The 288,358-nt window shown below is 35.2% G+C and overlaps 1 long non-coding RNA gene across 9 annotated transcripts; it reads right to left on the minus strand.

Moving 5' to 3' along the window:
- Positions 1 to 63,646: 63,646 nt before the first annotated feature.
- On the minus strand, positions 63,647 to 234,720 carry LOC141423210 (uncharacterized). 9 transcript variants are annotated; one of them, XR_012447889.1, is made up of 10 exons: positions 234,260 to 234,720; positions 233,620 to 233,690; positions 131,324 to 131,414; positions 129,238 to 129,317; positions 92,018 to 92,207; positions 82,101 to 82,224; positions 81,700 to 81,800; positions 71,187 to 71,238; positions 69,374 to 69,507; positions 63,647 to 67,879 (listed from the first exon to the last, which is right to left on the minus strand). It is a non-coding gene; the product is annotated as an uncharacterized lncRNA (long non-coding RNA). The 9 variants fall into 9 exon arrangements; XR_012447884.1 differs by lacking the exon at positions 233,620 to 233,690 and having other exon boundaries at positions 131,307 to 131,414; XR_012447886.1 differs by lacking the exon at positions 92,018 to 92,207.
- Between the last annotated feature and the right edge of the window lie 53,638 nt (positions 234,721 to 288,358).

A 288,358-nucleotide genomic window follows, 5' to 3' on the forward strand; every position in this document is an offset into this window, starting at 1 on the left:
TGGGTGGCCAAATAAGTCATTAAAATAAAATTATCCTTCAGTATATTTGTAAAAAATAAACAAAATGGGAAGCACTTGAACATAAGTATCCTACACAAAAAGTTACAGGAGAAAAAAACAACTAATACTGCATAAGCTTTAGATTAAAATAGTGACAAGTTCACTATTTTATTAGATTAAATTATAGACTTTTGCCAAATATTGATAATAATATTTTAATGTCATCTAAATGACTTATAACATCACATGAATATGCCACGCACACAATTTTCCAATGGCTTCTGAAATCAGAATGACATATATTTTCTAATGTGTTGTCTTCATATATTTTGATTTTCCTATAATCTGAATAAAGGAATTTCATTCTTAAGATTTTACAGTAAATCAATTTCATATAGTCTAAGAAACTTTGTTTAAGAAAATTAAAATCTAACTCTGGGAAAAAAGAGCATCTGACATAATTTCATAAAGCAAAACATTGTGTACTACTGCTCTTAATGATCCCCCCCATTTACTGTGACAAAGGTTTTGGAAGGAAAGATGAATTTTCCTGACAAAATGAGCACTCATCTCTGATTGCTACTGACAGAGGAACAATAAAATGATCACAAAAATCATATCTGACCCCTGTTCACAGGGTCTCCCATCAGAGACATGTACATGTCAGTTCATTTACAATTATGCAAACTCCACATTTTAGCCAGATTGTGGGAATTACCCAACTGGGTAAATGCTCTATTAAGAAAATGGACAAGTGACTTTTAGGAAATCTTCATATATGCTACTGACTTCTTAAGGAATGCATTATAAATATTCAAATAGTTTTCTCCTCACCTATAAGCAATACTAAGAGAATATAACTGAATATAATGTTAAGAGAAAATAACTGAATTTTTCTTCTATAATAATGTAGTTCTTTCCTTCTTTGGGGTGATGGTATTTTTCCCTTATGGCAAATAACAGATTCCTAAGGATCTCTTATCTAGCACATGAGAGTCAAATGGCTTTTAGCAAAAGGGGTGAGCTGGATAATAATTAATGCTGTGTTTCAGTTCAGAGTACTTTTCTCATGTCTTTCGCAATATCTTTGTGAAAGTTCCATTTGGGAATCCTTTCTGTGTAAAGTGGATGTGCTTTTTCAGTGCCAGGGATGACAAAGGTTAAACCCATGCACCCAGCTGTTTCCCACATGCTGGGTTCACAGAGGACAGTGTCCAGCTTCCTTTCCCTGATGGTACCTCCCCTATGTTCTTATCTGTCTTCCCCTGAACCCTCCCTCACAGTGAAAGCCCTGGCTGTGACTCCGGGACCTGGGAGAACTGCCCTAAAGCAGGTTTGATAAGACACAGGATGTGCAAGTTTCCTCTGAAATGAAATTGGATTAAAAATGCACATTCTCTTCCCACACTCCAGGCTGAAAGGTAGATGCAAACATATTACTATCTCATCTATTTAACAATTACTTGATTAGGTAACTATAGCAAGAAAAAATGAAACAAGACTTTGAAATTCAAAGTGAAGAAAATTCTCATCATTAAATTTCCAGTTGGAGTCACAATGGTGAATAGTTGGTTGGTATGGGAAACAATTTTGAAGGTTTTTCTGACCCAAATCTTTTATTCTTTCTAATTCTTGATGCAAAAGATGAGAGAGAAAGAGACAGAGACAGAGAGAGAAACAGAGAGACAGAGAGACAGAGAGAGAGAGAGAGAGTTGAACATAACATAGATAAAAAAACCATCCATGCTCAAATCCCTTGAACCTGTGAATAGCTCATGGCAAAATGGGACTTTACAAATGTAATTTTAGATTATAGACCTTAAAGTAGGGAAATTATATAGAATTATCTGAGTGAGCCATTATTATCAATTATCATATGAGCCCTTACAACAAGGAAATTCAACCTGACTGATATTAGGGGGCTATGTTAGAAGAGGAAGGCAGACGGGAAAGTCAGCTCCCAAATGTGATGATCCAGTTTCAACATGCTTTCGATGGTTCTAAATTGTAGATAGCTGAAAGTGAGACCTGAGAAGACATGGCCAGAACTTACTGAGAACTGAAGTCAGACCCATGCTTGAAAGGACTGAATTTGGCTAAAATCCTGATTCTTTTCATTTTTAATGGCAGTACTAGGATTTGAACTCAGGGCCTCATGCTTGCTATGGAAGGTGCTCTACCACTTGAGCCATGCCCCTAGCCTTCTCTGCTTTAGTTATTTTTTGGATAGGGCTCCACATTTTTGCCTGGGATCAGTCTTGGATCACAAGATTACCTATATCTTCTGCATAGCTGGAAATACAGAGATGCACAGCATACCCTGCTAATTTGTTGAGATGAGGGCTCATTAGCTTTTTACCAGACCAGCCTCAGACAGCAATCTTCCTGATCTGTGCCACCTGAGTAACCAGGATTATAGTATGTGCATGAGCCTTGTAGTATTTACAGACACACTTAGCATTCTGGGTCCTCCATTTCACTTCACTCATAATCTTTCAAGTACATCAGAAGTGGGTATTCAGCAAAACAAAACTATTGTACAATTTCTCCTCTCTTTTGTTTTTAATGATTTTCTTAAGAGGCAGAAAATACAAAGAACTTGATAGGTACTTTGAAAACCATGACAGTGAGCATCATTCTTCTTTGAAATTATTAAACAGTGTCATGATGTGAAATTATCTACATACATTTGGGTCTTTCCTCCCTGAACAAACATCTCCCCCTAATCTAGCTGAATCTGGGATCATGGCACAGGCAAGGAGATTTTCATCTGGACAACAGGAGTGCCGGAAATGTGCAATGGGAAAGAAAGCATCTTGGAAATGCTTTGATTTTAAGGTTCTGATAGAGAGTTTTGCCAACCACTTTCATTGATGTTAAGATGGCTGAATTAAGTGAAGACATTTTGGTAGGAAGTCAACACAACAAGGGTGTTATTGGGTCCTATCTGAGGTTTCACTGCCTCAACATGACATGAATCCTGAATCAGACCCAAAACATGTGCCACGCTGTTCCTGCAACAGCTCACCAGCTGACCACATCTGGAATTTGTAGGCTGGCAGAAAATAGGGAGGAGAGAGCACGCACTGTGCTGTTTTGTAGCCTGGAGGATGTCTGCAAATGCCAAGGGAAATGGCAAGGCAAACACTTTGCTACTGACATTGTGGATCCAGCTTTCTTGCCATAATTCAGCCAAATAAGTCTGGTAAATTTCAGAAAGTACTACTGAGAATAAATAAGGCATGGGGGATTTCGTTTATAAGTGAGATTAAAAGAATTTTACATGTGTTACTTTGCTGTGCAGTCATGAAATGGAAATATGAAAAACATCCACAAATGCCTGAAAGGGCTGAATTAATGGAAGGGAAGTGAACACTTTGCATAATAAACAAAACATGGCAATGGGGCCCCCAACATCCAACTGAAGTTATGAGAAATTTGAGAATAAAGCTAACATAAAAAGATAAAGGCATGAGCACTTTATTCCCATATTAAGGAAAATCTTAGAAGATATAATCAGACTCATGTAAGTCTTAATCAGCACCTCTGAGGTGGCTAGAAGGATGTAAACACACTGCTGTTTTGGGGTCTGACACACTCAGTGTGGCCACTTGTATGTGTACACTCAGCACTACATCACGGGGTAAGCCAGAATGTATTTTGAGGTAAGGCTGATTCATTATGCCCATAAAACACTCATAGAATATTCTCTTGTTATTTTCAGACAAGTGCAAAGCTGACCCTGTCATTGACATCAACAACTTTAGTGAGTTACTGCTGAGAAAGAAGTCACATGTCCCTCAAAAGTGTATGCTCACCATTTCTTTCCAAACCAGATGGCAAAACAAATTCATTCCTTTCTTTCTCACTTGCGCTAATGCAAATCTCCTCACCCTTATTGGGAGAGTAGAAGATCTGCTGGTATTTTTTAAATGTTGGTTTTTTTCCTGACTTTCCTACAATTTCCTCAGTGTGTAACACAAAAGACATAGTAAGGCTGGACAGTTAAACTGTGTAGAGATTCCCCACCACAAACCAAAATTCCATGAGTAGAAGTCTGCAAATAGTTTTTACCTCTTTCTCTTACTCCCAAGAGGACAATTCCTTTGGTTACATCATAAGACACTAGGGAACACAGTTGTTGTTTTCTTGGATAATCTTTTTTCAAAAATTTATTGAATGGCTCTCAGATTAGCATGTCACACATTACTCAAAAGCCAAAAAAAAAAAAAATTCTTTAACTTCCAAGTAAGTTTTTAAAATTTCAGTTAAGAGAAATAAGTTCAGGAGGGGTATTATACAATATGACAATATGACCTGAAAATGACTAAAAGTATATATTTTAAGTGCTGTCATCATCAAAAATAATGATAGGTACATGAAATAATGGAATACACTAAATAGGATGTCTACCAGTTCCACAATATCTACCTATATCAAAGCATCTTGTTGTACACCAGATATACATAATTTTTATCTGTCAATGATAACTAAATAATAAAATGATTTAAAGTAGATAAACATTTATATGTTATCAAATATTTGACCCGGAGTAACTTTAGCACTGGTTTATAGATTTGACATCTAAGCACGTGATGTTAATTTCAGAGTACTGCTATTCTGAGGGGAAAAGAAAGAGGAATATGCAATCAATTAAAAATATGGACGACTCCAAGCAGTGAAGACATGAGTGAGCCATCAAATGTTGTGTTTACTTAAAACCTAAAATGACCAATGAATTGGTTTAGACATGAAAATTAGTTTTGCTAAATGGAAATTGACCTGAATAACCCTTCAAGTTAGGTTTTATCTATGCTATAAAGTTGCTTTTCTGTTTACATCAACAGAGGAGAGTAAAAGAAAAGGAGAACAGTTTAGCACTTCAGAAAGTAAAGCTTGACAGTCAACTCTCTTCACAAAGACAAATGGCAAAACCCTCAAGAGGACTATCCAGCCTGGTTTTGAGGGATTATTAATCTTTCACATTATTGACATAGTAGAGAAATGACTTCACACTTCGCAAATTAATTTCCACTTTAGCTATAATCACCACCCCTAAAAGTTACTTTTTCTCATTAAATAGTCACCAAAAAACAAATATATTAGAATTTTTAAGTATTTTAATGTTTCAAGTATTTAAATGAAAGCTAGGTATGGTGGTCACACCTGCAACCCCCACCCCTCTGGAGATTGAGGCAGGGGGATTAAGAGTTTGAGAACTGTCTGTGCTACATCATAAGACTTTGTTTCAAAAAACAAAACAAGAATATTTAAATGAATACACCAGACTTTATTTATTTAGATGTGTGGCTCACTACAGGTCTTCATGAGCTTCAATCTCTTGTGTTCAGTTTACCTTATATTTATGTTTTTCTCCCCATCTGCTTCTTCATAGTTTTCTTGTTGTTATGCATCAGTTGTTTGAAAACTACTTGGAGTCCTTTCCAAAGTCAGTTTATTACTGTGTTTCAACACTAGAAACACATAATGGCAAAAGCTGAGAATTGCATTATTATGTTAAAGTGTTCTTATCTTGAGACAGAATAAATTGGAATTCATTACATAATTTTCGTTTACTTTGAAATATGAGCTTTAATTTATTAGTGCTCTATTTCTCTTTTACTCCACAAAGTTATTAATCTTGTAGGCAGTAAAAATAACTCAGTTTACCCCAAATTGCACCTGGCCCAGACTTTGTTAATTGCTTCATTTTAAAAGATTTGAAAATTACCACGTAATTCCTGAAATATACGTTTTTACAATTTAAATTTACTTTTTTCAATTAGATTTAAAATAGTAAACTGAAAACAAATACTTCCACTAATTATTTTTCATGTTCTTTTCTAATTTCTTTTCTGTTTGTGTCTTAAAATTAATTTGTTGCTAGTTGGTGCATATGTGTTTTCATTTCACAACATAAATATTTCACTGTATGGCTTAAATGCATGTGTCTCTACTGCCTTCAGAAATTTTTGAATGTTATGTAATTATACATGTGAGTCATCACAATTATGATGCTTTAACATATAAGGTATAATTAATCAAACTGAAGCTCTTCAAATAAAAAATATACCGTTCATATTAGAACTAATTTCCTTCATATAGTAAAATTTCTAGAAAAAGGAAAAGTGAAGCATATCAACATTCCAACAAGCTTTCCCCTTTCTCTAAAGCTTGTTCTTAGAAGACTGCCAATGATCCTTTAGATCAAATTTCAACAAATGTTTTTGAGGACTGGGTCAGTTTATGAAACATGGAGAGCACTGACTTTCAGCATGGTTGCTGGGCCCTAGTAAACCACTTAACCAATTTGGGTATCCATTTCCTCTTTCATGTAATCTGGGTCTCCTGATTCTTTCTCAAGTCCTATTATTCAGCAATAAATGAATGGGCACACCATTATTAAAGCAGGGCCATTACTCTTAATGTACTTTGTCTTTGGAAAGTGGCTGGTATTAATCCCAGGGTGAAATATGACATTTAAAATCATTAACCATAACAATTATTTAATTATAAAATAATACTGAGATTGAATAAAATTCAATACATTCATTTTGTTGTTGTTGTTTTGAGGCAAGACCTCATTATATAGCATAGGCTGACCTGGAACTTATTATGTAGCCCATGGCCTCAAACTCATGATCCTCCTGCCTCAGCCTACCAAGTGCTGGAATTATAAGCACGTACCACCTTGCTTGACTTGATATATCCCTAAAAGCAAGCACACTGCTAAATGTAAAATTCTACCTAAAGCAAAGAGAATTCCAAATAAGATCGTAGACATCAAAAGCTTATTGGAATATGCATGAATATGCATTTAATAATGAAACACCTAAATATATAAAGCAAACATTAACAGAACTAACATGAAAAATAGTAATGTATTAAGAGAGGAGTCTGTGTAAAAACCCAGTCTTATAAAGACAGTGAAAACACCTTCTAGAAAGAACTATCACTCTAGAGGGATTGGAATGATAATTTAAGGGTCCTAGGGTTTGGGGTTTGTTTGGATTTTTTTTTTTTTTTTGCATGAATCAGACTTGGAGTAATATTGCCATATTTTCCAAATAAATAACCTTGGAACAGGTGATTGCAAGTTTTCCAGTGAAGTAGTATGCAGTTTAGTCTCCTTCTTTCACAAGTTATAGAAAATCCAACTCAAACCACCTGAAGAAAATAAAACCTCAGAAGTAAAAGTTAGAATTCACCAGGATAGTTGGTTCAGCGAGTCATTCAACCCTTTCAAACTTTAATTTCAATCTTTGTCTTGGATCTTCAGTGGGTACCATTTCCAGTTTCTCTACTTCCCTTCACACTTTCAAATTCTGGTAACAAGATACCTGCAAGATATTTTAGAAATGCATCCCATCTCTACAAAATGTTTTAGCAAAAAGGACAATTTTTTCCAACTGTTCTCTAAAGGTCAGCAATTGGATCCCATCCCATTGCGTTGGGTATCTTGCCCTTCCAGCAATTCTGTAACCAACAGTTCTGTGACCAAGGGGAGGTGAATATGATGATGTCTTTATCAGGGTTACATTATCTCAAGTGAACTCTGTAGAGCCAACAGCATCCAAACCATGTGGACATACACTGTAGTCATAAGAAGGATTAACTAAACAGAGTGAGTACTACATATCCTTCCTCTGTAGATGAAATTGGAACAAAGAATATAATGACACTAAACTTCCTTGTGAGGAGCCCCAGGGAATCAAGCCGATAAGGAAAAGAATGAGACAGTAAGGCATTGTTGATGATAAATTCCATTATTTATAATTCTTTAAAATGGAGTTAACTATTTTAAGTCAGGTTCACAAGTATATCTTTTGTTTAGTTTTAGTTTTCTGCTTCCTGGAGTATGATTTATCCAAGATGTTTTTAATTGAACAAAACTCTAAACAGTCAAATTTTCTTTATCAAACATGTCTTAATCTTCATTTCAAAAATTTAATTTATGAGGTATCACACTTGAGCTCCTGGATACTAAATATAAAAAACAGTTAAAACATACTTAGTGTGAACCAATTTTTTTAAATTGGATTTCCACCAATGCCATTTTAATCAAATTGTGTTTTCACAAATATATGTCTCTTTATTCCATGAATATTTTATTTATATTATACTTAACCACATAAATAAAGGTGTTTGGGATTTAATGTTCTAAATTAAAAATAAGTATTATGATAACTTAGTATATATACTGTTTATAATGTGACATCCATTTTTAATATTCTACTTTCTACTTTTAGAGCCAAAAGTAAGTCAAAACTATTGTTCTCTGAAAATCCAGGTACAGTTAATGTTAATGGAAAAGTAGAGTCAGAGGGTAACTATTTACCAACTTTGCATATAAAACATATATTAATGTATATAATTTCTTCTCACACTTATTTTTCTTCAGTGGAATGACTAGCAATCTTGCTACTTCCATATCAAACCTAAGAAGATGGAAGATAGTTGCTCCCTGACTAAAGAAAGATGGCTGGGGAAAACAGCCATATTACATATGGAGTTAGATGTATATAATTACACATTCCATTAACTGGTGTAATCATTCCATCCTATTGACCAAGAGTGTTTTAATTGCATGTTCAATCAGCATCTACTTAAAGGCCTTATTTACAACTATAGTGTGGGTTTGTGTGTCTGTGATAAGAAAAATGCACAGCATAATTCAGTGGATTTCCCTGTGTGTTTGAAAAAATATTGCAAATTAAAAAACCTAATAAGTCATAAATTCATAGAAATGTAGTGCCCAGAAATTATAAGTGATGAGTATGGATTGTTTATGGAGGAGGGGATGATCATTAATTTTGATCAGTAGGATAGTACTGGACAATTAAAATATGCAGAAACCATATCAATTGAGATGTTGTCAAGGGAAGTGAAAATATATATTCTGGATACTAAGAATGTTTTTCTCCATCTTCAATGAATAACTAATGATTTGTGGAAGTAAGAACTAGCGAAGTTGCTAGTTATTCCACTGAAGAAATATAAGTGTGAGACTAAATTATATAATTTAATATGTACTTTATATGCAAAGTTGCTAAATAGTTACCCCTCTGAATCCACTTTTCCATTAATATTAACTCTACCTGGATTTGCAGAGAACAACAGTTTTGACTTCTGGGAATAACAGAAGTTCAGATAATAATATAAGTAAGAACTTTCCAGTAACTATCCCAGTTGAACAACAGAACAGGCTAATTTGTATGTGAATGTGCCTCCCAGAACTGGAAGAAATGAATAAAGAAATTTACATTTACTAAGTAACTATAATGGAAATGTTTTGCATGCTTCCTTACGTAATCCCCACAACACATGAAGTGGTTAATATTATCCACATATAGATGTGGAAAACAAGCTTAAATGGTTTCCCCAGACCCCAAAGCTGAGGAATGCAGCTCATGTGTAAAGTCAAGTCTATTTGAGTCCAAAGACTGTAACAAGCAGAGATGAAGTGAGCACCTACTAAAAACATCATAAAGAATATTTCCCTGGTTTATGATAAGTAGAATAGATGAGTGCCAAAGTCTTTTCAAGGCCAGAAATAGTATGACTCAGTAAGGGGTAAAGGTTTAAGCATAATTTCAGGCCAACATACAATTTTTTAAAGCCTACCCTACCTCTTTAACTACTTCTAGAAATGGATCATAGTACCACTAGTTACTGCATATAAAATACATACTGGCTATAATATTTCCAATATTATATATCAAACCTAATGGTGTCTGCATTGTAGATGGGTAAATAGATAGATATAGATATTGATGATATAGATATTGTGTGTGTGTGTGTGTGTGTGGTTAATATCACCAGTATACTCCTTCCTGGTGTGGGTGTCTTTGATAGGGGTAAGAATTCTTCCAAGGAAACCTTCAATGTATATGTTAGTTTGCTTTACTTTGCTGGCATCGTGTTCTGCAGCTTTGTCATCCATGTGTATAATGACCCTTCAGAAGAAGGAAGGCTCAGAATTGCTGGGCCATTCTTTGTCTGGGAATGAACAGAGGGGCACAGCATGCACCCACAGTAATTAGGGATATAAACTCAGCATTCTTAGGGGGATTGGCAAGTCTCCAAGTGAGCTGGTGGTGGTAGGTTGTTTATTTGATCTAAAGACAGAAACTTCTCACATTTAAAATTGTATCAGTGTTTAAAATAATGTACTTACTTTTACATATGAATGTGTAAAATTATTTTTCATACAGCCATTGAAATACCATTACTTTGTTAGAGTTTGAAATCTCATTGAAGTAGTTTTTTCTGAAACAATTTACTCGAAGTCAAAGCATGCTTTGAGTAACTTTTTTATGGGATTAATTTATCAACAAGGCAGGCGGGTGAAATTCTGAATGCTGTGAGGAACCTTGAATACAAGGAAATGAAATGTACAAAGAAGACAACAGTATGGTAAATGTTTTAATAATGGTCTTATTAATTGTTCAAAATTTGAAACATAACCTGGTCACTTTTTGCACCATTTTCTCAACTTACACAAAGGTAGTTGTTAGTGTAGAGAAACAAAGAGGATATGTAAAAATGGAATAAACAGGATTACCTCCATTTGGCTAAAAGATAGAGGGGGAAAAATCACAGAAACAGGAAGTGGGAACCTCAGGAAGAAGAAAATGAGCAAAGAAGGGAGGCAAAGGATGACTCACACAAAAGGGAATGGAACTTTTAAAATCTTGTGCTATTCTCTTAAGTACCTTTCCAAATGCATGAAATAAGGCAACCTATTTTCTCAATGACGTGGCGACATCCATTTCAATTTGTGATGTAATCTTTGCTTATTTTTCAACTGCATTTATAGTAGTTAGAGTTAAAGTACACTCAGTTGTCTAACTTTTGTTCACATTCTCTGGCTCAGTAAATACACCACAAAATGGATATAGTGGTGTGTGTATCTTTCAGGAATATGCATCTCCTTCCCTCTTTGTCTCCTACATGCAGAATCACAAGCTTCCTTTGCCAGGGAACAATCATACCCTGGACTGACTCAGAACATCTGGATCCTGATCTCATGGCCCTTGGAAGATAAGCAGAAAATAAAATTGTTCTGAATTCCCAACGTCTTCACTAATAGACATTTTATAAAAGAGTAACAGTCTCTTGGGGGAATAGAAAAATGGTTGAAATGATCACATTTAACACTAGAATAAAGCTATAATTTTGAGCCATCTGAGAAAGGAGGGAGCAGGATTGCAGACTATTCGGGGTCCTGACATTCGTGCTCTAACTGAAGGAGTGACAGCAAAAATCAGTCACAGAAAGACTGAAACTCTTGGCAGTCAGAAAAATATTTATCTTGGAAAATTAGCAAATTTTAGTCAAATTACTTGAACAAGTCTATTTGGAAAACATGAAATTCTGGGTTACAAAATTTCAGCAGAACTATTTTACATGCAAACAAAAAAACATCTGCTTTGTAGAAATGCCTAACCTGTATCTTTGAGTTTAGAAAACATCACAACACAGTTATTTTATGTTTAGAAGAAAAGTACTAAATTGTGGTAGTAAGTAGACAATTTAAATATCAAAGCTAACCTACTGTATTGAATAAAATCAGCACACAGCACAGTTTTCTTCTGCAGTGTCAGGCAGTGACATTTTGGGAGAAAAGCTACATGATAGAAAAAGATCATGGACATGTCCTTACTGTTAGATTTTTCCACACTAGCATATTTCCCTTTCAAATACAATATTTAGACACCATTACAATGAAAAGCAATGAGTTTTATACATGTGAGTAGACATCTATTTCCACTTAGGTTACTATTTCCATTCTTTCATGTTGATCTTAAAAATTTTAAATTTGGTATAAGACTTGCAAGAGCAGTACAAAAAATCTCCATCTCCTGCGGGTATAATCTACAAATTTCCAACATTTTACCATCTTTGCTACACTAGTAACTTTTTATGTCTCTATCTCTTTCTTCTGTCCCTGTCTCTCCCTTACACACACATTCACACACACACAGGGTGGATCTTTTAAAATATGGCCACAAATGATCTGACATTGATCCTAATGAGATATGCAGTCTTTTATTCTGAATGGGATTGTGAACAACTGAGTGTATGAAACTGACAATGGGATAAGTCAATACAGAACCTATTATATTGTGACACCCTAGAATGGGTCATAGAAACCCTTGGTACTCGTGATGCTAATTTAGCTGATCTTGAATTGTGTTTCCCAGAATTTTCTATTCTGTGTGTTTCCCCTACTCAGTGTGGACCACAAAGGAGATTGTGGGAATATCAGGAATAGGCAAGAAAACAGAATTGGGATTGTTGCTCCTGGGCTGATTTGTTGACTCACCCCACTAGCATGAAGAAACTTCTCTACCTTCCTTTAGGTTTGTCTTTTGCTTCCCAGCTGACCCCAGGTCAAAAGGTCAAGACCGTACCTGAAATGTAGCTGAGGCACAGAATTATTGGGGACATGATTCAAGTGACAGAGCACTTGCTTAGCAACCACAATGCCCCAAACAAAAACAAAATAAAACAAAAAAAATCTTGATTAAATAAATATGTTATGATTTTTCTTTGTTAACCTGACTTTTGTTATAAGAATGTTGACAGTACCCTTAGAATGGATAAGAAAAGGCATCACCCATTTCTGTCCCCATATAATAAAAAAAGAAATAGGTTGGGCGTAGTACTGGGGATTGAACTCAGGTCCTTGAGTTCATTATACCAGGCATTTTTTTTGAGATTGGGTGTCACTTTTTCTTTGGCTGTTCTCAAACCTCGATCTTCATCTCTGCCTGCAAAGCATCTGGGACTGCAGAATGAAAAATATTTTTAATACTCATAGAAAACCAAGATTAAAATAAGTTGTCTTCCAAGAAAATGAGTTTTCATACTTTGGCTAAACGATCACTTGAGAAAGGCACTCACTCCAAGCATCAGATTGTTAATGAACCTATATAACTTTTAATCCTCATATATCATTGACTCTGTGGCTGGAAGTCTGTAAGGCAGAGAATTTATGCCTTGTAACAGCACCACAAAGAATGAGTGCATAAAACATATGTTGACATTGACTCAAATGTATTATTGCAGAGCTCACATAATAAAGTTATAAACATTATATAGAAATTATAACATATCAGAAAAAATTGTATAGGTATTATTTTATCTTTCATACATGTACACGATCCAAAACTTCCATACATGCAGAATAGGTTTCTAAATAAACCTCTCCTACTCATCTTATTTGCACTTATCACAAGCACTGTCAAATATACTAGTTATCTAATATCAACCATCTGATCCTAAATTTTAAAGCTGAAAACAAACAACATTTTCTTTTGGCAATACTTGGGATTTAACTCAGGGCCTTACACTTGGTAGGTAGGTTCTCTACCACTTGAGCCAATCCACCAGCCCTTCTTGTATTGCTAATTTTTGAGATAGGATCTCTATGCATGGGAAGGCCTGGGCCTAATTCTTCCAATCGATCTCCTTCTTCCAACATGTAAGCTTGAGCCACTGCACCAGGCCAATTTATTGTTTCTTATCAATAGCTAAAATAGGTCAGCTGATCTGACCCAGCTCAGCTACTCACAACTGAGATTGCCTAAGTGTCTGTGGTCAGGTGGTGAGCTGTCTGAAAATGGGTTTTCTGGAAGAATTGAAACCATTAGGCTCTGTCCTAATGGTCAGAAAAACTAGTCTGGGCTTTTTCTCAGGTCTTGTCAGAGTCCTAAGAGATTTGGTAGAGACATGAGGCACTTCCTGACGTCTTGGCTTGGAGATGGCATACTGTCACTCCCTGGGATTCTAAGGACCAAAGCAAGTCATATGGCCAATACAGTAAATGTATTCAGCCTCTTAATGGAAGTTAAATCACCTGAGGCATGAACACCAAGAGATTTGAAAAAATGAAAAATTAAGAGTCAATCTATCACAGTATAGAAGTACATGTTTTGGCAGTCCTACATGTGTGTGGCAAGAGTTGAACTGATACTCATTATTACTAAAATAAGAGGTTCAACTGACTTATTGTATAATGCTTTACTTTTATATTATTTTATTATTAAATGTGTATGCTGATGTTTTTATTGGAAAACTCAGTAATACAACTACATTAGTTTACATTTGCAGTGTAACATTATTTCAAATTTAGCAGATTAAAAGAAAGTGCATATTTTGTCTCAGAATTTCCATCGATCAAGAATCTAACTGAATATACTATTGAAGGTCTGACAAGGATGAAGTCAAGTGTTAACTAGGCCTGGAGTCATATTAACAGTTCAAGATACTCTTCCATTCTCCTGCAGAACAGTCATTGGCAAACTTAATTTCCTATAGTTATATATCTCATGGTGGTTTTTCTCTTCAAGACCAGCAGGAAAGAGAGTCTCTGACATCCATACCCATGTTGAAAGGGCTTGCTTAATGAGGGATAGAAGCATTATCTCCTTTTGATTACCTCAAACCAATCAACTTGAGACCACAATTTTATGCACATAAACCAATCACTTTCATTACATTAAATAATCTAATCTAAATCTAATCTAATCATGACATCCATAATATTCATAGGTCCTTTCTCTTATTAAGAGGAGGAAAGTGACAGGGTATTACAAAAGGGAATTGTATACTTGGAGGCCATTCTAGAATTGTTCATATCACGCATTCCAGTTTCTTTAAAAACAATTCATGACATCTTCACTGATATTTTCTGCCTATACAGTACAGAACAAAGTTGGTGAACTTTTCAATAAGCTCACTACAGAGTCTTCTATTATTGATAGACTATATGACTTTACAACTATTAAAATTAGGGTCTTTGTTCAGTAAATTTCACCAAAACTTTAAGCTTAAGCATTAATCTTTTTTGGTCACATTTAAATGTATTGGTGATATTGTCAAACCTATCTAATTTCAAAACTAATAGAATAACACAAGCCAAATTAATACACCTTTGTTTAGTCTATTACAATTGAGAATCAGAAAATTGTATACTGATATAAGCTTTAAGAACAGGTATCTGTGTAAAGTGATACATGCCACTCAAAGTGGACTGGGCAACAAGAAGGACGGGTAAAATGTGTCCAGGATAAGATGCAATAGTCAAGAGTAAATACATTTTTGAAGTATCAATACATATCCAATGCAACTCAGCATGATATATTCAAAGGGAGAAATAATATAAGAAACTGAAGGCTGAAACTCATTTAGGAAAATTCATATTTTCTTAAATTCAAGGGCTTTTTTTTGTCTGTTCATGCTTCCATTTCTGTATATTTTTTCCCACTCACAAGGATCCCTAAAGTGCCTGGGATAGAGTACTTTGCAGGTGAGACATTTAAGACATTGAGAGGTCAAAACTTGCAGACAGAACTCTTGGTGACCCACTAACATTTTTGTTTTGTTTTGTTTTGTTTTTGGTTTACCAAAAGTTCTAAGAAAACTGAATTGCTTAAAAAAAGAAAAGAGAAACCTGGCACATGATTTCAAGCATCACATTCCCTATTGCCTTCTCTCACATTACCACTTATAAACATCACGTCATTTATTTAGGTTTCCTTTAGGTGGAGAAAAACTTCCAAGTTTGGTATTCTTGCCTTATGGCACTAACAGTAATGGGTAGATAAGTTTCAGGTGAATCATTTTTAATGAGTACTTTTTTATTACACTTTTTATAACATACATTAATAGTACATGGAAGTTCCATTGTGATAGTTCCATACGTGTCTACAGTGTACTTTGAACAAGTTCATCCTCTCCATCATATTCCCCTGACCTCTCTCCCTCCTCCCCCGTGTTTTCAAACAGTGTTCGGTGGGCTCCATTTTGCATCTTCATGTATAATGTGTTTTGATGTCTTCACACCCCAGAACCCTTTCCTTTCCCCTTTCCCTCTTCCACTGAAATTAATAGTACTTAATGCATACTTTTTAAGGTCTCGCTCATGAAAAAAAATTATTATATAAATGATACATTAGATAGAAGAAGATAAGTCTTATTTTATACATCTTATATAGGCAATAATTAACATTTTGTAATTAACTTCAATTTACTGTTCTTTTTCTCTTCTTGTCATTGAGATGAGCTTAAAAATTATATTCTAGCAGACAGTTTCCACATATAATGCTAAGAAGCACCTCATTTTCCTCAGACTCTGATCTTACATCCAAATATTTCTTTTTGATTACAACTTCAATTTCTGATTTCATGGGAGACATAGTGCAATTGTCATACTTAAGATGGGCATAACCATTGTTAAACCAGTTAGTCCTTCACTGAAGAATGGGTATTGTCAGCCTTCTGACTGTTCACAGAATTCCAGGGCCTGAACTCACTGTTAGAAGGTGTGTGGAGCCAGGTGAGTACCCTTGCTTGGCACCATCAATCCCTTTCACAATCCCTTTCTTAGCTACCTTCCTGGAAAAGGTTAAGTTTTTTGAACAGGGCTTCCTTTCATTCTCTTGTGGCTACTTTGACAAAGCCCTTTCTCCTACTGTTTTGCTTCCCTTCCCCTCCTCATCTTCTACTTCCATCTTTTTCTGATTATCCTCAACCAGGATGACTCCAAATAAAATTTTTATGACCAGGGCACAGGGAATCACGTAATAAAAACAGAGGTGGGGGAACAGTTGCTGAACAAAAATGTACCTGATAACACACCCAGCCTGCAAAGATAAGAGGAAGGCACGTTTGTGTATTTGGCACCTCTAAATGTGCCTATGGACTGACAGGCCATTTTGCAGCTGTAATTGTTTTCCTTTTTAAACATCTACCACATCCATCAGCACTTGTGTGACATGTCTACCTCTCAGCTCTGCCCTGATTCACGGGATGCTACCATGCTGCTCCTTGATTTTCAACATTCCTGAAATGTGAGGTCCACTTTTCTCTCTCTCTTTCCAGTTTCTACCCAGTTATATTTTATACTTAACCTTTCCATGTATATTTTTTCTTTTTAAAATAAATATGTTAAACAAATCCTTGTAGCGTTACTGACTGACAGATTTTATTTTCATTAGATATGTTTGTTTTCTAAGTGAGTGTGAAGAATTCATTTTATTAGTATGATTGATTGCTGATACTTTTAAGTAAAGAACATACCATTACAGAAGCTACTTAAGGAACTATAAGATTTTTGATCTTTTAAAAATAATGTTAATGCCTTTCTCCTCTTCCTATGTACATGTTTTCATATCTTTGATGACAAAATAGAAAATACTTATTTGCCTTTAAACTTTTTTATAAACTTTGTTTCTAAAATATCATTCTTTTCTAGAATCTGGTTGTTGGATATAGGGTTGGATTTGGACATTAATTAACCTCCACATCAACTTTTACCCAAGCCAGTCTTCTTCCCAAAGTGTGAATGCCACTGGTATTTGTGTTGGAGAGAACCCCAGGCAGGGTGTGTGCGTTTGCGTAGGCCAAGCGTATGAGGGTGGGTAATAAAAACAAAACCTCAGCATAGCATACCTTGAGAAAAAGGTGGATCAAGAGAGATAATGTGTGGTATAAATTTAAAATGACCTCAGGTGGAAATTTATGGATATTATAAAAACATAAAAACAATCGATCTGTCAGCAGAGGGTCCATTATTATGATGACCTGTCATCCTTTACATCTTAAAGTGACAACTTCCTATAGTTCCAGAACACAGCTCACATTTGTGACACTCCTTATGTATTTTCTATGGAACCATGGGTGTCATAAGGAGAATGGTATTAATCATAGTCTTTGCCAATTTTATAACACAGGCAACCATTTATGGATTAAAACCATCAAACTGCCAAATTTTTTGAGACCAGTTCTATAACATTTCAGGTTAGTAATAAAACTGTTAAAAGGAAATTATATACACTGTCTTAATTGATTGAAATCATGTATACTTAATTTGTGTATTTGGGAACACAGAGGTAGCTACACAATCCTATAGGAAGCCGTGTGGAGCAGTGGCAATGAGAGATGTTGTGAGACCAGACAACTCTGGTCTGGAAGCTTGTTTCTGATACAAGCAACTGGACAACTCAAGCAAATTGCTTAAACAGTTCAAGTCTCAGTTTCATTAATTATAAAATAATGTAATGAGATCTATATCAATGGTTTGTTGGTATAAAGGCAAATATAACCCTTTGGTTATTATAAGTCAATAAATGATAGATTGTTATTGTTAGCACTATTAATTTTCTGGAAATTTTATATTATCAATTTGTTTATTCTGCTTAAACCATTATAGAAAATACAAATAGATTTACATGAATAAGGGTTACCTACATTGCAATTCATCTATAATGTCTTAAATAGTCACAGTAAAATCATGTCCGTTTTAGTATAAAGGCAGAGATCCTCCATGTGAACTCTGGGACCAGTTTTGGTTCTTATTCTTCAAGCTGTCATTCTTAAAGTCATTACTGCTCCTTAGAAGGTTTCCATTTCATTGTTCCTACTGTAGTCATACTCTGGAATTTTAATTCATTTTATGTGGCCATGACCTTCCTGCAAATCTGCCCTCTTCTTTTAATTGAGACACTGTCTTCTCATTTTGCTGACAACAGAATTTACCTCTTTGTGCAAAGATAGTGTTGTGAGCATTAAATGCAAAAGTCTTTTCACAATCCCTGGCTCAGAATAGTTATTCTATCATAGTAATCATCGTTGTTAATTTCCTCATTAGCTTTTCTCATTGATCTGCAATGGACTCTCGAGGATTAGCTCTTGGTCTTTCAGTCTTTATTCAGTTTTTCTTAAGAAAATCACCCCCTCACATAAGTTTAGCTATCATGTATCCATGCTATTCAGTAACTCTAGCCCCAACTACTTACTCAGGTTTTAGTTTTGCATTTCCATCTTCTTCCAAGATTACTCAAATGGAATACCCTATCATCATCTCAGAGTATATGTACACTGGCCTACATTTGCTTGTACATTGTTCCATTTGTTTATTGTTTTACCACCCTTCACTAACCTAGCCATTGTCAGCTTATTCTTTTCCTTTTTCTCCCAAGAGACCCAAGACTGCTTTTCATGGATTTTTTTTTCATCTTTTCTGTGGATATTCTTCTTTTCCATACATTCACAATCTGACAGATAAATCAAAATATCTCCTTTATAGTTGCCTCCCAGTGGCACCTCCATCTCTTATTAGATCCAGCTCCAATTCTACACAAACATTGCTGTAGGAGTGATTTGGAATATCTTTTATGTTTGTTTGTTTCAGAGTCTACTAAGTTCCCTTACCACCATCCATAAGTCTATGTATATAGTTTTCATGTTAGTAATGTCTAAACTGTGTACCTTCACCTTTTCTCCACACCTACTGCCTATGAACACTTAGTTTCAATCAGTCTAGGTTCTACTGTACTACCTGCAAACCAGGGTGGACAACTGCTAATTTGAGAACACTGAGTCATGTTTTGATTTCCTGCTGTGGAATTCTTCCACATATTTTCTTGACTGTCCATTATTTGGGTTTCCTTCTTTCTTTTTATACTTTATTTTTGTTATTGTTGTATGGGGAATACATTGTAACACTTACAAAGTTTCTTATATTTGAATTTACTCCCTCCATCATTCTTTACTCTCCCAGCCCCCCATTCCTGGAATGGTTTCAACAGGTCTCATTTTCCATTTACATACACGTGTACAGAATATTTCCACCATATTCACCCTCCAACCCTCTTTCTTTATATCTTCCCCTCTCTCACTAGTAACCACACCCTAGACAGGATAATTTTTGCCTTCCTGCTCTCTGTTTCTCTAGGAAAAAAATGGCATTTTTGTTTGTTTAAGATAGCTATATAGGGTGTTTCATTATTTCATCCCCATGTATATGTGCATTATAACTCAAATTGGTACATTTTAATTTTTCTCCTGTTTACCTTAGTGCTCTTCTTATGGTGATTTCAACAGATTTAAAAGTTATATTCATGTTTCCTTCTTGACTCAGCTAAATTTTCATGGTTTTATGCAGATTTTCCCTGGTAGTATGGCTAATTTTACTTCTCTGTTTTCTCATTATTATACCATTTTGTCTGCCACATGGTATCATGATACACTAGTCCTATTATGGCAGCATCTGACCTAAACAACTTATGTGACTTTTTAAAACATAGTTTTTATTACCCTCAAATATTATCAAAATAACTTCTTTCTTTATAAATCTCTTTACTAAAATCGAGGCAACCAAATTTAGGTCTGTTTGGCCCTTTCAAGGATCCATCACCTCTGGCCTGCTTTATAGGCAGTGCCTGAGCTCTCTCTCCAGCACATCCTGAACGTAACTGCTAAATGTATCTTTCCAAGTCTAAACCAATGCCATTCTTGAAACATTTCCAGTGCCACACTACCAATGATGGTGACCTCTTACCTGCTTGTTAAATGTCCCCTTTATTAACTCCAGATCTTTATTGTCCTCCAAATGCCTAAAATAACTTTCCAAAATCTATCTAACTCCTGAAATTCCATTTTCTAAAATTGTCTGTTAGCAGCCTTTTTAATATTTGTTATATTTAAATCCTTTGACATTCTCTACTTTTCTGGGATTTGGTCCTTTATTGTTCCTTAGTCACATTCCTTGCTTAGGTACTCAGACTCTTTAACCAAGATTAATGCTGTGTCCTCATAAGGATGACTTGGTTTCCTATAATCCCACCTCAGTTCCTACTGAATGCTATTATAATAGTAATTATGACAAATTAAACCTGTGTGATTCTCTTAGGATATTTTCCATTCTGCTCTGGTTATAGTTATTTGCTTATCTGTCTTTTACTTCCTACTTAATCACAAACAACCCAGAATCTATGTATTCATTATCTCTGTCTCCACAGAAGATGGAGATATATTGTCCAAATTATAAGAACTAAATGATAATTTTCATTCAAATGAATTATATTAGTTTAAATTTTAATTGGTACATGATATTATGAATATTTATGGAGTATATGAATTTTTAATACTTCTGTCAGCTAAAATTTTACAGTTTTATCACTAGAATCCAACAATGTCTTTGTGCCAGGCATGGTGTCTCACACCCAAAGTCCCAATTACAGAGGATCTTGGTTCAAGGCTCCCTGCACAAAAATTTAGCAAGACCCCATAGCAAACAACAAGCCCATTGAGTTGTTGCCTACCTATGGTTCCAGCTATGTGCGAGGCCACAAATAGGAGGTCTCGGTCTAAGAACAGGGTGGCCAAAAATGTGAGTCCCTACCTGAAAAATTACTAAGCAAAAAATGGGCCAGGTGTGTAATTTAATTGTCAGACCACCTGCCTAGCAAGTGCAGAGGTCCCAAGTTCAAACCTTAGTACTGCTAGAAAATAACAACAACAACTTCTCCATCTGTTGAAGAGTTTAACGTACAGTGAGGATGACAGACATACTGTCAGGTGATAATGTCAAGAATATATTAACATAATAAAGTAGAATTAAAGGTCATAGATAAAGAAGACAACAGAGAGGCATATGTTAAATATTGCTATGACTAGAACAGTGAAGGATGAGCTCTTCCTTGTAACTACTACATGGGTGATCCCAGATGATTTTTAAAAGCCCCCTACATATCAGTTTTGTGTTTTCTTTTTGCTTATACAAATGTCTCTGTTCCACTAGCCTTCAACCTCATGCACATATGAAGACATAGCTTTAACTCTCTGCATTTTGATTAGATTTGTTTTTCTGAAACATACAATAGTCTTCATTTTCTTATCCCTTTCATAAGTTCCTTCATCAGCTTCTGAAATCTAAAGCATCTGTAATTATAAGGTTACTTTGTGGCTTCATCAGCAAGGATTGGCATTTTTTAAGAAAACAAAAACCTGCTTGGATAAATACGAACCCTAGAATTCCATCTCTAAATTATAGGCTGCCTACAAATCCCTGTGCACTTGTTTGTCTCTCTTCCTAACTAATACTTTTCATTAGGGCATTTTTTTCCTTCTGACTTTGAAGGAGACAGAAGGAATGTATGAGTTCACTGAATGAAATTGGATCTCTAAAGTGTATATTTTGTGGATCTGGACTACCCACATATTCCAGGTGATGGCATATGATCTCAGATACTTTTGTGAATGGGGAAATATGTACTAGTGGGAAATTCTGCAAGAAGGGACACAGGAGCCCACTGTCCTTAATTTGAATCCTGACTTTACTTCTTACCAACTGTGCAATTTTTTGCAAAATAGTTAGCCTGTCTGTATTATATATGGTATGCTTATCTAATAGGCTTTTGTGATCAAATGTGTTAAAGCCAACTGTGTCCTGCCTCATAATAATCAGTTAATTTATTTAAACTATACTGCTGTGCTCCTATATCAAGTTCTTGTTCACTAGACTTATTAACTACATTTTTTCTTCATCAGTAGATACATATTTTAAGCTACAAGTATTATAACTGGGCTTTTGTATTAGCATATATTAGAGGTACAAAATAATGAGTTTCATTATAACATCTCTATATATGTATATAATGTCCTTTAATTATATCTACCCCCCATTAACCTTTCTTAACCCCTTTACCCCTGTCCCATTTCCCCTTTTAATCACCAGTAGTCACCCTTTTATTTTCAAGTCTTTCATGTCCTTTTTCCCCCCTAAAATCCACATATGAAAGAAAACATGTGATACCTGTTTTGTAAGACTGGGTTAAGTTTGCTAAAAATGGGATTTTCTTAGTTTTTTCTTTCTGAGAACATAACTGACACATTGGTGCAATGACTGGATATTCCACAATTCCCAATGTAATATTAGTGTTTTCTTACCTTTCACAATCTATCTTATGATCATTTTCCCATTATTCTTTAAGTAAAATGTTAAGTTCTGCTTAAAATGCATTTACTCATCTATATCAGTAGTTACTGTTATTTATACAGGACCCTATATTTATCTCCCCTTCTTTGAGTGTCTTTTACCCAGCTGAATGAATTGTCTGAATGGGTGTGTGTTGTCTTCTCTTCATGCTTCATGTAGATCATAATAAACTTTGAATACATTTAGAAGCCAAAAGGAAGTTACACTTAGTGTTGCATAGCAAAAAGACTAATCATGGTTCTGAAGGTGAGAAATCCTTTGGCGTAAACTAGAAAATTTACCAAAATAATAAAGTTTCATGTATTCCTTCGTTAGATCACAGAATGCATACTCCAGAATACTGAATTTCTGTTGTCATACAATCTCTGACATACATCAAAAATTTATAGTACACTTGAAACAATCTAATTTGTGAACATTTATGAGGTTATTTAAAGTTTTTCTTTTTTTGTTACTGCAGTTCACTAAAATACACCTATCTTGTTTTGCCAAGAAAAATATTTTCATCATGAAAAGTTTAACAAAAATGCTGGAGTATGGCACCATTTTCGTGTAATGTGCCAGTTCCGTGCCTGTTTTGTAAGCTCAAATGTTTGCAGTGTGGCAAGAATGTTCAACCACAACTCATAAAATGAAAGAGCTAACGGAAAATCTCACTTGCATTTCTGAAATATGCCAACTGTTTGCACTTACATCTCTGAATTCCTAAGTCATGACCTGGCATCACATAGTCCTGTGCATTGCACATAGCTGCAGTGGGAAAATCAAAACATCTTCCTTCATGGACTTTATTCAGAATTAAAAACAAAGCATAGCATGCAATTTTTCACTAGAAATATAATAAGATCATCCTATACCTGAATCTTTTTATAAAATAGCTATATACTTACTATCTTTAAAAGGGCAGCAAAAGGCATCTGGAATATTTATCCCTAATCTAATGTTAGGCAAGAGTCATGTTGTTAAATGTAGAGAAAAAATAAACCTGAAAGATTATAAATCAATACATCAATGGTGCTTTCTCTAAGAAATAAGACCATGGGATTTTACCTTACAGATTATACGTTTCAGTATTTTTAAAATGCTTTTTACCTTGAACACATGTTATTTTAGAAATTACGATAAGAAGGAAGCAATAACAATCTTTTTAAACTTTATTTTACTTTCTCATATTGTCTTAGGTTATGAATATTTGGGGACAGAAACTTACATTTAAGAGATCTTACCTTCCATTCAAGGAATGAAAAACAATTTAACAACAAAGAGATTTCAGTCAAGACAGAGATACTCCAAGACAAACTATCTGATAAAGAATACTAAAAATGTGTCCAAATTTTTAAAAAAATGAAATAAGTTTGTTATCTTCCTTTCTGGACATACACTATTGAAGTCTTTCAAGGAAATTTATTTTCAGGCAAATTTTCCAAAGTTTTGATTCAATTTCAATTCCTTTCTTATCAGAATATCACAAACAATTTTTAACTTTCTCTATCAAACATCAGGTCAACTATTACCTCAGGTAGCTATTAATACAGTAAATGTATACACATGTGAGTTAATGTAAAAACAATCAATAAATAAATAATAAAAATAAAATAAATTAATAAAATGGAATCTGCTTGATATATAAGAATATATGCTTTCATCTATATGATGAAAAAAATCCTTGATATTAATTTCTTTTTCCCATATTAGTAGATAAACTCAAAATAACACTCCTCTTTGCTTTCTGTGTTCTGAAACTAGAGGACAAGTTGCTTTTTGGAATAACCATTTGAGGGTGCTTGGAAGCTACCAAAAGTGTAAGCCAAACCAAGTAAGATGTGTCTTAAGGCCTGGGGCAGAACTGATGCAATATATTGCAAAGGAAGAAAAAACAGGACTGAGACTAAGAATATAGGCCAAGGAAAAATGCTAAAATGCCTGATTTTAATGTTAAAACATTTCAAATTCATTTTTTGAGTAATAAGAGCTTTATGAGTTGCCTTATACTGTTTAACTGTCACAAAATATAGTGACTGAAAACAACAAATATCTGACACCATAACAAAATAATAAAATATCCAATGGATTAAAACACCATCGTATTTATTTAGTGAATCTGTGGATCAACAGTTGGGTCTGGGTTCAAGGAGGCAATTCCGGTCTCTCTGAGCCTTCACTCATCTTCAGTATTACTGGGTAGGCTGGAGAGTGGTTTGATTCCAGGTTGCTTGGCATCTCTTCCTGCAGTGGATTATTCTAGGTATGCTCACGTATGGACAGAAGAGGTTCCAGGAGAGAAGATGGGATTGTGTGAGGTCTCTTGAGGTCTAGATTTGAAACCTGGTCATTAACAGTTTTTTGCTGCATTACACTGGTGAAAGCCAAGATCTACCCAGAGGCAACAGACTCAACTTCATGAGGTGATGAACTTCAGAGTCACGTTGCAGTAGGAATAGAAAGTGAAAGGAGTAAAAGGTTGTGCCCATTTTGGGAATTTATTGGAAAAGAATTTTGAATACTCTTTAGATACAATGACATTGAATTTCACCTGGTCACCACAGGTGACTCGGTTTGTGATAATCATTTTACAATACATCACCTCACATAGTTTTTTGTTTGCTTGTCTGTTTTGAACAAGCTCCTGGGACAGAATAAAACTTTATCTACTTAAGCTGATTTCTTCATTATCTCCAAACCCTTAGTATCTCTGTTTTCAGGAGTTTTCCTTCTCTCTTCCTTCTCCTCCTTTCTTGTCACATCCATAAGCCCTACATATGTACCAGTTGTGTAGAGCAAAGCTGCACTTTTTTATCATTCCACTCACATGAGCTACATTTTCGTTTTTGTGATATATAAAACCAGAAAAATGTTTTGAATACAGAATCTGTGACTCAGCAAGTAATTGCAGTGAGGCAAGTGTTCTCACACATGGAGAACACCAGTGAATTCACCTGGTGCTTCCCATTCTACTTTCAAGTCCAGCCAGTCCCTTCCCAAGAGCTGCATCAGGGATTTGACATTTTGCCCTTGCAGTTTTGTTGTTTTAAGACCTGCTTCTCACCTTTAAGCAAATATTTCAACATCCTGCTGAAGGGAGATGCACCTTTGAAGATGATAACCTGAAATAGTTATTTTGTGTCATCAGTCTTGGTGTTTGATACATCAATTAGGATAGTAAATTTTAGGCTATGCTAGCAAGAAATGTTATTAAATGTAATGATCACTGCTAGCTTTGTGTGAATTCTTAAATATAAATTCTTTAGATTGATTAGTTCTTAGATGTATTTTTAAATAATTTCATTATTAATGAGTATATTAGATAACATAATTATTAAGTTCTAAAGGTGCTGTATTAAATTATATATCAGTCAAAGAAGGAGAAAAACACAAACATGCGTAAGGTATACCACTAACTTTCAAACTAAATTTTTCACTTAAAATTAATTTTTTTACTTTCTGAGTTTATAAAAATCACCCCATAGCTCCTAAGGGACAGAACATTGATTTGAAGTTGGAGGTCTGTGGTCCCAAATGTGTGCTTTTCCCACTAAACCCTGTTTCCTTCTTACTTTTGAGGATAGAGTTTTAACAAAAAGCTATTACTAAAAATGGAACTTTAAAATTTAATTTTTTATCTCTCCAGTATTTAATCCATCTCCAGCATATTGAAGGAATATTTCTCTTCTGAAACACTCTAAATAGTTCACTGTGTTAATTCGAGGAAAAGGAAAGGAGGAATCAAGTGTACTTGTACCATTAATTGACTGTGCTTTGGGGGAAAACATTTACTTGGCTCACAACTCCATTTGATTACCACTGAAGAAAGGAAATAATTAAATTAATGTAATTCAAGGTTTAAATGATATTTTATTATATATAAGTATTTTGTTATTCATATTTTGGTTCAGGTCTTAAAGTACCAGAGAAAGTATTTTGCTTTACTGAAAAACATTGATCTTCATGCAAAGAAAATAATAAAATGCGAATCTTCTCTAGGGATCAACAAAAACGAGAATTTGAGGATAAGGATGTGGGTGTGATCTTTATTCTAGCTCGTTAGAAATGCTAAATTGAGCAGACAGTAGATAACAAGTTTTGATGAAAGTTGATCAGAGCCTTGGTCTTAGTAGAATGGAAACTTTCCTATAAACTAAATAGGATGGAAACCTTTAATTTCAAACATAAAAGAATTACTTGGCTTACAAAAAATGGCAACCTAGGTGTGGGGGCTCATGCCTCTAATCCCAGTTGGTAGAGATCAGGAAGATTGTGGTTAAAGGCCAGTCCAGGCAAAAAGCAATATCCCATTTCAACCAGAAAAATTAAGTGTGGTCACACATATCTATCACCCCAGCTCTGGAGAAAATGTAAGTAGGAGCATTGCAGACCAGACCTGCCCAGGCAAAATGGCAAAACCCTATCTCAAAACTACTAAAGCAAACAGAGTTGGGTACATGATTTAAGTGGTAGAGCAACTACCTTGCAAGCACGATGCCATGGGTTCTAAACCTCAGTACCAACACCAAAAAAAAAAAAAAGAAGAAAAGAAAGTACAACCTAGCCTACTTCATCACTATATGAGTAAGCCTCTCATACTCACATTTACTCCCAGACACGTACTTTACTTTTCTTAATGTCTTTGTGGATACATCTCAGAAGTATCCATGGAGTTGTCCATTTCTTTACCCTAAACAGTTCTTCTCAAAGCTACTTACTCACCTGTTACCCAATTTTGTACAGTCAAAAGGATACCTTGATTGTCTTTTTTGACCCACGTTGAGATTTTTCTGGTCCTTTCATATGCAGAATAATTTTGGATCCTATTCTAGACAATTGTCATTCAAATGACATCAGATTCCTCATGATGAAATATGGAAGCCAATAAGAAATTGAACATCATTTTTTCCCATCATTGCTGAAATACATTTGGTAATCAAGATTATTCAGAAAAACTTTGTACATGATGCTTTGATGTACTTGCACATTGCAACATGATTAGTGTGTTAATATCATGCTAACTAACATATCTATTACCTTACACACTTGCCTTATTTTTAGAACTTTTTTAAAGTGCTGAACAGAAAGAATGTCAACATAGAATTTTATATCTGGCTAAAATATCCTCATAGAATGAAAACTAAATAAAAACAAAATCACATGGAGAAAATTTAAGAAAATTAACTCCCCAATCTCCACTAAAATAATTGTTAAAGAACCGTCATTCGACAGAGTACAGGAAGGAAACTTAGAATATTAGTAACGAAAGCAGAGCAACAGAAATGGCAATTATTGAGAAAATAGAGATTATTTTCCTCTTGAGTTTTTAAAGGTGTTTGATAATTGAAGGAAAATGATAACATTATTGATGGGATTTTTTTAGGCATATGTAATACATAAGACAGCGTAACATAAAAGTAGGTCCCTAAATATCTGGCAAGTCTTCTGTTTTCCACTTTAAGTGCTAAAATGTTGAATTTAATTGGGCATCAAAGGTTTAATTACATACATTGCTATCCCTACAGCAATCACTAAAATAATTGCAAAGCACAATCATTAAAAACACAATTAGTAAATTAAAATTGAATGAAAATAAAGTCTAAATGATACACAAGAAGAGAGAGTACAGGAATGAAAACTTTTTACAATGTTGATTTTACCAATCCATGAGCGTGGAAGGTCTTTACGTCTTCTGATGTCTTCTTCAATTCTCTTTTCAGTGGTTTATAGTTTTCATTAAAAAAGTCTTTGGTTTGTTTTGTTAAATTTTTTCAAGGTACTTTATTGCTTCTGAGGCTATCATAAATGGGATTGTTTCCCTGATTTCTTTATCACTCTGTATGTTGTTGGTAGATAGAAAAGCTACTGATTTATGTATGTTAATTTTGTATCCTGCTACTGTGCCAAAATAGTTTATGACTTCTAGTAGCTTTTTGGTAGATGTTTTGGGGTCTCTTAAGTACAGGGTCATCTCATCTGCAAATAGGGATAGTTTGACTTCTTCCTTCTCTATTTGAATCCCTTTTTTGTTTGCTGTTGTCTTATTGCCCTAAGTAGGAATTCCGAACTATATTGAATAGGAGTGGAGAAAGCAGACAGCCCTGTCTCATTCCTGACTTTAAGGGAAGCAGTTTGTCGCTCTTCATTTAGTATGATGTCTGCTCTGGATTTGTCATATATAGACTTTATTGTGTTGAAGAACATTCTTTCTATTCCTAGTATCTTCAGAGCTTTTATCTGAAAGGGTATTGGATTTTGTCAGAGGCTTTATTGTGTCTGTTGAGAGGATCATATGGTTTTTGTCTTTGATTCTGTTTATGTACTGTATTATGTTTATGGATTTATGTATGTTGAACCATCCTTGCAAGGTGTATGATCTTTTTGTTGTATTGTTGAATTCTGTTTGCCAGTATTTTGTTGAGAATCATTGCATCTATATTCATTAAATATAATTCTCTTTTCTGGTTACACCTTTAATTGAGTTTTGGAATGAGTATGTAATGCTGGCTTCATAGGATGAGTTTGGTAGTGTTTCTTTCATTTCTGTTTCCTGGAAAAGTTTGAGGAGTATTGGTGTTAGTTCTTCTTTAAAGTTTGGTAAAATTCAGCAGTGAATCCATCAGGTCCTGAACTCTTCTTTGTAGAGAGCCTCTTTATTATTGCTTCAATTTCATTGCATGTAATGGGACTATTTAGGTGGTTAATGTTTTCTTTGTTCAATTTTTGGTTGGTTATATGTGTCTAGGAATTCATCCATTCCATCTAGATTTTTCCAGTTTACCTGAATGTAAGTTTTCAAAGTACTTTCTAATGATTCTCTGGATTTCATCGGTATTTATGACAAAATATCTGATTTTATTAATTTGTGTCTTCTCTCTTCTCCATTTTGTCTTGTTGACTAAGGGTTTGTTGATAATAATCTTTTGAAGAAACAACTTTTTGTTTCATTGATTCTTTGTATAGTTTGTTTGGTTTCTTTCTCATTGATCTCAGCCCTGATCTTTATTACTTCTCTATATCTGCTGGTTTTGGTTTGGTTTGTTCATGTTTTTCTAGGAGTTTAAGGAGCATCATTAGACTGTTTATTTGAGAGGTCTCTGGGTTTTTTAACGTAGACCCTTATAGCTATGAACTTTCCCCTTAGTGCAGCCTTTGCTGTGTTGCACAGATTCTGGTAGGTTGTATTTTCCTTTTCATTGGATTCTAGGAACTTTTTTATTTCTTCCCTTGTTACTTCAGTCACCCATTGGTTTTTCAGCAGTGTGCTGTTCAATTTCCATGTATTTGAATGTTTTCTGGAGTTTTTTTGTTGTTGAGGTGTAGTTTAGTCCATTATGATCTGATACTATGCAGGGGATTATTTCAATTCTCTTGAATATATTGAGACTTGCTTTGTGTCCTAAAATACGATGTATTTTAGAAAAAGTTCCATGAGCTGCAGAAAAGAATGTGTATTGCCTGGTGTTGGGAGAAATACTCTGTAGATATCAACTATGTCTATTTGGTCTAATGTGTGAAGTAGCTCTAAAGTTTCTTTGCTGATTTTGGTCTGGATGACCTATCTATTGGTGACAGTGGCCTACCCAGGTATCTCACTATCACTATGTTCACATTTATCTGTGCTCTTAGGGCTATTAGAGTTTTTTTTTTTTTAATGTAGATGCGTGCCCCTGTGTTTGATGCATATATGTTAAGTACTGATCTTTCTTCTTGATGAATTGTTCCTTTCAATAATATGAAGTGACCTTCATTGTCTCTTCTGATTGACTTTAGCCTGAAATCCACTTTGTCAGATATGATTATACTTATGACTGCTTGTTTGTGGGGTGCATTTGCTTGGAAAATTTTTTCCACTCTTCAACTCTAAGCCACTGTTTACTTTTTTCAGTTATATAAGTCTCTTATAAGCAACATACAGATGGGTCTATTTTTTAATCCAGTTTGGTATTCTATGTCTCTTAATTGGGGCATTGAGGCCATTTACATTCAGTGTCAATACTGATAGGTGCCTTGTTGCCAGTCTTTTTTGTTTCCCTGTTGTTTAGTTTTACCTATTCCTTGTTTACTGGCCTGCTTGATCAATAGGGTTTATTCTTTCTTCAGTTATCTGTCTCACTCTAGTTTTTTGCTTTTATATGTAAAAGTTCCTCAAGTATTTTTTTGTAAAGCTGGTTTGGTGGTTACAGTTTCTTTAGTTTTTCCTTGTTAGGAAGGTTTTAATTTTTTCTTCAATTAGGAAGGATAATTTTGCTTGGTAAACTAGTCTAGATTGACAATTGCTTTCTTTCCAGGCCTGGATGATGACTTCCATGACCTTCTTTCACTTAGAGTTTGAGTTGAGCACTATACTGTTATTCTAATGGGTTTGCCTTTATATGTGATTTGTCTTTTCCTCTTTTGCAGCTTTCAGAATTCTTTTTTTGTTCTGTGTGTTGAGTGATAATGTGTCTGGGGGTGTTTATGTTTTGGTCCTAATGGTTTGATGTTCTTTAAACTTCCTGTCCTTGGGTGATTCTCTCTTCCTTAAGGTTAGGGAAGTTTTCAGGAATTGTTCTATTGAGTAAGTTGTCAGTGCCTTTACTTTGTGTCTCCTCTCCTTCTTCTACACCTGTGATTATAGATTTGGTCTTTTCATTGGTGTCCCTAATATCTTGCATGATCGTTTTGTATTATCTTAGCATTCTTTCATCTAATTCCTCTACTTGTCTTCTGTTTTTGACAGTCTATTTTCAACATACTCCACCCTGTTCACCAAGCTTTTGATTGTGATATTTATTTGGGACATTGAGTTGTTTATTTTGGATTGATTATTTTTCAGCATTTCCATGTCTTTATTGATTACCTCTTTCATATTGTGGATAGTCTTCTTAATTTTATTCATCTGTTTGTTTGTATTTTCTTAGAGCTCATTTAATTGCTTATCTATGTCCTCTTTGAGGTCAAATACTAACTTTTGTGTTTTTTCTTTCAGGTTCTTAATCATTTTTATTATTGTTTTTTGGACTCATCATTTGATAGTTCTTCCTCTACATAGGTATATGGATACTTGGGAATTGGCTTTTGATGGAGAGTGGTTGTCTTGCTATTTCATTCTGTGTTGAGATTTATGCATCCAGAGTTGTTTTTCACTATGGTTTTAGTCTCTTGTGCCCCTGTAGTTGATGTTTTGAATTTTTTCTCCTGGTGTTCCATCAATGTTCCTCAGAGAGGGGTATGCTTGTTATGTTACCCCTTGCAGGATTCTTGTTGTGGTGCTGATTACCTCTTTTCTCTCCTCAGTGAGGGGGCTAGAGTTCCTGTTTTATGATGGGGGCACAGAGGCTTTCTTGCAGTCATGGGGGGAGAGCAGGGTCTTGGTACACTGTGTGGGGTAGGCTTCCTGGCACCGGCAGAGAAGTGGATTGCCACTCAGTGGAAGGGGTAGGATTCCAGCTCTTGGATAGGAGAGACATGACTCTCCTGCAGGGATGCACAGGGTGAAGTCCTGGGCTTCTGTGTATCTTGGGAAAAGCAGAGATTCTAGTGCCACCTGTATAGGTTATAGCTTTCTTCCCCTCAGTGAGGAATTTGGCTTTCTTGCTCTTTGATGTTGGAGTGAGGGCTCTCTTGCTGTCAGGACAGTGGGGAATGCTGGGCCTCCATGCTCTGTGGGGAGCGAAACCTCCTGGCACCAGCAGAATAGCAAAGCCTGGAGCCTGGGGTTCACTTAGGTGTGTGGTGGCAGGCCCTTAGTACTGTGGGAAGTTGAAGGTACCATGGGGCAGCAAGGCCAGTGGGCCAGTGGAGCCCTGGGTCTACTTGCTTTGGGGTATGGGCTTCCAGGAGCTACAGCAGCTGCTGCAGGGGTGGGAGAATAAAACCTGTGGGCAGCAAAAGTTTGGAGGCCTGATTACTACTTCCAGCTCAGTAGAACAGAGCCTATGGGCAGTGGGAGTTCCCAGGCCTGATTTCCTGCTCAGACCTCAGGGGACACAGTTCTGTGGTGATGCTGCTCACTCATGAGAGCAAAGCTTATGGGCAGGGGGAGTTCTGGGGCCTAATTTCCCACATGTGCTTCAGGGAGCACAGTCCTGTGGTGCTGCTGCCAGGGGAACTGATCCTGCTTGCTTGCACCATCTGTTACCCATGGGGCAGTGGGAGCCATGGATCTTGATACACAAGGGCACAGGTTTCCCTGGCAGTTAAAAGTGAAGTTAGCAGGTCATGTACTGGGGGGAGCATGTAACTCCGAGTTCCTGTGTGAGCTGGGAAGGAGGACTTACCACCAAGTAAGTAGCCTGGAGGCACGCAACAACTTCAGGGGCAGGAAATCAGGAGTGTTGAGTTGCAAGTCATTCTTCCTGTGGGTAGTTGTTCATCGATTTGCAAATTCAGAGAGGGCTTGCTTCTCGCTGGTTATGGGTCCCTGTGGGTGCCTTTTGGGGTCCTCTGCTCTTCCTTTTCTGGGGTAGTTGGTTGCCACTGGGCTTTGGGAACATTAACAATCCACCATCTTGCCCCCCCACACACACAATTTTATTTTTATTAACATTAACAAGTAGATTATTTTCTTCAAAGGATTCAAAAATATACCAAAATAGATATTTTTCATTATTAAACCAAAGTAAGCCTATGTTTTCTGTACTTTTCTGAAATGTATGTTTATCATTCAACCATGTTGTGGAAATGTCTTCAGTTCAACTGCTGCAGCTTTCATAGATGTTCTTTAAATTCTTTTTTTTTTGAGACAGAGTCTTGCTCTGCTCTCTAGGCTAGCCTTAAACTGAGAGTTCTTCTGCCTCAGGCTCATTAGAACTGTGATTATAGGCAAGGATCATCACACCCAACAATTAATGATTCTAAAATTATTTTATGTTCTGCATGCACTATAATTTGCTCAACTTTACTTTTATAAATTATAAAGCATTTATTTTATTTCTTTGTCCCAATGAACAATGCTTCAATAAATATTCTCACACATTTACCCTCTCACAGTTACTTTTATTTTGATAATATAGAGTCTGAGGAATAGCATTTATATAATATAAACTTAATTTAAAACATTTTTAATCTTTCATATAAGGTCATACTAGATTTCTTTAACACGTTTGCTTATTATGCTTAAGTTTTTGGAGCTTCTATTAGATGGTAAAACCAAGGGACATTGTGATGACTTGATGTCAACATTTCTCAAATTGTCAAGTCCAACATTATCATTAATTTATGTATTCAAAAATAATATGCAAATCTAAGCAACAATGAAAAGATGTAAATAATACAAAAGACCAACCAAAAATATAGGCAGCAAAAGCAAAAACAAATGCAATTACATCAAATTAAAAAGCATCTGCACAGCCAGAAAACAGAGTGAAGAGACAACTTACAAAATGGGATTCAATATTATAAACCATACATCTGAGAAGGGGCTAGTATCTCGAATACAAGAGAGCATCACAATAGGAAAAAATGAATAGAAAAAGTAAAAATATGGCTAAAAACCTGAATAAGTATTTCTCAAAAGAAGACATACAAATAGCCAACAGCTATGTGAAAAAATTTTCAACATTACTAATTATTTAGACAAATGCAAATTAATAATGAGATATTACCTCACACCTATCAGTATAGTCAATTATCAAAATGATGAAAGAGAACAAGGTTTGGTGAGGATGTTGGGAAAAGGGAACCCTGCTTATAAGAATGTAAATTACTATGGTCTTCATGAAAAACAATATAGGGTTTCCTTTATCAAAAAATAAAAATACATAGAATCCAGCAGTCTCCCTCCTGGGTATATGTATGAAAGAAAAATAATCAAGATGTTGAAAAGATATTTACACTCCATGGAAGGATGAATGGAAAAAGATATATACACACAGTGGAATTCTATTCAGTTTTAAAAATAAGAACATCTTGTCAATTGCAACACTATTGATAAACCCAAAGGACATTATTTAAGTGAATAAACCAGGCCTAGTTTATACATTAAATCTGAATAAGCTGAATGAAAGATATAAAGACTAGAATGGTTATCACTAGGGGCTGAGGCTGGTTGAGGCTTTGAGATGCTGGTCTAAGGATCAAAATGTAAGCTAGATAAAAGGAATGCATTCAAGAGATCTATTACACAGCATGGTAATTTCATTGAATAACAATATATTATATCCTGAAAATGGCTATGAGAGTAGATAAATATTCTCACCACAAAATAAATGCTAAGTATGTGAAGTGATGAATAGATATCCATTAGTTTGACTTAACCATTCCACCTGGCATAAATAGTTCAAAACAACATGTTGTATAAAATAAATATTTACAGTTCGTACTGGTCAATTAAAGTTAATTAGTTTTTTTTTTCTTTTATTCATATGTGCATACAATGTTTGGGTCATTTCTCCCCCATTCCCTCCGCCCCCTTCCCTTACCTCCCCCTTCCCCTCCCTCTCCCCTCCCACCCCCTCACTACCAGGCAGAAACTATTTTGCCCTTATCTCTACTTTTTTTGAAGGGAGAGTATAAGCAGTAATAGGAAGGAACAAGGGTTTTTGCTAGTTGAGATAAGGATAGCTATACAGGAAGTTGACTCACATTGCTTTCCTGTACATGTGTGTTACTTCCTAAATTAAAAGTTAATTAGTTTTAAGACAGTCTTAAAAACAAGACCAAATCATGTCAAGTGTTATTTCAGACTCAAATAATCCTTGTGTAATGTTTCCCCACGAGGACAAAATACATAAAAATGCATTTCTCATGTAATGCTGAATCAACTGTACCTTTTTTATTTTGTTTATTATTTTTAGTAGTGTAGATATGCTAAAGGGTCACAAAATTTCCCCCATAAGCTGAAGGACAATCAAGGTTAGGACACATTTATGAAAAAATTATTTTGGTCAATTGCTTTCTCCTGGTTATTATGTTTCTCCTTTATGGGAAAAAAAGGGAAAGATGTTTATTTAATTTTGACAAGTCAGATCAAAAAGTGGTTAGGGAGAGAAGACAAATCAGGTCTAAATTTCAGAGAGCTTTAACTGAGGATGTGTAGCCCTAAAATAACTCTTTTATCTTTTATCTTTTCTTTCTTTTTTTTCTCTTTCTTTTTCTTCCTTCCTTCCTTCCTTCCTTCCTTCCTTCCTTCCTTCCTTCCTTTCTCTATTCTTCTCTTCCTTTCTTTTTCTTTCTTTCTTTCTTTCCTTCTTTCTTTTTTGTGTGTGTATGGGTATGTGGTACTGGGGATTGAACCCAAGACCTCATGCTTTCTGTATAAGCTCTCTACCACTTGAGCTAAAATTCTAGACCAAGAGTGACTTGGCAAACAGAATGAAAAGTTTGACACCCTATGAATTTGCAGAATTAACCCCACTCCCTTCCCTAAGTTTGAAATGTCACAGCTGTTTAGGGAGATAGGTATCTTGCATTCAGTATTCCTTAAATAAATCATGTTATTCTTTCAGTCTTCATGACTTCCAGAAAACAATTGTGATTCCATGCCAAATTTATCCACACTAAGATACACTACAGAAGAGAATATTTTTCAGTGGTAATAATAGCTTGCTCATATGAAGGGAGAAAGATAAATGGCCACATATGCATTTTAACTTAAACTAATAATATAGTCAAGTCCTTTTATATTTTGTCTGTCATCATGACTTCCTTATCCATCATCACTGTGAACACACATGAAATTAGAATTGACTAATCTTCCAAAAGACAACTCCCTAAAATTGTGTGAAAACTGAATTTATTCTTATCCGTGTACTTTAAGTTCTGTGATTGAACAAACAACACCTGAAATATCCCCCCTAATGTTTGCACTGGTGTCCATAAGAACTAATATTTTCTTTAAGGACCATATTATAGAGGAGGAAAATGAACATTATTGGCAAAAAAATGTGACTTCATTTCTCTGAGTTTCCCAAGTGTCATACTATTCATGTGAGTATCAAATATCATAATAGAGTTAAAAGCCCTACATCAATCTGCTAGGGTTGTCATAAAAACAATTAACTACAGGCTGTGTTACTAAGCAACACACATTTTTTTTCATATTTCTGGAAACTGGAAGTCCAAGATGAAGGTACCATTACGATTGGAGTCAAGTGAGGCCTCTGTTCCTAGTCTCACCAAAAGCTTCTTCCAGAGTCTAAATATTTGAACAATGCCTTTTACTCCTTCCTTGTTAAAAGAGCACAGGAGTGGGGTCAGGAAATCATGTTGTTAACTGACATTCTCCCTCTTCCCATTGTCTTTTCATCACATTCGCCTTCCCGTAATATCTGTGTCCATAAGTTTAATTGATCAACTATGTGATATAGATAAACCCTCCTTTGTATACAAACAGGATGTTAAACTGGAAGTTTCAGTTGCAGTATCGGTTGTGAGAGATAATTGAAAAAACATAAATTATGATCTACTTTACTGCAATTAAGTTTTTAATGATGATGTCTGAGACTTAATTTCATAATACTGGGGCTCCTCATCCAGAGACTTCTTACTCAGATTAAAGATAACATAAGGTCTAAGCAGGGAGGTGACTTAAAGGCCACAAAAGTGGAGATTTTTCTGAGGAAGGTTATTGTGCTACTCCTTTCCTCGAAGGAAATGGGTGGCCCAGTCTGGAGAGGAGGATTTAACTGGTCCACACAGCAAGTTGACCTGTGTTCCCCCCAGTGGCAGTCATTGAGCTGACTCGTTGGCAGCAGAATGGGAAATGGCAGCTGCAAAGTCATTCTGCTTCCAGCTGGGAACAAGCAGGTCAAACTGCATGGATCCCAGGGACTGGGTGTGATACATGCAAAAACACTTGAGCTTAGGGTCATTCAAATGATCTCCACCAAGAACATGGCTCCCAACACAGGAACATTTTATTAGTAGATGGCTCCTGGTGGCAAAAACTAAAGAGCCACCTCTCGTAACATGGAAACTATAGTCTAAGGAAACCAACAAACAACCTTCAAGCAACTCACAAAATACCCTACAAGAGCAACCACAGTTCTACCCACCTGCTAGACACAGGTGTGCATGCTGGCTGCAACAGTACCAGTCTGGGGGAGATCTGTACTTCATTTTGTATTTTTCTCCTTTCATACCAGCTTGAACGAGTTGCAACAGCATGGAGTAGTGGGATTGGAATTGAGTGATAAGAAGTGTGAAGCCACACTAATTCTTTTCTCTGATAGCCAGAAACATATGTAATGCTTCTAAGACCAGCTTCTAGTTGGCAGAGTAATAGGAAGTCTCATTCATTATCTTGAACAGAAATTAAAATATCAATTACCCTCTGTGAATGGACCTGGTAAGATTGTGTTTGCAGTTTAAAGTAACTATAGATTTTGTTATTTATTTAAAGCATGGGTCACCCTGTGCTTTCATCCAATGACAGAGGAAAAAAAATTCTTTGTTGTACAGCTTTAAAGAGTTAGTAAGAGACAAACATAAACTCTTTATTAAATCTAATGAGTTCTTATTTGATAAGTACTTGTCTTCACTATGATGTGAGAAATCAATGAGTTTTGAAAAAATAACACATAGAGGCTTTGTCCCCAGAGTGAGACTACTGGAAGGTGATGAAACTTTAAGATGTGGGGTTTCCTGGGAGAATTTTAAGTCATGAAGTCATGGCCAAAGAGGGAATGGGACCCCAGCCTCTTACTCATTCTCCCTTTTGTTCCCTGGCCATGAGGGACTGGCTTTGCTCTGTTGCTCCCACAATCATGTCACATGCCCTACTGATATCAGGTGACCTGGAACCTCCAAATCTGTGAGCCAAAATAAACCTTGTCTCTACATAAGTTGATTATCTCAGGTATTTGTTATAGTAATCAAAGCTAACACCCATATATATATATGTAGGTGAAGATAGATATATAAATGTAGCATATGTACATAAAATACATGATCAGCAGGGGAAATATGTAAACATTCAAATCAGTAAGCATTGAATGCACAGAGCTTGTTCGTATGTCTCCCATCAGCAGGCCCTTCTTCTGAGCATGGATATAAGTACACCTAATCCTTCGAATAATCACATTTAAAAAAAAATTCACTTATCCTACTTTATTGGTTGCATGAAGTATAGTTTGGAAACTTATCAAAATCTCCAAACTCTTAATATTCCACTGCCTTCTTTCCACCCCTGGTTTGTCATTCTCACTGATTCATTTTTTCATGCCCAAGCCTGGATGTAATTATCAGTCATTTTATTTCCACTCTATTCTGGGACCTAATTTCTTTCCATCTTATTCCAGAGCCATGCTTGCCTTGTTAAACCTTGAAACTCTGACCAGTCCCTCCATTTGTTTTCTATGTATCAATTCCCCTGATGCCAAACACTGCTCAGGAATATTTCATTAGCTTTCTGATTGGCATGAATTCAAGTTATTATTCAATGTCAGTTGCTCCCTCAATATTCCTTGGCAAGTTGATTTTGCAAAACCTTAATGGCATCTTTTATCAAACCCTAAAGTCTAATAACATCAAACCACCCTCACATTTAATAGACATTCATCTTTTACCTCTCTCTCTATTGCCTTCTCTCTATTGCCTTCCCATAGTCATATTATTTGGAGTTTTACTTATTTATTTTTATAATTTTATTTTATTTCATTCTCACTTCCATTGCTTTCTTTCATTAAAGAAGAGGTTGTTTGTTGTAAGAGGAGAAATTTGCTCTCCCTCCAAAAGACATTTGCCAATGTGCAGAAATACTTTGATTATTACAACTGGAGAGTTAGTGCTACTGGCAGCTAGGGGGAAGGAGCCAGAAATGCCAGCAAAATTGTAGAAGGCAATTCCAGCTGACTCTCCTGCCTTGTAATTAATTCATTAAGAGTATCCCTGTGTTTGGTCAAATTTAATTGGGACTACATAATAAATGCTAGGTAAATATTTGCTTAGAAAGGTGAAATAGTTGTAAGCAGACAAGCATATACACAAAGTAAAATTCTTAGCAAAACTTTAGTTTATGACACCTTATTAATAGCCTAAATTACAAAAAGAATGTTTGAGAAATGGAGATTTTCTTCCTTTTTGTCCTTGTTTCCCACTGTGCCTTCCATGTCACCCTTCCCAAGTTGCAGGATAGTTTGGCACTGTTAAAGCACAATCAGTTGAGAAAAACAAGAACACATTTTCTATCTCAAGTTTGACTTTTCCAGGATCTGCTCTTACCACATCCCTTCTTGTTTGAGTTAATCACAAGGGTGGGAACGCAGACAATTCCCGACTTCGACAATTACTCCCTCTGCCTCACGCCCATTAAACAAGTCTTTGTAGATAAAGTAACAGTCTGCAGCATGTTGGAAGTGCTTCTCTGACCAACTTTGGGAGAAGAAAATGACAAGGGGCAAAAATACTTGGAATCACTTGTTTTTTAGGATGTCTTAATAAGTAAATATGCATCCATTTTTCAAATACTGTTAAGAAAAAGTACTCTGGCTTAGTTTTCATTTTGAAAATTATTGTGGAAATAAGGAGAAAGATTCCTCTTGATTCAAAAATGTTGTTTATTATTGTTGCTATTCAAGAAAAGCCCTCCAAGACTTTGATGCATCATGGTCTTTCTGGGAAAGAGCTGGCCATTTTTCAAGCTGTTTGGTTAAAAGCACAGGTTATTATACCAACTACCTATTCAGTTCAGGAACATTTTGAGTACATTATTGTCTCTCTGATTGATTCTGAATATTGCCTTGAAGATGCCTTTTCTAAACTTCTGAATTATGAAAGCGAGTGGATTTAGCCAGTCTTTGAGCTCAAGCACATTTCCAACATAAGTATTCGAGGGAACTGAAGTCAGATGGCTAAATCTATCATTTTGCTTTGGCTGTGCTTCTCATCTTATATTTTTCTTCATTGTCTTCCCTCTGGATATTGTTCTGTTTATTGTGAGTATCCAACACTATCTTTTTATTTGGCATTTCATATTCAGGTATAGTTGATTTTTTTTCAAATTTATGTTTCAGCAAGTTTTAAGTTCCCATGAAAATTTCTTGTGGTTGAAAAATGGGTAAATGGAAGCAAAATTGTGGGTTACTTTACATGTGGATTAGACAAAACAACCTTTTTGCCAATAAATTGTTCTCTCAGTTTACATTTAACTCCTGGACTAGAAGCCATCTGAATGTTTAAGTTTCCTTCATAAATATAGCTCATGTTTGTATCAATAAAACAAACTAACCGTACTGTGATTGCAAATTTACATCCACAGTAGCAATTGTTTTAAAACACAAGGCAGAAGGACATATATTGGAACATAACTGGTTACAGAAAGAAATAATAAGGTAGATACTATGATCCAACCCATAAAAATTAGTAATGCCAAAGGCTAAATCATTTATTTAAACCATGAAGGATATTAATGATACTCCTTTCAGGGAGGAGCAAGAAGTCTCTTTACTTCATTCTATCCACCATCACCACCACCCTCTGCATTTCCATATTGCTATTCCAGTCCTGCTATTTTGACTGTTTTGGAGTAAGGTGGGAAAACTGGAAATATAATTTAAATTGCCAATTGTCATAACATTAAATCCCAAATAATTTTCAATTTACAGAGCTACAATCTTAGTAAATAATTCATGAGTAAGTTTGGAGATCGAATTCTGTGGAGAATTTGTCATGCTAAGAAAATTTAAATTGTGCTTAGAGCATAAAAAATATTAAATGCCAAGTAGTTTCACCATCTACCTAAGGAATGAAAACTTTAGTATCGTCTGCATTTGCCTTTAATTGAACACTAAACCCATTCACAAAACACGTTAATCAGAAGTTTGTTTTTTTTTTCTCCAAAAAGTGCTAAGGCAACTTCCTACCCACTATTCACACCTTTTAATTGACTATTAAAATTTCAGTGAAAAATGGTGTTCAGTGAAATCATGCAGCTCTTTACATAATGGTTCCAGCCTCTGTATCTAATACCTGCAGCTAGCATTTTTCATTAATGAACTAATATACTTTTAAATATTTTGGAAAATATATCCCTATATTGTTTTATTAATTATGGCTTTAAGGTAAATCATGCATCTCTTCCCTGAGAAACTTACAGAGATGTTTCTGAAATTGTGTCAGTCTGAGCTAAGCATTCCTCACAAAAATAAAATCTGTGATAATCTGTAATACAGCATTTATGTCTCTGCCTCTCTGTTCTGTGTGTGTGTTTACTTACATGTTTCTACAAACATACACACAAAAAGCTCCTGAATAGAGAGGTCTGTATCAGTCAAATTTCAACTGGAGCCAGAAACAGCCAGAAGCTGTAGGTTAAATAATTAATTGCAATAAATTGGTATCTTCTGTGATTATAGAGGATGGCTTGGCAAGTCTAAAGACCATAGGGCACACCATACCCCCAATTCAAGGGAGACTGAAACTTTAGGGCAAGAGCTCTCCCATTAGTCCTCAGGCAGAATTGCTTCTTCTGTAGGAAAGTCACAGTTCTTTATGAAAACTTTTAACTGATTTGATGAGTCCCATCTACATTACTAAGTGAAGAGACTTCATATAAGGTTGACTGACTACAGACTTTAATTATGTCTATAAAATATTGTCATAGCAAGTTATAAATAAAATGGTAGTAGGACTTAGCCAAATTAACATAAAATTGGTCACCACATCTTTCCCCCCCTAACAGTTTATAGTTTAAAATCTTCAAACATTCAAAGGAATAAAAGTAAAGTTATTAGAAATAGCAACATATTTCCACCTAGATTTGAAATGTACTAACATTATGGACACTTAGCAAGTTTGCTTAGAATGTTTGTGGATGCATGTACTTTTGAAAGGATTTGAAAATATACTGCAGTCCTCACACTATTTCTCTAAGACCTTAAATGTTTAACTCCTAGAAAAAAGATAGCTTTCTACACAGTCACAATTACATTATACCTCTCCAAATAAATTAACAATGATCCCATAAAATTATCTGAAATAAATTCACATGCAAAATTTCATAATTTTTTTAAACAATGGAGAAAGGAAAAGCTTAAAGAAAGGAGGAATGAAGAGAGCAATACACAAAGAAGGATTCTTGAGGATTCCTTCCAAGATTTAAAGTCAGATAAAGGAAGCAGGTTTCAATAACATACACAAGGTTACACTGTCTGGGAATCTAAGTCTACTGATAGGTAAATTGGATGTTGAGTAGAGTCAATGAAGAAATAGATTGATTTCTTCAGTCACTATTTGAACTTCTGAATTTTTCATAGGTTGTAAGGTAGTAAGGTAATTGCTATATTACATACCCAAGATATGTAGTTTAATATTTTGTGCTTTTGAAGTTCTGTATTTATTTAAAACTGATCCATTTGCTAGGAAACAGTTATTAATCTTTTGCTAGGAATCAGTTCTTAATACATTATTATATACCACTGTAAGGTAATGAGTGGGAAAAATAGATTATATGTTTATCTAACTTATTTTCTATACCAATCAATGCTACAAATATTAATAATTTGCTTTCATATTATGTACTTTAAAATAACATTGCTTGATGAAACTGGGCCTTTTAAGTAGATTGTATTATTTAAAATAATATATAGGATTCTTCAAATGAAATTTGAAAGGGTGATAATTTTTAGATTATTATTATTATGATATGAATGTCATGTGTAACACTAGAAGTGATTTTTTTATTTAATTTACAATTACATTTATTCTTTATTTCAAAAATCATTGTCAATAAAGTTGTTTAATTGAATTTAAAATTAAGTGAAGACCTCGTCCTTGTGATAAAACAAACAAGACAAGTGTTACATACTGTGAAATGGAAGAATGGAATAAAAAAGATCATACAAAATGGGGTGAGTAAAGAGTAGACATCTGTGTCACTGAACTTCTTCAGCTTCTTCTACACTTAAAACTCAGAAATCCTCATCAACTTCCCAGGCATAAGTCAGGAATGACTTGGTTTGACAGTCCTTCATCTCAATGTCCCAGAATTTTGAAGAGGAATTCCATTTAGGCATTCCTTTAAAGATAACAGTGTTATGCCTGACAAAATTCATTTTTCTCTACATCCATTTAATTCCACAAGATGTTTAATCACATACCCATTGTGTAAATCCAGTTTCAAAGAGGATTTGAAGAAGGATTACTTCAAAGAATGTTTTCTGAGATGTTTAAAAATGGTAATTGATGATATATTTGCTTAGCTAGGTTAGTTCTTTAGCATTGGAGAACATTCTGTTCCTAGGAGGTAGATTCACTATATAACAAGTACTTAAGAAAACAGGAAAAAAAATAAACATTCAGAAAATTACAAACCTTGTCTGACTTCAAGTCAACCTCAGAATTTTGTGGCAGGATTCTATGAGTCAAATAAACTCAGTTTTGTTTACCTCCTTCATAATTTGAGATGTTTGTAAATTTTTTTTAGAAGTTCACGCTGTGGCAAAAGAGATGCCACCCTGAGTTCCTGCCTGGCTTTTCCACTGTAAATTATGTCCTGAAACCTGGCCATTAGTGTCATCAATATAGTGTAGAGAATTTTCCAAAAGCTATAAATGCCGAGCCATGGTATCCCTGCCACAAAATTGTACTACCTCATAGCCTTCTGCATTTAGTGAGTCGTCATTTTGTCAGAAGATGAGGAAAGCTTAAGAACCACAGATACGGCTAAGAAAGGGGGAAAAAAGACTTTCTTGGTGAGAGAGACCCATAAAACAGTTACTTTTTATTTGAAATATATTGTACTATATTACATGCTATACCTGTGGAGCAAAACGTGAGTCCCAAAGATTCTGAATTCAGATCCTGGAGTGATGTTTAAGAAATTGCATGCACGTTGACAAATTTTGACTTATATTTCCTTACTCTTCTGCCATTTCATACTCCTCTTGAACAAAGAACACTGTAGCTGAATCTGTTCAATACAAATATGCCCTGAACACAACTTGAAATTCTCAGTTTTGAAATAAGCAAAGTCCTAATAAGATTTTGTGCCTCTACAATAGAGCTACAGTCTAATTCACCAGTTGATTGTTTTCACATTCTAACTAATAAAAATAATTTTGATACATCCTGCCAAGTCCCTTTGGTCAACAGTTCAGTTTCCTCTCCTTTTCATGTATCTGTTTTCTCTCTACTTTTGAATGGAATGCATATTACCTTTTTTCTACTCTAATAGATCCAAAATATGAAGAATATTCTATCTCAGTTTCTTAATGTGTGGAAAATGGGGAAATTTAACTTTCTCACTGGATTAATGTGTAAATCAAATCAGGTAATAAATACAAAAACAATGCTGAGTAGCAAAATTTCTGCAAAATTGAAAATAATAGTATTCTCATGACACATGCCTGGATAACATCAGCGATTACAAGAAGTCTTTCACTACTGACTATTTTATGGTAAATTTTGAACTGTAGAAACTCTATGAGTCCATCATCTCTTAATAACTTATCAAACCTGTATGTATATTACTACATGAGATATTTTTGTTATTCTTGCAGTCAGCTTATCCAAGCAAATGCTTAATATCACCACTCAAATGCTAGTCTTTGAAGATTCAGTCAAGATATTCTAAGAAGCATGGTCTCATGAAAAATAAGAAAGACACAATCTTGTTCCCGTTTCCTCAAACACATCTTCGCTATCAACTTCACACAGGTCAGTGCTCAATAATGGAGACAGCTACTGCTACTGTAGTTCAACTCTATCACCTTCATTTCACAAATAGATAAATAAACACAAACAAAAATAATAATGATGTTATCATCAATGATAGACTCCAGTGGATTGTTTTATATAATGAAATCTACACAACTAAACCATCAGCTTTTTCCAAATGTCTCCCATTCTAGCATAGATTGAATAGCTCTAAGACAGTTGGGATTAGTTACTATTGAAATTCCAAGAATGTTAAACAGTTAAACACATAAGCCTGGAGGTTGTTAAGCTGAAAGAAGCTGAAAAAATGAGCTTTTATTATCAAAAATGCAATCACGTTTAATTGTATTAAATAAGTTTAAGGCATAAGTATAAAATATAAATAGATGCTCACTAATAGAATATAATATAGATTATATAAATTTAATAGATTATATTACTAATACAGTAAAGCGTAACAGATGTTCACACTAAGCTTTGTGACCATTAATGATCTCAAAGATATTTTACTTAATAGTGTCTGTGTATAAGGCAAAACATTAACTTATAAAGCCCTGCCTGCTACACACCACACACACACACATCCACAAGCACACAGACAGAGTTTTGTAAGCAGGTGAGGTAACTTTGGTTTATATTATAATCTTAGAAATGAAGTGCCAAAATCTTTCTTGCTTTCTTCTTTACTTAGGTTTCCAACATTACACTAAAGTGACTCTGAATAATGTACTTCCTGCCATTTAATTTTTTATCTTCCATCCAAGTCAATTTAAAATTTTAAAAAATGAAAACAAGTTGTCGCCATTCTACAGCTGAGCTTCTGAATATGTGACAAGTATGAGTCAGTGAGGACACTTGGCAAAGCAGCATTTTGAGCACATATTGTGTGCTGACCCTGCACCCTTTCAATTCTATTTCTGCTACTTTCCATTCCTATTTGAAAGAACTGCAAATCCTGCAGCTGTGACAGGTTTATTTTGGTGGTCAGCAATCAAATGGAATAAATGAAATAACGAAAATAAAAAGTGAGTTCTGTTCTATTCTTCAGACTTGCAAAACTTTATTATATTTTTCTTTGAACAGCCTTGAATATTTTTGTTTGTGTTTCATTTTGACAAGCAGGAAAAAAAAGGAAAACACCAAACATTAGTAAAGTTTTTATTCAATACTAAAGTTTAGAGATTGAACATGCTATGGAATATCTGAGAAGGAAAAAAAATACCCAATGGAAAACTTATTTCTATATTGTAGTAGATCTGTTATAGAAAGCACTCCTAATTATTTCCTTTCTGGCATTCATACTATTATAATGTAACTTTTCAAAATTCTCCCCTAGTGGTAGAATCTATTTACCCATCCCTGGAAAATACTTTTGCCTTACGACATACTGTGCTGTATACACTACAGCAGATGTGATGATGTGGCAGTTTCAAGTTGAGTCCCCAAGATATCTCATATAATTCTGCTCATTTTTTAAAAAACATTACCATACTATGTGAAAAAGTCTAGATTTGCATGCAAAAGAATAAGAGACCTAGAAATAGTCAACCTTACTGTTCTAACCAATGTCATTCAAACTTGCCTGCAGCCAGCCAACCTCCAGGCAGGTGGTACAAACCAACCAAGAGCAGCAGAGCTGTTTCCCAAACTCACAACTGATGACAGATCATGATCACAGCTAACATCAGAAATTTTCAAGTGACAAAGACCCAGGAATAATAATTAATGATGTTGGATTCTTTTGATTTGGGTAGCTCTGTGGTGTCTGGATATAAATTATTTGTTTAAAAACATGTCTAAGGGAAGCAAATTATAGTTTCTCTATAGTATGTTGTCTCTGTGTAATGCACAGCCAGTCAGAACTATTATGAGATATAGTTCTGGAAATCAATTTGAGTGAAGAATAGCTACCTAATTTCTATATTAAGAAACATAATTCATGAATCTCTGACATGAATTAGATATTCAATAAATACCTGCCATTTTATTAGTTAAGAAGTCCAAAGTAACTCAAAGTTTATTTAAAAAACTGACATTAGCCAGATATTTTGTTTCTTCTATAGAAGAAAGGGAAAAGTTCTTTTTATTTGTTAGCTGAGTAGCCTGGTAACAGAAAGAACCATTTCTTTTAGACCACAAAAGGTGATCTCAAGTGTCTAAAAGCAAAGAAAGTCAGAACCCAGTATAAAACTGATCTGTAAACCTCAGAAGGCACATAGCAATATTGGAAGCAATAACACAAAGTGCCAAAATTCCAAAAGTAGGTACAGAAAAAACTGGAGAAAATGGGAGAATATATGGGAATGAGCCAAGAGGTAAGATTCTTCTGAAGTCTTTTCGAAATGTTATTTTATGAATGCACCTTTCTTCAGGGCCCAAGTATCACGTGCATCAGTTCTTGGATTCATTACAGAACAAGCACCAAAGCAAACCGTTACAGATTTCCTCCTTTAGAACTGGGGAGCTTAATCTCTCATGTCCTGGAGTTTCACTGCAGATATCCCAAAGTTGAGATCTTTCCCAGGGCTGCTGTCAGTCACACAGAGATGCTTGCTTCCCTCATCTTGAAGAAAGCACCTATCCACGGAGTGGTCATTGTTAGACCCAAAGACCCAGCACCTTTCCTCAATTAATAAGGCTTGTGTTGCAACTGTATTACAGGTCAAGTCTGAAGAATCCTACTTCTTCTACTTCCCTCCAGTTATAGGATGCATAATGAGACAAAAACATGAAAATCTCCATCTTTCCATCTGATTCTAGATTACAGGAAGACAAACTTCTAGTAGACTAAAATCTACTTAAAGTCTACTTTAGTAGACTAAAGGAGTATATTAAATGGGAATTTTTTTGCCTGTATTATTTGTCAGGTGTTAATAGATGGAGCTTGGATTGATCTAAGTAAAAATTACTAGTGCAATTGCTAAACTTTCCTTGGTGTGAGGGAGTTGCACTAGTGAGTCCAATATGTAAGAGTTCCTGCAAAGGGATAACTATAAGGTGATGGAATTAATTGTCTTTTGCTGGGAGCTCTCAATAATTTAGAAAATGAAAATGAAAGCCACATGTAGTAGTGAGGAAAATAACTTAGGGAAGAAAGTTTTATTTTTGATTCAGCGGTTTCAGTCCATGGTGGGCAGGCACCATTGTGTTTAGGCTTGTGGAAGGCAGAAATATAATGGCTGTCTCATGGCATCCCAAAGTGTACTCTTCTAGGACATGCCCCAGTGACCTGCCTCCTCCAACTAGGCCTCACCTTCTCTTTTCCATTACCTGCTAACAATGCCATGAAATCATGGATCCATCAGTGGACTAATCCACTGATGAAGTAACAGCCTTCAGGATCTATTTACTTCACCTAAGCCTGTCAGCTCCCAATGAAGACTTTAACACATAAGCCTCCAGGGCATATTTCAGATTCAAACCATAGCTTGCCTGGTACCATGGGTCACAAAAGATCCATTGGGTAAAAGAACCCCCTTAGCAGTCACTCTCTTGAACTAGAAGGTATAATTGAAATGATCGTATTGGTAGTCATTAATTTAAAACTAAGTTTGAAAGTCAGAGTACATATTAACAACACCTAAAGATATATTCATTTTCTAGATCCATACAGCAAAAAAAGTTGAGGATCACGTCCAGAACTGCACTATACAAATAGCGGGGCTAGCCTGACACAGTGGCTTACCCCTGCAATCCCAGCTGTGTGGGAGGCAGAGATTGTGAAGAGGCCAGCCCAGGCAAAAAGTTGGTGAGACCCCCATCTCAATAAGAAGTCTGTCATAGGGTCAATGCCTGTAATCCAAGCTATGAATGAATCATAGACAGAAGTGACAAATAGCAAATGTTCAATTTTCAAAATAAGCAAGTTTGTGAAGTCATGTCAGTATCAGTATTCAAGGAGAATGAGATCCCACAACTTGATATGAGCAGGTGTGGCTTAACGGCTTGAAAATAATTTATTCCCTAGGTCATTCTGAATCCTCTGAACCTGTAGAAATGTAATCCCCTTCCCAGATGATGTGTAGCTAAGCTTACATGGGAGCAACGGAGCTGAGAACTTTATATGCAGAAGCTGTGTGATGCTCAGGCCAAATATATTTGCTGTCTGACCCATTGCAAAAAACTCGGCCAATTCCTGATCTAGAGGGCTTTTCAATTGATTCCAGAGGGCTGATTTTTATCAGACCTCCCATTCCAAGAGAAATGGTTGGATATTAGCTAATGTATGGGTCACAAAATATCCATTGGGTAAAAGAACCCCCTTAGCAGTCACTTTCTTGAACTAGAAGGTATAATTGAAATGATAGTATTGGTAGTTGTCAAAATCTAACAATGTTTTTTCCTGTAGAGTCAGACCTATCATAAGGACCCTCAAGTAAATGATAGGTTGTAAAAATATGCCAATATCTCAGTATGACTAGAGTTGATGAAAAGCAATGTTACATCTTGGGGGGAGCAGTAGCCATTCATATCCATCTTAGAGAAGTCCATGGTACCAGGCAGCGCTATGGTTTGAATCTGAAATATGCCCTGGAGGCTTATGTGTTAAAGTCTTCATTGGGAGCTGACAGGCTTAGGTGAAGTAAATAGATCCTGAAGGCTGTTACTTCATCAGTGGATTAGTCCACTGATGGATCCATGATTTCATGGCATTATTAGCAGGTAATGGAAAAGAGAAGGTGAGGCCTAGTTGGAGGAGGCAGGTCACTGGGGCATGTCCTAGAAGAGTACACTTTGGGATGCCATGAGACAGCCATTATATTTCTGCCTTCCACAAGCCTAAACACAATGGTGCCTGCCCACCATGGACTGAAACCTCTGAATCAAAATTAAAACTTTCTTCCCTAAGTTATTTTCCTCAGGTATTTTTTCACAGTAATGGGAGACTAATTAACACAGGTGTCTTTCCTCAATACATTCATGTCACCAATCTGTCTTCTATAAAACCTAGAAACATCCTGAAAATGTGAGTGACCTGAGGGGTCATGGTCATAACAGTCTCCATTGAAGCTCCTGTGCTGGATCTGTTTCCTGATCCAGAGAAAATCTATGTTAGCTCAGGCACATTGATACTCACAAAACATACTGGATTTGTTCTTATGATTCCTACCAAAAGGAAAGGGAAGACAAAGTTAAATTCATATAGGATGGACTGAAATTTATATTTGTAATTTTTCCTCTTAGGTCTCAGTTTGAATCCTCTATCATAATTGAATGTGAAAGTATTTAAATTTGGGGACACTTTGCAGAGTATCATATTGGTTATTGGTGTTATCATTTGAGTAGAGTAGGTAGGTAAGAAGTGGCAAGTTTATGGAAACCATTGATAAAACATATACTCCAGAGAGTAAAAGAAATACTGTGTAATGACAAAGGGTGCCACCATGCCAGTGAATACTAAAGGTACTAAGAATGTGGGCACATAAAGCTATATTGATCTGTTAACCATCACATATTTTAACTTTTGCAATTAAGCAGGAGACACAATACCTGGTAGACCTCTTTGGACTCTGGAGCCAGCATAGTCCATACTTTGGAAAGTAATCCGAGCCAATTATTGAATAACATGCAAGTTTCTAAGCTTTGAATGGGGCCTAGTATAGGAAATGAAAACACGTAAGACTCAGGTTATGATGAAAGAAGTCCTGGCACTGAGCCACATGACCTAAAGATTATGCATTAGAGACATCGGGAGTGAGGTTGAGGGACCTTGCTGTTTTGTATCCCCCAGATATGAGTGAGATATTGTTGAGTTGAGTGCAATTAAAAAGCAGTTTGTGCAGGAATGCTCCCTGCCCTTCTTTTGTTTGCCTAAGTGTAGGATATACAGTTATAATATACAGTTATAAAGACAAATCATGTAATGCTTCTCTGCTACCAAAGAGAATAAATGGTAACTACCGAAGAAAAATGCAGGTCTTTAGTGGCCTGGGGGTGGCATCAGAGGAGTCTATGCTAATGAGCTTTACTAATAAACCTTTATCTGCCATGTGTTTGCCTTCTCACGAGTTGCTACTTCTAGAGTCTCACAGTCTTCCTTTCCGTCTTGTCCTTTTCTAAGAATTTACTGTTCCTTATTGTATTCTATACAAGCTTGAATTCATCACCTTATTGAAAAATACTCATATCCTGTGTATTTCACATGTGTTTTTGAAATATGCATGTTAATAAACTTCAGCTCGATTTTCTCTTGTTAATCTGTCTTTTATTACAGGGGTCCATTCCAACTAAGAATTTATGAGGGTTATAGAAAATAATTAACTTTTCTTCCTATACAGTGACAAAACACTTTTGTCACAAGCTCTAGCCTCAAAATTACAAAATTTTGTAATAGAACAAAATAGAACCTTGGGATTCTAAATCTAAGTCACACCATCTGTATCTGCAGGCAAAAGTTAGCTCCCAGCATATAACTGGACTCTGGTAGAGACAAAGTAAGTGACCATGACACATCAAGTTACCATGTAGCCTAACTGCCTATCTTGTGGTGAGTATATGTTATATTTACAAAGCTACAGGGTCACAATGGGTTAGAAATAATGTGCTTTAAGAAGGAAACAAGGGCTGAAGGTATTACTCAAGTGGTAGAGTGCCTTTCTAGCAAGCTCCAAGCCCTGAGTTCCAACCCCAGTAGCACCAAAATAAAATGAAACAAAACAAAAGAAATAATGAAGGAAACAATATATTGGGAAACAGTATGTCAGAGTCAGGAATGATCAATTTCAGGGGTCAAAATTAACCTATGTAGCAGGCGACTCAGACCATCATTTCTTCCCTCACTATTACACCAGCACCTCTTTCTTGGCTCAAACTTATGCTCATAGAAAAGATCTCTTGTGACCTTCTGACAAAGGAGGAAAAAGGGTGAGCCTGCTTCCCAGAAATACCAGTTTAGTGTGTTCAAAGTGAACATCAACTGTTCTTTACAACAGCTCCACTCAGAGATAGCCTACAAAGACTGATGATTATAAATGTACCCGATGGCAGATCTTTGGCTTACCTTCCATTCACTTTCCATGGAAATGAAAATGGTCCATGGTAGGAGTATATATTGCAGTAGTTAATGGCTTAGTTGGTTGGCTAGAAACACTGAAGGAAAAAATAATTGAAAGATCTAGAACAAAGTGACTGGGGAAAGACAATGGATAAACATACAGTCATAGGAAAAAAATTGGAGGATATTTTTATAGCATTTAAATGATCATCAGACAGTATTCAGCAAGGAGATGCATTATGCAATGTAAATTTATTAGTGATATAACATTGTGCAATATCTGTGCTCAGCCAGCTTTTTGCTTTTACCTTTGGCTCCAGAATAAAGTAGCCTTAGTGTCGGAAATCAGCCTGGTATCATACTCAAAAGTTTGATCTAAATATTTCTCTAGTTAAATGTCCAAATTTCCAGCAACTGAAACCAATTGTGAGTGTTTAATATGGTAGTTAAAGGTAACTGACTAGATGGTTTGCAGAAAGTTCCTATTCTTTGAGTTCTGCTCTGGAAAGGACATCATTTGTCTTAACTCTGACTCCTATTCTTGACTTTAAGATGTCAGTTACATTACCAAAGGGCTTACAAAGTGTTTACTTGATCAACACAGAATTCTGATTAGATTATCGTTGAATAAAGAGAACTATTTTATGCAAATTGAGAAAAATGAGCAGGAACACACCATGGAATTCATTGGTTTCCATTGCTTTCAGTGGTCTTATCATGGCGGCTCATAGATCAATGAAAGAGCCCTTCATTTTTTCTCAGCTTTATTGAGGTATAATTGACAGAGTAAATTATATACATTCGAAGCGTGCAATGAGTACCTCAGTAGTTTTAATTAAACCATTTTATTTCAGCTAGAATTACATAGTTGAAATAAGTAAACATTTTCAGATAGTACACTATAATGATATATTCTATATATAAAAATAAACCTTGAATCACAACTTGTGCCACCTATGGAAACCAACTGTAAAACATTTATAAGAAAAAACCTAGGAGTAAAAAAACAACAGATAAATCTTACAACCTTTGGTTGGTTCTAGATTAAACATCCAGCAACAAGAATCATGAAAGAAAAATTTTGGTCTCCAGCAAAATTTACAAAAATAAATAAAACAAGCACAGAGACAAAAAAAATTTAATAAAAACTTCTGCTATTTGAAATATACTGCTAAGAAAATTGAAAGAAAAGCAACAGACTGGAAGAAAATATTTCTAAATATACATGTATTAAAAGACTTATATCCAAAATATATAAAAAACTTTTACAACTCAAGATTACCAACTGGACAAAATATTAGAATAAAAGAAATATGGATACACATTCATATAGGAAATGATTTATAACATTATTATTAAGTAGGGAAAATGCAAGTTAAAACCCCAATGAGGTATCGCTAAATACCCATTGAGTTCTAGAGAACATGCCAACAAATTAGAACTCCCTATGATGCTGGAGGTCATACAAAATAACACAGCTACATTGGGAAACATTTTTAGTTCCTTTTTAAAATATTTTATTAGAATATATTCATTATATGGGGAAAATTCTTAGTGACAATTCTGATTAGACATATTGTACATTATTTACATTTTCCCCATCATCTCTCTCCCTCAGCCTTCTCCCCATCCCACTTAAAACAATGGCAAGAGGTTTCTTAGTTCTGTTTCATAAAGGCTATATGAAGTCCATCAACGATATACCATTACCTTAATCTCTTTCCTTCACCCTGTCTCCACCCACTAATATACTCCCCACCCACACACTGTGCCTATTTTATAGTCCTGGTTTTCTTATTAATATTAAAGTTGACTTTCAGAGGGATGTCTCAATGTATGCCCATTGTGGGTGTGCTTTACTTTGGTCTGTTCAATCATTTCACTTGCTCCCCCTTACCCTTTTCCTTCTACCCCCCCATTTTTCAACAGCTTTCAATACACATCCTGATATCTTCTACCTTCATATCTTAAGTTATGTGATATTACTGATGCTCTATCATTCTTTTTTCCTTTCCCTCTTTCCCTGAGTTCCATAGAGTACTTCCATTGTTACAAACATGTTCTACATCTGAACTTATATATTATATGATCATGCTTACTTTTGTGTTTATGTTTATCTTTGGATCTATCATCCTCATATGAGAGAAAACATGAGGCATTTGCATTTCTCATCTTGGCTAACTTTACTCAACATTATGTCCTCCAATTCTATTCATTTACCTTCAAACTACATGTCATTATTTCCTGTGGCTGAGTAATATTCCACTATATATGTATATTTCTTGATCCATTCATAGTTGTAGGGCATCCAAGTGGTTGCCAGAGCTTGGCTATTGTGAATAGTGCTGGGATGAACATTGGTTAACAGGTGTCTCTATCATATCCTTTTTTTCATTCCTTTGGGTAGATGCCCAGGAATGGAATCACTGGATCACTGGTAGTTCTATCTCTAGTTTTTTGAGGAATCTCCATACTGCTTTCCATAGTGGTTGGACTAATTTGCATTCCCACCACCAGTGTATAATGGTTCCTTTTTCTCCACATCCTCCCCAGCATTTGTTGCTGTCATTGTTGGGTCCCTGGCATTCTTGGGGTGGGCGGAAGTTCCTGAGGCTAGCACTGAAACCAGACCTCCTGATTTATGACTGTTTGTTTCTCTCCTGCCTGTTTTCCCACATGTTTCTCTGCTTGAAAAACACCTCAGGAACTTCCAGTTACACACCTAGCCAGGCATGTCGACCTGTTCCATCTGGTGACCACAGATAATTGACCAGAAACTCTCTCCCTCCCCCATGGCTTGGATCCACTACTCATTTCAGCCAAGCTGCTGCTCCCTGATCTGGCGGGGGGGGGGGCAGCCTTTGCTTTCTGGATTCTAATAAATCTTTCTTTTCCACATGTGGTGGGGTCTTTATTCGGCAGTATCTTATAGTTATTACTCTTGAGTATGGCCATTCTAACAGGGGTGAAATGAAATTTGAGGGTTGTTTTGATTTGCCATTTCTTTTACAACCAAGGATTTTGAATACTTCTTCACATATTTACTGGCCGTTTGTACCTCTTTCTTTGAGAATTCCCTGTTTAATTCATATGCCTTTTTCTTCATTGGAGTGTTGTTTCTTGGGGTGGGGGACTGAGTTTTTTGAGTTCCTTGTAGATTCCGGAATTAGTCCCTTATTGGATGAGTAGGTGGCAAAGATTTTCTACCATTCAGTGGGCAGTCTCTTGAGTCTGCTGACTGTTTCCTTTGCTGTGCAGAAGCTCTGTAGTTTGATGCAGTCCCATTTGTTCATTTTTTCTCTTAGATGCTGAGCCTTTTGAGTTCTGTTTAGGAAGTCATTCCCTATACCTATCTGTTCCTTTATATTTCCTACTGCTATTTGGAGTTTTATCAATGTTTCAGGCCTTACATTAAGGTCTTTGATCCACTTTGAGTTGATTTTGGTATGGGTGAAAGACAGGGATCTAGTTTCAGTCTTTTACATGTGGATATCCAGTTTTCCCAGCAACATTTGTTAAAGAGGGTCTTAGTTCACTCTTTGAGTTGTCACACACCTACACAATGAAACCTGCTGCATTATCTTAAACTTCTCTATAGGAAGCTATTTCTGTGAGGAATCTTTTTCTTTTCTCAAGATTGTGTTTTGGGCTCTTTTGTCAAAGATTGGTTGGCTATTGATGTATGGGTTTATGTCTGGGTCTTCTATCTGATCCATTGATCTTCTTGTCTGCTATTGAGCCAATACCATCCTGTTTTTATTATTATGTATATTTAGAATAGATTGAAGTTGGGTATTGTGATGCCTCCAGCATGGAACTTTTTGCTAAGAATTACTTTGGCTATTCGAGGTTTTTTGTGTTAATGTATGTATTTCACAAGTTTTTTTTTTCTATTTCTGTGCGGAATGTCATTGGAATTTTGATATGAATTGTGTTGTACATGTAGATTGCTTTTGGTGGTATGGCCATTTCCACAATATTGATTCTACCAACCCACAAACATGGAAGGCCTTTTCATCTTCTGATATCTTCTTCAATTTCTCTCTTCAGTGATTTATAGTTTTCATTAAAAAGGTCTTGGGTTTCTTTCACTGAATTTATTCCAAGGTACTTTTTGGTTTTGAGTCTATTGTAAATTGGATTATTTTCCTGACTTCTTTCTCATTCTGTGTGTTGTTGGTATATAGAAAAGTTTCTGATTTCTGTATGCTCATTTTGTATCCTGCTACTTTGCTGAAAGAATTCATGATTTGTGATAGTTTTTTTCATAGAATTTTTGGTGTCTCTTACATATAGGATCATGTCATCTGCAAATAGGGATAGTTTGACTTCTTCCTTCTCTTTTTGAATCCCTTTTATTTCTTGCTCTTGTCTTATTGCTCTGTCTAGGAATTCCAAAACTATATTGAATCATGGTGGAGAAGGCAGACAACCCTGTCTCATTCCTGACTTTAAGGGGAACAGTTTCAGGTTTCAGATGTTCTCCATTTATATGATGTTGACTCTAGGTTTGTCATATATAGCCTTTATTATGTTGAGGAACATTCCTTCTATTCTCAATTTCATCAAAGTTTTTGTCATGAAAAGGTGTTGGATTTTGTCAAAGGCTTTTTCTGCATCTTTTGAGAGGATCATGTGGTTTTGTCTTTGCTTCTATTTATGTGCTGTATTACGTTTATGGATTTCTGTATGTTGAACTATCCTTGTATGACTAAACTGAAACTGTCTGGATCATAATGTGTAATCATTTTTGCATGTTGTTGAATCCTGTTTGCAAACATTTTGTTGAGAATCTTTGCATTGATGATATTGGTTTATAATTCTCTATTCTGTTTATACTTTATTGGGTTTCAGAATGAGTTTTATGCTGCCTTCATAGAATGTGTTTGGTAGTGTTCCTTCCCTTTCTATTTCTTGGAAAAGTTTGAGGACTATTGGTGTTACTTGTTCTTTAAAGGTTTGGTAAAATGTGGCCATGAATCCATCAGGTCCTGGGCTTTTCTAGGTAGGGAGACTTTTTATTACTGCTTCAATTTCATTGCATGTAATAGGACTATTTAGGCGGTTAATATCTTCTGGTTCAATTTTGGCTAGTTGTATGCATCTAGGAATTTATCCGTTTCATCTAGATTTTCTATGTTACTTGAATATAAGTTTTCAAGGTACTCTCTAATGATTCTGTGGATTTCATTGGTATTTATGATTATGTCCCCTTTTTCATCTCTGGTTTTGTTAATTTGGGTCTTCTCCCTTCTGCAGTTTGGTCGTGTTGGCTAAGGGTTTATAGTTCTTGTTAATCCTTTTAAGGCACCAACTTTTTGTTTCATAGATACAGTTTTTTTGGTTTTGATCTCATTGATTTAACCCTTGATCTTTATTATTTCTCTCCATCTGCTGGTTTTGGGTTTAGTTTTTTCTTGTTTTTCTAGGAGGTTAAGGTACATAATTAGATTGTTTATTTGAGCAGGCTCTGTTTTTTTTTTAATGTAAGCATATATAGCTATTAACTTTCCAATTAGCATGGCCTTTGCTGTGTTCAACAGATTCTGGAGGGTTGTTTTTTCATTTTCATTAGATTCTAGGCACTTTGTGAGTTATTCACTTATTACTTCAGTCACCCATTGGTTTTTCTGCAGTGTGTTGTTCAATCTCCATGTGTTTGAATATTTTCTAGGGTTTCTTCTATTGTTAAGGTCTAGTTTTATTCCACTGTTATCTGATATGGTGCAGAGAGTTATTTTGATTTTCTTGAATTTGTTGAGACTTCCATTGGGTCCTAAAATATCCATTTTGGAAAAAGTTCTATGAGATGCAGAAAAGAATGTGTATTGCCTGGTTGTTGGGTGAATTACTACGTAGATATCAATCATGTCTATTTGGTCTAATGTGTGGAGTAGCTCTGAAGTTTCTTTGTTGATATTTTTTCTGGATGAGCTACTATTGGTGACAGTGGGGTATTCAGGTCTCTTCCCACTACCACTGTGTTAGCAACTATCTGTGCTCTTAGAGCCATTAGAGTTTTTTTTTAATACAGATGGGGTGCCATGGTGTATGGTGCATATGTGTTAAGGTTTGATAGTTCCTCTTGATGAATTGTTCTTTCAATAATATGAAGTGACCTTCATTGACTCTTATGATTGATTTTTGTCTGAAGTCTACTTTGTCAATATGAGTATAGTTACTCCTGACTGATTATGGGGTCCATTTGTTTGGATAACTTTTTTCTACCCTTTGACTCTAAGCCAGTGTTTATTTTTTTCAGTGAGATGAGTCTCTTGTAAGCAACATATAGTTGGGTCTTGCTTTTTAACCCAATTTGCTATTCTATGTCTTTTGATTGGGGTATTGAGGCCATTTACATTCAGTGTTATATTGATAGGTGCCTGTTGTTTGTAGTCATTTTTATTCCCCTGCTGTTCAGTTTTTCTATTCTTTGTTTACTGTTCTGCTTGCTCAAAAGGGTTTATTCTTACTTGAGTCTTCCTGTCTCACTCTAGTTTCTTATTCTAAATGTAAAAGTCCTTTAAGTATTTTCAGTAGTACAGTCTTGGTGGTCACAAATTCCTTTAGTTTTCCCTTGATGTGGTAGGTTTTAATTTCCCCTCAATTGGGAAGGATACTTTTGCTAAGTAAACAAGTCTAGGTTGGCAGTTGCTTTCTTTCAGGGCCTGAATTTTGTCTTTCCATAAACTTCTTGCATTTAGAGTTTGAGTTGAGAAATCTGATGCTATTCTAATGGGTTTGCCTTTATATGTGACTTGGCTTTTCTCTTTTCCAGCTTTCAGAATTCTTTGTTTGTTCAGTGTGCTAAGTGTTTTGATGATGATGTGTCTGGGATGCTTCTCTTTTGGTCCTGATTGATGGTTTGGTGTTCTGTAAGCTTCCGGCACCTAGGTGATTCTCTCTTTCTTGAGGTTAGGGAAGTTTTCAGCTATTATTCTATTGAATAGGTCATCAGTGCCTTTAGTTTGTATCTCCTCTTCTTCTGCACCCATGATTTGTAGAGGAGAAATGGCCCCACGTGTATCTGGCTCATGTGCAAGACCACTAGTGATCTAGGCAAACCTAGATCACATAGCCCTGCTTGCAGGCTTGCAGGGTGTGGTCACTGATGACAAGAAGGCACTGGGTGCCTGTCTCTTCCTGTTTACCTGGATCACTGGGCCAGGTGGCCTCCCCTGAATGGTCCACATAGCTGCTGATCCCTGATTAGCCCATATGCTTGGTTTGTGGAAATAAAATCAGATTTGGCTCTCTGAAGCAGTCTCCGGAGTGTTTTTCTCTCCATGCTGTCAGCCTCCCCACCACTCAGCAGGCCAGATGGTTGATCTGTTCCCTTCAAACCCCTGACCTTGCTGGCAGGTGGCACCCAACGTGGGGCAATCAAAGGCTGGTGAGATATTCGGCTGATGGAGCCTAACTCCAGTAAGTACTGGGGTTAGGAACATGGGGAACTTCCCCAGCTCAGTAAGGAAACCAAAGATTGAGCTTTTAGAGGCACTGCTTAAATCTCAGGGTCTCAAGATCAGAGCTAGTGAGGTGGAACAATTTTGGAAGCTAGTGCTCTATTTTGCCCCATGGATGACAGCGGCACATATTTTTGGCCCTGATGTTTGCCATAGGATGGCTACCTTCACCAGGAAAGCTGAGCTCCAAGGCAAGAAGGAGCCACCCCTAACCTTTCATCTTATTCTCTCTGCCATCCTCCAGTGTCTCGGCAGACCAGGAGACATGGTGCATGTAATGACAGCTGCTGTGGAGGAAAAGAAAGACTCCACAGTGGCGGGTAACTTGGTGGAAAAAAGTGAAACCAAACTAAAACATAATGGCACCAACAGCAAGGAGGACAAAGGAGAACCCCTGCCTGAGTGTTGTAAACCAGAAGGGAAGGAGATAAAGGAAGGACCACCGGTGCCATCTTTGGGTACACAACAGGAAGCGAGGGAAGCAGGGATGGAACCACTGGCACCATCTTTGGGTATGGCTACCTGATCATTGTGGCCATCCCTGGTCACTAGGGGGCCCCAGAAACTTTGCCCTGATCTGGCAAGCTTACATGAAGCTCTGCCATCTGAACATGAGGAACCACCTCCCACTTATTCTACATGGCTGCGGACTGATCAAAACTGGTCTGAGACAAATCCCTTTGCAGCTCTCTGCCAACAAAGAGACCATTGGTGGATGGAGGGTCACCCAGGGTGGAATACTTTTGAGGCATTTCCATTAAATGTAAACCCAGCTCCTGCTGACTTTCTGCCCTGGTGTCCTCACCCCCTAAAAACATTAAGGGAGTTAAAACAGGCAGTTAAGGAGGATGGGGCCCAAGGTCTGTTTGTCCTCCAGATGCTGGAATTGTTGAGTCTACAGCTCAACACCCCAGAGGATTATAAAGACATTTGTAGGGCAGTGCTTATCTCTGGAATGTTTTTAACTTGGAAAACCATGTACTATGATGAGGCTGAACAACAGGCTGTTGTAACCAACAAGCAAATGTGCTGCTTATGGCAGAAATGTTACAAGTGGAGGGGGAATATGCCTCACCCACTGTACAAGCCCAAGGACCTCCCCAATATTTTGACCAGGTGAGGCTCTGTTTTCAATGGGCATGGGCTCACGTTCCATTGCAAGGGAGTCATCAACAGTTTAGAGAGCTGATACAAGGGGCCAAGTGAACCTATTGCAGATTTTATTGCCAAGGTACAAAAAGCTATACAGGCTAAGGTTAGTCATGCAGGAGCCGTGGAAGCGCTTGCTGGGAGTATCATTTGGGAAGGCTTAAACAAAGAGTTGAGACAAACTGTGGCCCCTGTCTGCAATGGCCCTTAGAAGTCTGGATAATAGCATGTAGGGATTTAGGCTCTCTGGCCTATATGGCCAGTCTGATGGCTCAAGCTTTTGCTATGGCCATAAAAGGAAATGGACAGCAAGGGGACACTGCCTGTTGGAATTGTGGCCTTTAAGGACACAATAAATGCTCCTGTCCACAGGGGACTAAAAAAAACATAAAAGACACTAAAGCTCTACCTAAAACACGGTGTCCATGATGCCATAAAGGGTACCATTGGGCTCGGGACTGTAAATCAAAATATGACAAAGATGGGAAGACTTTAAACTCCAAGGGGGCAAGCCCCAGCCTGACAACAAAGGGAGCACTCATGTAATCAGCTGGGAATAACTCAGCCAGGGGTATGGTGAACCATCCCTTTGAAGGGTCTTGGCAAACCCAGAAAGACTCTATGCATAAATGGAAAAGTCTTCAAGGGCATGATTGATACTGGGGCTGATGTTAGCTGACTCAGGAAAGAGAAAGTCCCACAAGACTCGCCATTGAGCATAACCTGTTCTAGGAGTGGCAGGCTACACCCCCAGTAGCCAAGTAAGACACCCCATAACTTGGGAGGATTGTGATGGAGAAAAGGGACATTTTGCCCTCTAGTGTTGGGTTACCTAACAATCTTTTTGGATGGGACTACTTGGGCTCTGTTGGGGCGGTGATTACTACTGATAATAAGGCCTTTTATGAGGACATGATAGAAGACCAAAATACTTTAGGAAGCACACATCAAGGATTTGAGGAAGGATGGCCACGCTCCCAATTCTAGAGGCCACTGTTCTGATGCTTTTCCCCATACTGCTAGAATGGCATAATAATGAACCAGTGTGGGTGGAACAGTGGCCCCTAACTAACGAAGAGCTAACTTGGTTAAAGATATTAGTTAAAGAACAGTTTGACAAGGGCCATCTTGAGTATTCAACGAGTGCATGGAATACTCCTGTTTTTGTCATTCAAAAGTGGGCTGCAGGCCACTGGAGGTTGTTACAGGACCGCTGAGAAATCAGCTGCACCATGAAAAATATGGGGACCACACAGCCAGGTCTCCCATGGATAAATTTTGTCCCAGCTGATTATGCTATTAGGATTTTGGATCTCAAGGATTATTTCTTTACCATACCCTTACATCCAAAAGATCAGGAAAGATTTGTCTTTTCAGTGCCTACCAATAATAATGCAACACCCTGTGCCCAATATCAGTGGACAGTTTTGCCACAGGTCATGAAAAACAGTCCCACCTTGTGCCAAATATATGTTTCACAAGCCTTACAGCCCTTTTTAGGCCTCCCGCCCCTCTCTATAATTCATTATATGGATGACATTTTACTTAGCCACCCCGATGCTACACAATTAACTCATCTGTTCCCTCAAGTAATTAACAGACTAAACAAATTCCGGCTACAAGTGGCCAATGATAAAATTCAAAGTCAATATCCTTTCCAATTTCTTGGAGGTACGTTGTTACCTGGAGGCCTCACTATGCGACCTCCCAAACTTACAATTAAAGATAAAATGACCCTCAATGAACTTCATAAACTTCTGGGAGCCATAAATTGGCTTAGACAAGGCTTAGGGATCCCCTCTGCTCAATTACAACCCCTGTTTGATTTGCTTCGTGGAAGCACTGAACTCAATTCACTACAAGTAGTAACTCCTCAAGCCTGTTACTCCTTTAATCTTGTACAAAAGACCATGCAAGATATTCTCTTGAAACAATATGACCCTAAGCTGGCCTTATGGGGTATTATATTTCCAACTCCAAGATTACCCACTGGGGTTCTGTGGCAACCCCATAATGGGATATTAGAACGGGTCCATTTACAACCCTCTCGGCAGCAAAAACACACCCAGTGCCTACTTTGGTGGCAGAGGCTGTAATAAAAACACGCAGGGCTACTATACAGGCTGTGAGACAGGAACCAGATCAACTGGTGATTCCACGTCCAAAGGAAACTTTAAGTAAAATGTTAGAATTCAGTACTGAAGTGCAAGTAGCCTTGGGGGAATATCCTGGTACTATAACTCACCAACTACCTACTGGTCCTTCTTTACAGGCTTTAGTCTTGCTTCCTCTCCATCCACCTTCAGTGGTGGTGTCACAACCTATCCCCCAGGCTATGCTGGTGTTCACAGATGCTAGTGCTCGAAGTGGAATGGGCATAGTGGCCTATGCTCCTGACAGCAATAAGCCACAAACACAAGTCCACATCTTGGACCCTGCATCACCTCAGTTACTAGAACAGCATTAGAAATGGTCCTTAAACCCAAGCCCATTAATGTCTTAACAGATAGTGTATATTGTGCTCAAATATTACCCAAATTGCCTGGCACCTATTTATTTATTTATTTATTTATTTTTCATTTTTCTTTTATTATTCATATGTGCATACAAGGCTTGGTTCATTTCTCCCCCCTGCCCCCACCCCCTCCTTTACCACCCACTCCACCCCCTCCCTCTCCACCCCCCTCAATACCCAGCAGAAACTATTTTGCCCTTATTTCTAATTTTGTTGTAGAGAGAGTATAAGCAATAATAGGAAGGAACAAGGGGTTTTGCTGGTTGAGATAAGGATAGCTATACAGGGCATTGACTCACATTGATTTCTTGTGCATGGGTGTTACCTTCTAGGTTAATTCTTTTTGATCTAACCTTTTCTCTAGTTCCTGTTCCCCTTTTCCTATTGGCCTCAGTTGCTTTAAGGTATCTGCTTTAGTTTCTCTGCATTAAGGGCAACACATGCTAGCTAGTTTTTTAGTTGTCTTACCTATCCTCACCCCTCCCTTGTGTGCCCTCGCTTTTATCATGTGCTCATAGTCCAATCCCCTTGTTGTGTTTGCCCTTGATCTAATGTCCACATATAAGGGAGAACATATGATTTTTGGTCTTTTGGGCCAAGCTAACCTCACTCAGAATGATGTTCTCCAATTCCATCCATTTACCAGCAAATGATAACATTTCGTTCTTCTTCATGGCTGCATAGAATTCCATCCGGCACCTATTTAAAGGTGAATTTAACTCTAGCCTTAGATAGAAAATTAGGTTCTATACAAACACTCCTTGAACACCAAAAACATCTTGTGTTTATACAGGGCCCATACTGGCTACCTGGACCCCTCGCTGCAGGAAATGCCCTAGCAGATAGACTGACTCAGATACAAGTTGCTTCACCTCTTCACCAAGCACAGAGACTCCACAATGTTTTTCATCAATCATCAAAAAATCTTCAAACTCTCTTCCCTTGCTTAATACATGCCCAATATAAAGCCATAATTAGAGACTGCCATAAGAGTGCCCCTTTGGCACACATTGGACCTCTACAAGGAATGGGAGTAAACCCTAGGGGTGTCAAGGCCAATGCCTTATGGCAAATGGATGTCACCCATTACAGTCCTTTTGGCAAACAAAAATACCTAGGTGTTACTATAGCTAAATACTCTAAATATATCATGATTACCCCTTTGCCTGGGGAAAAAACAAAACATACTATTCAACATTGCCTCAACTGCTTCTTGGTTATGGGAGTCCCACACAAAATAAAAACAGACAATGGGCCAGCTTACACTAGCCATCAATGCAAGGACTTTTGTGCCAAATACTCCTTTAAACATATTACTGGTATTCCATATAATCCTCAAGGACAGGGAATAAAAGAAAGGGCTCATCAAGAATTAAAAGGCTTACTACGAAAACAGAGGGAGGAATAAACACCCCCAACACCCACAGTACAAATAAGTAAGCCTTAATCACTTTAAATTTCTTAACTTTCACAACATTACAGGGTGAAGAGGGGCCCACTTCTCCTGTGGTGTGCCATTGGGGAACTTTGGCCCCACAGACACCTCATCCTTTTGTCCAATGGAAGGACCCCTTACCGGACAGGTGAGGGACCCTGACCCTTTGGTAATGAATGGTCGAGGTTATGCTTGTGTCTTTCCAGAAAATGAACCCCAGCCGATTTGGATCCCCAGCCATCTCATCAGACCCTGTACACCCCAAGGAACCTCGGATTCGAGAAAGGCTCCAACATATCAGTCCACCAAGGAAGCGACAGCATTGGAGAGGGAATAACAAGGCCCCAGACATAACATGGGGATCTGTAAAACACCTATGTCAAAGGATGGCTGAGCAGGCCACTCAAGCAGGCCATGAGACAAACCCCTCAGCATCTGTGATTGCCATTTTCATGTTTGCTATCATCACTGCACAATCTGGGGGAGAACCATACCATGGATCTGAGTCCCAGTAGCTTCAACCAGTAACATCTTATGAAGGAATCCTGGGATGTCAAATTTAGAGCTACACTATATAATCCAACACAACAAGTTATAAAAATTAATTCAACTTGCTTTAATCTTAAAGATGCTGTAAGGGTACAGAGATTTTTTTCAGGGCTTTATTAATCATGTCTCATCACTATGGTCCAAATTAGTTAACCCCTACAACTTGATTCCTTTAACTATGTTTATCCTGATGTTTAGATTGCTCCATTTTATCTCCACTAGGCTTACTTCTCGGCTACATCAGGTGGAGACCAAAATGGCCCTACTGGCGGAGGTTTCTTTGGCACAGTTAGAGGGGAAAACTGTAGAAGAGAAATGGCCCCATGTGTTTCTGGCTCATGTGCGAGACCACTAGTGATCTAGGCAAACCTAGATCACATAGCCCTGCTTGCAGGCTTGCAGGATGTGGTTGCTGATGACAAGATGGCACTGGGTGCCTGTCTCTTCCGGTTTATCTGGATCACTGAGCTTTGTGACCTCCCCTGAATGGTCCACGTAGCTGATCCCTGATTAGCCCATACAGCACATATATATGCTTGCTTTGCAGAAATAAAATCAGACTTGGCTCTGAAGCAATCCCCGGAGTGTTTTTCTCTCTGCACCGTCAGCCTCCCCACCACTCACCAGACAGAGGGTCGGTCAGTTCCCTTCGAACCCCTGACCTTGCTGGCAATGATTTGTAGGTTTGGTTTTTTTCATAGTGTCACAGATATCTTGTATGTTCCATTTGTATTTTCTTAGCATTCTTTCATGGTCTTTTACTGTTTGGTCTAATTACTCTCCTTTTCTTCCATTCCTGGTACTCTATTTTCATTTCTCTCCACTGTTCACCAAACTTTCGATTGAAATATTTATTTGGGATATTGAGTTGTTTATTTTTTTAATTTTATTTTTCAGTGTTTCCATATCTTTATTGATTTCCTCTTTCATATCCCAGATAGTCTTCTTAATTTCATTTATCTGTTTTTTTTTTTTTTGTATTCTCTTTGAGATCATTTAATTGTTTATTCATGTCCTCTTGGAGATCAAATACTAGCTTTTGTGTTTCTTCTTTGAGGCTGCTAATCATTTTTACTATTGTTTTTTGGTTTTGGTTAATGTTTTAATTCCTTATGCCCCTGTAGTTGGGATGTTGAGTTTTTTTCTCCTTGAGCTCCAGCAGTTTTCCTCAGAGAGGAAATGTTACCTTTTGCAAGGTTCTTTTTGTGGTGCAGATTACCTGTTTTCTCAAGGGGACCTGAAGTTCCCACTCCTTGATGGTGGTGGGGACTCTCCTGCAGTCACAGTGGGGAGTGCTGCCTCTCTGTGCACTGTGGGGGACAGGCCTCCTAGCACCAACAGAGTAGCAGATTGCCACTCAGTGGAGGAGCAGAAATTCCAGCTCTTGGATAGGAGTGACTCTCCTGCAGGGAGGGACAGTGTGAAATGCTGGGTTTTTGTGTACCTTGGAGAAAACAGGGTTTCTGATGCCACCTGCAGAGTAGCAGGTTATAGCTTTCCTCCCCTCAGTGGGGAATCTGGCATTCTCACTCTTAGATGGGGGAGTGAGGGCTCTCTTGCTGTCAGGACAGTGTAGAGGGCTGGGTCTCCATGCTCTGTAAGGAGGGAAGCCTGCTGGCACCAGCAGAATAGCAAAGCCTGGAGCCTGGGGTTCACTTAGGTGTGTGGTGGCTGGCTCTATGCACTGAGTAGCAAGTTGAGGGTACCCATGTGGCAGCAAAGCCAGTGGGTTTGAATCCTCTGGTGCTCACAAGGCAGCAGAGGCCCTGGGGTCTACTTGCATTGTGCTGTGGACTTCCAGGCAGCTGCTGCAGGCATGGGGGATCCAAGTCTGCAGGCAGCAATAGCGCAGAGGCCTGCTTGCTGGCACCAGGCAACAGGAGCCACGGTAGCTTCTGCAGGCATGTGGAATGAAGCCTGTGGGCCGCTTAGAAAGTGCAATACAGTGACACTACTGCTGGCTTGGGAAGAGCCGAGCCTGCAGGCAGTGGGAGCCCTCAGGCCTACTTTCTGGTGCCAACTACCAGGAGCCACAGCAACTGCTGCTGGCTTGGGAGAACCAGTTTTACAGGGAGTAGGAGTTCTGGGGCCTCATTCCTGGCTGGGAGCCCAGTTCAGTGACACTGTTGCCTTCCTGGGAGAACCAAGCCTCCTGTTACCCATGGAGCAGCAGGAGCCATGGGTCTCCTGGCATTTTAGGGTGAAGTTAGCAGGTCCTGTAGTAGGGGGGAGCACAGAGCTCCATGTTCCTGTGTGTACTGGGAAGCAGGACTTAACCGCAGAGTGCATGGAGACTTCGGGGTGGGGAATCAGGAGTATGTGCTTTGAGTTGTTCTCCCATTCTTCCTGTGGTTAGTTGCTTCTTTATTTGCAGATCTTGAGTTTCTTATAAAACTAAACATCCATTCACCTCAAAACCTTCCTAGGTAGATATGAAAGAAAAATAAAGACACATGTTTGTATGAATATGTATACATAGATATTGATGCCAGTTGTATTCATAATTACCCAAAATTAAACCTAAATGTTGATCAATAAGGAATGATTTATAAATTATGGCACTTGCATAAAAGAGAATTTAAAAAATCAATAACTGCATTCCCGAAACACAAATATACTAATTGAAATAAACTAGACTAATGGCTCCATAGAAAAATTCTTCCATTATATGATATTCTGAAAAAGACAAAACTATGTGGACAGAAAATAGAGCATTGTTAAGGCTTGAATAAGTCACAAAAGGATAAACCACAATGTGATGTAGGGGAATTGTTTATTTTTTAAGTGATGGAAATGTTCTGTGTCTTAATTATGGTAACATATATATTTCTAAAATATATTAAAATGTCTGTGCATTCACTTACTCATTGAATATTTATTGATCACTTACAATGTGCACATGCTGTGCTGTGCACTAGCAATCTATTAGTTTAAAAAATATCAATGATAATCTTTACTTTTAAGTAATCTATGCATTATATTATTGAAGCATGTTACAATGGTAAGGTCAAAACATTTTTAAAGAAAACCAAACAGAAACAAATTGACACATATAACATTTTCCTTGCCATATGATCAATGGTCAATAGACAGCAAGTTGAGCTTATCTGAAACACTATTACATGTAGTTAAAGTTAGAAACATCTAATAAAAACATTTCATTGGAAGAAATAATATAAAACTACATTTGAGTAAGGGATGTTTCAATTGCTATTGCTGCATAACACATCATCTCCAATCTAGTTTTGTTGAAAGATAAAAAAGAAAAGGGATAAAATACTATAGTCTACTTAGAAGTCTAATCTATTTAAATTAGACTCGAATTTACTCAGTGTAGTTAGAAGAAATCTAGTCTAAAATACTGGAGCCAAATTAAAAGCCTAATTTGTACTTCTGCCCAGCATGATGACTGACAGCAAACATCTCAAGAGATCAAGGTGTGAAAATGTCAAACAAGTTTATGACCAAAACTGAAAAAGTTTATGGTATCTTTTCAGCTATATTTTATTGCTTTTATGTCACATGGTCTACCTTCCTGTAATGGGTAAGGGTAGAGAGAGCACCAGGTCACCATATCAGCACATGCAGTGGAAGAAATATAAAGGTTACATTAGCAAGAGCATGACAGGCCATTCTATGCAATCTGTCACAAAAGTGAGTAAGCGTATGGTATTACATGAATGCTGATGTAATTAAAAATTGATAATTCTCCTTTCGAAAATACAATTAATTGGCATCAGAGCTGAGTATCACATATTTGGTCTCAAATATTTAAGTTCCCAGTCCTAGAAGGAGACTCATTCCCATTAATATTCATGACAGAGAAGCAAAGTAGTTATTTATTGATAGCCAAAAATGTAGATTTTGTTCACACACCACACAAGATTCTCTCAGTCCCAACAGCTCTTCTACTCACCTTTTCAGCAGACTTTGGGCTCCGTTCAGTTTTCTGTGGTATAGACTTAATTATAGCTCATGGAAATCCCAAGTCCAGACATCTCCTATTTTCACTTCCACACTAGAAGTTGGGCATTGCCATGCTCTGACTGGCTGGTAAGGAAATTTGGTGTATGTTTACATGGTCAGGCTAGACACCACATGGAAGAACCCATAGCTGTTCTGTATGGTTGTCAAGAAAGGCCAAATTACAAAGTTTAAAATTTTGGACAACTTAGTGCTCCAGGGGACACACTTTCTCCAGTGACAAATAGGATATGGGATTTTCTTCAACACAATCTTAGCAATGCAAATACGAAAAGCTGCCTATGGTTCATTGTAAAACTCCCACATTCTCTTGTATATATATTTTTTAATTTGGAAAAATGCTACTAACATGCAAAATCACTTTCTCAGTGATCAAAGCAAGTGTAACATAAGAAATAAGCACTTTTGAGATAGAAATAATATGAGTAGCTTAAAGCTTAAAGCAGGTGCAGTTTTCTATAGCTTTGGTAAATATTTGGCTTCTGCTTTCATGTTACAATTGTAACCCTGAAATCACATTTTCATTTTACCCTAAAAGGTTTAAAAACAAGTCATAGGCTACACAAGGTATATAAAAAAGCTATTTTATGCCAACCAAATATATTAACAATTTTAAAAATTAAATTAAAACTTTTGGATTGCACAAAAAATAAAGCACTATAACTTACTCAAGTAAAGCACAACTGAATGATGGTCAGTAAAACTTCATGTGTATTTGTGTACCTTCAATTCGACTAGACATTTAACTGATAAATCCTCACAAAAATATGCCCTATACCTCAGGTTAAGTTATCTATTTAGCTGCTTGTTTTTCACTCTGAAACCGACTGTAAACATTTTGTTAGAAATTGTAATTGACATTGTTTATATTTTTTTAAAACATTAACATTATATGAAGTATCTGTTAAGTGCCAGAAAGAATCTCTCTCTCTCTTTCCTTCTCTCTCTCTGTCCTTCTCTTAGTCAGATTTAACTTAACTTTCTTACAGAGCTTCTTATATTTAATAGTTTCTCTCAAATAAAAAGGACCAGTGTCTATCTACATTATCACACCATTCCACAGAGACATATAAAAACATGACTGCTTGGACAGGAATCATAGGATAGGAATTCCCTGATTAAGAGATTCCTTTGAAAACATACAATAATTGACCAACAAGTGGATGATATATTTTTGCATAAAAAATAAATATCCCAGTGGAAAGTGCTATCTTATTTTACCCTCCTAACCAAAGTCCTAATTGAAAATGACAAGTTTTCTCTTTTTGTCCTCATTTTAAAGTTCTCTTTATTTTAAAAATTATAGTTGTAGACCCTACCCTAAATCTGTAAGATATCCTAAGGATTTGACATTTCATCCATTAACTCTTTAGCATTTTTCCTAGTTCATATTATTAAAGATCTTTTAAAAAATTGAGATACTACACAAAGAAGACTGTACTTAGAAACATCATATACTCGTTCTGAAATATAACTAACTTTTAAGATGTTTTTATCATGTAACATAAGCTTTCATGGGAAAAGGATCACTTGAGGATAAAGAACTTTGGATTGCTGCAGAGTCATAAATTACAAATTCCAACCAGTTGACAAACTTAGCATAAAAAATAACAAAAAGAAAATGCAAACTCAAAAGCTAAAAATGTAAATATGTTGCCCAAAGCCACTTAGAAATCGGTTTGCATGATACTCTTAATGCTATTTTCCAGAATGACTATTTGCTAAGCAAAGACAGTATTGCTTACCCTTTGAAGCTGTTTCCCAGAAAGAAGGATTTTCCTTTTCTTTCTGTATTCACTACAAAAATTAAAAGACCAAAAAAGGATTTAGTTCACCCTTAGGGTTGTCACACACCTACACAATGAATCCTGCTGCATTATCTTAAACTTTTCTATAGGAAGCTATTGTTGTGAGGAATCTTTTTCTTTTCTCAAGATCTTTATGACTGGTGATCAAACTTTGTAGAAGCATTCCTCTCTTAAATATGGGACTTAGTAGATAAGTCAAGAAGATCTGGGGTCAAAAGATTTGGAATTTTTCTGGCAGTGAGATAATCAATGGGGCTCTATGAGCTGCTGGGTATGAAATCATCTTGAAAATATTTTTCATGTCTTTATTAAGGAGTAATTTGATAATCTGATTTGGGGACAAATCACCACATTGTGCTTTCACTCATGAAATGATGCATGGTTTAGTGATAGAGCCCTTATCATTTACCCCCACTTTCAGGCTAGAGGGAGTCTGTGTTGGGTGAAGAGAGAAGACTGAGCTCCATCACGGGACATGAAGGGACCTGCAATTCCATAAAGATGAAAGCACATACCTTCGATTACAAAGGCATTATCAGAAGTGCTATGATCTCAAGGCTCATGTCTGTTCCTCTCCCTCTACATGATTGTCTTTTTTTCTCTCATCTTTCAAAATTCAGTTACAGTGTCAGGACTGGGTGATATGTTCCTGAAAAACGCATCACTGTTTGAACAGCAACCTGTTCTCTTGGAAGTTTCTGTGTAATCTGCACACAGTGTAACCCTGACTCAACTTTCCTTGAACTTAAAATGTATGAAATCTATTTTCTTATTTTTCATCTTACCTACTTTAGATTTTATGATCAAATCTTTTAATTACTTTTGGACCGGTATTTGATCCATCTGAATTTTTTGCTTCCCAAAAGTCTGGAGAAAACAGTTCAGACACAAGTAATCACTTTTGTTTTGTCAGTACCTATAAAAGTAAGCATTTCTTTTTGGCATAAGAGTAAAGCTACCTGTTCCAACTCAGCAGGAGCTATGCAGGCTGACATACGATATTGTTTTTCTGCTTGGTAATATAGAGCCTCCTCAAATTCATCTTGCCCCAAAATAACACTCTCACTAAAAAAGCTTTTCTCCTGTGTTTCTCATCTCCTGTGTTTGTCAACTATATCTGTCTAGTTACCTATGCCAGAAATCTAGAAGTCATTTCCTTACTTGGTAATTCTAATTATAAAGTTGAACCAGTACTCATCTCTTCTTTTCTTTTTTATCTTTTCTCTTATCTTTTGTTGTTTTTTGTTTTTGTTTATGTTGCTGTAGTGCTGAGGATTGAACTCAGGGCCTCACAATGGCTAGTCGAGTGCTCTAACTCTTGAGTCACTCCCTTAGTTTGTTTTCAGATAGGGTCTTTGTGTGGCCTGGCCTTGAAGTGCTATCTTGTCTCCACCTTCAGAATAACTAGGGTAGCAGACATGTACCACCAACCCAGCCCTACATTATCTGCTTTTCTACAGCCCCATTGTTATATCTTGATCAGACTACTATCATCTTTGTACAGACCATTGCAACAGACTTTCAAATTACCTCCTTCCTTCCAGTTGTGCTTTTGGTCACTGCATTCTATATGGTGAAGCCAAAATGACTATGGATAAATGCAAATCTAATTACTTTCTTTTACCTAGAATGCTACAATAGCTACATATTCCATTTAGGAACATGTCAGATGTTTTTGTGACTTATGGGCACTCCATAAGTTGAGGATGTATACTTATCCAGTATCATTTCATATTGCTTTCTGTCCTTTTTGTAATCTACATGTGGTAATACTGAATTAATTTTTCCCCTTATTTAACTTTTTAGTCTGTACTTCAATATCTCTTGTTTCTGAAATTTTTCTTCGGCTTTCTGTTTGACTAGAAACTCTTTCCTTTTTCTCTATGTTTAATTAAATTCTGTTTTACATTTTGTTTTATAAAGGATTTCTTGAAGCATATTGTCTTCTTATGATTATACCAAACATACTGGATTCTACATCCATACTTAATAGCCACACTCCCCACTAGACTATAGAGTTTGTGAAGATAGAGAGTACATACAATCTGATTTCTAGCATTTATTTGGCATTTACAAGATGTTCAGTAAATACGGTATGAGAATAAATAGTGAACAAAGCTCCAGCCTGAGAGAGTTACACTGCCGAATTCTATCTAACACCAAAGAAATAAAACTCAAATTTATACATATTTCTAAGTTAACAAAGAATAAGAATTTATATACAACTTGTTTTATAAATAAGGTCAGCCTAATACTAATATCAAAACTTGAAAATACTTTGCAGGAAAATCAAATCACAGAGATCACTGCTGTGAGTTGAATTTCTTTTATTATTGTTGTACTGGGGGTACAGTGTGACATTTACAAAAGTTATTACAATATATCATAGTTGCATTCACCCCCTCCATCATCACCTCTATCCCTCCATTCCTCATTACTGGAGTAGTTTCAACAGATCTCATTTTTCTATTTACATACCAGTATGCATAATATTTTCACCATGTTAACCCTCTTACAACTTTTTCTTATATCCTTCTCCCCACACTGGTACCAACCCCCCAGACAGGACCTGTTTTGCCTTCCTGTTCTCTGTCGTTGTAAAAAAAAAAAAAGAAGACATTTTTGCTTGTTTAGTATAGCTATACAGGGAATATCCTTATGATATTTCCATGTATGTATGTATTATAATCCAAATTAGCACATCTCTATTTCCCTCCTTTCTACTTTATTCCCCCTTATTATGGAGATTTCAAAAGGTTTAATAACAAACTATAGAAATGATCCCTGAAGTTAGATCAAAAAGAATTAACCTAGAAGGTAACACACACGCACAGGAAATCAATGTGAGTCAATGCCCTGTATAGCTATCCTTATCTCAACCAGCAAAAACCCTTGCTCCTTCCTATTATTGCTTATACTCTCTCTACAACAAAATTAGAAATAAGGGCAAAATAGTTTCTGCTGGGTATTGAGGGGGTAGGGGGGAGAGGGAGGGGGCGGGGTGGGTGGTAAGGGAGGGGGTGGGGGCAGGGGGGAGAAATGACCCAAGCTTTGTATGCAGGTGTGAATAACAAAATTTTTTTAAAAATTTGATTAAAAAAAAAAGGTTTAATAACTCTATAGTCATTTTTATATAGAGAGTACATCAACCATATTCACCTTCATAACTTCCTTCTTTTACCCTTCGTCTCTCATATGTGACCTCCACTGAGTGTGACCTGTATTTGTATTGGGTCTATATTTCACATATGAGAGAAAACACGTGGCCTTTGACTTTCTAAACCTGGCTAGCTTCACTTGAGATGATACCCAAAAATTCATATTAGAGTTCTAACCCCCGCTACTCGAATGGATCTCAAGGAAATTATTCTGAGTGGGGAAAAAAAAAGAAACTAAAAAAAACCACATTTCATTATTTTATTAATAAAATATTGTTTTCATTCCTTTATTTTTAGAGCTTTTATTTTGTGAGTCACATATGATTATGGAATGTATAGTAATTTATGATATACAGTACACAAGTTTTGATGCAGCAAGTTAACACACCCATTACCTTAAATACTTATGATTTATTTATTACTTCTGTCTAGCTCCATCTTTGTGTCTTTGCCCCAATATCTCTCCATTCCTCTTACCCTCAGCCTTTGGTACCCCATTCTAGGCTCTGTTTCTATGAATTGAATTGTTTTGATTTCCACATATAAGTGAAAATGTGGTTTTTATCTTCTGTACCTGGCTTATTTCATTTAGTACAATGTCCTCCAGGTCCTTCTATGTCATTGCAAATGACACATTTTCCTTCATTTTAAGGCTCAATATTATTCCATTGTATATATGCACCAAATTTTCTTTAATTAATTCATTCATGGATATTTAGATTGACTGTAGGTCTTATTGTAAATTATGCTGCAATGAATATGACATTACAGATATTTCTTAGATATACTAATGCTAAGTTCTGAGGATATATATGCAGACATGGCAAAATCTGTTCTCCATTTCTGTAATTTTGTCAATTTTAATTGATATTCCTTAACAAACTATAAATACATCATTCTTGAAATACCAGAATCATAAGAATGGAGAACAAAGTTTTGGTTTCTAGGGGTAGAGGACGGATGTTGGAAATTAGAGAGGAATGATATGACAATAGCGAAATACTGTAGAGATCTTTATTATTGGTTATACAAATGTAACATAGTCATTAAATGACACTTCTCTTCTGCAGTCATAAATAAATTAAAGAAAATATGTGAGTTCAGATAGTGAACACTTATATACATGTTGAAATACTCTATATAAATATTTAAAGATCTTGACTTGATAAATGTAGTTTTCTTCTTTGTTAACATGTTTGACCTCAGGTTTTTTTCGCAACAATGTGCAAGATGTGGACTGTCTCACCATTTCTCCATTTTGTTTTTATGATGCTTATTGTGAAGAATGCTGCTTCCAGGCTTATATTCCTAGACATTGAACAGGAATCTTTGAAGTTAATTCATCATGCTATCTTATTTATTTTTAACTTGTGTTAAATTAAGTGATGGTGCTTTTCAAAACTTATCTTCAGTGTTTAACCAGTAAACACTGGTTAATTCAATCAATTTATTCTTAATCTTAAATTTGAATTATCTTTCATGGAGAATGATTCCAGAACAATGAACCCTTAGGTGTATATAATTTTGAGGAACATTTTTTTTTCCAATACTGGTGATTGAATTCAGTATCTTATGTTTGATAGGCAAGTTCTCCACCACTTGAGTCACATCTTCAGTCCTTTTGCTTTTAGTTTGTTTTTTAGATAGGGTCTTATGCTTTTGCCATGATAGGCCTTACTACAACCCATCTACCATTGCTTGGGATTATAGACATAAGGTACTCGCTCAGCCCCCAAAATAAAACTCTAAATATTTTATTAAATGTTTGAATATAACCTCTTGTAGTTATAAATAACATTATCATTTCATTGATAATTTTCATTCATGCCATAAAATCCATATAGATTCTATAAAACCTCTAAGTTTCACCTTTTTTTTTAATCTTTCGATCTTGTCTGCCATTGAAAAATTTGTTTCAGTCCTACACTACCTAGACAACTAACAGCAATAAACGCACATAAAATATGAGACAAGCTAGCAACTCTGAGCCAAAAAGTTGAGCCAAATATGTTTCTTATTCAGTGAAGCATTGAGTTTGTTCAAAAATTCAAATTATTTCAACAGAATTTTTCTTCTTGATAAGCATTATGTTTCTTAATACAATAATGTAAATGTATGCTCAGCTTCCATATTACTACTTGATAAACAAAACAATCTTGAATTTGATGTATCAGCATTTACTTAACTCACAAATGTTACTATGCCAGGAACCACTCATTTATTTAAGCTGACATTTTATCCATTGAAAGAATATCCTGATAAAGGAAAACCATGCACTAACTTGTATTTTGCTTCAAGAATTATATCAGAGTAACTACTCCCAAATGTTTTTGCTCATAATGCACTCCTACACAGAACTTAATCTTCAAATTACATTGGTTCACAATTCATAGTTTTATGCAGCTAAACCTAGTCATTTTAAGTTAACAATGAAAAAGCATTTCCCTAATAACAATATCATGTTGAAATTGTGATATACTAAAAAATTGCCATTAACATTATCTGTGCATTAGTATAGTAGCAATTCAAAACGCTTTGCTAGATTTACTTGCTCTGTGAATTGGTCTTAGAAATCATCACTCAGCTCCTGAATAGACAGTGACATTGTACAGTGTTATTTACTACAGATTCATCCTGTATTCCCTGTATATTCCCAAGGAAATACCTTTGTTGCCATATTTCACTCTGAAATCAGTAATTACGTATGCTCGCTGTTATCTCATCACACCAAATTACTGTTAAACAAAAGCCTGCATACCACAAATATTTATATATGAAATGTTGAATATTTGCTTATGCAGAATTTTTAATTTAATATCTTTTAAAGTAAAGGAATCTTTTGGTTTTAACCTATTTGTTTATGTTTTATTTAAATGCCACTTAAGTGTTGATGACTTTGTCCTTCATTAACCAATGTTTCTCCACAAATAATGCACTGTGGTTTCAGCACATCATTATCAATTATGGTTAGAAAACAAATACCAATATTAGAATTCATGCTTCAGAGAAAGATGGGTGTTTGTTATTCCATTTTCCATAATGATGTCCTTCATGATCATGTGACCTGCAACATCTGCAACACTCATAGGAATGCATGTCCTCTTAAAGAGCCTAATGAAAGTTGTTCCTCCTTGTGTAAATTAGGGTTAAAATAAATAATTCAAGGAATAAAATTATAAGTTATTTGAAAAGCAGGTTTTATTAAAATTAAAATGCTTCTTTTGAAAGATCATAAATAGCCAAGCCAATACTGGGCAAAACAACAATGCTGGAGGTATCACAATACCTGACTGCAAACTATACTGCAGAGCTATAGCAATAAAAACAGAATGGTACTGGCACAGAAAAATATATGAAGACCAATGGAACAGAATAGAACACCCCAAGATGAATCCACATAGCTATGCCCATCTGATTTTTGGTAAAGATGCCCAAAAAATATGATGGAGAAATGATAGTCTCTTCAACAAATGTTGCCAGGAAAGCTGGATATCTACCTACAGAAAACTGAAACTACAACATGTGTTTCACCCTTTACATGTGTCAACTCAAAGTGGATTAAGGACCTCAATATAAGGCTTGAAACTTTGAAGGCAGTGCAGGAAAGAGAAGGAATACAGCGGAATTAATAGACATAGGCAATGGCTTCCTCAATAGAACTCAAATGGTTCAGGAACTAAGAGAAAGGATTGACAAATGAGACTGTATAAAATTAAAAAGCTTCTGCACAACAAGAGAAATGGTCTCTACACTGAGGTGGCTGCCCACAGAATGGGAGATAATCTTTGCCGGTCTTATATATGATGAAGGATTAATAACCAGAACATACAGGAAACCCAAAGAACTAAGCTGCCCCCAAATCAATGGACCAATGAAGAAATGGGCAAATGAACTGAACAGAGTTTTTGCAAAGGGAAAAGTCCCCGAAGAAATGCTCAACATTCCTGGCCATAAAGGAAGTGAAAATCAAAACCACATTAAGATTCCACCTCACTCCTGTTAGAGCAGCTATCATCAAGAAGAAACAAGAACAAATGTTGGCGAGGATGTGGAGAGAAAGGAACACTCATACACTGCTGGTGAGAATATAAATTTGTACAACTTCTATGGAAAACAGTATGGAGGTTTTTCAAAAAACTAAAAGTGCAACTGCCATATGATCCAGGAGTATCACTCCTAGGGATGTTCCCAAAGGAATGTAGGTCAGCTTACAATAAAGACACCTGCATATCCATGTTTCTTACAGCATTATTCACAATAGCTAAGCTAGGGAAACAGCCAAAATGCCCCACTACTGATGAACAGATTAAGAAAATGTAGTATTTATATACAACAGAAATTGTACAGCCATAAAGGAGAATGAAATTTTGTTGTTTTTAGGTAAATGGATGGAGCTGAAGAACATAATCTTAAGTGAAGTTAGCCATATATGGAATATAAACATAATACAAATACAAACAATATTATGAAACACAGGTCATATTAAGAGGAGGTCACTAATGACAGAGGGAGGGCAAAAGAAGGAGGTGAAGAAGGTGAATATGGTTGATATACTTCCTATACCAGAATATAGAATTTTTAAAACTGCTGAAATAACCATAAGAAGGGGGTTAAAATAGAAAGGAGAAAAATAGAGATGAAACAATTCTGATTATGATGTATATATGAACTGAATATATCTCACAAGGAAATGTCACAAGGAAACTCCTTGTGTGGCTAACTTAAACAAAACTGTCATTTTGTTTCCTACAAAAATGAAGAAGAGGGGGGCAGAACAGGTCCTGACTATGGAGTTGGTACCACTGCGAGGGTGGAGTATGTAGGGAGAATGTGTAGGAGGTTGTATACGGTGCTCTTACAGTGCCACATGTATGTAAATGGAAAAAATGAGACCTGTTGAAACTGTTCCCGGAATGGGAGGAAGGGGGGGATAAAGGAGAATGATGGAGGGGGTGAATCAACTATGATATATTGTAAGAAGTTTTGTAAATGTCACAATGTACCCCCAACACAAAATAATAAAAAATACTTGTAAAAAGAAAAACAAATTATAAAAACACAAAAGTTTACACTTTTTCAAAATTTTACAGATGCTTGGATTACAGTGAACACATTAACCTGAATGTTGCACAGGTACAATGTGGTCTTACTTCAGATGACTGGATATGACTTAGACCAGTGAGACTCACAGCCCCTAACATCTATACAAAGGCCAGCAATGATGCCAGTCATCACAAACCTGGATTTTCTGGGCATTTCAAATTGCTGGAGACATGTTGAAATGCTTAACTCTCAATATTTATAGTCATGGATGCATAAAGACATTTTGGTCAAATTCAGAGCACATATATGACAATGAGTAGTCTCCTAAGATCCTTGCCCTTGCCCTTGTAACCATCTCATTTATATAAGATGCACTCTATGTTTACACCCTAGTGAGGCACTTCTCATAAAGTTTCCTTGTTGTTTTGTGACAGATAGGTTCTACTTATCTTGCCCCAAACAAGTACAAAGAGTTCTCCACCATGAGTAAGTTTTCTAGAAGACAGAACAAACATCAAAACACAATGCTTCAAATATTTATATATATATATGTATAAATATATATATATATATATGGAGAGAGAGAGAGAGAATCACGGATTATGTCACTATGTAGGACACATACATTCTGTGAGTGAAATGAGTGATATCATAGTGGTTATTTCTACAACAAAGGGAGAGGAGAGTTCTTATTGAGAAAGGACACAGGAGTGAAGGAGTGTCTTGAAACAGAAAATGAGGAAATGTGAAAATGCAGGTATTCATGGAACAGAAAGGAGCACAGATTACCAGCACATTGTTGGAAGAAAGTGCAGGACGTGAAAAAGGAGGAGGAGGAAAGTCCAAAGGTTTCTAAGCACAATACATAGTAGTCTCCATTTATCTGCAGTTCTACTTACCCTCTGACAGAAATTCCCCAAAATAACCGATTAATATGCTTTTAAGTATGTATCATTCTTTAGCATAGGAAATCACGTCATCCATTTTTCTGCTAATGAGAATAATTTATAAAATGCCAAAGAAAGTATAAAAGTAGCTGCAATAAATGAAATAATTAAGTAATTAAAGTCCTAATGGTGACGGCTATCACCTTTAAGGTTCACTAGTAATGTAAAAGCATTATTGTTTATAATAAAAAGCTGAACCAACTTTTAAAAATTATTTGTAGGATGACATTGTAGACATAATACTGAAGTAGATATTTATGCTAAATCATTTTATTGTAGACTGTTATTTATTCCTCTTTTATAATAATGAGATTATACATTGCTGCTCATTGTCTTAGAGTTCAAATGATCCATTATGGATAGACTATTCTTTGCAATGTTGCTTCTTGAACCCACTATTAGATGTGTTTTAGTCAATGCACTAAGACCAGGGATGATGTACACTGCATAGTTACCTTAGAAATGTCTTTTTTCAAAAATAGAGAACAGGAAGGTAAAACAGGTCATGCCTGGGGGCTGGCACTTGTGGGAAAGGGGAGGATATAAGGAAAGAGTGTAGGGGATGAATATGGTGGAAATGTTATGTACTTGTGTATGAAAATGGAGAAATGAGACCTGTTGGAACTAGTTCAGGAATGGAGGAGGGAAAATGAAGGAGAATAAAAGGGTAATTCAACTATGATATATAGTTGTTATGTTGGGGTACATCATGACATGTACCCCAACATAACAATAAAAACAAAGAAAAAAAGAAAAAAATTTAAGACATACTAATAAATTTCCAAGCCCATTTGTTCCTGCTTTCAGTCTAGACCCTAAAATGGAAATATATGCTTGAAGATTGCAGGTGATATTAGGCTCCATGTAGCTTGAACAAGAAATATACACTGCTTTATTATATAAGATAGTGACATTTGATGGTTGGTTGTTCCTGCAATGGATCTGGCTAACAAAGTTTCTACTGCTATATTTGAATAAGTCAATTTGCTATGTATTGTAAGGATACCATCATTATTTGTTCATTGCTGATTTTTCACTGCTTATTTAGTAGCAAATTATAGTTAGAACTCATTGTAAGAGAAATTAATAGAATGGAGAATTGAGTGAACAAAATAAGCACATAGATATCTTAATTATGGGACATATTTTGAAAGTCAAAATGAAAAGGAACAAATATGATTTGATATGGAATAGGCTATGCTAAGAAAAGCCATGAATATCAGAATGAATCACATTTTATGCAGAATGAAAGAACTCACAATTGGAGATGGTTAGCAGATTTTTCATTACTATTCAACTCACCCCAATCTGTCTTCTCCATCAACCAGTACTCCAATGTCCTAAATCTTAATTTTTCAGCTTCCAGGTATTTGTGTCTTAAGCCAGGTTGTGTGAAGCCACTTCTAGCACAGAGAAAATCAGAGGCATCGTAGTTAACTGAGGAAAGGTCTTTTGACTGTTTGCCATTCTCATAATCGTGCTAAATAACCGGGTCTCCTGCATATAGGTCTGGCAAAGGGTCTATTATGTAAACACAGGTTTGGACCAGGCGTCTGGTACATATCTCTACCTCTTACTCATCTAAATACTGAAGAATATTAAAAGAAAGGAAAAATAAGTTGACGGTGGGAATTGGGCTCCATTCTTATTGTCAAATTCTTTCCCAAAATAAATGAGAGAAGACTAATAAAAGCTCTACTCACAGAATTCCTACTTCAAAAATGCAAAGTTTAAGAATTCTTCTTGTCTTCGGTAAGAATCTGATTTAAGCTTGGATTCTGTTTGTCCATCGATAGAGCAGATGATGTCTAAATAGCGTGTCTCTACCTGCAAAGATGATGACCTATATTATTCCATTTGCACTTTCACTATCTGCAACTTTGTGTTGCAATAGAAAGTTTGTGAAATCCCACTTAAATTTTTTAAACTATGCCATTAATATTAAATATTGAATTAAACCATCTTATTGCAATTACACATGTATAACTCAATGATTATTGTCTAGTAATATTGAGAAATTTCATTTGTAAAAACTATAATTTCATTAAGTACATAATTTCCTGTGCAATTCAAATTCAAACAGATAAATAGCTGAAACATTTGGTTGCCTCTAGACAAAACAGTTTAAGAAATAAGGCTCTGTGATGACGTTTTGAGGTTTGATACATTAAACACTCGAATATACACATGGTTTTCAATTCATTACAATTATTTCCTTTGGACACAGTTTGTCTTCCGTGAGATTCATTATGAATGGAGCTTATTTGGCCCATGACAAGACATCAAGAGATGAATGAGAGAATTATTTTCATTTGTTTCAGTGAAAATTCAGCCACATTCTTTGAATGGGGTTGAGTCGTTTTCCATTTCTAATTCTTATTCACTCCTCATTGAACTTAGGAGACACCTATACAAAGGACAACATACGAAGTATGTATTTCATAAAAAGTTACAAGGCTTTTATTAGTGATTCTGGTCTCTCTCTCACTCTTTTTTTTTTTTTTTTTGTAAATATCTGGACTTCATGGGATTTGCTTGTCCCAACAACCTATATGAAGAAAATAGATGTCTATACACAAACTAGAGTGAAATAACTTTTTAGAATTCAGGTATGCAATGTGTTTAAATATATTCAAATGAGTTTAAATTACATTGCCATGTTTCTGACCTCCTTTCAAACTAGACAACACTCTATTCTCATTTAAAATGTAGATGTATTCAGGCAACACTGTTGTCCTCTCACACTAACATGAAACAAAAAAAAGAAAGAAAGAAAAGAAAAAAAAGAATTTTTCATTCTACTTAAAATTTCATCTTTATAGAAAAAGTGCCAGAGTGGAATAACATATCATATCTAGTTTTAGGTATAATTATTATAAATGCCTTTCTAAAATTTGTGGAAGTCAGAATACTTTATGCCCTTTGAAATAAATTATCATGGCATGATTCCAAATAGCTAATACTACCTAACTGATGTCATTCTTCTAACCTGTGAAATTCTGTAAAAGTCAGGCAAAATAATTCTAGTTTTGGAGTAAATGCGTTTCTGATGTCATTGATCTAACGCTGTTGATTATGTTTATAAATGATTATTCACTGAAAATGTTATATTTAGGCTAAGATGAATAGAGGATTTAATGTCAAAAATGTTCTACATGATTGTATACTAATCAATTCATTTAATATATTGTATTATTTATCAACAATATATATTGAATATAAATATTGAACATATTAAAAATTTCCTGGGGAACTGTAGAGTAAGTCTGGATTACTGTTTCTCTGAACGGCTTCTTCTGAATAAATACATTTATACACTGACATAAGAACTGAGATTGTTTAAATGCTAAGTAGTTTCAAATAAAATTAGCCTACACTAAATATAAACTATGAATGAGCAATTTTAGGAGATGAGGAATGGACAAGGCAGCTTGGGCTGTGCAAGGATGCTAAGTCTATACTGTTACATCCCACTGGACAGTTGACTTTTCATGATAAAGCAAAGTCAGGGTAATTAAAATAATACTTAATTTGATATTTCAGATTAGATCTACTAATAATGACTTTTAAAAATAAAAACTGAAATGTGATTAAATGTAGTTGGACATTGATTATCTGCCCTGATGGTGACATAATTTCCTCAATAAAGTCAAACAATTTCAAAATTATTTGTTCTACATTTTTCCTTTCAGCTAATTTATTTTGTTAAAAATGTAATATTCACATTAAGCTGTCCTTTGCCTGTTTTTCTTACTACTCTCTTAAATATATGAAAGTATATATTATATTTGCTTGATATTCTGAGAGATTGTTAGATAATTAACTTTTTTCCACCACAAAATTTTGTTCCTTATGCAATTCTCTAAACATGGATACTATCTTTTTATGTACGCACTAGGAGTTGAAAGAAGGCTTCATGGGTGAAAAGAAATAATACATACTAGGAAAAAGACTTAAGTGAAGAGTTTTCAATTAAACTTCTATATGTTGACAACAATCCTAATAGTCTCATAAAAAGAAAGTATAAAGTCTTAAAAAGCTTTCATTATACAGCTAAATTAATTACTTCAATTCAATTCCATACATTGCTACAAAAATGAAGTTTATATTTCAGACAACACTGGGGTTATTTTTCATGGGAAATTCTTCATGTTCAACAATACACTGTCTGAAAAGTTTAAAAGGTTTTGTTAGGGAAATTATAGTGTGCGTTTTAATCAGACTATCTATATAAAATAACTTAGGCATAATTTTAATTTTGTTTTAGTAATTTTTACCTTCCAGGATGATCCATTTTGCTTTCTTATGATTTTTCTCATGATTATTAAAGCATATCCTCAGCTTCTTTTACAAAGCATGTCAGGAAGAGTTTAGGAAAGTAAGAGAATAATGATAATGATAGTAAGAATTTAGAGTATAAGACTCAAACACACAATATTTGTGTCAAACCTCTGAGGCTACAATTGTACAGAGGATGTCCTAGTTCTGTGATTTGGGCACAGGCACTCTCTCAGCTCAAAGTTCTCATCTGCACAGTGCTGTGCAGGAAACAGCCTACCTCAGAGCCGCTGTGAGGATACAAGTAGCTCAAGGAGCTGCCACACAGAAGGCACCACAATTTCACTTCTCAGACCAGTGGCAAAGTGTACTCAAACTCACTGGAGAAGAACCCACAAAGGAAGTATAATAAAAATAGAAAGAGGGAAAGGACAAAAGCTGAAATATTATTTCTCCATGGAAATAGTAAGAAGATTTTAGCACTTAAAACCTAGCAAGGCAAAAATAACACTCTAAGTCTTTCAGAAGAAGCAGGAATTGGTAGCAGAAGAAAACAAGGTAAAAATGTATTTGGGCTGGAGTTCACACAGATTGGGTAAGTACAGCAAGTAGAAAGTGTGCTTCAGTGAAGAGCAGTAACACGATAAATGTCATCAAAAGATGGTGTAATCTACCCGGCAAGCTGTGTTATGCTTTTATTCTTAAAGAAATGTATGAAATCACAAATAATTTCACCTCCTGGGTACCTTCATTTCTTTTTATGTTACATATTCAGGTTTGTTTCTGTGTATATGCGTGAGCATTACATTTCACTTGTTCCTTTTTCGTGTGTGGTAATTTTTGGGACTGAACTCTGTGCCTTGCTCTTGGTAGGTAAGCACTCTCCTACTTTAGCCATGACTTTAGTCCTTTTTGCTTTTTTTCTAGCCTTGCGTTTTTCAAATACATTCTGCTGTCATTGTCAGGGTCTTCCTTGAACCATATACTCCCATAGCTTGACCATTGTCAATAGGGCAGCAGAAAACATGGACATGCACTATACTTAGTATTCTCTCAATTTTCTTTTGTACAGAATTTCAATTTAGCTAAAATACACATTTGGTAATTAAAGTCTTAAAAAATTGTGGCTTCTTATAAATTGTCAAATGAGGAACGTAATATGTTATTTGACCTTTACTTTGATTGTAATTAACCTTTAGTGAATAACCATAATGAAGTCAAGTACCATTTTACATATAGCAGTATGATGGCAGAGGTTTCTACCAAGTGTTTTTGCATGTCTATTATTTCCAACCACTTTCTAACAAATGTATATAAAAGTTTAGTAGCTGATACCTCTTTTAGAATAAAGAACTTTAGGGTCAGGAAGATTAGATAATTCATTTAAATAGCAACAATGACAGTCCATCCATTGGAATACTGGTCTATGCTCTTTCTAGGACATAACAGTCTATTTTTTTTACACAAAGAACTCTTAAATTCTTGTGAATATATCTTCTGTTGTTTTTTTCTTTGTAGAACGTTCAGGGTGGAGCTGCAAATGATTTCATAATACACAATTCCAGAATCTAAGCCATATGGCTGCGTTCTGTGTTTGCATAGAGAGACCACATTATCTCTGCACAGCAGTAGCAGTACACATGCAATTACATACTCAACTCACACACTAGTAACAGCAAGTGTCTTAGCTCTCCAACACAGGAAATGATACAGTGCAGCTACTCTGAAATAATGACTATGTGACATCATTAATATTCTGTACCTATAGTACAGTTGAATGGTAAAAATGTAGGTTCCCTGGGAATTAGAAACTGTTTCAAATGCAAAATATATTCATGATGATATAGGTTATAGAAAAGTTTATGCATAAATGAATATATGCATTATGCTTAAGAATGTTTCTTTAGTAATTTATATATTTTTGTAAATGTTTGGTCAAAGTTTCTCTGCTACTGCAGCAAATAAATATACTTGTTTAGAAATAAAAAATTCTGCTATGCTTGCCCACCATCTGTAGTTTATAGAAGCATTCAGATTTAGAAATGTTTAAGTAAATGATCGTTAGTGTCAGACACATTTGTTAAAATTCTTTCATTCAATTTTAGCTAAGAAAAGGAAATATTACAATACCCAGCCAGAGGTACAGTTAGGAAAAAGAAAACTACTAGTGAAGCCAAACCCCTAGTATGACTCATTCAGTGACGGGAGCTTAATTTGCCTCAGCTACAATAAGAGAATAGTGCAATCCAACAGTGTCTGTCATGAATGCATAAGACAAAGCACAAGTCTCTTCCAACCACATGATATTATTTCCCCTAAACAGCCTGCTCGAAGTCAGAGATATATCATGGATGTGGAATACATGGTTCTGTTCAGTGAAGAAGAGAACTTTTCTCTGAAATATTCTTGAGAGAGAATGAAATATTATACTTCCAACTCATATTGAAACAAAGAATTTATCTAGTAGGTATTTTTAGACCACCAATACCAAATTCTCATATTATTTACCCTCCTCCTCCCCCCAAAAATTTTTAAGGACAGCAGTAGAAGGACAACATATTTGAGTACATTTGAGTATATTTTGTACCAATTCGGTTTGTTCACTGTAGCAGTATTTACGTTTGTGTAGTGAATTGGTGATTGATAGAACAAAAGTTTTTGCCTACATAATAGTAGAGTATGCTTGATAGTTTTAAAGTTATACATTACTAGTAATAGCATATTATTATGAATTTTTGTTGATATGCCATTTAATAGAAAAGGGATTGAAAATGAAACATATAACTAAAATAATCCTATGAATTTTGCATTATTTTCTTGAGTATATATGTTTGTAAAAGACATCTTATTATTAAATATTTTGGATAGTAATTTGATGGTTTAATTGAAAAAGGCTCCAAAACATATGGATTACATTTCCCAGTTCTATTATAGTCCCATCGGGTTTTCGAATAATGGGAAAAATCTTAAAAGTAAAAAATAAACCAAAAACATGTGAAAAATGAGTTGAGCATTTCAACAAACTTAAAACCAGCAGGATTTGCCCCTCCCAAGTGTATAATTGACCTAAAATCACAGGATTTCTCTTCAAGCACATATTTTCTCCTTGCCAATGTGTTAAACATCATCTATTAAGACACACAGGGATTTTTCTTTCTCACCCTTATTTTCTTTTACAAAATTGATAGTGAATTAAAGTTTAAAAGAGCATTCTAGAAGGAATAAAAAATGGAGGAAGCCAACAAAACTACGTAGACTCAATTAATAAAGTTTTGTTTGACAATTTAAAAGAATATTTTTACAGGATCGAATTGACTACAGAAAAAATATTACAAATTTCTTCCCTATAAATCTTTGTTTCTTGATTTAGTCACATGAGTTCAAAGTACAATCATATAGGATGTAAATTTTATAATCATGTGTTTTTGAAAAATATACTAAAAACTTGCTCACTTTTGCAAGTTTTACTTGTTTTGTAATGGTGACTACAATGATTATATATTATGATGTATATTATACTAAACATATAATTTTAAATTATTTGATTATATATTAAACAGATATACTGTATAATTTCTTTATAATTATGAAGAATGCAAAATCCATTCAAATTGAAAAAAAAATTTCCAGACTCCATAAATGACATAGTAAAAATAATGTTATTTTTCATAATTCGGGGGAAAATGTTTTTCTTTTCAATTTGAAGTTGAGAGATTAGTAAGTCTCCTTTATCTCACATTTCCTAAGAGTCAACTATTAGCTAGACAGAGAATATCTAGCTTGCCTGGATTGCTTTCTTAAAGCTTAACAAAACACCTTCTGACATCCCCTACAATCTTTGGGATGTTCTCATTCTCCTATTTCCAAGTTAAGTTTATGTCCCCTTTGACTTACACTTTCCTTCACTTCCCCACTTCCACTCGGACATCAAACCCTGTCAGTGCTCTGGATTGAAGGGTTTATGATTTCCTTCATAACCCTGCTGTGGTCACTGTAGGGTCATAGCATCTTATACCTAAATCCTTTCCTTATGACACATTCCAAATGCCATAATTCATCCCCATTGAAAAGCTTTTGTCCAAGACGTTTTTTACCACCTGGAATTTCATGGTCTGCTTCTCAAATGATTCAAATCTAGTTATCTTTTAAGTCCAAGCTTACATTGTTTATCATAACTCTGCTGATTAACAGTAGTGGGATATATTACTATCATTTCATATAATTTAAATGACCTAAACCAATTTTATTTGCTTTATAATCCTTTAAATTTTAACACCATGCTGAGTGATTGTAATACACATGCATTTAAGATTTCCTGTTCAACTTTGTTTCAATACTCTTAGAATCTCCACTATGTAATTGGACACAGAAATTGCTAATTAGAATATTTTAGCATGCAAATTGAAATATGTGAAATATACTTAATCAATCAAAAGGATTTCAAAAATGAGTTTAATGGACCACATCTGTTGTTACAAGTAAAGAACATGAAAGCTTTACCAAGGCCAGGTTAGGATATAGTCATTGCTACCATTGTTCTACCTATATTTTTATATAGTCAATCAATAATTTATCAAAGCTATCAGTGGAAATCACATTAGTTCAATATTTTAACTTGTGTTATCTTAAAGCAACAATGGCAAGTTAAACATAGAAATTCTAAATTTATAAAATGTTGAGAAAACAAAATGCTTTTAAAAGGTTGCAGGGGCTGGGGATATAGTTCAGTGTTAGAACATTTGTTAGGCATGTGCAGTGCCCTGGATTTAGTCCCAAGTCACCAAAAATGAAAAAATTTCCATAAAACTTTTAATAGCCAAATAAATATTTTGCTATTACCCTTCTAAAACATAGAACCTAGATCTCCATGAGACAGAAGATATGTTATCAGGAGCACTGACCATCACCTATATAAGTCCTTTCCTAGTAGCCTCAACATTGAGAACACAGAATTTTAGGACTCTGAGCACAACTTCAAAACTTTGTCATTTTCTCCATTTCAAGTTAGAAATCTAGTGCATTATTGCAACACGTGTGTAGCAACTCTGGCAGGTTTTATTCTTCATAGCATTATTGAGCAGAAATGTCAGTCTGTATGACGATATACATGGAGGAATAAATAGGGCAAGGCTGACATCTGCTTAAAACATCGGGATAGAAAGATGAGCAATGGCATTTTTCACTTGCCAAATATGTTTCATTTTTTTTGACTTGTCATAACATCTGTGCAAGAACTTCCAAAAGTGAGAGGTTTAAATGTTTGAACTGTAATGTTTCTTCCAATTTTAAAGATTCTGTGATCCTCTGACCATATGAAAACCTTTTTAGAATATTTTCTTTAGCAAATATAGCAACACAGAAAGATCAAACACACATCCACACACAATCTTTGCACAATAGAAAAGATTATCAAGCAAACAAGTGCAGCATAGTAGCATCTGTAATCCCAGCACTCTGGAGGCTGAGTCAGTAGAATCAAGTATTCAAGGCCAGCCTGGGCTACATAGAAAGTTCCAGACCATATCCTCACCAACTTTTGTTGTTGTTTGTGTTCGTGACAGCCATTCTAACCAGCGTGGACTACACACAGAGACCCTGTCTCAAAAACAAACAAAACCAAGGACATATGTTCTTTACTTACATGCTACTTCAACACTTTTTGCATTAAGTTTCTTTCCAGAGAACAAACCAGCAATAATTCCAGTACACTAATGACAAATCTAAATCAAGAAGGTTTATTAAGAGGTCAGGATGGTTTTTTCAGAACACGGTACATAAAACTATTCTGGTCTTTAGTGCACACACACAAATATATGTTATCTCATGGCAGAGATCTCAGAAATCACACTGTGGGTCTCTGAGAGTAGGGTTCCTTGTCTTGCATCTTTAGTTTAATCACTTTAAAATATATTAAGTTGGGCTGGGAGCATTGGATCATGCCTGTAATGCAAGCTACTAGGAAGACAGAGGTGGGGAGATCATTTTTCTAGGCCAGTCCAGGCAAAAAGTCCAGAAGGCCCTCTCTAAAAAAAAAAAAGGCAGGGTTTCACTTTGTGATGCCAGCTTCAGAGAGGAAGAGATAAAAAATGTGTTCTGAGACTGGCCTCAGGCAAAAAGTTAGAACTTATCCGAAAAAATAAACTAAAGCAAAATGGCTGGGGTTGTGGTTCAAGTGGTAGAGTACTTGCCTAGCAAGTGCCAGGCCCTGAGTTCAAATCCCAGTACCACTATAAAACTACTAAATAAATTAAATTAAATTAAGCATGTTGAAGAATGGAGGCTATAATATGAATTTTTTCATAGAGCTGAATAGTGGACCTGTCAAACTGAAATGCATCATCCAACATAAAGAATGATGGCTTGTTTATAAAAGGAAAAGTGGTATAACTTCTTTGCAACTGGATGTTAATGAAAGGTGTAAAATATGCAGCAATTTAGAGGATTTATTAGAACATGTTGGGTAGGATTTAATAATGAATAACTCAAAAGGATTTATAGCAACACCTCTGAGACTAGCCAGGAATGCAAAGTTCAGCAGCACTAGTTCCACAGGAAATAGTAGCAGAGGGAACACAAGTTGTCACTGTGATGAAATAAAATAGTTGAAATTGCAGATGGATCATTAACTAATATTGACTCTTGCTCTAAAAGCTGTCAGGGCTTTGCTATGCAGCACTGAAACAGCTGGGAATGTCGTCTGGGACCTGTGGGAAAAGCATTTTACTTGGGTTGAAATACAAAAACTAAAAGCACAAGAGCCATATGTTTACTCATGGGTCAGACAAAACTAAACATAACATTTTACTGTATTCTAAAATGTTTGCTCACTTCATTAGACATCTATTAGGCAATCACAAAATGGCAGGCACTTTAGGTTCTCAGCAATGAACATGTTGACTGTGATACAAATTGCAGTCTATTCCCAAGAGAGAGAAATAGGAGACTCACAGTTCAAGGCCAGTCTGGGCAAAAGTTAAAGAGCCCCTATCTCAAAAAAAGCCAGAGATGGTGAGTCACACCCTTATACCAGCTACTCAGGAGGCGGAGATCAGAAGATGGAGGTCTGAGGTAAGCCTGGGCAAAAGCACAAGACCCTATCTGAAAAAAAAAACAAAACTGAAATCGAAATGACTTGGGTCATGGCTCGAGTGGCAGACAGCTTGCCTAGCAAGTACAATCACTGAGCCACTGAGAGACTCCTCCCAAAACATATGCAATCTATAAAACATTGAACTGATCATTTAAAGTTTTCTTTAAGTATAGTGAAAATAAGCCTCGCTGTGAAAGACAGCAAAAATACATTTAAAGTGACATATGTTCAATGTATTGAAAATTTATATACCATTCATATTTCAATCTTAGGCACAGTGTTTACGTTGAGCGATTTGTTTTCATCCATGCTGCCATTCATGAGCCTGGGCCACTCTTATACCATGGTCTGCCACTCCAGAGGGCCTCACAGTCATCAAAAATCAGCCAGCAGAAGAGGATGGGTCTTAAAGGAGCACATCCACTTCTCGAAAGCTTTCATCCTAACAGAGAGAGGGAATGTGATCACTGTTTGTTAGCAACTTTCCAGGGATAACTTTATTGTATGATTGAGGAGACCACAGAGCAGTTAGATCTCTCTTCAATAAGAGCAAACACAAAGCAAGAGCATCATTTATAATCCAAATTAAAGCTTAAAAATATTTCATATATAACAATACCATTAGTGTTTCACATAGAGAATTTCTTCTCTAACCAGGTTTAGACTCATCACAAAGGAATTTTTTTGGCAAATATCTGTTTGGGGACTTTGGGTAATAATTGTCTTCATCAAACAATGGTAATTCCAGTCAACTCCAGTAAATCTGGAGATGATTGCTCATTTACAAATCAATTTTGAAATAACATTAGATTATGCATTAAAGTTAGCAGAAACCAAGCAATTATGTTAAAAATATGGTTTCAAACTCAATTGCTATCATCATTTTAGAATTCTGTTTTGTTAAAGACAAGAATATGTGTGTAATCAAAGGCACTTGGTATCAGATATTTCTAGCATTAGCATACTATATTGTGATAGATGTGTTTAAAAGACAAATTGTGAGATGAAGTGTGGCAATGGTTGAGTAGATCAAAATTTTGAGAGTAAATCATCTAGAATTACATTATTATCACCTTACTCTAAGCTCTCTAAATTTCAAACTAAGTGTACTTCTTTGCTATTCTACCATTTTTTTCCAATTTCATATATCTGATTAAATAATATTCATCTTTATAAATATACCTAGCTAAGCTCTCGTTAAATAATCAAAAGTCTATGTAAAGTAGGTAGTGAAATAAATAAAATCTCCATTTTGATGGACACTGCTATTATTTCACTTCATATGTGTTAATAGAACACTATTGTTTTTCAAGGAAGAAATGTCGCCAGACTGAAAATTACTAAGGTAAAAATCGTATGTATTGAAAACCTTGCCCTGCTCCTCCCACCACTGTCTTAGCATTCTGAGGTGATCATATAACCGCTCTTGAACAATGGGACAAGAATAGAAATCAGATTTCCAGAGCAGGTGCTTTCTTGATGAAAGAGAGAGAGAGAGAGAGAGTCAGCCAGTACAAACCAAGAGAACTATTTTCCTCTTCTTCCTCCTTTGTACTTGTATTAACTGTCTAGAGACAATTAATAACAGAGAACCACAAACTGGGTAGTTTGAGTAACCACAATTGATGGTCTTTCAGTTCTGAAGACTGGAAATGTAAACGAAGATGTCTACAGGAATGGTTCCTACTGAGGACTGTGAGTGAAGGATGTGGTAAAATACTCCTTCTTTGGCATGTAGATGGCCATTTTTTTCCTGTGTGTCTTCATATCATCTTTCTTTGCTGTGTGTCTCATGTATCAAATTGACCTTTTAGTCATATTGTAAAAAACCTACATCTCCAAATTGTCACCTTCTGAGTTACCTGGGGGTGCTGTGCTTGAATGTTTCTGCCCTTCCAAATTCATAAGTTGAGATCTTAACCCCAAGATGATGATATTAGGAGGTGAGGACTTTTCTGGGGGTGATTACGTCATGAGGGTGAACCCATGAATGGGAACAGTGTCCTTATAAAATTGCCCCACTGGAGCTCATTGGTCCTTCACCACATGAGAACACAGTTAGAAGGTACTGTCTATGAATCAGGAAGAAGACCCTCACCAGACACCACATCTGATGGTGCCTTAATCTTGTATTTCTCAGTTTCTCAAACATGGTGTAGAGGTAAAGTAACTGCTTTTCAACCATGAGGCAATCCTTATGAGACTAAAACCTAGCCACAGTCAAAAATACATACAGTAGAACTGACAGCTAGGATAGGGGTCACCAATGTTGCTAAAAAGCACCAGGTTCCCTCTGCCTACTTCAGAATAACAATTTTTCCAAAATATATTACCCAAATGAGAACATATGCAAGGCTTGTTAATAATTTAATATTTATTACAGAAATTTATTGAATATTTAGAAGAACCAATAGTTAACATTCTAAGACATATTTTTACCTTCCATTTGTTGCATGTGATTACCCTCATCTGAAAATGGGTAAATTTCATCACATTATTTTTATGTAACTGACTATGGAAATACTGTTTCCCAGTGGTTCTTAAATTAATTTGATGTGTGACACAGTACATTAAGTTAGAGTCCACTGAATACTTTTGTTGCTGTTTTTATTTTTCCCATACCCTATTCCTTGAAGACTTCTACCTAAGTATCATAGGTAAAACAATATCATTACCCAATGATACTCAGTTGCACAGTATGCTTAATATTTGTTGCTCTTTATGACATTTTTGATGCCACTGGTGGTAAAGCTCAGTGTTGAGCACCTCCATGTGGTATTCGCTCAATCAAACACTTTCCCTCAGTTTCAAAACAGACCATTTGTTGTCTAATTGTCTCGTATTCATTTCCAGCTGTGTGCAGGCAGTTAGCCACATTTTTTCCTATTCCTATAAATAAACTATTACCATTATGTAAATAGTTTAAAATTTAAATGCCTATTATCTTTCAATAAATCTATTGCTTGACTAATTTCTATCATCTTAGAAGCACAAACAATTGAAAGAAGGAATATTAGATTAGGAAATATTTTAAGGCTATCTAACTGTTTTAGTTCATTTTGTGCCACTATAACAGAATAGTACAGGCTGGATAATTAGTAAACAATAGAAGCTTACTTGACTCCTGACTGTGGACTTTGGGAAATCCATGCCTGAGGAGTTGCATGGGTGAAAACTGTTTTTTTTTTAATTCCTTATAAAATGGCAGAAGGCATCACATGGTGAGAAAGCAAGAGAATGACTCCACAGTCTCAAATCCTTTTATAATTATTATTGATTCATTCACAAGAGTAAGGACCTCAAGATATAAATACCTCTCCTTCGAACTCATATTCAGCACTGTTAATTGGGGATCAAGTTCCCAACACATGCTTTCTGGGAACCAACAATGTACAGATCCCATCTTATACAAAGAAGAGGAAGCACAAATCATTTTTCAATGAGGAAAGTCTGAGAAAGTAGAGAAATGGAAGGTTACATATATAGATGATCCATTTTAATTGTTCTAAGACATTAAACAGAAATTGATATAACCTAGCTTTTGGCTTAAGGACTCATGGTTGAATTCACACTGATGTATCAGGCATCTAATTTTCTGAATCTAAACAATACTTTAAACAAAGTAACAAGACACTTCAAATTTTTCCTTGGGAAGTAGAGAATTTGTTTTTGCTTTCATATTGCTATTTGGTTTAAAAGCAAATGGTTCCTTCATACTCCTGTTGTTGTTTACTTGGATAAACTTGGACATGAATACAAATAATGAGATGATTGTTTGGAGAAGTATAAGCAGTCTAATGAATGAATCAAAGTGAAATGTGCCTTTAAGAAACCAAAGGTGTTTTCATGAATTTTCCATTAGCAAGGATGAATAGTGTGTGTTGAAATTCTTGATACAGAAATATCAGAGATTTAGCTCTTTATAGATCAAACCATTACTCTATGATGAGTACTTATTTGAATTGTAATCATTTGGAATCATTATACATTTCCACTATAAAATAAGAAATTACCTCATACTAATTATATAATCATAGCACATGATTGGAAAGAGTGTTTAGATATCATACAATGCACCTTCCCACTTTCCACTCAGCTCAGCCATATCTTTTATGTTCTCTCCAATATGGGGTCGTCACATTAGCTTCTTTGAATAGTCCTAACAAGGAGGATTTTGTTATAATTGAATGACCACTTTTTGATGTGACATTGTAAAAGTTAAAATTACATTTCACATTTTCATTGGACAACCCTATCCTGATAGACTTATTCGCAACACATTACACGGATCAAATAATCACAATTTGCACATGTGACTCTTGTTGGTTACCTATGAGGTGCTAAGAACAATAGTATCTTTTATTATTTATTATATAAGTCAATTCTGTGTTGTTAAAACAAAATGCTTGAGGAGCCTGGCACTGGTGGCTCATGCCTGTAAGGAGGCAGAGATCAGGAGGATCGCAGTTCCAAACCAGCCCTGGCAAGTAGTTCATGAGTCCTTTTCTCAAAAATACCCATCACAAGAAAGGGTTGATGGAGTAGCTCAAGTGTAGGTCCTGAGTTCAAACCACCTTACTTCAAAACAAAAATGCCTAAGGTTGAGTAACCTATACAAAGAAATAGATGGATGGATAAAAAACATGTGATGTGTGTGTGTAATATACATATTTACTTGGCCATTAAGAAGAATGAAATTATGTCATTTGTTGAAAAGTGTATTGAACTGGAGATCATCATGTTGAGTGAAATAAGCGAGTCCCACAAACAAGCATCTCATGTTTTCATTTATTTGTGGAAGCTAAGGAAAACAAAACAAAACTAAGGTCATGAAAGTAAAAGGGGGATTAATTGGGAGATGGAAGAGGAAAAGAAAAGAGGGAGGAAGGGCAGGGATATAAAAAAGAGTAATTAGAAGGGATGAATATGATTATAATACATTATATGCACTTACGAAAACGTCATGATGGAACCCCTTACAATATATGATTTGATATATGCCAATAAAAATAGAAACATGGTTCACTTAGCTCATGATTTGGGAAATCCAAGAGCACAGAGCCAGCATCTTCTTGGCTCTGGTCAGGACCTTCTGGCTACATTACAACACTGTGGGTAACATCATGGTTGGAGCCAGGGCAAGAAGGAGAGTATACATGGTAAAGTAGGAAGGGTGACTCAGGTGTCGGGCTTTCCTTTTCTGGTAGCACCTCAATTCTCTCAGGAACTCACTTACTCCAGGAGGGTGGAGTTCCTTAACATAATTACCTTCTACTAGGCTTCACATCTTAAAGGATCTACCACTGTCCAACGGGGGGAACAAACTTCTAGGGCAACTTTGGGAGACACATTCAAACCATAGGCAAACTACAGCATGTGTTAACTCAAAGGCTTGGATTTCCTATGATAATCTCAGTGATTTATCAGTAGTGTCAATATTTGCTTTAATCTTTTCTGTTGAAGACTAACTAGGCTTTTCAATTTCTTCACTGCTTTTAAGCTTTTATCAAAGAATTAGAGAGGAATGTGTTTGTAAGCATTTCTTTCTGTGTGCTTTCATTTGGCTTCCTTATGCTACATTCTGCATTTGTACTATTTGTAAATCCTGTCAACTTGTTTTTATGAATTCATGGCTGAGTTATATAAAACCATTGGTATTAACTATTAAGTGCATTTTTCTACTTTATGTTTTAATAGCATCATATGAGTATAATAAACATAATTTACTAGGCATGATTATTAGGGAGTAAAGTATTGATACTCAGGAAGAAATACATATACTTCCTGCTTTAATAGTTGCCTTTTCAAGAACTATGTTTAAAGTCAATGTTAAATCAGTTATTAATGCAAAAGCAATGTTAAGACAAGACAATACTAATTTCCCAATATTCCATCAGAGTTCCATTAAAAGGAATGGTAAATTACCTTACTATACCAAAGACTTCCAGAAACGAGCGGAAGTTCTTAAAAGAATTTAATATTTAACTCCCAATAGTTCTTTAAAAAATCATATTCCCAGTCTAAGGTTTCTGGCTCCTAAGTTAAATAGCAGCAACAAAATATTGCTTCCAAATAGAATTCTTCTAGAAATCCAGCAATAGAATAAGATTTTATTTTGAGGAAATTATGATCCACAAAAGTAAGCATATCTCTGACTTTAGTTGACCTTACAACTATTGCCTGTGACACAATTGTTCTCTGGCTAAATCCTTTTGTATCTATTAGATAGAAAGCTTCATAGAAAACTGAACAAAATACAACTTAGAAATATTCCAAAGCTATGCTTATTACCAGCAGCCAGTAGTCTGTGTGCCCTTTGATAATGAGCACTTAGTCAACTCAGATTAAGGAAAGCTCTTGTCTGATATTTTAGGAGATATGATTGGCCTTTAACGTGAACAAGACTTGAGATGTACCACAATTGTAAGGTACAGGTTGTTTATACCTGAACCAAGCCGTGGTGGCCAAATTAAGTAAGATTTCTTTCTTTTGTTCCATCATTATTCTTATGATTCCAGAATATTTTTATTTATTTTATTCATTGCTTTAATCATGATTATTTTTCATTACCATTACTGTTTCTTCATTTGAATTTCAGAAAGATTTAACTTACAGTAAGCCAAGGCTATGCTACACTTCTTACACTTACTGTACTTATTAGTGCTCACTATGTTTTTATTCCCAGAATGCTTCATTCCTAGAAATCACTATATAATTTTGTATAACTTGGCTTAAGCAAATATTACTGCAGTACTCTAAAATGTAGCAGCTAAACAAATGACTAAAAATCATTGCCAGAAACCACATAATAAAAAGTGGTTATATATTTACACACACACACACACACACACACACCTTGAGTTCCTTTTCAAATGCTTTTTAACCAAATTTGAAATGTACAGATTTTGGATAATATAAAGTTATGGAGTGAATTTCATGAATTTCAAAATTAAAATGCATAGTCATACTCCTAAAGATTCCACTGTAAGCATCTTCCACAACAGTCATTCCATTATTGTAATGCTGCCTTTGATAGGTTTAAACATATAAAATGTACAAAGCATTTCTGATATTTTCCTCATTGACTTGATATTTTACTTTCTACCACACCATTATTTTCTAAGCACAGATGCACAAAAAGAAAAATGCCCATTGTGCTATCAGCTCTGTTTCTAACCACAAACAGAAAGAAGAAGTGACTTTTTATTGCTTCTGAAATCCAAATGAAAGTCACTTGGGAAAAATGGAGTTTTGTCCTGAGAAAAGTAGGTCATCTGCTTGAAAGATGTTGTTATTGGCACCTGAGGACCTGACATCACTTTTGATGCTTCCTTCAATGAAGACAATTTAGCAGCATGAAGTGTCACCTTCTAATCTGAAGGGATTTTATAGGCTTTGGATATGCATGCAGAAAGCATTGTGTAGGCACAATTAGACATACTTAATGCAAGATGGATTTTCTCATTGAAAACTCCTTGTTTATGTTGTTTCTGAATTTCAGTTTCTCCAAGGACTTTTAGAATGCTTTCATTTTGTAGACAGTGCCTTTTCTAACATGGAAGATATTCAGATCATTGAGCACAGCTTTTATTTTTTGGTCTAGCTTTTTATATTAAATGAAATTTCTAGTAGGCATCATAGTTACTAAAATTTTGCCATTTCAAATCAACCACTAAGAAAGAAATAGAGAAAGAAGCACATCCAGGATTTCTTTTCTACTAATAGAATATATTTTAGGGAAAAGGAAAATGCAACTCTGTTTTAATGGAATGTATATATTATACTTGTAAATTATATGTGAAACATATATGGTATTTTATAGTTTAATTTTTAAGGAATTCTAACAGAATGCAAGTTACCAATGCATTGTAAGTAAATACCAATTCAACCAAATTACCACAAACATGTTTTACAAATATTGGAATTTAGATGAGTTGATAGGGGAAAATAGGATTTATTTTAGCTATGTCAGTGAGTATCTTGTTCATAGGCACCCCATCAATGTTTTCTAAGTTAAATAAATTATAAGTGAAACTCTATCATGTGAAATCTTGAAAGAGAGCTTTCTGACTTTTGTGAAAACAGCTTTATTTTGTCAACTTCACAGCCATTTATTTTTCTTCTAAAAGAGAACATCAGGATTGTTTGTTTCAATTAGAAACACACGTAAATATTACAAATATTCCAGTTTACAACAGTGTTGATGTAGTACTGTTGAATGAATAACAGAGTGTTATTGCTAATTGAGACTAAATCCTCAAACCAAAGTATTTGTGTCTGACTTACTCATTGTAGTGGGAATGATGGAGATTTTAGCACCATGAATATTTCAAACTTAGCTTTATTTTGGGTTAACTTTTCTGGAATATGTGGTTTTATAAAGTAATACCTTTTCTACAATGAGCATGCAGTGTTTTTATAAAGTATTTTTAAACAAGGCTAAATGGTTGCTTATATTTAAAGTTAAGTAATATCAAGACAGGCAGTACTTGGAACAGACGAACAATTATTTCAGGTCCTCTGAGAAAAAAATAGGGAAGGACAAATAAAAAGGATCTTAGATCTGTAGCTAATTATTTCCAAATGCATTTCCATTAACTTAACATAGTGAAATGATTAGACTTAAAACTATTATATTGAAATTTTCTGTAACTGAGCTTAAATACAAATTGGTCTTATATTTTTTCAATTTTATTTTCTTTAACTCTTGCAGTTTGCATTGTACTTATGCACACTTACTTGGTCAAACTTCCTTTATATTAATATTTCTTCAGTCTATCTTCCATCTATCCATCTATCATTCATTCATTCCACGTTAATTCATTTGTTTGCTTGCTCATGCAATGAGTGCGGTAAGCCCAGATTGGGTGCTTTGTGTGTGTTTTCCTACATCTTAGTTGTTATATCTTAACTATTTGAATTAGGACTTCTTAACTTCTAGTACTTCTTCTTAAGCATGGGTCACTTTTACCCTCCTGGAAAATTGATTGACCATGATTTTAATTAATTAAAAATGATGAATATATTACGGTGATTATAATTGTCAGTGTCAAAATTTAGATTTGTTCAGGGAACATCTTTCATGAGAATTTTTGGGTGGATGGCCAACTAGGATCTTTAAGTTATAAGCATATTTCATTGTAACTACAAGAATACATTAAATATTTTATCTATGTTTTCTTATTTAGTAGGAACTGTTTATTTATTTGCTTCCTATTATTTTGAGGGTTTATCTCTATTCTCTCTTGGAGGTATTAGAGAGAAATCTTTTAGAAGGAGGATCTTATCCCTTACAAATCATTGCCCTTTCCAGATACCAACCCTTCTGTATGTTGATATTTTCTGTGTAATTCTTATTTCTTCTTTTGTCAATGTCGTCTTTCAGCCTCCACGATGTATTTGTGCTTTCTTTAGCAACCTCTCTATTTGTTGGTTTGTCACACAGGGATTATGATGTGACCGATAGAATTCACAAAAAATCCCAAGTTGAATAAGATTTTTGCTATTAGAAAAATACATGGAAACGCTCCCTGATGGAAGTACTCCCCTTTGTATTCTATCCTTCATTTACAAGACTCAATTTGTATGTAAAGCTCTTGGTAAGCTTAGCTGTCTACAGAGAAGATTCAAATGAGGTTAGAAACACAGGTTTTGCACTTTACTTATCTCTTACTTCATCTGTGCATACACTCTAGATATTCCAGTGACGAAATTGGCTAAGTGTAAGTATTCAGAAATGGATTTCTTCTGTATGTCTCTTGACAGAACTCTATTCAGATCACAAGTCTGTGTGTACATCCACAACTGTTTTTGTGTGCTTTCAATCTTCATGTTTTATAAATTCTTCACAAGTTGCTAAATCCCCAAGCAAGCTTCTTTTCTGACTTGTTCAGAAGATTAATTTTTGAGCAAGCAGGCTCAAAAAAAATGTTAGCTTGTATTCTTTCAACCCATTTTATGTCAGCTTACAGTATAATAAAAATGGCAAAGTTCTGTTCCATTGATAACTTTCTTTCCTCTCTCACTGCTAGTGGCATATATCTAGGTTCTCATTTCATGACCTTTAGTAAGTTTAGAATTGTGGCTAGATGCATATGTTCTGGAGATAGACTCCTTAGGATTTCAACTATGGTAGTCTTTTTTCCTATGTTTGTGAGTTTGGTCTAATATTTAACCTCACTGCCCCTGTGCCTATGTTTGTAAAATGTCAATGATAATAGTATCAACATTATATGTTTGTTGGTAATGTATCATAATGTATTTATATATTTGAAAATCATGTATGCATACAATTTAAAACAATGAATAAAGTAGATTAATTTTCAAAAATACTGGGCTGTGCTTGGTGGTACATGCTTGTAATCTCAGCACTCAGGAGACTGAGGAAAGAAAATCACAAACTTCATCTTTCTTTACTGCTTAGAGTGACTTTGTCTTGAAACAAAACAAAACAGCAATAACAATAAACTTTTTGAAATTTATGTTATTACAGTGGTGTATTAACATATTTCCCTAACTTTAGATTTTTATTTTTCATTTTTAGTCCAACATACTTTTCTAACTTATATTCTTAAAACATTTCCTTTTTCTAATCACAGAATTTTTAAACCTTTTTCAAAATGCTCACTTGATGACTAAAATAACCATAAATTTTAATGAGTTTCCACAAATCAGCTATATTCATCTTTGTAACTCTCTGAGTTTAATACAATGATAGATGTATAAAAGCAAGTATTTATTTAAGTAAGCATACACTTAAGTTGAAATATATACACAAATGAGTCGGAATATATTGAAATAAGCTTCTCTACATATTCATTGGAACAATATAGACCATACACTCATATTTATACACAAAGATACACACAGACAGACATACACACACACACCCACACATACACACACAGTTTTGCACTGCACTGGTTGTAAATTTAAGATCTTTTAGGAAAAAAACAACAGTGATTCAGCTATAGTATATTGTTAGAACTTTTGTAAACCTCACAATGTACCCCAGTACACTAATAATATGATAATAAAAAAAGTTAAAATTCTCAATACAAATAAAATACTTACAAAAAACTTCAAGAGGTCGACAGCAATGATAATGTAAAATTTATGTAGTTCTTTGTAGCTTTCATAGTAATATTATACAGTGAAGATAATTATTTTATAAAGTTTTTACCAATTCTGTTATTAACTTGATGGTTCATGTTCACCAAATTAAACTTATTACCAACCATGACAGGACCCTATCCCTTTTCATTACAACAAAGGGAAACGGCTTGTAGATTTCTGCAGTAATATGAATGGTCTTTACCAAACTGTGTGGTTGTCGGGAAAAAAAATGAATAATAGTATGCAAATAAAGCCTCTATAATCAAGGATTAATTCTGTGATTATAGATCTTGTCGTATTATTAATTTAAAAATAATGTTAAGTATGATGCCTTAAATTATTTAAATTTTAGAACACTGAAGTTAATCAGAAATTATAAATATTTCAAAAGTATCAATACCATGTGCATTCTGAATGAAGCATCTACAACTAAAGAGAATGATGATGCCACATTGATATCACCAAAGAAAAGGTGAACTGATGCATAGTAAGACAAATGGGTAGAAGAATAATTATGCAATAAAACAAGTACAATAGAAGCATTAATGGTAGAATCTAGGCTGTGTATTATTACATGTGAGCTCACCATAAATATTTCTGTATTTCAAAACAAGAATCCAAGAGACAGACAATTTGAGGAAAGTTGATTTTATATTAAACTTATCTGAATGTGGCTGTGGTTCTAAAATCATCTTCAAGAAAAATAAGAAGAGTACAGTCTTTAGATTTTTGGATGTCAGATAAAGAAATTTATGCTTGGGAAATTAGCATATTTTGTTGAAAAACCTGACCAAGATTATAAAGAAGCGGAAATAAATATTTTTAATAAAGAGTTTATGTATGCTCACTCCAAAAAAAGTGATGTGTAAAATAGAAATTCAATTTTTGAGTACACAATTGCAGTTAGAATGGGCAATATGCCCATTTCTTCTAAGTTTCAAACAGAGAATCATCTTCAATTTGTCCTTTTATCCTAACCTGATATATTTGACACTTCACTTCTCCTCTTTTCTCTAGTCCAATGTCTGTCATTCCCTCCAACCTACTCTCTATTCCAGTTCCATAAATTTTTGACTACCAATAATACAGAAGTTTAAGAGGACTTGAATTATTGGACATTATGAATAATTTTTATTGATGGCAGTGATGATGTTTGGCACAGAATTAGAAGCACAAAGTAGACTATTGTATGTCTAAAACATGCTTTGCATACAATGTCTATTAACTTAAAAAGCATTCGTTTTCATTGACTCAGTGAAAGTGTGTGTGTTAAAATATTAATGCAGGCTAAATATAGATAATCTTCTCAGAAAGTAGGGTGTCTGGATTCATTACTTGTTCAAGTCAAAGGAAACCGCAATATTAAATTAAGTAACTCTGTGAAGAGATCTTTTGAATTAAGAAGTAACATGATTCTGCTTGCTGCATTTTTAAACTGTTGAATATTTAATGAAATGTAGTCATTCTGTAGTAGAAAATCAACCACAGGATTCTTATATTCCATGATTAGATTTTTGCTTAATTAGTACATCATTATTTTACAACTTTCCTGTGAACTTCAAAAGTACTCTTCCAAGGTACTGTAACATATTTGACTTAACAATATTAGGTAGCATATTTTACTCTCATTCAATAATACCATAATTTTGTAATGGTAGATATTTTTACCTGACCTATAAATGTTATTACCTAGCAGTTTATTCCAAAATTAATTTCCCAGGCTATTTAAATCTCAGTGAATTGTGTGAGAATGTTTCATTTGTTAAATTCTAAAGTCTATAATATAAGAAATGAAAAATTTGTCCAAAATAAATAATGTGACACAATTTTATTTCTACAGATATGCATCATGATTATTTGTTATTTTATTAAGGATTATAAAGTTATCACAAACTGCTAGGAAAAAATTATAGCATTCTTTCTAGCAAAAATCTGTCATGATTAATTAAATTATTGATTATGAATGCATAGATTCACTTTAAGAATTATCCTTGCAAAGTAACAGCAAGAAAGAGCAATATTTTCTTAAATAGGATATGCAGAAATTTATATGAAGACAAGAATCAACTAAATGAATGCCAATAAATGATATTCCATAGTGCATAGTGACTATTAAATATTTATAAAGAATATATTTTTAGATGTGTTTTAATTATCTATAAAATTACTATAAAGAATGAAATAAAAATAATTGCCTAAATTTATTGCAGTTTTTCAAGTACCAGATTTAGTCCTGTTCTTTTTAAATATGTACTCTTTAAGTACATGAAAAAATACCTGAATGTCCTAATTCATCAAAAGTAGGCAAGATACCCACATTCTTTGTTGTTGTTGTTGTTGTAGGTACTGGGATTTGAACTCAGGGTTTCTTGCTAGGCAGTAGCACTACCACTTGAGCCACTCTGCCAGCCCTGTTTTGTATTGGACATTTTTAAGATAGGGTCTTGTGAACTATTTGTCCCTGTTCGCTTGAGCCATTGATCCTCCTGATCTCAGCCTCCTGAGTAGCTAGGATTACAGGTATGAGGTACTGGTGCTTGGCTGGGGCATGGCTCAAGTAGTTCATTGCCTTGCCTAATCCCCACATTCTTAAGCCTCTTTATACCCATCTTGCAAGAAAAGTTTCCAGATGAGAGTATGTTGAACAGTATAAAGACTTTCTCAGCAGAAATGTTGGTCCCAAGACCCCATTTTTCTCTAAAAGCAACTTCTTGGGCCAGCATCTCATTCAAGAGTAGCCAAATCATAAGCAGGTCAAGAGCCTTGAATGTGAGTAGGAGAAAAGTAAAAACAGTTGGCCCCTCTTTTTGAACTTCATTTGAAACTACAATAAATCAAAGGTGAAAAGTCATAGGGGCATATTTAGGGTAAATAATATATCAGACAGCCCTGCTTTGGGAGCTTACAGTTTCAACATGTAAGATACAATCATTTAATAATTGATAATCAACTCTAAATATTAGGACAGGCAGTGAGATGAAGAGAAATGTCAAGTTTTATGAGAGTAAAATGGTAAACCTCAAAATAGATTGGCACTTCAATAAATGTCTCAGTGTGAAAATGCTACATTCTGCTAGCAACCAATGCAGATGTAATTCAGGGCATTGAATTTGTCTTGCTAGCTCACTGTGTAGAGAGGAGTGGTCATTTGGGTTCCCTTTCTCCCCACCACCATCCTCACCATTGCCACACTGTACTGTTCTCACTGGATAACACATAGCAATTTTCACTAGTTATTCTGTCTCAAAATTAAGGAAGAATGTGCCATATGGCAATGCTAAGAAGTAGGCAGGCATATAACTGTCTATAAGATTTCTATATCTAATGGAGTAAATTTGTAAATTTTTTCAGCCCTTTCTGCAATCTTTCCTTAATCTTTGATTAAGCTGCTGTGTCTTCATAGCATTGAGTTAATAAGAACATTGAGAATGCTGTGTTCATTAAAGCTAAGAAATGGGGCTGAAGAATTTCTCTGTTGAATGAACTTTATAAGTCCAATTCTCTAACTGCCCAAATGATATCATTTTGCGTGTTTGATATGTTTTCTTTTGAGGAGTGGACCTGCATGAAAGATACAGAGACTGAACAAGTGAGGTTTGCATAGTGTGCTCAAAAACGCTCCTAAAACCACATTCACCCGAACATAATGTAAAACATGTTTTATAAACTACTTTTCACAGACACATTTAGTTTTTGTTACACCCTTTGGGGAGTTAACTGAGAAAGTGTTCCTGTAACACTCAAATGTTTGGGATGCATTCTTTAGAAGTTAATATCCTACTGGCATATGTGTTATATTACCTCATATGCTTCTCTGCCTAAGACTTGATGACATTGTGGAGGGGAGTAGTCTATCAGGTATGTTATATCAAACTGCTTACTGCTATGAATCTAGGCAGGCAGAACCTTCACAACATGACTTAATAGTGGATTCACACCAAAAGAACAAATACAGGATTCTAATGTTGAGGACTGTGGGAGGAGGGTGGTTAAAATAAATGTTTCTGTCATATTGCAAACACTGAATAAAAATCAGCAAAGCAAAGACAAGAGGCAAAGTGTTTCTTCAGCTCTCCGTGTCAGTGAGATCTATGCATTCCAATTTTTTGCAAATATTTTCAAACTACACATTGCAGAGCCAGAGTAGAAGATAACTAACTCTGTATATCTGCAAATTCCTAAAACATGGACCAGATCCAGTTCTTTTTTGTGAGACTTTTGTTATCACAAAAGAATTTCAATGTGTTTATAGCCTTCTTGCAGCAAAAGTCACTTTTGCAGATTCTCTTTTCTCTCCTCTTGAGGGATGTGCACAGTTGGGACACACTGCAAAATCACATGCACGTATTAATAGATGTATTTCCCTTTAAATTTAGCATATGTTGATATCTTGTTCTCTTGGATCAAATAAAAATAAAGAAGATTTCAACCTCAGCTTTAGTTTTGTAGTTGGCTAAAAAAACTGAAACACAACTGAATTTAATTAAGTACAAAATCAATGATTGGAAGACATTTTAGACATGGAGCTTGAATAAATCCAACTACTTTATAATTCCCAGCTCATGTGAACAATAGCCATTATAATTCTCATTTGATAGCTGTAATTCATATTTTTGTATCTTTCATCAAATATATAAAGTGTAGCAATCAAGATTTTAGCAATCTCTTGGATGCTTGATTGTTTGCAAAGGAGAGAATAAAATGGGGATTAGGACTGTGACAGGATGAATCAGAGAAAGAATCAAGATTAGAGAAAAAAACATAAAAATTGATGATGCCCTTTCACTTTACAATTTACAGAACATTTACAAGCAATTGTACAAAAATGTCTCAATTTGGAATGGTAATAAGTATTTCTGTTTACTCACTAATCCAGATATTAAAATAGGGCAGTTATCAAATGCCTCCAAAGAAAAATGCCAAGTTCCCTACCAGATTCTGCACTTCATTCAGTCTTGGTTACAGGACAGTATTTGTCCCCAAATACTGTCATAAAAATAGAAACAAAGAGGAAAGTGACAATGGGTTTTGATGGCGCTTAGCCACTGAGGACTTTGTCATGTGAAATAAAAGTGAGTATATATTGTGACAAAGTCCTAGGCCTCTCTAACACCCCTGCCCAATAAAGTGGTATGCTGTAAATCTTACAAGCTTTATGAGAATTTATTCTGAATTTTTAAAGTTGGTTGGTAAGTTGAAATTGTCACTGTTACTGTACTTACATGAAAATTGTCCATAAATGCTATAAATCATGGAATATTGTTTCAGATATCCAATTAATCAGCACAACATTGTCTGAACCTAAAAGTTGTCTGGGTCCCTCCATATGTAATCCAGAGCTGAGCTACTGCAGTTGACTTTTGTGGATAAAGATGAAGCTTTCCAGCAATAGTTAATAAAAATCCTTACTAGGGTTGAAAATCACTGTCTAAGAACTCTACGTAATTAATCAGAAGTGAGGTTGGTCAGAAGGACCAAATTTCATACAGTGCATAGGAAATGTTTCTCCATTTCTTGTCTTGGATTGTGACTACATTATTGCAGAACATAATACATCTGTTTATTGCTAATACCAGACACATATCCCTGTTCTAAGACTAAACAATTTATACCCCTGTATGAATTCATCTTTTCTCATCTCTGCACTTGTTTTATGATGGGCATTCTTTGTTATCTTTTAAAAATTTATTTTATGTAGTTACAAATGAAATCATTATAAAGCAAAGCATGTATTTTATGCAATTTTTAAAGCAGAAAAAAAAATCTAAGTAGTATTGCCCAGACTTATAAAAAAATAAGGGAAAACTTCTACCATGCATTATTTCAATTGTTCACCTTTGGTGGTAAACTACTGCCAAAAAGTTAAAGGATAAAATTTTCCATACCCACATAGACTTTGTACCAATAATTGAAATGTCACTTAAAGGTAGAGTTTGAGTGATTTTTAAAATTATTTTCATTGCTTTAGATTGACTCTAATTTCTTTGTAAAGTACAATTCTTTCTATTAGCAATAAAAGCAGTAACAACTCAAAATTTTGTAGGACTGAAAAAAAAATCTGATTTAATCATTAGAAAAATATCCATAAACTATTGATTTTCAAACCAACTTCCTTCCCAGACATTTACAGTTATTTGGTGATTACTATGGAAGACCTGCAGTGAGAGAAAATTAAATGTGTACAAGTAAGAATGGGAAAAAAATTTTTAAAAAGCATTTTGTAATTTACTACTGCTGACTCAAACAGAAATCCCAATATTTTGAAAAGCACCCATGGTAATTATACATATTAAGGGGAAAGGGTGCCATCTTTCAATTCATATATATAATATATAATCATCAGACCAGGGAAATTGGATGTCCATTATTTTGAGCACTTACCACTTCTTTGAGTTGGGCACTCCAAATCACTAGGCTCTATTTTGAAATGTGCAGTTGTTGTCAATCACAGTTATCTTACTAAGCTTAAGAACATGAAAATTTATTCCTTCTATCCAACTGCACCTCTGTACCTATTAATCATCCTCTTTGTATTTCTCCCTGTTCTACTCTTCCAAGACTGACTTAGATTTTAAGCAAAGTATTTTCCTATAACTTTGTCCACTGATGACATGCTGCTTGGCATACCAACCAGGATCAGTTGGACTCTACCAGAGTCAATTGACCTAACACAATAGACAATCCACTGCTGAACATTGGAAAATCTGATTCTACCATGCTGGCTTGTTCTTTAAGCTAACTTCACTCATGCTCAGAGTTTAGAAACCTTCTTCCCAAATAGGAAAATTTATCAAAGCCAGAGGCATTTCTCCCTAATTACACTAATTACAAGAGCATAAGCGTCATTCGTATTCATCTTCCAGAATCGTCCTCTGTGTTCACTGAAGGGAGCTATTGCCTGCTACTTACTACTAAATAATCCATGAATGAGGTAAATACAGTCCCATATTCAGTTTCAAGCTGACAGGATTTGTTCCTTAGTCACATGAGAAAGTGGTGGACAATATTAAACCATTTTCAACACTGTCTATACAAAATCATTATGGGGATTGGGTATAGGGTGCACAACTACAATTCAAGCTACTCAGGAGGCACAGGTAGAGGATCAAGTTCTGAGTACAGCAAAGTACAAAACTCCACCCGAAAAACCAACTAAAAGCAAAATAACTGTGGGCATGGCTCAGTTGTAGAGTGCTTGCCAAGCAAATGTGAGACCCTGAGTTCAATCCCCAGTAATACCAATCAATAAACAAATAATAGCATTTATAGTAACATCTTTATTTGATTTCCTATTAAATACCATTACATATTTCAGAGTGTGAACTATATTTTGGTCTGTTTTATGCTATTAACAAATTGATTCTTCAGGAATGCTATTTGGGCTTATAGATGGTAAATGTGTCTTATTATTTAATAATTTCTCATATTAATTGGGATTGATCCGGCTGTACTACAACTCCAAATCCTTGGTGGTTGATTACAACCTAATTTATTGTGTAGATGTAATGTCTACCTTGAACTTAGTTGACTCTATTCTTCAGGCAGTGGCTGAGTTCCCCAGGCCATTTCATCTTTACCACTATTTCCTTTATAATTGCCTGCCTGGCCAGCATCTTAGACATTGTGATAAATACAACTAAATTTGGGATCACCATTGTTGCTGTCTAGGAATCATACACATCACATTCTTTTACCTTTCTTATCTCATGACTAAGTACGTGCTAGCAGCTGAGTTTCCTATATTCTCATGAAAAGTTATCATATGTTGATGAGTACTATTATTTTATTATTTTATATCATTCAATTTAATAAATATTTTTCTTCCTTTGTTCATATTTGCTCATCGAACTTTATAGAAGTTTTTTTTGTTTGTTTGTTTGCTGCTCCTCATTTAGTATTTATTTCATTCTTTTTTTGCTGTGGTAATAAAATATCATGAAATTTCACTTGTAAAAATGAAACTTATTTCTCAGAGTTCTGAAAAATGGATTCAACAAAAGGTGCTGAAGGTTCAGTGTCTGGTGAAGACCTACTTCCTCCTAGACAACTGTCTTCTCTTTCTAACCTCACAAGATTCTAATACGTTCACTTTCTTTGACTTTTTTTTCTTTACCTATAAGCTGTATTGGCTCCTGGATTCTTCTACTTTTATTAAAAACTAAAACTTCCCTTGTTCCAAGATCTGCAAACTGAAATTTGAGAACTTGGTATAAACTTTGGATAAATCACAACAAGCTCAAAATTCAATTCAGAAATCTGTCCAACTACTCACATTTATTTTTCTTTTGTTTTCCTAAAATGGTATCTTAAACCTTTATAAGCATTAGAATCTGAAGTGAGCAATTTAGCTTCTGAATTACATTAAAGAAGTAAATGCCTGAATTCTACAACAAAAGACTACATTCTTATTGAAGAAAACAATGCTACTTCTAAATCAATATACCAGGAATTGTTATCCAAAATTTAGAAGTTCTTATATAATTTTGCATCTGATAGGTAAAATTTCTTTGCATAGATTTATGTAATAGTTTTAATCTTGGTTCCTGGGAATCCTGTTCCAAGGAGTTTGCTTTAACCTTGGCTTTTATTTTCCTTATAGTCGCCATATTAATCTAGTTGGTGGGATGTACCATGTCAAGAGTCTTACTATCTTTCTGCAGCCAATATTTGTGCATCAGAGGATATCCACCAGGATAATGCACCTTGAAGAGCTCCGTGCCCTGACTGCCCATGAATGTGAAGACCATGTGCCTGTCAGTAACAAATATTTGCCTTCTCTCCCAGCAACGATGCCAACAGTATTGCCCAGAGTCAACACTCTTATTATTTGGGCATATTCTCAACTTCTGATGATCCAGAGGAAAGAGTTGTTCAAATAAAATAGAGACCAGGTTTGAGAATCCCTTCAGCAGACAAAACCAATTTGGCCTATAAGCAAAACGTCAGTGATATTTTACAAATGCCTCTGACAATCACAAGTGACAGTAAGGTGCCTTCCAGAAAATGATACAAGATGATGAATAGCCATCAGTTCTCTGCCATCTTGTAACCCTATGGTAATATCCAGTCACTTGAGTTTTATAAGCCATCCTGGAATGCCACATGGTAGAGCTTCCTTTTACTGCTTTCAATTTGAGTTCTCCTATTTGCAAACTGTTCTTTTTCTTAATTGCTTTTTTGGTTTTTGTTGGTTTTGGCAGTACTTGGGTTTGAACTCAGGGCCTTATGTTTGCTAGGCAGATATTCTACCACTTGAACCATGCCTCTAGTCCTTTTTCTTTAGATATTTTTTGAATAGGTTCTGACATTTTTGTCCAGGCCAGTCTGGATTGTGATCCTTCCTGTGTGGCAGGAATGAGGAGCCTGCCAGCATGCCCAACTTCCATCTGTTGGTTGAGATGAGGTATTGCTCACTTTTATCTTGCTGACCTCAAACCGTGATCCTCTAATCTCTGCCTCCCAAATAGCTAAGATTACAGATGTAAGCTATCATGCCCAATCAAACTGTTCTTTTGTAGTAACCATATTACTTAATAAATGTTTAGTTTGATCTGATTTAATTATTGGCAATACAATACTGTAGTTTTTTTTTTTTTTCAAAAGAACAGCAAACATTTTCAAAATGTAACTTGTATGGTATGTCATTCTTAAACCTTACTTTTTTCTTTGACCCTTTCCTCTGGGGTCAGCCCAGTGATGTAGGATTGCATGTAATTCAATTTCATTTTTTTCAAGATGAATAGATATCTTTATTCAATTCATTCACTCTTGGGCTTCTCCCAAATCTATAACTCAGTTCTGTGAGCTTGCATTTCACACTCTAGTTTAAAAAAGTTACATGGGGAGGTACTTAGGCATGACTCATTTGACAAGTCTTGGTTTCCTCTTTTTAAACATCTACTGAGGAAAAACTGATAGCTTCCTACAAGTTCTGTACAAAGGATGTATGAGATCCTCATGCTGCTGCACCTCCCTTGGCGCAAGCAGCTTCTTATTCTCTACATCGTTTGATGCGTGGAAGCCACTGCTTAAAGCCAAACTGCTTCTAAGACAAAACTTGACCTTTTTTTAAATGGACTGTTAGGTATTATCTTGCTATTACAGATTGCTAAACACAGTTTTTGCCTGGGCTTAATTTTTATATATTCTTCCCTCTGGCTACATTTCTTTTCCTAGAGAAGGTAGTTACATTTTTAAAGAGAAAAACATAAGGAGGGGGCTGTGATTCTTAAAAAGCACTATTTCTGTCTTCTAAAGTTGGAAAGGACCTCTAAAGCCAAGGACCTCATCTATATGTCAATTATATATTTATAAGTGTGCATTGTTTCACTGAGATTAGTGTGTTACAGGATATAAGGCCCTAGAAATATTTATTGATATAAAAAGAGCTTTGCTTAATTGTTCTAATAATATTATAATATTGATAACCCTATTTTCTGTAGGGAATGCAATTGGGAAAGTAACATTTTGTCTGTTTGAATCAAGAAAATATCAAACCTAAGGCCATGAAGCCCCCCCCAACACACACACACTCACACAATTAGAGAGAAGTTTTAGCAAAAGCTACAGGTATCAGGACATATAATAAAGAATATAAGGGGACAATACTAAGACAAAAGCAGTTGGTATATGAGAACTAAAAGAGATTGCCAAAGACACTTAGAAAAAAATATTTTTCCCATTTCTTAGTGATCATAAAAAATATAGGATTAATTTGGATGGATTTTGTACACAATAATTAAAGGCACTGGTTGACTATTTCCTCTGGTCCCTATCTTTTTTTTCTTTTGCTTTTCTACATGCCTTGTGATGACTACGGCTTTGTGTGAAACCAGCCTCAATGATCTCAGTAGGTAGAAGAAAGTGCAGGGTTTAACATTTCTGTAACAGTTATAATTGTAAATAAATCCTTACTTTTATAATGATTTATGAAATTCTGATTATTCTTTGAAAATACAGTGGCAATTTATTACTAGAAAATCCCTTGTATTTCTTCTAGCCACTGGAGACCCCAACATGAGGGTATTGTTTAAGTGGAGTTAAGATTCAACCCATCAAAGGAAAACAAACCCAGCATCAGATTTTGCATAAGGAAAAACAGTATATGAAATGAATAGATTTAGGGAAAAATGAAAATACAAAGTGGTCAATACCTAATTTTTGTATAGAAAAGTAAAAGGAAAGGGAATTTGCCATATCCATAGTGTCCTTCCAAAAGTTTTCAAACCTAAAATCCTACAGAAGGATGTGAAAATAAAGGACACCACATTTCTAAATCCCATTGATGATAAGGGAATAGACCAAGAATGAGCTAAACACCTAACCCAAAACTGACAAACTGTGGGCTGGCCAGCTTTCCATGGGATACGATGATAAGAAATTTTATTCTAAGAACCATGTGTTTGATGAGAATGAATGTCATGGATCAATAAATTTTTTTCACAAATATTTTGAATGTGAGATATTCAATATTTCTACAAGTTCATGGTAGAAGACAAAAAAGAGGAAAAACAGAAATAATAAGTAAGCAGAAACTAAGTTGAAATCAGGAAATATGATGACATAGTTAGTCCCCTTTGGAAATGTCAGATGCTGACACTGAAAGGACAGGGGCATCATATTTGCAAGGTATGACCAACTCCTGTGGCAGAGCCTTAGCTCAGGCTCTACAGGAAACATCGCGACATAGATTCCTTTCTGGTATTTTCCTAGGGAGTGCTCTTGAAAATAGTTCTTTGGAAGATTCAAAGATGTGGAATTAGGCAGAGGGAGGACTTGAAATTTGATTTAGTCACAATTTCAGCAAGATTCTTGGATCTGGGCAAACCCTTCCTAGTTGTCTGTCATGTAGGCAAAGGGTCAGCCTTTTCTTTTTCCCATTTAGACTTTTGGTCTCAGCCTAGTTGGAATAGCCACAATATATCAGAGTTTCTCCCTTTTACAACTAAAATACACAGTCTATAACATAAAAAAACAAACCTAAGAAGAGTCTGAAATGTTAACAGAAATGGTAGACTGCCTAAGAACTGAGACTTGGTAACATGACAGAGAATTCCCTAGGTCTCAGTTGCCTCCCATCATAGATGCTAGTTGGGATGATGAATCCTAAACCACCAGCAGATCAGCCAAAAAGAAACAGAAAAAAATTTGAAGATAGCCTGATCCTCCCCTTAGATAAAGAATAAAGAAAAGGCTCACCAAACAGTAGAAAACCATTTTGACAATTGCTGCCTTACAACAGCTAAGCACCAAGAAATCAGCCTTCTCTCTCTGGCCCCACGGTTTCCACACAGCTGAGTGGGAAGCTAATATTACATCCCACCTATCCATCTTGTAGAGATAGGGAGTGGGGCTCCAATTTTCCCACCCAGTGGTATCAGTCTTGATAACTGAGTAGGTTTTCAAAATCCCTATTGGATATTGTCAACAGAGCAAATCAAGGAACTTCTTCCAACTCTCTTCTGGTGGAAGTAGATGATAGCAATCTGATTCATCACCTAGGATAGCATAATAGGACCAAACAGAGTACGGACCTTAATGGCTGATTGTAGAACCAAGTGATGTTCCAACTCTCTCTCCAGAGGAGTATCACTGAGGCCCAACAATAAATAACCCCTGCCTCCATCCAGATGCAATGAAACTTAACAAGGAAGTGCATAGGTAGGCTATTCACCACCAGGCATCTTTTTTCCCACACTTCCTTTCCACTCCCTATGGTGTCAGAGTCCAGTGAGAAGCTGAATCTCCATGGCCAGAGGACAGTCAAATATCTGAGTAAGACAGTATGAAACAAGGCCGCCCATCATTCTGCCTCCCATTTGTGGCCTCAGCAGAGTCCAGAGGAGAAATGAGCCTCCAGATCTAGCCAGTATCAATGAAACAGAATCAGGTAGGCAATGCTAGTTTGTGTTCCACACCTCCCTTCTCCTTCCTTGATGCTAGTGATACTCAGTTAAAAGCTGAGCTTCAAAATTCAAATGGCCAGAAAACACATGAAAAAATGCTCACCATCTCTAGCAATAAAGGAAATGCAAATTAAAACCACGCTAAGATTCCACCTCACCCCTGTTAGAATAGCCATCATCAGCAACACCACCAACAACAGGTGTTGGCGAGGATGCAGGGAAAAAGGAACCCTCTTACACTGTTGGTGGGAATGTAGACTAGTACAACCACTCTGGAAAAAAATTTGGAGGCTACTTAAAAAGCTGGACATCGATCTACCATTTGATCCAGCAATACCACTCTTGGGGATATACCCAAAAGACTGTTACTCCAGAGGCACCTGTACATCCATGTTTATTGCGGCACTATTCACAATAGCCAAGTTATGGAAACAGCCAAGATGCCCCAGCACTGACGAATGGATTAAGAAAATGTGGTATCTATACACAATGGAATTTTATGCAGCCATGAAGAAGAACGAAATGTTATCATTCGCTGGTAAATGGATGGAATTGGAGAACATCATTCTGAGTGAGGTTAGCCTGGCTCAAAAAACCAAAAATCATATGTTCTCCCTCATATGTGGACATTAGATCAAGGGCAAACACAACAAGGGGATTGGACTATGAGCACATGATAAAAGCGAGAGCACACAAGGGAGGGGTGAGGATAGGTAAGACACCTAAGAAACTAGCTAGCATTTGTTGTCCTTAACGCAGAGAAACTAAAGCAGATACCTTAAAGCAACTGAGGCCAATAGGAAAAGGGGAACAGGTACTAGAGAAAAGGTGAGATCAAAAAGAATTAACCTAGAAGGTAACACCCACGCACAGGAAATCAATGTGAGTCAATGCCCTGTATAGCTATCCTTATCTCAACCAGCAAAAACCCTTGTTCCTTCCTATTATTGCTTATACTCTCTCTACAACAAAATTAGAAATAAGGGCAAAATAGTTTCTGCTGGGTATTGGGGGGGAGAGGGAGGGGGCGGAGTGGGTGGTAAGGGAGGGGGTGGGGGCAGGGGGGAGAAATGAACCAAGCCTTGTACGCACATATGAATAATAAAAGAAAAATGAAAAAAAAAAAAAGCTGAGCTTCAAATTCACCAGGAACCAAAAAGCAGTGTAAGTCTTACCTCTGCTTCTTCATTCCTTGATATCAATGAAGCTAAGAGAGAGGCTGAGCTTAGACTCCACCTGTCCCCAATGAGATAGTATGACTCAACTCTCTACTTGGCTTTGCTAGGTGTTTAATATCAGAGTTAGAATGAAAGCTGAACATAAAACCCATCCTTCTCTTTCACTGTACTTCAACAGATTACATGAACCCTAGATTTTCACAATATAACATTTAAACAAAAAACAATAAAATCACAACTTAAATGAGGAAAAAACAAAAATAGGAAATGGACATAAAAACTGAGGTGTACGTAATGCTGAAATCTGAAATAGACTCAATGCAGCCTTCATAAAAATACTTTCACAAGCAGTTGTAAATTTTCTTTAAACAAATGAGAAAATAGAAAGTCTCAGCAAAGAAATGGAATTTAAAAATGAGCTAAGTGGAAACTATAGAACTAAAAAGATACAACAACCAGGAAACAAATAAACCCAACTGGAGGGGCTCAATATTAAAGTGAAGATGAAAGATGAGGAAACCAGTAAACTTAGAACATGTTATTATAATTTCTTTAATCTGAATGGCAGAATTTTAAAAAATTGGGGGAAAAATGACCAGAATGTCTGACACTTGAAGAACAAGAGCTAATGTTTGTAATGTTAAAGTTTCAGACACATGAAGGAATGGGAGTGCTCAAAAGGTACTGAAACAAAAATTTATGGCTGAAAACTCCCCACATTTGAGAATGATATAAACCTAAGGTTCAAGAAGAGGATTACCTAAGTAATTTCCTTTGGAAATTCATGTCAAGACACATAAACAAGTAAATTTCTGTAAACTAATGATAAAAACAATCTTGAAAGCATCCAGAGACAAACAAGCATTTTTTATATGTGAGCACCAATTTAATTGACAATGATTTTTCTCATCCAGAACCATGAAAAACAAAAACAAGAGGACTAATTTTTTTAACTACTGAAAGAAAAGAACTTTTAGTCATAGAGTCCATACCCAGCAACAAATTTACTCTTTCAAGAGTGAAGGGAAGATAAAGGCATTCTCAGGTGAAAGAAAACTAAAGCATTTTTCTAGCTTATCTTTTGCTAAATGATGGCTAATAAAATTCTCCAAACAGAAAGGAAATTATAGGAAAAAAAGGCTTAGGGCTTCAAAAAATATACTCTCTGGTAGTCATTAACATACAAAACAGACTTCATGATTCCTTTCCTCTCCCATAAATCCATTTACTTACTTGTAATTCTTCTTGTGCTGTTTGTCTCTTCTCTTCTACATTTTCCCTTTCCAGGCCACTAACCATCCACTCACTATTCCTATTCCTATTTCCTACACAAAAGGCTTTAGCATTCACACATAGATTTTAGTTGTGGATGAATCACATTTAGATTTCCACCATCTTTCTCTGATGTATCAATTGCTTTTGGCAACAGCTATCAGTTTGTATAGTCCTGTTATTTACCCTTTTACCTCCATCTCTCAAAATCCTAGTTTATTACACCTGATGGTTTATATACTCTCCCACCAATATCCCAAGTCTGGGATGTCACCACAGCATCCACTGTAACCAACCTGTGATCATGATTTATTTTCCTATTCCAAAACTATGTCTTAATCTACTACATACATGATTAGCCTAACTATTTAACAATGCTGGCTGAATCTGATTTTTATGTGCATTCAGGTGATTAACACTTATACTATGTCTAAACAAATGAGCTTCTAAATATTTTTGCTTCCTAGATTTTTTGCATATTTCATGGGTAATTGTATTCTTGTTATGCAATATAGAATAATGATATGTTGGAACATGATGTGTTGTTTAAAAAATTAATTTTCTTTTACCTTTATAATTCTTGCCCAAAATTTTCCCCAAACTAATATCAGATAATGCTATCTACCATTACTACCATCAAGGAAGCAAAGCTAGAATTACTAGTACATGTAGTCTTGTAGATATTTGAAGAAAACTTAGAAAATAATAATGTATTTCCTTGCTGTTGTCATCCAAAAACTACTGGGCCAGTAAAGCAATAACATTTATAAATGTCAGTAGGTCAACTAGTGATAGATGTCTATACTTGATTTTAGAAGACTGGCAACATGCAAGAAATCTATATACTTTGCAAAAAAAATTTAAATCCTCATTTGTTTCTTTTTATAATAAACCTAATGCACATTTCTTCACTGATATTGCCACTATATGAAAACCCACATATCTTTTCAAATATTTAAAAATTTTATGAAATGACAATATACATCCATATTGGAAGTGGTCAGCTGCTAAAACATTCTTAACTGAGCAGTTTTGTAATTAGTATGCCTATTGAGAAGCAGGGAATTATTACAGAAATGCAGAAGTGTGGAACTACTAGCCACACAGTGGCTGTCTCCACCTCCAGTGATTTTCAGGAAATACTGCCTTTCTTCAATGGTTAACTGTCATCCTGGATTAACAGCAAAGATTAAGAATGCTATCTATAATTTACATCAATCATGTCACTCTTCTGCATCTAGCTTATTTTAGGTCAGCATTATAACATTACATAGGTGAAATTCCTCCACATCCCTCAACAGTACAATGCACCTGGTACATATATTTCCATTACTGATGAAACTTATTGAATATTCATACAGTCCACTAAGTCAGTAATAGGAAAATCACCTCAAAAAATTGACAAAACCCCTATAAAGATATAATTTTGTTAAGTAAAGTTCTATTTTGGCCCACCAAATTGGCCAGTACTCATTGGATATATTTGAGGTTGTAATCACTGCATGGTAAGAAACAATGTATATGAAGTCTGCCAAGCTTACAAGAGCAGATATATACTTTTTTTGGTAAGGAAAATATTCTTTTTAGAAAGCAAGTATTGGCAAGATTTATTGTTAAAGTCAACAAGTTTTAGAACTTCACTTGGAAACTCTAATACAATGTCTGCTGAGTCTAGAAAACAGTGCTGAGATTCATAAATAAACATGATTGAAAATTAAGCAGGAAAATTATGCATAAATTAATTCTTTGAATCAGTAGCCACTGGAAATAGGTAATAAATCTGAGTAGAAAATATTCTTTAGAATATTTTAAGACATCTTTAGATGTCTTAACTTTATGTTTATTGAAACAAAGTATCTATCAAAATAACTGATGTGTACACTACATATATCATCTAAATGAAAGACAAGAGCAAACAAAGAAATTGTGTAGCTTATTCTTTTATAAATAAGAATGTCACAGCCAGGTGCCAGTGGCTCATGCCTATAATCCTAGCTACTCAGGAGGGAGAGATCAGAAGGATCATGGTTCTAAGCCAGTCTGAGCAAAAGAGCTGGTGGAATGGCTCAAGGTATACCCTGAGTTAAAACCCCAGCACCACAAAAAAAAAATAATAAATAAATAAAAATGTCTCACTTCCTTCCGTAAAGAGTCTGTGTCATAAGAACACCTGCATTCACTTATAGTTCATCATAATAGGGACTGGGAGCAGGCAGGGAAAACAAGGAGACCAACTCAACATGGTCATGTATTTATTCGGAGAGCAAGTAGATTATGTCACATCTTCAAAGCTCACTTTGTAGAAACAATAAGCCATATAGTAGTTTGCATGAAAGCAAAAAGCTGCCTACTCTGTGGGGAGATTAGTAGGGTATACAGGAAACTTCAGAGATGCAAGGGAATGGTATTATGTGGTGATCTGAAAGAAGAAATGAGAAAGACAGATTTGGAAATTTGGGAATGGAGTAAGATAGCATTCCAGGCAGTGTGGACCACAGTGTTGGAAATACCTGTGGTAGAAAATTTGAGCTAAAGCCAATATGTTGAGAATGCAGAGGAAACCAAGGCAAGGGAAAAGAAGAAGAAAAATACTGGAAGGAGTAAACCACTGTAGGAATTTATGGAGCACATTAAGAACTTTGGCCCTGACCTTACGAGCAGTACAAACCCAAAGATGTGTTTCACAAGAATTATCAGATCAAGTTCGTATTATTAAGGGTTCAGTATGGAAAACTAACTGAAGAAAAACAGGAAGGGAAAAAGCAAATTAGATATCTACAGTCTGCTTCTATGGGGTAAATATAGAAGAAACACTAAATGAGGAATCCTGAGACACAGGTTCCAGGCTTTTTTCTCTAGTGAATATTTTGCATGGCAGTGGAGAATTCACTTATCTGAGAGTCAGGTTCTTCAAATGGAGAATAATTATAAAAATAATTTCATATACCATTATGAGAAATAAATGTGATGATCTAGAGACCTTAATACAAACTGAAGAACATGGTTGGTTGCTATTTTAATTAGTATAAATAATAAGATACATAAAATAGAAAATTGCTACAATATGCAAATTTATCACAACTATGGTTAGGACACAGAGTTAAAGGATCTAAATGTTCCTAATATTTCAGAGTCATCTAAAAATAATGAAGAAAATTTAGCTTAAAACTACAATTTCTGTAGTGCAGTAAATGATGACACATGAAAATAACTTCATATCAATAATACTCACACAATCACACATAAACATAGACATATTCTCCATGTGTAAAAAGAGGTTATGTTTTTCAGTCATAAATTAGCTAACCATGTTTAGGAACACCTTGCATTTTACAGTGTAGATAATGGATGACATTAAGTTTATCACATTGACTGAATTCTTAAGGAGTCATGTTAAAGAAAAAATACACAAATTCCAATAGGTTAGATGCTGATAGCAACTCATTTTAGCTATTTTCTGTGGATACAGAAATTTGCCAAGCATAAGTATTGGCCTTCCATGGAGTGAAATGTGTTATTTAAAATGTGTCATAAGAAATTTACTTTACTCTAAATCCAAAGCTTGCGCACAGCAAAGAAAACAATCATCAGAGTAAGGAGACACCCTACCGAGTGGGAGAAATTATTTGCAAACTATAAACCTGATAGTGGGTTAGTTTCTAGCAAAAAATGAAAAATCAGATTCTAAAATGGGCAACAAGGCTGGGCATGGTGTCTCACACCTACAATCCCAGCTACTCAGGAGATAGAGGTCAGAAGGATCGAGGTTTGAGGCCAATGTGGGCAAAAAGTTATTAAGACCCCCATCTCTGGGCCATCAATAAGTTGTGATCCTTTATGTGAGAGGTTGTAAGTAGAAGGATGGCAATCTGTGCCCAATCAAAAGTGTAATACCCTACCAGAAGAATAACCAAAAAGCAAAAAAAAAGAACTGGAGGTATGGCACAAGTGGAAGAGTGCCTGAAGAGTAAATTCAAGTATGTGAGTTCAAACTCCCCCCCAGAATGGGCAAAGACTATGTTTTCTGACTTGATTCAAGTTAATAAATTAACACAACACATCAGGAATGACAATGACAAAAATATTTATAACTAGTCATGTCATATGCACTTTTATTTAGTTACCAAGAGGTAATCTTAATTCACCTAAATAATTTAAAGATAGTAATAAACTGTTTAATGCAAAGCTATGCTGTTTATTTTGTTTTCCATTTTAAGGGACTATGCAAAGTTTCACTGAATAGTTCAATTGCCTGTATAAGAGAAGTTTTGGGGTATCCCTATCTCAGTATATGTTAGTCAAATTTTGAAATATAGGTCATATGTCACTCACTTTAGAAATCTAGCTCCCCATGGCATTTTAGAACAAATTATTCATACATATCATTAAACCTACCACAATTTTGATATAAAGGGAGAAAACTGTATTGCAGGCAAGTATATAAAGGAATCTATCATAGAGTTTACAAGAAAATTAAAGGATTTGTTTTTATGTCTGACATATTATTTTATGTCTGGCATTGAGAATGTGTTTTCTAATAATGCACTGTAAGATCTTGATGTCAGACAAGGAAATTCGTGAAATAGCTTTTGCTATAATGTCACTTGAGGCACATATAACACCTTATGAGTGAAGTGTTTGGACCCAGGCCAGACAAATAAGAATAAAAGAACTGACAGCTTTGTTTCAAAACTCTTAATTTGAGTTTACAGTGCTTTTTAGTTTGCGAAGTTTATTGCTGGAATCACTATCATTTACAGAATTACGCCAGTTTGGTATTACTTCTTGAGAAGTAGTAAAGATTGATTCAGATACACGAAGAAGGGGCCAGGAACTGATACAGCCCCTAGAGAAATGTAGTTATATCATATGGTTCTTTCTATAATTTCAAATAAAAGGAAAACAAATGAGAATGAAAATTGAGATATTTCCATCACCATACAAGTGTAATAAAATACAATCAATTAAATTTGCAGAGGTATTAAAATATACAAAGGTGAGTTTTATGGCTGTATTAAACTGGTAGGAATGAAACCCTCTATTTTATAGGAGGTAGAAAAAATCATAAACTAATAATGAGGATAAGGCAGTTTTTGCCAGACACAGCCTTATAAACTATATTCTCATTATTAGTTACATCTGCCAGGAAACAGTAAGCTGCAATACAATTCTTCAAAAATTATTTTCAGTCTGTTGACTTTGGTCTCATACAATACGCCTTTTCCTTACTGAATTGTCCTCATCCATTCTCCTAACTTTCTTCACTCTTAGAATTACATTACTCAAAACAGTTCTAAAACTGGGCCACATAATTCAATAACTGCTACATTTTAAGTATATTTACTTTTTATCTGTGATTTGATATTATGGATAATATTTTTTCAATGATTTAATAAAGTGAACATTGACACTACTTTTTATGAGAGGGTTAAAGGGGATACATTGCAAGGAAAATATGTTTTGCTGGGTTTTCATGGGAAACATTACATATTTCTTAGGTATCTGTACATTTATGTTATGATAGCAATTTTAATAAAATTGTTAAAATGTGTTTATGAAACTCTTAGCAGAGTAAAGTCATGCAGTTAAAGTTGATCTTTCCTCAATTACTTAGCTTCATCATTAACAACCTGCAAGTTAAATAAATTAAAAATAAAGTATTACACACCCTCAATCATAAAACAATCAGCCCCCGACCTACAAATCTGTAGGCACGTAGAGACTATCAAAGTTACATATTTTTCTTGGACTTAGAAAACACTGTAGTATTGGCAATATATAGAACTGAGTTAGCAAAAATGTAAAAGAAATGTAAAGTACATGATATAAATGTAAACCGAGTGAGAATTCCAGATCCATTCCGAAGTGAAAAAGAAAATCAAGGAGGGAATGGTAGTTCTGGCGGTAAGTGAACGGAAAAATACAGTTCATTCAGATCCCAGAACACATGTGTGCCCACAACTAGGAGGAAGGGAGAGAGGACAGGGGAGAGAATAAACATTTACTGACCATGAATAATGTGCTACCTTTTATATGCATATGTACTTATCTAATTTTTCATGACCTTCAAAATATCGGATCTACTTAATCTCAATTTTATAGATAAAGAATTTAATATCTCAAAGGTTAAGTCCTTCCTAAGATCATATTAAACAGTAAGCAAATTCAGGTATAACTGACTTCAAATAGTGTGAAGTTTGTCACAAGAGTTTCTGATTGATTTATTCCCTTTTTAAAACCACAGAATAATTTTTCATTTTGCTTGAACTGGTATAAAGAGGGAATGTGATTAACTCCAGATGCATAATTTTTCATTATTAGAAAACAGCTATTGTCTTTGGCAGCTGTTTAAACATTATTTAATGGAAGGCCAGGACAAATACTGAAAACCTCAGCACAGACCCTCGCTCTCTCCCACACTCCTTTTCTTCCTTCCTTTCTTCCCTCAACATGTTCTTTTCTTTCTCTTTCTTCCTTACAACCTTCCTTTTCTTCATTTCTTCCTTCCTTTTTCTTTCATTTTTACTTAGTTTTGACTTCTTTTACACCTTATTATTTGAAACATACGTTCAATAGGGTCTTTCCAATGGATTTTTATAAATGGATTTAGTCTCCCTTTTCCAGCCCTCCGCTTGTGATCTTTTTCATGTGATGAGCACATGCACTAATCCCTGTGAATTCTAAAACAAGCATAAGGGAGTAGGTGGTTTGAATGCATTCTCTCTTCCTAGTCTGAGAGTCTGGGCTGGGGAATAGAGACTCTAGGGAACCTGACTAAGATCAGGCAGTAGAGTGGAAAGACTGGCACCACTGTGTTAGTTGTTCTTCAAGTACTCCAAACCATTCCAGCACATATCTTAAGGACAGGAAATGCAGTTCAAATTTTGGTCTTTTTTACTAAAAGCAACTGCTAGTTGGTACAAACCTAGCCCTGCTTCTGGTCTGCTGCAGGGAGGCTCCCTGCTGGCTCACTTGGTGGAACACATGCTTATGGTTTGCATCTTGGCTAGGGTTGTATCCAAGGTGGACATTATGTCTTGCTTGGCAGTTTGATAGGATGCTCCATTATTTGCATATGCCTGCTGTATTCACCACAAGTTGGCAGAAAAGACATTTTTCACAGCTAGGACAATCTAAGAACAGGGCAGAAATTTGCAAGAAAACAGATCAAAAGCAAAGAGAAACATAATATGAACCCCACCCTCTTAAAGCCAATATGGCCAAGATAAACCTTATTAGAGGAAGATGGGCAGCCAGATGGGCAGTCAGAGGGAGGCACAGACTCTGGAAGTGGTAAACATGTGACCCTGCCAGCAGTGAATTATTAGCTCAGTCTGGAAAAGAGAAGATTCAAACTGGGCCATGGTAGGAAAATGGAACTAGGTCTTGTTCAATGGACTAGAATTGCTCATGAGCTTTATTTGTGCATATGTGTACCTGTGTTAAATATGTTACATGCAGGTATGTAAATGAGAATCTAATAGCTGTCTACCTGCCTCTAGAAGGGAGAGCACTGTTATCAAAATAAAAGTAAAGACTATGTCTTTTCTACCCGTCACAGACTCCAATTACTTTTTTTTTCATTATTCTCTACAAATTGCTTTAGTTATTATTAATTTCCAGTTATTCTAGTTTCAGCTTAGATGGGTTTAGTATGGAAACCTTTTAAGTTATATTGCACATTGTATATTATTCTCTGTGATTTTGAATATCATAGTGCTCATGAATTATTTTTTCCCAGCTACTCTTATAATATTTGATGTCCAAGGTTATTCTGAATGAATTCTTCTTTCCAAAGTAACTTCAGTCTATAGAGCTTTAAAAAATGGAAGATCCATTTTTGTTGCTTTTTCTTGTCCCCCTGTTCCTTCTTAGCCATATCTTACACATTCAATATGCCCGAAGCTTTTAGCTCTCTTTTATCTCTAATTTTCTACTGTGAGAAACACTACCATCAAGACAGCATGTAAGAGGAGGGTTGGAAGGAACTGAGTGCCTAGTGGCTCTCAAATAATTCTGTTTTGATAGTTCAAATTACTAATTAAAGAAAGCCCTAGGAAAGCATTGTATTAAAAAGCATAGACTATGAAGTAAGATAAACTGAAAGTTCAAGTCCCAGTTCCATCATTTCTAACCTCAGAACTTTTCAGGGAGAAGTTGCTTGTTGTTTTTGTTTTGGAATCAGGTGTCTTACTATGTAGCTCAAGCTGGCATCAAGATTGCAAACTTTGTGCTCCAGTTTCATGAGTGTAGGGGGTTATAGACACACATCAGCATGTTAGCAGGTTATTAAGCCTCCTAACATTGTCTTACCTATGTGTAAAAGAAGGATGACAGCAAGGTTTAACTCATGAGATTGATAGGCAGAATAAATAAAATAATATGCATATCAGTTCTAAGCATGATATCTGATGAATTAAGACTCCAGAAATAACTCTAGTGGTGAAAGCAGTGATATGTAGTGAAGACATACAATTTTTAAAATCTTCTTTTATATGAAAGTTTTATCCAATTACAAGTATACCAGATTCTGATTATTTTATAAACCTTGGGAATCTAAGTTACAAGATAGCCTTACAATTATTTTTACTTATAGCTTTTAAGTTACTAAATTGATACAGATAAATCCATGACAAATTTACCTAATATTGACTTTCAGTGTATTTTAGTAGTTATAGAGCAGTCCTCATCATATTTATTTTATTCTGAAGTTGTTTAACTTACTTCATATAAAGACAAGTATCTTTTTTTTCCATGATGGGGATCAAATCAGGATCTTTCACATACAAGTAAATATTTGTAGCTATTTAAACGTAACATATTTAAAAATAAACAAATGAAAACTGTGCTTCTGTTAGCAATGACATAGCCATGAAAAACTCCATATATTGTATTCAACTAGAAAATGAAGATTAAACACCTACATTGTCCCAGTGTTTGGCGTATAAAGGAAAACAAAATGCTAAACAAAAATCCTACATGTAAGTTTGTAGAGAAAAATGTGAACAAATGAACAGGCAAGAAATAATCCCAAATTGCTATCAGCTTTATAAGGAAAATATAATAGCTAGGGTTGCTTTGAACTGAAAACTAATGTAAGTATTTCTGTCAATGATAATGTTTCAAAAAAAGGTGAAGTGTTAGCTGATACCAGAAGCAAGATATATAACTTGAAGCTGATGTCTGATATTCAAGAAAAAGAAAGTAAGGAGAAGAGTATCATAGGTGGAAGGCACAGAGTGTGCAAAGTTCTTGTGCTGGGAGAGACCTTGGCCAGTCCCAGGATCCAAATCAGGAGCTGATCAATTTGGACCATAGAGAGAATGGCCTTAGACTTTAACGTAAGCGACTTGAAAAGACACCGAAGGAGTTTAGGAAGGAGAGCGATTTAATGTGATATTCAAACTCTAGTTGATGTATGTGCTCAAAGAATAAACCAAGGAATGGACAAGGTAGGTTGTGGTAAAAGTGAAATTATTGAAAGCATTTGATGGTCTCTACTCTTTTTATCTCTTATTATCACTAAGAGATAGTATTTGTTCATTTAGATTTGAAATATTTTGAAGACAGAAGTTAAAGGATGTTGTTACTAATAGTTGTGAAAATAATATATATAAATATACATATATATATATCCTTGTGAGCTGGCAAGGATGTGGGTCAAAAGAAATTTAGAGACACTGTTGATGAGATGTAATCTGACATAACACTCATCAAGACTCATATTTTCTTGCAAATTTGAAAAAGCTCATATACACAGAAGGGATACATTGAGAAACCCCTTTGAACATGGACTTAAATACTAACAATGAAAGACAGTACTGTAAAATAGGTACAGTATTGTGTGGAGTACTTGTAGGGGATGGGTGAATGAAAGACATTAAGGTGAGGATATATGATTGATGGACTTCATAATTCATATACTTACATGAAATTGAACAAAGAAACCTCTTTGCAATTGCTTTAATTGAAGAGGGGGTGGGGTTGAGGGGGAGAGATGATGAGGGTGATCTCACAAATGTACAATACAAGCCTAATTAGAATTGTCACTATGAATGCCCCCCTATATAATGAGAGTATCCTAACAAAAAAATCTATAATAAAAAAAGGAATTCCTTTTCTATGCTGTGCTGTATCAGAAGAAACTTTTGAATATGGAAATACAGGTGAACATCTCAGTAGTTTGTTGTAGTAAAGAACAACATGCAAAGATCTAAACTAAAATCAAATCACCAATCCAAATTTCTATGAACTGAAGGCATAATTATTTTCAGTGTATGTATATAATAGAACACTAGACAGCAGTGAAAAATGCTGCTTAGCAACATTCATTAATATGAATCAGTTGAAAAGAGGCCAGGAGGATGGCCCACACACGTGATCCCAGGTACTTGGAAGGTAGAGATCAGGAAAAGTATGGTCCCAGACCACTCAGGCAAAAAGTTAGACCCCATGTCAATCAATAAGCCAGGTGTGGTGATGTGTGCCTATGATTCCAGTTACACTGGAGGCCCTAGGTAGGAAGACTGCTATTTGAGGTGAACCTGGGAAAAAAAAATCCTAACTGAAAAATAAATAAAACAACAACAAAAAAAAAAAAGCTAGGGGTATGAGTCAAGAGGTATAGTTCATGCCTAGTGTGAGGTCCTGAGTTCAAACTCTAATACCACCCCCCAAAAAAATCACAGAATATCAGAAACTGTTAATATGAAAAAGTAGTTCTCAAAGTGTCACTCAGGCATATCAAAAGTATTTTTATTTACTACCCAGATGGAAGGGGATGTCAGAGACATTAAAAGAGGGAAATAGATTTGACGATGATATCAAGGTATTTTCTACATAGCATAAGAATAAATATTAGAAGCCTTTATAAGCAGAAGCTGGTTCCCAACTAAAGCCAGCAAAGAAGCAAAGACTCTACCCCACGTCCCAGGAAGCGGGTTCATTCAACCTGAATGAACTTAGAGGCAATTCTTCCCCAGAGTCTACAGAAACAACTCACTTGCTGACAACTTGATTGTGGTCTTGGGAACCTCAGCAGAGGTCACAGGCAGGCCCATCCACACTTCTGGGCCACAGGATCTGTGAAGCAATACATTTTTGATGTTTTAAACTTCTATGCTAGTGGTAACTTTTTGTCGTTGCAATAGAAAAGCAAAGACTGGACTACATTCAATTAGTAGCATAATTCAGTTCTCTACAGTTTACTGATCAACTACCTGAATGTAGCTCTAATTCTGAAGGTCTTTGATGATTTTCAGCAAAACAAATTAAAATGTGAGATGTGGTGAGCATCTCCATCCTCTACTTAAAATTGGGAGGATATTTGTTCTAAGGAATGAAGGCCAGGTACAAACCACGTTTTCCAAGTCTTGTTCCATAGCCAAAACCAATACTATATTTTCTCATTATCCAAGATAGAGATCCAATCATTTTTGTAAAGCAAGAGAAAAATACAGCTATGAAAACTGGTACTAAAATAAAAATATCTTATGACTTCCAGATGTCAGTCCAGGGTTACAAAAACAGTGAGGAAACCTGGCCAAGGTGACTTCCAAAGATGCTCTAAGGATGTAGTAAATGAGAATCCTGCACAAAAAGTCCTCTTTTGTGAAAACTCCTATACTCTTATATCCATATATGTATATATATATATATATACACACATATATATGTATGTATATTTTCTCCCACTTTAAATACCACTTTTCATTTTGAAGAATGAATACACGTTCGCTCCCATTAGCATATTTAGACATATTGTATTTGCAAATAGTTTTCAAAATGAAATCAGAAATGAAGTTATTTGGATTGGGGGGGGCATGAGCTCATCAATCAGGTTTTCATTATTCTCTTGCCAATTCTAAATGGTAACATTTGTAATTATTTAGATTTAAACCTGTGTGATATGAATGTTAGCCTTTTGATGCTCAAAACATTATTTTTCCTTATGTTTGTTCTAGTTGTATATGTGTTTGGTTTAAAGTACATACTTAAAATCAGTTTGAATGTATGTATACATATCATTAATTATATAATAGACATCAATGAGGACATTTTAATTTTTAATAATTTTTAGTTTTAGTTTTAATAGTTCAATATAATCATCAAAAACAATAATTAAGCATTATACAATTAAGTGAACTACAAACTTGATTCAAATCTCACCAACTCATCTACTAATTATTAATCTTTCTGGACCTGAACTCAATCCAGGATCACACTTTCATTCAGTTATGGTATTTCCTTACTCTAACCAAATTTGTGTCTTCTAGGATACTTTTTTGTCTCACCTAAGTGATAAATTTAGTATCATCAGTAAAAAGACACCCCAACCTGAATTAATGCATTGAAAAGGGTATGGCATCACTTTTGTGGCATTCTTGCCAAACTTTTGTAATCATATTAAATTATTGAGAAATATTAGTTTATATTTGATTAGTAACTGTGTTGCAACATAACTGAGTACTCGCCTCCAAATGACTGAGTTGAGATGACCACAGATGGAAGATTGAGAAACAAGGAATGATGAGCAAAGAAATTGGTATACATGTAAGTTAATTGAAATTAATATTAGGGAATAAGAAGCTTTATGGTACAAAGATAAATAATTAAATTTTGAGCAATATATGTTTAGAGTGTTATTCTTAAGGAAGGTAGAAATATTGGTTTAGATTGCCTAAGAAAGAAAACATGTTAAAATTTCAGTGACTGGTTTAAAAACAGTAGGTATCATATTCTATATGTTTGTATCTCCTGAAAATTCATATCTTGAATTTCTAGACCCCAAGGAACTGATATTAGGAGGTAGAGACATTTCTGAAAATGTTTAATTCATAAAAATGCCTCTCTAAAAGAGGCCAAAGGAGTTTTTTCCCCCTTGTGCCATGTGAGGATACAACTAGAGACTCACCTGGGAAACAGGAACTGAGCTAGAGAGAAAAGCAGAAAGAGAAAAGAGGGAGCCACTCAAAATATAGAACTAGAAATGTGTGCTGCAACACTGTTATGAGAACATACGTTCATTAAAAGATAAATGAGTAAGTCAGCTGTGGAAGAGCATGTTGACACCTTGGCTGACTTCAGACCTGTTCTTCCCTTGAGCTGAGCACTGAATGTGTCGATGTTCAGTCTTTGCTCTTCATCATTTGTAGAACACTGAAATATCTCAGAATTACTCTGAAAATAAAAGCAGGATATTAGTGTAGGATTAATAGAGTAGAAATTCCTAATTAGTATTCTTATTTCCTATTAAAGCTTATATGAACCTATGAAAAATCATCTACCTTCTGCAAACTTGACTTTTCCACTGGTACACTTTACAACAATCACACCTTTCCTACCACTCACAGAATTTCTAAGCAGCTCAATGAAATAGTATACACAAAACATTTTGCAAATTAAAAAGAAATAAAGCAAATAATAGTTTTCTCAAGATCATGTGCTGCCATTATGATTGCCATAGAAAATTACTATTATATTGGTCTGGTAACTTTGAAAATGAGATTTTAAACCAAATGAGTTTTAAGCTAATGTTCTGAAATTAATTTATGATCAGAAGTAAATATTGAGAAGAAGAATAATGTTTATCGCTCTGGGCAGTGCAATAATAAATGATCATAATAATTATGAGCAATGATACAAGTTAAAACAAGCAAAAGTAACACATGTATGACTATGTAAGGCTGAAAATATTTATTTCAATATCTATTGTTATGAGTTAAAATCACTTCATGCTGAAAACAAGTCAAAACAGTTTGGATTGCTTTGGCCAAGTGCCTCTAAGAAAATGCAAAAGATGTTTAAAGATACTACTGAATGACATTTCAGAAGATCAACACATTTTGACAGAACTGCCTATTTAGTGATGCCAGAACTTCTGAGAATATTAAGACATTGGGTCAGACACTACTCTGCATTAAAATGTTAACAACTCAAAACCTGACTAGGTTTTCCATCACAAACAGAAGATAAGGGTCTTTGTAACTGTTATCACAAAGGGCTATCTTTCTGACCCACTGATTAGGAAAAAAACTTTAACAAGTTTCAAAGCCAAAATATAAAACCCAAAAGAAACACGATTTCTCAGAGTGGTCTATCCTAAAGAAACCCCAATCAACCTCTTTGCAAAACTTGATCAAAATTGAAGATATCCGGTTCTATTAACTCATATATGATAATCACAAAATACAATCAACAAACTAGGAATCAGAGACAAAGTGCTTAAAATAATGGTTCTGGAATGAGTGTGCCTGCGTGCAAACCCTGTCCACAACACATCCTGGCAGTATGGCAATTGTAACAGTAAAAGTCCTTTTGTGTACTTCTGCAGAACTGAAGGAGAGTATGCACATTACATTCTTCAGCAATGCCTGGCACATCATATCTCCTCAACTTCTCAGTAATGCGGAGCTGCTACATGTATTGGGGTTAAGAATTATGAAGGTAATGGGTAATTTTGCAACCTCAAAAGCCAGAAATTTCTATCTTCTGTTGGTAGGTCTGAGGTTTGAACTCAGGTCTTTTTGCTTGCAAAGCAGGCACTCTACCATGTGAGCCACACCTCCAGTCCGACCTTCCCAAGCCTATGAATCACAAAGGATAAAATTCTGCAAGTTTGTTAGGTGCTGCCTCTGTAGCCGACAGTACCTTTACCTTGGAGTAATTTACTGCAGTTCACAGGCGACCTATTCTTATTTTTTACTTCTATTTTTCTATATCCAATAATGTCATCCAGAAGTTTTCTATGATCTGGATCTGTTGTGTGTGTTTGTGTGTGTGTGTTCCTGGGGATTGAACCCGGCACTTCCCAAATGCTAGGCAAGAGTTCTACCAATTGAGCCATACCCTCAGTCATTTTGTTTTTATTTTGTTTTTGAGATAGGGGTTCCCTAACTTTGCACAGACTGGCCTTGAACTCCTGATCCTCCTGCCCCTACCTGATGAGTAGCTGGTAATAAGTAACATGACTCCTAATCTAGGTCTTTGTCTCTTTTTTATACATATTAGATTTCATTTATTTTTGTTGAATACCAACTTTTATTTTTTCTCCTAAATTCAAAGTACACTAATTTTTCAGTGCTTATATCATTCTTTCAAAAGTATAATATATTAATAACATTTATGTTCATGAGTAAGTTATGTATTTTCCATTGAACATGCTAATGAAAATGAAATACTTTGATACACAGCAGGGAGATGCCAAGTGCAATATTATAAAACCACACCCACCAAATTCCCAGAATTTTTGTTTATCATCATCAGTTTTAGAATCATGGGTTTTAAAAGTCAAAGGGAACATAGTAGTCATCTAGTTTTCATTTTTACCTACAAACTTTGTAATTAATCAAGCTGAAAATGCAAATCAAATTCATCAACTGAATTCTGAGCCATTTCTGCTAAAATGTATCAGAATTTAATCACATGAGAAAAAGTTTACAAATTATGGAAAGCAATGTACTAAATAGGTAACATTATTTAATATACACATACAAAGCATTATTCTTTTTAATGATATTTATATGTATTCTTCCTCAGCTAAAATATTAGTATTTCTTTCTAACATTTTTAAATTCTAGGCATTTCTTGTCTCTTTGTCTAGCTTGTTCTAGAACTTCTATTTAAGTTAATCATATAATTATATGATTCTGTGAATCATATAATCTCATCTAGAAATCGATGAGATACTTGTTTTAATGATTCAATGAAAACTAAACTAAAAGTTTCCACATAATTTGTTTTGCATTTTAATTTTCAAATTAATTATTTCTAGTAATATCTTAGCATATATTCTGTACTTAAGAAAATGTGTGTTATTTGTACAGATTTAATGTTTCAAGTGTTTTGTGAATGTGTTAGGTTCCAAGTCAAGTTGAATTTTGGACTCAAATACAAGATAAGAAGCTTCAGTCATTCTTTATCTGCAAAGGTGAGAGTTGTTTTAGGGACCTATGTTCTAGAAGAAAAGTAAGAAGGGACAGAGGTCGACATGAGAAGGGGATCAGGAACCAGTGTAAAGATCAGTTAGAGATAAATCAACTTGGGTTGTAACACATTTGTACATGGAAGCAATGCTAGGAATCTTTCTGTATAGCTATCCTCAACTCAACTAGAAGAAAGGTTTTGTCTTCCTTATTATGCTTGTGACTTCTCTTCGACAAAATTAGAGATAGGGGCAGAACAGGTTCTGCCTGGGAGCAAGGGGAAGGGGAGAGAGAGTGGGGGGTGGGTGGAATGGGGGACGGGGAGAAATGACCCAAACAATGTATGCACATGTGAATAAATGAATAATAATAATAATTTTTAAAAAAAGAAAAGTAAGAAGGGAAAACTTCGAATGGGGTAAAATGTTCTGAACTCCTAATAATGAAACATCTTGCAGCTGGCATGAATTTTCCTTTTGATGATCATAAAAGCATTAATATGAGATTTAAAGACTTTTTTATCTCCTTTTGAGTGTTCATAATTCACTGATATAAACTTTGAAAAGTTTCATCAAACGTTTTCCCCAGAGTCTCCAAATACCAAGCTACTTAAAAGTGTATGAAATGTCACAAGTAATGTCAAGAATAACTGTTCCTAGTTATTTTTCTTCATTTTGGCACTTCTTGTATTCCTTAATTTGTAGATCATTGCATTTTTAAAAACGATCTAATATAGCTTTAAGTAATTGTTCTAAGAATTTTTGACTGTCTATTACATATTATATATATATATATATATATATATATACATATACTGTTTCAAACTTATATTCTAAAGTTTACTTTGTAAGTAAACCTAGATCCTACTTAAACCAAACTTTTTTTAAATATTGAATTGAATTAAAACTCTGATTTGAAACCATGCACAGCTCATCCACTGGAGTTGACATGTCAGTCACAAACAGTCACAAACAAGATAATAGCTAATAATTTCTATATCAGATTTTTAGCCAGCTGGCTCTGAAGTCTTCAGAGAATGTTCGTGTCTCTGTTCAGAAACTGTCAAACACTGAAAATAAATAGCATTTCCAACCCCACCCCCTACACATTCATCCCAGGCACACACTAGTATAAATGAAAAACTGATAGTTCATTAAATTTGTGGTTGGTTTGGAGTGGGGATGGGGAAGTAGTGATGGTGGTGGTGGTGGTGATTTGAAGGAAAAAAGAATTATTTTTTCCACTTACTATTAGAAGTACAAGACTTGTAAGTTGTACAGCCATGTAAGTAAACACAAAAACGATAAAATAAAATTTAAAAAAAGAAATATTCTCCCCAAAGTAAAAGTTGTGATATGACATCAAGTGCTTGCTTTTTACTCTTTTCCCCTTGCATCCTGATAAATTTTGGTTATCCTCATCCTTCAGGGTCTTAAGCAAAATCATATTTCTTTAACTTATTCCAAGGAAAAATCTAAAATAAAATAGAAAATTGACTCTTCTGATGAACTCTCTAGCATGATATGTGATGGCAAACTTAGTTATTGTCAAGGTCACATTATTAGAACTGAGGTCAGGCCCCTGTCTGTCCTTTTCATCATTGAATTCTTATCAATTCTGTGGCTATAATTTGGTTATTCATTTACATTGTTCTTGAGGATAAAAAAGGTTCTGGCAATATGATATAGTCTGTGTATAAGCTTCCTTCATAAATCTAATTTTTATAAGATATACCTATGCAATTCTTTCTGAGCTGAAAAAACATCCACTTTTGGGAACTGTGAAGTTGGAATATGGTTTCTATATTTCCATGACCTTTGAGGGATGGTCAGTATATCTTCACCTAGTTACATGTTTCATTTCACTGTGGGACTTCCTTTTATGGGAGGGAGGGAGGAAATGACAGGGTCTCACTATGATCCCAGGCTGGCCTAGAACTCATGTTCCTACCACCTCTGTCTCCTTTGTTGCTGGCATTATAGGAGGTCCCCATCATGTTGATGAACTTATTTTCTTTTTGGGGGAGATGGGTAAACTTTTAAATTTTATTTATTTATTGATATATTACTGTTGTGCTAGGGGTACATTGTGACATTTACAAAAGTTCTTAGAATATATCATAGTTGAATTCACTCTCTCCATCCTTTATCCCCCTCCCTCCCATTCCTGGAATAGTTGCAGCACACCTCATTTTTTCCATTTCCATACATGAGTACATAACATTTCCATTACATTCAGCCTCCTTTACCCTTTCTTTATATCCTCCCCCCTCCCACTAGTACCAACTCCCAGACAAGACCTGTTTTACTTTCCTGTTCTCTATTTTTAAAAAAAGACATTTTTGTTTGCTTATGATAATTCTACTGGGAATTTCCTTGTGACATTTCCACATATGCATGTATTATGACTTGAATTGGTTCATGTCCTCTGTTTTATAACTCAAGGCATAATAAAGATACTTGCACACCAATGTTTTTTGCAACACTGTTCACAGCAGCTAAGCTGTGGAAACAGCCCAGATGCTCTACAGGTAATAAATGGATTAAGAAAAAGTGATATATAAATATAACACAATGGCATTTTATAAAATCACAATGGACTTTTATTCAGTCATAAGAAAGAATGAAACTATGTGGTTTGAAGGTAAATGAGTACAACTGGAGGATATCATGTTAAATGAAATAAGCCAGGCTCAAAAAGACAAAGGCCTCATGTTTTCTCTCATGTGGGAGAGAGACACAATACAAATACAAGCAATAGTATGAAAAACAGATCACACTAAGAGGAGGTCACTAACGGGAGAGGGAGAGTAAAAGAAGGCGAATATGGGTAATATACTTTCTATATATGAATGAATATAGAATTTTTCAACTTGTTGAGACTTATTTTCTTAGCAGCAAATTTCCAACTGTATTTAGCCTTGTCTTTGATTTAGGTTCTAGTCATGGGCCACTATAACTTCATTGATTTATCTATTTTCTTCCCAGATTTCTTGCAGTACTGTGGGCTCTGTGTCTCTTATGTTATCTTCTTGGCCTAATGACCTGTTTTCATTTTTTCACTGTCATAATACTCAGATGTTTCTGGTTTCAGTAACTCATAGGTGATTCCCACTGTACTGACTGTGCCTTGTACTGATGAGAGTATGAATCAGTCAAGTTCCTTTTTTAAAATTTAAGTATAGGGCTTAGATTTTGGCAATCTACCAATAAAAATTCTTCATTTAGAAATAAAACAAATAAATTAGATTTGTTATGGTCATGGTATGAACTCTACCCAGTGTTACTAGAAATCCCATTACCAAACAGGCAAAAGTTAACAAATCTGGTTTTAGTTTGTGATAAAGTATGTGACTATACTGGAGTAAAAGGAAAACAATGTCATACTAGCTACCCAGGTCAATGAGAATGCCTTGTTTTACATACCAGGAACAAAACAAACAAACAAAAATCTCTTTGTTGAATAGGACATTTTGGAAAGACTAGTAAAAGAATTATTTTTCAAGGTTATGAAACTTCCATAAATGTTAATTTTACATTATGCCTGTAAATATCATTTTATCTACACTACCAGCACAAAGCCATCCAATGATCCCATAGACTAGGGCTCCTGAATATTGAATGATATGTTTTCCTGTGAGAGTCAGTGTGGTGTGAAGGAGAGTTTCAACACATTAGTGTGTTGAGAATTGGACATTCCTGGGTCCCCAATTTGTAAGTAATAAATACTTATTTATTTTGGTGGGACTGGATTTGAACTCAGGACTTCATCTTGCAAAGCAGGCACTCTACCACTTGAGCCACTCCTCCACTTCATTTTGCTTTGTTTATTGTAGAGATAGGGTCTCTCAAACTATTTGCCCAGGTTGGTCTCATACTGCCATCCTCTTGATTTCAGCCTCCCAATTAGCTAGTTTTACAGAAGTGAGACAACAGTGCCCAGCAATCTGTCACTTTTTAAATGTGTAGTCTCCTTTTCTCTCCTCTCCTCTCCTCTTCTCTTCTCTCCTCTTTCCTCCTCTCCTCTCCTTTCTTGGACTTCCTTAGCTACAAAATGGGTGTAAAAGGTGTGAGAAACATACCCAAGTAATGCTAATATTTTTATAATTATACCCCCACAAAAGTAAAAAAAAAAAACATCCCTGACATAGTGCCTCACCCCTGTAATCCCAGATACTCATGAGATTCAGATTGATAGGATTATGGTTTGAGGCTAGCCCTGGCAAAAAGTTATTGAGACTCCATCTCAATAAATAAGCTGGGTATAATGGTGCATGCCTTCCTAGCTGTGCAGGAAGCTACAGAGAGGAGGATCTGGTGGTGCAGGATGGACTCTGGCAAAAATGTGAGACCACATCGAAAACATAATCTAGAGCAAACAAAGTGCTGAAGGTGTGGCTTAAATGGTGAACACTGGTCTAGCAAGCTTGAGGCCCTGAGTTCAAATCCTGGCACCAACCAAAAAAAAGTTACAAAATCATAGGCATGATAAAACATTGTGGAAGCTATTGGTGAGGTAAAATTTTAGCTATTTCAGATCCATCACTAATAAATAAGTCTATGCATGGTAGAAAGACACACTAGTGCTATACATTGGAATTAGGGTAATTCTGTCATGGTTTCAAGGATCTCTAATATCCATCTTTCATTTCTTGGGGAATATTAGATAAGTAAACTGAACAAAACCTCCTTTTACTTTGATCTTGACTAAGTGTTTTGTACTTCTAGAATTGTGGAGGAATATGATAAAAATAGAATAATCGTGTGAAAGTATAATTAGTATCCTTTACTTGTCTGTACTTTTCTCATGCTATAGTGTGATGTAGTTATGTCCTTTCATTTCTCTCTCTAGCAAAAGAAAAGGACTAGTACTAATTGAGAAAAATACTAATAGACTATCCTGACACATTTTGGTATGCATGGTTTAATTAGCCTTCAAAGGACAGGATGGGTGCTGTTGGTGGCAAGTAAACTATGTGTCGACTTCATTTGATTCATCTACAATAGCTACCAGGCAGAATTATGCATGTCTCTTCCATCATGATAATTATTCCACTTTGTAGAGATTGATTATACAAAAAAAGCGACTTTCCCAAATTTCTCAGTACTTATACAATACAATAATAGACAAAATAATAAATGCATAATAAAACCATGTGTGAATAAATGAGCGGTGGGCAGTGGAAATATGGAGAATCAGATGAATCTTCATATCCTGAGGTCTTACCATGGAAAGCAAGAAAAAATGATAAGTCCTGGGAGAAGGAGAAGAGACTCTCCAGATGGAAAGAATAGCATCAAAATAGGATGTAGCATATTGGAAGCAGGTCTTGAACAATGAAGATGCTATGGGTGACAGAAGACGAAAGGAAAGGATCTTCATGAGGAAGCAGTTGATTAAGAAATGATAGTCTAGCAGACTGGTGGGGTGATGGTACAGCAGCCCTAAGATATTGAAATTCAAGAAACTTAAAGGAGGAAGAAGAAGGGAAGATGAATCTGGTAGCACAGATCAGCAAAACAAGAGAATAATGCTGCAAAATTTTAAAACTGCAAAAGAAACAATCACAAAAAGATGTTACTCACCAGAAAAAGTACAATTGGTAAACAAACAAGAAAATTCCTTAAATTTCCAGTATCCCAAATGAATACCATTTGTAACAGCAAGATTTTAAAGTATCTTTCTGTTCTAATTTTCAAAATTAAAAAATCATCCTTCCATGTTGCAAGAGATGGATGTTGGTTATTTTTCCATAAATTATAATAGAGTACTGAAGTCATTTTTTAAATTGATTAAAATAAACCTTTAACGATGTGTCAGTGAGGACAGCAAGGAAGGGACAGACAAGGGTGAGTGGTAAATTACAAAAATGCAATTAGTAGGGTTTGAGGTTGTTAGGGAAACACAAAAATAAAATGTTCACTATTACTCTCATATTTGGTCTTCACATATAAAAGTGTTTAGAGTATTTGCAAAGCCAGGAGAAACACACTTTATATGTTTGTGCTCACAATGCAATTAATTAGACAAGAGGTGTTTTGACCTACAAAGCCTTCAGTTGGATTGCCAATCATGTTACCACAAATAGCAAATCTTTCCCAAGCTCAAGAAAGAAAAGATATTTGCAATAAGCTGTGCCATTTGCTCACTATAAAAAACAAGATTTCTTCCTTGTCACCACTTGCCATAACTCAGTTACTTTACTAAACAGTGATATTACCCCCTTTGGAAGAAAGACCTTGTAAATTGTGATGTACCCTTGCTGACAGTAGAGATATTTCATACAGCACACAAAACAATATCAGATCATGAAAGAGGTTTGTAACTCAAGGCCCAATTCATTCTATGGTGTTTTGCTGTAACACAGAAGCTGTATCATATTTATGGTAATTAAAAATTCTTTGCACTTGGAGAAAAAAATTCAAAGAATGTGCTTTCTGAACAAAAAAAATAAAAATGATTACTACCACAGTTTACCAATTTATTTCCTCTGTTGATAAATGAATCACTGTTTCTCTTAGCAGACACTTCAAAAACAAACAAAGCTTGAATTTTCTGAGAAGGGAAATTCTAGGACTTTAGACAAAACTAAGCAATAAAAATAAAAAAAAGTAAATTTGCCATTAAATGGAGAGAACAGAGGAAAAGACAAAAACAAGGCAGGAATAATTCTCCTGTGTGCACTCATCACAAGCAGTATTCTATTGCCACTTAAAGTGAATTATTTCTTAGTGGAGAAAAACAAAACAAAGCACAGCTATCGCCCCAAGACTCAGCATTGAATAATCAACAAGGGCTATGCCAGAGGGAAGGTGTTAACAGGACCTCTCAGATGTTATTATTTTTGTTGTTTTCAGTACACTGCTAAAACAAAATTCCAGTTACAGCATTCAAACAAATTTATTTCCAAAAAGTAACATTATGAAGTTCTTATTATGTAGATGAACTTTGTAGTGATGCCATATGAAAATTATCTTACTAATAATGTAAACATAATATTTAACCTCAAAGTCCAAGAGACTTTTTCATTAGGAGATTGAAAATTGAAAACACAGAGAAAAAGCAAGGAAGGAGAAAATTGCTTTTAAAATCCACAGACATAACAAAAAACACAGAATGTCTAGCCATCTCAGTGTGTAATATATACAGCACCCTGTGAGGACCTGGTGGCACAGATTATTATAATGCAGACGGAGGAGGGACTGTGAGTTTGCCACCCCCTCATACCGATTCTGCTCTTCTGTGCACCTCTTAATATGCAGAATTCTCAAATCTATTTCGATCACTTTCCCTAGCATGGAATTCATTACTTAAAGAGGAAATAATGTCCATTTCAGTAGAATTCATTTTTTTTCCTTGTATTAAGTCAAACTTTTTTTCCAATAACTGTCATCCATTAGTCCTAGTTCTAAGACTTGAGAATCACAATTATGAAATTGAAATTCTCTTTTACGTGAAAGATAAGACTTGAGCAATATATCCCCATTGAATCTTTTATTTCATAGAAAATTATGTCATCAACACAAGAATGGTTTTGAAAGCTGGGTGTGGTGGAGCATGCCTTTAATTCCAGCACTGGGAAGTCTGAGACAGGAGGACCACTAATTCCAGGCCATAGTGCATTGAAGGGCATCCTTCAATTTAGTTCAATAACAAGATTAAGCTAAATAAATAACTAGAATGGTTTTGAGTACTCTGCCATTCTGTTAGTTCTAGACTGGTGTTTAGCTTGTGAAGTCTGTCAAAAATTGAGGTTCCAAGACAGACACACACACACACACACACACACATACACACACATACACTTGCAGGGTGGTATTGGGGATTGAATTTAGGTCCTTATGCTTGCGAGGCCACAATCCACTAAGCCACAATCCAAGGAACCAAGACATAAACGCAAGATTACAGTGCAAATGGTACTGATGACTGCCATAATCCTGTAAGGCACATTAAATATATCTAAATTTGTGTAAGTCTCATAAGCTCAGCCATAGCCTATAATAGTAATCAAAACTGGCACTGTCCGTAGTTAAAGACTCCCAAGTAAACACCCCTCTCTTCAATGTTCAATGGAAATAATTAAGTAATTACCACCCTTCTTTTTATTTTGCCTGGCAAACTCTTACAAAAATTTCCTCACTGTTTCTCCTCCTGGCTCACAGCCTCATTTTCTCCTTTTCCTATTATCACATTGTGACCTTGCGCCTCTCAAGCCTATTGAACTCCCGTGACCTCCATCTCTACTACAACTCAACCACTTACTGACAGGTCCACAGACTAGTTATGTCATTCCTCCTTGAAATTGCTTCTCTTCCAGCCCTCATGTTGCTTTCAACATGAACATCCCTGCTCTCCATAGAGCCCACAGAACCTGACTTAGTCTTTGTTATGATCTTCATGCCTTTGATCTCTCCATGTGGATCGCCTGTGTGTCCATCATGCCCTTACGATTTCACTTTTCTTTTAACTCAGTTTGCAACTTCTTATTAAAGCTGTTTGAGAAGGTTTGTGCAATGTATATCTATAATGTCTCTTGCAGGGTCCATACTTCTTTCCCTGGGAAATTCTCACTATCTATGCACTAGATAAAAGTGCATGCCTAAAGGGAAAAATATCTTTCAACTTACCAATTTCATTAGAATGCAAGTGATTTAAACTTCACTGTTGATTCTGTATTTCATTCCCTATAGCAACAGATCCAAACCTTCCTTAACATCGAAGTCCTCAACCTTGCCAGGAACATAAATTTTAACAGATGAATAAATGATCTCATCAACAATTCACTGAATTTTTCACAACCACTTGGCATGCGAATTTCTCAATTTCGCTGCTCCCCTAAGATTCTGCCTGTATTTTCACTGCACTTTTATTCCTTCATATCAATTTTTTTAGAGGTTAAAATGCAAAAGTTTAAGTTTCTTTATATTTTGTTTAACATCTTCCTGCCTAGAATAATATTCTATCAATTATACATTTTGCCTTTTATTTTCAGTCTCTGTACTAGATTCGTATTCTTTGCCCATAAATATGCCCAAATTTCTGTATCTTTTAAACAGTTATCTCTTAAATCTTTTATGTCTTCATCTATGAATTTGGTAAAAATTATTTGTAGCTTTCTATTTCCTGGGAATATTACCAGCTTTCAGTAAATGTCCATGAACCCTCCTTTGGTGTGTCAATTACATTATTCATTGCTGTACATGCCCTGGATTTTTGTCCCTAGGTGTACTGTAATCACCCTAAGAATGAGGTTTTATCTTTCTATTTTGAATAATACCTATTGAATCATCTTTTATTTTTGCTGGGTAAATTGAATTGCTTTTTAATGATATTTTATATCTTATGCCTAAAAACTTTCATGTGAAAAATATCCAGAAATGTGCAAGTACTACTCTACTAAAAGAAAGACAGTTGAGAATTTTAAAAAGAAGTAAGGAAAAAAAGAAGAAAGGGAGGAAGAAAAGGAGAATGGGAGAATGGAAGGGAGGACAAGTTGAAGGGAGAGAGGAAATAAGGCAGGAAGGACCAGATTAAGAATTTAACTATGAGTTTTTTTCTTTGTATTATTCATTGAGAGGATTCAAACTCAGACATCATACTGGTGAATTTTATACATCTAGAATTAAGAAGTTGTAGAATATGCAATGACATTAGATAAAACATAAACAGAGATCACAAGTTGATTTATTTAACTTCCTTTACATAATTTCAAATCAGGCTTCTATGGATCACAGAAGAGCTGATACAAACTCTCTTTTATTTTTTTTTTTTCATTTTTCTTTTATTATTCATATGTGCATACAAGGCTTGGTTTATTTCTCCCCCCTGCCCCCACCCCCTCCCTTACCACCCACTCCACCCCCTCCCGCTCCCCCCCTCAATACCCAGCAGAAACTATTTTGCCCTTATCTCTAATTTTGTTGTAGAGAGAGTATAAGCAATAATAGGAAAGAACAAGGGGTTTTGCTGGTTGAGATAAGGATAGCTATACAGGGCATTGACTCACATTGATTTCCTGTGCGTGGGTGTTACCTTCTAGGTTAATTCTTTTTAATCTAACTTTTTCTCTAGTTCCTGGTCCCCTTTTCCTATTGGCCTCAGTTGCTTTAAGGTATCTGCTTTAGTTTCTCTGCATTAAGGACAACAAATGCTAGCTAGTTTTTTAGGTGTCTTACCTATCCTCACCCCTCCCTTGTGTGCTCTCGCTTTTATCATGTGCTCATAGTCCAATCCCCTTGTTGTGTTTGCCCTTGATCTAATGTCCACATATGAGGGAGAACATATGATTTTTGGTCTTTTGAGCCAGGCTAACCTCACTCAGAATGATGTTCTCCAATTCCATCCATTTACCAGCGAATGATAACATTTCGTTCTTCTTCATGGCTGCATAAAATTCCATTGTGTATAGATAGCACATTTTCTTAATCCATTCGTCAGTGCTGGGGCATCTTGGCTGTTTCCATAACTTGGCTATTGTGAATAGTGCCGCAATAAACATGGATGTGCAGGTGCCTCTGGAGTAACAGTCTTTTGGGTATATCCCCAAGAGTGGTATTGCTGGATCAAATGGTAGATCGATGTCCAGCTTTTTAAGTAGCCTCCAAATTTTTTTCCAGAGTGGTTGTACTAGTCTACATTCCCACCAACAGTGTAAGAGGGTTCTTTTTTCCCCGCATCCTCGCCAACACCTGTTGTTGGTGGTGTTGCTGATGATGGCTATTCTAACAGGGGTGAGGTGGAATCTTAGTGTGGTTTTAATTTGCATTTCCTTTATTGCTAGAGATGGTGAGCATTTTTTCATGTGTTTTCTGGCCATTTGAATTTCTTCTTTTGAGAAAGTTCTGTTTAGTTCACCTGCCCATTTCTTTATTGGTTCATTAGTTTTGGGAGAATTTAGTTTTTTAAGTTCCCTGTATATTCTGGTTATCAGTCCTTTGTCTGATGTATAGTTGGCAAATATTTTCTCCCACTCTGTGGGTGTTCTCTTCAGTTTAGAGACCATTTCTTTTGATGAACAGAAGCTTTTTAGTTTTATGAGGTCCCATTTATCTATGCTATCTCTTAGTTGCTGTGCTGCTGGGGTTTCATTGAGAAAGTTCTTACCTATACCTACTAACTCCAGAGTATTTCCTACTCTTTCTTGTATCAACTTAAGAGTTTGGGGTCTGATATTAAGATCCTTGATCCATTTTGAGTTAATCTTGGTATAGGGTGATATACATGGATCTAGTTTCAGTTTTTTGCAGACTGCTAACCAGTTTTCCCAGCAGTTTTTGTTGAAGAGGCTGCTATTTCTCCATCGTATATTTTTAGCTCCTTTGTCAAAGATAAGTTGCTTATAGTTGTGTGGCTTCATATCTGGATCCTCTATTCTGTTCCACTGGTCTTCATGTCTGACAAACTCTCTTTTAAGTCAGGAATGCTTTTCTCCAATGAAACAGTAAGAGTCAAGTACGTTTTTCAGTTACCAGAGGGTAGTAATGGTATTGATTTCCACTTTTCATCTTAAAATATCCATGCTATTAGCACAAGTCCATGCTCACTCTTCTAATGGTATTAGTAGAAAACAAGCAGCCATAAATTGATATTTATTATTATCAGTATTTTGCTTAGATCACTTTGTATTATTCTTCTCCATTTGCAGGTTTCACAAATCACACATCTGACTTGTTTAAACAGAAATGGTACTTCCTTACTTCTGTCCACTTCCTCTTGGAACATGCAGTTGTAGGTAGAAGATTCCTTGTATATCCTGAGAAGATTCTACTTTTCTCACCACAGGTAGTGCATGTGTGTGGGGAGGGGTGCAGTGTATACACATGTGTAAGGGTACATGCAAACATGGCTGAATGTATGTTGACCTAGTGATGGGTGTAGTTGTACCATTTCACTGCTCACTGAAGTAGAGAATTAGAACCATCCTACACTCTCAAGAATTCTTACATTCCCAATAAACTGATTTACTTAAGGTAAGAAAGAAGTCAGATAAGTTAATTCACAAGTTATAAATACCTAACCTCAAAGCAACATTGCACAACATTTATTACATCCTACTAATTATAAATGAGACTCTGAGTCCAGTGCATACTGGAGGCATGATCAAAGTGATCTGAGAAGCTGCCTATCATACAAACCATCTGAGAAGCTGCCTATCATACAAACCATCTATCAAACAAACCATCTAGGAATTCACCAGCTGTGTCTTCTCCACAGACTCAGTGGATTCCTTAAGTGACTCTCCTTTGCAAGCTGACTCTCAAGGAAGACCAATTCAAAGCCAAGTGTCTTGCATAAGAGGAGCAGTGCTGACTGACTTGACAGAGCGAACGCTTGTGCTTCCTGGTTCTATTGTAGTCAGCCCTCTAAAGATGCAGGGAATATTAGGAATTAAACTTGACAGGTTAGTCAGCATGTTCCATAGCATGTGGCTGCTTAATCACAGAAAATCAATGACATGTCTGGAGAGAACAATGTTAAGCTCTCACTAAACAGAATTGAAAGATCAAGTTCATTATCCCAAGTTCACTCTACAGTCACAATGAAGAGTAAAATACTCCTGGTAGAAAGTTAGTGACATGTGGTCCTCTACAATTCCTTCCTTCCTAACATCTAGTCCCATTAACCTTTTCTATCAAGATGATTGGTTTTATGTGGCACTGGCCCTACATACAGGGTGAAATCATGAAAATAAGGTTGTAATACTTGGAGGTTTATGCTTAGGCTTCAGAATCTCGGCACTGGTTTTTCAATACACTCAGCATAGATTCGTGTTCCTCTGGCCGTATGGCCCTGATCTAATCGCTGGTTCATTTTCCTATGCCATCTCCTGCTATGATTCCCTGCCTCAAGGCCACCCACACACATTCCCTATCACTTTATCTGTCATTGCCATCAGGATACTTTGTTTATCTCTTGATGGAAGGTCACATCTGCTACAAGGGAAGGTCATGAAAACCTTCATCTGTTTTGTCACTGCTGTCTCCTTAGCCCTCTGTGTCTAGCATGTAGCAATATCTTCTACAGAGTGGATATTCAACAGATGCATGTTTCAAGTAAACAAAAAAAAAAATACCACTAATGAAACTGCTAGTTCATCCACCAAAATCATCCTCTGGAAACGTACGTAGTATTGGTCACCTATGGAATTCAAAACCAGATGTTGCTTATGAAAGAACACAGGCATTTGTTAAAAATAATTCAGTAGATTCATACTGAATCTACTGAATTGGCATTGGAATAGTATATGATGAAGACATTCAGCTAAATTAATTTTATTGTTTAACAACCAAAATATTAATATTTATCTTAGAGCTTTCTTATCTTTTCCAGATAGAAACAGAACATTGCAAAAAGGACCTATGCAAAGAGTGTTCTAGTGCCTGACTTCTTGGCTCATCTGAAATAAATTTTATCAGGCATTTCATTTTACTTTTGTATTGCTCTGTTTGGCTTTCACTGCAAACATTTAAAAAAATTTTTAAAAACACAAAAATTTGTTGCCTAGATGTCAAAGAATTAAACTATTTGATTAATACTTTGATGAATTAAGAACTATTTAAAATAAGGGTAAGCAGTTTTTGCTTGATCTGTTTTAACATAATGTGGAGAAAAAAAATTCCTAAATAAAATAGTAACCAATAGGTTCAATTTGATATAATGTTAAGTCATGAAAAATGTTTAATAACTCACTAAAATGCCACTGCTAAATTAGTAAATTATTTTCAAAACTTTTTGATTCACAAATACTTACTTCAAAGTGGAAACGTATGTATAATTTCACTTCTGAGATATATGTATGAAAGTAGGAGCATTATATTTTAATAATTAAAAACTGCCTTTTAAAACAATTCTTAAATTTCCCTGTTTTCAAGTATATTTTTTTATCTTCCTGGAAAAATAAGAACATGAAAATGATACTTTCTTTCTAAACTTAAATTGTTGAGGCAAAAATGTACAAAAATGAGTTGACTGTCTATAGCCAACAAAACCCTCATTTTTTTGTTCCCTTGAAGAGTAGCTAAAGTGCAGGGCTGTTCTACCATTCCACATGTGCTACCCTTGAACATTTATCAGCACTGGTGTCCTGAACATTTCCAGTTATTCATTTTAATATGGCAAGTCTCTATCTTTATCTTTTAGAATGAATATACTTCTAAAACACACTGGTAAAAGGCTCATTGTTTATTAGCAGAGCCCTTAGAAAGGAATTTAAAACCCTACTGTCCAATTTGTCATTTTATGGGTAAGTTTCTCAGTTAAATTAAATAAAGAATTGGATCGTACCACTTTTTAGTCTTTTATTAGTTTCATGAGGCTACTGTAGCATATTATCACAAACTAGGGGTCTTAAAACACCAAAAATTCATTCTTTCGGAGTTCTGGAGACCAAAAGTCTAAAATTAAAGGATTGGCAGGAACCTGATCCCTCCAGGCAGCCTCTTTCAATCTCTGGTACCACTGACATTCCTGGTCTTGTAGAGAACTCAGCATTACTTCTGTCTTCACAACACCTTGACCTATGTGTGTATGCATTGTTCATGTGTCTTTTATCCTCATCATGGGATTTAGGCCCCAGGCAAATAATCCAGGATAACCCACCTCCTTATAGCAAACTCTTTAGCTTAATTACATCTGAAAGCCTTCCTGTCCAAATAACATTCACAAACTCTGGGTTTAGGACATGGACATACCTTTTCCAGGACCTCCATTCAACCCCTAATGTCTAGATGGGAAGTTTAAAGTAGGTTCTGTAATAATAGCACCCGTACTCATCTCTGTGGTGCTGTATCCAGGTACTTCCATTTCTACCATCTTATTTTATAGCTTATTACAGCTCTGTCATTTTGCAATGAGATAACTGGTACTGGTGGAATTGCCTCAGAGAACATAAAACTAATTGATGGCAAAACAAAATTATCACAGTTAAACATTTTTAAAATTTTTAACAAAATCTGATTATTTGCTTAAGAAATGTGTAGTTTTTCATATCTACATGCCAATAATGATCTAAAAGATGTTTCCATTAGCATTCTGGAACCAAATGCTGTTTGCAAAAAATATTGAATTTTCATTACAAATAAAAACCATACCATTTATCCAGATTACTAATAATAGCCAGTAGACAAGAAACTGACTATTTGTCTAATATGATATTTTACCTAGGTAATTTCACTTAAATGCAATGTATATAGTGGTTAAAAGCTGGCTTAGCTATGTGAAAAACCTAGGCTTGAATTCAAAAGCAGCATATGCTCATAGGACGCTTTTGATAAGTCAACTATACTCCGAGATCCCCATTTTTCTAATCTGATTATTGGGTTTAATTCTAGACCTGCCTTCTCTGGATTGTCCTAAAATGTAAGAAATGTGGTCTATGCAGCTTTTAACAGTATGTGACCTACTTAGTGTAGGTGTGTATACCTGGAGGATATTTCATTTAACACAAATGCTAATATATTCAGAGCTAGAGTTCTTCTCATTTATATATGTGTGTGTATATATATATATAAATACATATAAATCTCTTTTTCTATATATATATGTGTGTGCATATCGGTGTAGTGTGTGCATGTGGATGTGTGTGTGTGTATGTGTACAGAAAACAGCTTTGGAAATGTCCTTTGGAAGAAAAGAATGGCTAGCAATACTATTCTGAGGGGACGGCAGAAGGGTTCATCACTCTAGAATAAATACTTCTTCCAAATCAAAAGTAGCCAAACATTACAAAAATATTTCCTTAAAAAGCTCTTGCCTCAAACTCCAAACACCATACCCCAAGCATAGCTGAAGTAAATCTCTGCTAATATTTTTCCACCACTAACCAAAGCCCCCAAAACTGAGTATCCCATAGTGCAGCTGAGTGTGCAATTTGCCATGAAGTTATTGTCTCTTTGGGAAGGACCCTTACGAATTATGTCATGAATACTAAGACTCTCTAATGTCTAAATAGAAGACACATTTTAATCGTTCCCTTTTGTTGAATACTGTACTTCTTAAGCACACATTTGAAACTTTTTCAGTAGATTTGCATATCTTACTGTCAGTGTATTTTGAGAACTGGAAGAGAGGGAAAAAGTAACTCATGACAATGAAAGAGTTCATAGCTGTGAGGAGGAATTTTCCCAGAGGACACAGTAAAGATCAGCGTGAGAGCTTTATTTTACAGAACATTTTTATTCATGGCTACGAAAGAGGAGCAAACAGCTCACTAATTACACTCATCAGGATGTGATGCAAATACTACTGGGGAAAATGATAATAAAAACGAGAATAAAAATGCTTAAAGCCCAGATGAAAACTAGATTGAAATGGATCTAAAAAGTGTGAGCTAACAATCTGGAGAAAATATTCAACTCCAGTGTGTGTGAAAGAGTCTGGAACTAGAAAAAAAAAGACTAATGTTAACATTAAGTGACTGTGTTAACATTTAAAAGGAAAAGAGAGTGTTCAAATAGTTTTAAATCAGTACTTAAAGTAATGGGATAAAATTGTGGAAAGAAAATTTGGTCAGACTATCAGAAAAAAACATTTCCTAGCAGTGAAACCTCTTAAAGCAGAGAATAATTTCCCCAAGGAATTGAAGTTTCTTCATTTGATTATTTAAAATTAAACTAGACAAACCACTAGGAAATGGCTAGTCCAGAGTTTAATCCATACTGAACAGCAGGGAAAGGCACACAAAATGATCTAATAAATTGAGATTGGTGGTGTATTCTCAACCTTGCATCAAACATGACTAACCACTTGTTTTGTTCATATCCCCATTTGCCTCCCAGAAACTGAAACTGGCACATATAAACCTGCAATGCATTCAGTGTGTTAAGCAGTATTCACATTGAATGTATCAAAACCGTGCTCAAGGAAAAAGACTTTGTCGGGAACTAATAGCACAGACAACTTCATTGGTAAATTCCTCAAATGTCCTTGTGCTAGAAGATTGGTCTGCAGTGTGGCAGTGGTGGAATGGTAGAACCTTTAAAAAACAGGGCCTAGTGGAAGATAATTCAGTGATGAGAGTTCAACCTCATGAACAGATTAATGCTGTCTTACAAGAGTGAGTTAGATCTCCTGGGACAAGATCATTTCTCATGAGTGTGGGTTGCTATAAAAAAAAGAAAGCCTGGCCCCTCCCTTGCCGCCTGTGCTTCTTCCCACATGTGCCCTTATGCATGCATCTGGTTCACTTTCTGCTTTTCCTCTATGGTGTTGCAGCTGGGGGCTCTTCTGAGATCCAGTGCCGTGCTGTTTAGACTTTCTAGCACCTAGGATACTTTTTATTCTGTATTGCATAGTGCCAGGTACTCTGTTACAGCAACATAAAACAGACTAAGGCACTTACCATTTTATAGGAAAACAACTAAATAATAAAAACTGCAGTGAAGGAAAGCTATAATTTCCTCCTACCCACACCACTACCACCATTGTTCTTTGAGACAAGTCCAAATACCTTACAGTGAACAAGTTGCTGCATTAGTTAAGGCTCACATACATACATTACAGACTTCCCCACTAGTATTTCTCCAATATTCACCATAGTCACTGCCATTTTTCTAGAGTTCATTGAGTATTGTGTCCTCTAATCACTTACACCATCAACTGTGCTTGAAGTAGATGTCATCTTTTATACATTTTGTACAAGAGAAACTTCTACTCATACTCTTCACATACTTCCAATGGAGAGTTTAAATGAGACAACAGGCTCCTATACTCACACATCAACATTCTCTAATCAAAACAAATAATGACAGTATATTGTGATTATTCACAAACTCATGTATCACTGCAGTTTATAAAAGAATATATACATAGAGATCATTTTGTCTACTGTTTTTGTTACCATCTAGTTCAACATCTGACACATAGGAGTCTGAAGGCATCCCCTGAATGTGTGTAGATAAATCATCTATTGCCACAGTAATGCTGTGTAATAAACCACAACAATAATTTATATATCCTCTTGGCCCTGCAGGTCATCTGGAAGTTGGTTGATTAAGCAGTTGAATTTGGCTAACCTTGGAACCCAGCTGAAAATTGAGACTTTGTTCCAGGTGACTCTAATCCTTGGATCAGTGAACTCACCAAGGATTATTGTAATTACAGTGGGAGATATGCAAGAAGGGAGCATAAATGGCAATGCTACTAAAAGTCTAGGTTTGGAACCTCCACAGTCATTTTTACTCATTTTCTTGTGGCCAAAGCCAGTCTCATGGGAAAATCTATCATCAATGGGACAGGGAACAGACTCCACTACTTGTAAAAGGAAGTGTAAAGTTACATGGCAAAGGCCATAATACTTGGGAGAGTGGAAGACTGGAAATAACAATCCGATCTCCCATAATACAAATAAATAATTGCGGTACAATAAAACACTAGCAAGCCAGAGGAAGGCAATGTTTCTCATTAAATCATGCTTCTACTCAAATTCTGCTTTGCCAAACTGCAAATTATCAATATGAATCCAAAAGTCAATTTAGTGATAAGCTTGGTTGGATAGCACCTTCTTTTCACTGACTTTAATAAACAAGAGTGCTTTCCCAATAAGAAAATAAATACTGTGGCCTGAGGGTGTAGCTCAGTGCTTGAGTGTTTACCTAGCATATCTGAGGCCCTGAGCTCAATCCCCAGCACCAAACACCACACACACAGACATGCACATGGTCTCAAGACAGTAAATATTGTTTAAAACATTTTGTTATGAATGCTCAGTAAACTTAGTACCTGTGTGTATTGAAAATAGCTGTAAGTAAAGAGTACTCTGAAATTCAAGGTAGTTTAAAGTGGTTATGCTCAGTAAACTTAGTACCTGTGTGTATTGAAAATAGCTGTAAGTAAAGAGTACTCTGAAATTCAAGGTAGTTTAAAGTGGTTATCAAAATGCAAAATCTATTAATAAACATTGATCTATTTCATTCTTTTGTGACACAAACTCATCTATCACTTGAATTATACCTCCATAGAGGCTAAGAGACATCTCAAGATTTCTACCTATATTATCCAGAAGAATAGAAAAAGGAAGGACTTTAGCAACTGGGTTACCTTTTATAAGAAATTGAACCACTAATCACCAAATTGAACATCTGTAATGTGAATATTTAATAAGGTGACCTCTATTTCATTTACCCTACACAGTACTGGTGAGTGCTTTCAAGACTATGCTACAGAAAAGACTGGATGAGTACCTGGCTTGATGGAAGAAAGACTACTGGTATCAGCAGTTTCATTCCAGAATAAACTTACATCTCTAATAGCACAGAGGTTAATTGTACAGCATTTGGAAACACGTGCATGAAATTATCTTCTCCTTACTGAGTATGTGACTACATCAAGTTATTCAACTTTTTTAAACCTCAAAAGATCAGAACCTACTCTACCTCTTTCTTTTTTCCTTGTAGTATGGGGTTTGAATTCACTTACTCACTTTTGCTAAGCAGGCACTCTTAAGCCACACCCTCAGTATTTTGTTGTTTTTGTTTTCAGATAGTGTCTAACATTTTTCCCCCAGGGCTGGCCTCACACTGCAATCATCCTATTTATGCCTCTCACATAACTGACATTACAGAAATGTTACACTATTTCTGACTTATTTGAGATGAGGTGTCTCTAATTTTTTGCCCAACCTGACCTCAAACCATGGTCTTCTTGATATATGCTTCTCGAGTTGGTGGGATTACAGGAATTCAACATTACACCCATTCCTCCAATCTGCCTTTTATATTGTGAAGATCCAATGATCACAATGAGTTAAAAAGATGATGCATGTCCTCTTTATAATCACTCTCCTAGCATGTAGCAAGGTACCTGGCTACTAGTGTACTTTAGGTCATATCCACTGAATATATGAATAGCTGACTGTGGAATCCACATTTTTTTTTCAGATTTATAACCATTTTCCTCAGCTGTGTGTTGAAGATCCATGGTGGTTCCTATTACGTTGACTATATAATTTATCTTTTAAACATGAACATTCTTCAGAGCAAGAATGAACACTACTAATTAGAGTGGAACAGAAGACATGAGCAGATTACAGTAGGCATTCAAAGCATTTTGGAAACCCTCATTCTCAGAGATGAATATTGCCTATAACTGTAGTTCTATCATCTTCCATTGCCAACTCAAACTCAATAGGTCCCAAATTAGGCTCATTCTACCTCTCAAAATGTTTTCTAATAACTTATATCTTTATTCTTCCTGTGTCAATTTTGTTCTTCCAGGTTTTAAATCCTGGAAACTTGTACAGAAATCTACACAAGTATTTTAATGTTCTATAAGACATATTTTCATGGGGTGAGTTGTACCCTCCCAAAATTCACATGTTAAAGTCCTAATCTGCAACACCTCAAGAGTGTATCTGCATTTGAGAGAGGTCTTTGAAGAAGTGATTATGTTCAGGTGAACTCATGTGTGTGGGTCCCAATCCACTATGACTGCTCTTTTACTAAAAAAAGGTCAGGGCCCACACAGGAAAGAGGACATGAAGACAAAAGGAAAAGATGGCCACAGGCATGCCAAGGAGATAGGCCTCAGAAGAAACCCTACTAATGCCTTGACCATTGGCTTCCAGTATCCAGAACTCGATTCTGGCAATCAACCCAATATTTCCTACTCCATGACACTCATTGTTACACTCCAACATACATTATTTTGAACATTTAAAACAAGCTCTGTCACACCCATACATCTTATGTGTCCCCCCTTCTGTTTTCCAACTTCATCACTTACTTCTGCTATACTTATTTAGCACTTCACGTTCATTCATTTTCTTAAAACAGTTTGGGGTTCTGTGTTTTATATTGGGTGTTTTATATTGCTGTACATGTATGCTTCCATTATCTCATGAAGATGGAGGAATATTACTCAAAATATCTACCATAGTCTTGAGTAAAAGGAACTTTATATCAGAATCAAACCTTAGAGCTGGTAATTTTAGGAATGTTTGCTAGATGATATTCTTTGAGTTATTTGATATTTGTATATCAAATATATAATTTGGATTATATGCAATAAGTATATGAAATTCCTCCTGTCAATAGAGAATTATTGAGAAAATCTACTTCTTATCTGTTTATAAGTAGCATTGAATGACCAGTAAGAAAGATGCAAAACGTTAGCTGATATCACTGTGGTTACTGGTAAGCATGTATGTGCAGTCTACCTGTCATCTGATAGAATTATTAATGTATTACCTTATAAGCAGTCTCTGAAATTATGTTCTTAAGTTAGTAAACATAAATTTATATAATTATATAACTTGCTAGTAATGTTATGTCTTGCTATATGATATTTTGGATATATTGTTGATTTCATTAAACATTTAAAATATTTTAATTCTTTGTTACCATTAAGCAATCCATGTTCTCATTCAATACATATAAAATCAGCAATAAGAGATACAAGATTAAGTAAAGCATGGTAAATCTTATGTATAAAACATTATTTGATTTTTTGGGGGAAGACAGAGCTAGAGTTCCACACCATGAATAAATGTCCACATTTTTACCTTTTCCTTTTTCTCTTTTTTTCAGTTTTAGACTTATAACAGTTCAATCAAAAGATGGCTTTACTTTTCTGACCTCAGCTTTCACACACACACACAATTAAAGGCCTTCCTTGATAGTTCATGAAATTATTTTTATTTCAAAAAAATCCTTGATTTCATTTTTATTAATAAACAATATTATTATAAATTTTACACACCTTCATTCACATTTATCACCAGCTCTGAAATGTCCTCCTTCTTCCTCTCCAGTTACTGAAAATTTATCTAGCTTTTGGATTCTCACTGGTAAAATCACTCTCAGGCCATCATGGAGCACAGTGAATACTCCCATTATCTCTGAAATCTTAATTCCCCTATTTATTCCATCTCTAATTTGTAACTTCTCATATATTAATTAATGTTATGATTAGTTATTGGGTATCTTCTTTGTAAAAACATTTATGTCTGGTCTACCAAAATGACCTGATAGACTGTGCTGATGAATTTCTCTAAACTCCTTATATAATATATCACATATAATACATTCCTAATAAGGCTGTACCCAGCTGCATATCTAGGCTTAAACGATGAGCACACATTGTTCCAGAGAGACATAAGTCCACAATGGTCTGGTTATCCGCAAATTTTTGGTTTTAAATACCCACTAAATTGTTCTTACCAATTTTCACTTACAGATTCCTGGGAGTTAGTTTCAGGCATTGTAGAATTATAATATTTCTTCAGTGAAGGATTAGGTTTGTTGCGTTTCTTAATTTGATTCTCATCCACGTCTTATGTGCACAGATTCCCGATCCTTGAGCCTCTATTGGATGACTGACTCCTGTTGCCTTCTTATTTCTTTAGCAGTATGCTGTTCTGACCCACATAAACCAATGTGGTTTGGACTAATGGCTTAGAACCACCATCTCCCAAGATGTGCTTTACAGAATGCTAATTTCATATGAGGACATGAGGTACTATTTGGAGTGGGGGAGAAATTCTAAGTTTAAGCTAATTTGGGAGCTACAGGTATAAACAAACAGAAAGAGAGCCCCTTAGCTCAGTATCTTTAAAATGTGCATTGTGTATCTTATAGAAGAGACTAAAGAAGGCAGTATTTCTCTGAACTGTGCAGAGAGCATTGTAAACTAAAGTTATAAAACTTCCAATCCTGACTACTTTGTGTCTTCCTAGCAAAATGACTTTGATGATAAGGTGAAAGTTCACGATGTCTGTGCTAAGCTGTATCAAATGTGACTATAAATAATTTTCATCTTTCTTACCTACTTTTATTAAACCCTTTAAATCACATGAAGTTCTTTTCCATCTAAACAGTTCACTGAGTGTTATAATTGATTCAATGACTCACTATGGAAAATTAAGTCGACATCACATTTTGAGGATCTACTGTGTGAAAAACACTCTAATATGTGCCAAGAGTACAAGAATAATTTAGAACCAATCCTTAGTTGAGAAATTCACAAATTGCTTAGGGTGACTAACTGATAAACAGATGAAGCATAAAACATTATCAACATTATGGCTAGTGCTGTGACCATTATAGGAACAAAACCACATTATTTTGAGAAAGTAAAAGTCAGGATTAACTTACTCAGTAACTCTGAGAGGCTTCATGAGAAGAAGAGATGATATACAGTGGACTTTATTTGGGGTTCCTACTCAATCTATGCCCTACCTTGAAAAATTGTCCTTAGCCCTGATGGCTTCATTCTTGTGATTTTTTTTTTTTTCATTTTGGTGGTACTGGAATTTGAACTTAGACTTTGTGTTTGCTAGGCAGGCACTCTACCACTTGAGCCACACCTCCAGTAGGGCTTTGCACTTCCAAAAAATTAAAGGTGCTTTACCATATAAGCCATACTTCCAGTCCCTTGTAGTCTTATGTAGTCCCATATAGTCTTATTACCCTTGTAATGCAGTGGACATATGGTCTATCTGACAAAATTAGCTCTGAATACAGCTTTTGGTGTACTTTATTTGTAGATCTGTAAGCTCATATAGAATCAGGAAATAATAATATCCTTTCAGTTCAGCCATGCTAGATTTTCTACAAATAGATAAAAAACCTGGCTCACCTAGAGCATGTGAAATGATGTTGAGCTTAAGAGGAAAGAAGTACCAGACTATATAATTTTAGAGCTGGAAAAAGATAGATTTCCTTGCATTGAGATGGCATATAGTCCTTAGTGCCATTTCTCATGAGACCTGACTGTACAGTCCCACGTTGACTCTATACACTAAACAGAATGAACCTTCCTTGTCTTTAGCATTTTGTTTCTTTGCATTTTCACAATCATTAGCTAACAAAGGACATGTTGAGTGAAATAGTAAAGAAACAAAGTCAGAAGTGAATTTTGGATGCACTGGAAGTCTTTACATAGCTAAGTAATTTTGTTTCTTTTGAGACTTCTAAAGGTTTGCTAACCAAAATGCTATTAATACCGCTCTTTTTTAACTACCATAGAAGTGGTTCAATTATGTGCAATAAGATTGTAGCTGAGGGAGTTGGAGCTCTGGAAATTTGCCAAGAAATCGTTAAAGGATAGAGAAAGCAGGGAGAGTGGCTCAGTACCAGGAAGAGTCTAAGATAATTTTTATTTCTTAACTATGGAATGGACATGAATGATGGTCCCATAAGCCTTCCCCAGATCCCCAAATTATCTTCTCTAAAAGGACCTGTTGTACACCAATGTGATATTGACAGAAAAAATAAGAATGCTCATCCTCTATATGTGTCCCCATCCTAAATTGGTTGAGTTCAATATAATACCATTTGTTTCAATACCAATGTATGGAACTAGAACCTTATATTATTATTACTTATGAAGACCTGTTTTGGTTATTTCCTTTTGTGACCCCAACCATGGATAAACACTCATGATTGAGTGTTGTCTTAGATCTAGTCACTTGTCTAGCTTCTGTTTGCAATATAGAGACAAAAAAGTATACATTTACCATCTTATATATATAGGAGCCTGTTTAATCATAATTTCATGAATTGAGCCTTCTTTTACAAGGCAGAGCATTGCAATATACCTCAAAGTTCACAGTAGCCTGCAGCCTTAACCATGTGTCGCTCTTGTTCCAAGTATTTGCATTCCTTATGGTGCCTGAAAACTTAAGTCCAAATTAGTATATTAGGCTCTTTTTTATTTAAGAATTAAAATAAAATTTACTTAGTGGATATATCTATATATGATACTGTGCAAAACAAATTTAGTTTTATTTATTTAAAATAAAATTAAGAATTAAAATAAAAATTTATTTTAGTTTGTAAATTTAGTTTTATTTATTTAAAATAAAATTAAGAATTAAAATAAAAATTTATTTATATTTTTTAATCTTAGCTTTGGGGTTAACTAGACATCTACTTATAAAAAGTTGTTTAGGTATTGTGGAATTCATTTTCCAAATTTGTAAAATGTAAGAAAGTAACTGAGATCATACATAATTGTCATACCAATAGAACTCCCTAGCCATTATTATAAAGGATTCTTTTCCTTTTCTCTCCAAGTACATGTTCCTTCCTACTGAGTTTGTCTGGCATCATACTAAAATCTCACATTTATTGAGTACTTACTAGGGATTGGAAACTCTTCTAAACACTAAATATTTCTCAACTAATTCATCATTGTAACAATTCACTCATCACCATCTACAACTTAGAATACTGAAGGACAGGAAGATTAAATGACTTTTGAAGGGTTACATAGGAAATGACAAGTTAGACCTCATTCACATTATTGGACAGTTAGATGTATGTTTCTAATCTTTATACTGTACTGCCTCTTATTTCAACTGTGTTTTCTGTGCATACTCTTGCTTGCTCCACAAATATTATTTTGCTAAATTAAAGAAACCTGATATAATACAGGACAGTTACAGAAAGTGAGTGCTTAATTCTGCTCCAATTGTGTGTGCATGTGTGTGTGTGCATAGAAGGAGAAAGTTGCTCTTATCAACAAAACAATGACAGGTAACTGAAGGTGCTCTAATTGATTTCACAATACATTTATTATTTTGATTTATTCACATATTTAAAATATACTTCAGTGAAATTTCTTACCCATATAGAAATTCTATTGTAATTCGTATTCTAAAATTCTAATCCCATGCTTTTTATCCTATCATAAGTAGAGAAATGCAATAGTAAATTTCTACCCTGAGCTTGTAAGCAAAAACTGTTCTTGAAACAGAATGTTTGCACACCTGAGGTTTATAAATGATATACATTATGGGCTGGAATCGGGTATGATACATTATCTCCTGGTGGTATAGCTACTTTCTGCCTGTGTTTTTACATTCTTCTATGGTTGCTTAAATAAGAATCAGCTGTTGGAGATTTAAGAAATCTGAAAGGTTATGTTCCTAAATTTGTTTTGCACAGTATCATATATAGATATATCCACTAAGTAAATATTATTAGATTATAATGTTGGTTTTAACATTTATGTGAAATTGTCAGAAATGAAATTCAGATGTAGAGGAGACCTTTAAAATGAACTGTGGGAAATAGGGAGTTGCTACTTGATTGGGTATAAAGTTTCATTTACCCAACATGAAGAAAGTTCAGAGATGAGCTCTACATCATTGTGCTTATACTTCACAATACTAGAGCAATGCATAAACTTAAGAGGGTGCCTCTTCTGCTATTATTTTTTACCACAATACAAAAATGAATTGCTTTACACTGACTTTTTTTTAAATTTGGGAATCAAATCCTAGAAAACTTAAGTGACTTTGCTAGAATTAAAGACTTAATGGATCTGAAAGCCTAGAAAACAGCACACAGTGTATAAACAACTGCATATCACGTAGAGCATGGGGCATAAGAGACAATAACGCATTATAAAACTATTATTGTTTCCATACCGAGTTTCTTTTTTGCATTTCTTTATTAACCACAAACTAACTCAAGATTTCAAAGAGTCTCAGAAAGTAACTCCTGCCTACATAGGAGCTGGCTGAAATTCAGGCCAGAAACAGATGTGCAGAAAGTGATAAGAATGCAAACTTGATGTGTTTGATACATGATATCTTTACTGTACCAGGCAGCTGGAGAAAAACTGAATCAACAGAAAAAAACAATTGACTCAAATTTCCAGATGTATGATACAGATGTCCAAATGATTAAATGAAAATGTAATTCCCATTCTCATGTTTACATAGCAAAAATCATTGGAAAACAATTTTTCAAGTTGTAATTAATTTTGACATTTAAAGAAAACATTATTAAGCAAATGACGACTTGTTGACATTTTGTAAATGCCTTCTTATTAAATGATTTACATAACCCTATGTAGAAAATTTGCTTTACTGAAAAAAATATGATTTAAAAGAACTGAATATCCCAGGGTGTCAATTTTGAAATATGTTCTTTCATTCAGGGGAAGAAAAAGTCATCAAGAACCACTATTTCAGATAATTGTGATTACTAATCATCAGGAGAAAATTAGTCATTACTCAAGAGATGTGACCTTAAAAACAAAATTATTTGAGAGTAGAGTCATTTTAAAGAAGACATAAATTTTCACATTGTAATAAATACTTACACATAGAATGTGTCTGGAAATATCCTGATGAAGGGGTTTCTCTAATAAATGAATAAATAAATGAATATTTTATTTATTTTATTTTCTTCCATCCTGTGGAAATTTGTGTATAAAAATGAAAATATTATTGGCAAAATTTTATCACTAGCTTTCAGCCATCAAAAAATTTATTTTTTAGCCAGCTAAATTTGGTTATCATATTCTTTTCCTTCAAAAGAATGGTCTGGTCATGTGGCACTTCAGTGACTTGAATTCTTAATGGTAAGTGTGGAAGTAAACTTTACATAATTAGTTAAATCTGGCTTTGATTGAAACTGTCTAAAATCCAACAAAAGCCACTTAAAAACCTGATCATATAACAATTTGGCAAACATTCTTCCCTTACTGTCCATATGTTCTTATAGCCTATGAAAGAGTTAGATGTTTTACACTGGAAACAGCAGCTAGAAGGCCAAAAGCAATTTCTTTAGCTGAGTCAAGAAGCATTTATATTAAAACTTATTTAAAATAGATGGTGTTCACTTGCTTTCTTTTCCTTTCTAAAAGAAAATAAATGTAATAACTTTGAAAGACTGAAATATCAGCAACTTATTCTTCTAGTACTTCAGTATTCTTAATAATAATAAGATAGCAAAAAGCAATCCTTTTTTCTGTGTCAGGAAATAATGTAATATAGTTTTGAATATTCTTCAATAAAACATTTACAAGTTAGTATGATTGAAAGAGCTAGAGAAAATACCCAATATACTCTTAAGTATATCTTTTCTCAATGCACACATGAATAAGAGTAAATATTCATCTGGTTTTCACAATAAACAATGACAAAGGTAAAAGTGAAAAGAGGTTAGGGACAAGAAAAATGAGTAATTTACAGGACAGTTACTACAGTTAAGTAGATGAGATGATGCATTGTCTACTGTCTTCAATGGTAAACCCTACTTGTTTTAGAAGTAAAAGTGGTAGAATGTTCCTACATTCATATCCCTACATAAATAAACTTAGTAGTTTATTTGTTCATTACTTTTCTTCAATCAGCTTCTTTCAGGATTGGTATAACTCTTATTTTGGTAAAATTTAATCAAAAGAACAAAATTCATGTATGATTCTATACATCTTTGAAGAATCACATCTGAGCAGAGTTGCAACAATAGCACTGGGCTTGGGTTTAGGAACAGATTGAACACTCTGGTCTTTTGAGCTAATAATAGAATTGTGTTTCCAGTAAATGTACTTAGATTTAAGAGATATTCCAAGTGATTAAGATATTGTAGTTATATCAACATGATCCTTCCATGAATACAGATTGGGAAAGCAGTGTTTTTCTGGTATCACATAGATTGAAAACGAAAAGATTGCATCCATTTAATGTGTTTTTATCCAATGTTTTATCCTAGTGTTCTTGACTGATTTGAGCTAAATTAGTTCTCCTAATATTGACCAGATATCCTGGGATCAGCCTTGTGTTCTAGAGATTTTTCCAGTTTCTTAGTTCTGAGATTAACGAATCCACATTTGTGCAATGATAATAAGGCTAAGCCTAGATTCTGGCTCTGTTTTTAGAAATTTAAAAATGTTTAAGGTTTACCTTTTCTGTGTGAACATTTATTTATCTGTGTCTCTCTCTAACCAGCTATTTTTGAAGAACTACTAAGCTGTGGGGTATGAAGGAAAAATTTTAAATAAAAGTAAGGGAAACTTGAATCTCATTGGCTTTAAATTATTTCTTCCACAAGCAAAAACATTGGCTGGTAGTAAAAGAATCATATGATCACATTTTCTCTTTTCTTGGAGCTTCTTTTTCACAGATACTACCAGACATATTGATTCACATTAGCCTTAAGAATGTACTAGTATAATTATTTTATCAAATTATTTTACAAGGAAGAGTAGAAGTTGATAGAAAAAGCTTCAGATGACTTTTATCATGAAGGAGTGGGCACTTCTTACAGAAAACAGTTGCTAATCCATTGGATATGGATTGTGTCATGCCTCCAGTTAAGCCTTTTATTGTCTCCAAAGACAGGATACAGTCAGAGAGCTCCAATCACTACACAAAGAGAAGGCTATCCTACTAATAAATAATTATGTATGAAATACATGCACAATGCACACACAAACAAAACACCTAGTTAATTTTAAAGAACCTAGATAAAATGAATGAAAACTATGTGGGCATATTTTCTAACACTTTCCAGTTCTGGACTGAGAGATGGAATGTGAACAATTTGCAAGGTAATCTGTGACTGAGAATCAAAAATGGAAACACAGACAAAAAAGAATAATTAATGTGGATTTATGATAGGAAAAAGAAACATTTTGTAGACAAAGTAGCATTTGGCTGAAATCATGGAGCAAGTGTATGAGAGCAAGAAAACAAAGACAGAACTAAGCAAAATTACAAGATATTGATAAAGCTGTGAATGATCCAGAAACTGAGTAAAAGAAATACTTAAAGGAATGGACAGAGATATAGGTATAAAACTGGGCTTCAGTTTTCAAACTGATTATACACAGTCCTGAACATGACTGATATAAAGAGGGCAAGCAAGAAAAAAGTCATAATATTTTTATCTGTTGGGGATAACATAACAAGATGGGGATGACCACATTGTTCTTTGTAATTGGAGTTCAGAGAATCAAGGAGTAAGTGAGGAGAAAGATTGGTTATGGCCATTCATAGCTTAGATTCAAGTTCCTACTGTAGTAAATGGTCATGTAACTTTCAGCAAATTATTTACTTTCTTTGTGTGTAAGTTTTATTTTTCTGTAATGGGAACATTATGTGATGGAGAAAATGCTGTATTTACCCCATAAAGTTTTTGAGATAATAGAAAATTTTTTTTCTTTTATTCATATGTGCATACAATGTTTGGGTCATTTCTCCCCCTTTCCCCTGCCCCCTCCCTTACCTACTCCAACCCTTCCCTCTCCCCTCCACCCCCTCACTACCAGGCAGAAACTATTCTGCCCTTATCTCTAATTTTGTTGAAGAGAGAGTATAAGCAGTAATAGGAAGGACCAAAGGTTTTTGCTAGTTGAGATAAGGATAGCTATACAGAGAGTTGACTTGCATTGCTTTCCTGAACATGTGTGTTACCTTCTAAAATAATTCTCGAACTAAACTTTTCTCTAGTTCCTGGTCCCCTTCTCCTATTGGCCTCAGTTGCTTTAAGGTATCTGCTTTAGTTTTTCTGTATTGAGGGCAACAAATTCTATCCAGTTTTTTGGGTGTCTCACCTATCCTCATACCTCCCTTGTGTGCTGCTGCTTTATCATGTGATCAAAGTCCAATCCCCTTGTTGTGTTTACCCTTGATCTAAGGTCCACATATGAGGGAGAACATATGATTTTTGGTCTTTTGGGCTAGGCTAATCTCGCTCAGAATGATGTTCTTCAGTTCCATCCATTTACTTGTGAATGATAAGATTTCATTCTTTTTTGTGGCTACATAAAATTCCATTGTGTATAAATACTACATTTTCTTGATCCATTCATCAGTAGTGGGGCATCTTGGCTGTTTCCATACTTGGCTACTGTGAATAGTGCTGCAATAAACATGGGTGTGCAGGTGCCTCTGGAGTAACCTGAGTCACATTCTTTTGGGTATATCCCCAAGAGTGGTAGTGCTGGGTCATATGGTAGATCTATGTTAAATTTTTTTTTCCTTTTATTATTCATATGTGTATACAAGGCTTGGTTCATTTCTCCCCCCTGCCCCCACCCCCTCCCTTACCACCCACTCCACCCCCTCCCTCTCCATCCCCCTCAATACCCAGCAGAAACTATTTTGCCCTTATTTCTAATTTTGTTGTAGAGAGAGTATAAGCAATAATAGGAAGGAACAAGGGTTTTTGCTGGTTGAGATAAGGATAGCTATACAGGGCATTGACTCACATTGATTTCCTGTGCGTGGGTGTTACCTTCTAGGTTAATTCTTTTTGATCTAACCTTTTCTCTAGTACCTGTTCCCCTTTTCCTATTGGCCTCAGTTGCTTTAAGGTATCTGCTTTAGTTTCTCTGCGTTAAGGGCAACAAATGCTAGCTAGTTTTTTAGGTGTCTTACCTATCCTCACCCCTCCCTTGTGTGCTCTCGCTTTTATCATGTGCTCATAGTCCAATCCCCTTGTTGTGTTTGCCCTTGATCTAATGTCCACATATGAGGGAGAACATACGATTTTTGGTTTTTTGAGCCAGGCTAACCTCACTCAGAATGATGTTCTCCAATTCCATCCATTTACCAGCGAATGATAACATTTTGTTCTTCTTCATGGCTGCATAAAATTCCATTGTGTATAGATACCACATTTTCTTAATCCATTCGTCAGTGCTGGGGCATCTTGGCTGTTTCCGTAACTTGGCTATTGTGAATAGTGCCGCAATAAACATGGATGTGCAGGTGCCTCTGGAGTAACAGTCTTTTGGGTATATCCCCAAGAGTGGTATTGCTGGATCAAATGGTAGATCGATGTCCAGCTTTTTAAGTAGCCTCCAAATTTTTTTCCAGAGTGGTTGTACTAGTCTACATTCTCACCAGCAATGTAAAAGGGTTCTTTTTTTCCCCACATCTTCACCAACACCTGTTGTTAGTGGTGTTGCTAATGATGGCTATTTTAGCAGGGGTGAGGTGGAATTTTAGTGTAGTTTTGATTTGCATTTCCTTTATGGCTAGAGATGGTGAGCATTTTTTCATGTGTTTTTTGGCCATTTGAATTTCTTCTTTTGAGAAAGTTTTGTTTAGTTCACTTGCCCACTTCTTTATTGGTTCATTAGTTTTGGGAAAATTTAGTTTTTTAAGTTCCATATATATTCTGGTTATCGGTCCTTTGTCTGATGTGTAGCTGGCAAATATTTTCTCCCATTCTGTGGGTGTTCTCTTCAGTTTAGAGACCATTTCTTTTGTTGAGCAGAAGCTTTTTAATTTCATGAAATCCCATTTATCTATGCTATCTCTTAGTTGCTGAGCTGTTGGTGTTCCATTGAGAAAGTCCTTGCCTATACCTATTAGTTCCAGAGTATTCCCTACTCTTTCCTGTACCAACTTTAGAGTTTGGGGTCTGATATTAAGATCCTTGATCCATTTTGAGTTAATATTGGTATATGGTGATAAGCATGAATCTAGTTTCAGTGTTTTGCAGACTGCTAACCAGTTTTCTCAGCAGTTTTTGTTGAAGAAGCTGTCTTTTCTCCATAATATATTTTTAGCGCCTTTGTCAAAGTTAAGTTGGTTATAGTTGTGTGGCTTCATATCCGAGTCCTCTATTCTGTTTCACTGGTCTTCACGTCTGTTTTTGTGCCAGTATTACGCTATTTTTATTGCTATTGCTTTGTAATATAGTTTGAAGTCAGGTATTGTGATACCACCAGCATTGCTCTTTTTACTGAGTATTGCCTTGGCTATTCATGGCCTCTTGTGTTTCCAAACAAATTTAACAGTTGATTTCTCAATCTTTTTGATGAATGTCATTGGGATTTTGATGAGAATTGCATTAAACAGGTAGATTGCTTTTGGGAGTATAGACATTTTTCCTATGTTGATTCTACCAATCCATGAGCATGGGAGATCTCTCCACTTTCTGTAGTCTTCCTCAATCTCTTTCTTCAGAAGTTTCTAGTTTTCCGTATAGAGTCATTCACATCCTTTGTTAAGTTTATACCTAGGTATTTGATTTTTTTTTGAAGCTATTGTAAATGGAATTGTTTTCATATATTCTTTTTCAGTTTGTTCATTATTAGTGTATAGAAATGCTAATGGTTTTTCTATGTTGATTTTAGAGATGATAGAAATCTTAATCCACATAAAATATTTAGGATATGAATGGGTACTTCCAAAGTAATCAATGAATAATTGTTATGGTCATTAGATGTCTGTCAAAATTGATCAATTGTTTTCAATGAAGTTACTGTTTGTATTTGATTAAAGGAGTCCTTCATGCACCACAAATAAAAAAGTGTGTCCCACATCCATATGGAGGTTTTTAGCTTTCATTTTGCATTTTAAATAAAATTATTTGACATATCTGATTTTTATCTTTTGATAGTCACATTTATTAATTTTAACTCTCACATCTTTTCTAATTCAGCAATCATCCTTGTAGATTCCCCTAAATTATTTTCAAACTATATTCCACTCTTTCACATAGTATACATACAATACACAGGTATGTATGTATGTAAATCTGTAGTGAATCAACTTTTGGCAAGGTGACTTTTTAACTTATTATCAAAGATATTTGGGGCCTTTTATAATCTAGATATAAGTGGTAGAGTTTTACAAAATGAACATTATTGTAAACTCACCAAATCTGTTTGATTTATTTTCGACAAGATAATGACAAATAGCATAATGATTTACCCACAATATGGGAAGCCTCTCCAACCTTAGAGCCATGCATTCTCTGGTTTTTTAACTATTAATTCTCTATTCTCTGCAGAGGTCCAACTCCTGTCACAGTGACCAACCACCTACTCCAGCTTGATGGCACAACCCTGTGGCACCTTACCCCACAGGCATTATACATGTCTGCCTACCTCCTTCTGCCAGCAATGCTGAGAAGTGACACCTAGAAAGTGAATCTAATCAGTCCAATGTAGGAAGCCAAACTGGTGAGCTATGTTCCCCTCCCCCACACTGACTGTACTAAAAAGTGGGACTTCTTATTTCTGTCTTCCCAGAACACAAGCTAAGAAGTGAAGGGGCAAGAAAAAGATCTTGCAAAAACAGAGAAATTGTAGTCTGAGTGTAATCTTATTTCACTGAGATTATATAAAATGATTTTGGTGTCTAAATCACTGCCATACTTCTTTGGTGTAATGTCTTTTGTCATAGTGCAACAACCAAGGAATAGAGTTAAAGCAAACTAAGAAGCTAAAACCCAAAATCTGCATTATAAAACATATGAAGAGAATAACTTATTTAAAAGTTTTATGGGCTGGGTTTCCAGGTATGTATTCTTATGAAAGGTTACGTTTTGAAATTAAGGTTTTTTTGCTTTGTTTTGGTTTTCTTATTTTTTTTAATTTCTTTTTTTATTGTTGCACTGAGGGTACACTGTGACATTTACAAAAGTTCTTTCACTATATCATTTAATTCAACCCCTCCATACTCCTTTATCCTCCCTCCTCCCAGTCCTAGATTAGTTTCACCAGGTATCAATTTTCCATTCACATCAATGTGTACATAAGTTTTTCTTCATTACTAAAATATCATTTTTAATATATCTTAGGTAACTTAGATTGACAAAAACTAATGAATTCATGAAAACCTAGAAATGTACGCTAATTAGGTAATTTTAAATCTAAATTAACATTTTTTCTTAACAAAATAAGATACTAAATTATTTTTGCCATGATATAAAATATATAATATTATCAATATAAGAGAAGGACATATTCAACTGAAATAATAAAATGCCTCTCTATGAAAAAAATGTATAAAAATATATAAAGAAGGGCACATTTAACTGAATTGTAATTGAGTTCAAGATATGTTTGGGATTCACAGTGTGAATGTTGATCACTGCATCTGTGTTCTTAGCCACTGTGGCATGTCTTACCTCTGTGTAAGTAAAATCCTTGCCAGAGGAAAAATAAACAGAGTAAAATTCAAAAGGACAATGAACAAATACACAGAAAAAGAGATATGACAGCCTTGTGATCACTATCCTAGATTAATAATTGATTGTACCTTGAAACTTACAATATGTACATGCATGCAAAAATGTGTAAGAGATAAAGTTATATGGTAAAAAAAAAACACGGTTAGTTGAGATGCCAAGAACACTGTTGACACTTTGATCACTAAACCAACCTACACATCTATGTCTGCATGAGTTATGTGCTAGCACTTGGGCATGCAATGAAATGCAGGCCACCCAAACTTTATTAGGTTTCCAGAAACTTTGGCAAGAATTTGAGCCAATTTTACAACTTATATTGTAGGGATTTATAACATATCTCCCCCATCTCCCTGTAAACGCCTGTTTAATGTGGACATGTAAGACACTGTGGCAATCAGAACATTAGTAAATCTCACTGTTATATTCTGATGTTTTACAAAAAATGAAATGTGTTTATGGCTTGAACTGTAAAACGTCAGAATATAGCAGTGACATTTCCTTATGTCACTACTGTTTATCTTTGATAAAGTCATCCAGTTTAAATTTCAGCTATTAGCAAAAGTGTAAGTAAATAAAGTAAATAGGACTCCTCTTGTGCTATATTCCTGGGTGGATAGTTGAGGACTATTTAGTTAAAAATATAGAATAACCCTTATATACTGCTGTTGAGAATGCAAATTAGTCCAACCACTATGGAAAGCAGTATGGAGATTCCTCAAAAAACTAGTGATAAAACTGCCATATGGTCCAATGATACTGCTTCTGAGCATCTACCCAAATGAATGTAAGACAGGATAGAGTAGAGATACCAGTTCAGTTCATTGCAGCACTGTTCACAACACCCATGCTCTGGAAACAAATCAGATGCCCTACAACTGATGAATGGATCAAGAAATTGTGCTGTATATGCACAGTGTAGTATTACTCAGCTCCAAGGAATAATGATGTGTGGTTTGAAGGTAAATGGATGCAATTAGAGGGCATCATGTTGAGTGAAGTTTGCCAGGATCAGAAACACAAAAGCTACATGTTTTCTCTTATACAAGGAGGATAGATCAAAAGATAAACATATACACAAAAACAAGCATGATCATATACAAACTCAGATGTAGAACATGTAGAATTATGCTATGGAATTTGGGGACAGAGGGAAAGGAAAAGAGAATGATAGAGCATCAGTAATATCATATAAGATGTGAAGGTAGAAGATACAAAGATGTGTATTGAAAGCTGTTGAAAAATGGAGGGTGAGAGGTAAAAACGTAAGGGAGCTCAATAGAAGGGATTGAACAGAACAAAGTAGAGCACACCCACAGTGAGGATATATTGAGGCAACCCTTTGAACATCAACTTAAATATTAGTAATGAAAACAAGGACTGTAAAATGGGTACAATGTGTCTGTGGGGGGTTATAGTGGGAGGGGGAGGGCGAAGGAAGGAAATTAAGGTGATGGTGTATGGTTAATGAACTTCATATACCTATAGGAAACAGAACTAAAAATCCTCTTGGAATTGCTTTAAGTGGGATGGAGAGGCAGCTGAGGGGGAGAGATGATGGGAGAAATATAAAGAATGTACAATATAAGTCTAATCATAATTTTCACTATGAATCCCCCATATAATGAATATATCCTAATAAAATTTTATTTAAAAAAATAGAATAAATTAGTAATCTCCTTCCAATAAAGTGTGTGTATCATTAACAGAAAATAAGCCATGCAAGAAAAGTTTCAAATAAGAAATAACATTTCTTTCTTAAAGGAAAGTTTCATGTGGTAACGTCTACCAAACAAAAATAAATCTTGTTAAGCTAAAGATGGCCTACTCTATCATTTGGTTTTTAGTACATATCTGTAAGACTTACTACTTAAGTTGAGCATTTGGGTTTAAAAATTGAAAAATAAATCACATACAATTCTATTGGAAGAGCCAAGAAATTCCATCAAAGATTTTAGAATCTATGTTTTTATTTATGAACATAACCAGAAACAAATATGTACTTCAAAAATATTTTTGAATATTTCATATCAATGGAAATGATAAATAAACCTAAAAAATCAAATTTCAGTTGTTGGAAGTATATTTTTCATTTTTATTATATTTCATATACTCTTAAATTATATTTCCACCATGCTTCAAGTTGCCTCTTGTATATATTTTAATTTTAAAATGCTTGAAAATATTTAGCATATTTCAATATGTTCTTTTTTTAAACACTGTTTCTGTACTCTTTCTAAAGTATGATGCCCAACTATATAATCACATAAAGGTAATATTAAATGTTGTATGCATTTTAAAGTATTATTTGTTTGCCAAACCTTGACTTAATATACAGTGATAGCTAACATATCATACTAACAATAAAATTTAAATAATCTTTTGAATTTAGTAGTAGAACAGTATTTTATAGGAAAATTTTTTCTATTCATTTGACAAGAGATCATAAACACCTAGTTTCATATAGGATATGGTTTAGGAAGGTTTGAGATTCCAAAAGTTTAGTCACATATTCCACTGCTAAGGAACCAACAGAAATAATAATATACATGTCCAAATAGCAATTGAAGCAGTAGAAAACAACATATTCATATGTCTACATATTTTTTGAGCATCTACTCTGTGCTAGGCCTAGCCATAGTCACAAGGCCCTCTGCAGTTAAAAGCAGACAAAATCCATAAAATGACAGAGATGCAATTCTTACGAGAAATGCCAGGAAAGAAACACCATAGATAAGAAAATTAGACAGGAGTTTGAAAGGTAGTAAGTGCTATGGAATACAAAAATTAGAAAAAAGAAATAAAGGGGAAAATGTGTGAGATTTTCAATGTCATGGTGAAAGCAATCACTTACCTTTAAGCCAAGTTCCTAAGATGATAGAAACTGTACCTTGCAGAGTAAACAAGGAAGTGCAAAGGCCCTATGTCTAAGAAGGTACCTATAATGAGGAAGCCAGAGTGATTGAAACAGAGTGAGTTAGGGGAGTGTCAGAGGATATGAGGTCAAAGAGGTTAGAGGGATTTGCTCAGGTAGGGTCTTCAAGCAATTGTAAAAACTGGGACTTTCGAACTTAGTGAGATCAGAGGCTGTGACTAGGTTTTAAGCAGAGGAGTGACATGATCTGATACGTACTTTAGAAGGATCATGCAGTTGCTGTGTTCAAAATAGAAAGCACTCTACTGGAGTAAGGGAGACCAGTTAAGAAGCTATCTCAATAAATCAGGAGATAGCCAATGGTAACCTGGAATGGGATGGTAGCAACTGATGTTCTGAGAATTGGTTGGATTCTGAATTTATTTAAAGATGGATCCAAGAAGTTGCTAGTAATGGACTTGATGAAAATATGACAGAAAGAAGCCAAGAGTTACTCTTTTTTTTTTCAATTGTTGTGCTGGATGAGGGTTCACTGTGGCATTTACAAAAGTTCTTATAGTATATCAAATATATCATACTTGTCTCTTAGTTTTGTTGTTGACATTGTTGTTGTTTTTGTTTTGTTTTCTTTGCTTGAACAATTGGAGAAACAGAGTAGTGATTTATTGAAATAGGAAATAGTAAAGGAGGAAGAACCACAGGGGATTACACAGTTAAGTTTTAAACATGTTAGGCTTGAGATGCCTATTAACTATCCAAGACACCCATTGAGAAGGCTGTTAGATCACAAAAATAAAAATTAAGAGAATAGGCTGTTCTGGAGATATAAACATAGTATTCCTCACAGTATTAATGATATTTACAATTACAATTCTTAATAAGACTACAAAAGAAATGAGTATCAGTAAAGACAATAAAAGGTTCAGACAGACCTGGGAACTTATAATTTCAAAAGATCAGAAAGATAAAGAAAAAATAAATAAGTACATCAAGAAGGGAAAAGGAGAGTAGAAACAAACTGAGATGTCCTCAAAGTAAAGTAGAGAAAATGTTTCCAAACAGAAGGAGTAAGTCTATATGAAGCATTGCTGATATGTCAAACTAGATAAGGATTGAGTAGGGACACAGGACTTACTGATGTGGGGATCATAGTTAATATTGACAAAAAGAGGTTCAGCGCCAGTGGGGGTTTGAAAGTCTGAATGGAGTGGATTGAAGAGAGAAGGGAAAAATAAAATTAAATAAGCAACAGTAGACATTTCCTCCAAGAAATTTTAGAGGCACCATACAGTGCTCTGAGTTCAATCCACAATATTAAAAATAGGGACTCCAATACAATAGTATTGAAAGTAGGTACATCATCAAGAAAATAGTATGCTTATATATTGATGAACAAAATTTAGTAAGGAGAAAGAAAAATCACTGCAAGAAGTACATGAGAAACACTTGTCAAAATGTCTAGTTCTGGGCCTCATCCCAGACTCATTGCATCTGTATCTTTAGAGACTGGCTTGGAAAGTTGTACTTTCAGTATAGTCAGAAGCAAGGTCTTATCTTCAGTATTTTCTTTAAGGAAGCTTCACCCAGGCTCTGAGTCAAGATGAAACAATTCCAGCAATAAATTATAAGTCCTTTTCCAGTTAGGCAACAGAATTGTGTGTCCTGTGTCCACAGAAATAAATCCAGTCTCTTAGGTAACTATGGGAGCATCATCCCACAGCCTCCAGAGTTCTTGAGGCCCAGACTTCTACCTAGCTCCCTCCAGCATCCTACAAAGGCAGGGCCTTCTTCAGTACCCTCCTACATGGTGGATGTAACTCCATGATTTCCAGACAAGAGACACACATCACCTTGGATATCAATCTGCATGTTTTTTAGCAACCAAACAAAAAAAAACATAAAGGCAGTCAATCAATTTTCTCTACACTTACTCTTTTTTATATCAGGCTTTTCCCTGGGGGAAACTTCAGCAGTTTGACTCCTCTTTTCTGCTTATTTTCTCTATGTTTTATTCTTTAGATTAGCTACCTCACCTTCCTCATTCCTTGGAGATCTGAATGTGCCCTATGGTCAAAGTTACACCATTTTCAAAATATTTTTTGAGGTCTGCTTTGTGCCCAGAGCTGGATACTTAGGGGGATGAAGAGTTTAAAACACTAACAGGAAGTCTCTACTGAATGAGGTCACATTTTTCCTGAGGGCAGGCACAAAATGAAGAAGATATAAAATGACACAGAGCATTAAGTGGAAAATTATTATTCCATGTAGAGTGAAGAAAGAATGGTAGAATAATATATGAGCTGAAATCTAAACAAAGTAAGGGAGCTAGTGTTTTTATTTAAATCCATACCAAAATTTGTCATTCAAGTAATTGAACAGGTAACATTCTAAGACATGGCAAGGTATAATCTGTGGTCATGCCTATAGGCAAATGAACATGATGGCATAAGTTTACAAGGTTTTGAACTAAAGATTAAGGATGATTTTGAAGTTTCAAAGTTGGTAGGGAGAAAATGGAGAATTGATGGCAATGCCATTAAGTCAAAAGTTCTAAAGGTCAAGTATGTGGTTTTAGTTTTCAGATAATTAAATTCTCTGTCCTTACTATCAACCTTTATTAGCATATGTGCACATTTAGAATGGAAATGTGAATTCACAATCAATAAGATGTGCTTCCATTTATATAAATCACCTAGATTCTTGACCAACCATTCTATATCAGATGGAACAACTAGTTCTTTTCTTTTTCTTTTGGTTAACAATGAGACTCTGGTGAGCAACACCATATTTCAGGGCTTAGATTATGCTCTGCACAAGAGTGTAGCATCTAAGGTGTGGCCATTCACACTGGAGACATATTCCAACTCAAAATGTGAGATGAAAGGGAGAGCTGAGACTATTGGCTAAATCCCAGTTAATAAATCAAAAACCCTCATAAGTCCCCACTGGCAAATCCCAGCCATAAACACAGTTGAGGGAGCCCACAACATGGTCTTGTTCTCAAAATCCACTGAAATGACTTTTCTAGCATATCTGCTACCTAAGCCTAATTATAAACCCAGCCTGGTCATCTGACTTTATACTGTGAATTTCTGTATTCCCTTAAAATTCCTATGTTGAAAATTAACTAACAATGTGATGGTATTGAAAGGGGGTAATTATCCCCCTGGAGAGAGTATAATTATGTCATGATGGAAGGACCCTCACAGTGGGATTAATGCCCTTATAAACAAGTCTCTAGAGAGCTCTCCTCTCTTGTCTCTTTGTCCAGGTAAGCACACAGCAAAAAGGCAACATCTATGAGTCAGAAAGCCACTCTTTCCATGCACCAAATATGCCAGTGCCTTGATTTTAGAATTCTTATCATCTAGAATTGTAAGAAATAATTTCCTATTGTTTACAAGCTGCTCAGTTTATTGTAATTGAATGTAGCAATGTGAATGGATAACAACATCCCATATGGTGGGCAGGGCTTGGCAAGCCACAAGCATGCTGCTGGTTTTATGTGCACCCCATCATTCAGAGGGTGTGGGCAGAGGTTAGACTGTATGAAACACCTGTGCCCAGGAGCCAGATCCACTGCCTATTGGAAACTGGGAAGCTACCCTGAGCAGAAGCAGCATTTTAAAGGTTATCTTTCTATGTTATTTAAAATTAAACTTGTGTTTACTGTTATTTATCAGTGAGTTGCCAACTGAGTCTATGCACTGGCAGAATATTCATTTTTTTCCTTGCCTTTGGGATCAATTAACAGTGTAGAATACATTTTTTCCATAGAACTTGTCTCAATGTAAGTCATCCTATTTGATTCTCACTTCTACTGAATGACAGGTGGAATTATAATCTTTCCTTTATAGACAAAAAAGAAAATTGAAGCTAAAATTCACTGACATGCTCAAATTCAGAGAGTTAGTGTTTGATGGACTCAGAAGTTTAACCCAGATATTGAGTTGCAAAGTCCATGAGTTTAGCCACAATACTGACCTTTTCCATGTACTTCACTGACCCCATCCTATATTGGCACAATGCAGTTTCATGTTACTTGCTAGTCACAATTACTTGACTATGATTAATATGCTTAAAACTGGTCTATGAAAAATAACTGACCCCATGGGTAAGCAGTAGATAAGCTGAAGATGATATTCCTGTACTTCCACATAGAAGTGGAATGTAACATAACACTTTGGGTAAAAACTAAAACATTTTAGTTAGAACTACTCAGCTTAAATCTAAAAGCTTCCTAACTTGCAAGAAATAATTTATATATTCCCTTCCCCCTCATAAATCTATAATGACACACTTAGATAATTCTTCTGCCAAAGTCTTGGAAAGAATATTGTGATACACACAGTATTCCCTGGCTTTTATTTCAATAGACATGTGGGAATCCACCAAATACTTTCTTGAAGAAAGAAGCTTTTGATATGCAACCCTTTCCCTCAACTTATTAGATTCTTGATTTAATGCCTAAAGTAGTAAACCATAAAGGAATTTAAAAATGCAGAGAAAAAGTAAGTTCATTGTTATGTAGAGTTAAGCACATATATGTAGTGCTATTTTTACAAGGTATAAAAAATGTTCATAAAATCCATTCTGTCACCCACACTTCTAAAAGGCCCAAAAAAAAAGCACAATTCAGCAATATTTTTATCCCTCAAATATAGAGTCTTATGGAATTTTGTATCAAACAGAAGAAATTACATCACCTAATCTTTCCTCTCAGATTTTTATTTCCTTACCTACTAAAACAGATGATGTTTCCCAACCTTAAACCTGAATTATTTTCAAACCCAGCTGTTAAAGATTATATGTAAACTCCTGTAAAACCAGCTCATATTGGCTTTATGTTGGCAACCTTCATTGACAGAAATAACATAACACATTTTAGGATTTACAGTGCAAAGTATGACCTGAATTATAGCAATGCACACAGACATCATAAATATTAATGGATAACCTCTCATTTTCTAAGGCTACAGCTATTTAACAGTTTTATCTACCTATTTACAATTGTTTTGTAAATCAAATGTAAAAAAACAAGTGTAAAAGCAAGTTTGTTTGAATTATGGTGAAAAACAAATCACTCTGTGTTTTAAGCAGACATAAAAAATAAGGTGAACTAGGCGTTTGTAAATAACTGGAAGTTCTAGAACATCAGACACAGTCAGTAACTCACAGAGCTCAGCAAAATTGTCCCTGTGGCACAACTACTTAGCCACCATCAGGTTATCACCAAATAGCAGAGCCTGTTTTGTATGTTCAGTAACATTCTATCAGAGTGACAACCAGTAGTTTGAAACCTAGAATCAGGAAACATATCATATCTGAGTGAAGAATGTAACTCACTACTAGAACCCTGGCTGTATGAGTGTCTGGAGAATGTAAACTAGCTTTTCAGCCTCTGGAAATAGATACTGAGTGGAAATTCAACATAGCAAGAAAATTGTTAAAGTATATTTTTAAACAGAATTATGCATGGGGTAACATTTTATTGCACTAATATAAGTTACACAAAATCAAATTGTGAATTCCCACCAAATAACAATGAAACTGCAAAATAGATGCCTTAATATTGACAAGAATTAATTTCACAGTACTTTTTATGATTTATCAAGATGGGTAACTATAAATTTGGCCATCAAATAAGCTTAACTGATATTTCAGCCATTGCTAGTACCACAACTTACAGATTTACAAACTATTAAACAGCATCAGGGTTCAGTTGCTATGTAAATGTAAGTTTTTTGTTTTTAGCTTTTGGGGAATACTGAGGCTTGTACTCAGGGCCTCACACTTGTAAGCAGGCACTTTATCACTTAAGCCACTCCTCCTGCCTTGTAAGAAGTTTTGACAACCAATCAATAATAATTCTGGTGATTGGAATATGAGCCTGGGAGCATGAGAGATGAGTAAAGCACCTGCCTTAGTATGTGTACACGAGGCACATTCTACAACATGCTTTGGTGCTGGAAATTCATCTCTATAAACCATGACTTAAAACTGACAGTAGTTTTTGTGTGCTGAATGGCAAAGGAAACAATAATTCAAACCAATTAAAATGATAATTTCACTCTGGAAAGCTACATTCAATCTATCAAAGAATAATTGTTGAAATTTACTAAGATAGGAAACAACCCATACTGGGATGCCTAGTGAAAAAAACAAAGGATAAAACAACAGTCCAAGTTGTATAAAGGGTATTTGGTAAGCTACAAATTTCTGAAGGAAAGAATATCATGTTATGTTTCACTATAGCAATAATCTGACCAGTTTTTTCCTATAAGAATGTTAAGTGGAAAATATTAAATTATATCAGTTATCTGTACTATTATGAGATGATTTTACAGAGCATAGAAAGTCATGCAAAGACTACAGGTAAAATGATGTAGTTGCATGCCTGCTTTCACCCTATATTAGAAGCAGAAATTTTCATAATTACTATGAATATACCCATCTGTGCTCTTTTGGTGGAATTTTTTTTGTTTATTCCCCATGGTCTATTATACAACAAACTCAATATATACTTGGGATTACTTGGAATAGAATTTCTCTCTCTGTATCAACAAAGAAGTCAACAGTTTCAAAGACTGAGAGGGATTTTTCTGGGATATTTATTCAGTTAACATGTGTGGGCAAATGACCCCAAACTTCTTGATGTCCACCATGGTCTACTCAGAAAACGTTCTTTTTATTAGACTGTGAAATAGTGGTTAGACACCATACAGCCGATGACTAGTGGGGATCAGAAAGTAGCAGCATTGTTGAGTACTGCAGCTTGAAATGGCTATTTACTTTCACTTCAGTGGCCAAATTAGTAGTCATAATATTTAAGTCTTGCTTCTACTTTGACAAGCTTAAGAGAGCAAACAACACATATGTATAGTATTTTAAAGCAAAATCCACAAGAACGGTATTTGATGCAACTAACATCTTTACTGAATAAGAACCACAGAGTTCCTGCCACCATGGCTAAGTGGCAATAGTAGCACTATCTTCTCAGCTAATCCACTGACAGCAAAAACACCAATAAAAAAAACTCAATGCCTTACCTCTGTGGAAAATAGAAAAGTAGATTCAATGAAATAAGCAAATTGATAAAAAAAAATGCTATTTATCAAATGCCTACCATTTACAGTACGCTACAAATGTGCTTTAGCAAGCTTTTCTACAAACTTGCAAGTCTGACCTTAGAAGCACCTGTACTTAGGCCAAGGTAAGCAGCTTAATTCAGACCATGCACTGACACATCACTTGAGCCAGAACTTGACCTGCTTCTATGTGGCTTGAAAGCCTCTTGTTAATTTGTACTGTCACGATGCCACTCACAAACACTGCTACTAACTTGTCCCCCAAAATAACACAGATCAAAGTGTGTCAGAACTTCAGCAAGTGTCAAATCAGAAACAGCGCTCCATCAAGCATGAGAGTAAATTTATGTGAAATTATATTGCAATTAAAATCAGAAAGGCCAGCAAAATACTCAGAAAAATAAGGTGGAAAATCTATGATACCAAAATTGGAAAGACAAAGCATTTGATGCTGCATAGAAGAAAATTTCTCCTAATTCTAGTGATGAGACATCAACATTTTCATAAATGAGTTGAAAATTTGAGGTAGATCCTAATCAAACAGAAGGCTAAATGGATTCAAGACATGCTAGAAGCAGAAGAATGCAACATGGCAGACAGATGGCTCTTGAGGACCAACTTGACTCCTCCCCTTACTAGCTATGTGATCTGGAGTGCCTAACTGAGTCCACTGACATTTACTTTAGGTATATCTAAGATAGATAGATAGATAGATAGATAGATAGATAGATAGATAGATAGATAGATAGATAACACACAAACACAGCCCTAGTACAGAAGTTTGGAGGGGTTTCATGAATGAAAGTAGGTCAAGTGCATGTTTAGAAGTTCTCATGTAATGCCAGCTGTAATTATGATTACAAAATATTATAGAAGACACAGAAAAATTGAGGATACATTTTTTGAGAGCCCTGAAAATTTCCAAAAAGAATATTGACAACAGAACAGTTGAAGCTATTCTAACAACAGGGAATAAAGGATAATGATAGAGAGGATGAATTTAACTACTGTAAATGTCACAAGGTACCCCCAGTGCAAAAATAACACAGTTATAAAATTTTTTAAAAAGGAAAACAACACAGTAAATATAAGTAACTCAATAGTAACATTAAAATAACACACCTAAAGTTGGTAACATTAGATCTATTAACAAATTATTACCTCTTTTCTTCACTAAAACATTTCAAGATTTCCATCTCTAAAGTTTCCATGCAGCATTTCAAAATTTGTTTTGCTTGTCTCAGGATGATGGATTGATACAGGCCACATTTTTCTCTCTGTGTTTCTTTTAGTTGATAATTCATTACCTTGCTATATAAATGATTCAAAATTATCTCCTTGCCCCTCAGTTTCTTAATCCCAAAATACTCTTTCCTGAATACTGTGTTCATCCTAAGACTAAGAGAAACTTGGATGCTTAACAAACAATATTTGTGTCGAGTGTCTATCATTCATATTTTGCTATAAATATGTTTTAACAAGCATTTTGCAAGATTGGCCTCAACATGCTTTCTTGGTGGATGAAAAGTTTTGTGGATGAACAACTGTCTGGTATTTGGCAGTGTCCTGCTTGGAGACTGAACATCTAGAGTGTTGGATAAGGGTGGTCTTTGGAGTGAGATGGTTAGGAAAGTAGTCTGAACTGTCCCACTTGCTGTCTTAGATGAGTTTCTTAATCTCTGTGCATTTGTTTTTGCCTACAGAATCCAAGCATGCCCTGTCCATGCAACACAGTGACTTCCTCCGAGAAGACATAAGAACTGAATCTCTTCCTTATGTTGTAGCTGATGCAATTAGAGCTCTAAGGTACAAGTATTCTCTCCAATTCTTCATTGATAATACCTTGATTTATTCTTTTTGTGTGCCATCTGCTTTCTCCTTTTTAATGTTAACAGATTTAGGAGATAGTATAAATAATTGAACTGTGAAATTCGAATGTTTTTTTTTTTTTTTGGTATAAGTACACCCAAAATACTACATAAGACATACTTATAAAAGAAAAAAAGTGTTATTATTTATTTGAAATTCAAATTTAATTGGGCATCCTATAATTTATTTGTCAAACTTCCTCCCTCCTTTTTCTAATGGTGCCAAAGTAGATTTATTTGCAATTTGTACATATTATTTTTAAAGTGGAATTGAAAATATATATGCAGAAAACTCTATTACCATAAAGTCAAGTTTTACATTAGGAAAACTAAATTCAGTGGGAATGACTGTAAATCATATACTCTGAAATAATTTACTCACTGGATTCTAACTATGGCATGCTTCCTTCATTCCCCCAAACAAAAAAGAAATGGTTCAAAATGTTACTTGAAAAAGAATAGTATTTTTAAGTGACCTTTCATATAATTGATTGTGGAAACTGATTTTTATTTTCACAGACATGAATTGACTTTGCCAAATCATTTTATTTGATGTCTGGCTGGTTTTTTCTCAGCATGAGAGAATGATAGGATTTGATAGCAGGACACGAGTGCCAACATTCACCAACAGTGAGGCAGGCCTGCCAAAACCCACACGTTTCTCACAGTCCTTTAGATCTTGAACTATTTTTCTACAAAATAGCTCTATTTTGAAAACTTACGTGTCTTCAGCAACAAAAAACAGAAATTATAAGATCTATGGATCTTAAGGCTCACAACTAAATTATTTGAAAAGCTTTGTTTTTAATATTATGAAGAGAAAAGATGTTTATTCCTTGCCAACTACTTTGGAAGGGAGAGGTAGAAGTTAAGAAATCTTGGAAGATATTGCCCTTTAAGACAAAAAGGAAATCACATAAACGGTGTTTTTCTCGGGTGTATTCTCATAGCAGCGTTCAATCAAATGCTTTAATTCAAGTTATTTGGCAATACTCGCACTATAAGAAAACACATTTCTAGGCCCAAATGAATGGGTAGGTTTGGAATACAGTCTTGGATTTCAGCAGCATGTCACATGAAAAGTATCGAAACAGAAAAAGTACAGTAGAAGTATGAAGGACTCCAGATGCCCAAACTCTTTTTACACAGAGCTTACAAATCCTGCTTTCTATAAGCTACATTCATGGATTTTCTGTAGCATTTGATATTGGCCAGCTCCAGAGATACACCAGCACGTCAAAAGGATAGTAATCATTCATAGTATCTAAGAAAAGCAAAATTTAGAGAAATGATTTTAAAAGACCCTCTTAAACATCAGAACATCAGACAGCCCTTCTTTTAATACCTGTGAGAATGTAAGCAGTAAATTCTACATGAAATAACAAAGTCTTTTTGTTTTTCTTTTTGATGGTACTGGATGTTTTTTCTTGCGGTACTGGAACTTGAACTCAGGGCCTATACCTACAGCCACTCTCCACCAGCCATTTTTTTTTTTTTTGTGATGGGTCTCTTCTTTCTTTCTTTTTTTGGCGATAAGGTCTCACAAACTATTTGCCCAGGTTGTCTTTGAACCGTGATCCTCCTGATTTCTGCCTCCTGAGTAGCTAAGATTACATGCATGAGCCACCAGCACCCTGCTGGTACTGGAATTTAAACTCAGGGTTTCACATTTGCTAGACAAGCCCTCTGCCACTTGAGGCATCCCTCAGTTCTTTGTCACTTTTAGTTATATTTTGGATAAAATTTTGCAAGTTTTGGATAAAACCTTGTACCAAGGTCATTCTACATTTGCCTCCTGAATAGCTGGGATTAGAGATGTATACCACCATACCCAGTTTATTTTTTGAGATGGTGGTCTTGCTACCTTTTTGCCCCAGCTGACCTTGAACCAATGTCAGCAACCCAAAGAGCTGGGATTATAGATGAAAACAATCTTGACTAAAAGTAAGCACACACAGACATACCTGGGAATAGACACAAATCAAACCAACATGAAAATGACCAGGATTAAGGTCAGGGGTCACCAAACAGGAAGTTGAAGGATTAGGAGCTGAAGACAAAATTAAACATTTGGTTAACAGTGTAGGATAGAAACGCAGGAGAGCAGAAATAGGAAAAATTCCAATCAGGAGTATTTTAGAGGTTTGGAAAAGGAAAAAGCACTATGGTCCAGGATAATCACTTGATCTGCAAAGACATCAAGAGTGAATTGGAGCGAATGAATATTGTTTGCCTCCTTGATGACTTCCCTTGTACCACCTCACTGTGTCTTGTAGATCCTCCTCTATTATATCCCCATGAAACAAAACATTGAAAATATAACCTAAAAGACAACATGAGATGTGCCTATTGACTCTACTTGTGTATTTTCCAAATGACCTCTCTGTTGTTCTCTCACCTGATGATCACAGCTGACATGCAAGGCAGGGCTTACAGCCCAAGATGAATTCTCATACAGATGACAGGAGATTAAGAAGAATTCAGTGAGCATCCTCCTGCTTGAAGGCTTACAGAGGAATGAAAGCCAGAATCAAGGTATATTGGTGCTGGTTACTCAAGACAAACACAAGTTACACATTTTAAATTTATTTTAAAAATAAAATAAAACAAAGCAAATATATTAAAAGAACATGGTGCTATAAGTGACAGACCTAAGGATGAAAAGAAGGGACTGGAATAACTAGAGGCCTGGGAGAACTTCAGATTTCCTTCAAGATGGAAGAATTCTCCTGGAGTTAAGAAAACCTGGACCTGACACTCTAGAGTTGCCAGATTTAGCAGATAAAAATATGAAATCTCCACCACAACTTGAAATTCAGGAAAATGACATGTTTTTAAAACTTTGCAGCACAAATATGTACTAGTGTTTTATTACATGTTCACCCATGCTATAGTACAAATGCATCCCAATGTTTTGTTCACTTCATTATTAAAAAAATTATTCTGTTTTTTTCCCTGAAATTCAAAGGAAAACAGACATCTTGGATTTTACATGGTAGCTTAGAGTACTTAAAATACAGAGGTGGGCTCCAGATAGAAAGGGAGGGTATCCCTCCCCAGAATTATGCATTCAGAAAACAGCAGGCTCAGAAATGGATTTTGAATTCTCTCTATTGCAATTTTATAGCTCAATCTCCACTTTGAGTATGAGAAATTGATGAACTAGTAAAATGAAAGGAGCAGAGACAGGGTATAAATGCTTATCACCAGATCTGATGCGGTAAATGAGAGAAGAGGAAAAGAGTCCTTTGGGCCAAGAGGACGGAGACTTACAGCATACGAAGCCCTCCTTGGGATTTCCACAGCCACACAGGAGGAAGAGGACCCTGCAAAAGACTGGACTTCCAAAAGCAAAGCAAAAGATGTATCTGAATTATTGGTTTAGAATATTAAAGAAATACAAACTCTTATGAATGTATTCATCTTCTCTTGCACATCAATCTAGAACGTTCTCTGCATCTCATATGTCACAGTGACAATGTGCGGACACTCACAATTACAGTAACATCAAATAGGTGGGCTCAATGCAGGCAATTAATTACTTTACTGCTATTATTTGTATTTTCATAGATTATTAAGCTTCTTTACAAATAAAATGTTTCATATTAAAAGGCAAAAATAAAAAGAATATTAAAATTATACATTTAATATCAGTGAAAGAGTATATGCATATTTCCTAGTCATCTCATTTGTAGTTAAGATCTGCTTTTCTTACATGTAAAATAGGAAGAATGGATCTTAATGAAGTAATAGAAGATTAAGAGGGGTGATATTTCTAAGGCAACTAAGAAGGGACCCAACCGGTGGAGTGGAGAGCACTCCATTTTGAATCTCCTCTTTCTATTCCCATCACTCATTTACTCCACAAATTCGTTTTAGCTTCATAGCTTTCAGTTCTGATCTCTTAACAACCTTCCTTTATGATTAAGGTAGAGGGGACCTTGAGAAAATAAATATTTTATTGTAAAAATCAATTTCATAAATAACATTCTGTCAAGAATTAAAAGTTCCCCTAGAACTAAAGAATGATTACATACACGCAGACACAAGGAACACTATGCCAGATTCAATGATTTTTAAATAAAACTAGTATTAAAATAAAAAGACATGAAAAATTTGGATTTAGAGACACAAAGGAAAAGATCCATGATCAAAAGGTAATATTTGGTTAACACAATCCTCAAACATAAAGAAAAGAAAAATCTCTTAAATACCTGGTTTTTCTGATTGCAGACTAAAATGTATTTTAAATAAAGATATTTTAGTGAAAAGAATGTGTAAGGGGGAAAATTGTAGAATTACTCACACCATAGTTATGAGCCCTATAAACTCAAAGCAGAACTTGGAAAAGCAAGTTGCTTCATTTCTTATACCAAAATCAAAACAACAAATAAAGTTAAACCAAACACCAATAAATACATCAAACCTAGCTAAAGAGCACAAATCTGAGTTTATAAAATCTAAAATGTTTAAGTAACTTTGATAGTTTATTACATATATTTTGTGTATGAGCAATTAATAAGAACAAGTGAAAAAATAACAAGAGATAACTTACTGCAATTGAAGTGGATGCAGTGTATCAAAAGTAAATTGTAGCCCAAGCACTGAATTTACCTAATTTAATTTACAAACATAAGGCTAAGTCTGTTGTTTTATATTAACTTTGTTCTCCATAAGCACACATACATTTTCTCGACTTAAGTGATTCTTCCATTATGCATGCAACTTGGCAAATCTGTCCTATAAAGCTGCTTAAAATGGAAAATTGCTATATAATATCAAAAGCCAGGCAATAGTGCAATAAAACTACTACATGCTCCTTTTCATATGATTTCCAATGTGTATTCAAATTCCATTTCAGAAGTCATTAAAATAAATATGGACTGAGCACTTTATTCCCTATGAAGTGCTATTAAACTTTACCCCAAAGTTTCCACAAGAAACAGTGAGTACTTCAAATACTGCACAGATTTTAATCACTTAAGCGCATGAGTATTTGATTATTTGTTTATGTTATTTTAGTTCCTTTTATGATGCACTACTTCTCATCATTTGAAATAACATCTAAATTGGCAGAAATATAAAACCACTTGGTGAGATAATGTTTCTTTGAGCACACATTACTATAAACTCTAATCTGAGTATCAAATTCTATGTGTTATTGGATTTTTTTAAATTTAGTAGTAATTATCCCAAGCTAGATATTATCAAATAATGATGCCTTTGAAAGAGTTATATAGAATATTTGAGTAACAATATCATGAATTTTCTAATAATATTGAATACGCAAGAGTTCGAGTTTATTTTATTTTTCAGTCCTTAAAAATATTTGTGCTTGTCATCAAGAAAAGTTAAGTGATAACTGCAGTTACTTGGGAGGCAGAGAAAGGAAGACTGTAGTTCAAGGATAGCCCAGGCAAAAGTTAGTGAGACTCAGGCCAGGTGCTGTGGCTCACGTCTAAAAGAGTCTATCAGAGGCTCATTAAGGCAAAAGCAGGAGATCTATTTGACAAACAACCTAGAAAGGAAAAGCACTGGGCAAGGCATAAGTGGTAGAGAGCTTAAGAGCCCCCAGTACCACTGACAGAACACAAAAGCAGTTAAATGAACAGGATGTTGCTCCATTTTTTCATTACTATAATGAGATAGTGAGGCAGGCTACTTCATAAAGAGGATAACTGTCTTGCTGGAAGGCTTCTGAAGCAGAGCAGAGTATCACATGACAAGGGAAATGGATGTGTGTGCTTCCCTGTCTGGTCTCTTTCCTGATTCTTCTCAAGCCACTGGAATATAGTCATGGAAGTGCCACCCTAATGACCTTATCTAATCCTATACCTCCCAAAGATCTCACCCCTACACACCACTGTGAGACTGAGTTTCTGTCCTTTTAATGCGTCATCACAATGAGCATCAAGTCCAACACATGAAGCCTTGGGAGACACTCAAGCCACATCCAACTGAAGCAAATTTCCAATCTCTGAATTTGCCTTCTAAAATTTAAAAATATTGAGTCACCGTCAACTAATTGTGTGACAATACAGTTGTATTTGTTGTCTTAATTTTAATGTAAAACTTAAATTTAAGCTTAAAGATATTAGATCACCTGTTCTTTTGTAGTGTGTGCAAAGTTCATAAATGTCAAAATGATTATTAAATATGTCTGGGCTCTTCTATGGCTTTTCTCTTTAATAATTTTTAAATATATGGTGGAAAAGCCACATAACACATTTATTTCTAAGAAGTATACATCATTGAGTACTTTGTTCAGTGTAGCCTTACCGGTCTTTGCTTATGAAATTTCACATAAACTTCCTCTGTTGCTCACAACACTGGTTTTACATGCATTACCTCTAAACTTCACAATATTGTAGACTAAATAACATCATTCTCATTTTATAAGGAAACTGATTCCTAATGCACTTAAAGAACTTTTCATACATAATAGAGGTTGACATAAATTAAAAGCCAAGTTCATTTCTAAATATTTCTTAAATTCCAACACTTCCATATGTGCTCACCTGCTTCTCTCAACTTTACTTTTCTCAATTTTCAAAAGACATACTACCTATATTCATTAAAATGTGAATTTTAGGGACAAAATCTCTAGTTATGCTATATTTCCATCTGTAAAATGTGAAAATTAAGATACATGATACAGAAGTGTTTATTTATAAGAAATGTATCCCTTTGCATTATACTTTAAATAAATCTATAAGAGGTACTAATGAAATTAAACTTTATACTACTTATTTAAAAATTTTCACTCAAAAATTCATATAAACACAAATGGGTAAGATTAGAGTAGATACTTCCTATTAACATTTTTCCTGATTGTTACCAAAGATGAATGACAGGTTTTTTGTCTCAACGAAGAAAGAATTCATAGGTAAACACATAGAGTGATTTTAACAGAGCAAGATTTATTTGAAGCAGAAAAAAGTGTGAAAGAGAAAGTACAAAAGCAAAACTCCACCCTCACAGGAGATTGAGAGTTGGCAGCTTAATTGAGCAGTCAAGTGCACTGAGCTCTGTCTTAGCATGTTTGAGAGTAGGGTTTAATATTGTACTAAAGATATACAAATAATTGTGGAGATTTCTGAGCTATGGGAGGGTATTTCCAAGAATCACTAGACAATGAGTGTTTTACCTGCTAGTTGTACTCAGAGCCAAGATGGTATACTGAGGGGAAAAAGTTTTACATTCATAAAACTGTAGCTATAAAGAGATGTAGCCTCTGGTTTATCTATAGGAGTGGGAAAGTCCCTATCAGGGCCTATTCCTGGGGACCACTGGCCACTGTACCAAGAAGTATGGTTGACTTATGGTCAACCATAACTCCAGGACAGTGGTGGAGCAGATTATTTGGCAAAATGTTCCTGGATTGGTGTTGCACCTGTTTTCTCACTCCTTTGTGTTAGTGTGCCTGTCTGCCTGCCCTGCCCATATCACAACCACATATTGGTGAGTCTTTCAGAAAAATGCACGCCTTAAGACTTGAAGTTTTCAACTATGAGACTCTTCAAATCAGTTTTCTATATTTATGGCATAGTGAATTGAAATTGTACAGAAAACCTCAAGTACTTTATGTCGTGAACACTTCAAGACACGGAATCAATCCTGTTTACATTTATTACTTCATCAGAAAATTTTTATCATTCAAATTATGATTATTGAGATTCTTTAAACATAATTCTTAGTGTGCCAGGTGTGATGGGACACACTTGTAATCTCAGATGTTTGGGAGCCTGAAGGAGGAGTAATCCTAGCTCAAGGTCATCCTGGGAAATATAGCAATACTTTTTCTAAATAGATTTTAAAAATAAAATAAAAGAATTCTTACACATTTTTATTTGTAATCAACTCTCCTATGTTTGGGTTATTTTTGGACAAAGCTTGGAAGGAATGGCATATTTTTATTTTTATTTTCTTATTCAGTACTTTGAGCATAATGGGTATTTATGATGTGAATGTATCACAATTTTCCATAAAATATTAGCTACAGACATTTGCCTATTCACATAGGAAGAGTCTATAGATTATGAGGCAACCAGGACTTGCGGAGTCATGATCCAAGAAAAATGGACATATAGATTAAAAAAAAAAAAAAAGCCACATTCAACTTGCCTCCATCTGCAATCTGTTTCTTTCCCCATGGCATTGTTGAGTTTTTTTCTCCCCAGGAGAAGAAAGGTAGAAAAATCAAGTGTGAGCTAAGCCTAGGAAACTTTACAAAGCTAAAGAACTTTAGGTAATAACATCAGTCTGGAAAGAAAACCACTGGTGTTTGGTGCAGGAATTGATGTCTCTAGGCTACAAAAAGAAAATGATGATGGAGAGAAATGGGTATGTAAGTTGGAGGTCAGTCATTCTGAGACATTTGCCAAGTTGTTTGGTTTCATGAAATATGGACTTAAGCAGCTAAGCCAAAAGTCACTGAAATAAATGCTAAATTAATATTTAGTAATCTTATGGCACTAAGAAGCCAAAATTGGTATTGAAACCTGACACAAAAGAGGAATTTTAATAAACACAAAGAGGTCTAAGTTGGTTTCCCTAGAGATTTCAGCCTTTAGAGAAGGGCTGAGACAAACAGAATTAGCTTTACCAAACTGCAAACAAGACTCAGATCATCATCTTATTGGATTAGAAGACCTGCTTCCCATTTTGTTCCCTGCCTGAATTTATGGTCAACCTTTTGTGGAAGATAAGATTATCCAGAGACTCCAGAATTTTTAAACACAATATTTTGTATTATATTAGAATCTCAAGGAAAAGTTTTAAAAAACCAGAAATATGACTAAAAATACTATAATTAATAGGAAAGAGTCAGTTAACAGAATAATAAAACATGAACTTTGTTTAATGACTGAAAGCATCAGAGCCAATAACTGTGAAAATGATATGGATGAGAAAATTTAGAAAAAGCAGAGAATGAATAGATGTAAGGATTGACAAATTTTAGCAAAATTTAATATTAATAGAAAAAGATTTAAATGGATATTCTAAAACTAAAAGCAGAATATCTGAAACTAAATCCACAGTGGATTGTTTTAATAGAAAATCAGATGTGGTTGTTTTGCATTAAAAGACACCTCAATATAAAAACAGCTAAGCAGAAGCATATGTAGAAAGAAAAATATTGGGAAGAAATGAAGCAAAACAGGACATAAAAGATAGCTGGGATGTGCTAGAAATGATTAATATACATAAAATTGGAGTGTCAGAATTAGACTTGGCAGAGAATGTAACAGAAGCAATATTTAAATAAATAATTGCTATTTACTAAATAGTGGTTGAGAGAAATTCAGGGAACCTGAAGGAAGGCGAAGGAAGGAAAATGGGGTTGGGTGGGATGGTGTATAAGAAGACATAGAAAACTTTTTATCTTCAAAGTACAACAATAAAAGAGATAATTGTTTTAGATAAATGGGTAATTTAGATAGGGTGAATTCAATAGTGAATTTTAAAAATCTGTAAGCAAACCTGACTTTAAGACATACTCTGAAGCTGTTGGTATAATTCGGAACAATTTTATAAGGTGCAGTGGTGGCACTCAGTCAAGTAGATAAGTGCAGTGCTCTTGACCAAGTCAGAGAAAATGGCAATAAAACTACCTAAAAGAATCACTCAAACACACAAAAATTAGTATTGCCTTTTTTCTCCCCATCTCCTTCCCCAACCTCAACTACCACCCAAAATTCTGATTTTTTTTAAATTTGTAAACCTCATCATAAAGTGAATGGGATAATTTTAAACTAGTAAGCATTTTTACTTTCTGAAATATTATCACTTCTCATGAAAACTTAAAATTGTCTAACTTATAAAAAATGGAGGGAATCCTAAATTGACATGAATTAATCATTTAGTCTGGATTATAAATGAAAAAAATGATAAATGGGCTTAGCAGACATCTTAAGTACATTTACATAAATTCTGAAGGTACACTCAGAGCTTTTAAAGGGAAGGAGGGATTTCAGCCAAGTTATTCTTTCACCCTAGTGGACAGTTTAACACCTCACTTCACTACTTCTTTTCCAGCTGTTAACTACACGTTGTTTTAGAAAGACCGTTTCCTTTATCTAAAACACTTAGTCCAAACTATTTGAGTATACTGTGCTGCTTAATAGAGAATGATACTTTAAGTGACTCATTTTTTAAGGAACCTTAAGTCAACTTGCCATCCAAAAAAGGAAAAGTTTTCTAGGGTTACAAGCATTTGATCTAAAATGTTATTTTTTTAATCTCAAAAGTTTTAAGCAAAGAAAAAATTGATAAAAATTATGAAAGGCATTTTTTACATATTCATAACACCAGTCATTGGAAATCCAGTGCTTCTGTCATGGAAAAATCTATTTATTTTCAATCATGCTGTAAGTATGATGTATGCTAGATCACATTCAAGTTTATGTTATCTAAATTCAGGAAAACACCCCACTATTTTAACTTTATGTGATGAGTTAAGAAGCCAAGATTTGAATTTTAGAAAAATAATTTAATCAACACTATGCAGAATGATTCCTGAGTGACTACTGATCCTGTAAAGAAGGTAACAGGTACATTCCAGTTTGACGGTCCTCAACTCATTCATGCACCAGTCTGTGTCTTCGCATACTTGAGTTCATGACTTTTTTTTTAAAGCAGGAGAATGATGCCAGCATTGCATGTTTGTAAGATCATTAGCCAAAAAGTAGAGAATATGTTGGAAGGTGACAAGAATTAATACAAGGTAAGTTTACAAATGGATATGAAAATAAAGCAACAAATCAACTTGAACTAGATGGTAATATGACAGCAAAGCTAGAGAAATGGGTGAATTAAAAATATATTTATTCTTTAGGTTACCAGTATTTATTACTTGTTTATGGGGCATTATATGAATAGAGAAATAAATGATAATCCTCTAGAACTGTGGCCTGAAAAGCTAGTATTTTTTGGTCATATAATAAGAAATAAAATATTAAACAGTTATGAGCCAATGGAGAAATCGTGTGTCTAGTGTTGTATTTACTTAACATTGTGTCTATAAGATTTTGAGTAGTAATAGCTAGCAGGCATTTAATATACAGGTAGCAAGCTAGAAAAAGAAGTCAAGCTATGAGTGCACATTTGGGAATTGTTGGCAAACACATTATGGCCATATTTATGGAAAAGAATGAAGCCACATAGTAGCAGGGATGGAATGGGAAAATGAGAAAAGCTGAAGAGAATATCCAACAGTGAATAATCTTATAACAGGATGACAGATTGGTCTAAAAGATCCAAAAAGAAGATTCTTCTTATTCTAAAACAAACAGTAGCAAAATTCCATTTTGTTTAAATGCCCAGAAGACACTATTTCAAAAAAGGCTGTAAATACAAATACATTAATAGAGTAAGGAGGTGAGGCAGCTTTACTATGATGACTTCAGTTTTCTCTGTGAAGTAGGGGGACGTGATTTTCCAAGAACAAAGGAAGATGGAAAGAGGCAGTAACGTTTTTCAGAATGTAACTCATCAATTCTTTCAACGGGGTCAGCTGGGGAGCAACAGCCTCACTTAATAAAACCTCAGCATCTGCATTTTAATAAGCTCTTCCAAATGATACTTACGCACATCCAAGTCTGACAATCACAGAGACAGGAAAAGGAAATAAGTGAGCCACTCTTCAGAGCTTGGTTAATTTTCCTTACAAAATACTCTAAAGATCCTCCTTTGAACTTTAGGCCTTAGGTCACTCATCTCCCTTTGTTTCCTTCTAAATAAGAACCTCTGTCTCCTTTCCAGATTGTGGCATTTGCTTTGCCAAAAGTGGCAAATCCTCCCTTGTTCCTCAGCTATTTCCTGAGGTTGACATGTACACAAGGGAGCTGGTAATGGACCATGGCCATTTTCTCCACCCAGGGAGGCACCCTTCCTTAGCTTCACTGTGATTGGCGATTAAAAGAATGCCTGAATGTCCTTTCCTCCCCCTTTTTCAGTTTTTTTAGAATTTAGTCATTACTTCTAAAGAGATGATTACAACAGATATGCCATGTTTGATTGCTCACAATGAAGCAATGGTTTTTCACATGGTTTTTCTCTGTAACAGTACCAGCAGCAAAATAATTTTTTCGTTTTTTTGTACTAGAGATTGATCCCAGAGCCTTATTTATGATAGGCAAGTGTTGTACCACTGAGCCCTTTTTAAACTTTATTTTGACACAGAGTTTCACTGAGTTGCCAGGATTGATCTGAACTTGTTAGATAGCCTGGGCTGGCCTCCAGTTTTGATCTCCTGCCTCAGCCTCCTGAGTAGTTGTACCACCATGCCTAGCGAAATATCTTATTAATTTCCTTCAACTTAACACATTATTCCTTTAGAATAGTTTTGGAAATCTTTACAGCTACTGCTCTGAAACTTACTCCAAAAAAAACCCATTGTAACCTGACTGACATATAACAAGACGTAGCTAAACTAGGAATGATTAGACTTCATCTTCTTAAAGCTGTTTTCCAAGTGTAAGTAGCAGTGGGATCCAAAAGCCCCTGTAGTGAACAAGAAATCATATCCTAAATTCTTTTGCTAAACTATTTACACTTCCATAGGCCTTTGGTTGTACATAGGACTAAAAGATTTGATAATCATAACTAAACACATTACTGAAAGTTATTACTTATCCATAGTAAGTTAAAGTTTCTATACACTTGTATGTAGAAAAGTACAGTTGGAATTATTCTATTTTTAAAAAGACCTTGTCCTGTCAATACATCCTTAGTCATGCCTTAGGTCAAATGCGATTATCAATTGCAACAATTTTAGTTTCTAAGCTGTATTTATGCTGAGGTTATTTTCAATAGTACCACTTTTATTTATGGGTTGTCTGGCCAACACTATAGTGTATAATGCTATACACTGGTTTCCACATATTTTTTACTGATAAACTCCAAATATGTAGACTTAAAAATATGTATCCGTGTGGATCAAAACTGAGTCAGATGTAGTCAGGTACAGTGGTATACTTGTAATCCCAGCACTTGGTAGGCTGAGATAGGAGAATCGTGAGTTCCAGATCAGCTTGAGCTACAAAATGAATCCCATGCCATCCTGGAGTACTGTTCTATAATTAATTCAATCACTTTAAACTCTTTTTGTAAAGATAACAAATTCTTCACACATCCTATTAGGAAATGTATTATAATTGCTATTTTTAATTGTTTCTCTTTATTGACATAATATTATTCTTTTGATTAAAGGTAGGAGTTCTACAGGATTCCTTTTTACCCCTATGAGGATTAAAAGGACTGTATTAGGCCATAATATTTTTTACTGAGGTTCCCTAGCAATAGTCAAGGATTGTTCCATTTCATTTGTATTCTCCAGAGGAATTGCACTAATTTTGAATTCACAGGTAAGTTTCAGTAATTTTTAAATAGTTAATTTGCAGGTTAATCTATAAAAGTGAGCAAACACGTCTACATGCACACACATCCATATAATTTATCTGTATAAAATAGGTGCTAACAATTTTCCTTAAAATATTTTTTCCTTGAAATCCTTCTCTTGTATTTATCAGCTACAAAGTCATTATATAACACTTAAAATTGTTATTTTAAAAATCCTGGTTTCATAAAAGTAGAACTTATTTTAAATAGTAAAAAATAAATAAATTGATAGGATGTTCTAATTATGGAGGAATAGAGGGATCCAAACACGTTTGACAGGTGGGAGTTACTCTTAGATGTGACTGAATTAGCCACAGCTGCTTTCCATTGAGTAAGGCCCATATGCTCTGTAAAAAGGGAGATCAGTTTTTTATCATATAGTTATGTTGAGTAATATTTAAGGAGCCATGTTAATGCAAGTTAACTCCATTTGTATCTGGTGCACTAAAAATTCAACACGGAAATATGTACCATATGTGAAAGGTGGCATCTGCCTGACCTCCCAGTGCTACTCAAGGGAGTGACATTTTATAGAACAGTGATACTTTCTATAAATCTTAATAGTTCTCCTAATTACTTAATTCCCTTTGGATAGATGTTGATTTGTCTTTTCTTTTCAGAACTAACAAGTTAAGTACAAATCCTGGTATTCACAATGACAGATATATCTATTTCTGGCAGATGGCTTCACTTTTATCCCATTGTTTTTCTATTATTCACAATTACAACTATTAGTGCTGCTAAATCAGTATTTAGTACCATTTTCTTTTGCAGACATCCTATTTTTCAATGAAAGCATTACTTGTTACATATGAAATAATAGACCAAATATATTCAATGCAAACAATGTTTAGTTAGCCTTACATAATATATCTATGGAATTAGAATAACATATCATATTGAACATTAGCTGATTTGAATCACCTTCTTAGAAATGGAATATGCTTTGAAATACTAAATCTCATTAAATGGAAGTTTCTGTAGTCCCATAAAGATCCAATTGTGCCTAAGACCTGAAAACATCAAAAGATGGGAGAATTCCTTCAAGCAAATAAAGCCAAGTACATTTTCCATGTAAACTATTGTTATGTTGAAAATAAAATAAATAATAGTGAAGGGTACATGTGAAATGAACTTCCTTTCCATGCCTAAAAGAAACTTTTAGCTATGTGAAGGTTGTTACATGCCTTCTACAGCATCTGTAACACACCATTTAATAATAAACTAATGAAAAAGCTCCTCCAAAGCTGTCTTCAGGACCTGAAATCCTAGAATAAATGCTGTTCGTTGTTTGGCATGAATCTAGCAACAACAAGCGCTAAAATAATTTGGTCTCATTAGAAAGCATTATCTGGATTTTGTGGACACATGAGGAAAAACTAAATCTGTCTTTAACTTTGGTGGATCATCTCAGTTCTGACCTTTCTCACACAAATATGCTTACTATGTTAGCAATGCAGGAAGCCTTATCCAAATCCTATTAGAAATCTCCAAGTCTGTATTTTAACTTTGATACTATTTATTCATTCTGGCTATGTAATGAAAATTTTACTGCTAATTAGTAAAACATGAATCAAGACCAACATGTTTTGAATTTTCTTTTTTTAACCACGTATGCCATATATAAAAGAAAATATAAACAATTATTTGCACTCATTGTATGTGTTTTGTTCCATTTTTAGGACTATTTTCCAAGGAATTATCTAAATCTTTTCAGAAACACCATTTGGAAGTATTAAATGAGTAATATATCTGCTAAAATTTCTGCACCTAAGAAGAATTTTTACAAATCCCTAATATCATTACGTCTTAAAAACTCCTTTAACCTAAAGATAATTTTATAATAAAGTATATCTATTTTCATACATGCACATAAATTCACACAAGTTGCTAAAAAAAACAAAACACTTTGGCCCTGTTATAAGGAGAATTTTCGGGAAGAAAACAGAATCTAACTTTTCACTTTTAAATTTTGTTCCAAATTAAAAAAATAAAAAAAAAAAAAAGCAATACACAGATAGGAAACCTGTTATAGTTTCTGTTCCAAAACTGTATCAATGTTGCCTACCACACCCAGGGAAATGCTATTTCATTCATTTTTGACATAAAGAGGCTCATTCATACTTGAGGATTTAATAGAACTAGTAGAGACCTTATTTATAAACCTGATAAAGACTCCCTAGTGTGTGAAACAGATATACCACTCTTTAATACCTACAGTGACATCCAAGATGGTTGTGAAAAGAAGCCTTCTATCTTTTCCTTGGGAAGGAAATTGCAGAATTGCTTGGCAAGTTCAAGGCTCACTGATACACTTTATATATGAGCATTAAAAAGCATGGAAATTTTAGGGAATTTTATTACAAAATCCCTTATATTGTTTTGAAGAGTAGACTCAAAGTTACAAAATATTTTAACAACCCTATGACTGTTTTGTCCCCTAAAAATGTGTTAACCTATTCTCCCTAAATTCTCACTGATTTTTGTTTTAAGATACAGTGGACAAAAGGAAAGTAGAAAAGCAAATTTAGCTGTTATAATACAGAAACAACTATTCTCAGACTGCTGGAAGTCTGAGAAGCACCATTAGTAGCTTAAGTGCTTAAAATCATTCTAGTTTTATATCACTATGCTAAGTCTAAGTGAGGTGAGTATCCTGTTTAAAGGAAGGTATATGAGAATATTCTGATTTTACTGACAGAATAACAAAATCTGTGGCACTGTGAAGGCCTGGAATCAATGCTGAAGGCATATTCCTATATGGGAGACTCTAGGATGGACACACTTGGTGAGGTAGAGTGCCAGGAACCCCTGCCCTGGGCACAGTTGGGTTTGAATTCTGGTCTCAGCAGCCATTGGCTGTGATCCTGGGGCAAGTGATTAAAACTTTCTTAGTCATGTTTTTCTCATCTTTAATAAAAGTATTAATCATATTTACCTCCCAAAGTGTTGGAGTGATCACACAGTGTTGTCACACAAGAGGTAAATTCCCCTCTCATGCAGTGCCTATCATCATGAGCACTCTATAAATTTCTTCTATCTTTGATGCTTCATTCTTTCTGTTTTCTAAACATTTCCTTCCTTTCCTTCTATTATTTCTGTATACTACTTATCAAGATTTTCACAGACTTGTGACATCTAGTAAAATTTAATTTTCCACAGGAGAGCATGCATTTTTATAAGTTCTTTAGTTTAAAAAAAAGCAAATTTTTCTGTGAGCATTTTCTAAATTCTGACATATGGAAGAAATATTAGTAATATTTGTTTGTGATTGCCATGGCCCATGCAATTTGCTAAATACTAGATGCCATGTCATTTAATCTTCACAAAATGCAAGTGAGGCAGTAGTTAAAACCTCATGGAGCTGCTGTATAATAATGGTGTGCCACTATTTCTAAGAAAGGCAGGATTCGAACCTTGAGCATATAAACTGTGCTGTTTTCATAGCCACAATCTCCAGTGGATCTTCTGGTAGGGAAGACTCAGCTCGTGGATAGTATTACAGCTTAGATGTTGAATATCTCCCAAAGGCCCATATGTTAGAGGCTTGGTCTCCAAGGTGGCGCTGATGAAAGTGATAAAACCTTCAAGAAGTGGAGCCTACAAGGAAATTATAGGCCATGGGAGCTGTGCCTTCAAAGGGACTTGTGAGGTGCATCCTCTTCCTCATTTTCTTTTGCTTTCTTTTGCTCTGCCACATACTCCCCTGGTGATGCACTGCCTTGCTACAAGCTCAAAACCACACAGCCATACAGATTCACAATTTTTTAATACTTACTGCTTGGCATTGTCTTTTTTAAAATGTAGTTAACTACAAACCTCTGAATAGAAGCCATATTTATAAAACAATTTATTTACTATACATTGACATTTGATCTTCCTTCTACTAGTTTTAGAGACCTTAAATGGCTGTACATAAATATATTTATTTCCTTTTATAAAACATCACAGAAATTCCATGATGCATTTGTGTCAAAATATTTGAACAAATAATGGGCAAACACCCAAAACCCAAGCAAATTAATATTATTTTAAAATTATTTCTCAAAATATGTTTTAAAATGTGGAACTCAAAGCTTTATACATTACTATTTTGTCTTTCATATTTGGGGTTTCTTGAAACAATTCTCTGAACATACAGTTAGGGTAGGGAAATGCAATTTTGTGAAATGCAGAAAGAATACACAAATCTTAGAGATCAGTTTCAGAAAGTAGACACAAAATTTAAATTTGCCATGGATCAAATTTAATTCGTGCAGTTTTTGGAAGCTTGCTTTAGATTAGCCAGTAGGAAAATATATGTACGCTTCTCTTTGGGGACTTTTATTAGACGCTTTTGGTATTCTACTCAGTTCTGTGATATATTTGCTAGACTCTACATGCTTTGCCTCAAACACTGACTTCTGTGAATTTCTTTTTTTTTAAATAAATTATTTAGTCTATATAGGGAGTATTCATAGTGGCAATTCCAATGAATTATATTGTACATTATTTATATTGTCCCCCATCATCTCTCCCCTTCAAACCCTCCCAGCCTCACTTAAAGCACTGCAAGAGGTTTCTTAGTTCTGTTTCATATAGGTATATGAAGTCCATCAACCATATACTGTCACCTTAATCTCCTTCCTTCGCCCTCCCACCTCCCACTAGAACACCCTCACACACACACACACACAGTGTACCAATTTTACAGTCCTGGTTTTTGCCATTAATATTTAAGTTAATGTTCAAAGGGGTGTCTCAAAGTATGCCCACTATGGGTATAATTTACTTTGGTCCATTCAAGCCCTCCCATTACTCTCCATTACCCCTTTACCTCACCCTGCCTTTTTCAACAGCTTTCAATACACATCCTTATATCCTCTGCTTCCACATTGTATGTTGTGAGATATTACTGATGCTCTATCATTTTCCTTTCTTTTCCCTTTTTCCCCAAGTTCCATAGACTAGTTCCACTATTATAAACATGTTCTATATCTGAGTTTGTATATGATCATTCTTGTTTTTGTGTGTATGTTTATCTTTGGATCTATCTTCCATATATGAGAGGAAACATGCGACTTTTGTGTTTCTGAGCCTGTCTTACTTCACTTAACAGGAATACTTTATTGTGTATATGTATATATATATGTGTATATATGTATACATATATATATATATATATATATATATATATCATATTTTCTTAACTCATTTATCAGTTGTAGAGCATCTGGCTTATTTCCAAAGAGTAACTTTTGTGAATAGTGCTGCAATGAACATCAGTGAACAGGTGTCTCTATTGTACACTGTGTAATGTTCCTTTGGATAGATGCCCAGGAGCTATGGTATCACTGGATCATATGGCAGTTCTATTTTTAGTTTTTTGAGGAATCGCCATACTGCTTTCTGTAGTAGTTGTACTAGTTTGCATTCCCACCAGCAGGATATAAGGGTTCCTGTGTCACCACAGCCTCGCCAGCATTTGTTGTTGTTATTGCTCTTGATTATGACCATTCTGACTGGGGTGAGAAGAAATCTAAGTGTTGCTTTGATTTGCATATATTTTATAACTAGCGAAGTTGAGAACTTCTTCACATATTTACTGTCCATTTTACCTCTTCCTTTAAGAATTCCCTGTTTATTTCATGTGCCCATTTTATCACTGGGGTGTTGATTCTTTGGGGGCTGAGTTTTTGCATTCCCTGTAGATTCTAGATATTAGTTCCTTATTGGATGAGTATCTGGCAAAGATTTTCTCCCATTCTGTGAGCTGTCTCTTGAGTCTGGTGACTGTTTCCTTTGCTGTGAAAAAGTTTGGTGCAGTTCCATTTGTTCATTGTTTCTCTTAGATGCTGAGCCTTTTGAGTTCTGTTTAGGAAGTTGTTCCTTATCCCTACCTGTTCCAGTGCATTTCCTACTGCTATTTGGAGTTGTTTCAAAGTTTCAGGCCTTATATTAATGTCCTTGATCCACTATGAGTTTATTTTGATACAGAGTGAACTAATTTCAGTCTTCTACATCTTCTACATGTCAATATCCAGTTATCCCACACATTTGTTGAAGAGGCTATCTTTTCTCCATCATGTGTTTTAAGCTCCTTTGTCAAAGATCAGTTGGCTATAGATGTGTGGATTTATGTCTAGATCTTCTATTCTGATCCATTGGTCTTCCTGTCTGTTTTGGGGCCAATACCATCTGTTTTTATTGTTATGTCTCTATAGTATAGTTTGAAGTCAGGTATTGTGATGCTTCCAGCATTGGACTTTTTGCTTAGAATGAAGTTGGCTTTTTGAGGTCTTTTATGTTTCCATATGTATTTCAAGATTTATTTTCCTATTTCTGTGTAGTATGTTATTGGAGCTTTGACAGAGATTGCATTGAACATGTAGATTGCTTTTGGTAGTATGGTCATTTTCACAATGCTGATTCTACCAATCCATGGGCATGGAAGGTCTTTCCATCTTCTGATGTCTTCTTTGAGTTTTCTCTTCAGTGGTTTATAGTTTCTACTAAAAAGTCTTTGATTTCTTTTGTTAAATTTATTCTAAGGTACTTTATTGTTTTTGAGGCTATTGTAAATAAGATTTTTTTCCCTGATTTCTTTCTCAGTCTTTTTGTTGTTGGCATATAAGGTTACTGATTTCTGTCTGTTAATTTTGTATCCTGCTGCTTTGCTGAAAGGGTTTATGATTTTTAATAGTTTTTTGGTAGAGTTTTCAGGGTCTCTTACGCATAGGATCATGTCATCTGCAAACAGGCGTAAGTTTGAGTTCTTCCCTCCCTGTTTGAATCCCTTTTATATCTTGTTCTTGTCTTATTGCTCTGACTAGTACTTCTAAAACTATATTGAATGGGAGTAGAGAAAACAGACAGCCCTGTCTCATTCCTGACTTTAATGGGAACAGTTTAAGTTGTTCTCCATTTAGTATGATGTTGGCTCTAGGTTTGTCATATATATCCTTTATAATGTTGAGGAACATCCCTTCTATTGCTAGTTTCTTCAGAGCTTTATCATGAAAGAGTGTTGGATTTTGTGAAAGGAGTTTTCTGCATCTATTAGGAAGATTGTGTGGTTTTTGTCCATGCTTCTGTTTATACATGTATTATTTTTGTGGATTTACATATGTTGAACCATCCTTGCATCCCTGAAATGAAACTGACTTAGTCATGGTGTATGAACTTTTTGACCTGTTTTGAATTCTGTTTGTCAGTATTTCACTGAGAAGCTTTGCATGTATATTCATTAAAGATATTGGTCTATAATTCTCTTTTTTGGTTTTGTCTTTATTGGATTTTGGAATGAGTGTAATGCTGGTTTCCCAGAATGAATTTGTTAGTGTTTCTTCCCTTTCTATTGCCTGGAAAAGTTTGAGGAGTATTGTTGTTATTTTTTCTTTAAATGTATGGTAAAATTCTGCCATGAAGCCATCAGGTCCTAGGCTCTTCTTTGTAGGGACTCTCTTTATTACTGCTTCAATTTCATTGCATGTAATGGGACTATTTAGGTGTTTAATATTTTTTTGGTTCAATTTTTGTTAGTTATATGCATCTAGGAATTTATCAATTTCATCTGAGAACTTCTCCTGAACCACTAGATCTTTTAGGGGCAGAAATGGCCAGATGTTTCCTTGACTCTGTTCCATCTAGGAAGGCCCATAGTTAACAGCTGAATTGTCCTAGAATGGAAACAAACCCTCTTGCCCTGAGAAGGGACACAGGGTATGTGAACTGAGGTGGGTCTTTGACAGAAAGCCATACCTTCTCTCAGTTTCTTCATCTTCTCCTAGGAGCACTTACCCTTGAATCAACATTCCCAATATTCCTAATTCAATACTCCTTTTCAATTTAACAATTTTTCAAATGAAGGGTGATGCTAATGTAAAAGTGATAGATTATCAACCATGGGGCTTGATAATACAATAAAACAGACTGATTGCTAGTATTTTTCTAGAACTTCCTCCCTTAAATTATAAAAATGAGTGTCAACCTCACACCTAACTTTAAGTCTTCAGCAGCATTCAATTCCTAGATTAGAGCCAGCATCTCTCCCCAGTTTTAATTCCATAATGTTTATAAATGTCAGTACATGAAAGAAGATAGTTTACAAAAATATGAAAATGAGACCACCACAATTACATAAAACATAAAATAAATGTGTTGAAATCATATTGTTTGTTTATTTATTTACTTTTGGCAGTACTGGGGATTGAACTCAGGGCCTCAAGCTTGGTAGGCAGGTACTCTACCACTTGAGCCACTCTACCAGTTCCTTTGAAATTATTTTAAAAACAATAAATGGCAAACTCCACCACAATAACATTTTAAAAGGTATTTATTACCCTTAAAGATTGTATTTTGTGGATTTATCAAAAAAAGCTTTAGTAAATATTTACTCTTTCATCTACATTCCAGTGTTTAATAAATTTGTTTTGCTTTCTTATTATAAGAACTTAGGTTGTTAAAACACAATGCCCTAACTAATTATTCATGTGGATGACTTAAAACTAAACCTTGGATGTCAGGAAAAGCTTTGGATTTAAGATAAAGAACATTTTGGAAAAAGGCTTGTTTGTGCCTATCCATTTAAAATATTCTAAAATGCTAGGGCTGAAAAATATTAGTGGTCTGACTCTTCCTATCTCATACACACTTATAAGCAAGAACAAAAATGAAGTTTCTAGCCCTTCCTTTGCCATTAAACCTGTCTTAGAAGTGATCAAGAATAAAGCAATCTAGTAAGAAATGACTGTTCATTCTTTAAAATGATAGGTTTTCCTAAAGCTTACTTCAGAGGTGGAAGAGGGAGCTTTCTTCTTAAATTTTTGATTTGATAGAATCAGATTAGGTTACTATAAATCAATGGTTATGTGGATGTATACCAAGCTAGCCATGGAGGCTAACTAAAAGAAACTACAAGTGTAGTCTTGACCATGATCAGGTAAGAAATGGGAATCTGGCGCAACTCTAGATAACAGAATATATGAAGAAAATCCTATCTCAACCAGCAAAAACACTTGTTCCTTCCTATTATTGCTTATACTCTCTCTTCAACAAAATTAGAGATAAGGGCAAAATAGTTTCTGCTGGGTATTGAGGGGGTAAGAGGAGAGGGAGGGGGCAGAGTGGGTGGTAAGGGAGGGGTGGGAGAGGGGGGAGAAATGACCCAAGCCTTGTATGCACATATGAATAATAAAACAATAAAAAAAAAGAAAATACTTGGAGGTATCTGAGAAAGATTTGTTTATCCAAGGAAAGAGACTTAAGGAAGAGATGCCTCCTCTATTACCCTAAATCTGGTCTTTCGTCAGGAAACTTTGTAGCCATCTTGGTACCAGACTGATGTGAAACCAGTAAGAAGGATGGAATAACAAACAGAAAATGTTTTATTAAGCTGCCTACTTCTTTATTCCAACTTTAAATGTCCCATAGATTCAGATCTTTTATGAATCTCTTTACTATTTTTAATTTCCAGAGATATTTAAAACCTTTTTATTATTATTTTTATTATTATTCCATACCTCATATATTTTAGCTTGAATTTATCATTGAATGTGAAGGGAAACTCCCCCACCCTCACCACTTCTGCCAGGTAAGGTTATAGCTCTTCCTGCCAGCCATCTCTCATATAAATAAATTCACTGAGCCTAAGCTCTTGGATCTGGACAAACATTTCCAAAATACAGCTATCAACCTGTCATTGAAGTGGAGGCGAGTAGCCCTTCTTAACTGGCAAGTATTAAAGAATGCTGCATGAATTAATCTAACCATGAGCATCCTGGTGTTCCAAGCTATTTAATTTTCTTAATACATAGGGCTTACAACTCTTTGTCTACACTTACTCAAAGTATAAGTTATATAGGCACCTTGACTTTAAGTATCCAGATTTTCTGTTGAAGTTGCATTTAAATGCAGGTTTAGAGTTGTTCAGTCATGGAGGGCCTTTTCCAGATTGGCCTCTTGCACCAAGGTGTGGCATCACATACTAGTCAATCTGTGGGCATTTGTCAATGCCTACCTGCCAATCTAGCCTGAATAATAGAATGCCATGGTACCATTAGGTGGGCATTGGTTGAGATGGGCAATACAAAACTTTAATATAAAATTCATAGTAGCTGTGGAAATATTCCTAAATAGGAGGTAGATTAAAGACTGACTTAAGAGAGAAATACATGTCAGCACGGGTAAGTCTCCTGCTCCATACCTACGCAATATCTCTCATGTGCTACAGAGACTTATGTGATTGGAGCTATCTGGGCCTAAACATGAATGCAGAGTTCACAGGATCAGAGAAGTAGCTAAGGCAAGAGATGTAAGTCTATTCCAGTGGCTACAAACAGTAAGTTCAAATAGAAGTGGACAACCCCTAGGAAGTAGCCAAAATGATGGGTAAATATGCCCTTGAGATTTATAGGATAAAAACAAACTTAATTGTTAAGATGAAATTAATTTTAATGCCAGTCCTATTTTCTTTCCTTATAGATTATGTATACCTTCCTTCTTATTTGTGCTTTGGAGTTATTTTCCTTCAGACTAAATTAAGCCTACGTGAAAGTGAAGGGAAATTCCTCCACCCTCACCACTTCTGCCAGGTAAGGGTATAGAACTTCCTGCCAGCCATCTCTCAAGTAAATAAATTCACTGAGCCTAATATATTGGATTTGGGCAAACATTTCCAAAATACAACTATCAACCTGTCATTGAAGTGGAGGCGAGTAGCCCTTCTTACCTGTCAAGTATTAAAGAATGCTGGCTGGATTAATTTTACTACTGCAGTATCTCATGGGAGGAGGCTAGGCTAATAAAATAAAAGTGTGGGCTGATTAATTCTTTGTGTTTATTGGCAGAGCATTACTAAGATATTCCACCACATACTCCCTAGGTTTATATTATGTTGGAGATGTCTAATATGGTTTGAAAATCCATTATTCAGGAATAGAGGGAGAAAAGTTTACATGTTTTATGTGCCAGGCAATGAAAGAAAGTGATCATTGAAAAAATACAAGCAGTCTTTGTCCTAGGTAAGTTTCATATAAAATTCTGGATTCTGGAATTTGGAATTGCTTTGGGACTCAGCCAAGCAACAACCCATGGGGTAAGAGGACAAAATAAAAGAGGATATACACTATGTAATTTCAATATGTTTAATATGTCTGTTTCTTAAACAGGGTCCTGTCTAAAGTAATTCTGAACTCATAGTAACCAATTCATCTCCAAATAATTTTGAAAATACTATTTACATTTCCTGGATAAAGAATATTAGACTAAAGAGAAAGTAGAATACTAGTGGCTGCAAACTCAAATATGACAACCAACCAAACTGAACTAGAATACCTTTGCCATTATCATATTATCATAAAGAAACTTATCTATAAAATTTTTCTGGAGAACTTGAGCAACTGATTGGTATTTTTGAAACAATCCTTCCATTTGTTCATTTGTTTACAGTAAATAATCAGTCTCATTTAATGAATTAATGAGTACTGGTGATTTAAAGATAAATAGTCCTGAAGCTCACACAACTTATATTCCAGAGTATTTTATATTCTCAGAGTTAAGTTTTCATATAGTCATAGTATTTGTATATCTAAATTAGTCAGAAAAGGAACTAGATTTTCAGAACTTAAAAAATAACTCTAGCCTATAACAAGATAGTTAGCATTATAAGATACTATCTATTCAGTGAACATCTGTAGGAAAAAGAGAGATAAAATTAGGGGTCATGAATGACACACCAAATGAAAATTTATATTCTATACATTTCAGTTATATCAATTTTTCATGTATTAGGAATCCATGGGTCACTCATGCCCATTTTCTGCTCTTTAATCCCCACTGATTGACACAACAATAATCCATCCCACTGACTCTATGTAGTAAATATACATTAAATGCAGCCCGTGTTTTCCATGCTTACTGCCCCTATCTTAAACTAAGCCACCATAACTTCTGGATTAATAAAGCAGTCGTTAGGTATATTTTTCTACTTCCTTTTTGAATGTGCTCTCAATTCATCTTCATATGCCACACAGAGTATAAAGTGAAACCCACTTTTCTTCCCTTCATGATGCTTCTCCAACATCTTTCCAATGCATATCAGCTACAAATCCCTTACCATGGCAAACCAGGCCATTCTAATCTATTATCTATTTTGAGGGCTTTATTAGACATCATTGTGCATGTCATACCTTGTACTCTGCTCACTTTAAGTAAGTCTGAAGAGGTTGAAGATTCTTTTTTCCCTCCTGGTTGTTCTCCCTCAAACTTCATCCATCTGGGAAATTATCTCAATTTTCAGAACTCAGTTTAACCATGTTCAGGTTTGAGGAAACTCAAACCTTTCTAAGCAAGACCCACTCTGTGCATAGGTTTTCTTTGTATTCTCTGAAGAGTATCTTTGAAAGTGCAAATTATTTTAATTTGGTTTTGAATTTCAATTTATTGATATTTATTTTTGGATCATCTTTTTAACTTCATGTCTAACAAATATTTACCTGAGTCAAGGTCACAAAAATCTTCCTTCTTTTTCTTTTTGAAGATTTATAGTATTAAGTTTTATATTTAAGTCTAAGATCCATTTTGCACTGGTGTTTTAAATGATTTTACTGGTGTATCTTTTACATATTACAAAGTTCACATTTTTAAGTGTATATAGCAATGATTTGTACAAGTGTTTATACATTTGATAACACAAATCAGTTTTAGAATGTTCTAGAAACTTTTAATTCCCTCATCCTAACAGGAGCCTACATACCCATTTATAGTTAATCCTTGCTCCATCCCATGCCCCAGGTGACAAATTATTTTCTGTGCAACATATTAATTTGTTTTGTATAGCTACTTATTATAAATGGATTCATAAATGATTTGGTCTCTTGCCCCTAGCTTCTTTCACTTGGCATAATTCACCAATTGAGGAATATTTAGGTCTTTTCCAGTTCTTGGCAATTAGGAATAATGCATCTGTGAACATTCAAATGTATATATTTCTGCAAATATTTGTTGGAGTATGAATTGAAGTTCATCTGTTTGGCTTAAGGGCATTGCCAAGGGCTCATTTATATCTTTAGGAATTCCTAAGATGAAGTTGTAACCCAGGTGCCTTAGAATGTGACTTGTGATAGTGCTCTAAAAAGGGAATTAAGGTGAAATGGGGCTATTAGTAAGGACCTTAACCCCAAGTTATTGGTTTCCTTATAAGAATTTGTAACTAAGACACAGATGCACACAGAGAAAAATCAAGTGAAGTAAAGAGTCACCTACAACCAAAGACACAAGCTATCAAAAAGGGACCAATCCTACCAATGATTGGATCTTAGTCTTCTATACTCCAGAACTTGGAGGAAATAAATGACATTTTCTAAGCCAACAGTTTATAGTGTTTTGTTGCAGCAGCCCCATCAAAGTAATAAGGATATCAATTTGTTCCAGCAACATTTGTTGAAAAATGAAACTGTCTCCTCTGAATTGTCTTTGTATTATTGTCCACGTGTATGTGAATTTACTTCTGAATCACCTGTTCTGTTCCATTGAGTTATCTGTCTGTGTTTAAGCCAATGCCATTGTTTCTTTAGTAGTACAGATCTATATTCACTCATGACTAATAGTATTAGTCAACCTTTCCTGTTTTTCTTTTTCACAATTATTTTGATTATTTTACATCTCTTGTATTTCTATATAAATTTTAGAATCAGGTTGTCAATTTCTCCCAAAATTCCTGCTGGTATTTTGATTGGTATTGTGTTGTATCTATTGATAATTTAGGGGAAATTGGCATCGTAAAACATTAGGAGGGAATTGGACCAGTAGAGTTCTGCCCCCACGAATAAATTAATGCCATTATTATAAACATTCATTAGGATGAATTTAGCTACTTCTCTCTCTCTCTCTCTCTCTCTCACCTTCTTCCAGGGGATGACGCAGTAAGAAGGCTCTTACCACATGGTGCCAAATGCTGGCAACTTGATACTGGATTTATCACCCTCCAAGACTGTGAGCCAACACATGCCCCTGCATTAAATTGTCCATTCTGTGGTGCTCTTTTATGACCACAAAATAAACTAAGACACGGCATTGTCATTTTCATTCAGTTCTAAACTTTCCCCAGTTTCTTTTTGATTTTGCCTTTAGCTCGGGGAACATTTAGAAGAGTGTGGTTTAGTTTTTAAATATATGAATATTTTCCAGGGTTCTCTCTATTATGGATTCTATTTTAATTCCACAGTGTTTATAAGATGCTGTGTTTTCTTTTAAGTCCATGCAGTCACATTATATTTAAGTATATGCAAGTAATTTAATATTTAAATTTATGGGGACTTGTTTATTATCTAAAATAAGGGATCTCTTGGTAAATTTCGCATGTGTATTCAAAAATAATAGGTATTGTGACCTCAGTTCTCAATTAGTTTAATCAAGGTGAACCTCTATCCTTCTAAGTATGCTAATCCTCTGAATTGATTAGTACCTCTGTTCTCATTACTACAAATGAATAACATCAATATGTCCCAAAATTCAAATGAATTTATCTCTCCTGCTGTTTTGCTTAAGGGCAAGCACTCATGGGAAACAATACACACTGACAAAGTGTTTGCAATTTATAGTAGGAATTACATAAAGAGAGAAAGAGACAGAAAAACAAAGATGATGAAAAAACAAAAAGGAGGAGGATTTGTGCACTTGCCAATTCCCCCTCAATGCCATTTGTCTAGATAAGTGAACATAAAGTTCATAGGATAAACAGTCCTTAAGAATTTCACATTACTTCAAAGTTGAATATAAGTCTTCTTTTAGACAACTTTAAAAGATGACCAAAATCAAAGGGATGCACACAATCAAATATTTAATCACAATTTTTTTCTAAAATAACAGCATGTAGCAGACAACACACTATTTTTTCATGTTTCCTAATAATGAGTTCAAGATGCCTTAACCACACGTTACAGAATCCTTGCAAATTCAGGATTGTCTGTAGAACAACACACACGTATTTTCAAAGTGTGTTTTCCTTCAAGAGGCCTCAGCAGCTGAGATGTTCTCCACCCTCCATGAACCTCACCAAGGAATGACTCACTGTGGGTGGGGAGTGTGGGATATCACCCTTCATAAGCCCACCAATGTGGTCTTGGCAGTAACATGAAATCTACTGGCAAAATGGGAAGGAATACATATAAAGAACTCATTCCTATATTTTTATGATACATAAAAGTTTGTCTTGCAAGATAATATTGCACAGATGCAAAAAAAATCTTAAAAATATATAAAATATGTTTTTGGCGTCCTCTGTATTATAGTAGTATTTGTTTATATTTGGAACGTTTAAGAAAATATCAGTAATAAATTTATCATCTCAGAAACCAGATTATCCTCTAAGACTACCAAACAAAACTCATCAGTATTTTAAAGTTTTTAATCTTATCTTAAATCTTGTCAAACGAATTTATTTTACATAAAGGGAAAGGTCATTTTCCTGCATATACAAGATAAAAAAAAGAATCACAAAAGAAGTACTGTACTAACCTTTTCTCATCTTTGGCTTAACTTGAAATAACGTCAGAGGCTATTCCCGCCTCATCTTGTGATAAACAACTCATAAAACTATGACAAGAACGAAGTTTTTATTTCATTTAGCTCATACTCAAAAAGTCATTGAAACAAAACTGATTATAGCTAACTCTATTCCATGTCATTGACAAGTTGGCCAGTGTGAAGTTTCAGTTTGGTCTCTTGGAGAATTTTATGGATTTCCATAAAAACATATAAATATGTCTCTGCATAACATATTAATACTGTGCTTATTAATGACTTCTGAGGTCTTAAATTAAAAGTGACAATTAATAATTTAATACCTATTTTGATTTTAAGTAACTGATGATAACTTTGATATTTTTCCTTTCAAATGTAGAACCAGCCCAAAGGACACAAAAATCAACTAGCATATGGGAATGTATGAATATCCACACCAGTGAGTGAAGGGCAAATCAGAAGAGGTAAATAAATGTATGATTATAATTGAATTCCCATAATCTCATTTATCACCCTAACTTCCAGGTCCCTCCAGAGGGAGGCCCCTATCCTGTAACACTGACGTGAACATAAAGAGTGAAGGGTTTCAGACTAAGCTAAGTTTACTTTGTTGTATTTCAACAAACTGTGAAGTCAATGTTAATTTTCATCCCTACCATACCAATGTAGTTATTCAACCACAATAGTTTAAAAAAATCCACGTCATCCATTTTTTTTAACCTTGAAATTCTACTTTCAACAGCACAGAGACTGTAACAATGTCAAAAGTAACGGTAGTTGATTTTCCCTCTGTAAGTAGAGATATTTAACAGAAATGTATTTTCTTGACATGTCTGTAGACAAAAAAAAAAGTTTTATAAACCAGAAACTTCTTATTAATATCAAATATAACTATCTCTTCCTCACAAAGGGAGAACCTGAAGTTCAGAAAGGTTAAGTGGCTTTCCCCAAGCCCTTAAGGGCAGAAATGGCATTGAAACACAGGCCTCTGGAGTCACATATTTTTGTTGAGTGCTTTACCTTACTTTCCGTTTCACATCATCCACTTCACTAAGTTATTCATTAAGATAAAAAAAGAGACATTCCTTTGCTATTAGAATAATCTCTTTGTTGAGCTGATCCACTTTTGGCCATATTACTTTATACCCATGCCATGTTCATACTTTACAGAGTTCCAATGGGCTGGCTTCCAGAGTATTAGAAACTTAGGCAAATGGGACTTGCAAAACAGGTCATTCTTAATGGCCATTTCCATGAGAATTTCAGGCCATTAAAACTCACCTATTCCATTTTACTGGGCACACAAAGCTAGTCCCAAAGCTAGTGTACTATCAAAACCCAGAAGCCAATTGATACCTTAGGAAATTTGCCTCTTTGCTCATTTTTGTTCTATTTCTCCCATCCAGAAGAACAGTTGAATTTATAGATTGTAAAAAACTATTAATTAGAGAATTAATTTTATGGCCAGCCTTTTATAGATAATAATTTACTAGTCTGGGTTTCATTAAAGCAAAAACAAGTTACTTTAACACAAAAGCTACTGTTTATAACTGTACAGTAGCATGTAGTATGTGTGTGTGCATGCGTGTGTGTGTGTGTGTGTGTGTGTTCATGCATGTGGTATGTGACTGAACAAAAGCAGAGATGGACCATGGAACAGCAAAGTAAATAAAACTCAAGCCTTAGGGGTGCTAATTTGAGCAGATCCCTTCCAAGGCCCTGGGAGAAGCCAGACAATAGACTTGCATGTCTATGCAGTGGATTTTCTTGGCCATATATTTTTGGAAAATTTGCAAAAATAATTTCTACTGTGAAAGTTAAAAAGGCCAGGTTTCTCCACTCCCACTAATCTTCACCATATTTCATCCTGTGAAGAATGTTATCAACATGAGTGGAGGAATACAGAAATCTGTCAAGAGCAAGCTAAGAAGGGGATGCATTTACTCTAGTTTGAGTTAGATGTACACCTGGGCTTCCCAGTCGCTGCCATACAAGGTCAAGTTATTGTTGTTACGTTTTCTAGACTAGTAAGTGACAGGACTAGAATACTAACCCAGGGTAACCCAAATGTGTCATTTTCAAATCTCTGTTTCAGGTATTACAAAAGTATCTCAAAGTAATACAAACAGGGTGTTATAGAAGGTATTATTTGTTAAACTTATTGTTTCAAAATATTTAAATCTGTATAGCTAGTTATTTCATTTTAATTTTCCTTAAGTAGTTATGAAGTCCTATTTGCATTCAACTCAGTATTATTAAACACTGTGAGATATTAAGAAATTAAAAGTTTCAATCTTTCTAATACATATTCATGTAACATTTTCAAGAAAAATTCCTTAGTACTTGTGAAAGACTAAATAAACTTTGCAAAAATATGTATTTGATGAATAAAATTTGCTGAAAATAGCTATATTATTAACTTTTCAAATTATCTGTGGGCTGTAGGAGCGGTGCAAGTGGTAGAGTGCCTGCTGAGCAAGCAGGAGGCCCTAAGTTCAAACCCCAGTGGCACCAAAAATAAATAAAGAAAATTTTCTAATGAAAAAGAGTTAATGTTCTCATTGTACAGGAGTTGTAATAAATATTTAGGGATATAAACTTATTTGTGAAGTCAAAAGTATATTTTTATTGTGCTAATGAATGGTTGACATGTATCAGACTATCCATATTATTCCATTCAAAAACAGCAGCAATAAGAAAATTCATCCATTATTATTTACATGCTTAGTACATTTACTGCTGCATATTATTTTTTAATTATTTGAAAATTAATTATACTTGGTTTGAAATATTCATTTTCTTAGAGTGTTAAGTTTACCCTTAAGGAATTAATGCTTATCAGGAACACCCTCCCTCTCAAACTTATGTAAGCAATTCAATTTTCAAATTTTAAATTTAAACTTCAGTTCCAATTACTCTAGAAGTCTTGTCTGGCATTCTTAAGTAAAGTCTTTTTATTTTAGAACTATATTAAAGTTATCCTAATGTAATTATATCTAAGTTTCATCTTTGTATACACTAAATCACAAAATACATATTCCTTTGTACCTTGCTTCTTTGTAAGTTTAGCTTGTTTTTCTATATAATTATAATTTATTCATTACCATCACTGAGAAGTGTCAGAATTTATTAGTGGTGGATATTTACTTGTTTTAGACTTTTTTCCATTTTGGTCCTATTATTAATAATTCTGCTATGAAGAGTCTTTTACATATATGTTGGTGAAACTAAGTTCATGTTACTGAGTATATTATTCTGCATTTTATGCAGTCACTGAGTATTTGTGGTTAAAGTTAACACACTCAATGTTATCATTGTTCTACTATATTAGATTTCTTGCTATGTATTCTTTTCAACAGTTACTCATTCCTATATTTTAAAAATATCTTTTCTTGGGGAATCACAAGCAGTTTTTTTTTTATTTCACTAATGACCCCTGAAATTGAGCATATTTTATACGTTAATTAGTTCTTTAGATACCCTCTTTTTATGCGTATATGTTAGTCTGTTCCCTATTTTTTAAATTTAAATGTCCAAATTTTCATATTCATTTGTAGGAATTGAGTTTTTAAATCTAAAATTTAACTAGTTTGGATAGCAATCCTTATAGAATGTATTTGGCAAATATCTTATTTTCTGGCTTGTTCTTTCTCTGTCTTTCAGTATCTTTTTGAAAAATAGAAATTCTCAATCATATTATAACCCAATGTACTTTTTAAAAATCATTTATGGGTCAGGCTGACCTTTAGGTTTCATTTAATAATCACCATCTAAAATATAATCATCTTTTTTCTTAAATATTTGATCATTTATTTTTCATATTCAAATCTATAATTTATTTTGAACTGATTATACATATATGTATTGTGAGATACGAGTCAAGATCATTTCTTTAAATGGAATCCAACTCGCCAGGAACCCTTCATGGAAAAAGTCCTTTTTCCAATGCACTACAGTATAATTTTGTCAGAAATTTCAGGCAAGTATGCATGTGCTTGTTTTTGAACTTTCTACTCTGTAGCTTAGTCTAAATGTTGATTTTTCCCTCGCTAACACAAATCTGAATTACTTTAGATGCATAACACATCTTGACTACAGGTCATGTAAGTTCTCCAGATATTCTTAGCAGTTACTTGATTTTTGCATTTCAGTACACATTTGAGACTCAACTACTTGAATTTTGATTCGTATTGAGTTAATCTTTTAGATCGGCTTGACAATACTTTATAGAGTCTTCTAATACACTATGTACAGTATAGTAATGCAGTATCTTCTTCGACATATTTAAGTCTTCTGTAGTTGAATTCAATAAGACTTTATACCTTTTAGTGTAGAAAGCTGCATATCATTTATCAGATTTAGGGCTTGGTATCAAATGGTCTCCTTTTATTTCATTTTTTGTAAGTTCATTGTTGGTTTATAGAAATAAAATTGATTTTTATATATTATTATTATGTGCTACCATTCTGTTAAATTCACTTGTCAATTCTAATGTATTGTCTAAAATTATTTTGGGTTTGCCAGGTACACAATATTTTCTACAATTAAAGCATTACTTCTCTTCACCTCCAAACCTTATGTCTTATGCCTTTTTTATTTTTCTGGTTTTTGTTGTTATTGTCTTTTGACACTAAGGTCCCTAATACAATGCTGAAAAGAAATGGTAATAAAGATTTTTCCTTTCTTTCCCAAGCTCAAAAGAACAGCTATCAAAAACAATTGTTTTAATGTTTGTCATGAAGTTTTCTGAAGATACTATTTCTCAGTTCCTGGAGTTTTTTGTTTTTGTTTTCTAATTTGCAAAGGTTTTTTAAAGCACAAAGTCTGCTTTAAATGTAGTGATGTAGTGAGTATCAGGCTATGTTAACCTAATGAATTATTGTAATTGATTTTGAAATGCTATAGAATATTTGCCAGATATATGGCCTTTTAGATGTGGCTGAAGGCAATTTGTTTAAGAAGTTTCCATCTGTGTTCATTGGAGAAATGGGTCTGTAATTTCTCTATATCATGATGTCTTTATTTCATAGTGATATAGTAGTTATGCTGACCTCATGAGGAGTTGAAAAAGGTTACTTTGTTTGCTGGTTTTGTTGTTTGTTCTGAGACAGTCTCTGTAGGAACAGCCTGACTTCTTTTTCTCAGTTTTGGTGTAAATTCACCAGTGCAGTTCTCTGGATCTACAGTTCTCTTTGTAGGAATAATTTTACTTGAGAGAATCAATTTATTAGAAATATAGAGGGCAATTTAATTATCTCTTCTTGTGTTATTCATGGTAACTTGTCTTTATAAAGAATTTATTGTCTTTTATTTAGCTGTCAAGACTATTGATATAAATTTGTTGATAAAATTTTCTTATTGACTTTATTGTCAATATTGGTAATTTGACTCTTTCTTGCTACCATTATGATAGCAAAATGATCAGTTTCAAAAAGCTCTCTAGTAAGCTGCTCAAAATAAGGAGCATAACATCGCTCACAAGCACATGGACCCAGGTGCCTAGGTTCAGAGGCCAGTTCTGTCACTTATTGACCTGTGGGGCCTTTGGCAAATTAACAAAATTACTTTCCCTTTTTCTTTCAAAAGTGGGTAGTAACAAAAATGTACACCTTAGGGTTGCTTTCAAGATTAAATAGATTAATTCCTTGCAAAAAAGCATAGAGTGCTACCTGACAGAAATAAACTATTAAACTATAGCTATTATTAGTATGTTTATGTCTACTCTTATTCAGAATGGAAAAAAGCACAAAATATCAAAACCCAGATGATTCTTAGACATAAGCTAGATCCCTACTATATAAGCTTTATAGAAGTGTATGAATTATTGAAGTGCCTGCTGCCTTGACCTTTTGTAATTATGTAACTTTGCTTAGCCTTGGCTCTCTGCTCTATAAAACCTACGTAATATCATCACTAATCTCAAATCTTTTTGTATTAAGTGGGCTAATAAATTTAAAACTCTTATATAGGGCCTTCCACTTTGAAATTACTCAACTAAATCGAGTTTAATTATCAATAGTCCATAGAGTCATTTCATGTTTCATCTTTTCAGTATTGCCAAAATTTTGCAAATATCAACTAAACTTGGAAAATCCTAATATACATCTTCCTCTATCCTTGACAATTCTAAGGTAAATCAACAAGCATTTTTTTTACCAAAACTGCCATACATTTGATACATTGTGAATGTTCTCTGCACTTATGTTTAGACAGTCATCAGACTTCTATAGACTAGAAGGATGTTTGGTTGAATCATTCGCTTCTTCACATACACTTGATTGAATTTCTCCTGGAAATGTCATCATAGTACAGACCCTTCTTCTAAATGTCTTCTGTAGTCATCAGTGTTTAATCATAGTTCTAACTATGCTAAATAAGAAAATGCCATCCAATACATACTTCATAGTCTTCTTACCTATTGTTAATGGTGAGGAAAATTAGCACCATTTATGGAGATAACTGTATTCGAGCAACTTGTAAAGTGAAGCCATAAAATTTCTAAATAATTATCCATGTTAGAAATTCTTTTGAAATGTCTTTTCAGAAAATCCTTTTCTTCTGGGAAAAAGTAAATGAGGCTCTGTGTTAGATTTTAGTAATGACTTTTCATTATTACCATAAATGTTACTTCAAATAAATTCAAATTAAATACACATTCTTTATATTCAAGAAGAAAGAAGCTATTTTTAATAACTTAACACATGGAGTGTACCAAGCTTATGTCAAAAAAAGTTAATTACTACTACCTATTTCCAATTGTAGATATTCATAAAAATTATTTACAATGTCATTTGCTATGTGAAAATTAAGAATAATTATTGTGATAGCACAAAGAGAGGTATCATGTTGAATTTTAACTTCAATTTGCAATGGCAAGCTATTTGATAAAAGTCTTTTTTTTCTAATATTTATATCAATTGAGATCAAACACATTTCAAGTGTGTCATATTTTAAATTTTTTAATGAAAATCTCAAATGTAAAATATGGTAAGGAGAATATTAAATTTGGAAGGAAAATCACTGTTCCGTATCATGAAAACATTTTTTTCCCTAAATACATGGTTTCTTTGGCAAACTTGGATCCATAAATGCTATCAGTTGAATGTTTATTTTCCCTCTCCAAATTCTTATTTTGAAAGTGAATTATCTATTAATATACAACATTTTGTTGATCCAGTCATGTATTGATGGACACGTGAGTTGTTTCTATATGTCACTAAAATAAATAAATCTGCTGTGAATATTTATGTATGTTATGTGTGCATATTAATTTTTATGATTTTAAAGAAAATCAATAAAATATTTAAATGAAAATAAAAATGCTCACCTTACACTTGAATACCTAGAGAACATAAACATTTCTTACAGATGATACCACTCTTGTGTACAGTTAAAAAAGAAAGGAGGAGACATAAGACTTGGTGTACAAATCTCACAACTGGAGTCCTCCTAAAAAGATCTCGGGTCATCACAACAACTGGATTTTTACTGGAATTTTTTCTATTGTAAAAATCAGTGGAATCAGATTGGAGGTCTTATGATGCATATAGCTATATGGCTGAACTTTGAAAGCATGATATTAGAGGAACGAAATAAGACACAGAAGATTTCATATTGTAAGAGTCCATTAACATGAAATTCCCAGGAATTGAAAATCCTGGTGAAAATATGAACTGCCCAGGAAATGAAAATCCTGACTTGTGGTGAGGACTAAGAGTAACTACAAGTGGGCATGAGCTACCGTTATAAGATCATGGAAATTTTCTACCATGATGAATGCATTAACTCTGAATATACTAAAAGCCATTGAACTTTGCCTTTAAATGTGTGAGCTGTATTACATATGAATTAGGTATCAATAAATCTGATAAAGAAGTATTCGTTAATTACAATCGTGTCTCTTGAGGGTGGGGATGTGATCTGAGAAATGCACTATTTAGCTATTTCTTCATGCTGTGAACATCATAGAGTATATGTACAGAAGCCTGTAAATGGAAGATACCAAAAGCTGGTGTCAGCATAACACCACAGACAGTTTTATGGTAAATGTCTTTTAGGAGCAGAATGAATGCATTCTGAAACAATAAATAATAGCATAGCAAATTTAGAAAAAAGAAAGTGAGGTAGTTAGATCACAGGCAGTCCTCTCATGAATACAATTAGTACCATTATAAAAAAGACTTTATTGAGCTCTTTTTCCTTGTCCATGAACTTGGGAGCAGGTGCTCACCAGACACAGAATCTGCTAGCTCCCTGATTTGGGGCTTTCCAGCACCCAGATCTATGAGAAATAAATTCTTGTTGTTCCACCCAGGCCATGGTATTATCTTATAGTAGCCCCAACCAATTAAGACAAAAAGTAATTTTCAAAATATAGGGTGGTTTATCATTAACTTGTCAATCACATTTGTATATTACTTTTAGGAGAAAAGAAGAGGAAATACAAATAGGACAATAACAATAATAACTTCTATCATTTAGTGCTCACCCACTCCAGGACAGGCACTGTGATGAGTGATGGTCAAATATTATTTCTAAGCAACACTAGCAGTTATCATTGTCCCAATGCACAGGAAATACAATAAAAAATGCGTCATTTATCCCAGCACCAATAAACCTTAGAGCCAGGAAACATTTTTAAAGTATATACTTTCCCTCTTACTGTTAATAAGAAAGACCAGTCTAACAATGGTATTCTAGTAACTTCAAGAAAAAATAAAACTGGGATTAAAAATAGTCCTAGCTACTCAGAGATCAGGAGGATCATGGTTTGAAGCCAGCCCAGGCAAACAGTTTGTGAGACTCTATTTCAAAAATACTCAATACAAAACAGGGCTGGCAGAGTGTTTCTAGTGGTAAAGTGTCCCTAGCAAGCGTGAGGCCCTTAGTTCAAACCCCCAGTACCGCCAGAAAATAAAAAGTGAGAAATTTCTTTTTCTTATGTAGAATTTTAAAATAAACATAACCCAGAATCAGGTGGTTCATTTATCATGGATATACATTACTTTCATTTTGTAGCTCTGCCATGCCTAGGTCCTTGGTGTATGATGTAAGCTGTGTCATTAGCAGAATGGAAGAAGAGAGAACACGGACGAGCCATGAAAAGGTTTTCAACAATAGAATGGCAAACTGAAGGATGGCTGACAGAGTCTGGCAACACAGCCACGTTTCCAGCTCTTCTACTATAATGATTTAAGAAAGGGACCACAAGTTTCTGCGGACAGACAGACACTTTCACCACAGTGCATGTCCACATGACTTCAGTTTAGTTTCTGTGCCCTTGGCCTGAGCTCTTTCTCATCACCTTACGTCACAGAGTTTCAGTTGCCAAGTGCATGTTTCAATTTGGATTTTCATTGCCATTTCAAAATCAATAAGCCCCAAATCAGTTCCATCTCAACTCTTCTCCTCTTTACCAAAGTTATTTTTATTTATTTTTTTTATTGCTGTGCTTGGTTGGGGTACCTTGTGGCATTTCCAAAAGTTCTTACAATGTTGCAACATCTTGACCAATGCCTAGTTTTCTAACTGAAGAATCTTAAGAAATTCTTTGTTGTGCTTCATATATTTCACTTATAGTCTTTCCAGACTTTTTAAGTTTGTCTGGCTCCAGAGTCTATACCAATAACCAGTGAACTCAATGTTTTTGCCTTGTAGAACTGTCTAGGTGGAATACGTTTGAGAATAAATAATTTTTGGATGCAAATAGACTTACAAACTGTGGTAATTACTAAAAAAAGAAAAATACAGTTACTATTGCAATTCTTAAAACTTGAGGAAGTGAGAATGAATGATCAGGAATTAAGCCTTCAAAGCAGAGAACATAAGTGGGCAGGCCTTGAAACAGAAAAAGCAGAATTCTTGGTGAATGAAAGACTACTTGGCTCTTACTCAAAACTGGAAGGCTACCCAAATAGGGTTGGAGAGTTACCAAGAAGACAGATTTTGCATATCTTTTTGCTTTAAACTGTTTTGTTTTCATGTAAAGGGTAATCATGATGGTTAATTTTATCTGTCAGTTTGACTGACTTGAAGGAAGTCCAGACAACTGGTAATACATTATTTCTAGGTCTGTCTGTGTGGATGTTTCCATAAGGAAATAGCATTTCAATTTGTAGACTGGTTAAAGAAGATCCACCTGAACCAAGGTAGGTGGACATTATATAATCCATCCAGACCTCAAATAAAGCAAAAAGAAAGATAAACTTACTTTGTTCTTGTACTGGAACATTCATCTTCTGTCTTCAGACATTAGACCCCCAGTACTTAGGCCTCTGGTCTTAGACTGAATTACCCCACCACTTTTCCTGGTTCTCTAGTTTACAAATGGTAGATCATGGGGCTTTGTATCCTCCATAATTAGATGAGCTAATTCCTAACTGGAGAACCCTGAAAAAACTATGCAGAGGAGAAAGCTATGTGATTAAAATTTTAAGGTCCCTGAAACTATTCTGCATAGATCAAAGTAGAGTGGCATGGATAGGGCAGAACTTTTAGGAAACCAATGATACATTGTTAGATGAGAGCAGTTTGGGTTAAAATGCTGATGACAGAGATGGAGACAAGTATAAAATATAAACTTAGAAGGTAAGAAGCAATAGGACTGGTGACTGACTGGATGTAGGAGTATGAGAAGGTGCTGTCAGAGATGACATCTGGCGCTTTGCTTTACATGTTACCATCTATGGAAACCCTGCACTGGAAGGCACTGGTTTTCAGACTGGCAATTATGAGTTCAATTTTAGACTTACTGGTTTTAGGGTGCCTTTTAGATATTTGGCTATATGGTTTGAATTATGTGAACTAGACATAAAAATTTAAGAATTATTTGAATATTTTAATCTGTAGATTCATGAGAATGGGTAAGATATGGGGAAGAAGTATGGAGTGACAGAAAAGAAGAGATAGTTCCAAGACTTGATGGGATACAGGAAGAAATGCTTCAGAGGACCAGTGGTAGGAGTCTGCAAAGCAAGAGATTCATTTTGTGTGGCATATAACCTTTCATATTGTTTAGACATTTGAACATTAATATGTGCTAGTTGTGTTAATATAAAGATGGCAATAGATTATTAGAAGTTAAGGATCTGGTAAAGGAGACTGGGAAAACAGTGACAGACAACTTATATCTGAATTTCCACTCAAATCTCCATATGTACTTATCTTACTCTGTCTCAATATCTTTACTGTTTATGGCACAGTATTGTCAGTGGATTGCTTCTTTGTCTTTTGGTTAATAAATGTCCTGTCACTGTAACATCCCTTAAATATGAGCATCAAAATGTCACCAATCTTACACATAGGTATTTATTTTCTTTTACTGTATATATACATGTTCTAATAAAATGCAGTATTTCACAAATAACTTTTGATAAAAGAATAATTCAATATAAGAATAGTCAAATGACAAATGTCCCTATCATCCTTATGTAATCTTTTAGCAGCCACTCTGAAAATGATAGAAATATCCTCCTTGGTGAAGAAATGGTTAACAGAACAGAAAACACATCTTCTCTTTATTTTTAAGGTTTATTATTAAAGCTTATGCATAGGAATATAATAATAGTTTTGTTATAAAAGAAAATCTCCTTCAAACATTTTTTTCATTTCACCTGATGCTACAATGGACAGGGAAAATCATTATAATAAAATTAAAGCAATGACACAGAACTAAATACTAAATATTAGTACAGAATGTTTGAAAGAGTCTATCAACTCAACAACACAAGATACTTTTTGTCTTTAAAACATTATCTATTGTAAAACTGTCTAATTTACCTTTGTCTAGAATTCATCTAATTAATTCCTTACACACAAAAAAAAGAACTTGTGAGATAGATTCAGAATTTATTTTCTCTGTAACAAGAGAAAGAATGAGGAGAGGGGGAAAAGGCAATTATATTCTTTGATTTTTCTCAATGATAACATAGCAAAGAATAACAAAAATTTGTGATTTTTTTTCTTTCTCATAGTACATTGTAAAGACTACTGAAGACACATTGATTCAACTAAGTATTTGTTGACCACGTGCTGTGATTACACTCTCTTTTCCACCTCACTATGATCCCTATGGCTGTGAATGGCATGCTAAAATCTTGATAATTTAAAAACATTTTGATGGACAACGTGTGATGATAAAAGCCAAAACTGATAACAATTTCAATTATTTATCTTAAAAATACTAATCCATTTAAAATGAGCACAACTTGTCAATGCTAGCATGTGTGATCATAACTCCTTTTCTGTGCCATTATACTTTCAAGTTACTGCTATCAGTGACTGCAAAATTCGCTGAAAAGGTATTAAAAAGGCAAACTCAGGGACAGATCCTTACAGTCATTCCTTCTGCTGTTGCTATTGTTATAATCGTCATTAGCAGTTCCAGTTTTATGCTGAATAGCAGACTCTTGAAGACATTCCTTGATACTCTATTCATTGAAAAATAAATGCACTCACTATCATCAGAAATGATGGAAAAATCAATCAAAAAAGATCAACCTATTCCTAACTATATACAATATGAAGTAACTTCCAGTATCAGAAAGAGTTTAAAGAAATAATTGACATTTCGCCTCAAAGCAATTGAATAGCTATAGGATCATGTGGTAGAGGAAAAAGGAATTTTAAAAAGGAAAGATTATTTTGTAGATAGCTTGAATGAGTGATTTGCTGAAACCCTAGTAGACAGGCATCATGCCTAATGGGCTCAAAATAAGGTTCAATTATGCTTAGCAGGCATTTGAAAATGCACTTCTGCACTATCTAAAATGCAGCATGTTGATCAAAATGATAACAAAAGATTTAATTTTACACTCAAAGAGAAACTCATATTACTAGAGAGAAAATTCAAATTGATAAATAGAAAACCATTGACAAACATGAAAATAAGTATTCATCTTTGTGTGGTTTAGTTACCCTAAAAACTAGAAAGATCCTTGAACATGGAACATGGAACTGAGAAACGGTCTCTGGACATACAAGTTAACTTCGATTCTTATTTAATACCACATATTGAGTAGTTTCTGTGCTGGGAATTGTGTAAATTCATCTAATTTTCATGACTGTAATTTTCAAACTATATAATGGAAAACATTATATTTCCTTATCATGTAATTCCATGATACTTAAGTTACATATACACTTATCACCTCTAGTGTCAAAACTAAGATATAGGAAGTGTAAAAAATGTAAACCCACATAACTAGAAAGATAAAGAGTTAGAATTAATCTGACTTCAAAGATTCTGTTGTTATCTACTAGTATATTATACCATAAATGTAAAAAATATACAGCATAATATATATAAAATATTTTTCTTTACTTAAAACTATGGTGATTACAGTTTACCAAATCAAGTACTTTAATTTATTGTTCTATATGCTAGGCAGAATTTAGCCTTCAGTATGGTTCTTCAAACTAGAATGTATTTTCTCAGAAATATATTGAGTCTGTCACTTAAGTAAAAAGACTGGACAATATAAATTACAATTTAGGGAGATTTTTAGTGATTATTGTGAGCTTGACACCTTTAATAATTAAAGACATTTTGAATGACATCAACAATGATATTAATGATTGTGGTTTTTTGCCAATATGTAACAAAATATATCAGTATTTGCAAAACATGCCTTTCAAAGATCTAATGTACAACTGACTAATACATGCTGTTGCAAAATCATACATGGGTAATTGAACCATTGAGAGTGACAAAACAATGAATTCTAAGGGAACACAAGGTAAAATGTTCATTGATATGTTTTCAGATTCTACATTAAAACTAACTTTTATGAATCTACAACTTATCTAGTTTTGTTATATCAAAGAAGAGTATCACACAATTATCAGAAAGTACAATATTGCTTCCCAGGGCTAGAGGCTTGGTTCAAGTGGTAGACTGCCTGCCAGTCAAGTGCAAGACACTGAGTTCAAACCCCAGTATCACCAAATATATATAAATTGTTTCCCTTTCAAACCATATATCCATGTGAGGCTGAGTTTTCTTTATATGACTTAATAAAAACTATGAATTAATAAGAAAACAGAGTAAGTAATAGAAGGGGTTAATCTGATTAAAGTACAATATACACATGTGTGAATTCATGCTGAAATCCATTTAATAATCAATATACACTTAAAAAAAATGAAGAGCTGGAAGGTAAAACAGGTATTGTCCAGAGGTGGATACCAAAGGGAAGGAAGAGGGTAAACTGAGAAGGTAAAGGAGGGTGAATATGATCAAATGGACTATTTACATTTATGAAAATAGAACAGTGGAACCTGTTGAAATTGTTCTATGAAGGAACAGTGGGTGATGAGGAAGAATGATTGAAAAGGTGAGTTTAATTAAGATACATTGTAAGCACATATGTAAATGTCACCATGAAACACTCCTATACAACTAACATATGCAAATAAAACTGTAAAAAGAAGCCATGAATTAACCAACTGAATGCAAAAGCAGTTGAAGATTTTAGTTCACTTCTATTAAGCTCATAAGAGATTTGCAAATTTATAATATAATGCAACTCTGTTCTTTTTTGAAGAATAATATTTTCACAAAAATGTGTAGTTTAATTTATTATGGTTACTGTTTTTCCATAAAATTAATACATGTATCTTTTAACTTCCTGGTTAATTTCTACTATAGTAAATATTGATACATTCCTCATAAACAGAAAGCACTATGCAATCCTCTGAAATTTTAAAAAAGTATAAATGGTCTGGTGATAGCACTTAATATGACAATAACTAAATAGACAAAAATGTTTAGCTTCATATCCAACAATTAATTGGTAAGTAACTGCAAACTGTTATTACAAATGCTACAGTTATAACAAAGGACCTCTGATCTGCCCTTGGCAAATGAAAACACTAAGGTAAGTTAAGGTGAAGTATCAAAGGTACACAGTTTTGGAGGATCCAATACGAAGACTAGAGTGCAGAAACAGACAGCATGAGCTCCATAAATTAAAAATATGTACCACAGGTTACTCCAGAGGCACCTGCACACCCATGTTTGTTGCAGCACTACTCACAATAGCCAAGTTATGAAAACAGCCAAGATGCCCCACCACTGACAAATGGATCAAGAAAATGTGGTATTTATACACAATGGAATTTTACTCAGCCATGAAGTTGAATGAAATCTTATCATTCTCAAGTAAAGGGATGGAACTGGAGAATACTATTCTGAGCGAGGTTAACCAGGGTCAGAGGACCAAAAATCATGTGTTCTCCCTCATATGCAGACTTTAGATAGGGCAAGTGCAGCGATGTTGTTGGACTTGGGTCACATGCTAAGGAGAGAGCACAGCAGCTGCGAGGTTATCATCTACAGCTGTAGACAGGGATTTAAAAACACTGAAATCTAACAAATAGAAATTGAACTTAGTACAGTATTATGAAATATATCTGTTACAAAATCACTCAGAAGAATATTCCAAATTCTTTCCATTTTTGAAACAAATTTCTAAATGTTGCAGCATCCTGTGACTGACTGTGACTGTGACTGTGACTGTGACTGTGACTGTGACTGACTGTGACTGACTGTGACTGTGACTGTGACTGTGACTGTGACTGTGACTGTGACTGTGACTGTGACTGACTGTGACTGTGACTGTGACTGTGACTGTGACTGTCACTGACTGTGACTGTGACTGTGACTGTGACTGTGACTGACTGTGACTGACTGTGACTGTGACTGTGACTGTGACTGTGACTGTGACTGTGACTGACTGTGACTGTGACTGTGACTGTGACTGACTGTGACTGTGACTGTGACTGACTGTGACTGTGACTGTGACTGTGACTGACTGTGACTGTGACTGTGACTGACTGTGACTGTGACTGTGACTGTGACTGTGACTGACTGTGACTGTGACTGTGACTGACTGTGACTGTGACTGTGACTGTGACTGTGACTGTGACTGACTGTGACTGTGACTGTGACTGTGACTGTGACTGACTGTGACTGTGACTGTGACTGACTGTGACTGTGACTGTGACTGTGACTGTGACTGTGACTGACTGTGACTGTGACTGTGACTGTGACTGTGACTGTGACTGACTGTGACTGTGACTGTGACTGTGACTGTGACTGTGACTGACTGTGACTGTGACTGACTGTGACTGTGACTGTGACTGTGACTGTGACTGTGACTGACTGTGACTGTGACTGTGACTGTGACTGTGACTGTGACTGACTGTGACTGTGACTGTGACTGTGACTGTGACTGACTGTGACTGTGACTGTGACTGACTGTGACTGTGACTGTGACTGTGACTGTGACTGTGACTGACTGTGACTGTGACTGTGACTGTGACTGTGACTGTGACTGACTGTGACTGTGACTGTGACTGTGACTGTGACTGACTGTGACTGTGACTGTGACTGTGACTGTGACTGTGACTGACTGTGACTGTGACTGTGACTGTGACTGTGACTGACTGTGACTGTGACTGTGACTGTGACTGACTGTGACTGTGACTGTGACTGTGACTGTGACTGTGACTGTGACTGACTGTGACTGTGACTGTGACTGTGACTGTGACTGACTGTGACTGTGACTGTGACTGTGACTGACTGTGACTGTGACTGTGACTGTGACTGTGACTGTGACTGTGACTGACTGTGACTGTGACTGTGACTGTGACTGACTGTGACTGTGACTGTGACTGTGACTGTGACTGACTGTGACTGTGACTGTGACTGTGACTGACTGTGACTGACTGTGACTGTGACTGTGACTGACTGTGACTGTGACTGTGACTGTGACTGTGACTGTGACTGACTGTGACTGTGACTGTGACTGTGACTGTGACTGTGACTGACTTGAAGAGGTCTGGAATTTTTTAAATAATTTCATTCAGTAGGTCCTACATTTTTTTAATTTTTCCTATAAGCAACAGGAAAAAACAGCAAAGAAAATGCATAAAGTAAAAGTTAAACAAACTTAATTTCTAGGAGTAAATACAGGATTATTCATTTTTCCACAAACCTTGTTTCTAAATGGTTATTAGACTATTTTAACTTAATTATATTTGAGATTGTGAAGCTATCGCTTTTTAAAACTGTGGCTTTAGATTTGAGTTCTTTTTACATTTATAAATTTTAAATGTATTATGACTCAAGTTATAAATGTGTGTACTATTCGGTGCAGCATTTACATCTTGGATATTTTTCTTAAAAGATAATTGATCTGGAGCAAGAAAGCTAGGTTCACTATATCCATTGCAGCAAAGTTTATATTATCAAAATTGTGGAAATTCCAAGTATGTATCAATACAAAATTATTGAAGTAAATGCTGTGTGAAGACAGAGTAATAGAAATGCTTTCAATATTTATAACTTGGTTGAATGAAAAATATTTAAAAGGCAAAATGACCTTATTTATATAAATTATCTCTATAGATTTATTTCTCTTAATGTATTCAAAAATATTAGCAATTATTAATCAAAATATTGATTTCAGGGGCTTGGGTGTGTAGCTGAGTAGAGTGCTTATTTGTCATTTAGAAGCTCTGGGTTCAATCCCAGCACTGCCCAAAGTTTAAAAAGTTAGTGCTTACTTATGAGTATGGAGATTTTCATAAGTAAGATTTATTAATCATTTAGAACTGTTTTACATAGCTTGAATAGTTTTCATAATTATATCTATGTATAATAATATAATAGATATTTTATTTTAAGATGTAGTAGTTTGAGCAAATATTTGAAAGAGATGAAAGTGACTTGAACACTGACATGGAGGCAGAGCTACTTACATTCGTTTTCTAATTCTAAAATTCATATAAATGCTTGTAATCATAAATACAGGGAAATTAGCACTAGTGATTTTAGATTCTTTACCTCATATCTCATGTTTTCCAACTGTTGCTTTATCAAACTTGACTTTTTATTTCTTTCCTTTATTGGGGCTGAAGATTTTTCTGGGTTTTGAACTCAAGGCCTCACTCATTAGGCATTCTAACACTTGACCTGAGTCCCCAGAGATCAAACTACATCCTATAAGTATTTTATCTTAAATTTAAGATGTAAACTATATTTAAATTTTTGGAGAAAAAATATCAAATATTGAATATAATTAACTTTCTCATTGAAGAATTTTAAAAAACATAGCCATCCAAAGAACAAAGGATAATGGATTTGTTATTTAAAGGAAACTATAAATGTAGAAAAAAAAGAGATTTGTTTTGCTTCCCATATACAAGTGTATTTTCTTTATTTTCATGTTTTCTGTTTTTTTTAATTCAATTTATTTGTATCAAATGTACATGGACATTTTATTTATTCATTTTTATTATTCATTTATTCACATGTGCATACAGTGTTTGGGTCATTTCTCCCCCCTGCCCCCTCCCCCACCATCTCCCCCCTGCCCCCTCGCTTTTAGGCAGAACCTGTTGTGCCCTTATCTCTAATTTTGTTGGAGAAGACAAGCATAATAAGGAAGACAAAGCATTTTTACTAGTTAAGGACAGCTATACAGAGAGATTCTTAGCATTGCTTTCATGTACAAATGTGTTACGACCCAGTTGATTTATCTCTAACTGATCTTTACACTGGTTCCTGATCCCCTTCTCATACTGACTTCTGTTGTTTTAAGGTTTCTGTATTAATTCCTCTGGAGTGGGGACATCAAATGCTTTCATGTTTTGGGTTTTCTACCTATCCTCATATCACCCATATGTGCTCTCCCCTTGTCATGTGATCCAAGTCCAACCACATTGCTGCATTTGCCCTAGATCTAAAGTCTGCACATGGGGGAGAACATACGATTTTTGGTCTTCTGAGCCTGGCTAACCATGCTAATGATGATGTTCTCCAGTTCCATCCATTTACTTGCAAATGATAAGATTTCATTCTTTTTCATGGCTGAGTAAAATTTCATTGTGTATAAATACCACATTTTCTCAATCCATTCATCAGTAGTGGGGCATCTTGGTTGTTTCCATAACATAGCTATTGTGAATAGGGCTGCAATAAACATGGGTGTGCAGGTGCCTCTGGAGTAACCTGTGTCACATTCTTTTGGGTATATCCCCAGGAGTGGTATTGCTGCATCATATGGTAGATCTATGTTTAGAGTTTTAAGAAGTCTCCAAATTTTTTTCCACAGTGGTTGCACCAGTTTACATTCCCACCAGCAGTGTACCAGGGTTCCTTTTTCCCCACATCATTGCCAACACCTGCTGGTGGTGGTGTTTTTTGATGACAGCTATTCTAACAGGGGTGAGGTGGAATCTTAGTGTGGTTTTGATTGGCATTTCCTTTATGGCTAGAGATAGCATTTTTTCATGTGCTTTTTGGCCATTTGAATTTCTTCTTTTGAAAAAGTTTGGTTTAGTTCACTTGCTGATTTCTTAGTTGGTTCATTGATTTTAAAAGAGTTTGGTTTCTTAAGTTCCCTTTACATTCTGGTTATCAGTCCTTTGTCTGATACATAGCTGGCAATATTTTCTCCCACTCTGTGGGTGCTCTCTTTTCTTTAGAGATCATTTCTTTTGTTGTGCAGAAGCTTTTTAATTTTATGAAGTCCCATTCGTCCATCCTTCCTCTGAGTTGCTGAGCTCCTGGGGTTCTATGGAGGAAGTCCTTGCATATACCTATTAGTTCCAAAGTGTTTCCTTATCCTTCCTGTACTAACTTCAGTGTTTTGGGTCTGACATTAAGGTCCTTGATCCATTTTGAGTTGATACTAGTACAGGATAATAGACATGGACCTAGTTTCAGTTTCTTGCAGATGGATAACCAGTTTTCCCAGCAACATTTGTTGAAGAGTCCGTCTTTTCTCCATCATATATTTTTGGCACCTTTGTCAAAAATGAGGTTGGGTATAGTTGTGTGGATTCATATCCGGGTCCTCTATTCTGTTCCACTGGTCTTCATGTCTGCTTTTGTGCCAGTACCATGCTGTTTTTATTGCTATTGCTTTGTAATATTTATGTTTTTAATTTATGGCATTTTAGTTGTAAAATAAAATTTAAAATATCTTTTAAAATGTCACATTTCTCAATTGCTATCTGTAGAAGTCTTTTAACTTGATGCTTTCTGTTTATTGTGTATAGTATATTATATGAGATGTGTGCAAACCAGATGAAACAAAATTTAATTTAAATTTAAATTATTTTGAAACAAAAATAGTGATTAATAAACTCTTTCATGTAAGCATATCCTCTTTAACAAATTTAGATGAAAATTAATATGCACACTAAGGTTTCAAGGACATGTGTATTTATGGAGTAAAATACTACTAAATACAAATGACTGCTTATGTTTGGATAAAGTCTCTGTTAACCAATATTAATTTCTTCACAACTACTAATGCAGACCAAGTCATAAACAAAGAATAAAGTCACTCTGTATTTTCAGACACAGGCTACACCTATCTTTTTCTTGCCTACAAAATTTGGCAGAAAAACTTTGTCATGAGCACTGTACTATCTCCATGGTCTTATGCCAACATATGTTTATTTCTTCCTTGATCAGACAGCAACCCCTACAACTGCCCCTCCTCACTACCCTCTTGAGCCCAGGCACCAGAACACAGGGCAGATGTGACTTGACTAGGATGAAATGCACAGTTCATTCTTGACTTCATTCTCAATACTTATGCAACCTTGGACATGTTACTCAACTTTTGTAGGCCTCAGTTTTTGCAACTATGAAATACAGCCTCTAAACTTATTTCATACAGTTGTCAAAAGAAAGAAACCATATAATACATATAAACATGGTTCCATGTTTCAATTTTGTGTTCTGAAAAGCGTTAGCTTATACACAACAAATGCTCTTTCAAACCCATTCGTAAAATTTTATAATTGCTAAATACTTAATGAGAATACTAAAGTAAGAACTCACAGTTTCTTTGATATTACTTTTCAAAAGCAGACTATTTAAAAGAAAAAATGGCTAATAAAGGTGACGTAGTCACAATGTCTATCTCCTTACCTCATTGTGATCTTGATGAAAAGCTTGCCAATATAAAATCATGACAAAGCTATTTCATGGGTGTGAACCATGAGAAAACTACTTCAACATCAAAATTTTTTGGCTTGGTCATTTTTTTGTTGGTTTCAAAATTTTATATTTTCACTGAATAATCTGGCCTCTGGGGCAATCATGTCTTTATGTATTCATATTTTTACCAAAAAGTTATCAGTATTATTAATTTTAAAAATCCCTTTGACTTCAAGGTTCTCTGACATTAAATATGATTTTACCTTCTTTTATTATGTGTTTGGTCTTGTAGACATTAAATGAAAGATTCTAAATGAAAATTGTTTTTATATATAAATAATAGAATTGTTTTTCCATCCACATTTAACTTGGAAATGATCTTTTTTGTTGTAATGAGAAGAAAAAATCTTTTAAACTGAAATATAAAGAGTTATGCTTTTTATGTGAATACCACTTAAAATAACAGTGTACTGATTAAAATTTATACATGAGTAACTTTTTACTTCTTAATAGATGTGAGAGAGGGAAGTCCTCACTTTTATGTTCTGGTAAATTCGTTTTGTAACATTAATACAGAATATGTGGCACGCTTAAGTTGTCAGCTAAACTTACAAAACAAAAGCACGGTGTCAACTCTGTCAGTCATTCATTTACATTTTAAATAAAAGTGCTTTACAGTGTTAAGCATTTTAAGGAAAATGATAACACATAACATTTTTCCAATGGGTAAAGATAATATTTCAATAGAAAAATCCAACAACATGCTGCATGTATCTTCTAAAAAGTTAGACATCCTCTTACTTAGTTATGGTCTTAATTTTTTGCCTATACCTATAAATTAAAATAAAATTAACTGGATTTACATAATATTTCATTTTAGAGTTGATATTTATTTAAAAGCCAAATCAAATCAGGATTCATATCACATTTTTTAGTTCTAAGTATAATACATATAGAAAACCCAATCCTTCATAACTCAGAGTTTGTGGGAGAAAAAGCCAGACCCAAGAACTACCCAACCCTGCCTTGTATTTGTCATGTCAAGTCATATGTTTAACATTGCTCAAACATGGTGTTTTTCAAGGTTTAATTTCCATTCAGCTCCACTTTTTTAGAAGAAGCAATGGTGCAACTTAGTATTATTACAACAGCACAAAAAATCTCAGCCACATGGTAAAAGCTGATCCAAAAACAAATGAGTAACTTCAAAACCAGGCCAAAAGTCATATCCAATGAACCCAAAAAGAAAAAAAATAAGCAATTTCAATGGAAACTTCTACACTAGTTAAGCTCTTAAACACAAAATTAAGGGTGGGGAACTTCATTACTTTATTAACTCTGTTAAACACTGAAATTTAGGGACTAAGGTGAGCTTTCTAGTTCCCCACAGAAAAGGCAGAAAATGTAGAAAACACAGGGGTTCCTCTCACTACCTGGTGATCTCTAAAACTAAGAACTATTGAAAAAACAACCATATTAACATATTCCTTTACCTTAGTGCTAGCAAACTCAAAGCACACCTTTTTTAGTCTTATCATATGTATTTCCTCTGGTTTTCTAAAAATGAGATTGAAGATAGCCTTTGTAGATGATAAAACACAAAGTTTCATAAGGAACTTTCTTATACCAGTTACTTAAATATCCAAAGCTCTTGGGTTTTAAGTGAATTTCTGATAAGAGTTTTATTTTTTTGGAATGACATGATTCTCACCTGAATAGACATCCAGTGAGCACTGAATGACTGAGACAACACCCTATACTGTATGGAAGAAGGGCATAAATTCAACATGTACCCATGTTACTATACCAAATTCCTTCTGAGACAAGAACAATGCATTTTCTAAGACTGAAGAAGTAATAGTTGACATTTTTAACTCAGACATCTTTATAGCTTTGGTGAAACTTTTTAATTTTTGATATTTTTATATTCCCTCAAATAAACATGGATCGCTTATACTATATTGGTCCTTAACCCATATTTAAAATAAGATAATGTTAAAGAAGAGGAGCTTCAAACTAAGGGAAACATGGTATCTTAAGACACATGGAAGCTGATACAAGAGAATCCCAAATACAGTAAAATTAAGCAAAACAACCTTCGTGCCTAGAGGTGGTGGAAGCTGTGCGGAAGCTGTGCAGAAACTGATAAGGGCCATCACAACCTCATGACCTCTAAAACTAAGAGTTACTGAAAGTATAATCACATGATTTCAATCCCATGGAAGGTCCAAACTAGTCAAAGCAGAGAGGAGATAAACAAGATCAAATGTAATGGTACTGTTTCATCAATTTCTAACATCCTGAGCTCTCAAAGTCATTTCCTTTATTGTGGTGAACATGGCAAAACAACAAAATGAGCAGTTAGTCTTTGTCATAGTTTAATTCTAATTAAAATATAATTCTTTAATTTATTCATAATTCTGAGGACTAAGCTATCCCTACACTGCATTCATATATGATAGAAGCCTCTCCAATTAAGAGGGACAGAATAGCTCTGTTTGTTCAGTACTTACAAAGGGCTCACCATTATGCAAAGTGTTTACATACTTCATTTCATCAAATCCTCATAACCATTTGACTTGGTTATTACTCTTCCCATTTTTCAGGTAAAGAAGCTCTATCTCAGAAAGTTTAAATCATTTCTTAATGGTCAAAAGGTAAATACAAACTCAGGAACCTCTGACTCAATAGCAGTCTCTAGTGATGCTGTGTATTGTTTTACATAAAACAACATGTAAACCTGATTCCAATTGCAGTCCAGTCACTAGCTAGAAGCATGATTTGAAATGCATTCCTATAGACAAGGTAGGGTATATTTTTTTAACTGTGAAAGGATAAGTAATAATGCTTACTCTATTATCATGTATATATCAAGGTAAATGAAATAACCCTTTTCAAAATCCATCACAGTACCTGACAGCGATAATTGAATCTAAATATATACACACATATTATATGTATAACATACATATTAGATTATGTACAAATAAGTAGAATATGAATAAACTTCTTATTTCTAAAGATAAACTTTTTTCATGAAAATATTATTCTAAAATATAAAACAAGTATATCTGTTATTTTGACCTGAGACACTTAGTGTAAACTTACTCAGAGTCTGACATTCCTTACAGCCTTCTGCCATCTGACCAGATGCATTCCCTTCATCCTCACTCTTTCTCCTAGATTAACAGATACATTATTTTTATATCTTAATAGAACATTTCCCCTTACTTTCAGGTTCCTGAAGCTCTCATCTTCTACTTTCAATCACATCAAGAGGCTGCAGCTATTTTTGTTTTAGCTTTCCTTAGGTAATTACATTCCCCATCTTTAAAAGAAATTTATGGCAGCCACTAATGAAATTTTCCCAATTTGCTATAAATACATATTTGTCATATCTATCATAATGCCATATATTAAAAAACATTTAGCAACAGTTTGGATTGAATATGCAGGAAAGAGAGCTGATAGAGCAGAAACAGACTATAAGTGGTCAAAAAGCTGGAATCTAGTTAGAGTTACCAGACCTCAAATAATTCATAATTGTTTCCTAAATTGTAAGAGTTAAGACTTTGCAAGTATGAGTGAATCTACTTTGGTGCAGATTAAAAGCTCATTTGCCTCACAAATGTTTAAATAAACCAAACAACAAACAAACAAAAAATATGTTGCCCAGAATGATGTAATCACAAAGGACAACACATATTTTTTATAGGCCCATTAAAAGGCTTGAGTGGTCTTCACTTACCTACTTTTGATCTTTATCATTAATAGAGCAGGCTGAGCTGGTAACATGACGAAGAGACAGTAGAAGTGAAAGAGAAGCAGTAATACTCATTGCAGTGGCAGCAGAGAAGCAGTAGTGGTGAGAGGGCAGTTGAACAGTTCCAGAATGCTTCCAGGAGCAGAAATGATGGGAGACAGAAGTGGTGGAGAAGAAATGAGAAACTGTGGGCCATGGGAACTAGAAGAGTTCCAGGAAGTTATCATACTTTAAAGGCCAGGGTCCCGACACCCTGAGACTAACAGCTGGACACCAGCTACTGAAAGAGCTGAGACTCCCAATACTTAAGGCTTGCCTAAGCACTTTAACACTAGCCTGCACTGCCTGTTGCTGCCATTCACTAAGTCAGCACTTCAAAAAGGATTAAAATACCTACCAAGTGCCAGCACTGCTAGTGGTTAAAGCCTAGGATAATAAAACTTCATTCTGAGTATATAAGGCCATAAGTCTTTGGCCTCTAAATCCTAGAACAATAGGCTCTGAGCTCTCAGTGTTGGAGCTATAAGACAGTGGGCCTGCCAGTCCAGACCATAAGCCTTAGACACTCAGGGGCCTGGTCTGCCAATGTTAGAAGAGCTTCTCCTCACTTAATTGTGATTTCTATCTACATAGAGCACAAAGATTACAACCAGATGACCCCAGCTACTTTCAAATTTGCTTAATCTTGGAAACCAACATTCTTTTTCTCTTCAAACACTTTTAAGTCAATAGAAATATTGAGTAAAAATAGACTAAGTGTTCCTAAATGAAACGGAGAGAGATTTCTCAATTTAAGTTATGAATGTGATTCATTTGAACTTTAAGATTTCAATAAGTTGATACTTCACATGAAATGATACCTTCCTGTGGTCTTTGGAGTTTCCTTTGGCAAATTTGAAGGTTATTTCCTAAAATTCACTATGATTGAGCTATTTTAGCATTAACTTGATTCCTTATAAGCATCATTTAAAAAAATTCTACTCTCATAGCATTGACCTCACAATTGTTATTATCATCCTCATAAAATGCTGTTAGATCCTGGCCGCCTCTTGACTACATATATGATCACAGGGGAAAAGTGCTCAGCTGAGCTGGGGCATCTGGCAATAGTGTCTTTGATCCTTGCATGATTGGTCATAAAAAGGAAACCATCTATTCCTCTTTGCCAACTCCATTGTTTTATTCTTTATAATTTCTTATCCTACCTTTGGATATCTTACACCATACTATTGGATATATATTTTCTACATATAACTTTATGCAATACAGGAAAACTATAATCTGGACTTCTTGTTAAACTGGCTAGTCCCAGATTTTCTCAAACTGGCAAACTTCTGAGGGCTGATTCTTTCTCCATTTCTGTAAATGAGTCTTTCTAGTTATCTTTAGGACAAGCATATAAAGCTTTAGAAAATAGATCATCCTATAGATATGGAAGGGTATAGTTTTATCTGAATGAACACAACTAGTTTCAAATAATCTCTACTAATAAAAATACTGCATCATTTATTAGGAAATTACTTATTGTATGAAGCCCTCAATCATTTTAGGTCATTGCATAGTAAGGTCACATAATTTTCTATAATTGTGTTAATTTGTTTCTATTGCTGTAACAAAATACCTTAGACTAGCTAACTTTTTAAGAACAGAAATCTACTTTTGGTTCTAGAAGATAAAGTACAAAGATCAAGCTGCCAGCAGGTTTAATGTCTGGTGAGGGCCTAGTCTCTGTATCCATGATGACACCATGTGCTATATCCTCACAAGGTGAAAGGAGGAAAAAAGGGATGAACTCTGTGTCTTCACATGGTAGAAGAGAGGGAACAGTGGAAGGAAACAATGAGCCTAGTTCCTTCTTCCCAGTCTTTTGTAAGACACTAATCACATCCACAAGAGCAGAGGTCTCCTGACCTCATCACCCCTAAAGTCCTCCTAACACTATTGTGTTAGGAATTTCAACATGAATTTTGAAGGAGAAACAAATATGTAAACTATAGCAATAATACAATAAAATTTAATCAAAATATAACCAGTTCTCTTATTTCTATTAGGAGAGATTAGTTCTAAATTTGGACATTGAAAGTATGTATTTATTTTAAACCAAACTTTATTTGTAGATAAATAAATTCAAAAACTACTTTAAAGTAAGTTTGGCTTCTCTAAGTTAATGCAAAGAGTTCACCTTTAAGATATCAAGGTAAAAATACCATGAGTACTTGGAGGATCACAGTTCTGTTTTTAAAGTGTCCTGATTTTAAAGCTGGTTGGTGTAGTGCTATAAAAATTTTGTTCAGTTAGTTTTCTTTTAAAACTTGTTCGTACATTGTTTAGGGTGCCCTTACTTCAGCAAAGGAGAAAGGAGTAGGTGAGCCTTAGAATTTTTGAGGAAAAAAAAAAAACCTATTAACATACAATGTACTGTATCAAACTATTTTACATGAGTGACACAGGTATTCTGAATAAAAAAGTTGAACATTGTTAAAAACAAGGTGTTATGTAATAAATTTATTTTTCATAAATCAAAAAAAGACTTCATTTTAATAAAATTATTAAGTTTTATTAATAAAATTAATAAATTATTAATAAAATCTCTAGCTCATGAGAGAGGAGTGTTGAGAAAAGCAATCAACTGAGATAGTTAAGTTTTATTTTATACTATATCAAATATTCAAAAGGAATAAAGATTAAATATATTGAATATAGATTAAATATGATGGAGGTGTTTTAATTCATTGGCTTCTTAAAATGTCTAATTCATGTTAATATCATCTATTACAGTGACAGGTTATGTCACTCCTGATTAAAGAGGTTGAAGTCTCCCCTTTATAAAACTATGTGCAGGGAATATAGTCCAAGACTTTCAGTGGTGTGTGCATGTGTATCTGCACCTGCAACCACAGACAAATTACACACATGCACACATGTTTGTATATAGGAAAAAAATACACTATGTTTATAAAGCTCACTTTATAAATTAGACACAGTAAGAGATTAAGAACAATAGCTAATATTGAAAAAATATAACAATATACAGCAATAAAATTGCCACTATCACTGCAATCGTGCTTTGGAGTCATTAGTAAGTAAAACAGGGGTTAACTGATCACAAACACCGTGAAACTTCAGTAGTCAGTTCAACAACAGAGATAGCTACTATGTGACTAAGGGGCAAAAAGCATATGCACCATGAATTACCTGGATGAGATAAAGCATGATGGCATGTGTTTTCATCATGCTATTTAGAACAGCACACAATCTAAAACTTATAAATTGTTTATTCTTGGAATTTTCCATTTACTATTTTCAGACCATGGTTTATTAGTCTGAAATGAAATGAAATATTAGTATTTCATTTCTATAGTGAAATACCTGAGGGGAATAACTTTATAAGGAAAAGACACATGCCATTTCACTTACAGTTTAGGAGGCCGAAAGCATAAGATTGGGCAGAGCCCTGTGTGTTTGGCCTCTGGTCAGGAACTAGTGATGGATAGCATCATGACCCAAGCAACTGTTGGAGAAAGAGACCCTGTCTTTAGAAAGGAAGCTAGAGAGGGACCAGGGTCCCATGATCCTTTCCTATGGCAATGTCCCCACTTGACCTAAAGATATATTGTTAGGTCTCACCTCTTATCAGTTTAAGGCCACCTGTCCCCCTGGGGATTGAACTTCCAACATCTAAACCCTTGGGAGAAAAAAAAATCTAAACAATTGTACACAGTTGACAGAAGGTAACTAAAACCATGGAAAGCAAAAGGGCAGATAAGGAGAGACTACATTAAGGTTTTGCTTAAAGAGTCTCAATAGTTCAATGATAGAAAAGTCAGCCAAAGGTTTCAAATAGTCACTGGAAGTACCCAAAAGAGAGAACCCATAGTTAAAGTTTTTGTGTTTAAAAGAGGTCTTGTATGAAACTGGAGAAATGTTTATTTTAATACTATAAAAAATGAAGGAAGTAATCGTAGAGTCAGGTATAAACAGATTCCAAAAGGAAAGAAAGAAATGTAACTAAATTCTAGAGTCATATAATGAAACAGACTTTTATGATATCACAAGCTTTGCAGCAGAATTGGAAGCTTTCAATTTGATAGGACAAGAAGCAAAGTTTTGTTAAATGATATTAAATAGCCAAAAACATTTAAAAAGACAAAGAAACCCACAATCTGGAACTTGTTTTAATGAACACTTCAAACTTAGCCTTTTCAAAAATATTTTCTTTTGTAGACTTAACCTTAAGAACCTTAAGAACATGCTTGAAAGGTTGGAAGCACTAGTGATGCTGTGAATGCAGTGGGCAGGCACCAGGAGGGAAGTGACTGAGAAAGAATTCTGACTGCATGAATTCTCTAATATGTTTTAAAATAAAAATCACAGTTTGTGTTATGGTTATAAATCTAAATAGGCAGCAGATAGATAGATAGATAGATAGATAGATAGATAGATAGATAAATGGATAGGTAGAGAGAGATGGATGGATAGATGGATAGATAGATGTAGATGAATACCAGAATTAAATTGATATGGATTATAAAACATCTATTTACAGGATGAGATACTATGAAAACAAAAAAAAAAAAATGGAAGCATTCCTAGAAAATAGTTCTGCTCCCTACCACCACTAAATGTGCTTTTTCCCATGGGTTGCAATTCCATTTCATTTTTTCTGAGGTACTTTTGTAGTATTCATTCCCATTTCCATGAATGAGGGGTCTCTGAAGGATAGTAAAGTGGCTTCCTGAGGAAGTAGGCTCAATAGTAAAACCAAAAGCAGAATACCAGAGCCCCCTCCCCAGTTCAGTCCCCCTCTGAAGTGTCTTGGGAGAAGACATGGTCTGATCTAATACTTTTTGGTATGGCTACGTCTACACAGACACTCAAACTGAAACCCAGCCAATCATAGCAGTCACTGCCCACACAAGTGATCCACTGCCCACACAAGTGATGGAAGGCATTTCAGAGTTTAGTTTTACACTTTGACTGTGTGTTTAGAATGAAAATATGCTATTTGATGTTTGCAGAATGAGGAAAGCTAACTGACCAATTGGATTTTTCCAAAATGCCAAATATCTCTAGAATCTAAGACTGTTTTATTCTGTTTTATTAACAGTGACACTTTGCTTGATATAACTCAGTGAGTACTCACTGTTTTTAATCATCTCACACTACAAGAATGAGAGTTGAAACGTACAACTTTAATGAAAACTTTATCATTCTCAATCAAAATCTTCTAAATCAAATTAAATACAATTATCCTTTTAAGAATTCCGTTAGTATTACCCTCTAAGAACCAGCATAATGCAAACCATCTACTTTCAGGAATAAGTGGTGCAAATCAGAATCAACAGGATGCTCATCACAATACCTTCCTCAGGCTTACTGCCTTCCTCATGCACCATTCCTGCATAATGTACTGAATACACACTCACTGCAATTGTCCAAAGGAAAGGCAAACTTATTCTCAATTGTATCCTGGCCTCCAAGGGTGCTTTTAGGAAGCAGACATGCAAATTTGGAGGAAAACAGACATGCACAAACTAGATAAATTTCTGTAGATATAATGGGGTAAATGTTGTTTCCCAGCTGCCTCATGCGGCTTCTGTGTTCTGAATGACAATATTTCTCCAAATTTTATATGTTAAAGCCTTACCTCCAAACTGATGGGATTAAGAGGTGAGGGCTTTGATGGCTAGGAAGGTCATGAGGGGAGAAATTTCATGGAATCAGTGTTTGCTATGGTTTGGATATGGTTTGAGTGTACCTCTGGACAGTTTATGTGCTAGAAGCTCAGTCTGCAGTGTGGTGGTGCTGAGAGAAGATGGAACTTTTAAAATGGGGACTTAGTGCAAGATGACGAGGTCATTGGAGGCTCAGCTCTTGAAAATGGTTAATGTTCAGTTGCACAGTTGATCTCTGAACAAGATGGGTTTGACCTGTATGGGTCTACTCATACATCGTTTTTGTTTCTTTGTTTCTTTTAAAGCAACTGAGGCCAATAGGAAAAGGGGACCAGGAACTAGAGAAAAGGTTAGATCAAAAAGAATTAACCTGGAAGGTAACACACACACACAGGAAATTAATGTGAGTCAACTCCCTGTATAGCTATCCTTATCTCAACTAGCAAAAACCCTTGTTCCTTCCTATTATTGTTTATACTCTCTCTACAACAAAATTAGAAATAAGGGCAAAATAGTTTCTGCTGGGTATTGAGGGGGTGGGGGGGACAGGGAGAGGGCAAAATGGGTGGTAAGGGAGGGGTGGGGGCAGGGGGGAGAAATGACCCAAGCATTGTATGCACATATGAATAATAAAACAATTAAAAAAAAGATTTCTGACAATTTGAAAAGGCTCACAAGTAAATCCTGTAACCCAGAAGTATTTTTAAAAATAAGAACAAGGTACATGGTATCATTTACAACTGAGAGAAATGTAAACAAACAAAGATGCAGGATTAAATTATAATGGCAAAAAACTGTACCACATATTGTACTACTGCAATAATTTCATAATCACCTCTTGTTGCTACTGTGTGAGCATATCCATTTAAACATTGTGTGCTGCTAATCAGCCTTCTGCTAACTGTTCATCTCTCTTGCAAATTGCATATGGCAGTAAAAAGAATCTGTCGTGTTTCTTGCATATTTCTTTGTATGTAGGACATATGACATGCAAAACATATTAAATGGAGAGATCCAAGATGGCAACTGACCTTGTGAGCTCCTGAACCAGGGACCCTGCTGAGACATTGGAGACACTCTTGGCTGAGGTAAAGCACCAGGGAGAGCCCAAAATACCACACTCTAAAGCCTTACATTGTAGAAGTCTTCTCCATGCCACTATCTAATAAAAGAACAGTAGGCCTGCCAAGTCCCCACCCTGTAGGCCTACAGAACCACTGCTCTGCTCTGCTGGTCTCTCCACCCCTCAGGCTGTGTCAGGCCACAGCCCCACGCCAGATCCATGCCCTGCCAGGATCCCCACCACTCGGCTGTACCGGACCCCAGCCCTGAGCCAGATCCACATTCTGCTGGGATCTCAGCCCCTTGATCCTCTCGCCCCTCAGGCCCTACTGGGCCCCAGTTCCATGTGGAATGACCAGAGCCATGCTCTGCTGGGTTCCCCACCCCTTGGGCCCTGCTGGATTCCTGCCCCACTGGGATTGCCACTCTTCAGGGCCAGACACCAGCCACATCCCTCAGCCCACCGGGATCCCAGACCCTTGGGAGGAGCCAGGCCCCAGCTCTACAGGCTTTCCAAATAACTACCCCACCAGGCTCCTGCACAGGCCACCACTAAGTGGATCCAAATCTGCCTAAGAGACACACACAAACAAGACTAGATGCTAAAGGAGTAACATCAGACCAACTAAGACTGCAATTCTACTGTTCCAGAATTGGTGATTTTTTTTCTCCCTTCTTTAAGGGTTTGGCTGCCTAGTTTGCTGTTTGATCACCCACCATCTCTCCCATTTTTCTTTCCTCTCTTCTCTCTTCCTTTTATCTTTTCTTCTCTTTCTCTTTTTTATCCATCTCTCTTGGTTTTGTTAGTATTAATATTGTAACCCAGCTAATAATAAATTATGCATATTCCAGGGACAGAAACAGTACCTAGTGGAAATATGGGAAGAAGAAAAAGGGACGGACACCATTCTCCCACCAAAAATAAAGTAGTATAGTATTTAGAGCAAAATGAAGAAAACGGATACCCAGAAACCCAATAAAGCCCACAAGAACACCCTGAAAGAAGAAATCATACAAGTAATTAATGAGAATTTCATAGAGATGTTACTAGACATGGTCAACCAAAATGTATAGGAGGCACTCAAAAAATTCCAAGACAACAAAAACAAAGAATATGAGAAAATACAGAAACAAATAAATGAAATCCTAGAAGCCCTAAATAAACACCAAACTGAAACAGAGATCACCATAAACAGAGAGATAAACAAATTAAGGGCAAAAATTGACAATATTAAAGAGGAAGAAACCCACAATATGGAAAACCTCAGAAAAAAGCATGAAACAGAAATGCAAAACAAAACGGAAGGCCATTCCAGCAGAATAGAACAAACAGAAGACAGAATCTCAGAACTTGAAGATGAAATGACAATTAAAAGAAAAACTGAAGAACTATTAGTCAAATAACTCAAGACCTGTGAAAAGAAATGCAAGAACTCACTGACTCCATCCATCAAAAGACCAAACCTGAGAATCATGGGCATTGAAGAAGGAGAAGAGGTGCAATCAAAAGGAATGCATAATATATTCAACAAAATAATAACAGAAAATTTCCCAAACCTAGAGAAAACTATGCCCATTCAAGTACAGGGAGCCTCCAGAACACAGAACAGACCTGATCAAAATAGCACTACCCCATGACACATTATCATTAAAACAACAAGTACAGAGATTAGAGAAAGAATATTGAAGGCAAAAGAGAGAAAAAACAAATAACATACAAAGGTAAACCCCTAAAAATCACAGAAGACTTCTCAACAGAAACATTAAAAGCAAGAAGAGCATGGAGTGAGGTCTTCCAAGAACTGAATGAAAATAACATCAGTCCTAGGATACTCTACCCAGCAAAACTATCATTCAAAATAGATGGAGCAGTAAAAGTCTTCCATGATAAGCAGAAACTAAAACAATATATGACCACCAAGCCACCACTACAAAAGATTCTCCAAGGAATTCTTCACACAGAAAATGAAAGCAAACAAAACCATGAAAGGGCAGGCAGTACCAAACCACAGGGGAACAAAAGGCAAGAAAGTAAAGAGTAACATTGATTCAGCTACACATAATCAAACTCTTAATCAACAAAGATAACTACATGACAGGGATCACCACATACTTATCAATACTAACACTGAATGTTAATGGACTAAATTCCCCCATGAAAAGACACCAACTGGCAAACTGAATTAAAAACGAAGATCCAACAATCTGTTGCCTACAGAAGACCCATGGCATCGACAGAAATAAGCACTGGCTGAAAGTGGAAGGCTGGAAGAAAATTTACTAAGCCAATGATCCCCGAAAACAGGCAGGGGTAGCAATACCTCTCTCAGACAAAGTAGACTTCAAACCTACATTGATCAAACGAGATAAAGATGGACACTCCATACTAATAAAATGGGAAATACAGCAAAAGGAAATAACAATTTTTAACCTATACACACCCAACGTCAATGCACTCAGTTTCATCAAACATACTCTGAAGGACCGAAAAACATATATAAACTCCTAATAAACATACATTAAGGGAGACCTTATGACCCCTATCACCAATAGATAGGTCATCCAAACAAAAAACCAATAAAGAAATCCTAAAACTAAATCATACCATAGATCAAATGGATCTAGCTGTTGTCTACAGAATATTTCATCCAACTTCTGCGTAATATACATTCTTCTCAGCAGCCCATGGAACCTTCTCCAATATTGATCATATCTTAGGGCACAAAGCAAGCCTTGGCAAATATAAGAAAATAGAAATAATCCCATGCATTCTATCTGACCACAATGCATTAAAACTAGAAATCGACAACAAAAACAGCAGTAAAAAACATGCAAACAATTGGAAGCTGAACAACGTCATTGCTCAATGATGAATGGGTCATTGATGAAATAAAAGAGGAAATTACAAGGTTACTGGAAGTTAAAGAAAATGAGAACACAACCTACTAGAACCTATGAGACATGGCAAAGACAGTCCTAAGAGGAAAATTTATAGCCATGAGTGCATATATTAAAAGGACAGAAAGAAAAGAAAGGACCTTAATATCAGACCTGAAACTCTGAAGTTACTACAGGAAAGGCAGGAAACACTCTGGAACTAATAGGTACAGGCAAGAACTTCTTCAATAGAACCCCAGGAGATCAGCAACTAAGAGAAAGGATGGACAAATGGGACTTCATAAAATTAAAAAGCTTCTGCACAGCAAAAGAAATGGTCTCTAAACTGAAGAGACCACCTAGAGAGTGGGAGAAAATATTTGCCAGCTATACATCAGACAAGGGACTTATAACCAGAATATACAGGGAACTTAAGAAACTAAACTCTCCTAAAATCAATGAACCAATTAAGAAATGGGCAACTGAACTAAACAGAATTTTTTCAAAAGAAGAAATTCAAATGGCAAAAAAGCACATGAAAAAAATGCTCACTATCTCTAGCCATAAATGAAATGCAAATCAAAACCACACTAAGATTCCACCTCACCCCTGTTAAAATAGCCATCATCAAAATCACTACCAACAACAGGTATTGGTGATACACTGCTGGAGGGAATGCAAGCTGGTGCAACCACTCTGGAAAAAAATTTGGAGACATCTTAAAAATCTAAACACAGATCTGACATATAATCCAGCAATCCCACTCCTGGGGATATGCCCAAAGGAATGCAACACAGGTTACACCAGAGGCACCTGCACACCCATGTTTATTGCAACACTATTCACAATAGCCAAGTTATGGAAACAACCAAGATGCCCAACTACTGATGAATGGATCAAGAAAATGTGGCTCTTGTACACAATGGAATTTTACTCAGCCATGAAAAAGAATGAAATCTTATCATTTGCAAGTAAATGGATGGAAGTGGAGAACATCATTCTGAGTGAGGTCAGCCAGGCTTAGAAGACCAAAAATCATATGTTCTCCCTCATATGTGGACTTTAGATCTAGGGCAAATGCAGCAATGTGGTTTTGACTTGGATCAATGACAATGGGAGAGCACATACAGGAGATAAAAGAATAGGTAGAAAACCCAAAACATGAAAGCGTTTGATGTCCCCACTCCAGAGGAACTAATACAGAAACCTTAAAGCGACAGAGGTATCAGTAACCAGGGTAAAGATCACTTAGAGATGAATCAACTTGGGTCATAACACGTGTACACATAAGCAATGCTAGTAATATTTCTGTATAGCTATCCTTAACTCAACTAGCAAAAACGCTTGATCTTCCTTATTATGCTTGTGTTTTTGTTCAACAAAATTAGTGATAAAGGCAGAATAGGTTCTGCCTGGAAGTGGGGGCGGGGAGAGAAATAGGGGGGAGAAATGACCCAAACAATGTATGCACATGTGAATAAATGAATAATTTAAAAAAATCTTTAAAAACCCTAGAAAGCCTGTCAGTGGGACTTAATTAAAGTTTAAATCAACCTAAAAAATGTATTAATTCATTCTTTATGTAATCATTGAGGTTTTGGTCAACAGTTGCCTACCAGTAGTTATGTTTTGGAGGAGCCAAAAGCCATTGATGGACTTTTTACTGGGAGATGGGAAGTCAGTGCCTCAGCATTCAAGTTCTTCAGAAGTCCTTATAGTTCTCTAGGGACCCAAGTTCATTATCACAACAGTGAGATTTAGTGAAAGGAGCAAGCCTGGCAAGAATCGCTTGACTTTCTATGACCTGCAGGGGTCTTTTCTGCATTTGCTCTTGTCATTGTGCTGTCATGTGCCATGACAGACCCTCACCAGGCAAAGAACAGATATAAATTAAAGTGTCCTCTTTTCTTTGCAAAATACACAGCCTTAAGTGTTTTGTTAGCACCAGAATACATACCAATAGTGTCATTATAAAAGAGGCTTGAGGGAGGCTACTTTCCACTAGGTGAGGCCTCACCTCTGATGTAGAGAATCCTCACCAGATACTGAATCCGCTGCAGTTTGATCTTAGACATCTTAGCCTACAGAACTGTGAGGAATACATTTCTATAACTTATAAATTATTGTCTATTATTTTATTACAGCAGCAGGAATGCCCTAAGATAGTAGTGAGAGTCACTCTTCTCTGGGCTCATACTGTGTTCTTCAAAGTCCAGAATCCTAAAAACCCATTTCAAGGCAGAGTTGGAAAGTCTCTTCTTGAAATGAGATCTGAGTGGCATGACTCTGTGTCTGCCATACCTAGTGAAATGATAATCACCTTACAATAAACAAAAAAAGGGGATTTCTCAACTCTATGTAACATAATAATTATTAAATACATAATGATTGGTAATAAAATTTATGTGTCAAGCATTGTACTAAAAACAAAACAAAAAAAAAGTGGCTAAACATATTCTGAAAGCAACACTAAGAAGAAACCCTGAAAATAAATCTGTCCCTGAAAATAGATGATCTTCAAGTCTATGCAAAAGCTCTTAGTGTAGAGCATGGAGTCCTGATGCTCCCCATGTAAAAGACATGGAGTTAAGTGTTCAACCTGCTATTTTACATCTTACTTTTGCATCCATACTGTTGCTTAAATAACATTTTTGAAAAGTTTTTAAAGTGAATTTGATCTTGAAATTTCTTTACCCTAAAGTTCTCATCTTTGGGTGAGAAAGTGAAGTCTAGCGAAATACAAACTCACTGAAATTCATAGAGTCCACATCCCATGTCACCATTTTTCCAGATCCCAAAATTAAAGTCTCTATTCTGAAGATAAATTTGGAGCTCTGATAACTGCACTAACTTTCCAGAGGTAAAGTGGTTGATGAGTGGTTCTATCGTGGGTATGTTTTAAAGCCTAAAGAGTAGTATTTTCCTAAAATGACTATACATTTATTAAAAACTTTATTTAGAGGATATTAGAATTCACAATTATTCAATATAAGGAATAATTTTACTTTTCAGTACAACAATGTTTAATTAAATTTGTTAATACTTAAACTATTGACCCATGTCACTTTAAGCCTGAGGTAGTGCCGCCTCTGGCTTTTTCTTATCGCTTTGTGTTACACCTTCAGTAGTATGAACCTAGAAAACTCACAAAGAAAGAATAGAGTGCAGATAAAATCACATATTTCAAAAAATAAGCCTTTTTATTAATTAAGCATGTTTTCTGAAATGAAAAAAATATTAAATATTCTAGCTTTTCTATTTTAACAAGCATAAGATAAAACAAAAGCAAAGCTTTCTTTTCTTCTGGTTGTACTAGGGCTTGAGCCCAGAGCCTTAGTGATCGCTAAGCAAGTGCTTTGCACTTAAGCTACTACTCCATCCTTTCTTGCTCTTTGAGATTATTTTTCAGATAAGGTGTTGTATTTTGGCTTAAACCTGCCCCAAACCATCATCTTCCTGGTTACTTCTTCCTGAGTAACTGGAATTAGAGTCATGAACCTAGCTAACTATAACTAATATTTTTTTTTTTGAGGTTCTGGGGTTTGAAGTCAGAATCTCCTGCTTTCTAGGCAAGGGCTCTACTGCTTCAGCCTTGTCTCCACCCAAAGCCTTATTTTAAGATGCAGGGAGTTTATTATTCTACAGTTATTTTTCTTTTATTATTTTCTTTTTCATAGCACTTTCAAATATTACAGTTTGTGAGTTGCTGTCCATTAGGCTAGAAAGAAATACTTCCAACTCATGGTAGCAATAGAACTGATTTTTTATTGCATAATTTACAATTCCTTGCTGAAATTCAGAGTCTTCATGCAAATGTGTAAATAAACTGTTTTGTTCTTATTTAGTACTGTCATCTTGAAGTTAAAAATCAGAAAACATGCAGTAGTCACTGTGCAAGTGGATATTGATTGGCTATGTTTTCACTGAATTGCCAATAAAAATCCTGTGGTCTGTGGTGGCATAAGGATATCATCAACTTTTTGGAATTGGAATAATGGGAATAATTTTGGTTGTAGAATTTCTGAACTGTGAATAGTATATTAATAAATAGCTACCAAGCATAGAAAAAAATGAAGAAATGTAATTCCAAGCCTCTGTACTCAGTGTTAACACTACATATACCGTGAGCTTCACATTTCTTACAAATATTTTTCTTATGCTCTCTCTCATATCCATTTATTTTGCAGATTTTCATTGTGTCCCTAGTATGTTCTGAGGACAAGAGAGAGACAGCTTAAGAATCAGTCCATTAGAGAAGACAGGACAAAGGATTGCCAAAGAATTTGCTAAGTTCTATGATTAGGGTGGACAAGTTCAAGAATAGCATTATCTGGTGAGTGTCACTGATGCTAACCTCACAGGTCATTTTAAGCTTTTCATTAGCCACATTAAAAATGAGAATGGAAAGGAAAAATTGATTTTAATGAATTTTCTCATTTAACCTGATATGTGCAAAATATTTTTCTTTCTATATGTAAAAAAATAAAAATATTTATGAGGTGCTTTACAGTCTATTTTTCTATTAAGTCTTTGAAATCCTGCATGTGTTATTCACTTACAGTGCATCTCCATTTGTACCATCCATAGTTCAAGGGCTCCATGGCTACATATGTTGGCTAGTGACTATTGTATTGAATAATAAAATGAAATAGGCAATTATTTGCATTTGAGAAAATTATGTGACTCATTGAGGCAGGGAATCTCCAACCAGGCAAAGAATGTGAAAAGCCTCTAGAAGTGGAGCAATGTGAAGAGACTCAAGTCATAAGGTCTAGCTAGAATAAAAGAGAAACAAGATAGGAGGATGGAGATGCCATCAGGATAGCAGATGTTACAGAACCTTGATTACCACCTTATACCTAAATAGCTCCATTTCAAAACTCCTTGACCCTATAAAGAGACTGTGGTATTAAGTTTCAAGACCTGATAATATTAGAAAAAAAAGAGAAGCCTAATTAAGTTCCTTCTTTGCCAGAGGGGGGAAAAAAATCAATGAGAAAATGTCAATAAGGCTCTATGTCTTTATTTTGAGACTTGCTGAAACCACTCTTCTAGTCTCTGCCTTCCTAACTGTTTGTTACTTTTGAGAAGAATTTTGCAAATGGTTAGGAAATCTACAGGATTAGCTCATGTTTTTCTTGGCTTTCTTGGATTTTTCTCTTCAGATGCCCACACTACATGCTTGAATTCTATGCTGGCAGAAGTTTGGATTCAACTGGAGGAATGCAAGAAAAAAATGTGCTGAGAAATATCTGTTGTGTTTAGTTCCCTTTGACATGACATTCTTTCACAAGTTCATTTGTTGGAAGAAGCAATCCTAACGCTGCAGCTACAACCACAGACTTCTGCCCTTTACTTAACAGTGAGGGTTATTTAAATATAGACTCCTGAGTGAGTGCCCTAGAGAGAAGTCATTGATTTTTCCTTGGGGTAACCTGTCCTTCTTGTACTTTTCCAATTGAGGAAGTATGTAGCAAGTGCCCATGATTGCTAGAAATGGTCCCCATCAAGCTGTCCTCAGGAATATTTGTTAAATTTGCTTTGTAGGTATTTTGTTTGGTCTCATTTCCATTTAATTTTTAAAACAAAGAAATGTGTGACATCAAGTAACTTCCCTAATTATAAGAAAACAGTTTTCCTCATAAAATCAATATGACAAAATGTTTTCTGGAAAGTAGCTAAATCTATTCTCATTTCTTTCTACTTTTTGCATAGAATTTGAATTTGAAGTGTGTATATGTATTAACATATGTATACATAGATAGATAGATAGATAGATAGATAGATAGATAGATGGATAGATAGATAGATGATTTATGAAGCTGTTAACTGTGTTTTCACTTTTCTTCCTCCACTTTTCCCTTTAAAAGCTGGTTTCTTCAAAGCTTCATTTTACAACCATTTCTCTCAGCATTTATGCTCTTGCTCCCTCAAACCACATTGTGGATTTGGCACTTACGTGAAGTTTGTATTTGTTTCTTATTGCTGCTGTACATGATTGCCACACTGATGAAACTTAGTGGCTTAATACCACATAGATTTATTATCATACAGTTCTGAAGGTCAGACTTCATCAAATCAAGATGTTTCCAAGGGCTGCCTTCCTGATGGAGGCTCTAGGGAGAGATTCTCCTTCCTTGTCTCCTCTATCCTCTAGGGCCCCCTCCCCCACCCCAGCTTCTGCCTGATTTTTCCATTTTTAAGGCCAGCAGTGTGATATCTTCAAACTTCTCTCTCTTTCTATGATCTCTTCTACCTTCCTCACAGCTCCCTTTCTGACACTTTTAGTTTCTGTCTTTTCTTATAATGACCCTGTGTTTCAATTTTACCACTTGAATAATCCAGGATAATAACCCCATCTTAAAATCCATAAATTCACAATGCCTTCAATGTCATTTTTTTTGCATATAAAGTAAAATATTGGTAGGTTCCTGAGATCTCTGCAAAGGGGGCCATTATTCTACCTACCTCAGTGATGTCTCCCAGCCTCTAAATTTAGCTCACTCTTCCCAATTTTCTCACTATATGCACACAGTGAATGTGTATATGCATATAGCTAAAATCAAATATAACAGACTTAAATATAAGTCATTCTACAAAATTAATTGCTTTGTTTCCATTGGTAGATCAAGGACACATCCTCTTTGCAAGGAATTATCAAGCTAGAGAATCAGGGATAGTCCTAAACCCCACATTTTCACCCAAAGATCTTAGCTGGAAAACCAACATCAATATTTTTTGAACTCCTGCTATGGTCAGAATGCTTGTTTTTTCCCAAATTTATATGTTGACATTTAAGCTCCCATATGCTGGCATCAAGAAATGGGATTTTGAGAAGTGACTAGGTCACGAAACATATGCCTCCTTCAGGTCTCCTAGAAAAAAGAGGCTTGAATGGAGCAGCTTGTTTTCCCTTTCCACCAAGTGAGAGCACAGTGACACAATGAGAAAGTCCCATCACTGAAGTGAAGAGTGAGCTCTCATCAGACACTGATAATGCCTGCACTTGGATCTTGGACTTCTTTACCTCCAGAACTGTGAGTAACAAATTCCTGTTGTTGATAAATTACCAGTTTAGGATACTTTATTATAGTAGCTGGAATGGACGAAAATGACTCCTAAACATTTTTTAAATATATACCTTCCACTTCATGCCTTCTTTATCTTTCCTGGTTCCAGTATTCTATTTTAATTGAACTGCTGCAATAGCTTATACTCTCAGTCCCTAAACTTTCCCCACAAATGTATTCCCCCACCTTCCATCTGAAACCAATCTGATAATATGGTTTCTATTGTCAAGCCTTTAATGTCTACCCACTGTTATTATCGAACACATTCCTTCACACTGCACACTAGGTTCTTCCTGATCTTGTCTCTGACTCTTTCTTCAGCCATGTATTTTACAACTTCTTATTATACATTGTAGAATTCATTTTCCTGTTTGTGCTTTGCTTTGTGCTTTGTACTTACTGTGTTCCTAGAGCTATGTGTTTCTCCCATTATAAGTCTGATAATGCCTTAGTAATAACATCCATGGTGGTGCTGTAATTATCTCTGCATGTCTTTTTCTAAACTCTTAAGTTTGTGGAGGACACTTCTTATTTTGCTTTATGTCCCCACAAAACCAAAATAATGCATATTTTTAATTATAATGTCTGTCCTTTGGTTGTGAAAATTCATGAGCAAAAAGCATTTCACATCTTTCATAATAAAAAATTAATTTAAATGTTCTGATATTCAATAATTTATGATGCTTATGATCTAATGAATTTGTTTGTGGGGTGTGGGGAAGCTGAAGGGAAGTATTAAGACTTGTATTAAAGCAAGATCGTATGCAGTCAGCTCACATAAAATGCATAAAACTTACAGATGAAGCTTAGGAAATGTGAACTTTTGATGGAAGATATATACAAACATATTCTAACTGCTGGAAATATAGACCATGTTACTCTGTTGATTTCTTTCTTTTCCTTTCTTTTTATTATTTAGCAATATGCTTGACGAGCACCATAAGTCACTGCTCTCACTAGTGACTTGCTTTGGGATAGCGTCAGGGATAGCAACCTGCTTTTAAAAGACCCTCTTACACTTTTTCACCCTTCCTTCTGCCTCAACCAAATTTAATTTAACCATGACTAAACAATTTTCAAATGCAGCTCTGTTTTCATCACTTACATTTGCCTGCTTTTTCTTTTTCTTCTAAGTGTTAATTTGATATTCAAAAACAACTAGTTCATTGGGACAGATGGAGAGTATGTCTTACTAAATTTAACCAGTTATGTTTTGGTGGAGAACTCAGATAATTCCTCAGGACATTTTCCTGACATTTACTTTGCTTCACGGGTGTTGATTGGCCAATGATTGAAATCCTGTAAAATAATTTTACCTTAAGAAGTGCCTGCTAATACTGGAGGTATCACAATACCAGACTTCAAACTACATTACAAAGCAATAGCAATAAAAACAGCATGGCACTGACACAAAAACAAACATGAAGACCAGTGGAACAGAAGAGAGGACCTGGATATGAATCCTCACAGGTATGTCCATCTTATTTTTTACAAACGTGCCAAAAACATACGATGGCAAAAAGATAGCCTCTTCAAAAAATGTTGCTGGGAAAAGTGGCTATCTGCCTACAAAAAACTGAAACTAGATCCATGTTTGTCACATTGCACTAGTATCAACTCAAAATGGACCAAGGACCTTAATATCAGACCCAAAACACAGGAAAATAGTACAGGAAATAGCAGGGAATATTCTGGAAGCAATAGGTATGGGCAAGGACTTCCCCAATAGAACCCAACTCAATAACTAAGAGAAAAGATGGACAAATGGGTCTACATAAAATTAAAAAGCTTCTGCACAAATAAAGAAATGGTCTCTATGAATAAAAGAAAAAGAAAGAAATGGTCTCTAAATTGAAGAGACCACTCATAGAGTGGGAAAAAATATTTGCCAGCTATACATCAAAGGACTGATAACCAGAATACACAGGGAACTTAAGAAACCAAACTCTCCTAAAATCAATGAACCGATTAAGACATGGGCAACTGATCTAAACAGAACTTTCTCAAAAGAAGAAATTCAAATGGCCAAAAAACATGAAAAAATGCTCAACATCTCTAGCAATAAAGGAAATGCAAATCAAAACAACACTAAGATTCCACCTTACCCCTGTTACAATAGCTACCATCAAAAACACCACCACCAATAGGTGTTGGCAGGGATGTGGGGAAAAAGGAACCCTCGTACACGGCTGGTGGGAATGCAAGACAGTGCAACCACTTTGGAAAAAATTATGGAGGCTTCTTAGAAATCTAAACATAGATCTGCCATATGATCCAGCAATCCCACTCCTAGGAATATACCCAAAAGAATGAGATTCAGGTTACTCCAGAGGCACCTGCACACCCATGTTTATTGCAGCACTATTCACAATAGCCAAGTTATGGAAACAGCCCAGATGCCCCACTAATGAAGAATGGATTAAGAAAATGTGGTATTTATACACTGTGGAGTTTTACTTAGCCATGAAGAAGAATGAAATGTTATCATTCGCAAGTAAATGGATGGAACTGGAGAACATCATTCTGAGTGAGGTTAGCCAGGCTCAGAAAACCAAAAATCATATGTTCTCTATCATACTAGACTTTAGATCTAGGACAAGTGCAGCAATGTTGTTGGACTTGGGTCACATGCTAAGGGGAGAGCACATACAGGGAAAAATACGGATAGGTAGGAAATCCAAAACTTGAAAGTGTTTGTTGACCCCACGGCAGAGGAGCTAATACAGAAGCCTTAAAATGACAGAGGTCAATATGGAAAGTGACCGGGAAGTAGTGAAGAGGTCAGGAAGAGATGAATCAATTTGAATTGTAATACACTTGTACATGGAAGCAATGCTAGGAATCTCTCTATATAGGTATCCTTATCTCAACTAGCAAAAACATTTTGTCTTTCTTATTATTGTTTATATCTACTCTTCAACAAAATTGGAGAAAAGGGTGGAACAGGTTCTGCCTGGAAGCAAGGGGGCGAGGGGGAAGAGGGAGGGAGTGTTAGGCAGGGGGGAGAAATGGCCCAAACAGTGTATGTACATATGACTAAATGAATAAAAAAAATCCTTTCCACTCCCCACAAGAAAAGAAGTGCCTGCTGTTTATATACAGGTATGCCATATATATACACAATCCTTCGTGAATGTGCTTCTATGCAGACCCTATGTGACAATCTCCTGAAGACAAACAGGTAGGATAAGTGGAAGTTGAAATTCCTTTCCTAAAAATCAAGTATTTATATTTGCATCAATACAGACCCTAAAATAACACCTATCAGATGCCATGTTCTCTACTCTAAAAGGCTACTTTGAATGTAGAGAACATTTGTCCCTCTAATTTTCTGTCTTGGGAAGGCAAGTATGTACTGTTTTTGATTCACAGCTGCCAAAATGTGCCTACATAATCCTGTGTCTGCCACTTAGATGTCCCACTTGAGAATTTTCAAGTAGGGAAAGTGACACAAAAATTTAAGAGCAGACAAATCTGTTCAGAAAGTGGTAGTCAACAGCCCAAGTTACTAAAATAACCTTTTGGTGATTGGGGTTTTCTAAACTGGCAGTTTTTAATGGACATTCATGGCTGTGTTTTCAAGCACTCATCTCTCTTCATTTCTGTCATTTCTTTCTCTCTCTCTCTTCTTGGTAGTATTTGGTAGTTTGAACTCAGGGCTTTGCATGAGCTAGGCAGGTTCTCTAACATTTGTGTGATGCCTCTAGCTCTTTTTCTTTGGGTATTTTGGAGATAGGGTCTCACTTTTTCCCAGGATCAAAATCTTCCTAGTTTCCTCTTCCCACCATGGGTGGGATGACAGCTATGTGCCAAGTCCAGCCTTTTTCCATTGAGATGGTATCTCACAAGCTTTTTTTTTTTCCCTCATGGCCTGCCTGGAACCATGATCATCTGGAACTCAGCCTCCCATATAGCTTGCATGACAGGCTCATGCCACTGTGCCCAGTTTTTTCCGGTGGAGATGGGATCTCCATAACATTTTGCTCAGGCTGTAGTCAAACAGTGATTCTCCCAAGCTCTGCCTCTCAAGTAACTAGGATTATAGGTGTGAGCCATTGGCACACATCAATTTCTAATATTGTTCTGAATTTAGTGCTTGAGACTTCTTTCTACTCATTTCTGGAAAATCTGTGAATTTTGTTTCAAATAGCCTCTACCTATTATCTTTTCTAGAACTGATCTACATTTTCTCCAAGCAACAATACTAACTAATACTAATTGGGCTTGAAGTCAGTGAGAGACAAACATCAAGAAGGGTGGTATCTTAAGAAGAGTCATGCCAGAAGCAAACCTTGAGGTAAGAATTTGAGTGCCAGGGATTTATTTGAAGGTAATTTCAATACTCGTTTGTAAGGAGGTTCAAAGGCCCATCAGAAGGGCAGGAGGTAATGAGCAGACTAAAGTTTAGGGTAACGAGCTCAGTCTTGCTGGGAGAAGAACGCTTGAGGGCTAAGGAAGATGATATATTTATCCTCAAATTTACATTTGACATGAGCTGAAGATATTCCCTAGGGATGTTCATTCTTTCACATTTCCATCCTGTTTAGTGTCCAGATTGAGAAAAGACCCTTGGTCTTAGACCCACAAAAAATTATGGTAGGACACATTCTGCCCATCTGGGAAGAATAAGTACTATGTATGTACACAAAGAAATGAACAATGTGGTAGCTTTTGTGAGTTGTCAATGTGACTAGGCTTTAGTTCTCAGCTATATGATCAAAGACATATACAGATGTTGCTGTACAACATCTGTACTGAAGGGATTCTTTAGATGTAATTAGATTTCCTAATAAACTGTCTTTAAGTAAGGGAGGTAACTCTGGATAATGTAAATAATACTGAGTGAATTAGCTGGAAGTACTTCAAAGAAGGGTTGACATTTCCCCCAAGAGAAGGAGAAGAAATGCCTCTTGTAGACTACAGTTTCAGCCTCTTCACAAGGTGTTCCTGTTGGTCATCTGTCCTTGCAGATGATAGCTCCATCCACAGCGTGCACCAAGCTTTCCCCTCCTAACCACATGCTCTATGAACTCTGAACTTAATTATCCAGTCCCCAGAACCATTTCATCTATGAATCTCTATGCTTTTGATGTTTCTTTCTCTCTTACTTTCTCTTTCTTTCTTTTTCTAGAAAAACGTAACATTTGAACCTAGACAATTTTATAGGTTCTATAACTCTGGTTGACCTCTGATGGGGATAGACAATTTTGGTACCTGGAAATAGGTGCTATCGTAACAAATAAAGAAAAATGTGGGGGCGGATTGGGAACCACCTCGGCAAAGGCTGGAAAAAAACTTGAGAAAAATCTTGAAAAGTACATAGAGAATGCCTAAGTTGTTTTAAACTGATTTTAAGAAGAAATGTGCATTTTATTTTTATGTGTCTTTCTGATAAGAGCTCAGAAGGAAGTGAAAAGTGTAGAGCAAGAAATAGGAAGAAGAGAGATAGAGTTATAAAATGGCAGAAAGTTTAATGGGTGGTCTGGGAACATAGGTTGGTGGCAGATCACCTAGGTTCAAATACCACAAAAAAAAAAAAGTTTAGTGCAATTGTCTTCTGTAGTTACACAGAAAGTAGAGTTGTTTTATTCCTGGATGATGGCAGAAGGAAAAGTCAGAGAGATTTTAAACACATAAAGATTTTGTGTGCTGTTGCCACTTCAAAGATGGAGGGGATCATGTGCAGGGACCATATAAACAGTCTTGTATTAATTTCCTAGGGCTGCTATAACCAGTTGGTATTGACTTGGTGGCTTAAACAACAGACATTTGTTTTCTTACAATTCTGGAAACTGGAGACTGAGATCATGGTGCCAGTACAGCTTATTTCTTCCAACGTACCTCTTCTTGGCTGGTAAGTGGTCATGGTCTACCTGAATCTGTACATGATTTCCCTGGTATGGATATCTGTATCTAAGTTTTCTATTCTTTAAGTCATACTTGATCAGTTCCTATTCATATAACTTTATTCTATCTTAATTCAGCTACATTCTGAGGTACTCTGGGCTAGGATTTCAACATAAGAATTTTAGCAGTTCACAAAATCCATAACAAACCTCTAGTTGCTGAGAGCAGCCCCACAGCCAATAGTCAACAAGTAAAGGGTGGCCAATTCTATAACTATAAGGAATGAGATTCTACCCTAGCAAGCCAAATAGTCTCAGAAGAAATTCTCCCTAAAAGCCTCCAGATAAACACCTAACCTGACCAATACCTTAATTTTGGCAGCCTTCCTGGCTAACTGACATACAGAGCTATGAGGTAGTCTTTTAAAGTTTCTGAGTGTTAATTTGTTATGCAGCAGCAGAAAACTAATATAGATGCCATATGCTGTGCTCAACCGAAATTTCCTAAAACAAAACCATGATATGAAGATTCATTCAGTTTGTATTCACAACCAGTGCATTTGATCCGAATGTCCTAAACTTCCTTTTCCTATCTCTCATTCTAGATTTCCCTATCCTCAGACACTTAAGTGTAATTCACTTGCCCAAGGGCTGAACAGGAAATCCAAGTGAGATTGAACAGACTCTAGGGACAGGACTCCAATGTCCCACACCTCTGGAGTACTGACTATCCTCCCTTTCCTTGCATTTTTAGCCTTTGTGGGATTTTGAGGGTGCAGTGGCAAACAGAGACCTTTTGTTTGTTTGTTTGTTTTATAATGAGGGACAGACAGGGAAAAATCATGGAATTGTTTCATAGTTCAGCCAATTAAATTTGATGGTGATGGCCCAACACTCGGAGCAGGTCTACTGTCAGGAGCTGAATTTTTGCTACCAGGCAGAAACTATTTTGCACTTATCTCTGATTTTGTTGAAGAGAGAGTATAAGCAATAATAGGAAGGAACAAGGGGTTTTGCTGGTTGAGATAAGGATAGCTATACAGGGAGTTGACTCACATTGATTTCCTGTGTGTGGGTGTTACCTTCTAGGTTAATTCTTTTTGATCTCACCTTTTCTCTAGTTCCTGGTCCCCTTTTCCTATTGGCCTCAGTTGCTTTTAAGGTATTTGCTTTAGCTTCTCTGCATTAAGGGCAACAAATGCTAGCTAATTTTTTAGGTGTCTTACCTATCTTCACCTCTCCCTTGTGTGCTCTCACTTTTATCATGTGCTCAAAGTCCAATCCCATTGTTGTGTTTGCCCTTGATCTAATGTCCACATATGAGGGAGAACATACGATTTTTGGTCTTTTGGGCCAGGCTAACCTCACTCAGAATGATGTTCTCCAATTCCATCCATTTACCAGCGAATGATAACATTTCGTTCTTCTTCATGGCTGCATAAAATTCCATTGTGTATAGATACCACATTTTCTTAATCCATTCGTCAGTGGTGGGGCATCTTGGCTGTTTCCATAACTTGGCTATTGTGAATAGTGCCGCAATAAACATGGATGTGCAGGTGCCTCTGGAGTAACAGTCTTTTGGGTATATCCCCAAGAGTGGTATTGCTGGATCAAATGGTAGATCGATGTCCAGCTTTTTAAGTAGCCTCCAAATTTTTTTCCAGAGTGGTTGTACTAGTCTACATTCCCACCAACAGTGTAAGAGGGTTCCTTTTTCCCCGCATCCTCGCCAACACCTGTTGTTGGTGGTGTTGCTGATGACGGCTATTCTATCAGGGGTGAGGTGGAATCTTAGTGTGGTTTTAATTTGCATTTCCTTTATTGCTAGAGATGGTGAGCATTTTTTCATGTGCTTTTTGGCCATTTGAAATTTCTTCTTTTGAGAAAGTTCGGTTTAGTTCACTTGCCCATTTCTTTTTTGGCTCATTTGTTTTGGGAGAATTTAGTTTTTTAAGTTCCCTATATATTCTGGTTACCAGTCCTTTGTCTGATGTGTAGCTGGCAAATATTTTCTCCTACTCTGTGGGTGTTCTCTTCAGTTTAGACACCATTTCTTTTGTTGAGCAGAAGCTTTTTAGTTTTATGAAGTCCCATTTATCTATGCTCTTAGTTGCTGTGCTGCTGGGGTTCTATTAAGAAAGTTCTTACCTATACCTACTAATTCCAGAGTATTTCCTACTCTTTCCTATATCAACTTTAGAGTTTGGGGTCTGATATTAAGATCCTTGGTATACAGTGATATACATGGATCTAGTTTCAGTTTTTTGCAGACTGCTAACCAGTTTTCCCAGAAGTTTTTGTTGAAGAGGCTGCTTTTTCTCCATTGTATATTTTTAGCACCTTTGTCAAAAACAAGTTGGTTATAATTGTGTGGCTTCATATCTGGGTCCTCTATTCTGTTCCACTGGTCTTCATGTCTGTTTTTGTGCCAGTACCATGCTGTTTTTATTGTTATTGCTTTGCAATATAGTTTGAAGTTAGGTACCGTGATGCCTCCAGCATTGTTCTTTTCATTGAGTATTGTCTTGACTATTTGTGGCCTCTTGTGTTTCCATATAAATTTAATGGTAGATTTTTCAATCTCCTTAATGAATGTCATTGGAATTTTGATGGGAATTGCATTAAATATGTAGATTACTTTTGGGAGTATAGACATTTTTACTATGTTGATTCTACCAATCCATGAGCATGGGAGATCTCTCCACTTTCTATAGTCTTCCTCAATCTCTTTCTTCAGAAGTGTATAGTTTTCCTTGTAGAGGTCTTTCACATCTTTTGCTAGGTTTACACCTAGGTATTTGATTTTTTTTGAGGCTGTTGTAAATGGAATTGTTTTCATATATTCTTTTTCAGTTTGTTCATTATTAGTGTATAGAAATACTAATGATTTTTCTATGTTGATTTTATATCCTGCTACCTTGCTGTAGCTATTGATGGTGTCTAAGAGCTTCTGAGTAGAGTTTTTTGGGTCTTTAAGGTATAGGACCATGTCGTCTGCAAATAGGGATATTTTGACAGTTTCTTTACCTTTTTATATTCCTTTTAGTCTTTCTTCTTGCCTAATTGCTCTGGCTAGGAATTCCAGTAGTGGAGATAGTGGGCATCCTTCTCTAGTTCCTGATTTTAGAAGGAATGGTTTCAGTTTGTCTCTGTTAAGTATAATGCTGGCTGTAGGTTTGTCATATACAGCTTTTATAATGTTGAGGTACTTTCCTTCTATTCCTAGTTTTCTTAGAGCTTTTATCATGAAATGGTGTTGGATCTTATTAAAGGCTTTTTCTGCATCGATTAAGATGATCAAGTGGCTTTTGTCTTTGCTTCTGTTAATGTGGTTTATTACATTTATTGATTTTTGTATGTTGAACCACCACTGCATTCCTGGGATAAAGCCTACTTGGTTGTGGTGAATAATCTTTTTGATGTGTTGTTGAATTCTGTATGCCATTATTTTGTTGAGGATTTTTGCATCAATGTTCATTAAGGAGATTGGCCTATAGTTCTCCTTTTTGGAAGTATCTTTGCCTGGTTTTAGGATAAGTGTAATACTGGCTTCATAAAATGTGTTTGGCAGTTTTCCTTCCCTTTCTATTTCATGGAACAGTTTAAGAAGGGTTGGTATCAGTTCTTCTTTAAAGGTCTGATAGAATTCAGCAGAGAATCTCAGGTCCCGGACTTTTCTTTTTGGGGAGACTCTTGATTGCTGCTTCAATTTCATTTTGTGTTATAGATTTATTCAGGTGATTAATTTCCTCTTGGATCAGTTTTTGATGATCGTCTGTATCTAGAAATCTGTCCATTTCTTTAAGATTTTCAATTTTTTTTTCAATATAGGTTCTCGAAGTAGTCTCTGATGATTTCCTGGACTTCCATGGTGTTTGTTGTTATCTCTCCTTTTGCATTCCTGATTCTACTAATTTGGGTTTTTTTCTCTCCTCATTTTAGTCAGGTTTGCCAGGAGTCTATCGCTCTTGTTTATTTTTTCAAAGAACCAACTTTTTGTTTCATTAATTCTTTGTATTTTTTTTTGGTTTCTATTTCGTTGATTTCAGCTTTTATTTTTATTATTTCTCTTTTTCTGTTTGTTTTGGGATTTGCTTGTTCTTGTTTTTCTAGGAGTTTGACATGTATCATTAGGTCATTGATTTGGGATCTTTCAGTCTTTTTAATATATGCACTCATGGCTATAAACTTTCCTCTCAGGACTGCCTTTGCTGTGTCCCATAGGTTCCAGTAGGTTGTGTTTTCATTTTCATTGACTTCCAGGAACTTTTTAACTTACTCTTTTATTTCATGAATGACCCATTGTTCATTAAGTAAAGAGTTATTCAGTTTCCAGCTGTTTGCAGGTTTTTTGTCTTTACTTTTGTTGTTGAGTTCTAGTTTTATTGTGTTGTGATCAGATAGTATGCATGGTATAATTTCTATTTTCTTATATTTGCTGAGACTTGCTTTGTGCCCTAGGATATGACCTATTTTGGAGAAGGTTCCATAGGCCGCTGAGAAGAATGTATATTGTGTAAAAGTTGGATGAAATGTTCTATAGACATCAAGTAGATCCACTTTATCTATTGTATATTTTAGATCTTGGGTTTCTTTATTGATTTTTTGTTTGGATGACCTATCTATTGATGATAATGGGGTGTTAAAGTCTCCCACAACCACTGTGTTGGACTTAATATATTTTTTTAGGTCTTTCAGGGTATGTTTGATGAAATTGGGTGTGTTGACATTGGGTGCATTCAGGTTGATAATTATTATTTCCTTTTGGTCTATTTCCCCTTTTATTAGTATGGAATGTCCTTCTTTATCTCATTTGATCAATGTAGGTTTGAAGTCTACTTTGTCAGAAATAAGTATTGCTACTCCTGCCTGTTTTCGGGGGCCATTGGCCTGGTAAATCTTCTTCCAGCCTTTCATCCTTAGCCTATGCTTATTTCTGTTGGTAAGATGGGTCTCCTGTAAGCAACAAATTGTTGGATCTTCCTTTTTAATCCATTTCATCAAACAGTGCCTTTTGATTGGTGAATTAAGTCCATTAACATTAAGTGTTAGTACTGATAGGTATGTGGTGATTCCTCTCATTTAGTTGTCTTAGTGTTTCAAGGTTTGATTGTGTGTACCTAAGTTGAGGTTACTCTCTACTTGCTTGCTTTTTCTTTTCCTGTGGTTTGGTGCTGCCTGTCCTTTCATGGTTATGTTGGGTTTCACTTTCTGTGTGCAGAATCCCTTGAAGAATCTTTTGTAATGGTGGCTTTGTGGTCACATATTGTTTTAGTTTCTGCTTATCATGGAAGACTTTTAACGCTCCATCTATTTTGAATGATAGTTTTGCTGGGTAGAGTATCCTGGGGTTGAAGTTATTTTCATTCAGTGCCCGGAAGATCTCGCCCCACGCTCTTCTTGCTTTTAATGTTTCTGTTGAGAAGTCTGCGCTGTGATTTTGATGGGTTTACCTTTGTATGTTATTTATTTTTCTCTCTTACAGCCTTCAATATTCTTTCCCTAGTTTCTGAACTTGTTGTTTTAATGATGATATGTCGTGGGGTAGTTCTATTTTGATCTGGTCTGTTTGGTGTTCTGGTGGCCTCTTGCATCTGTGTGGGAATATCTTTCTTGATTTGGGAAATTTTCTGTTACTATTTTGTTGAATATATTTCTCATTCCCTTTGCTTGCACCTGTTCTCCTTCTTTGATGCCCATGATTCTCAAGTTTGGTCTTTTGATGGAGTCAGTGAGTTTTTGAATTTTCTTTTCACAGGTCTTGAGTTGTTTAATTAATAGTTCTTTGGTTTTTCCTTTAATTATCATTTCATCTTCAAGTTCTGAGATTCTGTCTTCTGTTTGTTCTATTCTGCTGGATTGGCCTTCCATTTTGTTTTGCAGTTCTGTTTCATTCTTTTTTCTGAGGTTTTCCATATCCTGGGTTGTTTCCTCTTTAATGTTGTCTACTTTTGTCCTGAGTTCATTTACCTCCTTATTAATCATGTTCTCTGTTTCACTTTGGTGTTTATATAGTGCTTCTATGGTTTCTTTTATTTCTTCTTTTGCTTTTTTAAATTCTCTATTTTTGTTGTCTTGGAATTTCTTGAGTGTCTCCTGTACATTTTGGTTGACCATATCCAGTATCATCTCTATAAAATTCTCATTGAGTACCTGTAATATTTCTTCTTTTAGATTATTCTTGTGGGCTTCATTGGGTTCTTTTGCATAGTTTATCTTCATTTTGTTGGAATCCGGATCTGAGTATCTGTTTTCTTCATTTCCCTCTGGTTCCTGTACTAATTTTTTGCTGTGGGGAAACTGGTTTCCCTGTTTTTTCTGTCTTCCTGTCATTGCCCTTGGTGTTTTTATTGTCCCTGTACTCTGTGTATTTAGGTATTTTCTGGCTTGTAATAATAGCACTAGTGATATTTAGAATGGAAGGGTGGGAGGAGATGGGAAGCAAAGAAGTTAAAGGAAAAGGGAAAAACAAATAAAGAAGTAGAAAAAAAACAGAACAAAGAAACAAAGAAAAAATTTTCAAAGATAAAAACAGGGAGAGACAGTGTACTAATCAACCATAAGCTGAAAAGGCATTAAAGCAACAGAGAGAGGATTGAAAATAAAAAATAAAAAGAATAAAAATAAAAAATAAGTAAATGAAAAAAATAAATATAAAAATAAAATAAAAAATAAATAAAATAAAAATTTTAAAAAATCTCCAAGTTCAAATGTAATAAAGTTTCAGTCTTAATAATTTTGGTGTCGTCCCTCAGCCTCCAATCCTGGAGATGGTGCCTCAGTTGTTGTTCTGTAGTTGTCTCATCAAAGGGGAAAAATTAAATAGAGCAAAACCACACAAAGCAAAAAAAAAGAAAAGAAAAAAAACCAACAAAGTATCCCAAGTTTAATCCAGTTTTAGTAAGTTTTTCAGCATGCAGGTGTAGTTTGGTTGTTTTCTCATCAAAGGTAGGAAGAGAGGAAAAAAAAGAGTCTGGAGACAGTTCTGTGAATGGCTATCTGTGGCTGTGGCTTGCCTGCCTGCTGCTGTCAGCCTGCTGTAGCTGGAGGCTTTATTTATGCAGATCTCTGAGATGAGCTTAGCACTCACCTGGCCCCACAGGCTTCGTTTACTCAGAGTTCTCCTGTGCGAGAGCCACTGCTACAGGCTTTCCCCTTTCCAAGCACACTGGGGGAGGTGACACTGCACCCACTGTCTCAGACCGTCATGTTTGTTTACAGTTCACATGGGAAGGTTCTTTCCCCTTCTTCTGTGGAGTTTTCCTCCCACCGCTGCTTTTACAAGCTTTCCTGCTCCTGATTACTGGGCAGTGCTGCTGCTCCTGCAAGCCACCATGTTTGTTTACAGCTCATGTGGAGGTGGGTCTTCCCCCATCTCCTGTGGAGTTTTCCTCCCTCCACCGCTCTCACAAGCTTTCCCGCTCCTGGTTGCTGGGTGCGTGCTGCCGCCCCCACCCTCCCTGGCTAGGCCCAGCTTGTCTATTTACAGTTCTGTGAGGGATTCCCCTCCCCTCCCTTAGGCACTCAGGGCACCCTGCCCTCTTTGCTACATGTCTTTATTGTTCTTATTGCTTATTACTCAGTTTCTCTTTTTTCCCTGGGTGGAGGTCGGTCTGTCCAGGGAGCTATGCTGATCTGGCACAGGGTTGCCTGTGGGAGTACTATGTACCACTAAGCTCACCTTGTCTGCATCTTCCCAAGCCATCTGGGCACCAGTGTCTGGCAGTGGCCCGGAGGCCCTCCTGGTTTCTCCATTCAACGTGAAGGGGAGATGCTCTGCTCAGGCTGGAGATGTGGAGGGGTCAAAGTTTTGCCTCTTTTCAGTGGCCTTGCCTGCAAAGTGTGTCTCCAGCATCTCTCCAACATCTCACTTTAGGAGGCACGCTTTCTGCTTCCTCCCTCTAGCCACCACCTTGGAATCTCCCAAGACTGATGTCTTTGTAGACGAGGAAGAGACTAGAGTTTCTTCCTTCCCTCAGGTGAGGATGCATCAAGAAGGCAGACATCTTTAAGTCAGGAAGAGTACCCTCGCCAAAAAGTGACTCTGCTTGGATTTCCCAAGACTTCAAACTATGAAAATTAATCTTTATTGTTTAAGCCATCCAGTATACAGTATTTTGTTAGAGCTGCCTAAGCTGTCTAACAAAAACATGTTAGCCCCACTCAGGATAGGCCTCAAAGACAATGATGTAAGGTTATTCTTTCATGGGTGGATTTTCTTCCTTCAATAAATTTCTGTTTACTATTTTCTAATGAATCTGTGACTGCTACTTATTTGTAGTCATCAATGAATTTGGAAGTTCCTGAATCTGCCTCAGTGAATCCCCTTATAATTATGCCTCTATTTTTAAAATCTATCTATCTATCTATCTATCTATCTATCTATTCATTCATTATTTTTGTGCTGCTGAGAATCGAACCCAGGGTGTTAGACATGTTAAGCCAGTGTTCTACCCCTGAGCTCCATCCACATCCACTCTTTTCTTCTTTAATATCAACCTAATTTCCTAATAATCACAATTGTTTACGTAGCTGTCAGCACAGTAACAGTTTTTATTTTAAGGCCTGTAAGAATGAAAAGTCTAAAATAATCATATGGCATTAGTAATATTAAGTTGTAACCTATTTCTCCTGACATTAGAGTCTTGCTTATCTCCCAACCCCAGCTAGGAACCAGTATATCTATTTCAACAGAGCCTGCATTTGTTGAAAATGAAAGTATTCTTTCTTCAATAGGATACTAGGAGTGATGGTACAAATAACACACTTCCCTTTGCCTGTTTCAGTTTTCAGATCTATGTACTCTCATGATAGGAGTCCTTTTATCATGACATACCTCCCAATTCTAAGTATATGTAATATATAGAAGGAAAGCAGTACAACAACATAGGCTATCATATCTTACCAACAATTTAACCATGCCTTTGAAAAATTGTTTTTGCATTCTATCCTGCAAATGACATCATGGTGATAAACTATATGAGGAATCACTACTATGGAGACATTCCCAAGGCTCAGGTTCTTTTTATAAATTTGGCCCTTTACTATAAGGCAATATTATGTTGTTATGCAAAAATCACATAATTTTTAATGTGTCTTTGCATTTTTGTGCTGGCAAAGATACTTTGAGTATGAAAGGCAAACCTCTATTTATATCACATCAATCCTTGTCAGGATAAGTTACTACTTCCCAACATCCTCAATAGAGGACTACACAAATCTTTTGTCCCTTTGGTACAATGACCATCCAAATAGCTGATTTGGCCTCATCAATGTTAATCAGAGTCTTCTCTTGACAGGTGAACACTCAGCAGCAACAGCTTGATTAGACTTGGTAAGAAGGATTCAATGTTGAGTTCATGCACAGTTTCCATCCTTTCCATCTAGGTAGCAGAGGACAAGTTGTAGGTGATATGGGATCCTGATTATATAATTACATAATTTTTAATGCCATCTGGAATTAGCTAGGTCCAATTTCATACGTGTTGTTTCTATTGTATGATATATAGTGCTGTGTTGGGCTTAATGTTTATTTGGTAGTTTTGACAATATCCAGCCATTGATGATATTTAATAATGTCATCCGTAGTTCAGGTTCTGACCCTTAATCTCTAGTGTGGCTCAATAGCATGCAAAAAAACGCTTTTCAAATGGTGATTAGATTTTCATTTTGTTTTGTTTTTGCAATAGGCATTCCTCTATTTTCTAGGTCTATGTTTTGCTCTTGTTAATGTCTTGCTAGAGTTAGACATAATGTCCTGATCTACCAAAAATATCTCTTGTACTATCTGCAAAGTCATTTGAATTAGCAGACAGAGCTACTTGGACCATAGTCTGAAAATTCTGCATAACTGTCTTGCTTTGGGCCACATTAAAAACTGAGAGCCTTATTATTGTCACTTATTCTGTGGGAAAAAACCATATTCCCAAGTATGGTATTGTGTTTTAACAGAATCCAAAAAGACTGATTGAAGTAATCAACTACCTGCTTTTTACCACCTATGGTAGACTAGAATACAAGTGAAGAGGTAAGGCACTGGTTTGGTAATGCTTTTTCACATAAAATATATGAAGTAGTGATAAAGATTGTGAAATTGGTTAGCTATTGTTAGTAGGCATAGGGGTTCTAAAGGCAAAAGAAAAAGAGCTTGTCCAACAAGGTTGCAGAGTGGAATCCAGGAGCTATTCTTTGCAGCATTTAAAGAGCCATACTTCCTTTATCTGAAGAGCAGAATGTGTTGAAATTCAGGCTCTACATTTTATGAAAAAAGAATTGAAAGGAGGCTAAATTCATATTTCTGACAAATTCTGTACTGAATTCTCAGACTTGGAAGGGTTGGAAAACAGAGACTGGAGGAAGACATTTGGGAACATGGACTTAAAAATTTTGACACCTGTGATATATCAAGAGCAAACTCCCTCCATCTTGATTAAGAAAGCAGTCTCCAATTGCCTGTAACTGCAAAAGATTCACCTGAACACAGATGCCTTGCAAGATTTTTTTCTCATTCTCTACTCTTACATCCTCCAGTTTCTTCTGAATAACTCACACAGAGAATATTCCACAAAAGTGCAGTCTCCAAGAAGGCAAGATAATTTCTATGTTACACATCACTCAATCACAGTACCATGAATTATATTTGTCATGAGTAAATGTACAGTAAATATGGATGGATGAATGAGTGAATCAATGGTGGAATGTGGTAGACAATAAAGAGAACAGTACACAAACATTTAAACAATATAAGTAGCAACATTTTCTATATAGAGAATATTGGTGAAGCACGAAAGGAAACTGCTTTACAGTCAATAATGCACATTCTAAAGCATTTTGCTTAAGGTACAATCCTAGTATGGCCACTTACTCTTTACTTTCTCAATTCATTGAAATTAATTAATCATGGACAAATGTCATACCTTTCTGTGCTTTTGTTACTTCATCCCTAAAATTAAGATATTTTTGATGATTAAGTATTAATCATAAAGCATTTAGAACAGCTCTGGAACATAGGAAAGTTTTAATAAATGTTAGTATTATTTTAAAGAAAAATTTACATCATGCTTATCAAAAATAGCTATCTTGTTGGTGAAGTGGAAATAGTATCATCCTTGGGAGAAGGAAACCATGACACTAACAGCTGAGAGGAATATGAGATTTCTGGCATGTTTTGTAACATTAAACAATGTAGGGGAATTTCCATGGCTGCCACATGAAGACTAAACTCACCCGGAATGCAGGGAGCAGCTCAGAAGTGGATCTTCACTTACATACTGTCATAAAGAAGAAAAAATTACTGCAGAAGTCAAGTCCTTAAGGTGTCTATATAATGAGATGTGGATGAAATGAGTGTCAAAATGAGAGTGTTTTTAAAATCATATAAGTCTGTTAAAATGACTGAAAAATGCAATAAAAGAATTGAATCTACATATTATTTATTTCCATACATAGTAACTAACATTATTTTGAGTGTTTTATACAAATTCTCTAATACAAATAAGTCACATATTATAACAAAAATATTTCACTCATAAAATTAAAGTATACATACAATAACAATAATAATTCTAAAATATAGAATGCACATTTACTTTCTTATACAAAGCACTTTTTTGTTATTGCTGTTATTTACTTGATTATGATCCACAAAATACAGAAAATGGAATAGTCAGGATGGTGTATGGCCTCAAATAACCATGTTTCATGGTACAGAGAACAGAAGTAAAATATTTTGTCTGGAGGACTTTGACTCTGAAAAATATTAGCATTTAATTCAGGCAACACAATCCTTTAAGAGCCCAACATACAAAAGAGGGTCCCAATATAACAAAGAACACAGAAAGAATGAATTGCTTCTCTCTCTCTCTCTCTCAGACATCCATCTCCTGTCCCTAGACACCAGAGTCCCTGGTTCTCAATCCTAGACCCTCTCAGACCTTTGAATTCAGATTGAATTACAGCACTGACTCTCTAGTTTCTCCAGTTTCCATCTTGTGAAACTTCTCAGTTTCCATATTGTATGAAGAATTTCCACAATAAACCTCCTGTTATATATATATATGTCCTATTGGTTCTGTTTCTTTGGAGCATACTGAGTAATACATCCTGTGACTTTCCTATGGCCAAGACTGGAATAAAAGGCTGGAAATTACAGGAAAACAGCTAAAAGGAAGAATTTCCTACAGGTGACAAAGACATGGCTTCCTGATGAAGAAGCAAACTCTCCCCATCTTTTAAAGCATAATAAAAAACGCTGGATAAGCACCTGTAGAAATACCCCAGATCAGTATAAAAGGTAAGATATTCAGCAACCAAAAGACATGATTCTATTAATCTGGATGAACCATTGTGTTAGACAGGTAGATGTGTACCTAGGCAGACAAACAACTTGGATTTTTGTAGTTATATTAATTCTTGATAAGTAGGAAAGAATTAAAAATATCATATAAGAAAATTACAGCACAATGCATGTACAAGTGTAATACCAAGGCAAAATTCCACTAAACAGCAAATAAATACCTAAACAATGAAGGACAAGAAAGAAAAACAGGTCACACTAAGGGGAGGGCACTGATGGAGAGGGAGTGTAAAAGAAGGAAATAAACAAGGTGAATATGGTTGATGTACTTTTGATACAAGAGTGAATATAGAATCACCATAAGAAGAGGAATAAGGTAGAAAGTAGAAAAACAGAGAGGATGAACCAATTTGGGTTACAATATGTATACACATGGATATGTCAAAATGAAACTCTCTATGCAGATGTCTTAAACAAACAAAAATATGTTTTTTTTCAAAAATGGAGACAGGAAGGTAAAACAGGAGAAAAAAAAATGGAGACAGGAAAGTCCTGTCTGGGGATTGGAATCAGTCCGGGGGGAAGGATATAAAGAAAGGGCGTAGGAGGGTAAAAATGGCAGAAATATTATGTACTCATGTTTGCAAATGGAAAAATGAGACCTTTTGAAACTCTTCTAAGAATTGGGAGGGGGGATAAAGGAGAATTCTGGAGGAGGTCAATTTGATTAAGATATTTTGTAAGCACTTTTGTAAATGTTAAGATGTACTCCTATAAAGCAATATGATAATTTTTTTAAAGAAAATAATATTTCATGAAGCCTGTAGTACCCTTACTCTGCCTTCAGTCTTCACTTTTCATGACATACACTAAATTTCTGGTATTTTCACCTTGCCCTATGACTTTAAATACCATCTGGACACTGGTCATTCTGAATTGTACATCTCCCGATCTAAATTCTGACCCTCAATGGCTTCCTAATTCACTCAGAGTACAAGTCAAAGTTCTTACAGTCTGCTTGAAGGACCTGCAGGATAGGTTCCTCAGTTCTGTGCCTGTGCCTGTTTCTCAGACCTCATCTACCCTTGTCCACATCATTACAGTCACTTTAACTCCGTGTCCTTTCTCTTATAAGTTAGGCACACTCTCAGTTTAGCATGTTAGCAAAGAATAAACCCTCAGCCTGACGTGAGTTTTCTTTAAATAGTATAATGACTAAATTCATCCATTTATTTTTAAGTCTTTGCTCAGAGCTCACATTTTCATTGCATGCTATGTTTACCACTTCATTTAAATTATTATCTTCTAACATATACTGATGAAATTTTTCTCTATCATTTTATTATCATCTTTATTATTATATATAATAATATTATTATATATTATTATTATCCACAAGAATGTAAGTACCCACTTGCAAATCTAGTACATGACTAAACTTTTGATAGATTTACTAACTTTTTTATTGTTCAGCAAATACTGACTGAGACTTCCCTAAGGGAAGAGTATACATTACAATCCATTCATGTTGAACATAACTCTATCATTGTTCTGGTCAATGGGACATGGGCAAAAATGACAGTGTGCCTTTTTTTAATGGCAATACTGGAGTTTTGAACTCAGGGCTTCATAGTTGCAAGGCAGACCCTCTGTCACTTGAGCCACACACCCCAGCCTTTCTTGTTCTGGTTATTTTTTATATGCTCTCACTTTTTGCTTGAGCTGCCCTGACCTGGATCCTTCTATTTTATGTTTCCCTCAGTAGCTAGATGTCAGGTGTGCACCACCACACACAGGATTTTTGTTGCATTGGGGATCTCATGAACTTTCTTCCTAGGCTGCCTGGAGCCACCACCCAATCACCCCCTCCCGAGTAGCTGGGATTATAGTTGTGAACAACTGTCACCCTGCAGCAGTTGACACTGTTAAACATAGGCTTTCCTCCTTGAAAAAAGAGTGTCTATGGTGGACACTGCTTCTGTAGGCATATTCCTAAAATGACAGACAGATATAGAAAACTGTAATCTTGCATCTGCCTAGATATAAACCCAACCTTGCTTACCACAGCCCAGCAAACTATAGAGAACCCAGAATCCATGAGTAATATACAATGTTCTACATCCCACTTCGATTTAGAAATTGTTTATTACATAAAACTGTCCCAGTAAGTAAAAAACAGAGTGACACATATCCTGAGTACCTAGAATTGTGCTTGACAGGTAAGAGGTATTTGATGAACATTATTTTAATTAATTAATGTCAGGAGTAAACAACTTTAACTTTTTAGCTTATTCTAATTGTTGTTGACTAGTGTACAAAACTGTGTCCTGGAATTAATTTACTTTCTTATATAATTGTTTAACCTCTTTCCGGTCACTTAAACATCATTTAGCAAATCATTATTCAGGATACTAAGTAGTATTCCAATGAACTAAAAGAGTACATGTGTTTTACACTAACTGTTTATTCAAATGATAGCCACATAAAACAAACCAAGTGTTTGGCTGATTTTAGTATTTTGGTCACTACATTGAATGCTTCAAACTTCAAAATTATTTACTTTTTAAGAAAATAAAAATGGTGAGGATGTCAGGAATTCAGTCATTTCAGTGAGTCTTACAGTCAGGATGAATCTACTATTCAGAAATTGAATCTGGTTTATTATGACTTGACTTCACTTGCATTACCTTGTGCATTGGGAAATTTGGCTTAAAGGAAGTGATGGATTTTTGGAAGATGCTGTTTTCATGGTTTAGTCATAAACCAGGTCATCATATGCATTCATATGCAAATATAGTCACTTGAAGACTTTGGAATTACTTCAGTTTTGCTTTTGACTCTATTTCTTCTTTGTGTATGGCTCTTCTCCCTCACTTTCTGGCTATTCTCATTATTACTTGTACCTTTCAAAAGGCTTGTTAGTACTCATTAGTGAGTATGGTTTCAAAGTTCCAAAGCAAACAAGGAGAAAAAGAAAGGGAGTGAAATAAGTGGAATTCAATTTTCCTGCCAGGTTTCAAATGGATCTCAACAGCAACTGGGGAACCAGCCAGTTTTTGTAGAAACTGCTAGAAGGTTTCCACCCTGTTAGTCTCCATACAAGTGCACAAGGAGCTGTAAGAATTGTCCAAACATTGAAAAGCAAATATTCTTAGAATTGGTTTTGCATGGCAATGTATTTGTACTCTTGGTAAAGACATGTATCTCCCTACAATGAATATTTTGCCTCTCTCCAAAAGAGAATTACCCCTTAGCTTTATGACATGGGCCAGTGTAAGTGTTGGCATACAACAATGAACAATACAGGAAATAACCTTGGCCTCAGGAAGTACATACATTTGTTACAGAGATTAACAATAAATATGATAATTAAATGCAAAGTATATTATGTTAGACAGTATTATGTTTTCAAAAGAAAAAAGAAATGTAGGAAATTTAAATTCTCTAAAATCAGAACTGATTCACAATTAAGCAATTTACCAGAAGAAAACCTAATACATGTTATTAAAACAAAGTTCTCAAACTAGGCACTGATGGCTTATGCCTGCAATCCCAGCTAATCAGGAGGCAAAGATCAAAAGGATCATGACTCAAAGTCAGCCCAAGAAAATAATTTGCAAAACCCATCACAAAAAAGGGCTAACAGAATGGCTCAAGGTGAAGGCCCTGAGTTCAAGTTCTAGTACAAAAAAAAAACCTCAAAAAACAAACATTTTCAAAAAATACTTTTCTCATTATAAAAAATGCCTTTTCACTGAAGAGAAAAAAAGAATTTTAGAAGATTTCAGAGAAAATTGAAATAACCATCTGTAGTTTTATCATTCATAGTTAATCTTTCTGAAAAGCTGGATACAGATTCATTAAGACTTTGATATGGGTTAGCTTAATGTGTATGTGTGTGTGTGTGTGTGTGTGTGTGTGAGAGAGAGAGAGAGAGAGAGAGAGAAAGATTGAGAGTGAAACATCATACAGGTTATTCAAAGAATGGGACTCGCCTCAATTTTAGCACTGTGAATCCAGTTCTTATGCAAATAGTCTTTGAAAACAATTTTTCAAGCTTTTCCAGTTTCATTGTTAACATAATAGGAAGATTTATTGCATGTAATCACACATCCTTTAATAATTGTTTTTCAATAAAACTATTAAAATTGTTGAAGCATAACTTAGTACTCAAAGTATAATTTAATGATAATAATCACATGCTAGAAAGAGGATAAACTGAATGTGGAATATTTATCCTATGAGGCTGAGGTGATAATCGCTCTTCTAAATTAGACTGGGGACCACACTATTTATTAGTACCACATTTTTAAGGAAAGTTTACCATGTAAGTATTTTCATTTTTATGAAAATAAAATACATTCAAAATGAACTACATGTGAAATGAAATATATTCTTTTAGCCATATTCTTTCATTAAAATGTTTCACCCATCAAAAGTAACCCTTTGAGCTCAAAAAACTAAACCCCCAAAGAACCAATGAGCAAATGTACTGAACAGAGCTTTTTCAGAAGAAGTACAAATGGCCAAAAAACAGATAAAGAAATGCTCAACATCCCTGCCATAAAGGAAATGCAAATCAAAACCACATTAAGATTCTATCAAAGCTGGAGGTATCACAGTACCTAACTTCAAACTATACTGCAGAGTCATAGCAATAAAAACAGAATGGTACTGGCACAAAAACAGACATGAAGACAAGTGGAAAAGAATAGAACACCCACATATGAGTCCATACAGCTACAGCCACCTAATTTTTGACAAAGATGCCAAAAACATATGTTGGAGAAAAGCCTCTTCCACAAATATTGGTGGGAAAACTGGATATCTGCCTGCAGAAAATTTAAACTAGACCCATACCTGTCACCCCATACAAGTACCAACTCAAAGTGGACTAAAGACCTTAAAATAAGACCTGAAACCTTGAAGCTAATATAGGAAAGAACAGGGAATACACTGGAAGCTATAGGTATAGGTAAGGAATTCCTCAATAGAACTCATGTGGCTCAGCAACTAAGAGAAAAGAGTGACAAATGAAACAATATAAAATTTAAAAACCTCTGCACAACAAAAGAAACGGTCTCTAAATTGAAGAGGCCACTCACAGAAAGGGAGAAAATCTTTGCCAGCTATACATCAGACAAGGTATTAATAACCAGAATATACAGGGATCTCAAGAAACCAAACTCCCAAAAATTCAATGACTCAGTGAAGAAATGGGCAAATGACTGAACAGAACATTTTGAAAGGAAGAAGTACAAATGGCTAAAAGAGCACATGAAAAAAATGCTTACCATCCCTGGCCATACAGGAAATGCAAACCAAAACTACATTAAGATTCCACTCACTCTTGTCAAAACAGCTAGCATCAAGAACACCAACAGCAACAAATGCCAGCAAGGTGCAAGAAAAAGGAACCCTCATACACTACTGGTGGGAATGTAAACAAACTAGTACAAAACAGTATGGAGACTCCTTACAAAACTAAAAATAGAATTGCCATATGATCTAGCAATACCACTGCTAGGGATATATCAGAAGGAATGCCCCACTACTGACAAATGGATTTTTAAAATGTAGTATTTATATACAGTGAATTTTACTCAGTCACCAAGAAGAATGAAATTTTGTCATTCACGGGTAAATGGACAGAACTGGAGAGCACCATCTTAAGTGAAGTTAGGCAGATGCAGAAGGCCAAAAGCCCCATGTTCTCTCTCATATGTGGAATATAGACCTAATATCAATGCAACAATATTATGAAACACTGGTCAACTAAGGTCATGAAAGGGAGGGGTAGGGTAAAGGAAGAAAACTAAGAATATGAATATTGGTGATACACTATCTATACAAGAATGAATGTAGAAGTCTTAAACTGGCTGAAACCATCATAAGAAAGGGACTAAGGCAGAATAAAGAAAATTAGAGGAGATAAACCAATTGGCATTATAAAACATATATTATATGTGTTATATATATAAACATGTATATATATTATGGAAATACCACAAGGAAACTCCCTGTGTACCTACCTTTATCTCAAACAAGCTAAAATATCATATTATTCTTTTTATCTTTTCTTTTTTCTTCTACAAAATCATAGAACAGGAAGGCAGAACAGGTCCTGCCCAGGGAGGAGGGCTGGTTCCAGTAGGAGAAGGGAAATGATAGGAAAAAGGGGTAGGAGGTTAAAAAGTTGTACACATGTATGTAAATGCAAAAATGATACTTGTTGAAATCAGGAATCAGGGGAAGGAGGGTAAAGGAGAATGGTAGAGGGGGTGAATTCAAGTATGAGATATTTGATAGATTTTAAGAACCTAAGCAAATGTCACAATGTACCCCCACCCAGCACAACAATAAAGGGAAAAAAAGACCATTAAAAAAATGATCCTTTCTCTCTCCTGTTAGAATGGATACCGTCAAGAACATAAACAACAAATGTTGCAAAGATGCTGGGGAAAAGGTGGAAATGTGACATAATATAACTACTATGGAAAATAGTATGGAGTCACCTCAAAATCTAAAAATAGAGCTACCATATGCTCCAGCAATACCATTTCTAGGCACAAACCTGAAGTCAGATTACAATAAAGACTCCTGCACACACATGTTTATTGCAGCATTATTCACAATAGCCAAGTTCTAGAAACAGCCAAGATGCAAGATGCCTTACAACTGATTAATGGATCAAGAAAATATGCCATATTTATATACAATGGACTTTTACCCAATCATGAAGAATGAAATATTGTCATTTGCAGGTAAATGGATAGAACTGGAAAACATCATCTTAAGTGAATTTAGCCAGATTCAGAAAGGCAAGGTCTGCATGTTTTCTCTCATATGTGGAAAATAGACCCAATACAAATACAAGTATTATTATACATATATATATAAGTATATTCAGAACATGCTTCTTAAAGTGCAACTGTTAGAGGAGACTAAGAGAGGAAGAAAAGGATAGAAAATGAATAATAACAAAATACATCACATCTGTGTAGGAACAAGGCATGAAAAACACTCTAAAAACTGTTGAACAACTCAGTATAGGGGAAAAGGGGTGAGAAAGCAGCAATGGGGGCTAGATTGACTTAAGTACAATACACTTACAGGTTAAAAAAAAGAAAGCAAAAATCCCATTGAACAAGGAACAGACACATAAACAATGAAGGACAGGAATGTAAAACAGGTTATTCTAAAGGAGAGGGTACTAATGGGAGGTAAAGAGTAAATGAAGAAATTAATAAGGATAAATATGGATGATATACTTTCTATACAAGTATGAATATGGAAACATTGAAACCTGTTGAAGTCACCATAAGAAGGGGACTAGGGTAGAAAGAAGAATAATGGAAGGGATGAACCAATTCAGGATATAATACATGTAATATGGAAATGTCATAGTGCAATCATAAACTAAGAAAAATGTCTATTTGTAAAAAAAAAATGAAGGACCAGAAAGTAAAACAGGTCCTTTCTAGGAAGAGGGTACTAGTGGGACAGGAGAGGGCATAAGGAAAGGGTGAAGGAGGGTAAATATGGTATAAGTATTTTGTACTCGTATGAAAATAGAACAATGAAACCTATGGAAATTGCTCTAAGAAAGGGGAAGGGGAGTAAAGGAGAAAGAAAAATTTAAAAGAATCCTAAGAATAAGGATTTAGGCTGTATCATGCACTGAAGACAAATTTTACATCACTTTGCTATGTTTTAAAAAGTCTTTTTATGATCTGTAATTTTAAAAGAAAGTAATGTTATCTGACAGTCTAGTCTATCAGATGTTTAATCTTGCATTTAGAAACATGCTGATGTAAACTTATTTTCTTCATGTAGTAATATACAATATGTTTTCCTCATGTAGTGTGTATATAGTAACATTTCTTAAAATTTTATTTAGATATTTTCAGTATTAGCAATATTTCTATTTATTAACTATTAAAGGGAAGATATCAGTTCAAGGCTAGCCTAGCTAAATAGTTTGTAAGACCCCATCTCCAAATAATCAGAGCAAAATGGACTTGAAATGTGGCTCAAGTGATAAGAGGGCCTGCTTGCCAAGTACGAAGTCCTGAGATCAAACCTGGTCCAACAACAACAAAAAAATAATTTAGCATCTAGCATGTACTGCTACTGAAGAAAAACTAATACATTTTAATGATTCTCAGTTCTACTTGTATACCCTAACTGCTTTTATGTTATAAATTTATATTATCTAAGCAAGCTATAAGAACTGAAAATAGACAATGAGGGGAAATAATCGTACATATGACCTAAAATTTTAGAAAGTGAAGAATATGAGCAAAACCAGAAGCCTGTGCATTAGAAAAAGTGCATTCATAAACTTCCTGTTCTTACTAAAACACAGTGCTGACACCCATTCACAGATTATTTTCCTTTTGCATAATAATAATTAATTCTGAATTATTTAATTAATTCTGAATTCTCTTTGGAATTTCACTCTAAGATATTTATAATATAAACTTTTACATTTCCTTTCCTACTGGCTGAACTTTATTGTTAGCACCAATCACAAAAGTTCACAGCTAAGTGATTGGATACCTAAGCTTCTTGGATTTCATTTACTTGTGCTTGCTAGAGTGGCAGTTGCTACATTTGTTCTTTCTTTGTTTTTTATGTTGAGTGGGCAGAATGGTTATTGGTTAAGTCACAGACCAAGGGCAGCTATTCCACTACTAACAATGGTCTGTCCCATAACCTGAGTTTAAGGCTTATTAGTTGGTGCTTGAATAGTATTTGAAACAACTGAAGGATAGAAGAGGTTCATGAGCCAACAGCATAGACCTTATACGACAGCAAGCCAATACAAACACTATCAAAAGAAAAAGAAAAAAATTACCGCCTATGAAAGTACACATAGCCTAGGTTTGCAGCTCAATACACTTTTATAAACTGATCACATCCATGTAACAGTGCCAGATCAAGAAAAAATAATAATTGTAAGTCTCGGGCAGCTCATGACCTTCAGTTGCAATCAGCACCTTCTGAGGACATTATTGTCCTAGCATTGTCTTACACAAATGATATCGTACAGTATGCACTTTTCAGAGCCTTTCATTCACATTTCATTTCTGAGATACATTTGTATTATTGCTTAAAGTTGAAAATCAACCATTCTCTTATTTTCTAGTGTTTTGTGTGAATAGACTGTGATTTATTCCTCCATTCTTCTCTTGGCGATCATTTGTGTAGCTTCTCACTTTGAGACTGTTCCAAATGAGGCTGCTGAGATTCTACTGCATATATTTTTGGGAAATACGTTTCCGGAACTATGGGTCAAGAAGTATGAGTATGCCCAGCGTTAGTGTATACTGTCAAATAAGTTTCCAAAGTGATTGTGTCAATTTACACTGCAACAGCAGTATGTGGGATTATTGGTTGTTCCACATTGGAACAATAGTAAGTGTAATGGTCTTTGTGATTTTTTTGAGGAATATTAGTGTTTCAGCCACTACTTTTCATAGCTTTAATTTTTTTGACTAATATAAAAAAACTTTAAAATTGTACCTAATAATGGAGCATTATGTAATGTTTCAGCACAAGTGCACAATGTATTTACATCAGGTTACACATATCCATCTCTTCAAACAACTGTCATGTCTTCATGGTGAGAGCACTTTTCATAGCTTTAAACACACAAACTAATGTCATAATTGGATCTATTCTTAACTGATGGTTTGATACCATCAAGTGTAAGATTTTTTTCTCACTTCTTACTAAATCTCATTCTGATACATTTTGTTTCTCCATGTTTTTTGTCTTACCCAGTAGCAGAACATATTAAAGAGATGTTATACAGAAAAAAATCAAAAAGAAAATATGCCTTGCAACAAACAACATTTTAAAATCTTTGTGGGCAATAATAAATTTTATTCCTATTTAAGACTGAAATAGCAGATAGAACTCTTCCTAACAAGCAAAAAAAAATAAAGTGCTCAAATTCCTATCTGAATTATTTTCCCTCTAAACTCGGAATATCATCACATGAAAAGAATGCCCGATTTCAGGTCTATTTCATAATAAATATGAAAGCTGAGTCCATGAACACATACCAAAGACACATTTCTGGTATTTTAACCTACACTATCTTATTTATTCCATCAACAAAACCCCAAATTATGGGACTCACTTCTGAACTTTTGGCATCTTCACTAAATCCAGACTGTATCAGAATTGAAATATGACATAGCCATTGGTACTGGAGAATTTGTTGGTGTTCAACAAACAGTATACATTTACATCAGAGTGATGTCAGACCAAAGAACAGGTCAGAATCTTCAAATGACATTGGATGAGTGTTTGACACTAGTCTTAGTTGAGTCTGTTGAGTAGGAAAATATTTCATGGTGAAAGGAAAGAAAAGCAGTTGGCCACCATGGGCTAAATCTGCCCAGAGGCAGTGGTCTTTAAGCTTAGGAATGTGTTTAACCTTCTCCTGCTTGAAACAGTGTGCTTCCGCACAGGGATTCCTTTTCATCCTCTTTGTAGAATCTTTTATCTATAAAGTAATGGCTTACTAAAGCAGTGAAGATTTTGTGTCATAACGTTAGTGTAAGATTACAATTTTCTTGGTTAGAAGCTGAGTAGATAGAATGACGAGGTCTTAGGTTGCAAGGGGATTTCTTCAATATTTTTCACGTACATACTAAGATTAAATAAGAGAGTAAGCATCCTTTGAATATCTATGCAGGTGAATAATGAGGCCACGATCACTTCTGGTAGTTCTATACAGAGATTTAACCAACAGATGGGCTTTTTGTACATTCTTCACATTAATCTCAATACAGAATTTTACTTGCATTTATCTCTTTTGAATTTCGAATGTGTTAATAATGCCTTTCACATATCATTAACATTGTATGTTAAAGGCACTAGGTTTTCTTTCCTCATTCTGTTGCACATATGGTGGCATATATGGCTGTAATTCAGCCTGTTCAGTTACTTGCTCTCCTGCTTATGGGATGTGGGTTAAAAGTTTATTTTTTGATGATGTTGATTACTATCCTTGATTTTGTCCCCAAGTACTAATGTTTTATAAACTTTTATACAGAATTTGGAAATAAATACATGTTGCATACATAAATATATTCAAATTTAGTAGGAAGGTTTGATAGTATGAGTTTATCATTAGATCTTTCATAAATATGCACTTGTTTATTGTTTGGTTTTTGAAAACTTGGTATGACATAATTCATTGATTTTTGTCTAGCATTGAAGAGCATTGCTGTTTGATTAAAAAAAAAAAAAAAACAAACAAGCTGTAATCCTGGCTATGTGGGAGCTGATATCAGGAGTACTGAGGTTCAAGACCAGCCCATGCAAACAATCCGCCAGACCCCCATCTCCAAAACTACCAGAGCAAAAGGTACTGGAGGTGTAACGGAAGTGGCAAAGCACCTGCCTTGCAAGTGTAAAGCCCTGAGTTCAAACCCTATTCCCACCAAGAAAAAAGAAGTTTGCTTTCTTACAAATGGAATTCATAAACTTTTATTTTTGTCAACTTAAATATCCTATAAATGGAAAACAAGGTTCTGAACTCAGGTCTGCTAATTTTACATTTTTCAACTTATTTAGCCAAAGAAATCTCTTTTACAGAGCACTTGAAAACATCTTATAGGACCAGTTTTCTACAGACAAGACTTTGGAAAGCATTATTCTAATTCCAAATCCAATCAACTTTCCATTATACCACAGATGTCCTTAACAAGCTATGATTAAGCTATATTTAAAACAGCACAGAAAATCAGGCTATCAAAATTGAATTAATCCAGTATTCTAAATTGTTACTCTAGGTGAAGCACACAGTTAAAAGGATTACCTCAGAAATGTCCACGTTTAAACATCTAGCTATTTTTATCCCAAACATATTAACTTTCATAATTTGATTCAGAAGTTACTAGTTCCTGTATATCTAATTCATAAGGACAAAAAAAACCATCTCCTCAATGTTACATCTCTGTTTCCTCAAGCATTAGAATCAGATGTTATGGCTGACAGCCAAGACTAATATGCATCGTTACAAATGTATACAAGATGGAGTGGAGACCATAGGAAATACTCTAGCTTTAGAAAACAAATTCATAGGGGAACCTACAAAGGAAACATGAACACAAATGCCTAATTTATGTGAGTACTTTTCCATGATAATAACAACTTATACTCATCCAGAGTTGACTGGATGTCATGTAGTAAGTGCTTTCCATCTAGTACTTTATGTCATGTAGTCTTAAGTGCTTTCCATTTAACAACATATTTAATATCGCTAAGCAAAAGGTAGATTCTATTATTACCACTTTTTGAGAGGCAAGGATACTAAAGTGCAGGATACTAAGTAATTTGACTAAAGTTGAACAGTCAGCAAGTAATGTGAAGCCAGATCACCCATGCCATTGAATTGTCTTTCAGAACTGTCAGGATCTTCATTCACATCCCTTACTTCCTTCTTTCCTTCTTTCCTTCCTTCCTTCTTTCCTTCCTCCCCCCTCCCTCCCTTCCTCTCTCCTTCCTTCCTTCCTTCCTTTCTTTCTCTCTCTTTTTCTTTCTTGCTTTCTCTCTTTTTTTTCTCTCTCCCCCTTCCTTTCTCTTTCCCTCACCCTATTTCTTTTTTTCTCTTTCTCACCCCTCTGTTCCCCTGCTCCAGATACTCCAGATCTTCTTTTTCTGGAGGACACTGATGAATTTATTTTTGTATATCTAACCCTGGTGTGATCTCTCTTTTAATGTCATGAATGAAGGGTAGAAAGACTACAACTAGAAAATGTCCTTCATTATCCCCTCAATATTTATTTTAGGAGACTTTTAGCATAGTTAGTTCAGGTGACAGAAGAGTTGACAAATGCAAACAAAAACTCCGTGTAAAATTCTTCAATTTTTCGTAAATATTTTCATGTTACAGAGCAATGCAAAAGTAATGACAGTAAAATAGCAATTATGTTGATATATTTAGACATTGATCTTCTTTTAGTTGACTTAATCCCCTTTTTTCTGTATGCCTTTGTACTCTTGAGGCCAGGATTATTATTAATAGCCTAAGGACTATTTTTGCATTGGGAATACCCAAGAATCTAAAAATAGAAGGAGAAAAGGTTAAAATTATTGTATGCAGGTCTGGTGTGTCAACATCTCAATGTTATTCTTTGCTTCTTAAAGACCCAAGTATAAGACAGAGCTTCAGTTTCATCTTCCTCTCCTGTAAACTGGGAAGAACATTCCATTATTTTTTTATTTCTTATTTATTTTTAAGCAACAAATAAGAGCAGCATATGAGACACAATAAAATGTTTTAAACTTCATTTACTTTGTAAATGTGTGTCAGTTGAGCTATTTAATATGTCCATCACCTCACAAGCTTATGGGGTGTGTGTGTGTGTGTGTGTGTGTGTGTGTGGTGAGAATCAAGTCCATGGGCAGTAGTCCTGATGTCCTACTTTGAGTGAAGTTCTTCTTTGGTCAGCTCAGTGCTTTCCTAGTCATAGTGATGCAAGGGTCAACCTTTGACCCTTGAGACCTTTGAGAACAACTGGCAGTTAGTTACTTCCTCCTTTAGATGCTTTCCCGTTTCTGAGGAAAATTAATCAAATAGACTATGGTAGGTATTTTCCAAGATAATGCCTATGGTAAATATTTTTCAAGATAATAACTTGTCGCTTGTTCCCTGGGGGAAAAAAAAAGACTTTATTTAAAATGTTGAGAAAACAAGTTGCTTATCTTCATTACAACAAGTACATCCTGAGATAAAATTCAGTGATATTCAGACAGAAAAAATTCTAAAAATGAAAACTTAATCATATTATATGTGGTCCAAAAAAAAGCTCTGATGCTTTGGCTTCTGTAACAATTGCCAAAAATTGAAAGAAAGCACTTTTTTATGTGCTCATGGATTTATTGCATGCATGATATCAAGACTCAGGAAAAATGTATTCAGTTATAAAAGTCCTTCCTTATGTCTCTCCACACTATAGCCTGCAAGATCAGAGTGCTTCCTTGTCATTTTGCTTATTTTTTTCTTTAAAATTGCTTGAGTTTTTTCCTTCTAAATAAGTATTCAATGAGTGCTTTTTTTTTTATGTACTTTACCTGGATTTCTTATTTAATGATAACAACAAGGCTCTGGAGGTAGGCATCAATGTCACCATCCACAATAGAGATAAGAAAATAGTTGACATTTAAATACTTTGTCCTAGGGCTAGTATTGCACCTACCTCAATTAAGAGTCTACCACCACCATGTCCCACTGCTGTCAAGACCTTGTGTTGGGACTTAACACTGGTCAATCCTTCGCTCCCCAGATACTCTAAGAAATCCTCCTGCCAGTCTCACTGCTTCCAGGACTTACACTATTGCCACATCCTCTGCTGCCACAACAGCAGCCATCACCACCAGAGCTCCAAAATGGAAAGAATGTTTTACTTCTGAGTGATTTCAGGTCTACACTTAAGGCTACCCACATTTCCCACATGTCCCTCCAAGTAAAATAGTTTCTTCAATTTCATAATTGCCATCCCACCAAAAAAAAAAAAAAAAGACCAGCTTCTCAGGGCAAAAATTCAAAATATTATTTTTGAGTACTTTCCATGAGACGTTATTTTGTTCAATCTTCTCAAAAACTCTCTAAGTTTTTTATAGACCAGGGAACAGAGGGTTAAGAAATGAGAACAGAAATGGAATATGACCTTATTTCATACTCAATAAAAAGTACTTCTCCATTGATTACAGTTCGGTATTTTGCTGGGAATACAGTTTTCAGCTGCTACCTCCCTCAGGCAGAGTGCCTGCCTTCCTGAAGCTCTTGTCTGCCTCAGAAGTTGACATAAACACTGCTTTCTTCAGGACTACTCATCTTCACTCTGTAGGAACCTCCCTGGAGTTTTCTTTTAAAAAAAGAAACTAAAAAGACCCTCTCTGGGTAACAAAGGAAGGAACTCATGAATGTTGTAAAAAGCATCTATGTTATCTCCAACATCTTAGAATGAGATTGCAGTGTAATCACAGGAATTGTAGATTCTCGAACGATCTTGCTGATGCAGTCATTAAAATAAGCCAAATGCCTTGATTGAGCCTTTGCTGACCAATCAATCAGCTCTTTGATTTCCAATTTGACCTCATAAATATCTGATCCACAAGGGAAACAACCCAATGACAAATGAGAACACAGAAAAAAAAGTCTGCTCCCATTGGCATTGTTTTAGAGTTCCTGAAGTATCAGCTAATTTCCATCCTTCTCACATACTTTCTAAATCTGTCTTTCTCATACTTTATTGAATATATAACATTTATTTCAAATTCACTTATATATGTTATGGAAAACTGAAAAAAGGGAAAAAAACTATCCAAATTATTTTTACATGACAGTGATATTTTTCAAATTTATAACTAAATAGCTAAATAAAAATTTTTAAATGTTCATTGATATACTATCTGAACATCATCTCAGGTATCACTAGTAGACTCAAAGTACATACTGCAAAATATAGCTATAGCCTATAAAACAATGACTATAAAATAGTCATTACTACCTTTTGTAATGAGCTCAAAACCTTATAGAATCCTGAATTCCTTGGCCAAATTTAATTTGTGCTTCTGAAAAGTTTAGATATAAACTCTTACTATCATCAATCTGATAGCTAACTATTATTCCTCCATTATATATTTTTATCTCTTTTCTCAATGTTATTGACTGCTTCTTAGACTTTGAAAAATGCTGTCCAATGTCTATACTACAAGAAAAAAAATCATCCAATCTGACTTTATTTCTTATAACCCTTCCTAAACTTTCACTGTGTGGATTTTTCTTATAATTAAATTAAATTCTACATTACCTCTAACATCTCTGCATTTCTTCACATGTGACAATGTTTATTTTCAAAATTAGGATCTTCATGATTTTAGGCAGAACTGAATTAAAGAGAATTATTTCTCTTATAATAAAATAGTCCAAATCTAAAAGTACAGAGAACAAACTCATTTGTTTCCCCATCAGTTTAAGACATGGACATCTTTCCTCATTAAAGCTTTGAAAAATGATGCAAATCATGTGTTTTCTTATATTCGCAGCATGAATTTACAAATCAAAACTAACATTATCCCTGTTCATTTCTTAATTTAAACTTTTGTAATGATTTCCATCCTCTAGATAATGGGTTCAAATTTTTAAATAATTTGAAGAACCAATGGTAAATAAATCATAGAAATTCTAAATAAATCATAGAAATTCTTAGAAGCACAAATAAAGATATAGATAATAAGGTAGATAGATCAATAATCTCATGTACACTACAGAATTGAAAGCTAGAGTCCATCACATTCCTGTGTTGTGATTTCCTATTATTAGTACAAGTTAGCCTAATAATTACTAATGATCTTTATGATCATAATTCAATAAACAAACTTGGTGGGTCTCCCCTCAGGATCCCAACTGTGGAGTTGCTAAGCTATCAGACAGTAATCCAATGAAACAAATTTTGGAAAAGCATAACAAGAAACACGAAAAATTGCACTGTCATGGTTTTGCATGTGGAAGGGATTTGAACCGTTCTGCTGAGTGACTAAAGCAGGTTAATTAGAGCCAGTGTATGCCACAGGTTAAAAATATTTACCATACTGTCAATTCCTGGAAAAAGTGGGAGTTACCATGCTGCTGTAGAAACTCTGAAATCAGAATCCAGCACAAAATAGATGCAATAGAGGGATTAAGAGCTAGAATACAAACTACAAGAATCAGACCAACAAAATCATTATGGGAGCTTCCTGATTTCTCACTGTGACCTGAGGAGGAGAGACATTCCCTGATAGAAATGTTTAGCTACTATTTTTTTGCTTAACTAGCATATATTAAATTTGTCCGTGAAATATCACCATTACCTTCTACCCTTTCAAAATTAAGTGGATTAGGTTGTGCAACCCTTAGGAGCTTGGTAGCTCCAAAGAAATCCCATGATTATTAGCTTCTGCCATGTTTTGTGTCTTCTGGTCAGCACTCCAAAGCTTAGACCAACCTCAACTTCAAAGCCTGTTCTGAGGACAGAATCTCCTCTCACACTCTAGAGAGGGAAGAGATTTCAAACGATTCTGTCCTCTAGGACCCAGAAACCAGCACAATTTCCCTCAAATATTTTGCCGTTTGAGGCTTATGATATCTGTGCATGATTGGTTTAGTACTCAATTTATCATTCTTTAACTTCCTGCTGACTCAGGTCAAATATCTTTATATACTCTTTGGAATCTTAAAGGTTGTCATTCCACTCCGTACCCTATTTCCTCTATAGGCTGGATTCTTTCCCTGGGGCCCATCCATGTGATAGGAAACCAATGCTTGGATATATAATTTGCCTCTTCCTTTCAATGTGCCACCCAGGACCAAGATCCTGCCTATTCAAAACTACTGGCTGGCTTACTCTCCTGCATGAGCAGACCTCCCAGAATCCTGACCTCACACACACTGACTGAATTCCTGGTTATAATGACCCACCCACAGAACTGGTTGACCTTCTCAGTTGTGACTTTTCCTGGAATTAAATCTAAAACATTTTCACCCTGTCTTAAAATGACCCCGCACCATGAGGCTCTTCAATCCTAAACAACCCTCTCAGGCCCCATCAGGCTCCCTAACTGCCATGGCTCACACCACCCAACTGAAAATTCTCTTTATTTTTTCCTCATGCAAAGGATCTAGTGTCACATTGGTGTCAACACACACCCAACACACACCATACACATGTTCATATACACAGGTGCATGTCTAACATGTTGCTATAGCCTAAAAGTCCTAGGAGAAAGGTATTATTAATACCTTTAATAATACCTTTTATAATACTTTTTAATAATACCTTTTTAATAAAACTTCTATGACTTACAGCTATAAAATTCATACTTATATGTATTTACAATTATATTATTTACACTCTGTACAGCCAAACTTCTTTATCTGCAGGTTAAGATAAATCTGTGGATTCAACCAATGTCAGATCAAAAATATTTAGGAAAAAAATTTGGACAAAAAAATTACATCTTTGATGAACAAGTACAGACATTTTTTTCTTGTCATTGCTTAAGCAAAACAAACAGCTATATATGTGGCATTTATAGTTGTATTATTAATTATAAGAAATCTAGAAATGATGTAAAGTATGTCAGATAATATGAGTAGGTTATATGAAAATTCTCTCTCATTTTATATAAGGGATTTGGGTATCTATGGATTTTATTATATTTGGGGGGGTCCTGGAACCAATTATATAATTTATTTTATATATTTTAATTACATAATGTATAAACATTATTTCAAACTGCTAAAATAAATTATTTTAATGGGTCAATTTTTCCCTTCATTTCAAAAGATAGAAGCAAAGAGTGCTAACATCAGAGCAAATTTGAGGTTGCATCCTGAGGACTCTGCATTACCACATAAAGCTTCCTCTGAAACCCTTTAGGACACTTTCCAGGAGCCAAAAAGCAGGGTTCAACTGAGCACTAGAATCTGAGTGATCTTGGCTAATACTTGAATGCTTTTATGCAGAGTCAGCAAAGAGGCACTAATTCAAGTAATAAATGAGTCAATACAAAATGCTCTTTCCAGCTTTCTACAGATGCACTAATTGAAAATATAATAGGCTTCTATAGCTATTAGAAGAGCAAAAAAAGAGAGTTCTAAAGCAGCTACTGACTTGTTAATTTAAAATACAAGGTTGTAGCATATATAATATAAGTAATAGAATACACTGTATATTATTCATGTACACAAACAGATGCTTCCAAACTTCTGCAGTAGAGGGAAAAATAGTAACCATTTTAGGTTTTTTGGGGCATAAAGTCTATATTTCAGCTCATCAGCTTTTCTGGTGTAGCATGAGAGCAGCCACAGACTAAATGTAAGTGCTGTGGTTTGAATCTGGGGTGTTCCCCTAATATGTTCCCCATATATTTTGGCTTGCATCTCAGCTTGGTGTTATTGAAAGGTGGTAGAAACATTTAAGAGGTGGAGCCTAGTGTTTTAGGTCATTGTAGCATGCCCTTAAGGGGACTGTGAGATGATACTCTCTCTCTCTCTCTCTCTCTCTCTCTCTCTCTATATATATATATATATATTTGCCTTCAAAACTATGAACCAAAGTAAACCTTTTTATCTTTATAAATTGTTTATTTCAGATATTTTGCTACAAAGCTGATTAATGCAGTAAGCAACTGAATATGGCAGTGTTTCAATCATACTTTACAAAAAACGTGGTGAGCAACCCCCC

The sequence above is a fragment of the Castor canadensis genome, chromosome 5 (assembly GCF_047511655.1).
Source record: "Castor canadensis chromosome 5, mCasCan1.hap1v2, whole genome shotgun sequence".
Lineage (NCBI taxonomy): Eukaryota > Metazoa > Chordata > Mammalia > Rodentia > Castoridae > Castor > Castor canadensis.